The sequence below is a fragment of the Lutra lutra genome, chromosome 14 (genome assembly GCF_902655055.1).
Source record: "Lutra lutra chromosome 14, mLutLut1.2, whole genome shotgun sequence".
NCBI classification, from domain to species: Eukaryota; Metazoa; Chordata; class Mammalia; order Carnivora; family Mustelidae; genus Lutra; species Lutra lutra.
The window spans coordinates 32,131,370-32,415,045 of NC_062291.1; the positions used below are offsets into that span (position 1 = coordinate 32,131,370).

At 51.7% G+C, this 283,676-nt stretch overlaps 5 protein-coding genes across 17 annotated transcripts in view; 2 read left to right on the forward strand and 3 right to left on the reverse strand.

Annotated features, from left to right (window-relative positions):
• Positions 1-11,008: 11,008 nt before the first annotated feature.
• COL13A1 (collagen type XIII alpha 1 chain) lies at positions 11,009-152,223 on the forward strand. Of its 10 annotated transcripts, none has more exons than XM_047703176.1 (41): positions 11,009-11,854; positions 26,620-26,692; positions 68,778-68,785; positions 73,230-73,256; positions 75,989-76,024; positions 78,530-78,556; positions 80,772-80,822; positions 87,222-87,257; positions 88,083-88,109; positions 89,156-89,182; positions 93,090-93,116; positions 93,217-93,243; positions 94,078-94,104; positions 96,018-96,074; positions 100,655-100,762; positions 102,905-102,931; positions 103,739-103,774; positions 113,021-113,065; positions 113,958-113,990; positions 114,685-114,711; positions 117,247-117,300; positions 118,077-118,163; positions 119,674-119,727; positions 120,556-120,600; positions 120,999-121,067; positions 122,070-122,093; positions 124,092-124,154; positions 125,187-125,231; positions 125,581-125,733; positions 126,341-126,439; positions 127,697-127,741; positions 130,167-130,208; positions 131,133-131,159; positions 132,092-132,172; positions 135,448-135,483; positions 138,179-138,232; positions 139,384-139,437; positions 140,449-140,484; positions 146,131-146,217; positions 150,010-150,048; positions 151,772-152,223. In XM_047703176.1, exons 1-41 carry the CDS (start codon positions 11,561-11,563, stop codon positions 151,772-151,774), a joined length of 2,217 nt encoding a protein of 738 aa, XP_047559132.1. In that variant the 5' UTR covers positions 11,009-11,560; the 3' UTR covers positions 151,775-152,223. The 10 variants fall into 10 exon arrangements, with proteins under 10 accessions (XP_047559132.1, XP_047559131.1, XP_047559133.1 ...); XM_047703175.1 differs by lacking the exon at positions 96,018-96,074 and adding an exon at positions 97,147-97,212; XM_047703177.1 differs by lacking the exons at positions 96,018-96,074; positions 146,131-146,217 and adding exons at positions 97,147-97,212; positions 147,203-147,280.
• Positions 152,224-197,555: 45,332 nt separating this feature from the next.
• LOC125084806 (core histone macro-H2A.2) lies at positions 197,556-240,632 on the forward strand. The gene is made up of 9 exons (XM_047702629.1): positions 197,556-197,913; positions 216,317-216,547; positions 228,145-228,251; positions 229,520-229,717; positions 230,745-230,855; positions 232,333-232,432; positions 237,217-237,306; positions 238,017-238,191; positions 239,921-240,632. The coding sequence occupies exons 2-9, from the start codon at positions 216,376-216,378 to the stop codon at positions 240,084-240,086; spliced, it is 1,119 nt and encodes a 372-aa protein (XP_047558585.1). The 5' UTR covers positions 197,556-197,913; positions 216,317-216,375; the 3' UTR covers positions 240,087-240,632.
• Positions 240,633-240,699: 67 nt separating this feature from the next.
• AIFM2 (apoptosis inducing factor mitochondria associated 2) lies at positions 240,700-257,227 on the reverse strand. 4 transcript variants are annotated; one of them, XM_047702625.1, is made up of 10 exons: positions 257,091-257,227; positions 249,222-249,412; positions 248,719-248,834; positions 247,713-247,832; positions 246,885-246,977; positions 245,138-245,246; positions 243,831-243,983; positions 242,499-242,699; positions 242,177-242,351; positions 240,700-240,934 (listed from the first exon to the last, which is right to left on the reverse strand). In XM_047702625.1, the coding sequence occupies exons 2-9, from the start codon at positions 249,397-249,399 to the stop codon at positions 242,200-242,202; spliced, it is 1,122 nt and encodes a 373-aa protein (XP_047558581.1). In that variant the 5' UTR covers positions 249,400-249,412; positions 257,091-257,227; the 3' UTR covers positions 240,700-240,934; positions 242,177-242,199. The 4 variants fall into 4 exon arrangements, with proteins under 4 accessions (XP_047558581.1, XP_047558584.1, XP_047558583.1 ...); XM_047702628.1 differs by having other exon boundaries at positions 240,700-240,966; XM_047702627.1 differs by having other exon boundaries at positions 240,700-240,988.
• A 7,405-nt stretch (positions 257,228-264,632) lies between these two features.
• Positions 264,633-271,497, reverse strand: TYSND1 (trypsin like peroxisomal matrix peptidase 1). The gene is given in 11 exon segments (XM_053447792.1): positions 264,633-265,438; positions 266,904-267,087; positions 267,277-267,371; positions 268,357-268,387; positions 268,390-268,440; positions 268,442-268,488; positions 270,150-270,198; positions 270,200-270,262; positions 270,264-270,614; positions 270,617-270,682; positions 270,685-271,497. Coding segments are annotated over 11 exon segments (1,818 nt in total). The 5' UTR covers positions 271,348-271,497; the 3' UTR covers positions 264,633-265,220.
• Positions 271,498-273,432: 1,935 nt separating this feature from the next.
• Positions 273,433-283,676, reverse strand: part of SAR1A (secretion associated Ras related GTPase 1A) — a 16,559-nt gene continuing 6,315 nt past the window's right edge. Inside the window, exons 5-7 of the mRNA XM_047702731.1 lie at positions 280,710-280,813; positions 277,587-277,718; positions 273,433-275,741 (exon numbers count right to left, since the gene is read on the reverse strand). Of these exons, the coding sequence (XP_047558687.1) occupies positions 275,625-275,741; positions 277,587-277,718; positions 280,710-280,813 (353 nt within the window). The 3' untranslated portion in view covers positions 273,433-275,624. The remainder of the gene's footprint in view (positions 275,742-277,586; positions 277,719-280,709; positions 280,814-283,676) is intronic.

The window sequence follows — 283,676 nt, forward strand, 5'->3', positions numbered from 1 at the left end:
CCATTTCTTGGATCATTCAGACCTGTGTTTCTCAGACATATACCCAGATGAGGCTGGTAAAGCCTTAGCATCTTCACCATGATTCTCATGATCAATCACATGATCACTGCCATCATCACCAATATCATTCCTGTCAATGTCACCATCTGATGTAAACCATGTTCACTACGACCTCTGATATGGGCAGCAACAATTCATCATGACAGCGACAGCGCCTCCAACACTGATGTTGTCTTTGCTATTCTCATCGTCATCTCTACTGTCATCCCTGTTAGGCTTCCTCTCATGTGATCATCTTAACACCTCCACGATCACATTTTGTTCATGGTCAGTCAGAGCCCTTTGGTAGCAACTGACAGAAACCCAAGTCAACAAGCTTAATGAGAGAGAAAGAAAAAGACAGAGAGATGGGGGTTTACACACCAAAAACCAAAAGGGCAAGACCATCCTAGGGATGATGATGTCCAGGGGACTCAAACATCCAAACACCAAAAGGATGCTTTACTTCTGTCCATCGCTTATCCCTACATCTCTCTGCTGTTCATTTAATTCTCTCCTTCTGCAAACAGACCTCTGTTCAAGTGACCCAGGGATTTACATTCTTGCTACATTGTGACCCAAAAGTAAAAGAATTTCTGTCTTCCAATTTCAGATTGGATAGTTCAAGCGAAGACCCTGATGGGACTTGGTCATCCTTTGCCAATCACAATGGCAGGATACATGTGTTCTTGTACACAGACTTGGCAACTGGGAGAAACTTGGTGAGCACATGGGTATCCTAGTTTGTATCCACACTCACCTACCCATTTACTACCACCATCTCCACCATGACCACCATAACTATCACCACCATCAGCACCACCTCATCTACCACCATCACTATCACTACCACCATAACCACAGTCACCTCCACAACCATCTCCACCATCACCTCCACCACCACCATCATCTCCACCATCACCATCACTTCCACCACCACCATCACCACCATCACCAGCAATTCCACTATCATCACCACCATCTCCACCACCACCATCACCACTTCTAACACCACCATAACTACCACCACCACCAGCACCACCTCAACTACCACCATCACTATCACTACTACCATAACCACTGTCACCTCCAACACAATCTCCACCATCACTTCCACCATCACTCCACACATCACCACCACTACCACCACCACCACAACCATCACCTCCGCCATCACCACCAGCACCTCCACTATCGTCACCACCATCTCCACCACCACCATCACCACCATTTCCACCACCATCACCACCATTTCCAACACCACCATAACTACCACCACCACCAGCACCACCAGCACCACCTCAACTACTACCATCCCTATCACTACCACCATAACCACTCTCGCCTCCAACACCATCTCCACCAACACTTCCACCACCACCATCACCTCCACCATCATCACCACCATCTCCACCACCACCATCACCACCATTTCCACCACCATCACTGCCATTTCCAACACCACCTAACTACCACCACCAGCACCACCTCAACTACCACCATCACTATCACTACCACCATAACCACTGTCACCTCCACCACCATCTTCACTATTTCTACCACCATCATCACTACCATCTCCACGACCACCATCACCACCATCACCTCTACCACCACCATCTCCAGCATTTCCACCACCACCATCACCACCATCACCATCACGACCATCACCACTATCACCACCATTATTACTCTTTTTCTCAAAATTATAAGGTGCTGAACTCTGAACTTCACATTTGGAACCACAACAAATTTGAATTTGATGAAGATCCCAGTCTTCCAGGAATCTTCCATCTCTGAGAAACAAGAAAGGTTACATGTTGAAGGAGCTTGGCCACAGGACGGGAACCAAAAGGGAAGTTTGTGAACAGGGTTCAGCACCTCTGCAGCACTGTTCCTAATCCCTGGGCAGGCCCAGCGTGACAGGTGCCTGTGTCCAGCTCAGAGCGGGAGCTGCTCCTTCTGATGTGCTGGGCTCCCACCCTCACCCAGTACTCACAGCTGCCACAGCCTTCAGCACATCTGCCCCCACTTCCCTGGGGGCGGGGCCTTGCTTTTGGCCCAGTGCCTCCTGGTCCTGCTCCATCTCCAGGCAAACATCTGTTTCCAGATGTTGTCCCAGAGCCTTATAAAGCTGAGGGAAGACTAAAGTTAACACAACCACAGCAGACCTGACTGTCAGCAGCAAGTTCATGTCAGAAATGGATTGCCCAAAGAAAGCAAGACCCCTCATTTCCTGATGGAGGGTGGGGTGTGTATGAAAGACAAACAGGGCATTTCTCTCTCTAACTTCAGAAATAACCTCAACAAAGCCACAAACTTTAGGAAAAAGAGAAAGGAAAAAAAGGCCTTCCTAATGAGGTTAACAGGAATAAATGTTCCAGGCAGTCCTGTGTTCACAGCTACTGCTGGAGAAAGAGCTAGAGAGCAAAGCATCCTCTGGATCTACTGGCCATTGGCTGCAGTCCAGACACTGGGTTAGGCTTGCACTTGGGGGATGTGCTATGCCTGGTACAAAAGAGGCTTGGCCCAGCTCTGGCTCTGCATTAGTGTGCTGTGTGACCTTGGACCACACTCTGACCTCTCTGTGCAATTTCTGCAGGTGCCATATGCTCATGGAGGCTTGGGTGATTTAATCAAGTTTCTTCTGGGCAAGGGGTAGGGACAATCCCCACTTCAAACCAAGAGAGGTGTTCCTAAGGGGAGAGTTGATGACAGAGCTCCAGGGTCAAGACAAAGACTGTCGCGGTGGTGGTGGGGGTGGCTGGTGGGGGTGGGCGGAGGGCGGGGAACAGGAGAGCCCCAAGAGACATGACACCATAACTTGCAGTTCCCAGATGCTGGTAAACAGGGATTGGCTTCAGTAAACTAATTGTGCTCATCCTTACCCATCTGTCATCAACCAGAAACATCTGTCCCTTAACCCACAGTTGCTTGCCTTTCTGACAGCCCTTCCCCCCAGCCCACCTCCCCATCAGGGAGAACCCAAATCTTGGGCTATTCCTCTGAGCATATGCTTGGGACGCCCTTCCACCCTCCCCGTGCTGAGGCCCAGATTCTGAGCCCTGTGTCCACAGCTCACAGCTCAGAGGACCTGCCTCTCACTCCCACCCCTCAACTGATTGTTCTTACTCCAAAAAACTGCAAATGGGACCCGAATGGATGCCTTTGCTCATGGTTTCTGACGTCTGCCAGCAGCACAACCGTCATCATCTTCTCTTCTGGATTTTGAACTGTATTAGAGCCTTGCGCACATGATCTAATTTAAGGCTCCCTGGTTCCTCTGAGTAGGAATTACCATTCCCCTGCACCCTGTGGGAGGCTGAGATCCAGAGGGGTAAAGGCACTAAAAGGCACACAGTTTGCACATGGAGAGGCCAGGACTCAGAGTTTTGAGGTTTCAAAGACAGTGCTCTATTTCAACTTGACCTGAGTCAGCAGAATGCTTTCACCCCCAAGCACTAACCTCAACTAGTTGATAATAGCTTTCTGCTTTGAGAAGCCTAAGGGGTGTGTGTGTTGTGGTGTTCTGTAGTTGATTAGTGATGTCTGCCTATGGTGTGGGAATGGGTGTGTTGGTATGTATGCCAGACATGCTCTGTCCCTGCCACCTGGGAAGAAAGGGATGGAAGACACAGATGGTTGGAGCTGGTGGGGGTCAGAGGATCACATGATACAGGCCTGGCAAAAATCAACTACCAAAGCTTAGAAGTTCTGTTCTATTCTCTCAGCCCTTTTTAAAATCTGGATCTTGCCAGGCTCCAGAACTCTGCTCAGGACTCACCTCCTCCAGAAAGGCTTCCTGGAGGAGGTGAGTCCTGAGCGGGGTTCTGGATCTGCATCTTCACCTCAGGGATCTGCATCTTCACCTCAAATCCAAGTCTCCATCCATTTCTTCTTCTCCAAATCCCAAGTCACTCATCTGCTTGTACTTTTGGCCTTCAGCTCACACTGCCTGGCATGGCACATAGGTCCCTACAGAGGCCCCATGGGATTGAAGACTCTCTGAGCACTGACTTTGGCTTTTGCTTCTACCCAGGAGCTCAGTAACAGGTGTAGAATGAATGATGGATCAGTGACATCCACCATCCCTCCTCTTAGCAGCGGGAACACAGGCTTTGAGGGGAGGTGTGAACTCCTATTTGGTCTTTGTCAAGTGTCCCCAGATCTCTGCAGTTATTATAGTTGCCGTGATGGTCTCGTGTTGAGTGCTGACATGGCACTGAGCATGACCACTGCATCCAATCCTCATGGTGGCCCTATGAAACAGGACTTGCTCTCCCCAGATTTCGGATTTTAAAACCAGTTGCAGAGAGACGCCATTATTCATCCAAGATCACACTGCCAGTAAACAGTGGGGCCAGCTCCCAAAACAACTCAGAACAGCCTCCAAGTGAGCAGAACTTGGGCCCCAGAGGTGCACCTTCCCAGTGATGGAACGAGGCCAGGTGGGAGATGTCTGCTGAGTTATTCTTGGACCACTGGACAGAGGGATATGAGGTATTTGGAGCTGGTCTAGGAAGGGTGTGGGCATTAGGGTGGAGAGTTGGGCATGACCTTTGGGGACACAATAGGCCCCAAATACGACTTTTTCGAGTCACATGAACTTATAGACGGGTCCTACCAAACATTCTTCTCAGACTGCAGGAGACAGTTCCATCTGTGACTTCCAAGGGAGCACACATCTTGCATCAGGCTCTTGGGTCGTCCCCTCCCCCACGAATCTGGCCTTGGCCATGTGACTCATTTGGGCCACACGTCAGACATGAGCAAGTGTCATCCAAGCAGAGGCATCATAAGCATTTGCCCACTGGTGCTGGTCCTGTTGGAATGCTCCCTTTGAAAGTTGGCTACCATGCTGTAAAGACTCTGGAATGATAAGAAGCCACCTAGAGCAGCCCTGGAGAAGGAGAGGCCACCTAGAATGTCACAGCCCCAGAAGAGCCTCTGCCAAGATTCCCCAACGCAGCCACGACTCCATGGAACAGAAGAACCACTCTGCTGAACCCTATAAACTCACAGAATTGTGTGAAACAGTAAATCATTCCGTTGAATGTAGTGTAGTGTGTAGTGTGTTATGCAACTGCAGACAGCTGCAGTCCTGCCCATGGTTACAGCCACAGTCACTCTCAGACACGGTCGGGATCCCACCCACTCAGAAGCAGGTATGTGTTCCTGCGTGCATGTCTGGACCCAAGCCCTTTATAAGCACAGAGCTCAGCACATGCCCCTTTCTGGGCACATGCATGGGTACACACACACACACACACTGGGAGTGACTTGGGGACAGCCCACTGGCACCATGGGGCAGCTCTGGTCAGCCATGGCATCTGCACTGCCCTGCATGTGCCCTCCTGTGCGGCGGATGCAGAAATGACCATGACGTCATGTGCCCCGGAACACAAGAGCCCATAAAGGCGAGTACCCGCGGTGAGAGCAGAGCAAGACGGCAGCTGGGATCACGCTCACCCCCAGACGTACACACAGTCAATCGTGGCCTGAGACCATGTGCGCCCAAATGCCTCCAAGCCCCGCGGATGGCTTGAAGGGGCCCCTGGCCATGTCATCAGTGCAGCCTCCGCACCTGGCCCCACTCTCTACTTAATGAGCGAGTTTGTTTTGGCCCCAGTTAACAAGGCTCCCAGGGCCCCCCCAGGCAGGCTGGCCCTCCCCCGCACATCTGCAGCCCCTGCCCCTTGACCCCCATCCTCTGCTCTGCAGCCACAGCCAGAGAACTGATTGGCGTGGCTGTATGGGAAGGAAGTGGGGACTCAGGAAAAGGCATTTCCAAATGTCTGATCTGCAGCTCCAAGCAGGGGCCCTGGGCTGACCCCAAACCCCAGAGCACTCTCCCCAGAGATGCTGCATGCTACTGTACTCTAACCAGGGCAGATGTTTCATTCAAAGCTCGTACAAAGGCGGGATTGACAGCTGGAGCCCAAGAGAACTGCTTTGCTCACCTTCTCTCTACCCGGAGCCTGAGCTCAGCTCGTGTTCTTTGGGAGCTGGGCCTCCCAATATCTGGGGCAGGGGCACAGCCCCTGCCTGACTGGCTCCCCTTCACCCTTGCAGAGTCCAAACCGCTTGTCTTGCCCAGCCCTTGCTTGCCTCTGCACCCTAAGCCCTCACTCTCCACACTGCGTACTTCAAACACAGTGGGCCACTCATAGTTTCCCCAAAGCACCATGTTCCTTCTTACCTCTGGGCTTTTACACAGAAAGATCCTTCTGCTGGACAAGCCCTCCCCACACCGCAGTATCTGACTAACTCAGCTCGTCCTCCAGGCCCCACCCCTCCCCCAAGCCTACGAGGGGCTCCTCTTCTACACTCCCCATGACCTGTACTGTAACACTGTCCCTGTGTACCTCCACCACGAGCTTGCCACGTGGCACAGGCATGTCCCCAACACCAGCCAGGGGGGCCTGGCAACAGAAAGCACTCCGTGAATATTCACTGAGTGGATGAATTTTTGAGCTGGGAAGGCCTTTAGCCATCCCAATTCTCCTTTCCCTCCCTTGCCCACCAACCTCTAAATCTTGTGTAAGAGGAAGCAGATGCGCAGGGTAAGATAATATGACGGGGAGAGAGGAGGAACCCGAACTCATCCATCATCCGCTCATTTGTGGATTCACTCAAACACCATCTCTCGGGCATCCACGCTGTGCAGAGTGCTGAGCATACAGGGCTAAATGCAGTCCACCCCTGCTCTCTAGAAACTCACAGCCTAGGGGAGAGGGCAGCCACAGGTCACAGGACATGGTTTGTGCAACACAAGACAGACTAAATAACAGTGGCTCTAATGAGACAAGTTACTTCTCCTTCACATGGAAGTCTAAGCTTGTCTGGCAACTTGATCCCACAAAGCCCCCCCGGGGGCCCAGGTCCCTTCTATCTCATTGCTTGATGCATGCAAGATTCAGAAACAGAGCTGGGAGGAGTGCCATCTATGCCAGCGATCCTAAAGTCTTGGAGAGAAGTAAGCAATAGGGAGAGTGCAGTGCATGGGAGATGTTCTGGCAGGTCCCGGGCCAGGCCACCTTGGGCTCGGTTTCCCAGTTTATGGCTACTATGCAGAAAAGTTGGGTCGGTTTAGACGCTAGGTGTGGGACAGGCAGTGGGAGCAGGGGAATCCAAGAGAAGGAACAGATCTGAAAGAAACTAAGGAGGTAGAATCAAGAGGACTTGGTCCCAAACGGATAAAGGATGTATGGGGAGGGAGAAGGCACCCATCCAGCCTGAGCAGCAGGTGATGCCAATGCCAGATGCCAGAGGAATGACATGTAGGAGGAATAGGGGACGCTTCATATGAGGTGAGCTGGTGAGGAGGGGAGTTCTTAACGAGCTGCCAGGAAGCAGCTGGAGGTGGGTGAGGGGTGCTGGGCGTGGGCTGTGGGTTCGCACTGGAGAGTCATCATGAGCTAGACAGAACCTGGAGCTTAGGAGGGACACGCTCACCCCAGGGAAAGCTCTCAGGGCAGTGATTTTCTACCCTGCGTGTACACCCCAAAGTGTCGGGGAACTTCTATAAACAGGATGGGAGACTGGGATTCCCTGTTCCCCTACTCTGACCACAAAGGGTTTCTGACTCACTCTCTAACACGGGGAGCCCCTGTCTGTGACTCTGGGTTCTTTTCCTTGTGAGAGAAGAAACCCAACTCAAACTAGCTTGAGCAAAAATGACTCCTGTCATGAGAAAAGTGCTGGCATAGATGAGTTTCAGGCACAGTTTGATCCAAGAGTTTAATGTCTTCAGGACTTCCTCTCTCTGCACCTCTGCTTGCCTCCGTGCTCGCTTCATTTCAGGCAAGATCTTTAGGAATTGTGGCAAGATGCCTCCTGCAGCTCTAGTTGGTACCCTCTTAGAAAGCCCTTCCCAATCTTAGAAGATAGAGCTGGGCATGGGGTCAGTCGCACCGGAGTCACATGGACTGGGGGTAAGGGATCCCTCAGGGGAAACTGAGCCAAAGATATAGGGACAAGTGAGAATAGGGTCTGGAGATAAAACAGGCACTCCCGTGGTCTCTACGAGTGATTCTGACGTGCAGTCAGATTAAGAGCTGTGGGGAACACAGCCCAGCAGAGGCTGACTGTCCTGAGGAGATATAACACCCATTTTTGATTCGGGGAACGAAAGAGCCAGATGGATGGATTAAAAATCAGGCCAGAGAGACCACAGTAGACAGGCAGTGGGATCAGAAGCTGAGATGGTAAGAGCTTCAGAAGTGGGAGGTTGAAGTTGTCAAAGCCCCAAGCGAGAAGAAAAGTGGGGTTTGTGCACTAAAATTGGACTTGGGGAGAATGACAGGACGTTCAGGTGCAGAGAACTGGTGAATGAAGGGTGGACGTTCTGTCAGAGAGTCCAGCAGGAGCAAATACATGAAAGCAGAAAAGCATAGAAAGTACTCGATGAACTGCATGGCCCATGTGCACGGGGCATTTTTTCTTAACTTTCTATCCTGGTACCCAGAATATCTGCTTTTCCCTAGGAGTAGAAGCATGGTCACAGAGCAAGGTCATACTCTTTGGGTTAATGTCAAAAGCCTTCTTGCTACAAAAAAGAAAGTCTTCCTGAACCACAGGATCCATGCCCTTCTTCCTGGGAATCCCCGAAGCACTTTCTTGTGGCCTGTGCACTGTTTTGTGGATTTTCACTGTTCTGCTTCATGTGGTGGTTGTTTTTGAACATATCCAATCTTCCCTGCTGGGTTCTGAGCTCCTGAAAAGTCAGGTTTATTCAGCCCCGCATCCATGGGTCCCAGCCCCCACTTCTGCAGAAAGAGCATTCAAGATAAGCCCAGCTACTCTGTGCCGTGCTAGGCAATGCTTCCCTGGAAGCCGGAATTCCCCCAGAACATGCAGGGAGAAGGGACGGGACATCTGGGGATAGGGCCCCCCACTCAGCAGCTACCCCCGGCTCTCAGGCATGGGAAAACGGAGACTGTGACTCATTTGCTTTCTCGTGGGATTGACATTTCTTTCTGTTTCACAACTGGGAGCCCAGAAGTGGCTGCATCTTAGCTGGGACAAGCAACCCTGAGTCCTATAGAAGCAACAGACGCCATTTCTGAGAGCCTGCTCTGTTTCAGCCCCATGTCGAGTGCTTTAACTGCAACATGTCATTAAGTTCCCCCAAGCTTGCACCCCCAAGCTGTGATTTAGACCCAGACTTCTCAGACTCTAGAGCCCCCTGGAAGCCCTCAAGGCTCAGACACGTCCACTGTGATGCTGGGGTCAGGCCTGCCCCCTGTGTCCTCCTTGTTTCCAGCCACCAAGCGTGTTCCAGCCCCCCATGAACCATTTCATTGCCATAAGAGTCCTGAGCGCTCCTTAAGTCCAGGAAGGGAAAGATCAGCCTGTGGAAGGCAGAAGGAATGAAACTAGCCCCCGCCACCCGAAGTTCAGTCCCTCCACGCCCACTTGCCTGGGGGTGGGGTGGGGTGGGGGCGGAGGTAGGGGATGCCAGTCCCTGAATCTCTGGCACATTCTCTCAGTGCGGAAATTCTCTGGCGCCCCCTGGTGGTCGCCAACACCAGGGTGCTCTCTCAGGGATCCTGTGTGCACAGTCCAGTGGAGACATCCATCCTGGGTAGAGAAACGTGGGTTTCCCACGCCAAGGAAATGCTCCAACCGGCACTGACCTGGAACTCCTGGTCACCAGCGCTTTCCACAGCATCACTTTCTATCCCTGTGGTCCTCTGTGCGGCTGATTGACCCATCAGATTACAACTGAGTGCCACCTTACCATGGTACTCTGTCAAATATGCCATTCTGTTAGGTCATCCCTGATACTCTGTTACACATCAGGCCCCACCAAGTCAATAAGTACAATGTGAAGTTGGCACAGCTGTTATTCTAAAATGGAATCACAACACTCTTGTCACCCCACCCGCATTTCACATCCCAAAGGCCAGCTTTTCAGCCCCTGCCCCCACGTTCCTGGGAGGTGGGCTTTCTCCAGGAACTCTATCCCGCCACCCCATTTGCAGGAATGTCAAGAGGTGCAAGGAGATAAGGTCTCTTGGGATACAGTGTTACTCAAAGTGGGGGAGGTGACAAGAGAGGAAACTACAAAATGCCCTTCAGCCCCTAGGTTTTCTCTACCTAGGAAATGACAGCAGGAGGGAGCAGGGTTAGCTCTAAAGAAGGACTCATGTCCGGGAGGGAGTCTGAGTGTGTGGGAGAATTGCTCACCTAAGATGGCTGGGCTCTTTGGGCAGGCTGTTCAGAGGGCAGAGGGATGGAGTGGGTGCCAGGCAGGAAGGAGGGGAGTCAGGACCCGGACTCTCGAATACCTTGGAATGGACCTTTCTGCTCAGTTTTATTCTCCTGTACCTTGTTATGTCTTGCTTCTGAAAGAGAGAAAAGGTCAGTTCCTCCACCCCCTGGAGGGTTGACTTTTCACCCCAGAGTAAAGATGTTAAAGATGTGGTAGGTGGAAAGAGCCCCCACCGAAAGCTCAGGGCTGCAGGGCGCAGGATGTACAGAAACAATGTGAAACTGACTTGGGATGAGAGAGAGGAGATGAGACCCCAGACACGTGGGGGTGGGAGCAATGGTGGCAGAAGGGATTTAGATCGTCCTGCTCAAGATCTTGAAATCCATCCAGGTGCCCAACAAGAACACCGCCAGGCTCCTTGGACTATCTTTAAGGCTGCCTTTGCCAACTTTTCCGAAAGCAGTTATCCTGGCCCCACGACTTCGGTGGAAGGCAGACAGGGCCCTCGGTGTGAATCCGGAGAAAGGGAGAGAAGTAAAGTCCTGCTCCACTCCACACCCCCTTCCTGCCTATAAATAACCCCAAGTGTCACTTCAAAGGGGACAGGGAGCGCGGGAGAGGGGCTCCCGGGCGGGCGGGTTGGGGCGGAGGGCCCAGCACACCACGCCCCCCACCCCGGGCGAGTTTGCATAAATAAATAAATCCAAGCCGTCGGCCCCGCAGGAGGTGGAGGAGCAGAGGGGAGGAGGAGGAGGAGGAGGGAGGGGGTGGGAGAGATTAGTTTGGGAAGTAGCACGGATTGCTCATCCGATCCGTTCAGCGGCGGCTAGTGTGTCAAGTTACAGAGGCGCCGGAATCGGCCCCAACGCTCCTCGGCAGCGGCCACGACCCACCTCTGCCCATGGGGCCCTCCACGTGCGCCCCTTCGCCCCGGGACTGAAACCGGCTCGCCCGGGAAGCGCGAGACACCAAGAAGGACGGACAGCGCAGAAGGAACTCCAGGACTCTGCAGATACTCGAAGGGAAAAACGGGGCGGAGAGGAGAGCCGTCCAGATTCCCCTAACTTTTCTGGACTTGGAACGTTCTTCTAAGTAACTTTCTTCTCACCTGGGTGTACCCCGATTACCGCTGGTGGTGTTTTTTCGGCTTTCCCCCTCCTGCCGCTCCTTTTTCCATCCTCTGCCGGGAGCAAAGGAAAGGGACATTTTTCCCCCCTGCCCACAGCTCGGATAGCGCCTCAGGGCAGCGGCGCTCGCCTTTATTTATTCTATTTATTTATTTATTGGTTCTCAAGACTCGAGGGGATGGTAGCGGAGCGTGCCCACAAAGCGGCAGCAGCCGGTGCCCGCGGCCACGGGGAGCCCAGCGCGCCCGCGGCGGTGGCGCTGGCGGTGGCGCCGGCGGAGCGCTGCGCACGGCTGCCGAGCCCGGGATCCTGCGGGCTGCTGGCGCTGGCCCTGTGCTCGCTGGCGCTCAGCCTGCTCGCCCACTTTCGGACCGCCGAGCTGCAGGCCCGGGTGCTGCGCCTGGAAGCCGAGCGTGGGGAGCAGCAAATGGAGACGGCTATTTTGGGACGAGTCAACCAACTGCTGGATGAGGTCTGTGCTCTTTGTTGCTGGCTTTTATTCCTCCCGGCGGCGCCCCCTCGCGCAGCCTCCGAACTTTCGACCGGCGGGCGCCCGCGGGCGCTTGCTCTGCTCCGAGTCGCGCGGTGCGCCCGGGTCCCGCAGCGGCTGTCTGCCGGTGGGTGGGGGCGGGGACGGACGCGGGCCTGCGGGGACTCGGAGGGCCCGGAGGACCCCGGCGGCTTGCGCGGGACCCTTCAGCTCCCGCGCCGGCGGGCGCCCCCACGTCCCGCGCTGAGAGCGCCAGGGCGCGCGGGGCAGGTGGAGGAAGGCAAGGGGCGGGGAGGCGCGCGGAGGCTGCCAGGCTCCAATTCTCTCTCCCGGCAGTTCGCCAGGGCGGTGTGAGCCGTCCAGCGCCCACGCGGCGGGATGCGTGCCCGATGGCCCTGGCTGAGGCTGGCTGGGCCCCCGCGGCCCTCGCATCCATCCCTTGAGGATCATTGCTGCCAGACTTTTATTGCCATGTTCAGCTGGGAAGAGAGTCATCCAGGGGGCTGAGAGGGACAGATGGGGCTGTCCTTGCAGGGAGTGGTGTCCTGGTCCCTGACCACTGCCCCCAGGCCGTGGTTTCCCTGGTTGTGCTGTCCTTGGGCTCAAATAAGCCTATACCCTCTTGTTTCTAAGCCACATTTCCTATCCCTGGTCCCCTGGTCCCCATCATTTTATGTTTGTGTGTTTTTCTGGGAAAGGGATGCTGAGCTTTGCCCCCTTCTGAAATGTCCTTGAACCTAAGTGGGTTAAAAGCCATTAGTGTTTCTTAGCCATAGCAGTCTTGGGAGTACATGGAGAGAGCTCGCCCTCCCCAGGAAGGAGAGACATGTGGTCTCACTGGTGCCACCAGAGGAAGAGCTGGCCAGTGGGAGTGGGAATCCTGGTGACTTAGGAGACTCTGGACGGCACAAGGGATAGGGGGCTCAAATGAAGGAAAAAACCCACAGGTGAGGGCTGTGGTGGTCTAGGAAGAGGTTCTGGAACGGGCTGGCCATGGAAGGTTTCCCTGAGCAAGAACTGGGAGGGGACACCTTACTTAGTGGAAGGTGGTGTGGAACAGGAAGGAGCAGGCAGGAGGCTTTTATCCCCACTCTGCTACTTAGAGCCCTGTGAGCAGCAAATACCCTCACCCCTCTGAGCTCACAAACTGGTTGTAACGGTTGGCGTCGGAACCCAGTTCTGAGGTGGGTGCTGTGGCCGTTCTGGCACAAGGCTCCAGTGCCCTGCAGCTGGGCTCCTCTCGGGTCCCACTACCAGGCAAAGGCTGGTAGTTGCCCAGGCAGCTCTCTGGTGTGCTCAAGGAGAGGGAGGTCCCAGGACTAGAGCAGAACGGGTGGTCCCAGTCCTGCCAGCAGCCCATTCCCATGCCCCGCCAGGGCCCAGGGGATCCAGGACTCTGCCAGGCCCCCTGCAAGTCCTCTGGGAAGTGTCTGGACCCAACAGCTCGAGCCAGTAGCCTCTGCCAGCTGTCTGAGAGTGTTCCCGGGGTGGCTGGGTGGTGGAGGTGGTGTCAGGGCAGCAAGGGCTCCTGCCCCCCCCACTCCCCCACTCCCCCACTCCCCGCTGCCGAGGAGGGGCCCTGGCTGCAGAGGGGCAAACATTTGACCCTGGGAGCTCTGCTCAGTGCCTCTCTCCGTAGTCTCCCCTCCCCGGCCCCTGCTGCTGGCCAGGGCCTGCCCCCGATCCTTGCTTCCTCCCCTTGAGACTTAGCCCTGTCAAGTCTCATGCTTGCAGGGCCTGGGGGCGGACAGTGTTACGGGCCATGCTGATTCCTAGTCTGCAAACTGGAGCTTCTGGGGCAGCCCCTGACTTCTAGACCTCTCATCTGCCTGAGCATCTGAACTGACCCCATCTTACAGATGGGGAAATAGAGACCCACAGAGGGGCTGGGGGCGACTCCAGTCGCGTGGCGAGATCCAGAAGTAGAACTCAAGTTCCTGACCCCACTTCCAGGGCTCTTCACTATGTCCTGCCGCCTTCCCCTGTCCGTCTGCAGTCAGACAGGCAGCAAATGTTTCCTGAGAGCCAGCTGTGGGTCAGGCATTGTGGGGGTCACACTTCTGCCCTCCTAAACTCACAGGCAAACAGGGCACAAAGAAGGCCCCGGGTGGTGACCCCATCATGTGATGGGAGCCGAGGAGGTCTGGGGAGTGTATTAACATGTAACATACATGAGGGTGGTGGCTTCCGGGGAAAGTGATTTTCGAGTGATGTCTTAAAGGGTGAATCAGAGTCTTCCAGGCCAAAGGGGATAGTGGAGGGGCCTTGTTCCGGAGGGCAAAGGGAACAGCTTCTGAAGGTCGGAAGCCAGAGGGAGGGGTTGGCTTTGGGGAATGGAGTGGTGAAAGATTCTGCTGCAGAGAGCCAGGGCGCCTGGGTCAAGAGTTGCCTCAGAGACTGTTAAATCTATGTGAAAGCACTGGTGAGCCATGGAAGGGCTTGAGGAGGGCAGTTGTGTTCCTAGAATGGGAGGGAGAGCAAGGCAGAGCAGGAAGGCAAAACGAGAGGCTGACACAGGCCACAGGGGCCTGGGGCCTGGACTGGGCTGCAGGCATAGAGTGGGTTGAATGGGAATGGGGGCTGCAGTGGGGGTCACAGGTCGGTAGCCAAGGGCCGTGGAGCCAGAGGGAGGGCCGGTCCTGGGGGTGGAGGTGGTGGGCAGCCCCCTCTGTGGGGAGGTGGCCCTGGGAGCCATCCCCTAGATGGGGCTTACAGTCCAGGGCTTCATGAAGGGGCACTCGAAGGACCACACTGCCCCATACAATTACATGTGACTCATTATCCGTACATGAATTCAAATCAAATACTATTTAAAATTAAGTTTATCTGTCACAGTGGCCTCGTTTCAGGTTAGTGCTCGAGAGACACGCAAGGCCAATGGCTACCCATTGGACAGTGCGGATATGGAACATATATATCATTGTAGAAAGTTCTGTGGGACAGCATTGCTCTAGTAGCAAACCACTTCTGTGCCAGCAAAGGTGTCTTGGAGCAACTCAAGGCCTGCCTCTGCCCTCGGCCTTCCCTTTCCTACATGTACTCTTCCAGTGGGAGCAAGGGCAAGAGTGAGAAAGGGGAGAGGCCGAGAAGCAAGAGGCTGACCGGAGGAACCCCCAGTGAGAAGAAAAGGCAGAGGAGAGCTGGGGACGTGGTTTTGTTCACAGAGTGATTCTGTGATGTGGACATGCAGAGGCTTCCTGCTCTAAAGGTGCACAGGCACACCATGCCATTCCCAGAACAGTATGGGTGCTCCCAGGGGGCTCCCGAGGATGTGGGGCAAACAGTCATCCTAGAGCAGGTAGGCCTGGGCCATTCTCTGAAGGAAGAAAGAAGGCCATCAGACAGGGCAGTCCTGGGGAGGCCCACAGCCTACTTGGTGGCCTAGAGGCAGGAACCCAGGGGCAAAGGCAAACCACCCATCCCAGTGGGGAAAGCAGGATGCTGGGCAGAGACCAAATCTGGGAGGCTGGCGGAAGGCCAGGCCGAGGGGACCCCATGGGAGAGGAGCCTGGAAGGAGGCAGGCCAGAGGCAGTTGCGAGCAGAAGGCCTGGATCTGATGGGCCTGGCTACTGGGAGGGGAGGGTCAGGGCGGGGAGAAGAGGATGGGGGTGGGGAGCCCGATTGCTGGGAGCTGGCAGTGTGGTTTCCAGACCTCAGGCCCTCACTCTTCCCCCATCAGTGCCTCTCTCCTGGGCTGGAACCCTTAACGAGCGCTCCAGCTGCCTGTTGCTTGATTTGCTTGCTGTAAAGAAAAGAACTGGAATGTCCCAAATGGAGGAAATCAGATGTCACCCAGGGCTGGGCAGCGGGTGTGCTGTGAAAGAGAAGGGACTGGAGTTGAGAATAGCCAAATCCACGTTGTTGGCCAAAGGGGGGGGGGAGGGGGCAACGGGTGTCAGCAGCCACTTTCCAGGTGGGCATTGGGGGATGCCAGGCAGACTCCCCTTCTCTTGACAGTAAGACTAACGGCACCCCTGATGGGATTGTCTCATGTTGATATGGTACATAGGACAGCCCATGCTGTGCGTGATATCTCTTCCAATCCTCACAGCCTCCCTAAGGGACGGACGCTCTCATTGCCCCATTTTACAGATGAGAAGACTGATGTCACTGTACCCTCCATCCTGCTATCTGTGATAGACTCCTTTGGGTGTCAAGGGCATTTTCCATCTCTAGGTGTTCAAGATCAAGAGCAATTTCCTGACTCTCAGTTAAAAGAAAAATACAAAGCAATATCTGTTACAGATAATGCCTGGGAGAGTTGTTAACGTTTTACAGCTTCTCCAAAGCCCTTAAAACTAGCAGGTAGCTCTGAACCAAACTGAGAACCTCATTAAGTAGCCACCCCTCATGGGAAGCTGGTGGGAAAGTCGAAGCCTCTGAGACAGGGTGCCATCTGCCTTAAGCATAGTTTGACACTCTCGGAAAGATGTCTTTTTCATCTTACTCCTAATCATTTTCGGCTTGCGCTAGCACCCTCTGGAAAGCCTTCCCCGGACCACTCCAGTCCCCAGTGGACTCTCTCCCTGCTCTGACTTCCTGAAGAACTTGCTGCCATGCCACACATCTAGCTCAGAGAAGGAAAATGTAGACATGGCGTGAGCATAGACGGACCTCAGAATCCTTCTCAACACAGCCCTCCAGACTGCCACTCCTTGCCTGTTAGAGTCAATGCCCATCTATTTACCACTCGTGGCTCGGCCTCAAGCACGTTGTACAGGGTATTCTCCTCTCTATTGCCTTTAAATAGCTCATCTCTGCATTTACGCACACCCAAGCCAGCGGCCGGAAGCAGGGCTCACAGTCACCAGGTCCCTTACTGAGCCTAACCCAGGACTTGGCTCACCACTTCGTTGCTGGTTTAGGTCCCTCTGCTAGGGGATATGGAAGCCATCTCCATCGCTGCCCCTCCCACATGCAGACCCCAGATCGGGCTGTAGGTTCAGCGTTTGCTCCAGGGCGCACGAAGGAGGTGGGTGTTTCCCAGCAACCAGCAGAGAGGAAAGGACGGACTCCGCCAAGTCAGGGCTGCACCGTGGGGCTGGCTGGGAGAGTGGGGGTGGCTCAGTGGGCTGGGTTCCCACCTAGACAGGGCAGCTGGGGGCGTCCATCCCGTCCCATCCCCTACTCCCAATGGTCAGGAGCTCCTCTTCACCTGCCCAGGCTCCCTGGCACATTTTTCATTTGGGCAAAAGAGTCAAGTGGGCAAGCCCACAGCATGTGAGGTCGCTTGGACATCTGCCACTAACTGGTCATGTGACCTGAGCTCCAGGGTTCTGATCTGGAAAATGGGGATGCCAACATCCTCCTTACAGGGTGGTTGTGGGATTAAATGAAATCATTCAGTTCATAGCAGCTGCAATCATGACCACCTCCCTCAGCATCAAAGGAGGAGGTAAGATGGGGCTGTACCCCGTCGGTAAATTTTATTACTACCTAATATCTATTGAGCGTTGTTCAAAGATTTCTACCATCTATTGATTCATTTAATTCTCAAAACAATTCTCTGAAGTGATTATATACCGATATTTTTTTCTATTTTCTATTTTATTTTATATTCTTACAGAAGAGAAAAATGGAGGCCCAGAGAAGTTAAGTGACTTTCCCAAGGTCACACAGCTAGTGAGTAGCAGAACAGGGCCTTGAACCCAAGAAGTCTAGCCCCAGAGCTTCCACTCTAAAGCCGCTAGTATACACCATCTGTATAAAGTGCCATACCCTACTAGGCCAGCTGAAGCAGGTCATACAGATCAGGGGCTAGGGACCGGTTCAGTCTGATTCAGCTTCCACAGAGCTGGCGTTGACCAAACTGACTTGGCATCAGACCGGCGTTACTGTCTTTGCTTTAAGTGACATTTACAGCAAAATTTGTGACATCAGGCCTTGGTGAGGAGGATCCTTAGGAAAACCCTTGTCCAGCCTTGGTTTCTGGAATGCTTGGCTTCTCAGGAGGGATGGATGGGGTCTTATCTTTTGGACACAGAAATCTTAGCACCAAATCTGGGTTTCACCCCGTGGCCTGGGCTCATCCTTCCAGCAGAAGTTTCTGCCTAAGCCCCAACCCCAGTTCCCACTGATCACCCTGCCCTTGCTTTCTCTCCGTTCCCCTTACCTCCCAGCTCCCTTACGGTATAATCTGTGTCTGGCTGTCTGTCCATGCAGCCGCCTGAGCATATCCTTTTGGAGCAAGGCAGGAACAGAACCTCTACAGCAACTAAACTCTTTAAAGTCACTCTCCCCTCCTCACATCCGCACACCCTCACAGAGCTGGCCCAGCTCCATGGGGAGCACAGCATACCAAGGCTGATCCCTGTTCCCAAAGCCAGAAGTGAATCTGTGGCGAGGGTCTTGCAGTGGGATGTTTAACAAGCCCCGCGGGAGACAGATTCTAGCTGTGGCCCTGTGCCCATGCCCATGCCCGTGCCCTGGGGGCATCTTGTATGTCCGAACCCAGGCCCCTCCCCCGGGTAACGAGCAGTGCCAAGAGGCTCACGCCGGTGTTCACGAGGGTCACAGGACGTGTCAATAGAAGGGCTACCCCTCACTGACCAGTTCAAAAGTCGAGGGGGCTTAAAGAAGGGGGTCGATTCGGGTTTGGGGGCTTGAGGTTTGCCCTGTTTTGTTTTTGAAAAAATCAAATCAATGGAGGGTTTGCCATCCAGAAGGAAGTTTTCAGAAGCCTGGGGAATCCTCCCACCTCTTTTAGTGGGATCATACCCCTTGCAGAAGCTTCTTGTTGAGTCCTCAGGGAGTAAAGGAGGTCTGCAGGCTTCTCCGAGGGAAACTGAGGCTGGGATCTGGGGAGGGCCTGGGGAGGCTGTGGCAGCAGGGGTCCCCATCTCTCCTGGGTGTGCTCTGTGCTGCCAGCAGACCCTGTCAGGAGCTCCGTGGGGACTGCCCCCCACTCCCATCTGCATGCCAAATGCCCCTGCCCTGGGTGGGGGCCTCCCTGCAGAAAATTCTTTGTGTCCAAAAGGGTGGGGATGGGGTTGCTGGCAGCAGGGGCTCCCCTTCAAAGGGCAAGAGCATGCCACACACAAAGGGGAGGAACTGGCTGCCTGAGAGGCTGGGCGCAGCCTTCCAGGGCACACGGGGCCCCTGTCTCTTCTCCTAAGGCCTATTGTGGGCTTTCCTGAAGCCCTGCATTGCTAGAGGCCACATAGCCTGGGCCTCTGCTGCTTCTTCAACGCCTTTTCCTCCCCTCATTACCCCTGCCCACTCCAGCCACGTGGGGTGTCCCAGGCCCTTTGCTCAGCTGTTCTGTGTCCAGCCCACCCTCCCACCACGAGGCTCCTGCCTCTCTGTTGGTTCAGTTCCAGCAGGGAGGGCTTGCTGCCCTCAGAGGACACATGTTCCCCCGGAAGACCATTGCAGAGCCCGGGGTTCTGTCATCCAGGGGACTCCACGCCTTGTCTCTTGTCCTACAGATGCTCTGGGAAAGTCCCTCTTAAGCCGTCACTGGGAGGTGTTCTGCATAAGGTCTTCCTCTGACTCAGTGGCCTGGAGGGCAGGATGGGATGGGGGACCTCTGGGGACAAGGATGCAGGAAGGGGGCTGGCTGAAGGGGCATTAGCTGGGGCTCTTCCAGGAAGAGCCTTGGTCTCTGTGAGCTGGCCTTTGCAGTTTCCAAGGGGTAGGTGGAGACCCAGAGATATGGGAGGTCAGAGGACGGCCCTGCTACCTCCAGCTTCTCCCCCACTCCATAGAATCAGAGTGTTGGAAGGAAGGAAGCCATTAACTATACCAGGAATTCCCCACAATATCGCTGGTTCTCAGGCTTACATGCCCACAATGACAGCGAGCTCACTACCTGATGCAGCTGACCAGTCCAGCTGTCATGTGTGTGTTTTCATCTGGTCAGAGCGCCGGATTCTTCTTGACACCACCCCAGCACGTCTTGAAAGCACCTCAAACTCGACATGCTAAACTGAGCAGGAATCCCACCCCTCCCCAGCACCCCTTCATCTCGGGAAGCGCTGGCCTCTAGGTGCAGCTACTCCAGGCCCTTCCGCCTGCACCATTCCGCCTCCTGCAGACCTGTCCCCATCTCTCCATCACTGCGTGCCCTTCCCCAGCCGGCTGCTTCTACCATGGCCTTCTGGGCTGTAGCAGGGGCCTCCTAACGCACCTGCCCCCATTCACTCTGCCCTGTCCCTTTCAACATCCACACAGCAACCAGGCTGCTCTTTCAAAAGCTCTAAATACAGTCACCACATTCCCCTAATTATAGCTCTTCAGTAACTTCCTATTGTTCTCAGGCCAGAGACTAAATTTCTTAATGTGGTCCAGGAGGCCTGAAGAGTTTGGGCCCTTGCCCCGCCGACCCGCATCTCTGGCCTTAGGGCTCCCCTCCCCCCCACTTTCAGAGTCCAGCCACATGGCCGTAATGTGGCATAGCTGGGAACACAGACCCCAGAGCCAGATTGCTGGGTTCAAGTCCAGCTCTGCAAGTTCCTGGCTGTGTGGTGTTGGGTGAGTTGCTTAACCTCTCTGTGCTTTGGCTTGTCCCTCTAAAAAAATGGGGAGGTGGTAATAAAGAGTATCTCCCTCTTACTGGGTGCTGCTTTGAGAATTTAAAAAGGTAAAATGAGCACTTTGTGTAGTGCCTGGCCCTCCAGTGGTCGGTATGGAGTCCTGGAAAGTGTCTTCCTGGCTTCCTGGTTTGGATCCCGCCTCTGCCCCTCCTGGTTGCCTGTCATTGTGCAAGTCGGTTCACTGCTCCCTGTCTCAGGTTCCTCATTCATGGGGGGTTGCTGGGTGCGCTAAATGCATTCATCAAGGTAGGAGCCCTGCCTGTTTCATAAGAACCCCATGATGGTGTCAGGTGTCAGCCGTTTTCCATGTACCCAGGCCCTCCCCTGGGTTAATGGCTGGTCACCTTCAGGTCTCAGCCCTGCCAGTCACTTCCCATGACAAACCAGCCTGGAGCACCTCACCCTTGCTTGACAACAGTGGCTGCTGCTTCTTGGCGTGTGTGGTTTGTAGACAGTGTGCCCCTGCCTGGAGAGTAAGGGCCATGGGGCAGCCCTGTCTGTTCTCCCACATGTCCTGGCACTTTGCATGGCTCTGCTCTACGTAGATGCTCAACTCCCATCTGCTGCAAGGAGGGAAGGAGGGAAGGAGGGAAGAGGCTCCTGGTTTCCACTCCAGCACTCTCACCCAGCCCCTCCCTGCTCTGTGTCGGGGACCCTGCTTCATTCTGCACCAGGCCCTGAGACAACCTCAGGCCCCTTGAATCTGTGGTCCCAGCCCCCTGGCCACCTGGCTCTCACCCACAACCACACAGTTCCAGGGCCCCGCTCCCTGACTCCCTGTAACAGCAGCAGGGCCAGAGGTGAGCTAAAAGGAAGGACTTCCTCATGGGAAGGCTGGAAATCTCCCACAGGGGCATTCACCTCCTTCCCCAGACCTTTCTGATCTGCAGAGTCTGGAGCAACACCGCTGTGGGTCTGCTGAACCCGGGGTGGGGGGTGGGAGCGGAGCAGATACAGCCTGTGGCCTCTGGTGGACCCTTGGGCCCCCATGTCATGGCTCTGGGAGTCTGTGATCAGATGCCAGGTCTGTGGCACAAAGAGAATTGTGGAGGGAGGAAGCGGACTGTTCCCCAGGCACATCCCATAGCACCCGCTTCTGGCACCCCCCAGGCTGACCAGGCGAGTCCCGTTTGGGTGGATGTGGGTTGAGCGTCTCAGTTTCCTCCGTTTTGATTTCCCTACGCTGATCTGCCCATGCTCCAGGGCAGGCGGCCGCCCATGGGCCTGTCCCCTTAACAAAGCCCATCTGTGGGACCGTCCCTGCGACTGGGCCCAGGGGCTGGCTCCGCACAGCTTCCGTCCTGCCTCGGAGCCTTTGCTCTGCACCGGAATGCCCTCCCTCTCCCATCTCCATGCATCCAAATGCTGCCCAGAAGTCCGTGTCCTTCTAGCACCCGGTGCTTAGGGGGCAGAACTCAAAGTGATTAATTCAGTGCAAGTGTAGATCAAAATGCCAGACCGGGCCCTGCCTTCAAAAAACCGGCTCAGTCTCCACCAGGTACCGGCCCCACGGTACAGCACAGGGTAATGAGAAGGGCTCTAGCAGAGGCCATAGGGCACCACTCTGTGCCAGGCATTGGAATCAGATGCTGCTGCAGGGATGGGAGCTTTGCTCAGTGCACTTATTTAAATGGGCAGCTCCCTCTTTCAGCCTCTAGTTGTCAAGGTCCAGGGCAGGGCGGCAGGCAGGAAGGACCCTTGTTCACCCTCCCTCTTCCAGGAAGAGGGGTTCGGAGTTTCCCAGGAACGGCGGCATGCCAGAAGACTTGACTACAGGTCCCCAGCAGCTCCTGGGGCTGGGCCAGCTTCACCATGGTAAATGGGAGGAGACAGGCCTGGGACCGGCTCGAGAGAGACGGGGCCTTCCCCCGGCCACCAAGAAAAACAAGCAATCTCCGCATCTGGATGCTGTTTTTGTTTTTTGATCCTATCTCGTTTTTTTTTTCGCTCTATCTGTCCTGTGTCATCCAGTGGGTAGCTGAGATTAGCCCCATTTTATAGATGAGGAAATCGAAGTCTGGAGGGATCGTGTCTCTTGCTTAATATGCAGTGGGAGAGCCGGGAGTGGACCCCAGGGTCCTCGGACCCCCAAGTGTAGTGCAGGCCCACAATCCGCCCTGCCCAACCCTGCATGCAGTGGACCCTTCAGCAGAGTCTGAGGCCATCTGTGCTCATCCAAAGTAGAGTCCCACTGCCACCTCCAAGGGCAGAGGGATTCTGATAGGAGTCATACACTCATGATATCAAAAATGAACTATTAAATGACATTTTCCACCAAAATACTTAGCACAGCACCTGAGCTATACTGCTTCATATGTATAGCTATTAGTATTAATGGTAACTTATTTAATATATAAATAAATATATATATATATATATATATATATATATATATATATAAATGGTAACTTATTTAACAATCCCTCCTGGTAAGTACTCTATGGTTTCCAAGGCACTTTCCACAGCAACACTGAGGAGGCTGGCTGGGGAGCAAGAGCCCCATTTTACAGATGTCCCCAGAGGAGAGATACCAAGGTCAAGGTCCCAGCTGGATCTGGGCTCCATTCCTCCACACTGACTTGGACCCACACCTATTACAGAGGCCCAGATAGAGCCTGAGCCCTTTAAGAGCCCTGGGACCAAGTGCGGGGAGGGAGTGGCCCCAAAAACCCAAGGCCAGGCCTCTCAGCATTCTCTGGGGGGAGTGAGTAGCCGCCTGGCGTTTTCCCTTTGATACTGATACAGGAGTTTTAATAGCTGCAGAGATCAGGCGGGTGCTGTTTCGGCTCTGGTCGTGCAGGGCATTCCAGGAGGCCGTCAGCTAGGGGGTAGTGGGACGGCTGTTCTGTCCAGGGAGACTGGGGCCTTAGAAGGTTTTCCACTATCCCCTGAGCCTCAGCCTGGGCATGTCCCACCAGGAGTCTCAAACTCAGATGCCTAAGGGGGTCAGGCTGGTGGGCCAAAGCAGGCGAAGCTGGCCAGGGGAGGGTACTGTGGTGACCTGGGCAGCACATGCCCACCCAGCAGGGGCAGCCATCACTCAGCATCACCCAGTCATCACCATGGCCCAGTATCCACCAGATCCTTCTGTTGTTCAAGAGAGACTGGAAATCCAAATCTTTTTGTGAAATCTCCTGGTTTGTAAGCAACTGTTCTTTACTGAGCACCTAGCATATGACAGACTTTGTTCCAGGCACTGGGGATATGGCAATGAATAAAACAGATCAAAATACCCATATTCTTGTGGAGCTTACCTTCTCGTGATCCAGGTAGACCATAAAAGAGATAAATGAACCAACAATACAACAAAATCCAGAGGAAAAAGATAAAACAGGGAAGAAGGAGTGTAAGTATATTGCAGGGTGTGGGGGGCAGAGGAGGTCTCACTGAGAGCGAGAGGGTGATTAGCCGGGAAATGGATATCCCAGGCAAGCAGGCCTGCAAGTTCAAAGGCCCTGAGGTAGGAGAAAGCCTGGCATGTGCAGGAGCATCTAGGGGGCCTGTGTGGCCCCCTGGCGGCCGTGTTGAGAATGCTCTATGGGGCAATGGCAGGGGGACCCATCAAGTTATCACCCTGACTGGGCCAGAGAGGACCAGGCTTGAGCTAGATGTAATGAAGAGGTGGTAGAAAAGCATCAGATCTTGATTTGTCTAGAAAGCAGAGAGCAGGAGTTGTTGACCAAATGGGCGTGGAGTGAGAGAGAAGAGGGCATCACTGATGATCTCAAGGGTCTGGCAAGATGGAGTTGCCATTCCCTGGGACAAGGAAGACAACAGAGGGGCAGGCCTGGGGAAGCGGGGACAGACTGTGAGGAGCCCGGTTTTGCCGAGCTGATTTTGAGATCCTATCAATGGAGATGTCAAGGAAGCTGCTGGATATATGCATCTGGTTCTGGAGGAAGAGCCGTGTTAGGGGTGCAGGGAGGGGGGCATTATCACGTACAGATGGCGTTGAAGACATGAGGTGGGGTGAGGGCCCCCAGGAGCCAGAACAGAGAGAAGGCAGTGAGGCTGGGCCCTGTGGCCTCCACGTAGATGAGAAGCAACCATCAGACGAGACAGAAGGAGCACAGAGTGGCAGGAGGGACACTGGGAGAGGGGCATCCTGGCAGCCCAGTGAAGAGAGTGTGTCAGGGAGAAGGCAGGGCCAGGAAACCCTGTGACAGGCTGAGATGAGAAGGACAGTCCCCTGGGCTTAGTAGCACCAAAGTCACTGGTGACCTGGGGGAAAGCCGTGGGCAGAGGGCAGGTAGGAGCCTGGCGGGAGTGCTCCAGGAGAGAGAGGAGGAGTTTGCCTAGGAGAGAGCTTGGTCAGAGTTTTCTTTTCCTTTCTTATTGGCCCAGCGATGATGTTAACAGTGGGTCGGTGACTGCCACATCCCACCTGAAGCCTGTTTGTGTAAATATGTCTCTATGGGAACACAGCCATGCTTCTTGGGTTTTCATGTTTTCTGTGGCTGCCTCTCGCCTCCGACAGTAGAGCTGAGGGGTTGTGTCACCATGTGGCTCCTGCAACCCAAAATATTCACTCTCCGGCTCTTTCCAGTGAAGATTGAGCTTGATGAGAGCCAGGGATGGGGTCTAGAGGAGGCCGCTGCTGATGCGGGCGGGCGGGGAGGGCCCTGTGCACAGCAGGACAGTTGGCCTTGTGGGGGAGGAGCAAAGAGAAAGGGCGGTGCGGTCACAGGCACAAGTGGCTGGGCTGCCCGGTGGCGGGAGCTTCTGTAGGCCTTTTCTGCTTGCTTTTATCTCAGGACCCTGCCCTTGATAGGGGTGTGGCGGGAGGGGTGCTGGGTTGGGAGGTGGAAGGCGGGAGGAGCAGGGGGCAGTGAGCTGTGCTGATGGGGTCAGGGAGACAGGGTATGGTTGCGGGGCTCTCATCGGGATTATGGTGGGGAACGAAATAGAGGCCAGTTGGCAAGGCCTGGATGGTACACCACACCAACTCACTAGCACCAAGTCTCATGGCTGTCACGGAGCCGTGGAAGTGTCAGGAGTCTGTGTCACTAGAAATTCAGACTCCGCCAGCAAGGAGGCCAGTGATGGAGAAATGTTTATGGCGGGGTGGCCCACTGGCCTCCTAACCACTTCACATGGCAGGGACTTCAGGATTCTGGTCATTGTCAATAACTGTGAGCCGCGGGACAGGCCCCCCGTGGCCGGGTCTTCATGTGAAATCAGTCACTTCAGACTGCTGGAAACTGATCCAATGGCGGGGTGGGGGGGGTGATTACTGTAGGAACCAAATAAAACCAGCTACCAGGCTCTCACTGCTACACTAACATCAGAGAGCAAGGTGCCATTGTCCACCTTTGACCTTGGCCATGTTAGTCTCCCCACCTCACCCCACCCCACCTTCCGTCTCGGGTTCCTTACCTGTAACACAGAGTATCACAAGAGCGAGCATTTACTGTGTGCCTCCCAGGTGTCAGTCCCCTTCCCTTCTAAGCCCTGACCACTCCAGTCCTCCCATGAACCCGGTGCAGAAGGGACTCGAATCCACCCATGAGAACCGTGCACGAACCTCAGCAGCCTCTCCCCGACATGTCCCTTGCAGCCCTGTGCGAGTGAGGCCCACCCTGTGTGGGTCAGTGCCCTGCGCTTTGAAAATCAGGCAGTCCGGGCACTGGGGCTCGTGGCCATATGTCCGTTTGTCACCGTGGGGAGTGAAAGTTGTCCCAGTCTACTCGTTGCCACTCCCTTGGAGCCTTCCTGATTGGCTCCATGATTTGCAAAGAAGAGGTTCGGTAGAGGGGCACGTGGCCTGCTCAGCCCTCTGTCCCCTACCCCTGCCCAGCTTGCCTGGGACTGGCTGTGAGGGACCCCAGAAGAATAGTCATTGTCCCTGACACTGGGATCAATCAGGAGCCCAGACCTAGACAGGAAACAATTAGCAGAGAGCCGAGAAGAGCGAGTCATTGTGCCCATGATGGTGGGGTGCAGGAAGGCCACAACTGGTTTACAGGGCCTTGGGGTTGGCGTTAATTTCTTTAAGAGCACTCCAAAGACATCAGACACTGAGATTCCCTAGATGGGACCTTCTCCATCTGCTTCTTATTACGCAGATGCCCGTGGCCAGTCTTTGATCCTGGAACAGTCCTCCTGTGGCCCCCAGGCGGCCTTTTCTCCCCCTCCGTCCCCACCAGTCGCAGACCCTTCCTGGGGCTCGGCCTTCTGCTTCTATGACTCCTCTCCTCTGTCTCCTTTTGCAGAAATGGAAGCTCCACTCTCGGAGGCGCCGGGAGGCCCTCCCGAAGACGTCTCCAGGGTGCCACTGCCCGCCAGGTAAGGAGCTCTGCGAATAGCGGACAAGGATGGGGACAGGCGCCAGGGCCATCTTCACGGGTGTGCTGTAGCCGCAGCAGTTCAGAGCGTCGCTTTTCACCTGAAAGATGGGGATGGCTACATCTGTGATGTTCACCTTCCCTCTGCGGGTTTCAGTTATTCAAGCATTCATTCATTCGTCTGCTCCTCTGTGGGGGTGCACGTGGGGTCGTGAAATCCCATACGATGATGCGCGTGGCCACGTTCAAGTTACCATGGAGGCGGGGGCAGGGACCTGGCTCATCAAGTTCACTGTCGTGCCCCCAACTCCTGACACATAGTAGGTGTACAAACGTGTTACATGGATGAATGGATTAGCCCATCCTTGTAAAACTTGCCTGCCTTAGCTGGACGGCTCAGGGTGCCATATGTTCGCTCCCCTGTGTCTAGGCTGTACCCATAAACACACACATGCACACAGAGTAAAGGCTGCAGTGTGACGTGGGGCTTCATCTGGACTCAGACCCTGCTTTTGCCATTGACCTTCCCTTTCCGCTCTGGTCACTGGGGAGGATGCCTGTTCAAGTACTCTTCCTCTGCGTCTCACCCAGAGCACCCTGCTGGGCATTGGGTTTGATGGCACTGTCCGCCATTAATAACGGTGACAAGTTATAGCTCATGAGGACTTTTCTACGTTGCTGGCCATTATGATGAAGCTATGAGAGTGACAGATGGGCAAGCCTCACTGTTCCCATGAGTAACTGGAATGACTTTTCCCATGAGTAACTTCCTCTTTGGAGATGAGGAAGGAAGCTGCCAAAAAGGATTTAGATGGGGGGACACTTTGGAGTAATCGTAGAGGTCCTCTGCCAGCTCCAGGCAGGCCCCCTGCCACCCTCTGTGGACATGTGACACCGGCAGGATCGCCACAGGGCACAGGCTACCAGGGGCCCCGATAGTCCCCACCCAGGTCCCCCAGGCCAGGGAATGGAGGCCAACAGGTGGTGAACATATGGGAAACAGAGGGCCCACATTCTCAGAAGAATGAGGGAGCTGGGGTGGGAGTCACAGTTCAGGGCGCTGCCCCGGGATACAGTGGGGCCATGACGGGATTCAGCTGGCCCGTCGGGAGAGGGTCGCCCAGGTTAATTAAAAGGGTGTCCGAGTCCTGGGAAGTTCCCTCCCTCCCTCAGGGCCCAAGACATTGAGCCTTGGCATCTGGGAAAGCTTCTGGGAGAAGAATGCCAAGATTAATGAGATGGGATGAAGGAGAGGGAAGGGTAGCCAGGCATGGGCAGAGCACCCGTTAGCATCGGGCTTTCTAAGGCAGCACGTGCCTCAGATAAACCTGTCCATTCAAATAGTATTTAGTGCCAATCTTGACTTCTAGGAAGCACTATTTCCATTATTTCCTCAATTCCTCTCAGACTCAAAAGATGTACAGAAATCCTATCAGACTGCCTTGTTATGGGGGGGGGGCATGGGCTGCATATTTATGATAAGGCAGAGACTTGACTTTCTCCCTCTCCATCCTGCTTGGGCTTCACGTGTCCTGTCCACCCGCTAAGTGGGTATCTAAACAATAGGCATCAATTTTGTGCTTGGGAGAGTCTGACTCAGGAGGTCCTGGGAGGCTGGGAGGCGGGGAGGCTAGGGAGGGATGTGGCGGGAAGGAGAAAAATTCCAAAACTGCTTCATCTCGCCTCACTTCTGGGAGTCTGTAGGCACCCTGGGGTCTTGGGCAGGGAGAGGGAGGGATGCAGTGGAGAGCAGAAAAGCCTTGACACCGGTCCTCTGTGGAGAGCAGCCACCAGCAGGCACCCAGTTGGCAGGAGATGGGAGGAGAGCAACAGGGCTCCTGGGAGGGGTGTCCCGAGTGTTTGAGAATCACCCAAAGGGCAGTTTGGTCCAAATTAGAGGTCAGAGCCAGATGGGTAGCACCAGGAGAATTTAATCAGAGGACCTAAAATTGAGACAAGATCGGAAGAAGACTAAGATGTTCTCCCAGGTTCTTGGAGAGGCAGCAGGAAGGGACTGGAAGGGCTGCACAGAGAGGCATCTCAGACCGTGGAAGCATGGAGTCAAGTGCATCTGCTGGGATGGGCTAGGTCCCATTGGGTGGGTCCCTGCACCTGCCCCTTCTGCCTAAGCTGAGGGTTCTCACCACACCGTGAACTTACCTCCTTCACACGGAAGGCTGCCCACCACGGGGCTGCCGAGCGGTCATGAATAATCGTGCTCACCACCATAGCCCCTAACCCAGCTCCTGCTGCATGCCAGAAACAGTACCACGTAATTCTCGATGGATGACCTTCCAGAACACTCCAAACGGGCAGTGTGGGTTTTTGACGTTCTAAAATAATAGCAAATCTCCAAACCCAGGAGTAGAATGCCTCTCTCCCTCTTGGGTCTAAATGATGCCTCTCAGATTATTTCCTTAAGGTCAACGTTTATAAACCACTTTAGGAACCACTTTGAGGTTCCCGATATTTGCAGAAAAACTTATACAACTGGAAAGTGCTACCCACAAAGCATTATAATTTTTGTCTTGCCAGCATCTGATTAGACGCCTGTACATAGTAGATGCTCAATGCATCTCGGGTAAAGGATCATCAATTATCCTTCCTGAGTGATTATATTCTTTCCTGTGTTCCCCCTTCGCCCTCTGGCTGGTTTCTGATACCCCGCCTTCCCACATCACACACCCCACCCCACCCTACCTCAAGCCTGCCCTGCTGATGCAGATCTTTCACGGCTGCTGGGACACAACACATAAACATTTTTTTTTTCTGCCTTCTGTGGCCACTGGGATCCGAGCCTAGGATCTTGAGCCCGTGCCTGCCCCAGTCCACCGCTGCGGCTTACTGGGCTAAGGCGGGGTCCTGGGTGTGTTCTTCCTAGTGGCAGCCTTGGGCCCCTGGATGGCCTCCAGAAGGTTCAGGGCACATAATCATGGGCAGAAAACCCACCTCCTTCCCTTCCAACTCTGACCTCGTCAGCATCCTCCCAGGATCCTCCCTGTCCCAAAATAGCCATGCCCTTGCTGAGGTCTGGCTGCTCCTGGGACACATTCACTGAGTTCCACGGTTGTGCTGGGCCTGCAGGGTGCTGAGGGGTGGGGCTCGGCAGGACAGTCACAGCCTTCAGAAGTTCAGAGGAGTAAGCGTTGGCAATTCCTAAAGCATACAAACTGGTGGGACGGGAGAAGGGCCTTGGGAACCAATACGGCACCGTGAGACTTCCCAGGCCACTTGAGAAGAAGAATACAAAGATTAGGGAAACTCCCGTTTCAGTCCCCGTTCTCAGTAACAAATGAGGAGCAGGACAATGGAGCCTCCAGCCAGCAAGGAAGCAGCTCCTTCAGGCCCGCCACACTGGGGCTGGCAGCGTGAGGGGTTTCACACGGAAGGAGTCACAGGAGTAGGTGGCTCCGCTCCGCTGTGTGGCCTCATTTCTGAGGGGAGAGGAGTCCGGAGTCCCAGAGGTTCGGACTGCAACAGCGGGGGCGAGGGCGTGGCCTGCTGGGGTCTGTGCATTAGCACCTTAGCCGGCTGTGGTGCGGAGGATGGATGAGCGGGAGAGAAGTTGCCCTAGCCTGGCTTGTGGGAGGGACCATGGCCATCCCCTGGCTCACGTGTGCAAATGAGAGGTGTGCGGCGTGACAGGGATCCCAGAGGAGCCTGGGACTCGGGGAGAACTTCACTGAGGAGGTGGCCCTGGAGGTTGGCAGAAGGGCGTCTGCTCAGGGTACAGACTCAGCTACCACCGCAACAACAGCTCGGACTACAGGGACTCCAACGAGGAGGAGGGGCGGTCTCTTCCTTAGGGGGTCAGAGGACAGTAGTGCCGCGCTGGGAAGGTGGCCTTGCTATCTCCTTCATGTGGCACGCTGCTGGCATTGCTCTGTTCTCGCCGTCTCCCGCTAGCGTGGAAGAGGAAGGAGGCTGGGGCAATATACGCCCAAACCCTTAAGAGGGTGCGGGTGGGGGGGAAATCCCAACATGCATCACTTCTGCTTGTATCCCATTGGCCAGCACTTAGTCACGTGGTTACCAGCCCCCGGGGAGGCGGGGCAGCCATATACCCAGATACAGGTCTGTCGCTGTTGGAAGCGGAAGAACAGATAATGGAAGAGCAGCTAACAGTCTGCATAGACGTCTCCGGCTGAGGCACCTGCATGGACAGAGGCTCGAGAAGAAGAAAAAGGCAGCGTATTTAGGAATGACCAGCAGTTAGAGGAAGCTGGAGCATAGAAGCAGTGATCTGAAATAAGGGTGGGAAAAGATGGCAAAGGGTCGGGCCGAGGAGTCCCAGCTCTCCCCCTTCTAACAGGGAAACGGTTTCCATCCTGAGGGTGATTGATTAGTAATGGCTGCCCAGGGTGTCCAGAGTCTGATTCGGAGGCTACATCCAGGCTCGGTGGAAGACGTGGTAATCGTTTGATGATGTCTGTTGTGGGTGCAGACCCGGAGAGGTGTTACACCGTGCACTGGCGTTGTTACCCTTCCGGAGGTGATGTGGCATCAGAGAAGGGGAGCAGGGATCTGACCTCATCCAGTTCGTATTCTAGACCAATAACTAACAATGACGTGGAGGCTGGCTTGAGGGCAGAGAAGCCCCTTCCAGCAGTGAAAGTTGGCGATTGGTTTTCAGGTTGGAACTGCCTCTCTGGGCTTGGTTATTTCCCATAGGTGGTAATAGCTGGTGTCCACCTGTCCTGAAGCCCTTTCTTTGTCTAGCCTTGCCTTGTTTGCCCTGGTGGCAGATTCCCCCCTCCCCAACAGCCTCAGGGCATTTTCACAGGCAGGGACTATGGCCAGAGTTTCCATCCTAGACTGGGTCCCCCCACTTCTGTTGGACTGCAGCAGAGCAGATCCACAGCCATCCTCCCCCGTGGTTCTCCTCATTTTAGACTCAGCTAACCCAGAAAAGGGAGAATTTAGACCAAAGTGTCCCTGGGTGCCATTAATAAAGCAAAAAACTGCTGAGCTGATGGTCGTTAGGCAGAACATTTACACTAAAGAAATACCGTTTTCAGGTAAACTCTGCTTTATAGGCAAATAATTGATGGGTTAATTCTGAGTCATTCCTAGCTAATCCTTAAAGCACATCCCTGAGGGCCAGCCTGATGAGCCCCTCCTATTGGATTCCAACTCACTCTCTTTTCTGCCTTGGCCAGGCTTCTGTGCTGCTCCTCCCTCTGCCACCCCACCTCCTCCTTCTGCTTTTGCAGTCCCATCTCATGTCCCATCTGACCTCCCAGACTCCCAGGCTCCAACCCAGTGGCAGTATCAATGCCTCCTTCTTCACCCACATACTCCGTCATCGCTGAGTCCTATCAATTCCACTCGACCGCTCAGAAACCATCCATGGCTCCCTAGCGCCCATACACCCCCCGCTCCTCCCCCCTCAAGTAATAAGGTCATTTGTTTCTCAAGCCTGGGCTCTGACCGATCTCTTATTATGCTGTACCCATTGTCTTTCAGTAAAACCGACCTGCTCGTCTGCCTGTCCCGTTCACATCTGCTCATGCTGTTCTGACAGCTTTGTTCTGTTTCTACCTGACAGACTCTTAACCCCTCCAGGCCTGCTACTGCATCCCCACAGCTCCTTCCATCCTTCGCTCCTGCTCCTTCTCTCTGCTGTTTGGTTACCATGCTAACAGAATGCCTAATGTGTGCTCAGTGTGTAATCCGGACACAACCACCTACTGGGACAAGTAATGTGTCTTCGGATGGGAAGTGAAAACAGACCAGGAGGTATACACCTGTGAAGGTTTCTCTTGGGCTGTGATCACTGACCATTTAGATTTAGATTCTATAGGTATTTGACAGCAAAACTCAGCATGAGCCTCTTATACACTGAGAGGAGACTCTGTGGGTTTTCAGGCAGGAAGAACCTTCAAACTCACCTACACACCACACCAGACAGCCTCCGTGACATCTGCCCCAGGACATGGCACAGGTCGCCCGTCCTCAAAACGCACACCACTGAAGCCACAATCTTTTCCCCAAACCTGGCCCATAGCCAACATCCCCAGTCCCATCCCCAGTCCCAGGGAATGGGGCTGCCGCCACCACACAGGCTTACACTTAGGCTGGAACCCAGGCTTTTCCTTCTATATCCCACCCACCACCAAGTCCCACTGATCCCACCCCACCCATTGCCTCCAGCCCCTCCAGCAGCACACCTGTTCCAGCTGCCAGGACCTTTCACCTTGCTCCCTGCAGGAGCCCCTCACAGCTCCCTGAATGGTCTTTGATAAACGAAATGCACAACTCTACTTAAAGCCTCCTTTCATTCGCCCTTAGGTTAAAGTTCCCAATCCCTAATGTGGCCTGCGGAGACCCTCAGGCCTCCCTGCCTGCCAGTGTCCCTGCAGCAGGCTCCCTGATGACACCCAGGTGCCAAAGCAGAGGCTGGAGGGAAAGGGAGCCAGGGCCGAACCAGAGCCAGGATGTTGTGCCTTAGAAATCAGACAGCCAGTCAATAAAGCTGAGACCCTGGGCTCCAGACACAGGCACTTCCTGTGGCCTTTTGGCTCTGTTTCAGGCAAACAGCTTGCCTGGTGGGAGGCCGGCTGTTACCTCCGGGAGGTAAGGAAGTCCCCAGCCAGGGGAGCCAGCATGGGAAGGGCCCCTCCTCCCAAGGCTGCCCTCTCAGCACTTGGGAGCCGCCTGGAGCATTATCCAAAGTTCGTTTCTTCCCCGTTTCCTCCCGAAAGCCCTGCCAGATCCCCAGCCCTCCTGGACAGCACTGATAATGTGTTTCTCCTAGATCGGCTCTGATAAGGCCCGCTGGGTGGTCGCTGGGATTTGCAGCAAAATAAAAATCAGGAAATGGAGGGTTCTGGAAAGGCAGTGTGCTGTGGCTAGAAGAGCCCTGGACTGGGCATCGGTCCCAGACCCTGAGGGACTCTGAGCAGGTCACATCCTCTCTCTGGTCCTCAGTTTCCTCATGTGTAAGGAGAGGCAAATAACGGGACAGTATCTGACAAACTGTGGGTTGGGCCCCACAGAGCTGCCCCACCTGAGAAACACTCCCGCAGAAGGGAGGAAAGGGCATTCCCTGCGGCCTGTGTGCACTGCAGGGAAAAGGGAAAGGAAAGCCTAAATATTTGTCAGAAGCAGAGTGGAGACACACATTGTGGGATGTGGGACGGTGGTACTTTCACAAACGAAATATCATTTACAGGGAGCATGGATGAACTTGACCTCCAGGCCAAGCAATGCCAAGGATGAACCTCATCCTATCGAGGGAAAAAAAGCAAATTACAAGACAATAGGTACAATACAACTCATTTATATAAAGTTGAAAAACATATAAAACAACAGGACACATCGTTCAGGGAATATATGCCTAAGTCCTAAGGGTATAGGGAAATGCACCCGAACGATAAGCATCACGTTCTGGGGGGAGGAGGGACAGGTGGGGCTGCGGTCCTGCAGGGTTTGGCTATATTGGTAACTCTTTTTTCTAAATATTTTATTTATTTATTTAGAGAGAGAGCATAAATGGGGGAAGGGCAAAGGGAGAGGGAGAGAGAGTCTCAAGCAGACTCCACACTGATCACGGAGCCCAACGTGGGCCTCCATCTCACGATCCTGAGATCACCACACAAGCTAAAATCGAGTTGGACACTTAACCCACGGAGCCACCCAGGAACCTCAATGTTGGGAACATTTAAGCTGGATGGAGGACATTCCAGGCTCATGTTACCTCTTGGTAACAACTTCATTGAGATACAATTTTTCTGTAAAATTTATCCATTCGAAGTGTGTAATTTGGTGGTTTCCAGTCTGTTCACAGAGCTGTGCGTCCCTCACCACAATCATGTTTAGAATATTTCATGACCCCAGAAGAAACCCTGGACCCTTTGTCTGTCACCCTCACATCCCCACTCATCTGCTTCCTAGTTCTATGGATTTAGTGTAATGTTTGCAAGGTTCATCCATGCTGTGACATGTAACACTTCTTCATTCCTTTTTATTGCCCAGTAATAGATTATATTATGTTTATAGTTCTTTGTCTGAAATATTTCAAGATAAAACATTATTTAATCATAAGGCTGAATAGAGGCTGTGGATAGAAGTGGGAGGAGCCCTTCGGGCTTGACTCTAATTGGCGTTCTCCGCTAATAAGGATGCGATGCTGCTTGGGGCTTAGATCCCGTGTGTCGCCAGCCCTACCAGGACCCAAGTCCATGGGGCCAAACCCGGCTCAGCTGGACTCTAACACCCAACACCCTCCCCTCCCTGATGCTGTGCTGCCCTCTTTCCCCTCCTCTGCCCCGCTTTCTGTCCCCACCTCTGTGATGTCTCCTGTGACTCTCCCAGGCACAGCTGGTGGCCTCTCCTTCTGATCACCCCCCAGAGCTGTGCTCCCACAGCAATTTGGCCCCACTGCAAAGGGACAGCCGCCAGCGCTGCAGGGTCCTCAGCTTTTCTGGGCATCTGCTTCTGCCATTGCAGCCTGAAGGTGCCCGTGCCTGCCTGCTGGGCTGGAGATGCAATTTCCCTGGAATAAGTCACGTGTCCATTATGCCTTGTCCTGTCTAGTTCAGTACAGGCTTTCCCCACTCTGACTCCCGCATCACAGGGACTGGTCCTGGCAACGCTGTGCCACCTGTCAGGAGGAGCGCTCACTGGGTTCAGTGGCAGTGGTACCCCCGGGAGCCGCCCAAGGAGAGGCGGGCTAACCCAGCAGCTACGAGTGTGGGCTCTGACTTCTGGGCAACCTGGGTTCAAATCCCAGTCATCCTCTTCTATTCCATATGAGTCACAGGGACCATGGATGAGTTAGCCCTTCACGTCACGTAAAGTGGGGGTGAGGCTAGCACCCTCCTCGCCAGGATGCACACAGGGCCTGACGCATACGTGGCTTGAAACGATTGTTAGTTGCCATGATGGGGATGGTTGTGTTGAGTGGGAAAGGGTTCTGGTGAAATGAGGTCATGAGGAGAAGTTACAGCCTCCACACAGCTGCACCCAGCCACATGAGGTCCTGGAGGAGAATGCCACGTCATGCCAATGAATGTGGTGGGGAAACGTGGCTCGGGTTGCCAAAGGCGTCAGCTCGCTCCTACTTCCCTCTCTGCCCTGCTGGAGACAAAATCATTCCAACACAGTGGAAAATTCTGGATGTTTCTATCCACAGCACAGGACAGCATGCAGGGCTCTGCAGGGGTTGCAAGATGGGGAGATGCAGGCCTGCCCTCAGAGAGGGCGATGGCGGCCTTTTCCATGGGGCAGGAGACCCCCGTGTGAACCCCAGCTCCCTGTGCCTCGCTCTTCAGCATTAGACAAGCCACTAATGCTTCTGAGTTTCCATTAGCTCATCTCTTACATATAAATAATGATCTCACAGGGTTATTCCAAGAATGCTCGGTCAACTCTGGAGTCCTACACCATGGAAGATACTGGAGGAAAAGCAGCAAAGCTTGCCCACAATGTAGTTACTGAGTGGGATGTAGGCTGTGTGAGGGCTGGGGGACACAGAGAGCCATGGACTGTGGCAGAGGGAGGGGTAGTCGCAAGCCGGGTGACGGTTGGTTCCTCGGACAGTGTGTTTGAGATCACTGCCACTACCATGGGTCAGAGGACCTTGCAGATGAAGTTTATGATGAGACTCAAGCTCCCAGCACGTCACTGTGTCCAGCCACAGCCTGGAGCAGGAACCAGTGGGCAGTGGGACTTTTCTGAAAGGTCATGTTCCTTCTCCTTACCCATACAGAGGCAGGCTAACAGCTTCGCTGTGTCCTGAGAGGGAAACGAGCCACATTTGTAGCAGCTGTTGCTTGGGGGTGTGGGTGAATCTGGAATTTTGCAGAAACTCCAAAGAATCAGGGATGGCTGTCTGGCGGGGGAGGGGCGGACTCACAGGTGGGCAGCAGTATCTGCTGTGTGTCCACTTCTCCCTGTCTGTCTACCTCCCTGTGTCGGAGAGGCCAGCAGAGGAGAGCAGGAGAAAGAAGAAACTATACTTCCCGGGGTCTCAGAGAGCCATCCACGCCTATGATGATTCCACATGTTTGCAGCAGACACTCAGCTATCAGTCTTTCCCTTAGGACCTGCCCTTTGAGAGCAGACACCATGGCCAGAGGTATTAAGTGAACCCCCACCTTCTACTTCCTAACCCCAGCCCAGCAGAGGCAGGCCACACCCCAGCGGCCAGACTTCTGGGCTGACTATATACCCGTGACGGATCTGGGCTGCCTGTGGGCTACATCAGCAAGTGACCTTCACCCACAGAGGGTTATCAGCTGCTCAGTTCCCTGGGGACACCCAGTGAATCAGAGTCCCTCATGTCCAGGGTTAGGTAAATGCTAAAGAGGGCTGGAGAGTGCAAGAGAAGGAGTGATCACTTTTAAAGGGAGGAATCAAGAAAGTCTTTGCAGAAGAAGCAGCGTTTGAAGCAAGCCCTGAAAGACAAGTAAATCGTCAGTAAATAAAAACGCATATAAAGACATTGTGAGCTGAAGGAACAGTGTAGAACAAGTGCAGGGACCTAAGGAAGAGGCTTTTCCGCTCCTTGCCCACTCTGGGAAGGGAGGAGTGATCCAGAATGACGGTAGCAAGCTCCCACGGAGGGATGGAGTAAGAGATAAGGCTGGAAAGAAAAGTTGGGGCGAGGGAGGTAGCCCCAGAGGGGGTTGGACATCACCCTGAAAAGGCCGTGAGGGTCTCCAGGAAAGGAAGGGACATGATCCACCTGTGCAAAGCTGTAGCTGAGAATGAGCTAGAATCAAGGAAGGAGCCAGGAAGAGGCCGCATGGCCCTACTAAGAGAAGACATGGAGTAGCATACGGGAGGGGCCAAGGGGGTAGGGGGGGTGGTAAAATCGCAGAAGGAAGATGGGCACGTGTTGACTATTTGGTATACTTGGGCAAGGGACAGTATAAGGCAGGGGTGAGCCTGTGAGCCCAGGTAACTGTGAATGACCCCGCAGGTATTTACATTAAGAGAGAGCGTCATACAACAGAGAGTAGAGTGTCTGCAACACAATAGAGCTTGCAAGCAGTCTGGGGGTTGGGGCTGCGGTTCTCCCTGGTTCAAAGCTGAGACCACTGAGCCTCCGATGTCTAGGGACCACACAGGGGCGATGGCTGGGAGACGGAGCCAGGACTCAAGCCCAAGGCTTCGTGGGCTAGTGCCCTTACCCACAGGGAGAGAGCCGAGGGCCGGCAGGGGGAGAGGAAGGATGCAGAGCTCTATTCTGGAGCATCTGGGGGTGGGGCGGTGGGGGAGACAGGACATCCCTTGTGGAAGTGCTGAGGGCCCTGGGAGGGCTCATCCCGGGGACAGTGGGATAGGAAAGCTCTGATCCTTTGGCCTCGAAGAAACTCTGTCTGGCTGGCTGCTGAGGTCGATGCTCAGGGCACAGAGGGGGCAGGGGCATGTTTTGCTGGAGAGTCACTCCTCCCCTGCCAGCTCCGGCCCCGTGTGTGCTGAGCCAGGGCCTTGTGCCAGGCTGCTGAGGGCGGAGGGGCTCCCAGCCTCAGACTCCGTGGAGGGTCCCCAAGTCTAGCCTCTGCCTATTCTGCCCTGCAGGGTCCCAAGGGACAGCTCTCCCCTAGTGTCGCCAGAAGAATATCAGGGCCACTTTACAGAAAAGGGGCAGTCAACAGGAAAAGCCTGTGGCCCTTAGAAGGGACTAGAAGGTGGGATATGCTGGGCACATGGCTGCAGCCCCCTATTCCTCGTCCCGACGCTCTCCGGTGCCCACACCATCCCAGGCTGCCCCCATGCCTGGACACAGCCCAGCCAGCCTCCCACCTCGGAGACTACCTGGCAGGTTCCTGCTCCCCCATTGGGGCGGCCTGGGTGGTCTCTGATCCAGCCAGTGTGATGGCCCACATCGTGCCATGTACACCATACGTCCTCCTCCCCTCGCCTCTCTGAGGTGCAGGCTCCCGTGGCCATGATTTCCAGAGGAGGACCCTGAAGAGGGCAGAGTGTTCCCATCAAGGATCCAGGGTCAGGCAGCCGCAGGTCTGGGACTGAAAACCAAGTCCCAAGTATCCGAAGACGTGTACTTCTGATGCATGTCCTCCAGGGTCCGTCCCTCCACTGGCAGAGTGCTGCCCTGGGCCATGGCAAGCAGACAAGGACTTAGCAATGGCCGGCACTCTCTTCCAGGGAGGCCATGCCCGATGAGGCTGGAGGACATAATAGAGGCGACGATGCGCGTCTGTGCCTGGCGCCGTTCTAAGTACCATAACCCATTATCTCGTGGAAGTCTCTCACACGTATGCTACACGGCAGATACAATGGCTATCTTCATTTTACATGGAAGAAGGACCGAGGCCCAGAGAGGTATGTCAGGCAGCCAAGGCGCAGAGCTGGTATGTGCTGGAGCCACGGCGATTCCCCGCAGAGAGAACCAGAGGTCAGAGGCAGGCTTCCTTTCCCTGCCTCTCTGTCTCCGTGTCTTTCCATCACTCTCTTGACAAACAGCTCTTGAGCACAAGCTCTGTGCCCTGCCCTGTCCTTGGGAGACAAAGGGGAGCTCACAGTCCGGCTAGAGAGATGCACAGGTCAAGCGGCGGCTGCAGAAACCTAGGGCACAGATGGGGCAGGTCCTCTGGTGGGGGCAAGTGCGTGCCTTGCGAGCCGCCAAGCTGCCGTCCTGGGCCCAGCGCTGGGATCCCAGCCCCTGGGAGGTGGGCCACAGGCTGGGCAGACACCCACATGGCTGATGGTGGCCTGCACAGCTGGCCTTTCTACTTAAGGCCCCAGGGCCCTGGGCACTCAGCCCCCAGATGAAAAACAGGGGAGGCCCCCAGCACAGAGGGGAGTTGGCTGGGCATGCAGGGATGTGGCAGAGGTTGGGGGGGTGGGGTACAGGGCAGACAAGAAAGGAGGCGAGGATTACAAAAGGCTCAGACCCTCCAGAGGCTGAGTGGCAGCAGGGCTGGCTGTGGGCCTGCCTGTCATTCTTTCTAGCTCACTTCACAATCTTGTTTTCGGACTTACTGCCATACCCTCTAGCCTCTGCCATCTGTCTGTGTAGGACAGGTAGGACAGAGCTGGGGACTGTGGGTGTGTCTCAGGGTGGGGGACAGGGGCGCAGCTGAAAGAGCCACAGGTGGCTTAGCTGGGGACACTTCCACCCAGCAGAGGCCCTGGGGAGGCTCCGGGAGGCGGGGGTGGGGGTCGAGCCAGCCTGCCACCTCAACCACCCCAGTGGGTTGGAAACGTGATGAGCTGAGCCTGGCGGGGAGCCCTAGGAAAATGCCCAGCAAGAGACGGGTATATAAGTGGCTGCTGTCTCTCCACATAGTTATGCGAGCCGTCATGGCATGGTGTGGCCGGCTCCCCACGACAAGCCAGCAGGGAGGGCGGGGCAGGCTCTAGACGTCCTAGGAACAGCGTGGCTATGTGCCTGCGCGTGGGCACGGCGGGCTGACCCGTCTCTGTCCCCAAGGCTCCAGGCTGCCCGGGGCTCAAGGGCTTTGGCAGCCAAAACTGCCCCCCTTATTGCCCTTTAGGCCTGGAACCTGGTGCCAGTCCTTCTCAAATGAAGAATTTCCGTTCCCGCACGGTGCTCGTGAGTCTGGGCATGACAGCCTTACGCATTAATCACAGCTGGCGTTGGTTCGGGCTGATGGGTCCTGCGTTCTTAGAGTTCCAGACGCTTGACAGCATCACCCCTGGCTCTCTTGTTCTTTGCTCCTTGGCACTCAGAGGCAACGACCAGCACGTGATGCTCTGTTTTTACCTTAAGGAACAGGGGGGTGAGAAAGGGGTTGATGATCCCCGGGGCTGAATGTGCACTGAGTCTGAGACACGGCGCTAGAAGTCCACAGAGACCTTTCTGGCATTGCTATTATGTTGTTATCTTGAAGTTAGGTGCCCCTTTCTCCTACAAGGGCCATGTTTGGGATAATCGAGTTTCCTTTCTGCTTAATCAAGGTTGTGTGCCTCCATGATGCCCACGGCGCCTCATTTTTGATGGGTATAGGTTATTCATTTCCTGTTTCCACTTCAGCCCTCCATTTCTCCTTCACCAACCGTGCGAGAGGACTTGACTTTGGAGAGTCTGTTCAGTTCTAGAAGAATACAGCTCCCAACACATACAGTTACAATATTGGTGTCTGCCCATGTCCTCCCCAGCTTAGCTGAGGGAGATACAGGGAGACCAAGCCATGGGTTAGGAAACTTTACTCTGGGGTTGGGATTGGCCTCAGTGTGCATCCCAGCAAGCCCTCCGACCCAGTGTGGAGCGGGTGTGCCCCCCCAGTCCTGCCAATGCCCCGTGCCGCCCGAGGTGCCCCCTGCCATCCCTCTGGTGAGCGTGGGGCAGCTGTACAAGGGACACGCATGCCCCTTCGGGATGTGAAGTCCACTGGTAACTATTTGTCCATCTTGCAGTGGGAGAGAAGGAGGGCCCGAGAGGGCAAAAGGAGCTCCCCCTAACCTACACTGCCACCTGGGGACTGGAGACGGTCCCCATTCCTGCTGAACTCATTCCACCACATCCTGTCCCCCAGATGGTCCCCAGAGCCATCGCTGGGGTCACAAGGAGGTGGTAGTTTTGCAGAAATGAAGACAAGGCTGAGGGATAGAGAACAGCCCGTGGCCAGTATCAGCCATCGCCACGGGGCCTTGCTGCCTCCCGAGGCCAAGAGCTCCGGCCAAGTTGGGTGTCTGGTTCCGGATGCCAGCAGACAGCCTGTTCTTCCTGACAGAACAAAACACACTGCCACAGCCCTGAAACCCACGGGCCCCTGACGCCCCCACCCACCGCACAACTATTTCTAGGAATGAAGTCAGGTCCAGCCTCCTCTGCTCTCCCTGGGGCACTCGCTCACTCATCCTTCTATGGGCTTCTGCGGAGGGTAACAGATCCCACAAGAGTTAGGAATTGGCCTTGGCTCTCAGCTCTCCATCCGCCATGCCCATCTCCCTTGGGGGGTGGACAACCAAGGCTGTGCAATCATGTTTCTGTAGAAAAACAGACAAAATCTCTGAGAAAGGAGGGAGGGAGGGAAGGAAGGAAAGGGAGAAAGGAAGGAAAGGAAAGGGAGGAATCGAGGGAGAGGGAGGGAAGGAAAGGAGGGAGGAAGATACAGAGAAAGTACCAGATTTTACTATCCAAAGGCAGCCCTGGCTGGGAGCCCATTTCTGATGTTCATTTCAGCAGTTCTGTAACGGGGTGCAATCCTTGTAGCATTTGCCCACTTTAACTACCCCTCGGCCTGCCCCCGTGGATATGATGAGTCACTTTCTTGGTAGCTCCAAGGTCTTCCAGCCCTTGTCCACTCCCGCGTGCCCCTGGTCTCTGTCTTCCAGCCAGCACCGGAGGCTGGGGCCCCGAGGATGGATTGTTCCTGGAAGCTCCAGAGCATGGTCTGCCCCTGCCCCAAGGCAACCATGTAGGCCCTTCCTGAGGTTACGGGGGCCACAGGACACAGCAGTGGTCACACACCCATGTGTGTCGACAGGCCTAGACAAGATCTTGTGTGAGCTGGGGCTTTACAGGTAGGCTCTTAAACCCAAAGAGGACAAAAGGCTCTTTCAGGGTCACCCAGCCACTTCTGGAAGTGCCCCCAACTAGCCAGTGGCTCGACTGTCTGCTGGCTGAGTTCCGGGATCCAACTCTGTGACCACAGGAAAGTGACGTAAGCTCTCAGAGCCTCAGCCTTCTCGTCCATACAATGGGGGCAAGGACAACGTTTACACTGCACTGTTGTGGGCATTCAGGAAATGTATGCAAAGCACTTGGTACAGTGCCTGGCACAGGGAGGTGCCTAGTAAATGGTCTGGAGCTGCTGTCACCCTGCTGTCCTGAACCCCAGCCCAGCATCCTTCTAAGTGCCCACATTGCCTCTTTTCCCAAGTGCCCTGAAGACTGGCCCTTGCAGCGGACTGTGAGCAGGAGCCCCTCCACGGAGCCCCAGGCTGTGTACAGAGCACCCGTGCTCAGGTGGACCCAGCCCTTTGTAAAAGCTTGAGATCAGCGCTGGGAGATGGGGGTGAGTGCTGGCTTCTCACGTGCATACCACGTGGCCGTGACTCCCTGGGCCTCAGCTCCCACATCTGTAAAATGGGGCTCTGAGAGCCTCACTGAGTAGCTGGGAGAGGCCCAGGAATTCACATCGGGGAAGGTCCTTTGAAAGCTCTACAGTGGATTGCCATCCGCTCTGAACTTGCCAGTTGTTGTTTTCGTAGTTATTATGAAGGTGGACTAGACCTGACTTGCTCCTTCAAGAAGCCCAGCCCCTCCCTGGGTCTCCAAGCAGTATCCACAGGAAACATTTCCCACTGAGATCCTGCAATTTGTACATGCCAGCTGTGGGGTTTAGAAAGCACAGTGGTCTTAGAAGCCTCTTGGGGAGAGGGGACCCCTCCATTCATTCCTTCTCACAGGCAGACACAGTGCTAGGCTCTAGGGATCTGTCCTCCTGGAGTTTCATTCTATTGGAAGACATAGCCAGTATGCACTTAAGGCAATAAATAAGAAAATACCATTGATGTTATGATGAAAGTGAATTGAGACGTATTTTCTATAGGGTCTGGTTGGCTTGGAACAGCTTATCTGTATTTGATGGTGATCATGAGAAGGGGGCATTTGACCTGACAAGCGGGAACCAGCTGTGCAAAGAATTAAGAAAGGAATCCAAACTCAAAATGTGCTGAGAGCAAGCCTGCCTTAGAATAAAGCACAATGAAAGTGCCAATTGAATGAACAAACTAAATAGTTAAATCAGAGACTGGGGAGTGAGCATTCTGAGCAGAAACAGCATGTGCAAAGGCCCTGAGGTGGAAATGAGCTTGAAGTGTCTAAAGAAGAGAAAGGTCATAGTGGCCTGCTGGGATGAGGGAAAAGGAGAGAGAAGTCGGGGAGTTCCGAGGGGTCGTGGGGCCAACCCTGTGGCACTTTGCATACCTCTGGCGGTGGGTTTGTAAATTTTGCCCTCAACGAGCCAGGAAGCTACTGGAGGGTTTTAAGAAGGGGAGTCACACACTCAGGTTTACATTTTATCTTCCTCTTGGCCCCCATGGAGAATGGATTACAGAGGTAGAAAAGCAAGGAGAGGAGAGCTCGTTGTGGGTGCCCAGGTGAGAGGCGACAGTGATGTTTTGGATGATGCTGGCCCACCTTGTTGATGGTTTGCCTGTGGGGATGGGAGAGGGAAGCGTGCAGCTGGGCTGTGAAGGGCAATGAAGAGGGGTTGCAGCCCTGAGGTGCTACAGCTGGAGGTCGGTGTCCTGGAGGGATGGGACAGGACTGGAAGAACAGGAGAGTCTGTGGGATTGAAGGAGTCTGGTTGCCTGGGGGTCCAGTAACAGACATGCCCCTCTGCAGTGGCGTCCGCGTGCTAGAGCAAGAAGTCAGCCGAATGGCCTGATTTCACCTCTGGTTTATCAGGCTGGCCCGGCTTCGAACCCTGCAGAGAGGGCCTGGGCTTGGGGGGCAGGGAGAGACGGGGGGCCCGTCCTTATCGTTGTGGAAGTGCAGCGTGTTGGTTGATGAGATGCAGAGGGCCCCAGAGTCAAAGATGTCCTGAGTTCCCCTTCCTGCCTTTCCTCCCCCACTGACTCTCGAAATGCTAGGACATTGGGCCCCCTTTGAAACTTGAGTGAGGTAAGTTTAGGACAAATTAAAGGAAGTCCTGCTTCTCACAGTGACTCAGGAGCTCAGGGGACTGGTTACCCCATGAGGTGGTCCAGGCTGGGAATGTCACAGGATCCCAAAGGGATCTGGGTAACAAGACAAATTGAAGCCCTAAGTGGCCCCTGAGAAGAGACCTGGGATCTGTGTGACCTTTACGTTGACGTCAGAGAGGAAACTGGTCCCCTGAGGTTTCTGCTGGCAGTGACTCCAGAGCCTTCCCAACCTAGCCCCATGGGCTTCATACCCTGGGCACCAGAGCTGGAGGTCCCCCAAATTGCCCGCTCAGTCCTCTCCTTTGACGCAGGACCCTCCCCGGTCACCTCTCTGCTTGAAACCCCACGATGGCGCCAGGGCCGTTCCAACAAAGGCTCATTCAGCTGTCTGGCCCCTTCTGTCCCCACGGCCCCCCATCCACATGTGGCCTCACTGGCGCTCAGTTTCCTTGGGTTCTCTCCCCTCCAGGCCTTTGCCCCTGCTCTGCCCTTGGCCAGAGGGTCCTCCCACAGAAACTTATCTAGGGAAGCCCTCCCCAATTCCCAGTCTCCCCGCCACCAGACGCCTCTCTTAAATGCTTGCATGTCTTCTAAGCAAAACCTTGCTGTGCTGTGTCATTATGGCCTGTCTGCATGTCTGTCTCCTCTCTAGACAGTCAGACTGCACCCTTCCCAGCATTTGGCATGGAGCAGATTCTCAACAAGTCGTCACCAAAGTATCAGGTCCAGAGATCAAATTGCCTTGCATGAAATCCCAGTAGCATCCTTCCTTCCACACTTGCATTCATGCATTCGACTCCTGCTCTTGAGCACCCACCCTGTGCCAGGCCTTGGGTGGGTGCTGGGGACCCAAGGGTGAGCAAGCCATGACACCTGCCAGACCTTACGGAACTAATGGTTTAGTGGGGGAGGAAACTTCCATCAATTGCACCAGCAAATGTAAAATTGCCATGGTAACCAGCCCTACTGAAGGGACATATAGGGTTTCATGAAAAACTAGAAAAAGTCCTTAAGGTCAGAGAGGTGTAGGGAGGCTCCCTTGAGGCAGTGATCCTTAAGGAGTAGAAATTGAGGGCGCCTGGGTGGCTCAGTCGGTTAAGTGGCTGCCTTCAGCTCAGGTCATGATCCTAAGGTCCTGGGATGGAGTCCTGTCGGGCTCCCTGCTTAGCCAGGAGACTGTTTCCCTCTCTGCCTCTCCCTTCTGCTCTGTTCTCACTTGTTCTCTCTCTCTCTCTTTCTCTCTCATAAATAAATAAAATCTTAAAAAAAAAAAAAAGGAGTAGAAATTGACCAGACAAAGAGGAACAGCTTATGCAAGGGCCCTGGGGTGAGAAGGAATATAGCAAGAATGAGGAAAGGAAAGAAGAGCAGGGTGGCCAGAGCAGGGAGTTTGGGAGACAGAGGGGTATGAGACAGGTTCAGAAGGTCAGCGGTAGCTGGAGTGTATGGGGCTTTGTAGGCCATGTTAAAGTTTTGGTCTTTATCTTAAGGGCAGCAGGAAGCCAATGAAGTGTAGTGAGCAGAACCATGACCTGATCAGGTTGGTGTCATGAAAAGCTCCCGACTTCTGTGCAGAGCAGGGACGAGAACAGGTATCCTTGTACCCAGCCCCCATGTGATGTTCATGTTCTGTAGCACTCCCTTCCCCCCAGGTCATGGCATCTCTAAAGGATTGCATCTGCCCCCTGTAGCATTCATCTGTCCAGGCTCTCGAGGCACTAACCTGATCCTTAGCCCAAACACTGGCTTTCGAGAATGCCATAGTCTTCTCTACGCCCTTGTTTCCAGCAGCTAGCACAGGCTATGGGCGCCAAGATGCTGACTCCCACGCAGTGAGATTAAAGTGTTTACGACCCCTGGCTTCAGAGTGCGTGATCAAAGGCCTCTTGCAAAACAAAACAAAAACAAAAACAAAAAAACAACCTGTGGTTTGTGGGATGTCACCGTGGGAGGATGTGGGATCATCTCCTCCAGTGCCCACTGTCAGAGCAGGAAGGGGGCCCAGGGAGGTCCAGAGTCTCACGGAGGTTGGCCACAATACACAATACACAGGAGTCCCCTGGGGACCGCAGAGGTTGCCCCCCTGCACTGGAACTCGTGTGGTGATGCTAACTCTTCCCCACTGCACCCACAGTCTAGGGCAGAGGTGAGAAGATGGAGTTACAGCGCAGGGGTGGGGGGTTCAAGCCTGGGGGCCAGAGTCTGACACCCCTGACCGTGAGTCCCACCTTTATCATCCATCAGATGCGGGCTCTTAGACGAATTAGCTAACCTCTTGGTTCTTCCTTCATCCACACTGTCAGGTCCATCATGACTGCCACTAGCTACATGGGAGCCTATATTTAAATTAATTAAAATTAAATTAGATTGACAATTTAGTTTCTGGGCCACACCTGCCCTATTTCAGGTATTCGTGTGGCTCTTGGAAATTGTATGGGATAAGCACAGGTGTGGAGCATTACAATTACTGCCTAAGGTTCTGTTGGACAGCTTGGATCTGGAAAGGCAATGAGAAGCCTCACTCTGGGGATCATGGCAAGATTAAATGAGCCAGCGAGTGCACAGCCAGCTGCACGGCCCCAAGCATGTAGTAAATGCTCAGCTAATGTTGACTGGGATGGCAAGGATGGTAATGAGGTCGGGAGCGGTGCGGTCACGTCCACGTTCGCTCTCAGTGTCCTGCTGCAGCCACCGGGAGAGGTGTCCCTGACCGATAAGAACATGCACCCCATGAAGGGAGGTGAGAACGTCCTGCCATCGAGTTCGGTCCCGCCACAAATACAAGGTCCTTCGGTCCTCGTCTGTAAAACAAAGAAATAACAGTAGCCCCTCCATTGTGCTGTTGTGCAGATCAAGCGGGTTAATGTGTGTGGCGTGCTTAGCATGGTAGAGGGCACAGTGTGAATGCTATGGAAGGGTCAGTGTCATCGTGGGCATGGGGATGACAGAGATTGTCATGCCTGTCTCGGAGAAGGGAAGTGTTGGCCGACCTCTTCGATCATTTGAGCAGGACTTGAAGAGTCCTAAAATCGTGGCCGCCATGCCTCACCTAGTTTAAAGGCGTTTGAAACCATAAAGTACTCCTGTCAGGTGAAGGCTCACAGGAGAGAGGAGGGAGCCACCCTGTCAGTTATGGCCGTGCTGGGAAAGCAGGTGGGACTGATCCCAGTTCCTGAGCTGACATGCTGGTTTTGTTCTGAAGGGCCTGGTTCCTTCTGGAGAATCCCAGGGGAGGTGACTTCCTGTGGGTGTTGAGGGATGAGTAGGAGTTTGCTGGAGACGACTGCAAGAGAACCGTGTCACTAATTACTCCCCTAATTAGTCATTCAATTCTCTGTCCCTCAGTTTCTTTATTTGCAAAATAAGATGTTTGGTTAGACAGTGCCTAAGATCCTTTCTGAGTCGCATCTTCTGATTCGTTCCGTGGAAGGCTTGGTGCTTCTCTGGAGGTCGTGTCCCAGAGGTGGCACCCTGGGGCAAGCCACAGGCACTCTCCCACTGCCCATAACTTCTATATCCAGTGGTGTGTGGGCATCGGGGAGGATGGGGAAGTCACGGGACAGGCAGTCTGAGCCTGAGTTGCAAAAGACATGGCTGATGCAGAAGGGGCCATTGGCCAGGTCTTTGGGGTTCAGCAGTCTCTGAGCCACCAACCACCTCCAGTCTCCAGCTCCCCACACTGTACCCCAGAACTGCTGTCCTAGAAGGTCTATGGGAAGTGGATGGTGGGCCTCCCCGGGCTCCTGATAGAGTCTTTTCTGTGTCATGGCCAAGCTCACTCCTCCTCACTCCTCAGGCCTTAGAAGACATGTCCCGTGCAAGGAGAGCTATCTCAAACCCTCACCCCAATTAGTTTAGGTGCCCCTAGGTTCTGGGCCTGGCACAGGGTCTGGCACATAGTAGGCCCTCAACACATGATAAGAGCCTCAGCTGCAGGGACAAATCTTCTTCCCCCTGAATCAGCTCAGCCCTCTTGTAGCTCCAGCCTCGGGGAGAAGCAGCCCTCTCCACCCAGCTCCAAGACTAGAAACTGGGGAGTCTCTGCACCTCTTCCCTGGCGCCCCCTCCATCTTCCAGGCACCATGTTCTGTGGTCTCAGCATCCTTGACATTCGCTATGACTGTCCGCTCCTCCCCACCTCCCGCCACCACCTTACTGAACCCTAACATCAGGCCTCATTGAGACTCTTGCCATGGCCTCCTAATGCCTGGCCCCTGCTCCATTCTGGTCCCCTCCACCCATTCAACTTGGCAGCTAGAAAGGTCTCTCTAAGCTGCAAACCCAAGCAAGACCTCCTTTGCCAAAGACATGACCCTCCCCTGGGGGTCCTTCTGTGATTTCACCTCTGGCTCAGCCTGGTCTTTTTTTTCTGTGTTCCAGCCACACCACCCTCGGCCTCAGCCAGGCTGGTTCACCTTTCCTTTCCCTCAGCCTGCCCCCCAGCCCCCCCGACAATCAGCTCAGGCCACCAGGCCTGGAAAGTTCTTCCCACCTCCTACACCTGCCCCTACACGCCTTCCTGGCACCACCCCTGACCCCTACATGTCAGCCTTCTTCCCAGTCAATGCCGACATCCCCTTGCAGCAGAATCACCCACTCTGTTTAAAAATGCAGATGCCCAGGTCCCACACCAGACCTACAGCTTCAGAATCTCCAAGGGTGTGGAATAGAAATCTGCATTTGGATAAGCCTTCCCCAGCGATCCTTTTCCTGTTGAGCTCTGGAAGCCACTGTTCTATACACATTTCATTTGAGCGAATTCTTTATGCTCTTCTCTGCCCACCGCTTCCCTCACCGCCCCCACCCCGCCCGCCGTGGGATGGCAAGGTCCTGAGGCAGGGATAGACACAGGGCCTCGCTATCCATTTCCCAGTGCCAGGCACAAGCCCTGGCACAGAGCCGTGCCCAAGCAGTTCTGAATGAACCATTCCTGGACGTGGCCTGAATCCAGCGCCCCCCCAGCCTGGGCAGGAAGTAACCTTTTATGAAGGCTTTCCTGAGTGGTTTGCAATCTCTCTGGGAGGCCGGGCACGTTTCCCTTGGTTACAGGGGAACCTAGATGAAGAGTGGCCCAGCTCTGGGTGACAAGGGCCCAGGGGTGTCCCCAGGACAGGGAGCCTGGATGAGGAGGGGGTCTGGCCAGGCTGGAGGGGTTTGGGAGAAGGCGTCCTGGTTCCTAATCAACAGGAAGGGCCTTCTTCCTCCAGGATCACTTTTCAGCCCAGCTGCTTGGACATAACCTGAGCTGGGGTTGGGGCAGTGGGGGAGGGGCGACGACAGACAGGCTCATGGGAAGGCCAGCATCTGGACACACAGCCCAGGGCCCCGCATGCCTGCCCGGCTCCCACACACCCCCAGTGCCCAGAAAGGCCTGTCCAGGGAGAAGGCTCAGCTGGTAAACACTTACTGCTCTCCTGTTCCCCTCCCCCAGCGCTCTCCTCCCGTCCTCAGCTCTCTCCAAGCCCAGGGACATTCAATCCTTCCTTTGATGGACAGCCAAGAAAAGACTTCTTCCACATCCTAAATTTGTTAGCACCAGCTAATCATCTTAACCTTCCTCCCTCCTGTGCTCCCAACAGGCGCCTCCTTAAAGACACAGGGAGCTTTTCTGATTCTCAGCAAGGAGCCCCCGGGGGAGGGGGGCACCAAATTCCCACCCCTGAGCTCCCTCTGCAATGAGCAAGCTGTGCAGGAATTTGGGGTGGGGGTCATGGTGGCTCAGAACCCTCGAGTTCCCCCTCCATCGTTCTTAGCTGGGCCTTCCCAGCAGGCGCTGCCATCTGCCCTCCTCCCTCCACCATCCTCCAGCCTTTTGGGGTTCTGGAAAACAGAAGCTGGCCACTCCCAGGTGGAGACAGGCGGATGAGCTCTCATGCTCAGACATTCCACCTTACCCTCCCCTATTTTTTCAACTTTTCTACTCCTCCCCCTGCCATATTTCCTGGACCCTCTCCCTCCTCCCCATGACAGCCACCATCTCCTGCAGGTGGCTTGACCCCAGCTTCTCTAGAATTCTGGCAACTAGAAATTCTCATACCCATTCTCCAGATGACAAAACAAAGGCTCAGAGAGGTGAAGGAAAGTGTCTGTATATAAGCGCATCCTTTAAGAGTCAAGGCTGGTTCTTGGACCACGGCCTGACTGCAGGGCCACGCTGTTGACCACGACCCCATCCTATCTCCCAGCACACGGCCACCCTGCACATGCAGGCACGCTGATTAGAGACCGACCGCCATCTCTTCAGGGTAAACACCTGCAAACATCTCCTTCAAGACCAGGTGCAGAGAAGGCCCTCTGCAGAGGAATGACCCCTCCCCCATCTGTCCTCTCATCCCTCTGTCTCTCTCTCTGCCCTTTCTCCTTCCCTCCCTGCTTAAAACCCAGGTGAGAAGAGCCAGGACAGAAGAGAATGTAGCCACAATCTCATTCTGGCCCTCAGCCTCCCAATAAATAATGGGTCTGTGTATAAACCACTGGGTCTGCAGCATCTCAGCCTGGGAGGACAGGCATTTGCAGGGGAGGGATTAGGAGCCCTTCGAGGGAGGGACAGGGGCTTTTGGCCAAGGTGGGGGAGGGGCTTTTATTCCCCTTTACCTTCCCCATCTGTGACCCACCAAAGCCATATGGCAGGCACCACGAAATCAGCCAAGAATCTGAAAGAACATTTGATAGATTCTCCCCATCAAGGTCCTCAGCGGGAGTAGCGCTGGCCCAGGGGGAGAGAAGGAGGGCAGGGAGGGGGCCCTGTCCTTGCACAAGGCTAGAGCCTCACCCAGAGGGATGAGTGTCAGCGGGCCCCGGAGTCAGCGCGCAGGAAACACAGCCCTTCCTGCCCCTGTCTTCACCCTCCTTCCTCTGCCCGCTTGTCTGGATCCTGTAGTGGCTTTGGGTCCCTTGCTCAAGCCCTCTAGGACCCCCTGGGACCCTGGGCTTTGGGTCCCTTGCTCAAGCCCTCTAGGACCCCCTGGGACCCTGGGCTTTGGGTCCCTTGCTCAAGCCCTCTAGGACCCCCTGGGACCCTGGGCTTTGGGTCCCTTGCTCAAGCCCTCTAGGACCCCCTGGGACCCTGGGCTTTGGGTCCCTTGCTCAAGCCCTCTAGGACCCCCTGGGACCCTGGGCTTTGGGTCCCTTGCTCAAGCCCTCTAGGTCAAGGTTGGGGAGGGACTGGAACAGCTGAGATGAGGGGCTCTGGAGAAGACGTTGCCAAGCAGATGGGATCAGACGGCTGCCTGAGTGTCCATCGCTACTGACAAAGCGGGAGCAGACAGTGCCTGAGATACATCAAAAGCATCCACGCAGATATCTTCAACCCCCGGGATGGCTTCCTAGCAAGAGGCAAAGCTGGAGTTGACTGAGTGTTTATGAAGTGCAAGGCCTTTCTGACCCTCTCTCCAGCCCTCTCCGGCCCTCTCTCTGGCCCACTCAGTAACCTTGCAAGCTGGTACTATTCGCTCCATTTTATAGATAATGAGACGGAGGCTCAAAGACAAGAAAAGAAACTTGCTGGGGGTTCCACAGGTACTGAGAGGCCCTGGGATTTGAACCCGGGTCTGTTGGGCTCCATAGCTCAGGGAGCCCCAAGGAAACGTCCAATTTGGTGTTGTCAGGACGTCAGGAGTATAAACAGATCAGGCTCAGTGAAGGAGAGTTCAGACTGCAGGCGTACACTGACCTTCCGTGTCCCCAGATGCCGTCTGCCTCACCTGTCTTCCCCGCCCCAGAATTCTGTTGTGTCTTTCTGGAGACACGCGGACCAGGATGTTGCATTGGACCAGAAAGGGACCCCCCCATCCCCTTATGAAAACAGAACACAGCACCCCCCACAGAAGAAACAGCATGGGATTTCCTGCTGTCACTGGATTACCCAGCTGCCCAAGATACCCTGACCCCCTTCTCCATCTGAGCCATGAGGGGGTTTGTCTCCATGTCCCCCTCCAGCTGCGATGGACTACAATTGCCAGAACAGTTTTACCAGAAACAAAGAGAAATATCCAAAATGGGTTTTGTTTGTTTGTTTGACCATATCTTAGAATTTTAGATGTATTTTGAATCACCGTGCTTATAAGCAATATGTTCTAGCATCCAGGTACTAACCAGGCCACACTCTGCTTAGCTCGCAAGATCAGGTGTGTTCCAGGTGATATGACTGTAGACTCGAGCAATAGGTTTCTAGCCCTGAACCCAAGGAAGGTCATTTCCAGGCGTCAGCCACATTCTCCAGTCTCACCGGAGACAAGATAAGAGTTTCTCTCCCCATGGAATCCCTTTCCCACTTCCTCCAGGAGGGCAGCTGGTAGCTGGCAGAGATGTCCTGGTGCCCTAGCCGGGCCCCTTGCCCTGTCCCATGGAGGCCCACAGTGGGGATCAGACTCAGTGGCCAGGTCAGCTCTCCTCTCTGCTCTTGGGAAGAACTGTGGTATTATTCCCTCCTGTTAACAACTTTCTATTCTTATTTCTTTATAATGAGAGGAGAAGCTGTTGTTTCTTTCTTTCTTTTTTTTTTTCACATCTCCATTTGATCCAGGTCCCAACCCTCTCCAACCCTGGCCCCCCATCCTGAGGAACTTTCTGGCCCTAATAACATAGGGGAACTGGCTTTTCAGAAGCCTTATGTAGCCTTGCATTGTCTTGTGCCGTGTTCAGGGGCTGGCAACAAGAAGGGTATCTCCTGACATCTTCCCAGGCTGCCTCAGCTTGTCCCCAGGGAGGGTCACCGCTGTCATCCCCAAGTGACTCTTTTATGGGTGTTTTTTCCCATCTGCTGAAGTCAAAATGTTCCTGGCCTCCTTCCAGGCCTTGCCCACTGTGGGCTGCCTAGCGGACTGCAGATTCCCTGAATTGTCCTGCCTCCATGCCTGGGATACACACGGGTCCCACAGCCAGCTCCTGACGAGGTCAGAGGTCAGGAGAGTAGCCTGGGTTGACCATCCTGGGCTCCACTGAATGATTTATAGCCACTGTCTCCATTAGGGGCAGTTAGCATATCAAAGCCATGTTTGTAGAGCCTGGAAAAGTAGAGAGACCATGACAGATGACAAACAGTAGCTGTGGCCACACAAACCAAGCGCACTCAGTGAGCAGGGGGTGGAGGGAGAGGGGGTCACTTTGGTTCTTGACTCCAGCACAGGTGAGATGAGAGCCAAATGTCCATGTTCCTTAACATGGATTCGTCCAGCGATGCACGAATGCTTGGGTGTGGAACTCTGGGGGTCCAGGCTACACGGTGCAGTGCAGGCAAAAAGAGTGGATTCTGGAACCTAAGACCAGAGCTCAAATCCCAGCTCTGGCCTCTGGGAACTGTGGGAAATGGGGCTCATCATGGACTCTCTCAGAGCCTAGGCCTTGCTTCCAGCAGTATGCTGATTACAACACGGCTCTTGGAGGCCTGGGGAGAGGCCTGGGGAGGGGACACGGGCCCACATGTGTAAACTGTGCAGCTGGGGGAGCTTGGCAGATCAGCTCTCTCAACACAGGGCCCTGTGGGGACCTCCCAGTGGCCACCCCCACTCAGGGGAGGACACTGCCTCTGGTCAGGGCTGTGCTGTCCGGCTTCTCAGCTATCTCCCCCCACCCCCCGCCCCCCGTGCACTAACAGACAGGCCGATCTCCTGTGAGCCGAGGGGCTGAGGCAGATTTCGGGCTCTGGGAAGCTGATGTCCAACATGGGAGGGGAAGAAAGGAAGCAGGAGTGGGCGAAAGGAAGGCCTGAGCCGTGGCATGGTCTCAAGGAGGGCCTCAGCCCCCTCAGGTAGCTCTGGAGCTGGGACAGCCCTTCAGTGCTATCCCACGTTAGGCGTGGGGGCTGGGCCCCTGAGGGGCCCCAAGACAAGGTGGTGCTTGTCAGCCAAGGCAGCTCCAGAAGAGAACTCATGACGGCAGCGTTTTCAGCGTCTGGGGGACAGTTTTCAGCCTCTGAAGGGGAACCCGGGGGCACAGTGCAGGACCCACGCTTGGACCCTTTGTCCAGGCCCAGAAGCTCCTCCCCGGCCTTCAGGACAAGGAACCACGCATCCCTTGGCAAAGTGCCAGGTCCCTGGAGGTTTCTGTGGCATTCCTGTTTACTCTTCAGAGCTGGGAGGTTTATCAGACTCGGTGAGCACATCTGTTCCCCTTCAGCTCTGACTTTTGAGGATTCCTCTGCCTCAGATGAGTGGAAGAATCGGAAGGAGCTCCTTCTCTACCCTTAAGCCAAAGTCTGGACACCCCAAAGTTCTCCTCACTGGGGACAATACCAAACTCCTCAGCGTGGCCTCCGAGATCCTTTGAGGTCTGGCCCCTGCCTGGTCTTCCTGCCAAATCTCGTGTCAATCTCTTCTTTTCTCCCAAAGCTCTAAGATAGAGCCTCTCAACGGAACTTTCTACAATGTGAAAATATTTTATACCTGTGCTGTCCGTTAGTCACATGTGGCTAATTAATACTTGAAGTGGGGTTAATGCGACTGAGGAACTGAAATTTAATTTTATTTCATTTTAACATAAATGGTCACAGGTAGCTACTGGCTATTTCCCAGAGACATAAGCTAGTTCCTACCTCAGGGCCTTTATACTTGTTACGGTTTGTGTGGCGTGATCAGCCCTTGGATCCTCTCACACCAGCTTCTTCTCATTTTTTAAGTTTCAATTCAAGTCACTTCCTCAGGAAAGCTTTTCTCTACCCATGAGGATGAAGCACTTTCCCCAGTCCCAGCCTCCTCCGGTGTGTTACCATGTACCTCTTCGCCGCCATTATCAATGTCTGAATTTTCTCGCTTAATTATTTCTGTTCAATGTTTGTTGCTTGCAACAAGAAAGAATAGTAACAATGCAAAATGTAATAATTTATGTGGACGTCCCGTGTGTTGGATCCTAGTTTGAGCACCTCACACACGTTGTCTCGTGGAATTCTCACAGGTACCCCTGTGAGGTAGGTGCTGCTTCATCCCTATTTTACAGATGAGAACACCAAGTTCAGAGGTTGACTCCCCAAGGTCACACGCCAGGACTCACTCTTTTTTTCGGTTCTGTAACCCCAGCAGCAACTTTGGACAGTGCTGGACACAGAGGGTAAGGCCTCCAGAAGTGACTGTTGACTCTGGTCTGGCTAGCACTCAGCTGGATGAGGAGGCTGGGCCCACGTGGCCCCAGGAAGGTCCTGGCCCTGGGTGTGGGCACCGGCTCTGCAGCTCTGAGGAGCCCCAGGCTGCAACAGCGAGCTAGGGGCGAGGTCCCGGGGTGGCACTGAGTATGACCTAGAGTCACACCCATTCTATCCTACAAGACTCCAGTGGGCTGAGTGGGGAGAAGGGTAGGCCTGGCTGGGCTAAATGGACGGATCCTTCTCCTGGGCAGTGAGGTGTGTTCTCAGCCAAGGTGGGCTCTCAGTGGCTAAGGTTTGGCTGGGGCTGGGGCAGAGGCAGGGGCAGAGGGAGGCCTGGGGCAGGGCTAGGGCTGGGGCTGGGGCAGAGGCTGGGGCTGGGCTGAGGCTGGGCTGGGGAAGAGGTTGTTCAGTCTGTGTTTATTGTGCTTTCCTGGTGCCTCCGGCAGAAAAGGACCAGAACTTTGGAGACCACCCAGCTTTTTCCTCTTCAGAGAGCTCTCCCACTCTCCTGCCCTCCCCACCAGAGCCCAAGCCTGGGGCTGTCCAGCTGCAGGAAGGTGGAGTGGAGGGCTCTGTGCAGAGGCTCAGTGGGGAGATGCTTCCCTGCTGTGAGCTCCTTCATGGGAATCAGTGCCAGGTAACACAACCTGGTGTCCTGGGGGACCTGCCTGCCCCACCCGCCCCCACCCAAATAGCATCTTCTCATTTTTAAAGAGTTGGACAGGGCCTCCTGTGGGGAAGGGACATTCCACAAGGAGGGGAGGCTGGTGGGCACAATTGAGAGAGACTTCACCCTCCTCTTGATGCTGTGGTTCTGTCCCCATTTCCTGTGTCCCCTCCCCCTGAACAGCCCCCTACCCCCTACCCCCACCCCCACCCCACCCGCCACTGCACATGTCCCTCAGGTGTGCAGGAACTTTGGACAAAGAGCCTGAGGGACATGAGCTGGTTCCAGTGGAGCCTTTTTTCTGCTGGGTGACCTGGAGTAAGCTTCCTAACCTCCAAGCTTGAAATACAGGGCTACGAACACTCTCGGGAGTTTATACGTGTGACGTCAGAAACAAGCACAAAAGTCATAACGATGTCCATGCAAAATTTCTGTGTTGACCTAACAATCCCACTTCCTTAGCCTACGAAAAAATCAAGGGTGCTAATTGCACAAAGGTATTCACTATAGCATAAAATAGGAAAAGAAAAAAAAAAACATAGAAACTTCCAGATCTAGCAGCCAACAAATCTAGGTAAATCATGATCTATCACACAGCTCTTTGAAAAATGGCATTTGGAAGGCTGCGCGATGTGGGAATGTGTTTACCTTGTCACATTCAGGGAAAGAGGCAGCGAGCCACGGTCCGTGCGCTCCCCTTCCCGCTCTGCAAACGTAGGGCTGCGTGTGGGCGAGGATCAGAGGCAAGAAGAGAAACTGGAAACAGTTGTGGGAGAGCAGGGGTCTGGGGGGTGAGGGATGATGCTTTTCTTTCACGAAATGTCCTTTAATGTTCTTAAAGAGCTGTTTTAACAATAAATAAATGTCAGAAAAACAAACCAAACTTTTTTTGGAAAGCAAAGCCAAATGTAAGATCCAAAGTGTTTTCACTCTTTTCAGCTCAGATGTCTCCAGTTCCTTGGCTCCTCCTTCACTCCCAGCACCCCACGGCCCCGCCACGTACTTGCAAGGTCCCCTGCCAGACCTGCCCCCAGCCTGTCCAGCCTGGCCCACAGCCCACGGGACCTCACCTCATCTTCTCCTGTTCCTCCTGTCCCTTCTCCTGTCACATGGCTAAGATAGTGGTTTCCACTATCTCTGCTGGCCGCCAGACTGGCTAGAGCTTCTACAACCTGTGTTATAAAAATTCTTTCACTTGCAGCTGCACTGAGACCCTGGCCGAGGAAGGCAGCTCTGTTTTCTCACAGGTGCCAGCTGCAATGGATTGATCATGCCTGCCAAAAGTATACAAAGCAGCTCTGAAATCAACTAGTCATGTCTGCCATGGGCCCTGGCTAGAGCGTAACAGTATATGTCTCAGGTATTTGCTTTCCCAGAGTCACCTGGTACTAAAAATAGGGCTCTGACTTCTGGGTTTTATCTCAACCCCGCCAGTGGTTCCTTGGAGAATGTTGGCAGCTGTACCCCTTTGTCGTGTGTAAGGAAGAGTGGGCGCACACAGTGCTCCAGGCAATGCACTAGTATGGAAAGAGGACGGGCTTTGCAGTCTGAGAGTGCAGACTGCACTGGTGAGAATTCCAGCCCTGTCGTTTATTAGCTATTTGATCTTAGACAATCAAGTTAACTTCATAGAACTGTCCTCTTTCTACCTGGAAGTGAACATATTTGCAGAAAAGTTGTGTTATGAAAATTAGAAGTCACGACTGGAAAGTGCTCAGTCTGCTGTCTGGCACAGAGTTTTCATGGCCATCCTGGGGTTCAGGAGGGTAGTGTGACAGCAGGCTCCCATGCAGGGGCTCCAGACATTTGCCTGTGCATCCACATATTTCTTTCTGGTTCCCTGGCCCACAGCTATACCCACAAGCCTTCACCACGGCCTTGTGGGCAAAGAACACAGCTGCTTGAGACATAACTAATTGAAAGGCAGAGACAAGCAAATTTTTCACTTGTTCATGCCATTATTAATGAAAACACTCTGTACTCTGACCATGACTTAACATTTATTAATTACTGAGCACGGTATATGGTTTTAATTGTATAAAAATTAAAGTAAGATTTAAGAAAAATAGATAGCTGGGGGCAATTAAGTACCTCACAGACTATTAATTTATCCTGGTCACTGCTCCACGTAACCCTGCTTCCCGTCCAGGCCTGAGTAAAGCTCTCCTTTCTTACCCACCTGACATCCTGAGGTTTGGGCCTTGATCACTGCTAGGACCCGACTCTGGGCTTCCATGCCTCGTGGAAGGAGGGAGGCAAAGGGGAAGAGATGTAAGGACTCTGGAAGGCAGCAAAACCAAATAATTCCATGCTGGGAGAGAGCTCCCTCTCCAACACAAGTCAGTTTCCAAATGCTGTGATGACATTGTTCCTTCATAGATCCTTAGTTCGGGTGCTAGACGGTGACCTGCCACATACTCATCGCCAATTCAGCAGGGATTTATGGAGCACTTGTTCTGGGCCGGCAGCTCCGGGCTGTAGAATTGGAACACATCACGCCTGGAAGGCGCCCCAGAGACTGCGAAATGCGAATTGGTGACTTGCGCTCCAAATGCAGCTTCTCTTTTGGCTTGCAGAGTAGTTTTTTATATTTTCTTCAATTAATTTCAACTTTAGAAACCGGAAGGTTTTGTGTAGAATATCCCATTTTTCTTGGGTATTTTCAAGATCCAACAACCGTGAGTCTGGCAGTATTTGGTTGGGACTGATGAGTGGTCATTCCATTGTAGACGCACAAGCTAGCCCTTAGCACTTTGCCCCAGTCTCTCTCCCACCCTATCGCACCATGCCTGGCCTGCTTCATTCATCTGTTACTTATCTGACTCCCTGCAGGCATTGGGGTTTGCAACATCTGAGCTCCCTAACCTCCTCTTGGACTAGTGACTAAAAAGTAAATGCGCGCACCCATCAGAAAGCTTACATTCTAACAGAAAAGCCAAGGAAGGAAAACAGGGAATTAGCATCCCTATGAGAAGGACAACAAACTGAATATTTGGAGGACTTGGAAGAGAATCGAGGATGGTACCCTGTGGTTGTGGTAAATCAAGGCCAGCTGCTTGGAAGAGGTGGTGTGCAGCAGCTGAATTTATGCTGCGACCTTTGCTGGAGAACCTTTTATGCATTTTAGACGTGGCAAAGAAGAGCAGTTTGCTAGACTGCTTGACTGCCTCCCCAGCTCACTTCCTGGAAAGGACCTGAGGGGAGGGGTGGGGGTTGGGAACTCTCCTTGCGAGCTATCTCCAGTTCACGTGGGAGGACCTCACTGTTCTCGGAGATTCGGTCCAAGGTGAGAAGATCAAGTGAGACTTCAGATCCATATGGAAATAGAGCTGGGGGTCAGACCCAGCAGAGCTTGATGGGTCCCCCATCCTTGGTGGATCTCCACCCCGACTACACAGGGGGATGACTTGATAGAGAACTTCTCCCCAGCCCCCCAGCCCACTGCCCTCCTCTGTGCTAGGGCAGCCCGGCCCCTCTGACCTGAGCCTGAGGCTGTTCCGGGAAGCCCGAGAACAATGCCAACTGTCCTTGGCCTGGATCTACGAGTTGGGCCTGTAATCTCCACCAGCAAGACCCACCCCCCACCCCAGACTTCCTCACTCGGGACTTCTGATTCTGACCCCAAGGGGGAAGTGTCAGGGGCCCAAGGAAGCAAGAAAATGCGTAATTTGTCCCACTGGTTCAAAGCTGAAAACTTTAATCTGTACTATTTTAGTCAAATGTTCACCCAGCCCCATCCTGTTCTGCTGATCTCCGCTCACTCTGACCCCTGTCTGTTTGTTCTCCTTGGTCTCCGGGGCTTCAGGGGCTCATCTGAGAGTCAGTACAGTGGAGAGATTAATACCAGGGGCCTTGGAGTCAGCCTGTCCCACCCTGGGACCCCAAGCAGGGACGTACCACCTCACTGTACCTCTGTTTCCTTGTCTGTAGAATGTGAGTGGTAAATGTTGCCATCCTATAAGGCTTAGGAAGGGTTGACTACAGTAATATCCCTAAAATGTGAAGAACGACACTTGATGCATGGAGAGAGCTGAGTGTTAGCCGTCCTTCTGGTTAGAACACAAAGGAAGGTAGCAAACCCTTCCGGGAGAGAACATCATCATTCAGAACCAGAAGAACTGTCAGAGCTCTCATCTACTGAGGGCTTCCTCTAAGCCACGACCTGAGCTAAAACACTTTGCCTGTATTCTCACATTTAATCTTTGAAATCCAATGAGGTTGATACTATCATTACCCCATTTCACAGAAGAGGACCCTGGACCTCAGAGAAGAGAAGTGACGGGCTCAATGTCACACAGCTAGTAAGTCGCAAAACTCTGATTTGACCCAGTGGCTCATTGTCTCCCAAACCGATGCTCTTACCCACAGTTCTGGGCAGGAGCCCAGTGTGATAAGCAAAAGACCCAAGTGGTTGAGTCACGTGTCGTATTCCAGTCCTTTTCCGTAAAGGAGGGAACAATGAAACCCTGCATCCACGGGGCAGGTGGCTGGCTGGTGTTCCTACTCAGACGTGCAATGTCTGCATGGGGTTAGCAGCAGGCCTCAGTGGGAGGCCGTTCGGGGTGCTGGCTTTAAGAGAGGGATGACAGAGGTCTAAAGTAAGCCCGTGGATGAGGTCGCGCCGCCCTCAGAGGGACTGGAAAGGGCTTGCTGTGGATATTCTTTTCTCCACCATCTGACCCTCTCACCCCACATCTACGTTTTATGGACTCTTCTTTGCTTCCATGGTTGAAGTGATATGCGCAGGTGTTAAAAAGAAAAGCTTTAGGGTGTAGCTAGTTCCAGATGTCAGCTCGGCCACTTACCAGCTGTGTGACCTTGGATCCATTCTGAAACTTCTCCATGACTTGAGAGCCCCATCTGTAAAATGGAACAATAATTCCATGCCTGTCGGGGTGGTTGTGGCTCTTTGGTGAGGTACCACATAATTCTGGGGCTACAGACACACTTGGGTGCCCCTGTCTGACTGTGGGCTGTAACTTGGCCTGTGTGCTTCAGTTCCCTTATCTGTTATGTGTGGATAATCGGAGTGTTACCCGTAGGACTAGCGTCAGTGAGATGATGTATGACACACTTGGCTTATGTTGGGGGTTGGTGAGTACTCAGGACCTATTAGTGTTGATGGCAATGCTGAGGTAGAAGATTCGGGATGCCAGCCCCTACTGTGTCATCAATAAATGTGACTTGAAAATAAAAAAGCCCTTCCCCAGGAGGTAGAGGCCTGTGTCTAAAGATAGGACTCCAAAGCCTCTGGTCTGGCCCGGGCCTCTGAGGGAGAATGTCCTGTGTGGGTCTGACCTGGGCCGCAACCCCTGGCTGGCCGCCCCCACCTCTCTCCTTCCAGCAGTTGCCCCATGGGGCCCTGCCCACGGGGCAGTGACGTGTGAGCTGCCCCAAGCAGGGCCTTCCACAGGAACATTGGATACGGGCGGCCAGATCCGGCGTCAGGAAGAAGGACCAGGGTCAGAGGTGTGGTCCTCCTGCAGGGACCGACGTGACAGCCCAGGGAAGAAAGGAAAGCCTGGCTTGGGGGCTGGGAGTGGCAGTGGAGGGTCTCGTGAGGACCACTTGTCCCTAGGGGCGCAGTCCCTGTCAGTCAGCTCCAGTCTGCAGGTGGGAGCTGCCCAGAGGGCTGGAGCCAGAGGAGAGGCTCGCTGGCTGGGCAGTCCCCAAGAGGCGGTGGGCAGTGTCATGGTTCTCCCCCCATAAGTGCTCCCAGCACTAACTCCCTTTCAGGGTTTTTTTTTTGGTGGCTCAAATGAGGAAAGATGAAACAAAATCCTCAAGAAGGCAAAATCCAGCAGCGCAGGAGCGCCCTGGGGAGTGGGCACCCAGGTGGCTGAGGGCCCCGGGTAGAGGAGAGAGCAAGACCTACATCAAATCTGGCCCAGATGACACTCAGGGTCTGGGGCTGAGCCAGGGGGGCGTGTGGGGGTCCTGGGCTCATTAGGGGGTCTGGGAGGTCCCAGCTGGATGGAGAAGCTGGCCGGAAGCTCAGGCTCAGGGACAGAGTGTCGGGGTAGGGGTCACTTGGGGTGGGGAGGCACCTCCTGAGCTGGAGAAGAAGCATCTGAGACAGCGATCGTGGGTGATTTTCACCGTCCGGCATAGCTGGCCACTGCGCTGGCATTGAACGGATGTTCACAGTAAGAAACGTGTGCAGTGAGCATGGTGGGAACTCAGCTCAAGTGTGCCAAGACACACTTCTTCACCGTCCTAATCCTGCACCCGGCGCTGCCCTCAAGCCCCGGCCTCCGCTGAGGGTGGGCAGGCTAGACCGGGCTAACTCAGACACTTCCTGCCCACCACTTAGCCTTCCAGGCCTCCTGCTCCCAGGGCTGCTACGGCTAAGGGCACATGGGCGGCTGGTGGCCATCCCTGGTCTGAACTGTTATCCATCCTGCCTGGGGTTGGGCAGGTCCCCACACTCCTTCTCCTCCCTGCCTATAGGAGCCCTCCTAGCACCCTCCAGCTACTTCCCGGGGCCTGAAGACTGCTGCCCCTGGGGATAGAGCCTATGGGGGTCTGGGGTGGAGGCAACTACAGTTCTTCCTTGGGAAACAGATCCCCCATCCCTTGGTGTCTTCATCTGTGGGCTTTCCCCTTTGGCTTGCTCAACCCTCACCCCTTCTTAACTGGGCCTGGGGTGGGTTCCTATGTAGAACTGGGGCTGTCTGGAGAATGGTGGAGACCCAAGGAAACTGGGGGTCACATTAGGAAGGAGACAGGGAGAAGAAGCACTGGAGAGGCAGCCGACAGAGAGTCTGTGACCCAGACACCTGTCTGGGTCCCCAAGTGCCAGGCAAGGCATGGATCCTGTTCCCCTCCCTCTACCCTCTGCCTGTCCCCAGGCACTCACCGAAGAAGATGGGTCCCTGAAAAAGGACAGGCTCCAGATTGGAGGGAAGGGTTTGCCAAGGGCAGAATGCTCCAGAAACCCCTGGAGCTGGCCTGAGGCCCCTCCAGGGATGAAGGCCACCTCTGTGGTGTCTGCAGGAACTTAAGACTCCATCTCTGCTGTGCCCTAAGGTTAGACTAGCTCACCCGATAAGTCAGAAAAGGACCCTCATGCTTCTCCTACTTGCTTCCCCGTGTCTCGGCCCCCAAGTAGCTCTAGTTCCAAGATGACTAATAGGTTCCATCTCACTTGCCATTTCCTGCTGATTTATAGTGGCTGTGTTGGAAAGAATGATGAACCCTTGTCAAGTCTCATTGGGGAAAGACTAGCTGTGATTGATTAGCAATGTCTGCAATGAGTGCAGAAGGAGAGCATGTGGTGTGTGTGATTTTAACTGCTGCCCACTCCTCTCAGGACGTGTTACTCCCCACCAGCCACACTGGAAAGGTTTGTGGATGTCTTGCGGCCAAGAGACATCATCATGGGACAGATCTAAGCTGCACTGTGCTGGGAAATGATTAACAGATGGCTCTTGGTGGGGGGGGGGGCAGGGCTACTTTGTAGCTTTTGCCAATTTCTGTGGTGTGAATACTCTCATAATGGCCAATTTCCAGCTGCCAATGCAGAGTCACTGAATATGGAGCTGGAAAGAGATGCGTACAGTCAGCTCTCTCAAGACTATAGGATGAGCTGGCTTCTGGCACACCACTGTCTGAGTAGTTGTGTATTTTTTCTCAGAAATGTAAAACCCCCTCCCCCCTTCAGCCCTCTGCCAATGGTAGGCTACTCTGGGAAGAGCACTAGACTAGGATTCAAGATCACTTACCCGCCATGAACCATAGGCAAGTACGTCCCTTCCGAGCTCATTGTCCTCATCTGTAAAATGAGAGTTGGGTTGTGGTGAAGCTCAATGAATATTCTGTCGGTCATAAAGTTGGATTTGTCAGGCACGCTTCCAGAGCATCACGTCTAGGGGACCTGCCCAGAAATTGGCCTTGGCCCTCCCTTGAAAGCCAGTGTTCCTGCCGTGGGGCTGGAAGGGAGAAGGGCTTCTTCTTCTCTTGGATGTCAACCTCAAAAGACTGAGGCTGCCTGGGAGCTCCTTCAGTTTCCCTTAACAGGCCATCACGCTTGTCACTGATGAGTTTCTTAAGATTTTTTGTTTGTTTTTTTGTTTTTAAAAATTTATTTATTTATTTGACAGACAGAGATCACAAGCAGGCAGAGAGGCAGGCAGAGAGAGAGGAAGGGAAGCGGGGCTCAATCCCAGGACCCTGGGATCATGACCTGAGCCGAAGGCAGAGGCTTTAACCCACTGAGCCACCCAGGCATCCCTCTTAAGATTGTTTTTGAAGCTACTTGTGTTTCTGTCCTTTATCATTCCTTAAGTCAGAAGTGGTTCCATGTACTTCCCATGCATGCACATTCTTCAAGCTTCAGGGAGCCCACAGTCCTGGAAGGCTGGGCCACGCTGCGTTCACACCACCGTGGCATCAGGCAGATCTGGGTTCAAGTGCCAGCTCGGGCATGCGTGAGCTGTGGACTGTGAACATATGTCTTAAACTCTTCCTGGGCCATAGCATAATAATAATGAATAATAATAATAATAAGGCTACTTCACTGGGTTGTTGGGTGGATGGAGTGACATAAAATACCTAAGGTTCTTTGCATCGTGCCAGGCACAGAATAAATGCTCAATACAAGAATTATTATTTGTCCTAACAAGGTCTTGAGTGGAGGTAGAACAGGCCAACCTATAGAAGAATGGGATCCCCAAAGTTGGCGAACTACAAGGTTAAGTGAAGACTGGGGCTTCAGTGTAGGGACCCAGGACTGGAGGTGCACAGGGAACTCCCAGGAAGGACTGGTCCTATTAGTCTGGGGCAGGGTTTCTCACCCTCATCAGGGTGAACATTTGGGGTCACCTCATTTTTTTTGTAAGAAGCTGCCTGTGATTCTTGGGACATTCAGCAACGTCCCTGATCTTTACCTACCGGAAACTGGAAGAAGCCTCCCTGTTGTAATAAAGGAGAAGTTTTCTAGTGATTGCCAACGAACTATCCCATGGAGTGCAAAATTGCCTCTGCTTGAGAAACCCGGCTCCAGCAGACACAGTGACCAGTGCTGTTGGTCTCCCCAGCTCCAAGGAGAGCCTGGAAGCAAAGTATTTGTCCTGGCAGAATGGGTGGGTCAGCACGTGGCAGAGGCAAGCGGCAGGTGGTCAGCTGTGGGCGGCTGGCAGCAGGCAGCAGGAGGCGTGGGTCAAGGCTAGGACCCCAGCTGCCAGGAGCCCTGCTGTCAAGAAGGGTCAGATCGTGGCTCATATGACGTGGAACCTGGGCACACCCTGTGGCTCTCTGCTTCCCCCTCCAGGACCAGGAGAGGATCCAGGGTCTGGGCGGAGCCAAACCCTCAGAGGAGGGGGAAGATCCTTAACCTGTCCCCATTAGAAACATATGAGGTTGAAGGCCAGGCCTCCCCTCCCATCCCTCATGACTTTCATGACCTCTAGCTCTAGAGCACAGGCTTCTGGGTAAGAGAGACCCGGTTCAAGTCCAGGCTGTGCTGTGTGGAAATTCAGCGTAAACACACACACACACACACACACACACACACACACACACACACACACACAAAAGCCAGACACCACCACTTAAGACAAGGAGATCACCTTAGGCTGCTCGCTTAGCCTCTAAGCCTCAGGTTCCTCGTGTATGTCGTGAGGATGCCAGTGGCCACCTCACATAGCTGTTGTAAGCATTAAGTGTGTATTCTAAGGACTGTGCTCAGCAGGATGCATGGCACATAGTAGGCACTCAGTAAATGTTGTTGATTGAATGGATACATCCTCCTGCGGCAAACCTGTCTCCCTAAATCCTTTTGTTCATTTCAGTTCTCTTCTCTGGAATGTCTACAGCTTTCTAAGTAGGAGACTACTGCCTTATCAAGGGGAGGAAATGAATTATTTATCTCTGTATCACTAGAGCTTAGCCTGGGGCCTGGTAGGTATTAGGTGCTTAAATAATAAAGTTTTGCTTCCTCGAAGGGCAACGACTCTGCCTTATCCCTCTCCACATAGCCACAGTCTGGCACAGTGAATGACACATGGCAGGCAATCATCAAATGTTTGCTGAATGAGTGAATGAATGAATGAACATACAAAAAATGGTTGAAGAAGGGCACAACCCAGAACACTACCTCAGGATTCTTCTTAGAAGCCCATTCCTACATATCCATTTAAGAGGAATGTTACTGTTTACCTGAAGGAGGTCAGCCAGACCCTGGAGAGGATAGTGGCGTCCTCACTGAGGTAGGAGGTGACAGATATCAGGCAGAACCTCTGCTGTGGACCCTGCCCTGGGGGCCTTACTACAGATGCTCTGCTCATCCCCAGGGCACTGCCACAGTTGGTCAGGCCCAGGGTTGGAGTCAGGTGTCTTCCTCCTCCCTCTGGCTATGGCAGTGTGGGCGTGGGCTTGTTAGGAAGACCCAGAGCTTGGGGAATCAGGAGCCCCGGGTTCTGCTCCTATCCCTATGCCCACCCACACAGTGACTCTATGTCACTCTCCAGGCTCTGTCACTCTCCGTACAATCGGGACTTGGTTTTGCCTTGTTGTGAGCCCATCCTTCGGTGTCTGGTCATGGGATAGGTCAGTCAACAGCCACGTTACTGAGGATGGCCAAGTGGCCACACGGGAGACCCAGCTGTACCATCAAGGCCCTGGTGGATTTCACAAGCCATCTTCTAGCCGCTGGGCATGGGAATACAGCATTAGGTGACGTCCAGTGCTGGAGGGGGACAGGGCAGCAGTTAGGTTTTCCAAGGACCTGATGATTTTCCAGGGGAACACTTAAAGTCTGGGTAGGGGGTGTGGTGGCCTGGAAGAGACTGACACAGCCAAATTATAACCAAGAGATGGGAGGATCTAGAGAGAGAAGACAGGTTGAAAAACTGGGCATGCAGGCGAGGAAGAAGTGTGGAGAGGGGGCAGATCTGTGGGGTAGGTGTGGAGAGAGGCACTGTAGTGAAGGGCCTAGGGACCATAGCTCAGATTTTCTGTGCCTTGGTGTCTTCATCTGCAAAGTGGGTATATAACAGAACCTTTCCCCAAATGTGAGACACATCGAATCATGCTGAGCATCTAATAAGGACCATGGATGGTAGAAAAACCCTTGAAATCTTCAGTAGAAGTTCTCTTCTGCCCACTCTGGGCTGGACCCAACAAAGAGCTCTCTTGGGAGCCGGCTAAGTGCCAGAGTCCCGGGTCAGCGGCCTGGCTGCTTCCAGCATACACACACACAGCAGTGGGGGCTAACAGCAGGCTGGGCCATCGCTGAAGCAAGGCTCTGTCACCAGAGATTCCTCCAGAGCCTGCGGTCCTGGCAGCTGGGGTCCCGGCAGGCGCGGACGGTGCAGGACGCCTGCTCTCCATGTGGCTCAACCATCCCAAACGCGCCATGCATTGAACTTTGTCACCAGCCTGCTTCCCACGAGGACGCTTCCCGTAGCCAGGAGGTCCGGACTTTCTGGTCGGGCTGGCCCCTCCAGCAAGCTGCACTCAGGGGATATTTTCGGATTCTGGGTGACACCGCCTTGCCCCTCCACCTAATAGGTCCCAGATGCTCCCCTACTCCCACCATCTCCCTCCCTCTGGCTGTTCTGCAACCATGCCGGGCTGCCCCAGGCCTCCCCACCCAGTCACTACTCCTCTTGACTTATTATTTTCGTAATTTAAGACATTTTGTTCCCTCACGGTTTAACGTGACAGCTTGACAGGGGCCAGCATGAAAGAGGCTGTTTCCTCCTGGCCGGACAGGAAAAGCAGGCAGATGGAGGCAGAGAGAAGGAGGCCGGCTTGGGGAATGTGAGGGGGGAACAGAAGGAGCCTTTCTTGGCCGAGCATGAAAGAAACATCAGGAGTAGCAGCTGTGTTAACGTAGCCAGGTCCCTAGGGCATCCCCCCTCCCCCGGCAGACACATCAGGCAGGCCCAGCTGGGAATCCCACTGGCCCTGGGGGTTTCATGACTCACGTTGGGGCCGAAATGCTGAAATGCCTTCAGTTCACCATCCGGCAGCGGCAGCGGATCCCTCTTCTCCACCTTCCCTCCGCACCCATCCTCCTGCCCCCTTCCTAGAACATGGGAATTTGTGATTCTTGGCTGTCAGGGGCAATGAGATGGGGCTAATGCTGAAGGCTTCCAGGGGACAGGGGACGGGGGCAGGGTGGACAGAAGCAGGAGAGAAGAAAGAGAGGCACAGAGGGAGGGGACCGCTGGGCACAGGAGGCTGGGGAGGAGGAGGGAGTGGGCAACAGACCCAGGAGGGTAGAAACGCCCGACTCACGGTTTAACAGAAACCAGGACAGGCCAAATAGACATGAGGCCGGGAAGCCAGTGAGGAATGTTCACCCGAGTTGCTTGCTTCCTGCTCGTTCTCCGGGCACTTGACAGAAGCATGGAGAGGACAGCAAGCAAGCTAGTCACCCTCGTCTCCTGAGGTTCTGTCACACCCTCGATGTTTTGCAATGTTGCCTCGGTGTCCAGAGCCCTGCATTCTGCAAAGCAACCGTGTCCCCGGGTTGGGGTGGGGCCCCAAGGAGCCCATCTTCTGGGTTGGGAAGTTAGGGCCCGGCTGGGGCCCAGACCTCTGGATTTCTCATCCAATAATGAAAATATGGAGATGAAATAAAGGGGGAGAGATTATATTGGGGAAGGCGGGCCAGGAAAATACAAACGTTGCAGACCAGATGGAAACCCCCAGCCAAAGGCTTTTTGGACGCTGCTTCTGAGGCTGTTCTGCCTGTCCTCCCAGCAGTGACACTGACCCTGGCATTTTCTCTGTCTCTTTCAGGACCTCCTGTAAGTAACTCCAGCCACATTCCAGGCTTGTTCATCTGAAAGGCCTCGCTCCCTGCTGGTAACAGGGCCCTGGGAGGGGGGACTGACAGCTGGGCCCACCGTCTTCCAGGGGAGCCCCTGTACTGTCCGCATGCACAGGAGTCTGTGGGGTCCCTCCGGAATGCTGACGCGGGGATGGAGGCCTCCATTTCGCTTTTCAACCACCACCACTGCACCTCTCCAGGGCCAGACAATGGCCGCCCCCAGGCCCAGCGGGTCCCAATTTCAATCTGAAAGGCAGGCTTGCCCCATTGTTAGGCTGCTCCTTGGTCCCCAGAGGAAGCAACTGGACTCAAAGAAGCTCCAGGTATGAGAAAGAAAAAAGATAATCTGTACTCAGCCCTGGTCCTGAGAGGTCTCCTGGCCTTTCAGGAATCAGGTCAGCGCGTGGCTCTGCGTGGACTGCTTCCTAGGACTCTGGCTTGTATATGGGCCAATCCCTTCTGGCCAGCTTAGGTGGTTAGCAGGTGGTCGTTGCCGGTGGTGGTGGTATTTTGATGGGACAGATCAGTTTCAGTGGGCAGACAGTGCGAGACAGCACAGATCACTGTGGGTCTGGCTCCTTCCCCTGGCATCACCCTAAGGCCCAGGGCGGGGCCAGGAGCCCAGTTGCTTCCAGAGAACCTGAGAAGAGCCCAAGGAGACAGTCTCCCTGAAGTAATGGATCCAGAGAATAGGAGCACGTCTTCTTTGAGGACTGCATTTGATACCCCAACAAAAGGCCCAGAGGTTTCCGGTGGAGCTGGGGATTGGAGCTGAAAGGGAGGAGACCCCACCCCAGATCTTTGTCAAGTTTCCTGGCCTTGCTCAGAGCCGCCCGTGCGTGGTTGGTCCTCTCTCCCTCTGTCCTTTGAGAACAGCCAGCCCTGTTTGTCGTCAGACCATTATTTACTATCCCGTCTGGTCCTGAAAAGGCACGCTGAGCCCACGCCGCCCATCCTGCCCAGCTCTCTGACTGCCGGCTTACGGAGAGAGGAAAATTGTGTCAGTCCCCGCAAGCCAGGGCGTGATTCATCACGGCGTGTTGTAGATGTCAGATCTCAATTCCTGTCATCAATCTTCCAAAATAAACTCTGCCATAGGAAATTGCAACAGACCACCTGCTGGAAATGGGCTGCTTTTCCCCTTCTTTCTTGACAAAGCCCAAAAGAGTCCTCAGTTCCCCACTCCTGGAAGCTCCCCCAGAATACCCCACCCCCACCACACCCCACCCCCACCCCCCTGCAACCAGGCTGGGGCCAACCTGCCAGCATCAGGTCAGCTCGAGGTCCCTGCCTTGCCAGGAATGTAGCTTTCTGAGAGCATCAGCAAGCCTCACCCCCAGACAGCTCCCAGCCAGAGAAGGTGCTGCTGGCCCCAGGGGCTATGCAGTGGGGAAGGATATGGGTGTCCCTCAGTGTCCCTGTCTGCCTGGCCACCACCTGAACTGGGAGCAAGGGGCAGGAGCCCAGGTAGCTTCCCGACATGGCCTCTGGGTGTGATCTGCGCCTTCACCCTATCCTGGTTGAAGCCACAAGGAGGAAATGGGAAGCTGGCCAGGGTGGGGGTCACCTCCTAGCCCTGTTCTATCTGCTTCATATCATGCTGTTGGAGGGAAGGAAGAATGCTGTTGAGGAGGCAGCTGTTGAGGAATAGAGAGATGGCAGCTGGTGGCAGTGCCTGTCGCCACCCTCTGAGTGTCTCTTGGGAGAGCCCCTCCTGGCATAACTCTGTACTCCAGTTGGAAGACCCAGGTCCCCAAGGGCACAGGATGGCCACTGCCTAGAGAACACAACCAAGGAGGATGGATTTAAGTAGCCACAGGAATCATTTAGACGGTAGAAAAATCGTGGGCCCCAACTCCCGGTGCACCACCTCGTGCCCATGGCAGACATTGCTAATCAATCAGGAGGCTTCTTAACATAATGCTTTGCTCAGTCGCTCCCAATCCACTGGAGTTGGCACATTGGAGCTGACACCTGCAGGCCAGGCCTGCTGTAGATTTCAGAGAACTTCTTAGTGGGAGCTGTGAGGCTGAAACAGACGGTAGTGGGAAGTAGGAAGGTCTCTTTCCCTGGAGGAATACAGGGAAATGTGTGATGTCCAGCTGCCACCCTGGCTGAAGGTGGTCCTTGCTGAAATCCTAGCTAGCATTTACGATGTGTCAGGCACTGTTGTGTTTGCATAGTGATTGCAAGTGTGGGCTGTGCAGCCAGACTGCCTGCATCTGAATCCTGGCTCTACCACTTCGAGCTAGACCCTATGTCACCTAGGGCAAGTTGCTTTACTTTTCTGTGCCTCAGTTTCCTCATCTGTAAAATGGGGTTAGTTATAGCGTCTGCCTCTTCCAGGAGTTGTGAGGAATATATATGTATTGATATGTGTGTGTATGCATGTATATATGCCTATATACACACAAGTGTGTGTTAGAACGTATTTCTAGTTACAATGTACTAACTCATTTAAATCCTAGATGATCCACAAAGATTCTGGTAAGCCTTTTAATTTTAAGGAGGGAATGATTATTCTGCGGGATTTTATTAATTCATTTATTATTTCATCTATTTCTACCCACCTTATTCTAAAAAAAAATTCTCATTACAAATGAGATATGGAAACAATGGAGGAGGGTGGAGAGCAGAGGCAGGAAAGCAAAGGGATCCAGAGCTGATGACATGACAACATCCTATGCAAAACAAGCCACTGACTGGGCTCTGAGCTTCCTGGTGGCCAGAACAAAGAGGAAGGCAGAGTTGTTCAAGTCAGGCTGTAGGAAGTTAGGAGCATCCTTGGCACTTGAGTGAAACACAGATGTTCCTGATACTGACACCAGAGAGAAGTCCCTCCCATGTGCAGATGAGGTAGGACGAGTAGGTGGTGGGTACACAGGAGCAGTAGTAACCTGTCCCTTCGGTCCCTATTCAGGGTAGACCCACTGTGTGGGGTTGGAAACCCTCAGTAGGCCCGTTCCCTTCCCTGGGATGTGAAGGAGGTGGCTGGCCCACGTCTGGACCACTCCCTGGTGGCATCAGGACTGGCAGTGTAAAAGTGGCAGGAAGTGGGTACTGGCTCCGTGCTAAAGCTCTGGGTTAAAGAGGCTATTTGGTGCCTGAGCTGTCTTCCTGGGGGCCTAGGAGAAAAGGAGGCTGAATTCCCAGGGCCAGTTCATCCGCCCTCAAGTTCATTCATTCACAAATCGGAACGAAGAACCGACCAAGAGCTCAGCACTCTGCAGGCACCGGAGACACCTTCATGAACAACACAGAAAAAATCCCTGCCTCGGGAGCTTATGTTTTAGTGCCGAGGGGGCAATATCAAGCAGAGTGAAGAGATGGGACATGTCCTATGCCCGTGAGAGCCATTCCCCAGCAACCCCCAAGGACTCCCTGGCAGGGCCTGACCTCAGTTCTCTGTGGGCGAAGCACTGCACCACCTCCTCCGGGATGCCCTCAGGAACAAGGGTCAGAGGGGGTGACTGATTCCTGGTGCTTCCCGGGTCTGCCTGAGCAGCCCAACATCACATGCACTTACCTTCCTGGGAGCACCCCAGGGCCCATGCTTGGTCCTGCCTTGGCTTCGCAGGAAGAGCAGGATGTCTGGAAGGAGAGAAACCACATCTGGTAGCAAAGACTCCGCAGAGAGAAACCAAGGCTAGCTGCACACGCCTCCTGCCAGGGCTCTTCTCCAGTAACCGTAATAGCTAGCATTTATTTAGCACTTGCTGTATGCCAGCCGTTTCGTGGCCACCCTCTTGTAGCAGATCCATCTGAAAGTTGAGGGCTGGAACTAATAAGCCCCGAGTCTCTTGGGATTTGCTTGGTTCCTGAGTCACTGCTCTGCATGTTGGTCTGGTGATAATTATTGGCTCTGAGACACATTTTGTGGAAGGTCTTCCTCTTTCCAATGAGATTTCAGATCCATTACATGGAGCCTTTAGTCTGTGCCCAGGATTGGGCTGGGCAGGAGTACTAGGGTAATGGGGGAAGAGCTGAAAGGCACTGCATGGTCAGGGAAGAGAGATTTCTGGAGCCACACAGGGTCAGTAAAGAGTAGTAGGATACCACCCTGGCCGAGACAGAAAGGCTTAAAGAGAAGAGGTGTCAGTAAGACCCACAGCCCTAACGATCCTTGAATCATGAGGGGCAGAGACACGAGAGGGGACATTCTTGTCTTTCTTTTGCTTGCACCTTCCCTGGGTCTGACATGGAGGAGACCCCCATTAACTGCTTTTCTGAATGAATGAATGAATGCTAAAACTGAAAGGAAGCTTAGTGATCAAGGTCCTGCCTTCATTTTGTTCATAAAATAACAGAGGCTTCTAGAGCACAAGGGACTTCAGGCCACACAGCTGATTGGACAATGTGGAATGCTCAAGTCTTACTACCTTGACCTTCATAAACCCCGTTCTTTCCTCCCTTTATTTCAGGGTCCTGCTGGAAGACCTGGCATCCCGGTAAGCAGCTTTCATTTCTTCCTTCCTTTGTATCTCTCTCTTCTGCTCTCCTCACACCAAAGGGCTGGCTAGGCTTGATGGCTGCTTTCCTTCAAGTGTGTCTGGGTGAGAGGGCTCTCTCCAGCACCTCTAACCTACAGCCAAGGGTGAAGCTCCTGGGTAGCCCTCCCGGGGCCCCAGGCAGGCATATGACCACATGCGGGCCCTTCTGAGGCTGGATGGACTTGACCTCTAGACTGAAGGCCCTCTAATGGGGGCTGGAAGGGGAGGCAGCCCACTGGCCTTAATGGCTATCCTCCTGCATACAGGCATAGCTTAAGACCACTGCCCCTCTTTTGTCCTATGACCTCCAGTAAAAGGAGACTCAAAAACTTTGTTATTCCCCCGGTTACCATTTCTGAATGCTAGATAGGCTGAGCCAAGTAACCGTGGGGATTTTGGATTCAAAGTAGAAGTAATACTGACAGCCAACCCTTACTGAGACCCTCGTCCAGGCCAGGTACTCTGCCCTCACTCTTCATGTCTTTGATTTGTTCGACAACTCAGTGAAATGGCCATTAAAATTCATACCCATTTTATAGATGAGGATACTGAGACTCGGAGAGGTAGAATACCTTGTTCAACTGTCCAAGCTTCAGTTGAGACCTGTGGGGGCCATGTTGTCACACACATTTCATACCTCTGTTTCCTGCAGTCCATGCTTGATGTTTGAGAAGTCTTTTAAGTCTTCAGAGACATGGCTCCGTGGGATGTAGCCTGGGGCATAGATGCCTTGAATGCTGGATACCACGGTCCCTGGGATGGCTTGGGGAGTCAGGCGAGATGCAGTAGGCAGCCAGAGGGCAGAGGCGAGCTGCCCTCCCTGCGCTGAGGGCCGCATCCATTGGCTTCCAGATCCTTCTGTGCATCCCAGTTCCTCTTCTTTTCGACATGAATCACAGTGTAACCCCTTGACTAATCTAGCAGCTTCTAGAATTCATGTCCAACAGTGACTTTCTTAATGAAATGCATGTGGGAGGGTGCTTAGCTTTGAAATTGGAAACTCTCCCAGTAAGCACCAAGCCCCGGAGCAAAGGAGGATGGGTGATTCGGTCCCATGAAATCCAAGGAGGGGAAAAATCAGATGACTGGAGAGAACGTGGGCAGACTTTGTTTTTTCTGACAACGTCCACCTTTAAAAAGCATTTGGGGGCAATTCACTGAGCCAGGGGTGCAGCGCAGAGTTCCCAGTCTCTGGCCCTTCCATGCCTGTCCCTAACCAGAGCATTTTATGGCTAGGACTGCAAAGAACATTAGTTTTTAAAAAAGAGATGGACAAAAAGCAAAACACATATCCTGCAATATCATTCAAAAGCTCCAGAGTGAGTGGGCCGTGGGGGAGTCACAGCCAGCACGAGGCAGGTCTGGTGTCCTCAGCAGGAAGGGCGGACGGCCGATCCCCGGGTCCTTGTCCCCCTTGTGCTTCCACGTGGGGGAACCTGGGAGGGACCTGCGAAAAGACCTGCTGCTGCCCGCCCCTTGTGAAATGCAAAAAGGATGAAGTACAAACACCTTGCACATTTCACTTGCCCACAGCTGTGCTGGGCTCACGGTGTGTAGACCTCGCTTATGCAACATGGCCCAGCCCTGGCCAAGCCCTGGGAGAAGACTTTCCAGGAGCATCATCTCCTGCCATCCTCCCAGCCTTGAGAGAGACACAAGCGCTCAGGGAGGTACAGAAGCAGAACCAGTCTTCTCACCAACGCTGCTCCCCCACCACTCTTGGGCGAAGGGTAAACGATTTACTAGAGATGCCATGGACCACCCTAATTTCAGAGTGCTTACTATTCTCGGGTATACCCACATACATGCTGAGATGCTAAATTGTCCCTCAAGGTGTGTTGTCTCAGTGGGGGAGTCAGCAGATGCAGAATTGCCCAGAAGCACCCACACCCTTCAGGGAAACTGACAAGCCCAGCTCTCTCCTGCCCAGGAAGCCGTGACAAACACCATCTGATTTTTGGCCCCCATTACTTTATGTCCTTCTAGACTCCTAGCAAACCCCAGGCCCCACCCCAGATTTTTATGATGTCTGCACACTTATGATTGCAAAAAAATGTTTTCTACCAAAAGGGAGAGGAACAAAACTTACTAAGCAGATTTCCAGAGTGAGAAGAGGTAACCCCTGGCTATGAAACGAAGTAGGTCCCTCCAAGCAGCTGAAACTTGGGGTGTGGCTCTATCCACGTGGCTCACTGCCCTTGTGGTTGGTACCAGCGGTGGCCAAGAGGAGGGCGAGAAGGACTCTGTCGCAGCCTTCTCGGACAGAGGGCCTGGGGACACGGCCCTGCTCCTCAGCTCTGGCCAAATAGACCACTCCCCTGTCACATGGGGCAACCACTCACCCCGCTCTGTGCCTTGGAGTTGAGTGGGACAAAGATATAGCACAACCTGCCCATAGCCAGACTAGACTGTGACAGCAGAAGTGTAAAAGAGGAAGGGCCTTGGACTAATCAGGAAACACATAGGGAAACGGAGGCTCAGGCTGGGGACCAGACTCCTATGTTAGTGCACTTTCTGCAGCACTGTTCTGAGTGTGGACGGTGATAGGGGTGGCTGCTTGCCTAACCGTCCTTAGGGGCTGAGTGGGCATCGTCCCAAGTGCTCATGCAAAGCAGGTCTTGGGTGCACAGCCAGCTTCACATGCTGGCCCATCAACAGCCACATCTAACTGTTTCTGCCTCCTTCATCAGGGGGACAAAGGTGCCATTGGAATGCCTGGACGTGTGGTGAGTTGGCGCATTTCTCTCTGCTTGGGTGGCCGTTGCTTGCTTCTTCGTGCCGGCCTGTCTTCCAATCCATAGCAACCTCCCCGGCCCCAAGGAGGGGTTCAGACCTCTCTCTTCCCCCACCCAAGTCGGCTTCAGAGAGGGGCGGGAGGAAAGAAGGGAAGAAATTTTATTCCCATCCTTCGGCTCCTGCCGTATGACTTCGCTCTCCAGATAGCTGCCACCGCAGAGGAAAAACGCAGGCAGCAGCACTGATAAAGTTCTTTGTCAATCACCCAAGCCCAAGCCCCTCCTGACATCAGCAGGACTCCTCCCCGCCCCCGACTCCGCCCCCCACCCCGACTCCGCCCCCCACCCCATCCCCAGGCTGTCAGCTCACCCTTAGATTTCCAGCTGCTCTGCCACTAACCGCCCCCACAGCAAGAGCGGCACCAGACGGTAAGAAATGCAGCCTCAAGTTGCCCTACGGAAACCGCAGCGGGGCTGCCTTCCAGAGACGCCTTCCCTTAGACAGAGACGAGAAGCTGGTGGGGACAGGGCTGGCTCCCAGACGGTGCCCCCAAGTCCTCCCCAGGTGGCTGGGAGTGAGCCACTGAATGTTTCCTGCTGAAAACTCAAGATGAAGAAAGGGAAGCAGGAATGTTCCACAGGGAGGGTAGAGCTCAGAAATGGGAAGGCTGACCATAGGCCTCAGGGTCCCAGCCCAGGCTTGTCCCCGGTGGCTAACCTCCAAGGGGCTAGAAAGGGCAGCTCAGGCACTGGAGGCAGCCCAGGTAGGTGGTGGCCACATGCCGGCCTCACCAGTCCCGAGCGAGACTAGGATGTGCCCAAGTTATGCTCCCTATCTACCCCCACCAGCCATCAGCCTCAACAACCACCCTGGCTCCCTTGGGCACCCCCGCACCCGACTCCCTTCCCACGCCCCCATGCCATCCTTCTGTGCCACTCACACGCCTTGCCTCGTGACCTCGCCTCCTCACGGGTTGGCCTTACGCCTGGGTCTGGCATCCTTGCGGGAGTTTGCTCTCCTGGTGTGAGCTGGTGCTTGGAGGAAAAGCCTCCGAATCACAGCTAACACCCAAGAGTGCTCACTCTGCCCTGGGCCTTGTGTCGAGAGCCCCACTAGCGTCAGCTCATTTGGTCCCAAGAGCTGCCTGAGGCAGGCACAATCTCCGCCCATTGTTCAGATGGGAAAACCAAGGCTCAGGTGTAAAGTGTCTTTCCCAGGGTCCTGCCTGACCCTGTCCCTCTGCTTCAGTTCTCTCATGCCATGCGTGGGCCTGAGGCAGGCCAATTCTCTACCGGAGCCATCCAGGGACCCGTCCTATCCATGAGCACATTGAGACTCAGTTTACCCACATTGCGGGGGTGGAGCTGGGACTTGAACCCAAGCCAACTGTCCGATGCCGAGATCCTGGCTCCCAACAGGTGGGCTTCAGGACCCTACACTCTGAGTTCTGCGGCCAGCCTTCCCCCCTCCTGCCCTCCTTCTTGGGCCCTTGTGGACCTGTGTCCCCAGGAAGCGTCCACCTGAGTTCTGAGCCTCAGGGGTGGGGGCAGGAGGGAAGGCCACAGGAGGCCCCCATTTCTTTCGACAGGAGGCTGTTTTCCAACCACTTGGGGGTTTCCACGCTGCTTGTACTGTTTTCAATGTGACAATGGACCCATTTGGCTACCCAGTAGGAGTCCTGGCCTGAGCCACCTCATAAGGAGAGGGTGGCTGGGGGTGTGAAGTGCTTGATTTGCGCCTGTGGTTCCCACCAGCACAGCCAGGCACCCCTTCGGTGGGTTAGGGTAGATCGGAGCTGTCTCTCCGCTCCTCACTATGGTTACAGGGGTTCTTAGTGACTGCCCAGTTTCCTCTGCATCCCAGACCCATCCTCCCTCCTCCCAGATGTCTGTGTCCTGCCATCTGTCTTCCCATATTCCTTTATTCCCTCTCCCACCATCTTGCCTGGCCAGCCCTGATGGCTTCTAGCACGTGTAGCTTGGCAAAATTTTATGCTTGGTGCCCATTAGGACCTTCAAACCAACTAAACTCCATGTCACAACACAGTCCTTGAGCAAGGTACCCCTCGTGTCCACTCCCCCCGAACCACCACCTCCTCAAGCGGCCCCATCAGCGGGGGACATGGCTTCTCATGGCTTCTCAGGGTGACTTTCTGACCTGGATAGGTCTCTCTCTCTCTCTCTCTCTCTCACACACACACACACACACACACACACAGACAAGTCTCCTGCCACTGTTTCTCTCTGTCATCTGGAACAGCTGGCTGGGGCCGGGCCCGGGGGTGAGGCAGAAGCGATCCATACACTGTGCCTGTCGGATGCCGGACCTGTCATGTGTCAGCATCGATGTTTTGTTTTGTTTCTTACTTTGCAGCGATTCCTTTTGTTTGGTCGTCGTGCCTTTAACACGGATTCTTGCGTGTGCCTCTCTCTCATCCCTTCTCTTTTCTCTCCCCTTCTCTCTCCTCCACCCTGTGTTGCATGTCGCTGCCCCAGGGAGTAAAGGGCCAACCAGGCGAGAAGGTGAGTCCTCACTTTGTCCTCCATCCTTCCGCCCCAGTCTCTTCCCCTTGGACCCTTGGGGGGGCTTCCAGAGGCCCCCGTCTCAGTCCCCCTCCCCCCAGCATGCAGGCCCCAGCCCTCTGCCCTCACGGGCTCTCCCAGCCCGGCATCTGGGCCCCTGACTCCCAGCTAAGGACCCAGCTTCCCTCCGGCGTGGGTCTCCCCACACACCGAGGCTGACTGTGGCCTCGCCGTCCCCCTTCCCCAAGGCGAGGGGATCTCGATGGCTGTTTGGGGCAGCTGGTTCTAGTCTTTCCCCAGCCCACGGCTCAGACATAGAGATTCTCTTCATGCTACCCCAGAGAGACTCCCAGGCATAGAGCAGAGCCCCTTCCGAAGCCAGAAGCCCAAGGGACCATTCTGGAACATTAGCCCTGGTGGATCCTGAGGGATCAGAGAGCAACACATCTAACCAGTTCACTTTACAGAGAAGGAAACTGAGGCCCAGAGTAGGGGTGGGGCTTGCTGAAGGTCCCACAACAATAATGACAAGCAGAGGCAGGAAGCCAGAACTCCTGATGCCCAGCTCAGTACTTCTTTGTCTGTCCCTGGCAGTGTGTGTTTTCGAGAGTCTGTCCGTCTCCAAAATAATGACAATGGCAGCAAAACACTAGCAGCTACGATGTACTAAGCACAAACGCCCAAGTGCAGAGGTATTTTGGCTCTGTTCTCCCAGCTAACCCGGACACAGCCCTTCCAAGGGGGCTTTAATATTCTCATTCACATGAGAGCACAGAGAGGCAGCTTCACAGACCCAAGGTCACACAGCAGCAAGTGACAGAGCTGGAGAGGAGCCCCAGCCTCACAGGGTCCCCTCCTGGGGCTCCACGCTGCTGGGAGAAAGACGAGGGCCACGAGGGCCGCGATCAATGGTGTAGGGACGATTGCAAACACTTCCAACCCCATCGTGCCCCAGGCGTTCTTTTAAGCACTTTACAACATTATCTCATGAAACTTTCACACCCGTCCCATGAGACAGGTACTCTTCTCCCTCTCCCTGCATTACAGTTAAGAAACCAAGGCAGAAGGAAGTTGAAAAGCTGGGAGGGAACAGAGCCAGGCTTCAAACCTGGGGTTCTGGCTCCTAGCATGACACTACCCTGCCTCGTGTAACAATTACTGTATCCTTGCGGCGGTATGAACAGTTACAGATCTGAGCTCACTGCTCACCTGGGCGTGAGGCATGACAGTCACGAACGCATCTAGGTCCTTTGCTTGGAAAGGTAGCAGAGCAGAGGACAGATGTGGACGGAGAGGTTCTGGGACTTGTCTGCCAGAGCAGGGCCTGGGAGGGAGGCCCTGGGCATTTCCTCTGCCAGGAATGGGGGTTCCTGGTGCGGAGAAGCAGCCGGCCGTCCCCGCAGCAGGGCACAGCCTGGATCCTTCTGCCAGGGCATCATCTCTGACCCCCTCTGCATCCCCTATACCTTCATCTTTCTGTCACCCTCCCTGCCCCCAGCTCCCATGCATGTGCGTGTGTGCACATGCGTGCACACCCGCGCACACACACACACGGGTGTTCCATCCTCTTGCAGCCGAAAATTCTGGCCTGACTTCAGCCCTCTGTGTCACTCTCACAGCAGGAGTAGGAGGTCCGAGGCCACTTCCACCTGCGGGCTCAGGGCCAAGGGACCCACACAGCAAGCGTGGTCTTATCCCCACCCTGGCTGGGATGTGGACAAAGGCTTCAGGGGCTCTGAGGCTAGGGTGGGGCTGGGCAATTGGGAAGGAGGGGGGCAGGGCCTGGGGGAGGCCTCTGGGGTCTGAGCTGCGTGGCTGAGCTGTGTGCCCTCCCCCTCCCCGTGCTGCCTTTGCTCATCCCTGTGCTGAATCCCTTCTTCCCTCTTCTGCCGGGGGTCCTACCGGCCCTCTGTCTTCTGTCCCACATCTCATGCTACCACTCACCTCTCCTCCCTCTTCCTCTGGCCTCCCGCTGCCCTTCTCACTCCCTCCTGGATGCTCCGTTTGCTCCTGTGTCTCCTCTGGTCCTCCACCTCCCTCCACACCTCCCCCCCTTCCTGGCCCCCTCTGTCTTCCTGGCCCCTGGCTGGGCACCCCATCCCACCCCGCTCCCCTTCCCCACCTGCCAGCTCCTTTCTTTCCCTCCTCCTTTGCCCACCCCCCCCCCCCCACTCCGGGCCCCTGTCCCTCTCCCTCTCCTCTCTCTCTCCCACAGGGGGCCCCAGGAGATGCCGGCATGTCTATCATCGGCCCCCGAGGCCCCCCAGTAAGTGGCTTTTGCTCTTCTTCAGGGTGGGGAGGCTGGGCCAGGGAATGACAGGGGTTTGGGTGGAGGGGGAATGAGTCCCAGCTCTGCCTCTGGGCCTGCTGGCCACCGCCTGTGATGTGGTCAGTCAGGCCAGGCCTGCCTAAATATACCTAAATTACAGCCTCTAGGGAGGGCTCGCAAGGGCCACCCTTTGGCCATGAAGCCAGTAGCTTTGAGGTGACCCTGTTGCTTACAGGCAGGGAAGAAAGTGCTCGCTGCTCCCCAGATGGGCTGTTCCAGCTTTCCAGGGGGTGAGCCTTGTTTTCAGAAGCCCGTGGAGCAGATGCCCAGCAGATGCCCAGCGTTCAGATCCACTGCCCCAAATGCCTACTCCTAGTCTCAGCAGAGTCCTCACCCACCACTCATCCTAAAAGGCCCCTTTCTGTTCATCCTGCTGAGTCCTGGTTCTTACTCGCCTCTACCCACTGGCCGGGGGCTCAGGGACATCAGAGGCTTCCCCTCTGACATGTTTCCTTAGGGACCAAAGGGGGGCAGGGTGATGATGTGGGAAGACACTGTCACTGTGGGAAGGAAAGCCCAAACCACAGGGGATCAGGGCAGTCACCAAACGTCAGGGTAAAAAGAACCTCAGCAATGGTCTAGCACAACCCCCTCAGAAGGGGAAACAGGCCCAGCGAGGGGCCAGGGACCCACACATAGAGGCTGGAACAGGAATCGAACCCAGGACGCTTGGCACTCAGGGCTTCCCCCATAGATCAGGCCACCATCTCTATGCTCCACTGTACACTTTTCCTGTCCTGCCTGCACAGTGAGAGGGTGAGGGAAGCAGAGGGCTAGTCTCTGGGAGTCTGAGGCTAACCCAGCGGAGGTGTGGAGCCTAGCCTGCCCCTTCCCCTGCCTTCACCAGAGGGAGCTGGTGGCAAGCCAGAGCATCTCCTACCCATGGTCTAGGGAGCGGGGTCCGAGAGCAGATTGCTAAGTCCTGTCCACAGGAGGCTCGGCCATCCAGGGCTGCTGGGAGGTGGGGGGCAGGTCAGAGAGGGGAGCCAAAGGGCAGAGCTGGGGAGCAGGGCTGGCAGACTGGGCAGGGGCCGAGGCTGGAGGCAGAGTTGGAAAAGTCCTAGGCTGCAGAGACCTGGCTTCCTGGGCAAGATTCCCTCTGGCTTGGACCCCAGAGATGATGTTCAAGGACTGACCCTTAGCACAGAATTTGTGGCAGGCAGCGTCCTAAGACGGCTGCACACTGTAACTTACCCAATTCTCACAAGAAGCCCACCTGTAGGTACTGTTAGCACCTGAGAAAATCTAGGCACAGAGAGGCCGAGCAGCTAGCCCAGGGTCACTCCCTTGAGGGTGGCCGCGTGGGGATTTAAGGTGCTCAGCCTGGGCCTCGGGGCTCCCTGCTGTGGCACATGGGCAGGCCTCGGGGTAACCAGCATCATCCGGGCCTCTGGGCTCATGTGGCCATTGCTCGGATGGGCAGTAAGCTTCTGTGTGCATCAGAGGAGCTGCCGCACTCATGCCCTGAGCCCAGCAGCTCCTGCCAAAGATGGCACTCAGCCAGGGGGTCCCTAGGAGGTGAGAAGGTCACCGAGAAAGCCAGTCCCCAGGTTCTAATGGCCAGGACCAAGCCAGGGCAGGCCTGTGAAGTGGACCGAAGAGTAACAGAATACGGGCCCTACCCCTTGGCCACCACCCTGGCCTGACTCCCAGTCTCATCACAGATCCCCCTGGGTCAGTCACTCCAGTCCTCTGACACCCTTTTGGCAGTGTCATGCCAACGAGTTACCAAAAAGTTGTTGAAAAGGCCCCCCTTCTGAGAACACACTCGGGGGCAGGGGTCTGCTTCAGATCCCCTGGCTTCTGGATCAGTGCATGTGATGAGGAACCGTACCCTGCCCAGGATTTGCCTCTAGTGGCGAAAAGTAGCTTCTCTTCAGGTAACACGGATAAATTCCATCCCCTGGGCACCTATCCTGTCCTAAGGCCTGTGCCAAGAGAGCCCACCTATGCTGAGATCCCGCCTATGCCCAGGCCTCTGTCAGTCCTCCCGACAAAGTGGTGGGGCAGGCCTGCCAGCCCATCTCCCAGAGAAGGAGACAGAGTTTCATAACTCACCTGAGACCACTCAGCAGCTCAGGGCTAGACCCTGGGCTGGGCCAGCTTTGCCTCATTCCAAATGCCTCATGCCACTCTCGTGGCAACCCTTCCTTCCATGTTTCAAGCTCTACTCTTTTAAAGGTATATTTACCTTCAGGAGAAGAAACAGTTCTCCGTGTGGGTGCAGCCTTGGTGGTAGGGGAGGGTATAGTACCGGGAGGCTTAACCATGCCCAGCCTCCTTCCCCTTTCGCCTGTGTGGGCGCCCATCACCCAGATGACTGGACCCTTCTGAGTCCTCACTGGAGATCAGGGCAAACACGTCAACTCCTCCTGGGAAGCCATCCAGAGCTGGTGAGAGCAGGGGGCAGGGAAAGACAAAGGGAATGTTCATCATAAGGGGGAAACGCCAAGTAGGCAAACCCTCTGTATGGCCGAGGATTATGGGGAACGTGTGGCTTTCCACTCATCCAGAAAGGGCTCAGAATAAATGCTCCTAATAAGAACCAGCCTTATCACCCTCAAGGGCCACCTGCCTCCTCTTTTGGAGCTTCTTCCTAAATAGTCTGACCCAAGGGGGAGCCAGCCAGGAACTTTGGGAAAGGACGGTTTACATCCCAATGAGCAAGATGCTGGAATGGGGTGCCCCATTACAGCGAGGGGGAGGCCAGGACTCTGGCTGACCCAGCGGACACCGAGCAGGTCATCTGCCAGGCTAGGAGACACCCTCCCCATCTCAAGGGGAGCTCATTCCCTCCCTGAGCCCCTCAGCTTGTCTTCAGGGGCCAGGAGGGAGCTCTCAGGGCTCTGAGGAACTCTCAGCCCTCACTCACAAGGAGATGCCCCAGGCTGGATCCATACACCTGCTGAGAGTTTCTTTGCTTATTCAGATCATTAATATTTATTAAGCACCAGCGGGAGGCTAGGTGCTGAGTAGACAGTGAAAATCTGACCCACCCTGCTTGTCCCTGCGCAGAGAGACCAGGAAGCCCATCTTGATTAGGATACAGACCGTGCTCAGCCATGATGGCTAGGGAGTGGTGCCCACATGGCAGGGGCACCCGCCTTAGGGTGGGGGCAGACAGAGAAGGCTTCCAGGAAAGGGAGGATTAAGTAAATGGTGATTAGAGAAGAGCAGAGGTTCCCAGGTTGTGAGGCCGGGGAGGAGCCCCCCCCCCCGCCCCCTCAGGGAAGACAGGTTCTTATAAACTGCCAGGAAACAGGGAAAGTGCTTTGTGTAGCAGAGCAAGGGCAGGCTAGCGAGGTGAGCAGGGCCTGGTGGAGAAGGACCAGGACAGGGTCTTCAGGAGTCGGGACTCTATCCTGAGGGCCGTGGAGAGCCTTGGTTTGTGTTCAGCTGAGGATGGACGTGATCAGATGTGCAGTTTGAAAAGATGTCCTGTCCCTCCCTGCTCCGGCATGGTGTTTAGAAGCAGCAGCAGGTGGGGGACTGGCTGGGAGACGTTTGCAGTAATCAAGGGCTGGGCTGGTGGCACCTTTTGGAGGTGGAATTGGCTGATTCACTAACGACAAAAGTGGGGATTGAGAAAGAAGGAGGAGTTCAAGGTGACTCCACGTTTCTGACTTGAGTAACCAAGTGGACGGTGGTAGCATTCTCCAAATAAGGGAGAGGATTTTGCTGGAGAAGATGAATTTAACCAGAAAGTGATGAACTTGAGATATCCTTGTCACATCCAAAGTGAGATGTTGCCTCTCCACCGCGTTTGTTGCTGGAGGTCAGAGCTGGAGCTGGCTCACCGGGTTCCTAAGAGCAGATCATGCACACCTCCTCCCAGCTCTGTGCTCAGTGGCATCACGTTGATAGCTTAAAATCAGCCATGGTGGGAGGTATATTTACACCACAGAGATTAGCAAATGCTGTACAAAGCAGGGCTCTTCTCTCCCATTCTCTGTCACCTCAGCCAGCAATTAAATACTGACCAGCACAGGGTTTTGTTTGAAAGATAGTCAGCCTTGACGTGGAGTGGAAGGCCTGCTCTGGGCAGATACAGGACTGACCCTCTTTCAGGGGTCAGAAAGAAGGAAAGGGAGAGTTAAGCTTCTGTCTGTCTATGTGGATTTACCCCACACAAATTGCAAGTAGGAGTAGACATTAGGGTCCACTTCCAAAAAGCAGGGATCCACTTGGCTCCCTCTCCACCCTGGCCTTGAATTAAGGAAAGAGATTTTGGAAAGAAATGTAAAGTTTGTGTCCTTTGTTCGTACATGGAAGGACATAGTATTAATACATTATTAATTTACAAATAAATTTATAATCCATAATTTTAATACGATCCTAATTCCAGTGAATTTTTTATGGGGTTGGGAGTCCAACAGAATAGTGTTCATTTCATTTGGGGGGGGGGGGGGAAGTAAACTTTCATAAGGATGTTAGGAAAATTCTGAAAAAAAGAGTAAGGGGAATAGGGCAGGAGAGGACTGGTCGTTCTACTAGATATCCAGTGTATTATAAAAACAGAGCAGTTAAATAGAACAAAATGGGGAGGCCAGAAATACAGCCAAATGCATCTGGGAAGTTAGTCCCTGGTAAAAGTTTCATTTCACAGTAGGAAGAGGAAAATAGATTGTTTAGGAGATGATGCTAGGATAGGGGACAAGTCATTTACTAAAAGGGAAAGCCAAAAAAAAGCTGAATCTGTACCTCACTTGTTATACCAGAATAAATACCAAATGGATAAAATACTTAGAAGTAAAACCCGAAACTATAAAATACAAGGACAAAGCGTGAGCAGACATTAATGAAGTCCACACTGGGGAGGTCCCCTAGAAACATGGCATAAAACCCAGGAGCGATAGGGAAAGATTGATAAGTTTGTCCACCCAAATACAAAACTTCCATCGGGCGGGAAATACAGCATGAGAAAGACAAATGCCGGGTTGGAAGGAATATTGGCGTCGCACGTGGCTGTCACAGAGTTAGCGTCCTTGGCGAAGAGCTACCCTCGGGTCAATAGGAAACAAACAAGTGAGGGGAATTGACAGTAAGGAACGCTAGCAGGCAGTTCACGGATAAATGACCTGCCTGCAAACACTGCGAGAGAGCGAGAGAGGTCCAGCTTCAGCGTGTAATTGAAGAGATGTAGATTAAAATCCAGTTCCAGGCCTCCCTGGATGCCTTACCCAGCCCAGCATCTCCAGAAAGTAGAGCCCCGGTTTCCATTTGGTCAATGACAACATTCTTCCCAAGGTCCCGAAAAAGCCTTGGTTAGCCCCGGATTTGGCTCTGAGCTGGGGAGATGGAGCCTGCTCCCAGGCAAGCTCTGTAATTAGCAAACCATGTGATTATCCTTACCGTGTAAACATTATCCCGAGTGGGACTTGAAGATGTTTCTTGGAATCCTCTCCTCCTGACCTTTTTCCTCGGGCCTCTCGGCATTCAGAGTAGTTGAAAGTTTACACTGTGAGGTTCCAGAGGCCACAGCGCAGCGTTTCCGGGTTTTCTCCTTAGTGCTATTCTTAGCATCACTCACCCTCGAGAGGAGCGAAGCCTGGGGCCCTCTGACATGTGAGCGGCATCTCCTCCCTCCTGCCCTTGGGCCGCCTGCCACAAGCCCATCCCGACCCTGTAGGACGCAGTTCACTCCCCACTTGACTGACGCTCCCACCCTGATTGCAGGGTCCCTTTCCCACTGAGCTGTGTCCCCTGAGCAGAGGTCTCTGGGCACTCCTGTCCTGGGCTATGACCGGTGGCTTCTAGTCTCCAGCCCAAACGCCTACCTGTGTGGCACTCTGCACAGGAGAATGGGCCTGAATGGACACAAAAATCGGGGGACCCCTAGATTGCCCAACAGCAGGTGGTGGGGTCTGCTGGCCAGGGTGAGAGAAAAACGAGCAGTCTGACCCATGTGGCCTAAAAACACCCCTTCTGAAGGTCGGCTTCTGCTATCCAAACCACCCTCATGCACATGGCCCAGGGCAATGACTGTGTAAATAAAATGGACTCAGAAGATCACAGCTGGGGAGTTCAGGGTATGGTGGACCGGTCCGTGCCCTCCAGCTCCCTGTTCACATGTCGGGGTTCAGGGCATGGAGGCCCTGAGGAGCTCTCAGCTCTGCTTCCCAGGGAGACCTGAAGGAGGCTGGACCCCTCCTTTTCCCCAGACCCTGGGGAAGGCTTCCTCTGGTATTCCTTTCCATCTTTCTCCAGCCTCCCTGGTAGGCAGCTCACTGTGGGGAGGATCTCACCTGGAGGACCCCAAAAGAGTGGGAGCAAAGGGGACTCAGTCTAACTTCATGCCCTCCTGGCCCATCCTCACTCCTCTCCTGCTCTTTCCAGGGTCAGCCGGGCACTCGAGGTTTCCCTGGATTTCCGGTAAGTAGGGAGGGCTGAAATGGGCTGTGTCCCCGGTGACCCCTGGGCCTGGCTGGCTTAAGCTTCATGTGGGGCCAGCCCTCAAGCTGCTCTTGACCTTCCAAACTCTGGTCAGTAAGGACCCTTTCCTGCAGCCTCTCCCGGAGAGCCACTGAGGAGAGTAGCTGGCATTTGGCCCAGGTCGCAAGAGAGGACAGGGACAGTCATCGGGGAAAGAAGTGACAGCAGGACAGGGACAGGAGAGGCAAGTCACAGGCTGGGTAAACCCCAGCAGGACACAGGAACATGGAACAGATGACAAACCTCAGGAAGCAACTGCTGACCTGGCTTGGAGAGGAGACCTGCCTGCGCAAGGTGGGCATGGGGCCATTCAGATGCCTGTGACCCCTGCCCCAGGGGTCCAAGACAGGTTCTACGATGGAGGGCAGGGGAGCAGCTAGCTCTTCCTTTTCCCTGGGCGTTGGTGTTAGCCAGCCCCAGGCTCTCTAGCAATGTATAGTTCACTTTTCAGTCGGCAGGGGGTCGGGAGTAGGAGCTAGGTCTGTGATCGCCGTGGTGACTGTCATCCATCAGGCTGTCCCCCGTGCCTGGTAGAGGACAGTGGCACTTCGCTCACTCCTCACAGAGACCCCTCTATTAACCCCACTGTAGAACAAGAAACTGAGGCTTAAGCTCACCCATGGTCATATAACCAGTAAGTGGTCAGGCAGACCCTTGAACTCCAACTTGGAGTCCAGAACCCGTGCCCTTAACCACAGCCCGGGCAGCCTCTTTGGCAGGAAACCTGTGCTGCTGTCTTGACACGTGGCCTCTTTCCTCTTTCAGGGTCCCATTGGGCTCGATGGCAAACCGGTGAGTGGACCCTCTCGGTCTGGGAGCTCCTCTCCCTCGCTCAATCAGGGTCAATAGCCCAGGTCCTCAGTCCTTCGGAAAGACCCGAACTCCATGGGAGAAGCTCCAGAGCGAATGAACGTTCCCAGGGCGGGAAATCGTTGCCCGTGGGAGGCACGGAGGGGCTGTTAGAATGAGTCGCCCCTGACCCCGTGGGCCTCCCCGGGCACAAGTCCACGGCCACCAAGCTGGGCTCTCGGCATCTGGGGCAAGAGCCACCCCGAGAAGCTGGTGTTTCTGAGGCACCCAAGGAAGGGGCTGAGGTAGGGAGTGAGGCGGGGCGGCAGCAGGGAGGGAAGAGGAGCAGAGAGCTCAAGGCCCTGACTCTAAATGGAGCGTGGAACCCCTCCCCACCTCTCCCCAGCAACGCCGGAGGGCTGCCTTCGCCTCCCTGTCTCCCTGGGTCCCCCACCCCAGTGGAGGCCCCCTGAAACCCTCGTCCACATGGACCGTGTCCCCATCCATAACTCCTCCTCTGTCCATTTTAATCCTTTGGGCTTGGACCCCAGACCCAAATATTCATGGGGGAAAGAGACCCCTCCCCACTCCCTGGAAAGAATGAGCTAGGGGAGAGCTCTGGCCCTCTGGCCCTCAGAGATGACCAGGGAAGGCAGTGAGAGCCATGCCCTCGCCTCAACCCTGAGCCACTGGCAGCCCCCTGATGAGGGTCTGGCCGCCCGCCTGGCCGGTCCCCCACTGCAGGCCAGAGCTGAGCACAGCGAGGGGTCTGGTGGCCTTTCCCACTCAGCTCCCAGGACCTGGCGTGCCTCCAAGCGGCCCGGGGTGTGTGCACAGAGCAGGGCTCTTGGGGGGCTGGCAGCTGCTAGGTAAGACCCAGTGAAGGGTGGCGGGCAGGTGCCCAAGCCTGAGCCAGTGGGTGGGTCCAGGGGAACGAGAGGACAGGTGAGGAAGAGAGACGTGGGCAAATGAGCAGTGGGCGATGGAGAGAGGGCAGGGCAGGGGCTTTGGGGTGCAGTTTACCCACGCTCACACTCCTCTCCTTCCAGGGCCACCCCGGACCCAAAGGGGAGATGGTAAGATCCCGGCTTTCCTGCTTTCCCTTTGGGGGTCAGGGGGTGGTCAGCCTGGCCCTCATGGTCCGCAGCCAAGCGCCACCCAGCAAAGGAGGCCCCCAGGGACCATCCAGCGGCTGCCCCCACAGTCACTCCCAGCTGTGTACAACATATCCCGCAGGTCCTCATGTAAACACAGTGGGGAGAGGCAGGCAGGGGGCTTCTCTGCCTGAAAAAGGAGGAAGAGGAGGTCCAGAGAGGTCCAAGGTCGCCAGTGTCCCACAGTGGAGGCAGGTGCTCCCAAACTGCCACGCCTTTGCCTCAGAGCTGAATGTGAACTCAGCATGGGGGGAGCATCTAGCACTTTCTCTGCAACCGGATTTCCTCCTAGCCCGACCCTGCTCGGGCCTGCCCCAGGACTCTCCATGCTCCTGCCCCAGCTGGGCACAAAGCCGACTTGCCCCCACCTTCCTTCCCACCCTTCCACTTTCAGCAAAGCCTTGTAAAGGGATTTCCTGTCTCTCTGGTCTCCCCCAGTCCCCTCCTTCCAGAAGGGAGAGCTGACCCTTGTCAGGAGCCGCCCACTCCAGGGGAGGGGGCCAGTTCTCCGTGGAAGGGATGGGCCATTAAGAGTAGATGAGCCAGTCCCAGGCTGGGATGCTATCCAGCCTCCCCGGGTGGTTACCTCTACATTGGGAGGACCCTCCCTCCTGCGGAAGGGCCTGGAATGTGCAGCATGGCAAGGCTCCCCGTCTCCCTGCCCAGCGTGGCTCTGGTGTGTGTCTTGCTCCAAGTGCAGGCATGAGGACACTCTCCACTCACAACCGGGGTGCAGCCATGGCACGGAAGGCAGGAACCCTGCCCATCGAAAGAGGTGGCTAACTTTGTGGATGGGAAAGGAGACCTGGCCTTTCCCCCAGCTCCCCCTACATTGCATGGGACCCTTGGCAACTCAGCTCCCTCTGGGCTTTAGCTTGTCTGGTTAACTCAGGCCCAGTTCACACTCGCTGAGGGTTTTCTATGAGGTGGGCACAGAGCTAAGTACTATGCGTGCCTCATCTCCTTCATCCTCAGCATAAGCCGTGCTCCAGGTCCTACTAGTAGCCCCCTGAGAGCAGTGGGAACTGAAGCTCAGAGACGCTAAGGAATTTGCCTTAAGTTGCACAGCTAGGGAGCCTCAGAAACAGGATCCAAACCCAATTCTCTAATTCCTTCCCTCCGTGTTTTATGGCCCTCCATGTTTTATGGCCTCTCTTCCTCTTTCTTTCCTTTTCTCCTTCCCTATCTCCTTGCCTCCTGCCTTCCCTGGACACGTTCTTATTGAGTATCTGCACTACGCTGGGCACTGTGCCAGGTCCCAGGTATAAGGGAAACACTGTCCTTGCCATCCTGGAGCTCACTGTCTAGAGGGGGAGCATGCATTTGAACAATCCGATGCATAATTAACAAATTACCTTGGCACAGTGCTATTAAAAGGCAATGCCAGGTAGCCTGAGAAACCTCCATGTTACAGCGTGTCACCCGGGGTTAAGAGTCAGAGAGACTTTCTGAGAAAGACATGAACTGTGGCCCAAGGGATGAGGGTTTAACTAAAAGAAAAGGAAGGGAAAGAGCATCTGGACATGGGAGAACAGCATGTGCAAAGGCCCTGAGGCAGGCAAGCCCTTAAAATATCCACAGAGCTGGAAAAAGGGCAGTGAGGTTCTGGGGGCCATGGGTGGAAGAGCTGGCTTTGGAACCCAGGTGTCCCTCCAGCTTTCCTGTCCATCACGGCCACCCCCGCTGCAGGTGCATGACGTGTTGCCCCTCCCCTGTGTCAAGCATTGCTCTGTGCATGCGTGAAGCAGTGGAGACCAAGGCAGGAACCCTTCTATGCTGCCATTGTTCCAGAGGCGCTAGGGTTCAGATGTCAGGAGTTTGGGGCACTTTTCCCTCTACCCCTCCCCGCCACCTTCTTCCCCTTCCTCGTGGCCCGACGCTAACCATAGCACAGTCTGTGGCAACCCAGAAGTCATAATGATAGTCAACCAGGCCCTGCTCTGTAATCCTTGTAATAGCTTATTATCCCCACTCTACAAAAGGGGAGACTGAGGCACAGAGAGGTTGAGTATATTGCCCAAACCTCCACGGCTTCTAAATAACCGAGCTGGGGCTGAGACCCATGGGGTGGGACCTTACCACACTCCTTTCTGTGGCCAGAGCCCTTTGTCTCGAGGGACAGGAGCCATTCTATGGGGGCACTTCCTTTGCCATCCCACCGCCCCACCCCAGTGAACCACCCATGAGTCTCCCGTCTTTGGGGGTCTGAACTAACTTAGGGGGGAAAGGGTGAGGACACCCCATCTCCCAGGAGCCCACACCAGTGTGATAGATCCCCTGTCTGCCTCTTAGTCATCCATCAACATCTGACAGACCCCAGAGCCATTAGGCTTCTGTTTGGCTTGGCACAGGGACTCCTCGCTATTAATTCAACACACGGTCTAGTGTAATTATCTTGGCCTGCTTATCCTCCGCCTGTCTCCCACTCACCTCCATCCCCAGATGGTTTCCCCTCTGCTAGACATGCAGCACAGGGGCCTGGGGCTCATTCACATGCTGAACCTTGTCCTCACCTCAAAAGGGGATCGCCCCTGCCCCATCCACCCCATAGGAGCCCCCAGAACCAAATGGAAGGTGTAGACAGGCCTTGTGCTAAACACCTGGCCAGCCACATGGGTCACGGTGCCGCATGGGTGGTCCAAAGTCCACTTGTCCCCTCCCACGAACCTGCTGAGAATTTCCCGATTTGGTGGTTGGTCCAGTTGACAAGTTGGGGTCCCTCCAGGGAGATCCTGAAGAGATGGGTCCAGCAGATGGAGCCTCACAGGCCCTCGGGATGGTGGCTTAAGGGGACCTCAGGGCCCCAGGGGCTGAGGCACTGCCTGTGGCCCCAGCCAAGTCTAGAAGCCCTGCCTTCTGAGCCCCAGCCCAGTTTGGAGAGCGTGGCAGAGTGGAAACAGCTGGACATTTGCCGTCAGAAGACCCAGGCTCTCATCCCAGCACCCCCACTCACTGAGCCTCAGGGCCCCTCTCCATCATCTCATCTGGGAGGTGGAGCAGACATGAGCGTCTTCTCCAGGGGCTGGTGCGGGTATGAGTTCAGCACATCCTGAAAGCCTGCCTCAGAGCAGGTCTTCAAAGCATGAGGCACGTGTCCTCCCCTCATCCCTCCACACCAGCCTCAGGTCAGCTCCTGAGACAACCAGCTGAACCCTGCATCCTCCTCAAAGAACAGGGGTCCACCCTGAACCCAGGCTTCTTTCTCAACCCTGCAAACCTGACAAGACACCCCAGAAGGAGCCCCAAGACCACTTAGGTTCCTCTGAGGGGTCCAACCTCCTGGGTCCTCTCTTCACCAAAGGCTTCTCCAAAGCACCCCCCCGCGCGCCAACCATGTACCCCGAAGCCCTTCTGACTCAGTGGGTTTCATGCTGAGGCAGTGCTGGGTGGAAGATAGAATGTGCCGGCAGGGTCTCCTAGAGGCTTTGGACCTCAGCTTCTTGGCCCCATGAGGAGATGGGCATGCGTGAGGCAGGGCAGCCCACAGCAAAGAGAACCACCTGAGGTCTCCACGCACCCCCCTTCATGGCTGGCCCATGAGGGGACCATGGAGGGACAGAGGAGGGATGGCGTCTGCTCTTCATCATGGCCACGTGCGGGCGCAAGTCACCGAGTCATACCCACTGATGGAGGAGGAAGCTGAGCCGTCCTAAACAGGCCACACCCCCTAGAAGGTCTTGGGCACAGGAGGACCAGGCCGTGGGTGGAGGCCGGCCTTCAGGACTCCGTGCGTTTGCACCGGTCCCAGCATGAGCCCCAGTGGGGCCCCCACCTCTGAGCCTGCCAGGCCTCAGTGTGCCCACTGACCCGTGTGTGCTTCCTCCCGCAGGGCCTGACGGGTCCCCGAGGACAGCCAGTGAGTAGCTCGCCCTCGCGTTCCCCCCACCCCAGGGAGGCTTTGGGGCCCTGTGGCCTTAGCTTCACGTTCTGACTCTGCCATTTCTGTCTCTTCACAGGGACCTCAAGGACAAAAAGGAGAAAAGGTAAGCTTGATGGAGGTTTTCTAGAATCTTCATAGCAGGAAACAGCTCCCCTAAAGAAGAAAGCGGTCCGAAGTGGTTATGTTCAAATGTTCGTGTTTATCCACAGAACACAGAACCGTCCTCGGGGGCGGTGCAGTGGATGAGAAAGAAGAGGGAGGGCGCTCTGGGGCAAGTTCTGTGCTCGGGGAGGAGCGGTGGCCAGGAGCCCGGCCCTCCCCGGACTCCTTGTCTACCCCAGGTGCTTCCTGACGCACCACCATAAGCCTCTAAGGTTTTGAGGCATCCGTTTGTAAACCACTGGCCTGGCTCCCTCTCTGGCCTCATACATTCTCCATTTCCTTAAATTTCTGATGGAGACACTGCTGGGCTGGCCTTGAGAGAACAGTACAGAGACCTGGCACCCCCATCTCAGAGAAGGTGTCTCCCAGGGCCCCCAGGGCCCATAGCTCACCTCTGTGTCTGCACTTCCCATCCAGAGGTTCCTGCTCAGGGCTGCTGGTGGGGGGGTGGTGCGCACCCAGAGGGCCGATCTTTCTGCTATCTCCAGCCAGGCATGGAGCATGGCTCCTGACTGCGGTCATGGCAAGTGGGATAGGACAGCAGATTCCTGCCCTACGTTGTGTGGGGCCATGTCCAAGCAGGCCTTCAGGGTTTCTTCTCTGCTGCCAGCCATGAGTGAGGGAGAGGTTTAGTTCTCCTGCCGCCGGGAGTTATGTCCCCTATCAGCACAGGGCTGGTGAGCAGAGAGGACGTGTGCTCCTAGGGATGTCCCTGAGGCACAATTTCCCCCGAGTGCCTAATGCCCTCTTCTCCTTCCCTCCCTTTCTTCCCCAGGGTCAATGTGGAGAGTACCCACATCGGGTAAGTGAACCCCTAAAACAGATCCATTTCTGGGGCATCACCCCCAGTTCAGCCTCATCTACCTGGGGCCCCCAGAACCCCCAGAGGTTGGAGACTAGAGGCATCCAGGCCCCCCCCCTGCACTCAGCAGCCAGAGCAGTGGCCATGGGGGCAGGTAGCCCCCAGGAGTGTGCCTGGTGGTCCGTAGTGTGCTTGACCGGAGCTGGTCTCCAGTGGCCGTGTTCGCCCCCCAAGCGTGTCTCCGTGTGTTTGCCCCTGCAAGGCAGCCTTCGGGACTCTGTTTGCTTGCAAGCCTTCCAGCGTGTGCATGCACCTGAACTCCAGGTTTCTGGCCCTATGTCCCCTCTGCATGTTGCCTTCTCTGTAAGGCCATGCAGCTTGTGTGAGTCCATGAGTCTGACTCCCTGCCAGGGTGTGTATGTGTGTGTGTGTGTGTGTGTGTGTGTGTGTGTGTGTGTGTGTGTGTGTGAGAGAGAGAGAGAGAGAGAGAGAGAGAGAGACTGGGTGTGCGTGTTTGGCCACCTGCCCCGGCTGAATCAGAGGGACTTTTGGGTTAGTCACTGTTGCAGATGATCCAGACCTCAATGGTGGGAGATAACTGAGGGCCGACTGTGTTGATTCAAGGCTAGAGCCTCTGCTTTGGACTAGGACTGGAGGAGGTCTTCTCCAAACAGGGTGGGGGTTTCTGAGCTGGGATGGTCTCCCAGTCCCCCCACCCCACCCCAGGCCCCAGCTCCTTCCTTTGCCTTGTTTTGCCCTGGATGTAGAGTCCAAAGCCTGCAGCAGTCCCGTTAGGAAGCTGCAGACGTGAGCACTAGGAGCCAGGGGTTATCCTTGGGACAGGGAGGGTGAAGACGTGGGCCCTCCGGTGAAAGCCCCAGTGAGCTGGGACCAGAAACATGTCACTCTCAGACCCTAGTGTCTTTGGGTGCCCATCCCTATGCCACGGGCCTCACTGTGCCCAAAAGCTACACACGGTATAGCCTCCCTGGCTGCCACCCCCGTCAGGCAAGGAGACCAGGGAAAGAGGAGAGACAAGCACCAGTCGGGCCCAGAGTCACGTGAATCCAGAAGGTCATGGGGAAGTGTCCCACCACCCAGACTCTGACCCCTGGGTTTCCCAGGCCAGCGAGAGGCTGCAGGGGTCTTCCCCATAAACAGCTGGGGCAGGGGTTGAAGCCAAAAGGGGGCTGGGTCCCAGGCAGGGGGTACCAGACGGTAGCTGTGCAGACATAGCCTGTTGGCGGCCTGTGCTCCAGGGCCCTGGGGTTCCGGCCGGCCTGATCCTGGTACAATAACAGAAGGTCAGCTGTGCTGATTTGAAACGATGGGCTCACGGAATTGTTATGCTATCCGAAAGAAAGACAGTGTCCCCAGCACAAAAGACAACACAACAGCAGACATGTTGGCAGTATGTCATCGCTGGTCCTTAGTGAATGTAGGGGGAGGTGGGGGCAGTGGGAGGAGGGGGAGGAAGAGAGAGAGAGAGCAGCGATAGAAGGCTCTAGGAGCACCTCGGCCATGGAGTGCAGCAAAGCTATGGCCCTGGCAGGGGAGGGAACGAATCTGGCAGGGGTGACCGCAGATTTGGGTGCTCAGCTGTTGGACAGGGCAAGGCAGTGGGCACCCCATGTTGATCGGGAAGAGGGTAGGAAGAGGGCATCTAGGGAGAGGGCCCTATTGGTTCCCAAGGGGTCTGCAGGAATGGTGGAGGGGTGGGCGTCCTCCAGGCCCACAGGATAACGAGAGATCCAGGGCTGGTCCCTGCCTCTGCTCCAGCCTGCAGCGCCCCAGAGAGGGGAGGGAGGGCAGATGGAGTACCCTGGGGCAGGCATCAGGCAGGTGATGTCTGTGGGCTCCGGCACTCACGCCCCGGTCGCCCTGTCTCCCAACTCGGTCCCCTCCCGCACCAGGAGCACCTGAGCAGCACTCTTTCGGCTCTGCGCTCCAACCAGATCATTACCCTGAAGGTTGGTGGATTCTGGAAGGTCTCTGGGCCCCTCTCTGCTGAGAGACTCCCCAGACCAGAGCCCAACATTGCACGTCCCCGAGCCCCACAGTGGGAGGTAGCTGGGCTCTCCGGGCAGCCGTGGCCCCTAAAGGCGGCAGGGACCTGGAAAGACCACGGGTGGGCTCCCAGTTCTCAGCCCAGGCGGCCCCTGGTCCTTAACACTCATCCCAGGGGCGTCATGGGAGTTAAAATGCTTTCAGAAACCAGAGGTCAATTATACACCATCTTTGTTGTCACGTGGGCTCTAACCATTTCCTAAAGCCTTGGGGCTCTCAGCTTCCATTGGTAGAAAAACTGGAAGCAAGGAGAATTTCCAGAAATGAAAATCACATTAGATAATGCAATTGAACGTGGCCTCTCCCCCAGAAGTGGTTGAACATGCCGGAGACATCCTTGCGTGGCCTTTATTTTCCAAACCCACCGGCCCCAGGGGCAGATCTTGGTAGCATTTAGCTTGTGCCCACACAGGCCACACCCTCAGCCTGCTCAGCCCCCAGAGAGCCCGACTTGGCACTGCCCTTGACCATCCTCCCCAGATCTGCTGACACTAGCCTTTCTTGTTCAACCAAAAAAAGAGCCCAGAGGTTGCCACACACCCCCGCCTGGCTTCGAGTACCAATTTAGCTGGTCCTGTGGCTCTTGCCCAGAGCCTCTGTATCTGCCCCCCGCAGCCCAGCAGCCCCCGTCCTCTGCCAGGCACAGGCAGGGCCGGCGGTGCAATGGTGGGCTGTGTGTCAGGGGACCACTCTCCCCATTGGGGTTGCTGCTGGCCGACTCCCCAAGGGCCACACTCCTCCTTCCGGGATGGCGTGCAGTCCAAGGACAAGCTCGGCGCTGCGCCCCTCAAACCGCGAGAGGGCGCCCTCCACGCCTTCCCTCCCCAAGCCTCGTGCCTGCTAATCACTCTTCTCTCTTCCTCTCCTCGCCTCCCACTTGGCCACCCTGCCTTCCTGGCGACATTCGACATCCTTCTGAACACCTGCGATCTCTGGCCTTTGCCCTCTGGCCTTCCAACTCATCTTTCTCCTCAGCTGCTGCCTCTCCTCAATTCAGTGCGACTGGCTCCGCCCCCAGTCATAAAAAGACGGACCTTCCAGGTAGACACCTTCCCTTTGTCGAGACCATGCGTGGCGTCCCCAGGGGCTGGGCAGGTCTCCGGGCCCCCAAGGGCCAGCTGGGACTGTAGACAAGGGCAGAGTCTCGCTCTGCTTCAGTTCAAGTCAATTAGACAAAACCGGACCCGTGAGTGTCATAGATGTGGAAGTACACAAGCCCGGAGCCCAGGACACCCCCCAGCACCACACACCACACACCACGGCTCCTCGAAACACCCCACTACAAGAGCCAGCCCTGGGCTCCAGCCCCTGCGCTGCGCATCTGACAAGTCTGATTTCCTTTCATTCTCTGGCTCGCTTTGCGATGTGGGCATGATCGTGCTTATTTCACAGATGAGGAATCAAGGCTTTGGGGACATGAAGGCCGTTGCCCGAGGTCACACACCCAGGACATGGCAGAGCACCCAGCTTCTCTGACTCTTCTGAGCTGTGGGGTTGGGGACAAAAGCCTTAACCTCTCTGGGCCTCTGCTTTTTCACTTGTAAAACGAGGACATGAACGGTTGCTACTGCATAGGGCTGTTCTGCGTGCAGAGCACTTGGGGTCATTCCTGGCATTGTTTCAGTGCTGTTCTCAGATTGAGGCCCAGAGGGGTGAATTTGTGCCCAAAGTCACACAAACAGTGAGAGGCAGAATTGGAAGCCGGGGAACCAAGACTTTAGACTCCACACTCAGGGCTCTGTCAGTTGGACCTATACCCTTTATATTTAGAAAAGGATGGCTTAGCACCCGATCCCTTGTAACCTGAGTTTGAGGAGTGAGGGCATTTGCAGAGGGAATGTAGCCCACGACCAACAGGTGTCATCGTTGTGAGCAACTGCTTCCTTCTTCCTGCCTTATGAACCCCAGGAGGCTGCGATAAGACCAGGTTACAAAGAACAGAACACAAGAGAGCTAGGGAGCCAGCATAGGCTTTGCACCTGGATTCTAGGCCAGGCGGCCCACAGCTGCCCTTATGCCCCCAGCCCTCCTTACACTGTGCAGGAGTTACCCCCAAGGCCGAGGGGATGCTGGAAGGGGCAGGGCTCAGACATGCTCTCTGAAAGCTGGACAGCAGTGCCCAGAGCCACCATCTGGCCATACTCAAGAGTCAGGAGCCCAGAGTCCAGCAGTTCAGGCATCTGACTGAACAAGGCTGAAAAATCCCTCCAATTAACAGCTAAAAATACAGAGGGACACATGACGCGTGTGCTACCCGAGTCCACATATCCCATTACAGCAGCCAAATCCTCGAGAGCCTTTATGGGCTCCCAGCTCTTACTCCAAGCACGGCCCTTTGGGGGGCCCCCTGGCAGCTCAGAGAAGCACCAGCCCCCCTGTGTCACCCACCCCTCCCTGTGTCAGACCCCATTCCAGAAGAGCTGTCCTTGCTCTCAGACTTGTCACTCGCCTCAGCCCCCAACAGCCATCTCCTGGCCTTAGTTGCATTAGGCACCCATCATGCCCACCTTATGGACGGAAAAACTGAGGAGGTGCCCAGAACTCCATCCAGGCCCCTGCACATTATGGCCTCCCTTTTCAAGAGCAAGGCGTGGGCTAGCCAGAACTTTCTGTGCCACCCTGAGCTGGTTTCCAAAGTAGAGAGGGAAGCGTGGGGGCCCGTGCTTTTCTGCCCCCGGCCATCATGGGACGTAAAAAGGTTTGTCCGTTTCCTATCAATAAACCAATATTGATTTTACAGGCTCTGTAAGACGCTTAAACATTGAGTAACATTTGCCGAAAGAGGAAATTATATGAAATATGATGTACTTAGCAGATGGTGTTGGAGGTCATTTCCTAAGTGCAGAAAGTTGGACAGTGAGCAGGTTTTTTTCTGGGGGCTTACTTGGAATGACTAAGAACAGTCTGGAGTTCTAGGTTTGGGTCCCAGGTCGCCACGGGATTCTCGGCCAGGGAGCTCAACCTCTCTGAGCCTATTTTCTCTTCCGTGCAATGGGCCTCGTGACCCATTTGTACTCCAGCCCCCTCCCCCACGGACACTCTATGCCCTTGAGTGGCTTCTCAGAGGGTAGAGGAGCCCGGGCCCCATCCTGACCGTGCTGTGTGCCCTCTGCACTAGGATACCCCAGCCCAGCGAGGGACCGCAGGTGCTGCTAGAATCTCCCAGTTCTTACCCTGAGGTTGCTCGCCCCATTTCTACTCATCTTTTCCTCCCGTGAGGTTGCAGCAGGAAACCGCAGCCCATGTTCCTGCCCCAGAGGGCTGCAGAGAGCGCACCAAGAAGGCTGGACGGCCTGCAGTTCTGGCCGCCCTCGTCCCCCAGCAGCCCAGCCTGGAGCTTGCAAACCTGTCAGGCTCTTCTGCTTTGGTCTATCTGCAGGGATGGGCCCCTTCTCACAGGAGCTGAGCCCAGATGGTCCCTGGAGCGCTCACTTAGAAAACAACACGACAGCTTTGGGCTAGATCTAGGATGACCCCGGGCTGGTCCCCGGCCCTAGGAGGTGCATCACATGGACCAGGCTCTCTCCTCCTCCTCCTGAGGGAACACGATGCCACCCCCAGCTCCCTGAGCCCCCAGCCCCTCCTGGACACAGGCACAGTGGGTGACGGGGGCTGGGCTCAGACCAGCTGACTGACGAGTGCGGGCAGGACGAAAGAATTCTCCTCAAGACCCAGGCAGGCATTCGGCGCTTTATTTTACAGTGTCAAAGTCAACCAAGCTCAGGGTTGCAAACCCAACTGTCCTGTGAGGCTGGGCACGGATGACGGAAGAGACAAAAGCGGGCCGCAGGCAGAAAGAATGGGGGAGGGTGACTGGGCACCCGGGGAACCCAGGCCACACCTGAAGGGTATGACTGCCCACGGGAATGTGGGCCTCCTGTGCCAGGGCTCCCGGTGTGACATCAGAAGCCCCCAGTCCAAATGTTTACACCACATCTTTTGTCCAGCTGTTTAGTGAGCCAAACCAACTTCCATGGCCTCTGACCTAAGGACGCCTTGGACACTGGGGGCAGAGAATCAGACAGCAGAAACAAGGAACTGCTGCTGTCATTCGATGCCTGGGAGGCCCAGCGTAGCCAGAAGATGTCACCGCCACGTGGAGGGAGGGGCTGAGGCAGGCCGGGCTGAGGACCCCTGGCTAGACCCAGGCATCTGAGTGGGCCCGGAGAGTGCCCACTATCGGGCAGGGTCACCTCGCTCATGCCTCTGTCTCTGCCCCCAGCAGGGCTCTTGCTCTGGGGCTGTTTGTGCAGCCGGTCCTCTCTGGACTCCCCCCCAACTCTTGGGGACCTAATGTCTTGACCATCTCCTTGCTACCACGGGTCCCTGCATGCAGTTGCCGCCACAGCCTCACCACCATCACGCCACACCGCCTGCCCACCAGAGCCCACCACGGGCCCTTCACTGGGTGCATGGCACTGGGGCGGGATCTGGTCCCTGGACCCAGGGCTCTCCCTCTAACTCTTGTTTCCACCAACATCAGGGGGAACAGGGCCAGGCCGGCATTCAAGGCCCACCAGGGCCACCAGGCCCCCCTGGACCGAGCGGACCCCTGGGGCCCCCAGGACTGCCAGGGCCCATGGGGCCATCAGTAAGTATCTCCTTCCTCTCTCCTTTACCCCCCTCCCAAGATTTGTCCCAAGCATTCTCTGGAAGCATCCAAACCTTACATCATTGACAAGAACCTGGGTCCCCACCCAATGGGCAGAACACCTTGGCAAGGTCAATGGCTGTGGGGGGCTAGTACGAGTAGCTGCCCAACCTGCCACACTCAGCCATCACACTCTGGTTCTGACCCAGCTGCTGGGGCCAGACCCCAACTGCAGTCATTGCCTTCCAGGGAAGGAATCCCCCAGAGGCTGCCCCTTTCACTGTTTTAGATTCCCAGAGGTAGAATTGCTGGGTCATGCTGTGCCAACAGGTGCCTCCCTTCCTCCAGGCAAGACCACGCTCAGGCAGGAGTAGGTCAAGCCCAGGGTCCACCAAGTCCCCCTTTTCCAAGTGCTGGCCAAGACCCCGCTCTCTTGACCTAGTTGGTACAACAGAGCAGCTGGGCCGGCACCTGGCCTCCTTGGCAGAGAACGGGTTCTCTTAGTCTTAGAGCCAAGACAGATGTCCTATGTCACTGAAGGGACAGGATTAAGGACAAAGTCTGTCTCATAACATTTCTTTCACGTGATTGAAAAAGAACCTGGTTTTGTTTCTTATGACAAAAGCATCATGCATGCAGTGTGTAAAATTGGGAACACGGACAGAGAAAACGTTTTGAATTGTCTATTTTGCCATATCCCGAGTTCACTGTCATTAACAACTTGGAGGGGTCTGGCATGTTTCTCCTTAGACTTGTCTGCCCCTAAACACTTTCCAGGTTGGTCACGTTCTGAGTAATGTAACAGTTTGTGCCCCGTTATGTTTTTCATTTAACACCGCAAACCACACCCTTTCTTTGGGCTGGAGTCTCCCGTGATACGGATTTTGGGGCTGCTGGGCTGATTTCCAAGTAGTTAATGATGATATAGATTTCCAAGTAGTTCTGTGATATAGATCCCTGAATGTAAATGTTTGTGTCCATCTCTGGTGCTCCCCATACAATAGATGCCCAGCATTGGAATGGCTAGGTGGGCCGTGTCCTTGCCACTGGTCCCCGTCACTCATCGAGCATGGCCGCTTCCCCTGTCACTGGGCCCCGTGGCGGCTCTAGCTGTGCTAGCCCGTGCTGAGGCTCCATGGAGGGCCCCTCTGGGCCGGGCAGCAGCTCTGACCACCCACGGCACCCAGCTTGGCAGCTCCACTCAGCGTGAAAGCCTTATTTCCCCACTCTTCTGCGCAGCTTGACCCCCACAATGGATTTTAAATATTTCTGTGTTTTGGGACCCCGGGAAGGAAGATTAGTCCCAATTCCCTGGGTTTGTAGATGGGAAAACGGGAAACCTGAAAGGAAGTAAAATTTAGGGAACTAAACCCAACCACGCTGAGAGAACCCCCAAGAAATACTCAAAATCCGCTCCTTGGCTGACCGCTACACTCCACCCCCAGACATGTGGAGTTCCCACTCGTTGAACGAACCCAAGCCCGGTGGTTTTCTTCGTTAGGTTGTTTGTAAAGAAAAAAACCCAGGAAGCGTGTTTTGAAACCCACGGACACAGACCAGACTTGGCCATCTTGCTTTTCTCCAGCCCATGTGTGCTGCCCAAACCTCGGCCCCAGACCGCGGTGGAGCCAGCCGGCCCTCGCCGCTCCCCTCAGGCTCCCGCAGGCCCGGGGCCCACACCACCTCCCCACAGCCAAGCCTGTGGTCACAGTGCCCCAGGCCGAAGGAGACAGAAGCCTCCCCCCAAAAGCTGGCAGGGCCAAAGGCAAAACCAAGGCTCTATTGGGCAAGGTCGGCGTCCCAGGGAGGGGACCCAATTAGGAGGCGGGAGGGCAGGGGCACAGACCAGACCACACTGTCATTTTAACTGGCTGCTGCTGACCTATTTTCCAGTGGGTGAGCACAGCCGAGATGCCCACGGGGCCCACGTTGGCTCCAAAGGGAGCTGTGAGCCTGTCGTCCCCATGCGCCCTCCGCAGGTTTCTGACACTGTTCCAGGATCCTTGAGCTCTGTTCTCTAGCACATCCAGAGCTCAGAACCCCTGGAGCACTCCTTTGCCCCGAGCCCCCGTGGTGGACATGCCGACATGCTCTGTTCACTGCTAGATTCCATCTCCACTCACCTTGCTCTTGCTTCCACAGGGCTTACCCGGGCCTCCTGGACCAAAGGTGAGGGCCCTTCCGGGTGATGCGGCGCGGGTGGGTGGGAGCGCTCTCTGCTGGTGGGGGAGGGGAGACGTCCTGCCAGCTCCTGAGTGCGGAGCTGAGCGTGACCTCCGTGAGCGCTGGGTCCCACCTGGCTCCCTTCACAGTGCCGCCCTCCTCTTGGGAACTGCTTGGGTCCCACAGAGCTTGCATTCGTGTGTGCCCGGCCACATCAGGCACTGTGACTGATACGGAGGCTGCAGTCCCCACCTCCGAGGAGCTCAGAGTCTGGTTGGAAACTCTAGCCTGATGCCCGGGGCACTGTCACAACATCCCAATAAGAGAGGCTTTCCTACGGATTCAGAACTAGAAGGGACATACAGGATCATCGGGCCTTTTAGGCGTCCTTTCTGGAAACCCACCACATCAAACCAGCTCTCCCTCTGAAGCGGGGGACCCTGGGGTTCTGGGGACCAGAAGCTGCAAAGCACTGAACCTGTCCAACCATTTGCATGTGTGGAGGCTGAGAGCCCTTGCTAGGGAAGGGACTTGTCCAGGTTTGGCAGAGAGTCAACGATGAAATCAAAACCAGAATCTAGGTCTCCTGGCCCCTGCCAGGTGGACCCTTTCCACCGCGCATCTGCAGGTGGGGATGTGTTTTGAAGAGAAGAGTCCCTGTTGGTTTCCAAGGATGCAGAGCTCTTATACCAGGGAGGGCTGGAGGACTGGTAGTCATTGAGAAGAAGAGAAACAGCAATGTGAGGGTAAGAGTGAAGCCAGAATGGAGCATCTGGGGAAATCCCACTGATGGTTTTCTCTTTGTTCCCCCAGGGAGACCCAGGAATCCAGGGCTATCACGGCCGGAAGGTAAGGAGGAAGGGGAGGGAAGGACCCTTGCCTCCCATGGTAACCCAAGTTGGGCTCCACCACAGCAACCACAAGGGCAGGACTTGGTCTTGTTCACGCATGTTTGCACACGCGCTTGCCCGGTGTGAACCTCACCTTTGTGAGGTGAGCTGGACAGGAGTTAGTGTCTCCAGTTGTGGGGGAGGGGGGGAGGCTCAGAGGGGCAGGGCCTCAGGCCATCAGTGGCCTGGCCCAACCTCAGACTCAGGTGGGTCTCCTACCACCAACCTGCATCCCTGTGTCTCTACCAAGGCAGGCCAGGTGCTCACTGGCCCCCAGATGGGAGCAGATGACCAGGGCCCACTCTGCACAGAGCTCCACACTGAGCCTGGTGGGGCTATGGGGCTGAGGGTCCCAGTCCTGCTTTCTGGCAACTCCCGGTCTAGAGAGACAGAAGGACTCCTGTACAAATAACGCAGCGAAGGCAGATTGTGCTAATCGATCATCGCAAGGCATTGTGTGAATATGGGTGGGCGGGCAAGTAGAGAGATCAGTTCCAGGTTGGGAGGAGTCTAGGAAGTCTTCTGGGAGAAGACAGCCTGTGAGCTCCATCCTGGTGCCTGGGTGGGTGTATGTTACCTACAGAAACCATCCCAAATGTCCCAGCTTCACAGGATGTTTTCTCTCTCATTCTGGGTCTGTGGGTGCGCCATCTGGGAGTTCTGCCTCTGTCCTCTGGGCTCACTCATTCAGTTGCACTGGATGATGGATGGAGGGGCCGGACGGGCCGAGCAGTCTAATCCACATGTTGGGTGGCTGGTGCAGGCCATTGTCTGGGGGGGGCTGTTCTCCCCGCCATACCCTCTCGGCCCCCAGTAGGCTACACAGATTTTCTTCCAGCGTAGTAGGCCCAGGGCAGTGTTCAAACCTGCCAAGTCTGAGTACACGAGAGCTTCCCCAAAGCATCTACAGCCATCACACTTTCTGGGGTCCTGCAAGTCACGTAGCCAAGTCATGGGGCGATGGTGCGTGCGGTGAGGGAGAGGTATAGCAAAGCATTCGTGGCCATTTTTAACCCACCTCTGGGGTCCTTCAACCACCAAATCTGAAGGCACATGGCATGTTAGACAGGGAAACAATTTGAGCAAAAGCCCAGAGGTGGTCATTACGTTAACAATAATAAAAATGATCTTAGCCAGAGTCACCACTTACTAAATGCCTACCGTGGGCCCAGGCTGTCCTTCCCTGGGACCGCCCTGTGAGGCTGGTACTCTTCTCCCATCTAACAAATGAAGCACCAGAGGCTTGCCCAAGCAAGCGTTCATGCCTCGCCAGGGGCAGAGCAGGAACTCAAGCCCAGGCGTGGGTCCTTCCCGGGGGCACCAACCGCAGGGAGCCCCATACAGCACTCCGGACCCTGGACCCAGGCTCCAGGAGAAGACAGGAGGACAAAGAAGGGCGGGGGGTGGATTTGGGAAAGGGATGGATTGCACGGGAGAGCACATTTCTCGCACTCTGTAATCGGGCAGCTGCCCTCACCTCATTGGTTTATGGGTGCTTGGGGGTTGGGGGAGGGATGAAATGGCAAAACCTGGGGACCGCTCATTAGCTCTGCATACACCGAGAAGTTTGTATTGTGTCAGGAAGTGGAAACGATAGCCTCCGTGGTTGCTTCCATCCACACACACAGATTCTCAAGGTTTGCTGCCTCCTGGTGCAGGCAGAGGTCCCCCCGGGGTCAGGGTGATGCCAGTGGCTGGCGGGCATCTGCATTTGTGGGCCAACTGGAAATCTGGTTCATCCGGAAAGGAGCTGGGTTGGGGGGTGTCTATTGTCCTGAGGATAGAGAGGCCTGAACTTAAAGTTGTGGTGTCAGATGACTCCCAGGAGGCTACAGGTGCCCGTCCCACTGTCCCAGCCCCACTGGGGCCTCAGGTGTCTTGAGTCAGTGACCACTATCTCCAGGCAGAAGTTTGCTTCCTATCAGAGCTCTGAGATAAAGAGGCGAATGCCCAGGGTCAAGTGCGGCGATACTTGTCCTCTCTGGTTCAGCCCAACTTCACTCAGTCCCCATCCCACCTGGTCCTTTCCATTGCCCGTTAGAGCTCATCATCTGCCCTGCCCCTGCACCCAGTGTCGATGAGAAGTTGCTGCTCTACCCATGGTGGTACAGCTGCTGAGGGGTCATTCTGGAACCGGAAGCCAGGTCTCACGCGGCCAAGCCCAGAGGCTAGTCTTGTCCAGGCACAGAAGTGAGTGCCTCCCCAGAGGGTTTCAGCTAGGCTGAGCTAACCATGCAGCAACCCTCCTCCCTGTGCCTTCTCCGAAGCATGGAGGCTTATCTCCCGAACTCCTTCTTTGTCTGTCGGTTTTCTCTTTTTCTCTCTCCTCCTCTCTCGGCTTAGAATGGGGCATGGGGGTGGGGGGAGACAGCTGGCTCCTGGGAAGATGAATTTGCCCTCACCCCACCATCCAGGGAGGAAGGAATGAGTGCTGGGGGTGGGGGGCAGGTAATGCCCAGCTGGACAGAACCATGGAACAGCCCCTGTGTTTAGGGTATAAGGGGAACCCATGGGGGAAGGGAAGGACACTCCGCACCTGCTTCATTGCCTGTCCTGGAGACTCAGTCCGCGTGCAGGTAGCTCTTTCTTTCAGCAAAGGTAGAATTTAACTCTTGGCAAAGATGTTTCCTGGCCTGTGGAGTTTGCTAATGAGAGTTCCATCCATCATCGTGGCTGCTGCTACTGTTGCTGCCCCCAGGGCAGCTGGACCACACGGCACCCTCCCAAAGGCCAGCCAGGCCAGCGGGGCAGGCTTCCTCTCTAGCTCCTTCGGATCAAAGCCCAGTGGGGCCAGCAGGCCCTGCGCTGCCCCTAGCCCTGCTTGGGACCAGCCCTTCCACCCAAATATCCGAGGGGGGCTGCTCACCCACGTGGTACCAATGTGATCCGAATTAATGACCGCCCATCTACTTTAAGTAAGTTGTAAGACACAAAGTGTGTTTCAAACATTACTCCTTAGCTCTCTTTTAAGGGGATTGGTGGGTATGTATGTGGGTCACAAAACCTGCTGGGAGCTTATATATAAGGGTGTTGGTGCTGGTCCGGCTGACTCTGACTGCCCTACAGGGCTTTCTCACCCCTCCTCAATCCATCTGCAAAAGGGCCTGATCATTCCACTCTGCTGGGCAGAGCAAGGGGCTACATGGGCGGACACGTGTTTGCAGAACAACAGCTAGCATTGTTACAACTGCCTCACTGGCCTTTTCGACAGGCCAGCCGTGGGCGTGCCACTGGCCCCACATCATATTACTGAATCCTTAGAACAACCTGGAGAGGAAGGCTTTATTTTTGGTCCTGTTTCACAGATTAGCAAACTGAGGCCCACAGAGGTGAGTCCCGGAAGGTCCACAGCCAGGAAGTAGTAAAACCAGTTGTGTCTTATCCCAAATCCTTGCCCCGAATGACTTTACTATGTGGGCCTTTGGAGCCAGGAAAGGGGGCAGGCGCCGGAATTTCCGTTTTCCTGTAGGGCCTCCTCTCCTAGAAGGAAAGAAAGTGGGAGCTGGGCTGATCTCTTTCCTGAGGGAAAAGGCTAGGGCTGGATTCAGGCTTTTCTCTGAGCTTCCTAGGCTCTCTGTGAGCCAACCTTGGGGTCCTTGATGCATTTCAGTCAAAGAACCCAGGAAGTGGAGTGTCAGGCATGGGCACTGATCCCCCAAATGATTTCCACAAGGACTTAGCAAGGTCCTGAGACTCCCATTAAAGGCAGGAAAAGGTAGCTTGTCTCAGCTTGTCCCCCAGCACTGGACCCCTCTTGCTCTCAGAGGGCCTGAGGAACCCCAGGCCTCACGCGGCATTAGTGTGCAGCCGAGTGCTCTAGGCGAAGGATGCCGTAGATGGCGGGGTCTCCTAGGATGGGACAGCACTTTCTTTCACAACCATGAAATCCCCCTGGGGACATCCAGACCATTTAAAATAAAGCCGACCAGGGATCTGAGACATGGGCCTCAGAAATGAGGCCTCTCGGGGGCTGAGAGTCTCAGCCCGCCGGCCTCCAGCCCCCAGCTTGTGCTCTCTGGGCCGTGTTTCTCCCACACTCCAAAGCCCACAGATTAATTAGAACTGACTTTTCTTTTTGGAGCTAACTACAAAATCAACCGATCTCAAATCGAGATTACAAGCCAGCCGCCCTTCCAAAGCCCTGGCCTTCGATGGGGCGCCTGACCCCAGTAATTCCCCAGATTACTTCCTGCCGGTCCTAATTACCAGAGGAGCTGGCATCTCCCCCGTCCCAGTCCTCTCCTGTCTGGAGCTGGCCAGGGCTGCGAAGAAGGAAATGAGCTGCCTTTTCCTGGAAGGGAGGCCTAGGAGCCCTTTAGGGCAGAAAGAGACATGAGCCCTCCTCACGGGCTTTCCCAGCTCAGGAAAGGGCCCTGGTCCAGGCCCAGGCCTGAGCCCCCTGCTGGCCTCCCCCACCCCCACCCCCAACAGCCCTCAGACAGGCCTTCCTCCTCCCTACAGAGAACAAAGAGTCTGTGTGTGGAGTGGCTTCACCCTGGCCCTCCCCAGGGCGCTGGGCTGCCAGGGAGATTCACCCGAGGGAGGTCCATTCATCTCCCCACACTCCTCCAGCCTGGCCTCTGCTTGGCTGGGGAGCTGACCTTGAAGCCCCCCACCTCCCTCTTGCCAAGTCCCTGCCCTGCTTTTTCAACAAATAGTAAATCACCAATTAAGAGGCCACTCCCACAGATCAGGAGCGTGGCCATTTGGGGCTTCAAGGAGCTAGCTTTCATCCTGTCTCAGTAACCAGGGGGTCCCTCCACCTGGAAGCCGGGACCAGAATAGAAAACCTACTGATGGTGCAAGGCGCTCTCTGCCCAGCTGGAGAGTCAGTGGCATCGTGAAAGGAAGGGCTGGGACGGCCTTCAAGGTCATTCCAGGCAGCCCCCTCTCTACCCACCCGTGTTCACCCAGGACTTTCTTAGTCACAGTGACTGGAATCTACCCCTTCCTGGCCAGCAATCAGGCATGGGTTCTTGGAGCCAGGCTCCTCGGTGGTGGGGTGTCCTGGCCTGGGGGTCTCCGACATGGTTTGCCAGCAGCCTCTGCCATCCATGCTCCAGGCCCCTGGCCAATAGGCAGAGTACTCAGCTCCCCAGCTGCAGAGTGGACGGATGGGGTCTCTAGGAGCCCACCAGGGGAGCTCCCAGGGTCCTATTGGGAGGATAGAGAAGGCAAAGATAGAGGGGATAAACTGGGGACCTTGGACTTGGACAGACTATGAGAATTCTCTCTGTGCTTAAGAAGAAGACACTTGCAAGTTAGTGAATCTAAATTCAGCCCAATTCCAAACTTAAACCTTTTAAACAGGAACATTCTTAAGAAGGGAAATGAGGAAAAGGACCCTCACAAACACATACCAAGGGGGAAAACTGTGCAAACAGAAGTCATGGTCCCCCTTTTATCCATAGCTGCCAGAAACCCCCTTCTCACCCCCTGCAGACAGGTGCCCTTGTCCACAGGCACCCTGAAGTCCTTGACAATGACACAGTCCTGTCTCACCTCACAGATCCAAGAACCAGTTGCTTCCTGGTGTCAGACTGGGCCAGTCCCTAGGGCAGAGGTCAGGCTGGGGTAAGCCCCTCCTGATGAGAGTGGAATGAGCCTGCTGGGCGGGGTCAGCCGGGGGCACCCCTGCTTCCTGCCCAACACAAGGGTGGGAGTGAGGGAGGCCTGAGATGGAATCAAGAGATCCTGGGTCATCCGTAGAATTAAGAGACTTGACCCAGAGGGGAGGTAAGGGGCGAAGGTCAGCCCTGCTAACGAGGAGGGCTGCCTCCTTACAAGGCTCCAGGGGGCCTGGATTTCCCTGGAGAGGGTGGTTTTGTCTTTGCCTACAAGCCCACAAAGGCTGAAGACAACCCCAATTAGCAGGAAACCCTCACTTCCCTGGGCTTACTCTACACTGCTCCTGCTGAGATTGGAGACAGAAGCCCAGAGATGGGGCTCGAGCAGAACCCCCCACCCCCCGCCTTTGCTGAAGCATTTACAGCTGTCCCTCTGAGTAGGAGGCAGGGAAAGCAGAGACCCACTGAGACTGGTCCTAGACCAGCATTTACCCCCCCACATACACAGCTAAACTTCCATCTCCACAGCCTTGCTCTGCAGCCGCCTACAGACCCAACGTCCCCTTCCCCAGCTCCAACCTCTCTCCTAGCGAAAGGCCTCAGGTAGGCAGGGCTGGAGGTGGCTGGAGAAAGGGGTGGAGCCGTCGTGGGCAGATGGTCTGGAGTCTAACTCACTTCGCAGAGAAGAATCCTGGCCCTGAGAGGGAGAGAGGCTTACCTAAGGTCACACATCCTCCCTGACTCCCAGCCAGTTGCCCCAGATGGAAGCGAGAGGAGGCGGACAGCGGCATTGAGGGAAGGCTGAGGGAAAGAGGAAGGGCCAAGCTCCCACTTGTACCTCCCCAACCATGGGAACTCTATCTCCCGGGTGTCTTCAGGGCTAAGTCAACCTGGTTGGGCCAGCTGGAATGTTAGCAGGAGAGCCTGTTCGTCTGAAGGAGAGAGTAACAGGGCCCCTCAGCTGGGACTCCCAAGGAGGGGGCTCTGACTCCTTCGTGTTCTGACAAGGTCCTGTGGCGCCCTCTGCTGGCCACAGAGCAGATCTCTGCAGGTTGGCAGGGCCCTGCCCAGCTCCTTCCTCCCGCGGTGTATGGTTAAAGACCCAGCCCCCAGAGGAGCTGCCCTCCTGTGTTGACCCCTTCACCCTGATGCGGCACGGACCTGAGAGCCCTCCAGCTGAGAGGGTCTTGAGAATCTGCCCATCGGATGCTTGGGGTTGACTTAGTGGGATGAGTACCTGGGCTTTAGCAAAGACCTATGTTCCAATCCCTGCTCGGCATGACCTTAGCGATCATACATGGCCTCCCTGAGCCAGTTTGTTCACCTGTGAAACAGGAATAAAATCCATTGTCACATTGGAGAGGAGTCTTGGAGATTGAATAGAGGAAAGATGGAAAGTTTTAGCCTCATACCAGGCCCATGGCAGACACATTTAATGGCCTGCAGGAGGGATTTCCCAGAATGCGGAGCCTGTGGCAGTGACTTGTCTGCTGTGTTTACTTCCTGAGGACGGCTCCACTCACCTTGCCTGTGGCTCCGGGGTCCTAGTGGGCCAGGGTGAGGAAGGGCTCCTGTGTTGGGAGCTAAAGATTCTAGGCGTTTTGCAGAATTCAGAGACTTAGCCCAAGGAGGATCAAGATGAACCATCCCAGGCAGACATGAATTTGTACACATAGATTACAAATGCCAAGTGGTCCCCCACTGCACCCAGGAACCAGCCCTGGGCGATGGGCATAACGAAAAGCTTCATAGAGGAGATATTTTACCACGGCCCCTAACAATGAACAGGGTGTTGAGTTGAGGGAACAGCAGAGAGACATAGAATCCTGGGTGGCTCAAGTGGTTAAGCATCTGACTCTTGACTTCAGCTCAGGTCATGATATCAGGATCGTGAGATCGAGTCCCATGGGCATCAGCTCCATGCCTGACATCAGGGTATGGAGCCTGACCTGCTGGGCAAGCAAGGAGCTTGCTTGAGATTCTCCCTCTCTCTCTCTCAAAAAAAAAAAAAAAAGGCATAGAGTCCTGAAAATGGGTGATTTTTTCCAGGGAAACAGGTGCTAGGTGTCAGGACGTCAGGTGATGAGGCTGGGAAGGAAGCAGAGGATGGAAAACCTGGCACCTCTTCTAAGGTCAAGGCCAGGCAGCGGCTGTTTGGCAATAAAGAGGTGTTAACTGTCCTGGGGAGCTTCCCTGCATGCCAGCACCAAGGCCCAGTCATGGAGGAGAGAGGTCGGAAGAAGTGCTAGCTTCGGCAAGCAGGAGGGTGGATAGGACTTCCCAGAAGATGGCAGAGAAGGGATGAGGGCAGAGGAAAAGATGGAGGCCAGGTAGGACCAGTCTCCCGCTCTGCCGGTAAGCCTGTGGGAACTGCGGCCTGGCCTGAAGGCCACAGCTCTTGAGACCTGAGCGGGGAGGCTGGGCTAGGATACAGTCTGTCAGGACCCCGTGGTGCCGTGCCCAGCCTTCAGATGCCTTCAGATGCAGGGAGCTGCCACAGAGGGCTCACCCTGTCCTGTCACTGCTGGCATTCGGAGCCCCGGCTGGCACTTCATTTGGGGCTCAACTCACGGAGACAGGGGCTGCCTTCCTTCCTTTCCTGAGTGCCACTCCCTTCTCTGACACAGTGGGTTAGTCTTGACTCCTCTACTATTTTTTTTTCCTTAAAGATTTTATTTATTTATTTGAAAGAAAGAGAGAGAGAGCACAAGCAGAAAGAGTGGCAGGCAGAAGGAGAGAGAGAAGCAGGCTCTTTGCCGAGCAGAGAGCCCGATGTGGGGCTCGATCCCAGGACACTGAGATCATGACCTGAGCCGAAGGCAGACGCCTAACCCACTGAGCCACCCAGGCACCCACTGACTCATCTGCCCTTGACCTCCATTTGTCACTGACTGTCATCTCCAACCCCATCTCCTTCCTGTCCTTCCTGAATTCGCATCCCTGCCCCATAGGTTTGGCATCTTCATGGGGAGGGAAAAGAGGTTGAGGAGAAAGACAGGACACCGCTGAGATCATAGAGCAAACCCCACGATGTCCCGAAGCCACAGCTCTCTCCTGGTGCCCCCAGATGGGTTCCAGACGGGACCCTGCCTCCACGCCCCAAACCACAGACTGGCCCTCTGCCATGCCCGGCCAGGACCCATGAGCTCCCGGGAGGCCTTAGACTTAGCTGGGAGGAAGGGGAGCCCCAGATGAAGTGGAGAGGCAGGAGCCTGTGTGGCTCAGCCAACAGGTACCACGAGAGGAAAGCTTCTGGTGTGAGAATGGTACAGGAAGTGCTAGGCGGCAGTGAGAGGGAGGGCTGCTCGGGTGAGCGGTCAAGTGCACGGAGCGCCGACCCAGCTGGGCCCCCAGGCTGGTAGTAGGACCTTCACAACTCTTCCTGCATCCGCTCCGGGACTCGGACTCTGCTGGCAAGACTGTCTGTCTCGGGGGCCCTTCTGTGAGTTCACGGAGCTCAGAGGAGCGGCCTGCGGGGCTGTGGGGTCCTTGGAGCTCATCGTGAGCTGGACAGCAGTCCCTACCTTCCAGACCAGCCAGCAGGGAGATCTGGACACCCCCGCAGGCCGTGCTTCAAGGGCCGAGGCCTCGGGCAAGTCCGGTCCTCTTCTCAGCGTTTCTTTTATTTCTTCCTTCAGGGAGAACGGGGCATGCCAGGGATGCCGGGCAAACATGGAGCAAAGGTACCTGCCCGTCCCTGCCCACCCCTCCCCCGCCAGCCCCTTCCTGAGCTCCAGCCCTCTCTCCTAAGTTCTGGGATACCTGGGAGGCCCAGCTTCTTCTCCTTCCCAGGTCCGCTGTGGAGACATGAAGACAGGGTACATGTTTCCTCCCAGCCCTCTCTCCCTGCGGTGCCAGCCTACTCTGGGCAGGGGCTTCCGTTTGGCCCACAAGCCAGCACTCCCCAGTGCCCTCCTGATGTGGCCGGGCCTCCTCCCAGGAGTCTTGGTTAAGCCCAGCTCCAGCTGCCGCCCGCATGGGGAGTAGGGACTCCCTAAAAATCACCTGCCCTTGGGATTGACTAAGTGGCACATTGGGCAGCCTATTTACCTCAAAGTGGCTGGTCGTGGGCTGATGTGGAAATGGGGTTCACTCCCAGATGCTCCCCAGTCCATGCGGGCACAGGTACAGAGAATTCTCTGAGAGAATCCCACCCACACACCCTCTCCCGTTCTCCCCTTCCACACGGCGTTCCCTTCTACCCCTTTCCCTTCCCATCTCCTCCTCCTCCTTTCCTTTCCCACTGAAGCCCACCCCACATGGCACCCCAGAGATACCCCAACCTGGACATTCCTGAGCTCCCTGCTGCGAGGGCCTGGGAGCCGAGCAGGTGGGTGGGAAGCTTGGGGGACTCCACTGTGCAGCTCAGAACCTCTGCCTTCCTGGGGACCCACGCTCCCTGTGCCAAACTCTGCCACCCACTTTTGCCGTGGGTCTAGGCAGCAGGCAGAAGCAAGCCATCTGCCTTCGCATCCCCCCTCCACTCCTCCCCAGGGGAGGCTGGGAGGCTGGCCACTCCTTCCCTGCTTGCCTCAACTGTGGAAAGTCGCCATGCCGTTTTCTTCTCTCCACCAGGGAGCTCCTGGAATTGCTGTGGCTGGGATGAAGGTCAGTGGAAGGTTATCACTCCACATTTGAGGGGCACGATGGGAGGGAAGGAGAGAGGAAGACATAGTTAGGGCTTCAAGGACTCCGTGGGGTGGCCGCTGGGCCGAGGGCGCAGACAGGATCCAGAAACATTTCTCTTAAGGCAACGTCTACGCCATTATGCACAACTTGACCAAGAGATGTTTTAACTGAGCCCTGCAAAGTACATAGCAAAGGTTTGCTGGCCTCAGGGAAAACAGCGCCCTGCCCGTGAGCAAGGGAGCCCAGTGCTTTCCTTTATACCTTGGAATCCAGCAGCTGCATGCCCGCAGAGCTCCCCAGAGGAGAGCAGGAGTCCTTCCCCTGAACCCCACCCGAACTGCATCTGGTAGGCAGGCAGACAGATGGGGACCCCCAGAAGCACAAATGTGGATCTCCCAGCAGGTCCACGGACAGGGGGCACCGTGTCCAAAGCCAATGCCCTTCCCTTCTCTCCGCCCGCTCTCACCCTTGCCACGTTCCTCACCTGGGGGATGAATCGGGAAGAGTCCAGGAGACCTCCTTTGTCCTGAGACCTGAAGCCTAGGCAGAGGAAAGTCCTGGGCAGGCCAGATGCTTCACACACCCCATGAAGACCTTTGCTCATTTATTCCTGCATCAGCTTTCGCTCTTTCTCCTTCATCTCTTTACCGGAGTCTTCTTTGTTTTCACACAGGGTGAGCCTGGGACCCCAGGAGCCAAGGTACTGATACAGAGGGAATGTTCTGGGCTGCATGAAGCATCAGGCATGGGGGGAGGCGGCAGTGGCTGCTGTTGTTATGCTCCTGGCTCCCCTGAAGCTGGCCTGGAGCTGGGGACCTGACTGAGCAGAGGAGGGCCCATCCAGGAGGGGCCTGCCAGCCAGGAATGCCTTCCCCTCCCTGGATCCTGGCCTGGAGCTCGGTCAGTTTGCCTGCACACAAGCTCCAGCAGGCAGTAACTCCTGTGCCCTGTGCCTGCAGGGCTCTGTGTCTCTTGTCTCGTTCTATAAGGGATGTAACATGAAAAAAGTTTCCATGCCAAATAAGTTTGGGAAATATTGACTTAAAAGTATTTCAATTTTTGTTTTGTTTTGTTTTGTTTTACTGCAGACCTTCTCAGAGCCTTTAGGAGGCTATATGTATACTGGGGACCTCTAAAACTATAATCTCTGGTGCAGCATTTTCAAACATTTTGACTAGAGCTTCCTTTTATAAAGAGGAACGTCATATGGGACTAGTATTCTGGAAACGCTAGTTTACCATCACTGTCCACCGTACCCCTCAACACCCCCCCAGTCCTCTTATCAGAGACTTTCTCTTCTTACCACAAAGGGAGACCCAGGAGAAGTAGGAAAGCCAGGGCCCCCAGGTTTGCCAGGAAAGAGGGGGCAGAGGGTAGGATATTGTGTCTCTGAGCATGTGTCCGCTTCAGACTGGCCTCTGCTGGTCCTCCCACTCCGTGCCCCAACCCCGTGGCTCACGTGCTACCTGCAATATGTTCAGGGTGCATGTGTCCCCTGGAAGAGGGGAGTGCCGGGATGGTCTGGAAAAACTTCAGAAATCCTACACTCAGGAGCACACCGTCCCTCCTCCAAAGCATTGGTTCCCAGGAGGAAAGACCAGCAGAAGGAGGCCTTCCCTCCATCCGTCCCCTCTCCCCCAGGGCCTCTGAAGGGCAACACCTGCATCCTTCCTCTTTAGACTCAACCTGTTTTGGGCTAGGCCCCAGCTCCGGCATACCCCAGGCACAGCCCAGGCGGAGCTGCGGGGAAGGGGGGGTCAGGACTTCCCGCCCATCAAAGGGGCCCACACTTGGCTCCCTCCCTTTCCTTGATGGGCTTCAGGCTCTTTTGTCTTTCAGCTTCTACCCAAGGGCAGGTGGCAAGGGGATGACAATCAAAGACTTGGTATGGCATCCTCTGTGTCTTCAGCTGGAAAATTCACTGAGACACCTGTCCAATTATGACCCCAGGGCCCTCCGTTTCTATTATTAGCTACAAGAATGGGCAGCCATCCAGCTATGGAGAGGGGTGCCCTCGGGTGCTGACCTGGTGGGGTACTCTTGGGGTGCTCTCCCAATACAGGCCGCTCTGGGAGTGCCAAGTGCTGTCCTCATGGTGTAGAAGAGAGAGCTTTGGGAGAACTGAGGAGACAGACTGCTTCTGTCCCTTGAGGCTGGGAAGGGGTCACTCACAGCCCTGGAGCCTCTTTATTTGTGCAGTGAGAGCAGGGCTCTGAGATGCGTATCCTGGGGGAGAAAGTTCTTCTTGGCGGAAGAAGATGCTTAGGGCGGGGTGTCAGCTTTCGAGGGATGCCTGAACCAAGGACCACAGGCTGTGTGGCTCAAACAACAGAAACTTATTGTCCCATGGTTCTGGAGGCCAGAAGCCCAAGGTCAAGTTGTCAGCAGTGCTGGTTCCTTCTGCAGGCTGGGAAGGAGAATCTGTTTCCTGCCTCTCTCCTTGATTCTGGCCATTTGCATCCCTGGTGTTCCTTGCATCTGGCATCCCTGGTGTTCCTTGGCTTGTAGAATTATCACTCCAATCTCTGCCTTCATTTTAACCTGGTGTTCTCCTGGTGTGCCTGTCCCCCCATCCAAGTGTCCCTTTTATAAGGACACCAGTCATACTGGATTAGGGGCCCACCCTACTCTCGTGTGACCTCATAACTTCGTCAGTTGTGTCTGTAATGACCCTATTTCCCACGAAGGTCACATTCTGAGCTACAAGAAGTAACTGCAACACACAAACTTGGGGAGGACAGAAGCCAACCCATCACAGGAAGGAAACTTCTCAAAATGGTCCTCCAAAGGAGAAGTCTAGTGAGATGAAGTTTGTGTTCCCTGGAGGCAGGGAGGGGTCAGCAGAGACCGTGGGCCTCTAAGTGCTAGACATTTAAAAAATGAAAAGAACAGAGTGGTTAAAAGGAATTGTTTTCCCAACTGCTGGCTGTCTATACCACTCAGCTCTCCCAGGAGATGCCCCCAAAAGGAGCTAAATGCTCTTGGTGCCTCTTGATTGTAAATGATGAGGGCCCAGCCCATATGGGAGCAGGAGAACAATGACCCAGGCCCTCACCAGTGTGAAGTGGTTCAGGGAAGGAATCCGGTGCAGATGGGGGTCTTGGGGGGAAATGGCCCACTGAGGGGCAGGGAGGCAGCGGAGAAAGCCAAGGCTCTCTGCGGGAGGGGCTTGGGCCTTCCCAATTGGCCTGGAGAAACCGCTCCTAACCCTGCACCGTCTGCATTCCCTCCACAGGGTGAAAAGGGGGCGGCAGGCTCCCCTGGGCTACTTGGCCTCCTGGGGCAGAAGGTGGGTATCGGCAAGCTCGGAATGGTGGGTTTTATGTAAAGGCATTGGGGTTCATCCGCACCCACATTCCCGGCCCTAGCCATTCAGGGGCCCCAGTATCAGAGGTATCCTTGGAAGACAGCAAGATTTGTGCGTGCCGTACCACGTGGGAGGCCCCAATTGACAAAAATGTCCGTATTCAAAGACCAGGAGCTGTGACCTTGTCCCATGTACTTGCACCAGCTCTGAAAATCACTCCCTGGTACACGAGCTCCATGACATTCCACTAAAAAGAAAAGAAGACTTGAGGTCAAATAAGTGTGGGGAGAGCTGCATGAGACAGGCCCTCTTGGATGTTACAGGACACTCTCCTGTCATGCTCAGAGCACCTGGTGGGCAAAGAGCCTGAGCTGCTTCCTTTCCCTCTGCCTTCCCTGACATTCTTTGGCCACCAGACCCTTTTTTCCACATTTCAAATATTTCCCATCCCCAGAAGAAGGGTTCCATGGACACACTCTGAGGAAACAGTCTAGACCCAAGTCGTGATGGGTCTCTTGCTCAGCTCCATACCTGTTCCCCTGCAATGGCTAAGTCCTGTCTCTCCTTAAATCCCACGGCCAGTGAGACCAGGCCAGGCTTCTGAGGGCCTCTGTGCCCAGCCTGGACCAAGGCGTCGTCTGCTGCCCCCACTCCTTGGAACTGGAAGGGGAGAAAAGACAGGGATCGGCCACCTCCCTCTGGAGCTGGCAGGCCTACTCATGGTTACGTTCCCACTCTCCCCCTCCTTCTGCCCCCAGGGAGAAAAAGGCGATGCCGGCAACTCCATTGGAGGGGGCAGAGGGGAGCCCGGCCCCCCAGGGCTGCCCGGGCCCCCAGGGCCAAAGGTGAGTTTCCCTGGGATCCACGCTCAAGGGAGACACTGCCTGTGTGGCCTTTATCTTCAGCCTGTTCTTGGGGACTCCATCCTGGGTGCCTTGCTTTCTCTCCTGCTCCAGATGTCTGGTTTTTCCAGTGGATTCTAGAAAGACAATTTGGACTGAGCTCCTGATTTTCCGTGGTAACTGACTATCCAAGAGAAGCAGTTCAAGGGCAGATGGCTGGTCCCAATGATTCAAACAGCTACAGTGTAACTGAGTCAGGGATGGACGGCTGCAGGGCTTAGGAGAGCCGGAAGGGCCCCCTACCCAACCTCTAAATATGAGATTAGTGATCTGTTGGGCCCCACTGGGTGCTGGCACACATGGGGCGGGGGGTGGGGTGGGGGTCCGCAGTGGGGTCAGCTGCAAATGGGACTGCTGTCACTTTCCTTACACCGGGTGGAAGCTACAGGGGTGAGATTTGGGTTTCCCGAAGCAGAGGCCTCCTGCGCTGCTTGGTTTGCTCCAGCAGCCCAGGGAGTGAGGAGGGCCTCTTTAAGGCGAGGACCCGTTGCATGATTTTGGAAGATACACACATTCGTTCCACCAACATGTATTGAGGGGCTGCTGTGGTGGGGCTCTGCCTGGCCTGTCAGGCTGCAGAGAGCTGCCGTCCGCTTGCTCACGGCCCAGCAGGAGAAGCAGACCCAGGAATTTCCCAAGGAAATCGTGGCAGGGGCCAGAAGGAAGCCCACAGATGGGCAAGATGAAGTGGCAGGAAGGGTCTTGGGCAACCGCCCACGGGCCCATCGGACCAACTCGAGTGCCAGCTTTGCCAATGGTGGCCCTGGAAGCTGGGCTCCGGGACATCCCCCAGGGTCGGATTCCGTCTCCATGGGACGTGGATCCCTGGCAGGTCTTGGGTTTTGATTTGGGGTTGGGGAAGCCTGGTCGGTACTGTCCCTGCATCCTGGGACACAAGAGGGAAAGCTTAGAAGGCCGTGTCCTCCTTCAGGGAACGGGCAAAGTGCTGAGTGAGGGAAGTATGCGCGGGGGACCTTCTCCCGTCTCTCTCTGCGCCTCCCATCCTAGGCCTCCTGTTTCCCCTCCCTATGTACTCAGAGCCTTCATGGTCCCTTCCGTCTCCTGGGCAGGACCTGCTGAGGTGGCCTTCCCAAGTGTTCCAGGTTCTGAAATGACCTGCCTCCCTGTAGTTAGGACCGGATGGCAGTCTACACCGGGGGGGGGGGTGGTGCGGATGGCAGTCCATACCCCAGGACTGAAACAGAGCTGGACTGTGTGTTAACCAAGAACTGAGGAGCTTCTGGCACTGCGGGCTGGACCCCAGAAAGTGGTGTAGAAAGTGGTGGAGGAAAGAGGCAGGCAGGGAAGGCTGCCTGGAGGACGTGAGACTGAGGCTGGGCCCACACAGTGGGTGGGAGTCAGATGAGTAGAATGAAGTGAGTTAGTAGAAGCCAGCGCAGACAAAGACAGAGATCCGGAAACACCCAGCACCCATGTCTCTCCTCTTTCCCAGGGAGAAGCTGGCGTTGATGGCCCGGCCGGCCCCCCAGGACGGCAAGGAGACAAGGTACAGAGGCTCACAGTTCTGAGATAAGGGTTGGCTTGGGAGTTCAAGACCTAGCTCAGGAAGAGAAAGCGCGGCGGCTGTCCCTGCAGCCGGACCACCGGGCACAAAGCTGTCATCAGGGTCTTGAGGAGTCAAATTCTATTGTCCCTTTATATTTACTTTCTATCTTGATTTTTTAAAAATTTGTATTTAATGTTAACATTGTCTCAGAACCATTGGGACTGTGGTTTGTTATCATGTATTCCCCACAGTCCCATCCTGTTTCCAACCGGGATGACCCCCCACCCCACCCGGCGGGCGGAGGGAGGGGTGGAGTGCTCTGAGTGCCTTCTGCCAAACCCCCTTTTCTCCATCCTGCTATGTGGGGCTGTGACACGCAGAGAGGCCCCTGAAAGAACTCACGGCCCCTCCGTGACAATTATGGACCCCTCAGGTGATGGGCAAAAAGTTGCTAAGCTCTCACGCCTTGAGCCAACTGGAAATAAAGGGAAGCAAAGGGGGTGGTCCTCCAAAGCTTGGCGTGGGGAAGGCGTGGGGAAGGCGTGGGGGAGTCGCAGGGGCGGTCCCTAACAACTAGCCCAGGCCAGGAAAAAGGTTATCCAGTGAGAAACCGGGTGAGAAGCCGGAGAAGCTGGGAGGCCCAGAGGAGGGCAGGCTGGGGAAGATGCTCTGTGAACGGGCGGAGACTGCACTTTCCTGCACGGGAAGGTCAGCGGCTTCCTGGCCTGAGCAAAGATGAGCCTCCCAACCCTTCCATGGCCCTCTGGGGACAGTAGACGCTCTTGTACCCAGCCTTGTCCCCATTTCACTCAAATTGTCATGCAACAGGGGGAGCCTGGAGCACCTGGAAACCAGGGACCAGCCGGCCCCAAGGTATGTGCATCTCTCCCCGCCAGAGTCAGAGCCTGCACCTCGCTTCCCTGGGGTCATGGCCTGAGCGGCTGGGCTCTGGGTCTTGAGGGGGAGGGAGGGAGAGAGACTTCTTTCTGCAGTCGTGGCCGCCGTGATGGGACTCAAGTCTTCTTTAGGTCTGTCTAGTCCAGAGTTGTCGGACAGAGACTTCTGTGTTGGTTCTAGACCCTCTGGGCATCCTTGGTCAGTGTGGGGAACCCCCTGACAGGCTCCCCGGCCTGCTGTTCTGGGTCCTCCTGTGGGCAGCCAGACACAGCCCGCCTCAGCTACGACCCTGTCTGGTGAAGAGCAGGCAGCCGTGCCCCGCAGCCTGTCCCTCCTGGCCCCGGCCAGTGGTTGAGACTGCATTTGTCTCGCAGGGCACCAAGGGGGAACCAGGGAAAGGAGAGATGGTGGACTACAATGGAAATATCAACGAGGCTCTCCAGGTACGTGGGAGCTAGAGGAGAGACTAGAGATCGGGAGGCGCTCAGGAGCGCCAGGCGCTGTGCCATGGCCCAGTGAGGGGGCGCTTTGATGCCCCAACTAGTGTCCTTGACATCAGACTATTGACAGAGCTTCCAGAAGAGTGGCCCCCTTGCTCTCTCTCCCTTGGCCTCTGCCTCCAGCCTCCAGGCAAACGCACCCCCTCATTTGGCCAAGAGGTGGCCTGGCTCTGGGTCTGGCCCCGCTGGCTGGATATCCGGGCTCCGGGAACTGAGCATCATAGTGGGTGGACCAGGGTTCTGGGGCCCCACGTCTTCAATACCTGCGGGTCATTTTGTGGGGAGTTGTGGGGGAGGGTGCCCTCTGTGTTGTAGGTTGCTTCACAACATCCCTGGTCTCGAGCCACTAGACACCTGGTCTTTCTCCACCCCTGGCTGACAACAAAAATATGCCTCCAAACATCACCAAATGTCCCCTGGGGGCCAAACCCCACCCCCTGGTTGGAGAACCAGTCCTTTAAAGGAAACACTGCCCCTCTGGGGATCGGTTTACTTGGGGTACGATCCTGTCTGCGTGCCAACTCTCATCCCCCTGGTTTCTTGAGTGGCTCTGTACCTTCCTATTCTGCATTTGATGTTTACAAGGAAGTATGTTGGAGTCTTGAAGTCTGGTTCTGGGGGGAGATGTGGAGAACAGGGGAGGGTCCCAGTCAGCGATCAGGGAGAAGCAGAGATGTTGCACCCTCCCTCTTTGGCAAAGCGAAGGTGAGTGTGCAGTCCGTTTCAAGGCCTGAGTCTGGAATAAGACAGCCTCAGAGGTTCTACAAACCTTGGGGAGATGTGGGGGCGGCATGGGGTCGGGAGGCATGGAGCCCACCAAGAGGGCCTATCCCTACCGTGCTTCTAAGGGAGGCCCAGCTCCCATGTTTCCGTGCCTGGGCCAAGGGGACCCTCCAGACGGCCCTTGACTTGTTCTTGAACTGATCGCATGGCATTGGTTTTTAGGAGATCCGAACGCTGGCCTTGATGGTAAGTCTTCCTCCTTCCCTTGGGCACTGGGCTGAGGGCTGGGGCACTGGGGCAGGAGGGCCGGGGGCCGGAGGAGGGCGAGGACTTGAGGTCTGGCCTCCAGAAAGTAGGTTCGGGGCTTCTAGGTCAGGGCTGACCCTGAAGTGGCAGGGCAGAGGGTGATCCGAACCTGAGCGGGGGCTCTCCGGAGCCTCCCCCACCCAGGTCCCAGCTGTCCTCAGGAGCAGCTCTTCACCCATTCCACAGCGCGCTCTTATCTCGGTGTAGACACTGGGGCACTGTGCAGCCGTGTCAAGGAGATAGAAGTACAGAAGAGGATGTGTGTATGTTTCTCCTCGAACCCAACATTCAGTTCATAAAATCCATAACCCAAAAAAATCAGGAGAAACTCAACCTCCACTTTTTCACCTTTCCTAGAAATCAGTTTTATTTTCTGCACTTGGAAAACCAGTGAATTCCAAGCCCTGATTTTGCGTGTGTGCCTACTACCACCGACAGACCTGTGGATTTTTGTAGTGAATATTTCTAGTTAAAACAATTGCCATGAGGTTTAATGTTCAGGTGCAGAGAAGAAAGGAGATCCCAAAGTTCTCAAACTATCAGAATTTCATTTAACTTAGTATTTTTATTTTTTTAAGGAAGTTATTTATTTATTTGCAAGAGAAAGAGAGAGAGAGAGTGCACACATGAATGGAGGGAGGAACAGAGGGAGAAGCAGACTCCCCACTGAGCAGGGAGCCTGATGTGGGGCTCGATCCCAAGACCCTGGTATCATGATCTGAACTGAAGGCAGATGCTTAACTCTATTTTAAACTCCATTTTCTATTCTTTAACTATTTTTAATCCAGACTCAAACACCAATCATATCATGCCCCAACCCCAGAGGTTGGTATAAACATCACATGATTCTAGAATCAGTGAGCTTCATTTGAAGACATTAAAATATATTATTTGAAATAGCTATCCAAAGCAAAACTTTCATGGAATCTTTTTTTCTTTTAAAGTCAACCTCAATGGGCACCTGGGTGGTTCAGTTGGTTGAGCGACTGCCTTCAGCTCAGGTCATGAACCTGGAGTCCCTGGATGGAGTCCCACATCGGGAACCCTGCTCAGCAGGCGATCTGCTTCTCCTGCTGACCGTCCTCCTCCTGTGCTTGCTCTCTCTCACTCTTTCTCTTTCTCAAATAAATAAATGAAATCTTTAAAAGTAAATAAATAGAGTCAACCTCAAGGCGTAATTTACGTACAATAAAATAGACCCACTTTCGCGGTGAAGTTTGATGAGCTTCGACAAATGTATATATCCCTGTAGCCCCTCCTGATGGGTTGGGGTTACCCATGGGAGTTATCCGTGTAACCCCAGGCACTCCAGAAAGTTCTTTCATGTGCCTCGGGAGTCAATCCCGCACCTACCCGCAGGCCCCGGACACCACTGAGCTTCTTTCTGTTCTGGTGGATTAGATCTGGCTCTTCTGGAGTGTCATCTGAGTGGAGTCGCGCAGTGTAGCCGTCTGCGCCTGGTGCTCCAGCTCAGCATGGGAGGTCTGGGTCGCATCCGTGGCATGGCCGGCACCCATGCTTACTTCGTTGTTCGCTGCGGAGCAGTGTTCCAGGGCATGGGTGTCACACACCTGCACCTGTTGATGGATATCTGCACTGTTTCCTGGAGGCATTTTGAAGTCCCTGTCAGGGGAGGTGAATCGTATCTTCTCGGAGCCCCGGGGTGCTCAGAGGGAGGAGGAGGGAGAGGCTGGTAGGCGTGGCTCCGGGATCCCCACCCCTCAACCGCGCCATGCTAAGCCAGATACACTCAGTGCTTATTCACTTAAACTGTCGAGTCCCCATGCTCTTCCCTTTGCTGAAAGATGTTCAGGCCACTGGGGAGACGTTTGAAAATGATCGATCCCCATAAACCAGCCTCCACATACCCCCCTCTGGCAACAGGCCACTCCTTCCTGGTTGGAAAGTTCTTCCACAGGTCTTTGTTTTATTTCCTAGGGACCCCCCGGTCTTCCCGGACAAATCGGCCCACCCGGAGCACCAGGGGTCCAAGGCCAGAAGGTAACACTCGTCTTGACAACGCAGAGACCCCACAGAGGCACTGCGTGTGTCCTTGAGTGTGGGAGACAGTGGGTGATCCTCCCAGCTTCCCTCAGAGCTACCACTGCTCCCAGGCAGCCCAGGCCCTGCCTTGTCCCCATCGCAGCCACCCCCTCTCCTGCCACCTCACTCTGTCATTTTTCCCCTGCTGTCTGACTTGGGCTCCCATCATTCTCAGGCTCCTCTGAGAGCTGGGTGGAGCTTGGGTCTAGACAAGCCACTGCTCCAGGCAGAACCATGGGGGGGACCCCAACCCACTCATCAGGGAACGCGGTACTTGAGCGCCTCCCCGATCTCCCCCCTCCTTCGCTCCCCACCTTTCCTCCCCTCTGCCCCACCCCTGTGATTTTCTCAGAAGGCCCTGCATGTTTGTACCTCTGTCCCCTGCTCACGAGGGCCCCTGCCCTGAAGTACCCTCCCCTCTTCCCTACCTTTCCAAGTCCTCATATTTCAAGTCCAGCTCAAAGCCACCTCCTCCTTGAAGCCTCCCCTGCTCTACCAGGCAGAATTCACTGGTCTGCTCCTTTCTTGTCTGCTCCTCTCTTAGCATCATTTTGCCTTGGTGATGTGGGTCATTCTTTACTGGCCTCAAAAACAGAGGCCAGGCCTCCTTTATCTCCCTCCCTGACCTAAAGAAGAGGATTGGGTTGATGCAAAGATTCAGGGAGTTTTACCTGTGGGGCAGGCAGGATAGGAGGGCTGGGCTGTGGGTGAGGGGAGTGGGGCACTGGGAGGCAACACCCCTCCCAGGGAGTACCCAGGGTCCTCAGAGACAGCGTGTAAGGCCATGGCTAGAATGTGGACTGGGGAGCCAGGATCTAGCTGCCCGCCGCCCAAACTTGCAGGCCTCTTGCGCACGGCTCTGCCCTGGGGGCCTCACCTTGAAGCGGAGGCAGTGTAAGTTCATAGCTCCGGGCTGACCCTGGCACAGAGGCAGTGCCGTAAATGACAGCTCCTCTGCTCTGACACTGACCTTCATTGTTCTGGCCCCAGGGGGAGATCGGACTGCCAGGCCCTCCAGGACACGATGGAGAAAAGGTAAGAGCAGATACTCCCGGATGAGCCTTCGAAGATGGACCTTGACCCGGGCTAATGGGGGATGGTGGAGCTTGGGGGCCAAAGGCTCTGGAACAGGCCCATATGTGAGCCTGTGGGGAAGGGAGTAGGGGAGCGTGGGGCCAACCCTGCAGGAGCCTGAACCCCACACTGCTGGCCCCAGAGGAGCCGGGCAGACCCAACTGGGACAGGCTGGAGCTGGTGCTGAGTCTCCTCCAATTCCAAGGGTGGTGGACAGAGCCATGTCCTTTGGACTTCCCATTCTTTTATGCTCCCTCTCTCTCTCTGCTCCATCAGCGTATATAATAAGCATTGCTCATACTTTCTAAAGGGACCTCGAGGCAAGCCAGGAGACATGGGCCCTCCTGGTCCCCAAGGCCCCCCAGGAAAGTCTGGGCCTACAGGAATGAAGGGAGAAGACGGACACGCAGGAAGCCCGGGAGAGAAGGGGGAGAAAGGGGAGATGGGACAGGCGGGCCCACCGGTGAGTGCCAGGGCGGGCCGGCCAGAATTCCACCCTGGGACGCCTGCCTGCCCGCGTGGTATGCCACCCCAGCGCGGCTTCTGCACGGTGCCTGCTGCAGCCTGGGCTGGAAACCTGGGGTCGGGAGTTGGGGGCCGGGGACTCCCCTGGGTTTCCCTCAAACCCCTGGCTTTATGAAGGCCAGCGGCCGCCCTCAAGAAAACGGGGCCCGTTCAGCCCTGTGTCCTTGGGAAAGTCCCTGAGCCTTGCAGGACCTCTATTTTCTCATCTCTAAAATGGGGCTAATCTCCCTCCCTGGATACTTCACTGGGTTGTTGGGAAGGAGATGAGGTCACAGGGGTAATCCCGCCTCTTTGGCAAGTATGCAGAAGCCCGACACCTGGGGGAGGCTGCCTGTACAAAGAAAGCACCTTACCCGGTCCTACGAGGCTCCTGACTTGACCTGGGCATCTTCCGGGGGCTTCAGTGGCTTTTCATCTGTGAAATGGGCACCTTCTCGAACCCCTGCCCTTGGAGGAAGGGAGCCACACCTGCATGCCGCACTTGGTCACAGACGCTCAGCCGACACCCTCGCTCTCGACTAACAGAGATCTTTGTCGATCTGTAGGGTCTAGACGGCCCAACTGGGGAGAAAGGAGAACCAGGTGGCCAAGGGAGGCCCGGAGCAACAGGAGTCCCCGGCCCTATCGGGCTCCCGGGATTTACAGTAAGGCGAGAGGGTGGGGTATTGAGGTTGTCCGCGGGCCGCTGTGGATGCGGGCACGCAAGCGAGGGGGCCCCTCATGGGGTCACCGGCCTGGCGGATGCCTGGCCCTGTATCGAGGCTGCACTAACCCCCCGCCTGCCTGGCCTTTTGCGGGGGAGGGGGATGGTCAGAGGGGTGGATCGGGTCCTCTTGAAGAACAGCTACCTCGGGCAGAGCACCAGAGTGTGAATACTGGTTCCCGCTTCTCAGCTCACAGCACGGTGGCCTCAGCCTTCAGGCATCAGCCTGGCTCAAAGGTGCTAAAGTCTTGGGCTCAGAATTCTCCTATTTGAAGTATAGAGAACCTCAGAGGTCAATGAGTCCCACCTGGGACCCAGGGCAGATGTCCCTCTGGCAGATGTCCTGCTCCCCGGGGCTGCCCCGCTCAGCTGGGACAGGGAGGCAGTTCCCAGCCTCCCGACATGGCCCTCCACCACGGAGCAGCTCCGGGCTAGAAGGAGCATGTGCAGAAGCTTCCTCCTCAACCTCGCAGCCCTAGCCCTCGCCCTGTTCCTAGAGCCACAGAGTCGTTTCTGTGACCACGTAACGAATCTCGTATTTGGCAGCTGAAAGCATTGCGCTCTTCTGATCTCAGGGTCTGTGGGCCCGGAGTCAAGCTCGCCTCCGCCGGGCCCTCTGCCTCGGGAGGCTCACGAGGCTTCAGTCAAGCTGCTGGTCTACATTCTCACCCGGCTGCTCTTCCCGGCTCGCCGCAGTTGGCGTAAGCAGGCAGTTCACATCGGAGCAGCTTTCTTGTTCAAGGCCAAGTCCAGCGGGGGTCTCTGAGTGCCTCCTGCCAAGACAGGGCCATGTGCTCATGCATGTGTAACATAATCTGAATGTATGCGTGTTATAATCTGTAACATAAGCGTGTAATGTAATCACAGGAGTGACATCCTGTCACTTTGGCCAGGTGCCATATTCTATTGGTTAGAAACAGGTGACGGGGTCCCCCCAGGATCTGTGCACCCTGGGGTCCACACACGGTATCAGCCTCTCCTCCCACGTGCTGGGACCTCAGATCCCCGAAGATGGTGATCTTAGGCCTCTTGTCCCGTCTTCTTTATTGCAAGCTGACTGTCTCCTCAGCCTCCCAGGTGGCCCTTGACGACACTTTGGTCTCATCTAGTCCCGGTCTGGTTTGTCACAGATGTGAGGGTGTCCCTGTGCACCCCCCCCCAGTGCCAGCACCCACAGTTTGGTGTTTTGTGCCCACAGGGAGAGAAAGGAGAGCCCGGGGAGAAGGGGGAGCCAGGAGTGGAGGTAGGTTGGGCTGCTCGGCCTTCTGTGTCATGGGGTGTTTGACAGGGATCTCATCAGCCCCCAGTCCCTCTAGGACACACGGCATTTCCATGCTCTAGAAGGAAACACACAGCTGCCTGACACAGGGTGTGAGCAAGAAGCCGGACATTCACTGAGCACCATAACCCAGCCTCAGTGTCCCAGGTCATGGTTTCCCCACCAGTGTTCACAGAGCACCCGCCATGTTTCCTTCCTATGCTAGAGTCTGGAATTAGGAAAAGGAGCAGAACCACCTCTGCGAATGATCCCCAGTAGCATGTTCTAGAATGGTTAGCCGCTCAAGGAGTTGATGAACATCCTAGAAGACGGGTCTTTTGAGCAGGATCTTGAAGACTGTAGGATTTTGCCTAGAAGCTCAAGAAGTAAGCTTTCCTGAGAAGCACATTCTACTCTGAGAGGTGAGGTGGTGAAGGCAAGAGGAGAAATAGTGGGGACAGAGGTGCTGGGGACGGAGGCCAGGGTCTCATAAGGTGAGAGAGAATCGGGCATATTTGTAGGCTCAGGGAAAGAGCCAAGAAACAACAGAGCTCAGCCACATGTGAGGGAGACCATGTTTGATGGGAGGGCCTGTACCACCCAGACAGAGCCAACGGAGGGACCACTGAGCCTTCTCAGCCCCCGGAGAGGTCCCCCGGCCCCTGTCACCGTCAGTGTCACCAGGGCCCGTTCCCCATTCAGGGAAGTAAACTTGATGAGGAGGTATGTTCCTGGGTTAGAGACGGGTGGCCTCCTGATGAAATGCTCCGAGATTCAGGAAAAGCACCACACACAGAAATGTTCCTTCCAGAAGTATTTAAAGTAACAATTGGAAACAGCCTACATTTCTAACAAGAAGGAAATGATTCAATAACTTATGGTAATAATACTAATGGTATAATAGTCCCCATGTTTGGGAGTGCTCCTTGTGCCAAGCCCGGCTCCAGGCCCTAGCCGGGGAGTAACTCATTTCACGCTGCTCAGTAGAGACACGGAAAGGAGGCTTGTGGGGAACATACAAAAAAAAAAAAGAAAGAAAGAAAGAAAGAAAGAAAACCAGGTTTCAGGTTAAATGAAAAACAGCAGAGAATCAAATTATATATATAAAATCATTGTTAAACATGAACATATATTCAGATACATTTTATGCATCAAAAAAGAGTGGAAGGAAATAAAGCAAAATATTAGGAGTAGCCAGATACTTACTCTTTCCGTACGTTCAATTCCCTCTAATTTACAAAATATTTTAGTGGGTCTGTTATTACTTTGGTTTTTTGTTTGTTTGTTTTCAGATCATCGTACAGTAAAATTGGCTTTTAGGTTGAGTGTGTATAGGTCTGTGAATTTTTTTAATATATTCATAGGTCTGTGTAGCTACTGTCACAATCAGGATACATGAATCACTGGTTTATAATAAGGAAAAAAAGCAGTAAACTTTTTAAGAAAAGATTCTAGAGTTTCCAGAGATTGAGCTGAGAAATCCACGGATCCGAGAGACATGAGAGGTACCCGGTCTGCCCAAGTTCGGGGACTTCTCTTTGGTGGCCTGACAGAGTGTTCACTCTGGCCACACTCCATGGGATTCGAACCCTGGGAAGGCAAGAAGAGCCTCAAAGCTGAGATGGTGTGACCAGCTCAGAAAGGAGCAGGCAGGCCTCCCTCCTGCGTCTTGGATGGCCAAGCGTTGGCAAATGGATGACCGTCCTCATCAGAAAGAATCTGTAATGAGCACCATCCTCCGTAGAAAGAAAGACTCCCTGAGTTCCTTCACCTTCCCCATCCAGCATGAATCTGTCCTACTTCACTCTGCCTTTAATTAAAGGGAAGAGAAGAGACTAGCAGTCTCTGTTACAAACCCGAGGGGACTTGGGGGGTATTCTTCCAAAGCTGCTCCGCCCCCTCCCACATAACCAATCTCCGCTCCTGTAAGCCAGAGGTCTCAGATTCAAATACCTACAGGCACCAGGCACACAACAAATGAATGCCAAGTTCCAGATCAAAGACAATAGGGAGTGGTGGGGCCTGGGGTTATCTGAAGATTTCATGCCCCACCTGGAGGGCAAAGCTTTTATTCAGCTCCAGGCAATGTTGCCATGCTTGAACGGGAGCCTGGGCTGCCAGGCTTTTCTTTTCTCTTTCTTTTTTTTCCAAGAAAATCTGGACGTCTAGACGTTTTGACAGCATTTCCTGGCAATCTGTGGGTTTTTTTTTTTTTTTTCCTCCAACAATGTGCAGGTTAACGTATTGCTATGCGTTGCTGCCCTGTTCTCAGCCTTCTTTTGGGAAACCAACAAGCTGGGAACTTTTGACCTCGTCTAGCAGTCCCCAGCTAGACCTTGAACCATGGTAAAAGGGGAGGCCACTCGGAGGGTAATAGAGGGTGGGCTAACCATCTCCCTTTGGATTCTAGGTTCCTGGGCCTCCAGGGCCAGAGGGGCCCCCCGGACCTCCGGTAAGTGTGGTAGGCTTGTCAGCATTTCAGTCTACTGTGACTGGGTCCCTAATATCCCTTCGCCTTGGCAGTCACTGGGATCCATATCAGCCTCAGGTCACTGTCACCTCCTCCTCCTCCCTGGGTGGGATTTTCTCATCCACAAACCTCTCCCTACTCCTTTGCACCGCCCGCCCCTCCACACCATGTTAAACCGGCCCCGTCTCAGTTACCCTGAGGAGTGTGGGTATCACCAGCCATCTTAGAGACAGCTGACTGGAGTGCCGGCCGTGGGGTCTGGTCCCACTGCCCCGCAGAAGTTCCTCTGCCACTAAACTTCGCCCTTTGCTATTAGACGCCCACTCTCCCCCTTCCTCCTTCCGACTAACCAGCAGCAAAAAACATCTGGATTAAGATGGAAAGTGGTATGAAACCAGCCCCACTGGATTAGCCTTTCCAGGTGACAGGGGATAAGATGAGGCCTTTCTAGGGCCCCCCAGCATCCTAAACCAATAGATGCTGGTCCTTCCTCTGCAGGGTTCCCAGTCCCCACAGCACCGTGTCACCCATTGTCATTGGCACAAGTAGGAGTAATAACAATGGCAGTGTTTACCGCGACTTCTTACGTGCCAGACGCTATTCCCAGCACTTCACGTGTATTAATCTAACCAACATTTGCTGTCTGTACTCCTTCTGCATCTTCCCTTCAGGAGGCTCGAGGCCCACTGTGGGGGTCACAGAGAGACGCTCTGTCAGTCCCTGGTTGGAGAGGCCTGCCTCAGACTCCACCCCAGGGAGCCCCAAGCACGAACCCCCTTAGCACTCTCTCCACCATCCCTGGGCGGGGACCCCAGGCCCTTGCTCTTTTGTGGTCCGATGGACAAGGTGTTTTTGACTTACTTCGAAATGCAGTTCTCAGGTGCCTTGTTTTGATTCCAAATACAGGGGCTCCAAGGTGTTCCCGGACCAAAGGTAAGAAGAGGTCACGTGAGAGGTGCTGAGTGGGGAGGGGAGGGGAGGTGTCAGAGAGGGCCGAAAAGCAGGAAAGTCCTTCAGAGACTGGTGGCCCATCTGGTCCCTTCGTAAAGTAGAATCATGTGACAATGGCCAGTGGCTACAACCAGGAGAGAATGACGTCCTTTTAACACCCGGCATTGACACTGGACAGACTTCTGATTTAGAATTTTCCCATCCATTAATCACCCTACGAGTGACGGGTTGGATTCTTAGCATAGAATGAAATGCCCAGACCTTTCTGCCCCAGACCTTTCACTCACCCTGAAGTAGAGGTGGAGACAGAGAGGGGTGTAGTGCGGGCCCCCCCTCCCTAGGTCCAAGCCCACTGGTCTCTGGCCTGGATGGGGGGTCTCCCAATCTCCCCCCTCAAAAGCATATCAACTGGATAAGAGGGGCTGGGAGCTGATGGCAAATTGTCCTGTGCCTCCCACCCCCACCCCAATATTCTTCAGGAGACTGTTGGGCAATTTCTTGTCCCAAAGTTCCAGAGCCTTGGAGCTCCCATGGTGACATTCCGGACACCTGCCAGTCAATTTCTGCAGGGCCCCAGTTTTCCTGCTCTGCAAATGGTCACTTATGCCCAAGCCTGACCTGGAAATGCCCTTTGGGTCTGTCTCCACTCCACCCATCTCCTTTTCCTTTGGGGACCTCTCAGTTACTACAGGGATACCGAGGAGTCTAATGGAAGTAGAGCCAGGCTAGGAATTCAAGAATTCTTGGAGTCTCCTGCCTGCCATCCATGGGCCAGCCTCCTCTGCCCCCTCCCTCCTCCGTCCTCTACCTGCCCCCCGTGTCCCCAACCCACCCCTACCTCCAGGACCCCAGGATGCAAGAACGAGTTGTCTGAGACATGCCTTTCTGTGATCTGCCCCTTCCCTTTCCTTCAGGGGGAAGCAGGACTAGATGGAGCAAAAGGAGAGAAGGGTGTCCAGGGCGAGAAAGGAGATCGAGGGCCGCTGGGATTACCCGTAAGTATCTCAGAGCCAGCAAACCTGGGCGGATCCCAGCCGGGTGGTCCTGAGGAGGCTGGGGCGGCATGCAGAACCGCGGGAGAAGGCTGCTGCAGAACTGGGGGTTCTAAAATTCCATTCCAGAACACTCCATTTGGTTTTGCTTTCCCACGTGGGCAAGACCGTAGACTCTAATTCTCTTCCCGAGGGCTTCCTCTGGGCCAGCTCCAGGCCTAGGCATGAGGGGATGATGCAGAGCTAAAGAAGACAGGGCCCCCCACCCAAGAAGCCCCCAGCTGGAGAGCCCCAAGAGGCCTGAGAACGTCTCAGGCCCTACCTGTGACTGATTCAGAGGCAATAAAAAATCTGCCCTTAATGGGAGTCAAGCTTGGAGGACCTGGGAGCAGCGAGTTGGCGAAACGTTCAACATCTCCCTCCTATTTCCCTATCTTCAGCACCGGCCACAGCAGAAGAGCTTGTACAGAAGCAGATTCTCTGCTCCCAGCATGCTAAGGCCACTCAGTCTCTTGTCTCAGGCTGCCCTGAGATCAGATCCCAGGTCGGGGCGAGGGGCTCCCTAGGAGGCAACTACATTTCCAGATGTGGGCGCCTGGCCTGGGTGAATCTTTTGCTCCAAGCTCCCGTGGATTCATGGCCCCGTCACTGCCTCCCCGGTGTCCAGGGCCATGCCCTCTAACCCTCACCTCCCGGAGCCCTGGGTTTCCTTCTCCCTCATCCCTCAGTGGGGCTGGCACCACTTGCTTTCCGAGAGCTGGAACAGACGTCAGGGATCCATCTGCTCCTTTTACTGAGGGTCCCAGAGAAAAGAGAGTCACTTGAGGTCACATATGAAGTCAGTGGTCAGGCCACGCCAGAGGCTGCTCCTTCACTGAGGCCACTGCCTCACGAAGGGGCTCATTCCAGCCACTGGGGCTTCCTCTGTCCTGGGCGCAAGGCCAGTTCCCACCCTGGGAAGCCATAAAGACCTGGAGAACAAAGAGCAGCCCAATTACCCCAGCTTGGCAGAGACTGAAGTTCTGGTTAAAATAGTCACAGCAACCAAACAGCAAGAGCAAAAGGTATGATCACATCCTCATTAGTGCATCAAATGTAGGACATTTAAGGAGCTGATGTGCCTGGCAGACTGTAAGGAACTGATGACTTTAACAGACATTTTCCCATGTCTTAAGCTGTGTCCAGAATATTTAAGTACTCATTACTAGAGAAGAGCCTTCCTGCCTTGACTCCACCACAGATCTCTCATCCGCCTTCATGGCCCCAAGGCCCTAGTGAACGCGGGAGAATTTAGTCAAGGCTCAAAATGCAAATGGCACAGAGATCAAACAGGTTATATAAACAGAGAAAGTGCCCGGTGTGTCTTTAAGTTGTCAGCTTTCAGTAAAGGCATGGGTGCAGAGAAATATTTTTGCTAGCTTCAGAAAACAACCGAGCGAGCATCTCCACAAGCGGCAACGAATGGGGACGTCAGGGATGCAAGAGGGAGTAGTGGGGACTGGGGCGCACTGGAAGCCAGGCGTCCGTTCTTAAGGAGAGAAACTGACTATTCAGCTGCCTGTCGTCTCAGGGGAATGAGGGGCCAGTATTTCCAGATGGTCTCATTTTTCCAAGGAAGTTGGACATCTGGCATTTTATGTGAAATCTCCCCATTTTCTAACATTAAATCAAAATTACTTGCAACTCCACAGACCACGCAAAATATGTCAGTGACCCACATATGGCCTGAAAACTGCCAGTCCGTGACCTCTGCCCCAGATCTCTTGAGAAAACTCAGAATTGGTACCCTCTGCCCCAGATCTCTTGAGAAAACTCAGAATTAGTACTGCATAGGCCAAGTTTGTGACTACTTAGTTAAAGTTCTGATTTTCAGCTTCACCTCCATAGTTTATGCCATATAGTAGCAGCCTGCTTTTCCAGAACATTCTATGGAGTCCCTTCTGTTGGCCCTATGGAAGTGGTTTTCAGTGCTGGCTACATACTGGAGTTGCCTGGAGCTTGTCAAACATGCCATTACTCTGGCCTCCCTGTTGGAGACTTTGGTTGAATTGGGGTGGGAGAGGGCCCAAACTCTCTATTATTTCATGTGCCCCCCAGCCAGGAAATGCTGATCTTGCCCTAGAGTGGAGAACCTGGGCTCCCTAGTACAGGAGTCAGGATCATCCCAGAACTTCGTGATCCTAAAACTGAGAAGGAAGTCCCTGGAGGATACTACTACCTTTTCCCTGTCCTTCCTTGCCTGGGGCATTCCCCCACCTTTAAAACCCTGAGGCCTAGGCTCATTTCAGAGGCTCAGTTAGATGCCCTTTTATAAGAACTCAGTTCTCACTGGTCTAGACTGTCCCCACTGCCTTCTCTCTGGTTTGTCACATTGGAATCATTAGACAAATTTCCCTCAGGGTCTCCTAGGTGGGTCTTGGGGACAGCATCCCAGCCCAGCATTGGAGCAAGAGTTCCTATTGGCACCTCACAGATCATTGGGTGCTTCATGGCGAGTGGGTCCCCTGTCAGCCAGTTTACTCCAGAGCATACATGGCCTTAGACCTCTGTCCCAGTCAGCTGCCCCCAAAGTCTTTTTCTCTAAGCGGGCCCTTGTCTGGGAGAACAGGAATGCACTGCATTTGTCCTGAGCTTTGCAAACCACACAGTGCCAGCAAAAGGTCAGGCGTTGTGAGGACTTACATCCCAGCCCCCTGCCCACCCCCGAGCAGAAGCAGGCCAGTGTCTACCCACATTCCCAAGCCAGGTGCTGTAACTCAGTACTGATTTCCTCAGGGTTCTGCAGCCTTGGCCCGGTCTCCACAGCGATGCAAAAAAAGGCTAGGAAGACAGCCCACCCTCCACATAGGCTTGTCCCCCTGCAGGGAGACTGGTCCTGGGAAGGAGGCGATCCCTCTGTCTCCAGACATCTTTCCATGAATTCTCTTTCTGCGTCCCTTTTCCCGGAGCGCTGCAACCCCCTGGCAGAGGGATTTCTGAGAGGGGCTACCGGGAGAGAGGGGGTCAGAGGGCACAGAGGATGAGATGGGCTGTCTGCACTGCTCCCCACCAGCCTGCACGGTGGCCGGCCACACTGCCGCTCGGTGTCCGTTTTTGTCGGTTTCCGTGTGAATATCATCACCTGTCCTCCCAAGCTTATTTCTCCCGTTTTGTTTGATGACCAGCATTTGTGTCTGTCCGGAGTCACTGCTTCACTCACCTCTTCCCTCCCCGGTCCCTTTTTCTCCCTCCCATCCCTTCCCTCCCCTTCTTTCGGTCAAACTGTCCCCTTCGTCCAGGGAGCTGCAGGTTTGGACGGCAGGCCTGGGCCACCGGTGAGTGTCACTTCTCCGCTACCCCTCAGCCCACCCCGCCCCCCCGCCTGTGGCCCCTCTCGTCTGTCCCTGTCCTGCTGTGGCCTCGTTTTCCCAGTGAGTCCTGCCTTATCCCACCACCAACACCAGAAAGGTACTGTCTTTGCCCAGGTCAGAAATGCTTCTTCAGGCCTCTTGACCAGAGATGGGTGGCCTTCCTCCGAATTCCCCAGGCCATCGTCTGGACCCAGGGTCCTCAAGTCTGGGTCTCTGGACCACTGGATGTGGGATGGAGGTCTGCTCCCACTGCATGGTCTCTGTTTCCAACAGAAGGCTGAGTACGGCCTGGGAGCCCAGCCCCAGGGGCTGGGACCATGACTCATGCCCACCAAACGTATCTGTATGTGCCCGTTGTGCTGTGTTGTCTCCATGCTGTGAGCTCTGTCCATCTCCTGTCTGCCCACGAGGGCTTCCTAGTCCTGTGCAGCCCCCTCCGGTGTGTACTGGGGTGATATTTCTAGGATCCTATGGGACAGTCCTAGCTTGGTGCTCTGCGGGCATGGGACCCTGCTTCCTGTGCTGCCCCAGCTGCCCCACAATTCAACAAAGGCTTTATGCAGAGCAAAAGAGGAACACATTGGCCCCATCTTTCTCCATTCTTTCTGATTCCAGAAAACAGGCATCACCTACTCAGGACTAGAAAGCACCTGGCCCTTCTTCTTGGGACAAACAACTGAAGCATCAGGAAAAATCTCTCCTCTCCTCTCCACCTTCCAGAGCGCCCCATGATGGCTTTAGGGATGTGGTGTTCCCACTAAAGCCTGGCACTTTCCCAGGGTCTAGGGAACCAATGACCATCAAGGACCCGGAGGCTGGACTTCCCTGCCCGGGGGGCCATAACCAGACCTATGTGTGTGCCCAGCCCCTTCCAGCCAGAGAGTCCCAGCTTGGCCATTGTGGGACAATCTTGAGGCCCGGAAGACAAGGTTCTAATGAGCTGGCTGGGATGATACTCGAGTGACGTTGAATTTGCAGGGTTTCATTTATGGAGGGGAGGACAGGCCTGGAGGTGGACCTCACGACTGATGCTGGGGAGGACCAGGAGTAGCCCCACTCAGAGCCTCATCGTGTGGCCCATGCCCTCACAAAGCTGAGGAGTAGACAGGCCTCGCCCAGGACCACATCCTTTCCAGAGCCCCTCCCCACTACGCCTTTGCGGAGGCCACACTGGAGACTCTCCCATTCAGAGACTAGACCTCTTTTCCGGGCATCATTAGGGCTGTGCTCCCCTGCCCCCGAGCCCCTCCCTTTGCACCCTCCTCACACCTAGCGTGCCTTCCCCAGGGGACCAGTCAGGGCTACGGGGCCGACCTGTGGCTGGAATCAAAGAAGCCAAAACAGTCCTCCATTCGTGCTGGACAGAGGGGAGCAGTGCAAATTTGTAGATTCTGTCCCTTTTGGACCCCAGGTTTTATTTTTCTCCTTAAATCAACATCACAACCTTAAAGGAAAAGTTTTATGGGAAGAATAACCCTGCTGTGCCAATCCTAACATTTATTGGGGCCAAATGCATGACGTGCGTTCATCCGTTTCAACCGGGCAGCGGCCTTGAAAGGAAACACTCGTGTCATCATCCCCCTTTTACAGAAGGGGAAACGGACCCTCGGAGAGCCAAGAAGCTTCTCTAATATCTCCACGTTCATAGGCTTTCGAGGCTGGACTTGAAGCTGCCCAGTGACTCTACGGTGCTGTTCTCAGCCATGACCCTGATCAGGCTGCTTTCATTTCTGACATGTCCATCGTCTTCCCTCGTAGCTGGAGAGGGGCCATGGAACACTTCTTATGGCTTTTTTTCCCCCCTTGTAACATAAATCAGCATTTCCCCACTTGCTCACTGCCCATCAAGCAGCCCCATATCCTCAGGGCCTCGTCTGAGCAAGAAGCCTAAACACAGAGGCAGAGCCATATAGACCTGAAGTCTAGACCTCCATCTAGTCGGGTGGAAATCAGAAACCTAGGGAAGGTGTTTAATTGCCGAGCCAGCCCGGCCCTGCCTCCAAGCCCAAGGTTCCAGCTGCCCCAACTCCCCTGGAACCCTGAGTCCGGAGCAGGTGGGACCCACCTCCCCGCCAGGCCCACACTCATCCCTCTCAGGTCCGGCCTGCCCCGTAGGGCTGGGGAGCAGGGACAGAGGCTGAAGGCCAGGGTGGCCGGCGGTGGGGCAGGTAGGGTGAGCAGTGGCAGAATGACCCCCCACCCCACACCTGCCTCTGTGTGTGCGCACGTCTGCATTGGTCTCCATGGCATGAGCCCTCCCCACCCCCGCATGTGAAGCTGCAACAGCAACAGGTGCCAGCCCCACCCCCACCCCCCCAAGGCCTCCCACCCCTGCCAATCCCCCCTCAAGCGCTTCAGGGAGCAAACCGAAGCAGCACTTCTCCTACCATTTTCAGCCTTGGCAAGCTTGGTGGTGAAGCAAAAGGGTTTCCCTCCTCAAATCTGGCTCTGAGCAGGGGAAGGCCTCTCTGCCCGAGGCCCCCACCCCAAACAGGGAGACGCCCCAGTCCAATGACTGCCCTGAACGAGCCTGGCCTCGCCAACCCTGAAAATGGGCCTTTGGACCTTGCTCATCATCTCCAGCGCCGGGCGGGGGCCCCGGGGCTCCCCACTCTCCCGGCATCGAGCCTCTCACTTCTGCTTTCTTTCTTTTCCCCAGGGTACTCCAGGACCAATCGGAGTCCCAGGCCCAGCGGGACCAAAGGGCGAGAGGGTGAGCGCTCAGTGGCCAGAGATCCTGTGCCCTGGGAGGGGTCCGGCGCCCTGGCCCCGCTGCTGGTCCTCGGCCCCCATCTTTCCCCCCAGACCAGCACACCCCTCATCTGTGGCCTCGCCTGGTGATCCTCACAGAAGCCCGTGGGGGAGCCAGCCGGCCTGGGTTGCTCACTTTATCTCTATGAGTGTATAGACGGACAGCTGCCTGTGCCTGGTCCCTGGCCACCCAGCGTCGGTCACGGGCTCTGTCTGACCAGGCCCCAGGTGCTGCTGGGAGCAGACACACCTAAGCCTTGTGATGATTTAGGAGACAGCTTGGAATGGAGCGCCGGGTAGTATGAGAAAGTCCTGGGTAACATCAAGAAATCAGGAGGCCGGGGCATTAGACCTGCTCCCACAGTCACGGTCTCCCATGGCGTGGGTGCCTGTGCAGTGCTGCTGGGGCGCTGGGCTCGGGGGAAGAGGAGGCCTGCCCATCCAGTCTAAGTCTGCTTTTCCCGCCCAGCCCCAGGTTTCCGCACATCTGGGGTAGGAGATCACCAGAGGGCTGTGGGGGGCGCTAAATGCGTGCGGGGCATCAGTAGCCCTTCTGTCCCCAGGGAAGCTCCATCCCCCTCGCTCACCCACTCACGGACCACACCGCTGAGGGTGCAGAGGGTGGAGAGCTCCTGAAGAGGGGCACAGGCTTCCCTCCCCGAGATCACAACCGCTTTGGGGACGGAGATGGCTGCTCTCAGGATGACAGTTTGGCCTCTCAGGAGGACGGAGATGGCTGCTCTCAGGATGACAGCAGAAAGCAAAGCTCTCTTTCACTCTTCCCCCACCTTCCCTGTCCGTGCTCATTTCCTGCTCCTTGTTTTCCCCCTTGGCTTCTGCTTGAGGCCAGGCTAGGACATTCAGGGCACTGTCCAGCCTTTCCAGAGGGCCTTGGGGGATGGGCTCTGCTGGAGGGAGGGTGAGGGGGGCCTCAAAACCCCCCACTGTGGGGGAGTCCACACCAGTCACACCCTCCGCTGAGCCCTTGCTCCATAGAGGGCTCTTTGAAGGGACCAGAGAGGTTTCCCAGGTTTCCTACAAAAACAGAGGCCAGTGGGTGGAAGGTTGTTCCCACATCAGGGAGGGCTCATGGGTTTCTTTCTCCGGTTTCAGGGCAGCAAAGGCGACTTGGGGATGACAGGACCAACAGGAGCGGCTGGGCTTCCTGTAAGTGTCATGCGACTGGGGCTTTCTGTCCCCTATCCCTACCCCACCCCCCCAACAGAAGCCCTGTCAGCAAACATCCAGAGCCAAGGACGAATGTGATTTCTGTGACAGAGGAAGCTGTCCCAAAGCCATGTGGTTGCGGAACTTCCCTGCTGGGCACGGCTCGGGGCAAACCTGGGGACACAGGGTGGGGGTACCAGGTCCTCAGCCATGTGGCCCATCTGACGGGATGTAGTGAACACATGTGAGCCCCTCCCACCACAAGTATCTGTGTTTGATGCAATAGGGGGTCCCATAGATGAACGTGCCATGGCACCCCAATGCTGTCGAGGAGAGGCAGAAGCAAAGCTGAATCATTATAATGCAAGAAGGAGATGTCTCGTGACAGGGGGAGCCTTCCCGAGAGACTGGCTTCCCAGTTTGCAGCAGATTTCCTGCTGTGTCATTATGAAAGCGGACAGCCTGAGAGAACCAGGACCTCTGTTTCCCATCCGCCTAAAGGTTGTACATCTGTTCACCAGCTCCACGCCTGGCTGCCCTAGCAGCTTTCTCTGGCCAGCCCCGGGCGATCTTTGCCTTGTGCTTCTCCCCTAGCTGAAGTCATGGAGAATAGCCTGTACCTTGAAAGGGGGTATGAGCAGCTTTGGGATCACTTTTCTAGCAAGAGCCTTTCAGAAGAGTTACAGAAACACTTCTGCCAGGAGAGTGCTCTGTGCTCACACAGAGTTCTCGGCACCTGCCACCCTTTGGAAGGAGCGGGCTAGAAGAGAAGGGCCACCAGCCAGGGCCTCCACTGCAGAGCAAAAAACCTGGAACTGCATTCTTGGCTTCACCCAGAACTCAATATATGTCTCAAGGTCCAGTCCCTTTGTCCCCCTTTTGTAAAATGGGGATAATTAAGCCTGTCTCTGATGAATTAGGTATCAGACCTTTCTGAGCCTGGAATGAAGGCCAGGATGGCCATCCTGTCTTTTCTCATGAACGTGTCTTCATTTCTGTGATTTATTGCAGGGTTTACATGGACCACCCGGGGACAAAGGAAACCGGGTGAGTCTGAGCCCTTGCACTTCGGCTCTGGTTACTAATGTCTTCATGATGTGGTGGAATGATCAATTGGGGATTCCTGACCCAACATTGGCAAATATGGTTCTTCCTGGTAAATGATCCTAGATTAAAAGGCTCTGTAGTGAGGGGCTTACTCTGTAGTGCGGGGGCAGCCTGAGGCCTCATCGTGAAACAGAAGCCTGTTTCTTTTCCACGTGGCAAGAGGAGACTGAATCCCATGGTGGCCGTAAGATTAGCATTGCCCTCCAGCAATGGGAGCCGTGTGCCCACTCTCTACGGCACCCTGCTAATAAACCCCTCAATGGTATTTTTAGACCCATCATTGCCTAGTAGTAGCCTTCTGAGACTTCATTTTGCCAGGCATCCCAGGCCACTGGTGAGAGACAAATACATTTTGGTTCCAAGCAAAAGCACACAGCTGTTGTAAGCAGCCAACCCTTAAAAAAGGATCACAGCCATTATTTATCTTGGAAAGAGTCCACAGGACCATGAAATCAACTCTGCCTCCCGAGGTCCTTTGCTGTCCCTTTGGTTTCTGCCATCGTCCCCAGCACAGAGCTGTTGAATGTCCACAGCACCCACAGCCACATGATAAAATGGGACACATGCCACATATCGGACACGGGCCACATATGGGCCCAGCAGGGACCATTTAACTGCCTCTGACCCAGAGATGAGCTGTGGGTCCATTCACAGAATTTCTTATCCGCTGCTTCATCACAGCACTCCCCAGAGTGTGACCCACAGCACCTAGAGGACCCAACGCATCTTTCAGTGGGTCATGTTGTCCAAGGGTCTCTGAGGGAGGAGAGGACGAGCAGAGGAATAGAGGGAGAGACAGGTAAGAACCACAACAAAGTACACTGAGTAGGGGCAGAGCAGGTGGCTCCTAGATCCCAGGTCCTCCAGCTGATCTTTGCACACTGATAACCATGTTCATGGATAGGAAGTGCCAGAATCTGTATGCTTATATCTTGCACCAGACCCAGTCTTCTCCATTTAAGGTATTTATTGAACCCTTCTCTGTTTATTTATTGAACTGTCTTCTCCGTGATCAAAGGAGCGAGACTGATACAAAGTGAAGGCCAAGCAAAGCTTTATTTCACACCAAGCATTGAGAATCAAACTGACTGGGCAGGGCCGCCTCTTACAGAGAGGACGACGACTCCCAGCCTCACAGACTAACTTTTATAGAGCAAAAGGCCATGTGGTTGAGCCTGGCCACACACAGGTGGCCAATGAGATTGCAACACACAGAGAAAGTTGCACAGTCATGCTAGGTCACACAGGGGTGGCCTATTGAATTACAATTCACCCCATAGTGGCTGTTTGAACTAGCCTATCACCTTGGTCAGAATTGGTACCCAAAAGGCGGGGCCCACACTCCTTGGTAGCTAGGGAGACAGTATGCGCGCTCCACTGATTGGATGTCTCCACCTGGCCTGACTCATCCCTGCATTCCAGCTCTGTTATCTCCGCCTGACCTGACCCACCCTTGTATTTGGGCTCTGTTATCAGGGACTGGTCGACCACATTTTACTGGTTTCCCAGACTTGCTTCTAAGTAAGTTTCTTGGGCCGGGGTGGGGGGCGGGGAGCAGGGTCAGTTTAAGTTTTATTGCATAAACAACAAAATCACTGTTTAACCAAGATGAAATCACTCTGGCTAAGTAGGCCCTTACATTCTCTAGAGTTCAGTTCCTCTCAAGAAGAATTGAAATTCTTCCTGGGAGCTGGTCAAAAGTAACTCAATTTTTTCCATATATTCTATAAAAGCAAGCAGAGTGACACCTGCCAAACTGTCCATGGAAGACCAAGTCTAGAAACCACTGGAATTATCAGACCTACTTCCAGGAATGTGCTGGCTGGGAAGGCAGGGTGGGAAGCCCACCTTCCTTCCTGTGCCATCAAAGAATTTAGGAAAAAAAAAAATTGATCATTCCACATCTTAGCTGAGATACTAATCCCCTTTCTAACTTATTTCTAAAGTGTTCTGGTTCTCTTTATCATATTCAGTTAATACTTTTAAGCTATTTCTTAAGACTTTCTCAGTTGGCTTGTGGCAGTGAGCCATTTGAAGGCCTCAACACCAGCAATGACCATGGTACTCCTGAATGTGGGGCAGGCAGGTGCCCTTGTCACAGGTGGAGAGGTAGCTGGCAGTGGGAGATGCTGATGCCAGGCTCTGGGGTTGTTGAATGAGCCAGTGAGGCTGCAGGAATCAGCAGGAGAATATTTCTTCTAGACTTCTCCTTCCTAAGGCTTTACGAACCTTCCCCTGCCCCACCTGTCAATTAGAAATATGTCACTTAGTAAAAGTCAAGTCCAGAAAACACTCAACTTGTGGAACCTGCTCTCCAGTAAACTGTAAGGATAACTGACTTATTCCAAAGAGCAGGTTTGAGAATCAGGGAACAGCTTGTGTCCTCCATTCGAGAGATCTGACTCTCAGGACACCAGAATGTCCTAGAAGAGTGCCCCCTGCATCTCAGCTCCCCGAACAGACCTCTTTATGCCACTGTCCCTTGCAGACCTCTTGAGGGGAGATGTGAGGATTTCGTAATAAAGCCTTCAAAATGAAGGAGGTCCTAAGCAGAACCAACGCTTGCCACGGACAGGTCTTTTTCCTGAGGCCTGGGAGATCAGAATAGTGACACTTTGGTCAAGGGAAAAGGCCAGAGGGGCTACGATGACATTCTAGGTAGAAGCCTGCTCGTGAAGGCCAAGCTGCAGGTGTTCCAAGCTCCAGGCCCCCACAGGGTGTGAGAAGGAGGCTGCCTGAGGCCCCTCTCAAACTCCACTCCAAGTGCCACCAGGGCCTGTTGGAGAGGCCCAGGTGGCTGCACCATAAGCCCGTTGCTCCATCTTCCAGTGGAAGGGGACACGGTCTTAAAACAATGCCTCTCTGTGACCCACCACACAACGGTCTTAGAGCCTCTTCCCTATTCCTGAGAGGAAGAATGTACTGGTCCTTGTAGTAGCACACAAGTTCCAGAGCCCAGAATAGGCCATTTTCTAAGGGAACACACATGACCATGGAAAGACTGTCCTGGTCTTGTCACAAGGGACGCCATTCCCGGCCTCTAACAGCCCCAGGAATTTGGCCCAGGAGCCACGTTTAGGATGAAAGAGTTCATCACAAGATAAAGAGTGCCTCAGGGGCACCTGGGTGGCTCAGTCGGTTAGGCGTTGACTCTTGATCTCCGATCTCCGCTCGGGTCTCTTGTCTCCCGGTTGTGAGTTCAAGTCCGACGTGGAACCCACTTAATCAAAAGGGGAAGGGGGAGAAAAAAAGATAAAGGTGGCATGAATTTGGCATTGGCATTGGAAAATTGGGTGGAGCAGCGGTAGTGCTCGTGCAAGCCAGCCAACTGGAAGGTCTGCGTGCATGCGTGCTGGCAGGGAGGGGGCGGGGGGGGGTGTGCGTGCATGTGAGTGTGAGTAGCCTGTGCTGCCTGGTCCCCCTTGCCTCCTTACCTCTCCGTCCTCCCTTATCTCTTTTGGCCTAGGCCGGACTCTTCCTTCCTTCTCTCCTTCAATACTTCTCTCCGCAGACGCACTCGCCCCATCACCAGACCCCACCCCCTCGTCTTTCCCTGCCACTCTCCCAGCCTCCACTCAGTTCCTCCGAAATCAAGTTATGTATCTGTATTTTATAAAGAAACCTCTGCTGTTTACTTTTATTTGCCCTTTCCCCTCCTAGAATCCCCTCTTTGCCCTGGCCTCTTCTGCCTCACTCTCTGGGATGGGATATACCTAAGGCTAGGACTCTAGCACCTTCGAAGGATGCCCATTTTAAAGCCATTTCCTGGGCCCTTCGGACCTGGCTCCCTGTAGTGCAAGCTACACAGCCTGAAAGTCAGGACCACCACTGCCGACCCCGTGTTGCCTGCAGACAAATCATCGGGGACCTGGAACCCCACTCCCAGCAGCTCCTGGGGAGCTTTGCCCACCCTCCAGACGTAGGCAACTGCATTCACTTTGACACTGACCTGACCCAAGGAGAAAGAGGGACCCCATTGGTGAGAAAGTTTACACTGGGGCTTCCCATCCAAAGAGCTAGCAGATTTACTGGCCCCTGCTCAAGGATCGTTGACGCTGTCTGTTGTGTTCTTCCCGGTGGGGGTGGTTCAGAGCCAAAACTACCACAGGTAACAGGCTTACACATGTGTCCTCCCGATCACATCAGTTTCCAAGGAAGCATCTGCACTTTAGAAATCTCACTCAGAACAATCCACTGGCAATTACAGGGAACCTCTGGAATCACGAAATTTGAGGCGTTTCCAAGGACTCAGATACGTAAGAAACGTTCCTGTCCTTGCCCCGCCCCCCAGGAACCTGCAGCCTTCCGCTACATGAATGCGGTAGCTGGTGGCAGGCTCGGCTCCAGGACGGGCTCGCAAGAACTCACCACCGTCGCCACTGTAACCGTTGTGAAGCAGCTATCATTGCTGAGCACGGACTCTAGGCCACTCTTAAATGGCACCGTTAAATGTGCACAAAGACATCACTACAAAGTTTTGAGGCAGGTGTTACGATCCACATGGTGCAGGTGAAGAAAAATGAGGCTCGGAGAGGTTGAGTGATTCCCAAAGGCACACAGCTGGTCACAGGCAGGACCCGCTCTGGCTCCAAGCTTTTCTTCTGATGCTGTGCTGCCTGCCTTCGAGGCCTTGTCCTCCTCGAGGAGCACTGTGGAAGGCCCCCGCCGTGAGACAGTCAGCCTTCTGTAGCGGCGGAGAACCATCCCCAGAAAGACTCCCCATGGACACACTTGGCCTCTTTATAAGGAGACCCAACATGGGAAAATCCAAACTCAAGTCCATGAGGAAGCATTCCCCATAGCCTTTCTTGAAATGGAGAGTGACCCTAACACACACAAAAGGGGGTTCGATTTAGAAAGATGATACTTACTGAAGTTTTTTGGAAACATATGATTTCCTTGAACCAAATCGTCTGTATACAACCTAGCTGCCTCTGATTCAGACCAGAGACCCACATATAGTGGGAGGACCTAGCTGAGAGCCAGGGGCCGCCCAGGAGCCCTGGACACCCATGTACACATGTGTGCTGTACACTCACACACAAGCACACACTTGCACATGTACACACTGTAAACACACACCCAAGCACATATATACACACATATGTGCAGACATTCACACATGCACACACACACACACACACACACACACACACACACCCCAAGGCTCTAAATAAAATCATCTCGCCTCCTAATACAAATGTCAAAGGGATGAAAACCAACAGGGACCAAAGTTGGCAGGTCAAAGTCTTTAAAAAATGGACCCTCCAAGAGAAAATTGGCCCTGAGTAGCCTCCTCTTGCCTTTCCTTCCACCTCCAGCTCTGAGCCCTACTGCTCCCAGCCCCGAGGTCTTGACTTCCTCCCCTGCCCCCCTGCCCACCAGCGTTAGCCACCGGTCCCAGTTTCTAGAAGGGTTGGGGGTGGCTGCTGACCTCAATCCTATTGGAAAGAATATCTTCATTAAGTGATGCTATTTTCCCCCTCTTTAATTTTTTTTTCCTTTTCTGTTTCTAACCTTAACACATGAAGGATCCTAAAGTTTTGATGTTATTTTTTTTCTCTCGGACTAAACCATTATTTACAGGGGGAGAGGGGGAAGAAAGGCTCTAGAGGGCCTAAAGGGGATAAGGGAGACCAAGGAGCGCCTGGATTAGATGCCCCCTGCCCGTTGGTATGTCTTCATTTATCACTTGCATTGTTCTGGGTTTTTCCTTGAGGTTTGCAAGCCAGAAACCAAGAAGGCAAATAAGCTAGGATGAGGAGGGGATGTCTGCACTGATGTTACCACATCTGTCCGTGCACTTGGTACCACATCTGTCCGTGCACTTGGCCAGAGGAATTCTGCCTGCGGGTGCTGGAGCCCTCAAACCCCTGCTGCAAGGCATTCTGGCAAAATCCCTTTCCTTTGAGGATGCAGGACAATTGATGTGTGGAAAGAACCCCCCACCATGCCTTTCCCCCGCTTAGGCAGGGGATTTGGAGCAGGCCTCTGCCGTTCGCTCCAGAAGAGCTCTGGAACCCACTGTAGCATTTGTAAGCTACACATTTGCCTTCTTTGTTTCACGGCCACCTCTGTGGCCAGCAGTCCACACTGTTGGAATCCTCTGTCAGGATGCAGGACACCGGGATCCGTGTCTCCCCGGGGCTGTCTAGACACCGGATGGAGTAGAACCAGGCCAGAAAGGGGGCTTTTAAAATCGAGCCTCCCTGTGCCCACTAGCCATGCAATGAAACCTGTGAAGCTGCAGACTGCCATCGGTAGACAGAACCCCCCCACCCCGGGAAGCCCCCAAACAAGCTTATAAGGAATGGTTTGTGGCACATTAGCCCGGCTTCCCAAGTGCCCTCACAAATCCGCATGAAGGTTCTGAAAATTATGATACACTAAATTTGAAGTTCATCTGAGTTCGTTCCAAGTGAGTCTTGAAACGGAGAGGGGGCCGGCTGAACGCGTGCCAAAGCTTGGCTCTCGCGGGAGCCAGAGAGAGCACCACAGCTGAACCTGGCAAGTGGGAGTCCGCTGGGACTGGGGCTCTGCTTGCAGCCACCTCAGGGGTCCTGCATCCTGGCTGGGGGGGGACTTGGGCCTCTCCGCTCCACAGTCGGAGCTGGCCAGCCTTGACCTAAATAATCATCGTGGTTGGTTTTGTGAACAGGGACACCGAGGTTTTAAAGGAGAAAAAGGGGAGCCGGGGTTACCAGGGCTGGACGGACTGGATGCCCCATGCCCATTGGTATGGCGTCACCCTCCCCTGCCTGCACGGCCGGTTCCGGCTTCCCCACGTGTGTGGTTCTCGCCCGCATGCCTCTCTGGCCGCGCCCCCCTTCCCCCCACATCACCTGCCCCTTCTCATTGTAGACCCTAAGGGTCACCCTGCCACGGCCGGTCCTCAGGGGCTCCCGCATGCCCCTCGCGCATCCCAAGTTTGCCAAGATGTTTTCTTGGCCTCCTCCTGCAGCTGCTTCAAAAGCACCCTCCCTTTCATGCGAGCCGTCCCGCCCAACCCCCTAAGCCAGCTTTGGCTGCATCTGATCCTCCTTTCACAGCTGCTTCTAGCCATCCTGCCCCCAGAAAGAAAGCTAGGGAAGTGGAGTCTCTGGATGGATTCTTAGCAACCGTGACTTCTCTTCCTTCACATGCTGCAGTTGCTTCGGCAACAGCTCCCGCTGAGCACCCAGCAAAACTGAGACACTGAGCCAGTCCTACACGCCTTCCTGCTCCATCTCTCGAGGCGGAGGGGACCGATGGGCATGCTCCTAAACACGGGAGACTGAGAGGTTCTAGAATGGACGTAGAGGAGGGCGTGGGGTCGCTGCCCCAGTGATACCACCAGAACCAGGGAATGGTCCAAGAGCAGGATTATAGATGCTAAAGGGCTCATCCCTTTTGCTGAAACCCTGGAAAACACGAGGAGATCCTCCCTTAGATTCCCCTCCTTCCATCTTTAGATGGTTCCCCTCCAGCAAGGCTGGAAGAGAATGGAAAGGTTGGGAATGTCGTTGAGGAACAGAAGAGAGGAAGTGGGGAGGCACTTAGGAACCTTTTCCAAGAGTGTCCCGGCGGAGTGGTCACCATGCAGCTTGCGCTGCACTGCTCTGGGCCCCGGCCCTTTGGGGAGGAACATTCTCGCTCCCACGGCCATCCTTTCACCTCCCTGCAAGGGGAGCACATGATGGTGCCTCATTCCAAGGCCATGGGTTTAAATGGTTCCTGCCCTCCTAAATGTCCCCAGGAGGCCTGGAGTTCATGGAGCTATTTCATACAGGTAATAGTCAGACGAGGACTCCCGGTCCCACATCCCGCCCCAGTGTCCCACGATAGAGACTTTTTAGGACCGGTATATGCAACAAAAGAAGAGCGCAGAGTAGATTGCTTGCTGTTTCCCCGCCGCTGAAACCCCCGCTCGCGGCCCCCACTTCCCCACTGCCCTGCCTGATGAACCCGAGCAACCATGGGACTCCCGGGTCCCTCCCGAGCACCTGCATCAACCCCCAGTCAGATCTCCCCCCGCCTCGTGCCTCCCACGGTCTGACACCTCGAGTTCTACCAGCTGCAGCCCCAGCCACCGGCTCCTCTCTCCCATGCTCCCACTTCCCGCCTCGCTCTCCTGCGCTCCCCCCCGCCCCTGCCACCGTCATGTGCCAATGGGAATGCCGCTGTGGCCCGCGGAGGCTCCTCTCCCTTCCAGAGTCCTTGTGAAAGGATGCACCGTGGTGGGCTGGGGAAAGGGGCAGAAGGTCTCCATGAGGCCTCAGAATGCACCACCTCCTCCTGCAGGCCCTCCACGACCCTGGGGGACAACGAAGGTCATCTTTATTTGATCCTTAATGCAAACCGTGTTTCTCACCATTGCTCCCGTGCTGTGTTTTTGTGGACGTAGGGTCAGGGGGAGCTAGCTTAGTACAAGATAAGTAGACTGCTTCGGCCCTCTATGTCGGGCCGGCTGCCTGCTGAACGCCAGGTGAGGGGTTTAGGCACCTGTCATGGTGCTGAAATTGGTCTGGGGCGCAGAGAGCTCCTCTTCAGCTGCCTCTGGACTGACCACTGGCTCTGGTCCCTGAAACCTTGTGTCCATCCCTGCTGTGACCTGGAGTGTGAATTCTAGAATCTGGGCTGCAATTCTAGTAGACACAGACTGAGAACCAGATCTTCGCCCCACTTCGGCCCCAGCCTCCCCACTTTGTCTCACAAAAGTTCCAGGCTCCCCAAAGGGCGCGCCAGTGAGCCTGGGACATCAGGGCCCCAAGAAGACTCAGGTGTTCCAATAGGGGCTGCCAGCAAAGAAGACAAACGGCACACAGTTTGATTCCCATCCTCCACTCCACCCCCCCCACCCCAAATTCCCAGCAATGGCTAGGGCAGTGCCATGGGGCCAGCGTCACCTCGCTGAAGGCACCTCAGAGCCACATGACAATACCTGTGAGTGAGGTGGCTTGCCCCTTTGTGTCTCGTCCTCTGCCTTATTGATGATCACATGGGCCGCCTAGACTTCCTCTTTCTACAGGTAAGGAAAAGAGGAACTAATATAGTAGGAGAGCTGGGGGCCCCCTAGTGGCCATTTCACACAGACAGGCCTTACCAGGTTTTACAGAGGAAGACACAGGCCACCAAGCGCTGAGCGACTTATCCAAAACAGCCTAGTACTCAGTCCAGCCAGAGCAGAAACCCGAGGGGCTTAGGGCTGTCCTTAACAGGTTAGGGCTGACCCCACAGCCTAGGGCAGCCCCTCTTGGCGGTGCACTAAAATTCATGGGGCACTAGTCAATGGGAAGTCTGCCTCCCTTGCTTCCCAGCCCCTTCTGAGGCTCTGCCCTGCGGCAGAGAAGAGAAATAGACCAGAGGTGGGCTGTATCCTGATACGCTGCCGCAGGGTGTGTGGCCCTTGTCCCCCCCCACCCCCATCCCACCTGCTTGGGGGGCTGTCTCAGAGTCTGAGCCATCTGCCTTCCTTCCTCACTGCAGGGCGAAGATGGCTTGCCAGTCCAGGGCTGTTGGAACAAGGTAAGGCTGCCGGGGCGGTTTGCAGTGCCCCGGGGGCACGGGCGTACTTGTGGCCTCCTCAGGGGCGTTTAAACACGTGCAGTTTCCATCCAGGGCCTCTCTGCAAATGGCGTGGGTCGAGAAAGGAACGCTCCTCAAGGCAGGGTGCCCACGAAGCGTCCCACACACTGCATGCACTTAGAGAACTTTTTCAAAATGCTTTTTAAGGCGTCGGCAGACCCCAGCGTCTGGAATTTCCATGTAGCCACACGGCTGACATCTTTATGCTTTGTGTGCTTAATTTCCACAGCACCTTTCCTCCGAGGACTGCTAGACCACGTTTTTAAAATTAGTTATCAGTAGCTGTTCTCCCAGTGTTCACACGAGGTCATTTAAGGCGTCAAGCCACATGATGACGTTTATCCAGATGTAGGAAATCTGCCAGAAGGAAGGAAAATGTAGGAAAAATGCCAGAAGTATGATGCATCTTATAGATTATTTAAAAAGAAAAAAGAAAAACCTGCATATTTTGTCCAGAAAACACCAACCTCCTTCCCTTTACTTAGACTATACACTCACGTGGCTTCCCTACTTCCTCACGGAGACTGGCTGGTTCACCACTCTGCCCTTTCCCTTGAACTTAAGCGGCCAGAGCTTCACGCTAGCACACAGCAGTCCTGCAGCCCAGCCCCTCCCGGGGTCCCAGAATTCCTACCAGCTGTGAGTTTTCCTTCAATCACCCCACTTGGTCAGGGCCCCCGGGGCACGGGGCTCCTCCACTTGACAAAGGCCATCGGCTTGCTAATCCAGTTTGCTGGTGGGTCCGGCAAAGGTACAGCTGCCGTGCCGCTCACCTTCCGTCCGCAGCCCTCCTCCAGCTTGCTCCCGCTGACATGTCTCACGGCCCTCACCCCGTGGTCTCCAGGTGTTGGGTTGTCCTCAGAAAAGGGCCAGAGACCGGAGCATATCCAAGAGCTAGTGCTTAGCTCATTGAGCCCTGTCTCAGTGACAGCAGACGCACACTTAGAGTCAGACGGGGCTCCTCCGTGCTAAATGGCCAGCATCTCATTAGTTCACAGGATTGAGTTAAAAGTAGTGAACCCACCAAGACCCCAGGCCCAGGGCGGAGTCCCTGCACACCCAGGCACCCAAGGCATCCCTGACCATAAAGACGGAGAGCTCAGTATCAGGAAAGAGGCCACCCTGAGAATCTGCCCCTCATCCCCTCGCTGTGTTCCCCTAGACCTGGTTAAAACTCCACAGACGCAGGAAAGAGGCAAGTGGAAGGATGTTTGCAAGATTTCCTTCTTCGAGGTTGCGGCTGATGGTTAGGAGATGGGAGTGGTTGAGCTCATCAGGGGAGGAACAGCTATACTATGGAGAGCTAGAGCTACGGTGTCTTGGGGTCTTGGGGAAGCAGCCCCAGAGCCTCCTGTCTGTTGGTTCACGCCATAAATTCAGTCTGGGAGCATGCCGTAATTCATTCTGCAGCCGGGCCTCGCCAGGCTACATGGAGAGCAAGTGCCCTCTAGTGTCCGCAAAGGGGGTGACAGGAAAACGAAAGTGATTTTCTGCCTTTAGGGTGCAGACAGCAACAGGGCTTTCCACCCAGGGGGCCGTGGCACCCTTATCCAGAGCTGCCCGCCACCCCGGCCCTCCAAAGAGCCACCGCTTTCCCACAAGGGAAGGAGACACCCACAAACCCACCGACACTAACGCTACATTGTGTGTTTTTGTTTTGCAGTGATGCCTCTAACCTGGGAATGGCCTGTGTGTGTGTTTGTACATAGAATATTTATTTTTATACAGTTTTCACTTTTTGAAAATGCCAGAAGTATGATGCATCTTACAGATTATTAAAAAAAAAGAAAAAAGAAAAACCTGCATATTTTGTACAGAAAATGCCAACCTCCTTCCCTTTGTTTACAAGATGTTTTGTATAAGTCTACGACTCTAATACACTTTTTGTTTATGAGTATGGGCATATGTTTGCATGATATTTGTGCACACTTATTAAGTACCGAAGCTTAATAAATTATTGTGTTCTGGTGCCAAAGGGGGCCAAGCTAGCACCGAGGTGCTCGCTAGTTTACGTGTGAATTCACAGGGACGTGGAAGTCAGTGGTGTTTGCCAACTAGGTGTGTCTAAGAATTTTTTTAACTCTTATGGATTTTCACCATTAAAAAAAAATTAAACATGGCAACTTATGATCCCGATCAATCATTAAATTAAATACATTCTTTCTTACGAAAGCAGGAAGTCCCGGAGGTCCTCAGAAATATAGGGTAATGTATAGAAATGTGAGGTCCAACAGTGAGAGGGGAGGAGGGGTCGCTTAAGCAAGGTCCTTTGTATGTAACATATCCCGAGTTCCTTGGGGTGCCCTTTGAGCGTTTCAAGTTCAAGTTCAGGTCCGCTGCAAGGTCCTGGGTCCCCAAGGTTCCAAAGGCAATATTTGTTACGGCTTTCAGTATTGGGGGGGATTTTGTTTTTCTTCCTTTTGAACGGCAGTGAGTAGTGACAGCCACTGCTGCTGCTGGTGGTTCATGGGGAGCAGATCGACAAGGTCCCCTCACCCCTAGCCGCTAAGAGCTGTGCCTCATTGCCGTTCCACTCTAACCAAGAACATTCAAACAACACTCACAAATCGGGGCCACACTAGCCATCTGAAGTTGGGTTTATTTTTTTAAAAAATCGAGTTTTATAGAGTCCTGCTCACACTGCAGAGCTTAGTGAAGGGCTCAGGAACCTTGCCTGAAAGACTACATAGGACCCCGCTGTGGTGTGGCCCACAGCTTTACCATTCGAGGTTTGAAAACATAAACCAGTGTCGTTTCGGGCCTTGAAATAACAACCTGCTTGGGTAGAGTGACTGTACTCCATCATTTTATTTCATTTTCATTTTCATTTTTCTTAATAGATCCTTTCTTCATAGTCAGGACAGGGGCAAACGTAGACTCAGATTCTGTCCACCCACAGTCATGGCCGTGAACTCTGCATGAGGGGGCTTCGCAGTCAGGAGACCCTTACCACATGGTAGTAATGGGAACTACGGGCTTCCCAGACCCACAGGGACCAACATTCCATGTTTTGGGAATCAGACAGCTTCCTCCTCGGAGTCTCGCCTTCCTCGTCTGGAAAGCAAAATGGGGGCGCTGGAGCTGGCCTCTGTGGTCATTGAACGGAGCTCATCTCTCCCCTCCCTGCAGGGCAGAAGCACCAGGGCCCCGGGCCCAAGCCGCCCGCTGACACAGTTGCTATTCCTATGGGGGGAGCGTTCCAAGACGTGCCCTTTCCAAATCCCCCCGGATTCCGGGGACACAGCTCACCCCCAAGCCGAGGCCGATGTCTCAGGCAAAGTGCCATGAGCCTGGCCCCACAGTATTTTCAGGGCTAAGAAAATATTTTCATTTTTATTTCTTTTAAATCGGGAGGGGGGAATGAATCTATAATAAATGAATCCAGCCGGGGTTACATTCATCTTTCTACCAGAGAATGGCACAGAAATACATGTGAGGGAAAGTTTAAAAGTCAGTGTCCGGAGGAATAAGTACAGAGGAGGTGACAGGAGGCCCAGATGGGCCGGCGAAGGTCCCTCACACATTTCCCTGCAAGCTCCCCGTGGTCGGAGGCAAAAAGGAACAATCCACTTGGTTCCGGGGACTGCACTGCCCTTCCTAGTGGCAGAAAGTTCACGGAGGCGGACTCCATGTACAGGCTCGTTGTCTCTCCCTGGCCTTTGGAGCCTCGTGTCCCCTCAGCCAGATACCTCCTCCCTGCAGGGCCTGACTTCGGGGCTCCCCTGGGCCCCTCCACTGGGGCCTGAACTCAACTTGTCTCTGGGTCAGGGGTGGTGCAGGGAGATGGGAAGCAGGGAGCGGCATGGTCGAGACGTCTGCAGGGCAGCTGGGCATCAGCACTCATGCTAGCACGAGGAGTACCGGGCTCCAGAAGGACAGGGATGCGAGCACTGCAGGAGCGCAGATCAGAGGAGGACAGCACCCAGGCCGGTACCAGAGAGCGCTCACGGAGCTTGGAGACACTCACTCCGTTCCTGGGACACACAGCCCCTTCTGAGAACTGCTTGCCTGGAAACTAAGGCAGTACCCAGGCCCCTCCGTATGGGGCAACTTACAGCCCTGTTGGCGATCATCCTCTATGAGTTATGGAGGGCCAAGTCTTGAGTCCTGTAGCCTTCAGTGGCTCACTCCCGTGCCTGGCCCTGGGTGCTGGCTGCAGCACCCTCGTATGGCCCAGCTCTGCCTACCTACAGGCCTGGGGACACCTGGCTTCACGAGAGACTAAGCCAGGACCCCTGCAGGTGACCGTGGACCTGGTAGTCCCTGCCCAAACCACCGTTCTCACCAAGGTCAGTGACCTGTGCCTCTGTGGACACGTGGGCCAAAGGAAGCCCCTCCTCACCAAGGAAGGAATGGTTCCTTCCACCCGGGCCCACCCGGCCCCACCTCTGCCTCACTCAGTGCTTCTGCCCTGCTGGCCTGAGAGCTGGCCTCCCTGAGGGGAGGGTGGCGGTGGGGAAGGGGGGAATCTTGATGTCATCTGGCAGAATGAAATGCCACAGACCTGGGGGACGTTCGGGGTAGCCCGGGACGGGGGAGGGTGCTGGCCCACAGGGCCGGAGGCTCAGCTTCCAGTCCCTCCTCCATGGTCAGCCCTGTGGCACGGGACAACTTACTCTAGCTCTCAGTTTCCCCAAATGTCAAATGAGGAAGTGACTTGGGTGACCTCTGACAACCTTAAACCCACTGATCCCACGGACCAGTGGTCATCTGGGAGGACTGGGATGCTGGGGTGTCCCCCACCCCTCTAGCTCGTGCTGTCCGTCTGGGCTAGTGTGATGCATGGAGCTAGCATGGCCACACTGCGTGCTGCATGCGTGTTGCCCGTGACCCTGACAACCGGGAGTCTGGCACGGTCGGTGATTGGGGGGGTCGGCTCCCCTTGGGCAGGGATGGCAGCAGAACTTCTTTCTCTCAGCTGGCGTCTACGCTGCTAAATTCATCAGAGGTGGAGTGGTACAGGTGTACTCACCTGGAGCACAGGGGAACAGTCCCTAACGCCCTACAAATGTTCAAGGACACTGTGCTGCCTTCACAAGTTTCTCCCTAGCCTCCCCCCATATCCGGCTCTCTGCATCCCTGTCTGTGCACACACACACACACACACCCCCCGCACTGGTGCAGCCTGGCTGCCTCCCACCCCCAGACCCCGCGCCTGGACTCACTTTCAGACACCCCAAGAGTAAAACACCCATGACTACAGGCCTCTGGAAAGAAGGGTGGGCCACTGGTGGGTGCCCCGGGAGAGAGAGGGGAAGGAAGGACCAGGGAGGAACCAGCTGCTCCTTTCTTCAAGGAGCGAATTTTCCAGGTGGCATTCCCTTGAGGCAGCAGGCTCCTCCATGTGGGGGACGAGGGGAGATGGCGCAGAGAAAGGAGCTGGGTTCTGTGTGCTAACGCACAATTCCAGACACAAAGTGACTGCTGCCCCCCACCTCCAGTCCCTAGGAACGGCCTGCCTCCAAGGAATAGCCAAGCATCTGCCTAGAGCGGTGTAGACAGAGCTGAGGCCTTCCCCAGCCCATGGCCGGCTCACAGGTCCCCCGCACACACCCTCCGCTTTCCCCTCCCACCTTGGCCCACGCCAGGCCCTTTGCCTGCCAGGCTGTTTTTTCTCACCTGCCAAAATTCTACCCTCCTTTCTTTTTTTTTTTTTTAAAGCTTTTATTTATTCATTTGACAGACAGAGATCACAAGTAGGCAGAGAAGCAGGCAGAGAGAGAGAGAGGAGGAAGTAGGCTCCCCGATGAGCAGAGAGCCTGATGCAGGGCTCCATCCCAAGACCCTGAGATCATGACTTGAGCTGAAGGCAGAGGCTTTAAATCACTGAGCCACCCAGGTGCCCCTCTACCCTCCTTTCAAGGCCCCGCTCAGACCACCAGGGCCCCGGGAAGACTTTTCTGGGTTCCTAAGTTGGGTGAGTCTCCCTCGTTGGAAAAACCCAGAACTCGGTGTTCTTTTCCTCCTCTGCCTTCTATTAGAGGAGGAAGAGTCAGTCTTCCACACTAGACAGTGAACTCTTGGAGAAAAGGGACTTTCTCATTCATTAGGCACCTGGAGACCTAGCTCAACGTCTCCCTCCCATGGTCAAGGTTCATAAACATCCATGATCAGCTGAGTCATCAGTCTACTTGATTAAAGCACCTATTGTGTGAGAGCAGTGGGCGGGGAGGCCAGAGCTACTATGGACTGTGAGGCCCAGTCTGTCCTCCAGGAGTTAACAGGGACGCCCACAATGCTAAGACGTGCGGGCTACGTGCTCGGTGAGGGCCACAGGACTCTGTGGTGGCCAGTGCGGCCAGAACACGGAGAGGGAGTTTGCCACTGAGGAAGGAGGGAGAAGCTGGCTACCATGGACGATCAGTCTCTCCCTTGCCTCGCCCTCCAGCCCCAGCCATGGAGCATCAGGCTGGGCTACACCTGCTTCTCACATCAGGGGAGGGCAAATGAGATTTCCGCAGAAGAAAGGGGATAGAGAGGGTGGGTCCATGCTGGGAGTCCACCGGGGTTGGCCAGTTCTGTGGGATGCCCCTGGCCCAGGGAGGCAACCCCACAAGCCAATCCCCAGTGAGTTTCCATCTCAAACATCCCCTTCTCAATGTTTCCTCAAGGGCCAGAGTCCATGGTTGGTGGCCAAGAAGTGAAGCCAACCAGCCCAGAGTCTTGGGGAAAGCACCTTGCCCTGGAGGAGTGAGAAGACGGAGCTGTCCCCGGACAGAGGGTCATGGGCCAAACCCTTCTCAGGGAACTGGCTTGAGGGCTGATTGGAGGGTGACCACAAGAGCCAGAGCTCAACTAAGAAAAGTGAACGCTGGGCCTGCCTGTCTCCTCCAGCCCTCAGCTGGGATTTCTGCCGCAACCTACAGCAAGGACCCTCTGTTGCTCCTGCATTTTTAAGGGCTCTTGGCTGCCCCTTTCTCGTGGACACTTAGAGTTCTTCCAGCAGCCTCTCTGCTGGGGGGCTGCCCGCTCTGACCTTGGAAAGCCTCCCCAGGAGGCTGGGGCCAGACACCTGTCACCTTCCTAGCTCCTTCTCAACACATTTCCTTTCACTTCCATTGGTGTGTCCCTGTGAAGCCTTCCGCTTCCTGGGTTCTTTCAAATGCCATAAGCTGATGAGTGTGCCAAGCTGGAAAAGCAGAGAGCATCCATCTTCGAGAGGAAAGAGTAATGATGTCAGAGAGGAGAGAAGCCCAGAGCAAGACCAGGCCATGAGGTGGGACACCTGGGCTGGCCCTCGGAGCCCAGGGCCTCACGCATGTAATCTGGTGTTCTGAGATGCTCCTGCAGGGTACAGAGCTGAAAATGATGGAGAGAGGCAGTAAGGTACATATTTTCGAGAAGATCTAGAATAAGCCATATTCCTTTCACCAAATTGCTGAAGGGACAGTACTTGGAAACTACCTACCCCCTGCCTTTCTCCTCCCTTGGTCACCATACGCAGACCCCTTCGCCACCTGCCTCTCCCATGAATAGCATGGCTGTATCCTTTCGTTCCATCGACGACCTTCTGCAAATAGAGGAGATCAGAACAGGAGTGACATCCATATCAGGAGGGAAGGCAGGCCACAGAAAGGCAGAAACAAAGGGCGGTGGGTATTCAAAGGAAAGCGACGTCTTCTTGAATAAACTGACAGCTCAGAGGAATTCCTCCCCAAGACTTTTCCAAGAGGGAAAGACTGGGTCACCAGCACACATTCTGACCTCAATTCGGTTACATCTTTGCTCGGCCCCGCAGGTTAAAGAAAATGCATGAGAACAAGTTTAAGGTCATTTCCATCTGCAGTGTCTGGCCCCCAGAGCTGTCCTGACCCTCACTGATATGTCCACGTCCTCCCCATTTGGATGCTGGTTGTTAGTAGGAACCACAGCCTCTTTCCCTGAGTGGGAGGAGCGTATCAGGGGCTGCAGACAAAAGGCAGGGGACCATCTCAGACCCCTCTGGGGTCAGGGGTTCTTATGCCTAAATGAATATGGCAAAAATCGTGGCTAATGGACCCAGGTGGTGCTCCAGACATGACGTGGGGCTAGGTGGTTATGGCCTGGTTAACCAGCCACACAACACTCCTGCCATCCTGAGGGCAGAGGAGAAGGAGAGAGCGTCCCTATAGGACGACACACAAGTGAATGCATTGGAGGACTTCCAATGACTCACAGGATCCTGGGCTTTGTTATATGGTCAAACGGTCTTCATCACCGCCAGCAAACCACTCTGAGTCGATAACAGTCCAGGAAGACAGATCCAGCACAGCCACCATTTAAGAGAGGAAACTGCCAGGCCCTGGGATCTCTTCACTGTAAGAACACAGTGAAACCGCCTGCTAACAGACATTTTTCTTGCACTCTGCTCATTCCAAAGACCAAGTGTTTTCTTACAAGCGTCCACCGAAATAAACACGCCTGGGAGTCCTGCAGCCAGAGGGAAAGCGCCGTGGCCCGGGGGACGCAGGTGCACGTGACTGCCATTTGCCACCGACCGCACTCCCGGCCTCCCCAGCCTCCGTTCCCTAGGCTGTTCTGCCTGCCTCTCCGCTGGGTGGAAGGACCAGGAATACAGCAAAGCACTCTGTAAAGGTTAGACAAGCCACTGGTTAGAGTTTGCTGTTCAGAAAAAAAAATCTTACTTTGCATAATCAAACCTCAGTTAACTGGAGTCACTTAAGCAAGGATGCATTAAACTTCCGGCAAAGTCGGATTCAGAGCAGACCTTCCTGTGTCCACCCCAGAGGGCCTGAAGGACAAACCAAGGATGCTGAATCCCAGAGTTGTAGACATGGTGGCGGGGGAGGGGGTGGCGGGGGGCGGAGGGGGGTGACTCGGACAGGACAATGGTTGCGGACTGCCCCCCACCCCGCCCTGGGAAGCTGCTCTTTAAAACTAAATCCTGTAAATACTCCTAGGGTTTCATTTTTCTTTTCCCTGAAAGGGGAAAAATTGGCAATTTTAAAAAAATTCTTCTTTAAAATTCCCATTACCCCTATTTGTGGCTGAATGAGGATTCTCCTTTCAGCGGACGCCAACAGATGATATTTTATTGGTGCGGGGCCACTCGCCTACCCAGCAGCCCCCGCCCTCCTTCTGCTCCCTGCCGAGCCCTCTTCCACACTGTGGGCAAGACTCCCGACCAGCCATCAACCTGTTGTCTTAAGTTGAACAATCATTACCTCGCTACTTCAGGAGAAGAAGTTCTATGGCAGGAAGCTTCGGTGTGGTTATAACGGAGTTTAATGCATTTTTTCAAAGCGAGTCAGAATGTAATTTTCAGAATAGGATAACGAAGGTCAACAGCATATCTGACCGCTGGATAGATTAGGCAGTGCAGGGGGGAAAGTTTTCAAGAGTCATCCCTAGATGATGAAAGCACTAACTCATTACTGTTTTTTCTAGTACTTACTTTTCGTAAGGACCTGTCCATACTGCAGGCAGTGGGTCTTTTCTACAGAAGAAAACATTTACCTGTAAATAGTTTGCTAATGGTTTAAGTTTTTCTATCATTTCTGTTCTGGTGTTAAAGCAAGATGTCTTCTTTTTACTAATGGTATTTTTCCTATGACTTTTAAAAAGTTATTCCCCCCACCCCGAGCTCTCCTTTGGGTCAAAAGCGCCTCCCATGAAGGCATCATGGTGCTAAGCCCCCCTGGAGTGAGCCACCCCCCACCACCTCTTCACCCCAAGGTGTCTCTATAACGTGCACAGCTGTCGCATCCTACCTACAGGAATCTCTTTCACACACAAGTGCCTTTTACCAAAAAGAAGTCATTTTTCAGCATGAAGGACTTTCCCAGACTACAGATCGGTCACTGTTTTCCCTCTCGCCCTCAGACCACTTGGCTCCCTCCTGTGTCCCTGCCCTCATCTCTCTCTGTCTCAATCCCCATCCTCTGTCCCCCAGAGCTCCCCACCATTCTAGCTCACCTTCCCAAGACAGTCTCCTGGGAGAAAGACCTGCCATCTTGTCAAGTTGTGTGACAGTCCTGTTTGGCTCCCAAACACTCCCGGTGTCTTTCATTTCAATGGTCTTTGGCGGATGTTATCATTTCTCTTCTTATGTTCCCCGTAAGTAGGGAAATGCACTCTTTTACTTTGTGTCTGGTGTTTATTCTGATAAAACATTGTTATTAGGATCTACTGGTTTAAAAAATGCTTTCTTTGTTTCTGTTGTTGTTGTTTTTGTTGTTTTGTTTCAGGGTCATAAGCAGATCCCTGGGGTTTTCTAGTGGTTCGAAGTTCAATATGTTACAGTAAACTTGTCAGTGCAGACCCGTGGCGCCCCACGTCTCTGGGGGAAGGTGGCAGGTTGCAGAGCCAAACTTCTCCATCCTCTCAAGGGTGACACTAGATGTACTGTTTTGCATATTTTGCAATTCTAGAATTCAGTAGCTTTTTTTGCTGATTTCAACAGGTCAGATGCCTTTGTCTTTATGCCTATCGATGGTTTGTATTGTTTGGTTTTCTTTTTAACCACATAAATGTCTTTTTTTTTTTTTCCTAATTTGAAGAGGTTTTCTGGCTCCAGCCTGAGCTGATAAAGTCTTCCTCCTCCCCAAACCTGCATGCCAAGCTGCAGTGAACAAGGAGGGGCTAAAATTCCCTATGCAGGTGACTTCCTTTTCCCTTGGGAACTCACTTGGTTTCCTTCCACGCATGGACTTTTGGAATCTGGGATGAGGTCTCCAATATGTGATGAGACATTCAGAGAAACCCAGGGCCAGGTATTTGCAGCAGAAAATAGAAGAGTTAATTTTTTTTCTCAAAAACCAATTTTTTAATTCTATTGCTTACCCCCCAAAGCAAGCCAGTTCCATGGCCATCCAAGCCCTCCTTGAAAGACCCACAGTATACCCAAAGAAGGAACAGGGTTCTGCAGGGTTCCCCTCACCCTGGCCATTAGAGTTCAATGTGTATAGTCTAGAATGAACAATATCTCTGTGGGGTCCTGCTGCTGTCACAGGTGTGTCATCACTGTGCGTAAGAGGAGACTGGCCATCTGTGCCGTACGTGCTGCTGGAAGGCATCACCACGGGTTCCTGCTGGAGGAAGAGGGGGCTCTGGAAATAGGACTGGGCGGAGACCGGGGACTACCATGGATCATGCAAGTCTCACCCTATAGGGGTAGCAGCAGAAGAGAGGAACATTCCACTGCACCAACCGGCCAGGATCTGTGGTCCCTGATACACAGACTAAGAGGAATGGACTAGTTCTGTGTTGGGCACAACCTCCAGTGCCCCCTGTCCAAATATGAACCTAATCGTAAATGGAGAATGTCCTCCACTTGGAAGAGGGCCCTGAAGGAAGTATGGTTTCTCTAGCTGAGGTCTTCTTTTCTGGAAAAGCCACTCCTGCGAGTGTCCCTCACCAAGTCCTGAGGAGGTCACGCTGTGTTCTTCACAATGAGTGTGGTTCTGAAGAGCAGCGCTCACAGCTCTCCACGTGTGTCCCCAACCCCAGTCTGCTGGCCATGGGAAGATGCAGCCTTTCTGGGGTGCCTGGAGACCTGGGGTTTCTGGGGTCCCTACTAGTAGCCTCAGAAAGACATTGCACTAGATGGTGGTAACCCAAGAACATGACAGCCTTTGTAGGGCCTCATAAGGCCCGAGCCTCCAACTTGACCTCTAGCTACTGATCAAAGGGACCCCTACTGGACAGAATCCCAGCCTCACAGACCACAGCTTTTCTCCAGCAACTGGTCTGTTATCCCAGACTCCACAAGCTCTGTGGCCTCTTCCATTAATGATTTTAAGAAGGGCTCCAAAAAATTGTAATGACTTTACCATAAGTCTAAGGGCTTCCTTTATAAGAAGAAGGACACAGTCTCCCAACATAGCCCAGTGATTCTGTAAAATGCCATCTACCAGGAAAGCGCTACTAAGGGCAAAGTTGCCTGATTCCTTTATGGCCAGCATCCCCCTCTGCCCAGCTGCACATTGTAACCCTCCACCGCAGCCCACGCTGATCTTTTCATTGAAACAATTGGACTTCATGCATTTGTTACTTTTTTTTTTTTTTTCAAGTTTTAGTTACTTAAGTAATCTCCACAACGGCTGTGGCTGCGTGAGGCTTGAACTCAGGACCCTGAGATCAAGGGTCATTTGCTCTTCCAACTGAGCCAGCCAGGAGACCCACTTTTACTTTTATTTAAGCTTTCCCCCCCCTTCCTTGTTATTTGGTGCATTTGATGTACAATTTTTAAATGCACAGTGTTTTATTTCTATAAAGAGCTTGATAATGGAACAGAGTTTCTCTTGCTTCCCACAGCTTTCAGGTGATTTCAGAAATGTTTCAATTTTACAGACCTATTTTATCTATGTTGTGCTGTTGCTAACTTCTTATATGTAATATCTTAGTATTTTAAGAACTGTCTCTTATTATCGTGATCAGTATCACACGTATTCTATGATCATTCATAATTTTGGGTATTTTTTCTGGTGCACTCAATTTCTTTTTCTAACCACCCTTGATTACTTGGAAGTATGTCAGTTATTTGTATAAGCAGGCAGAGGAGAACACTTTGCTTAAGCAGTGAGCAAGCTTTTCAGAGATACAGATGCTAAAAGCTTGGTCCTTTTAGATGCCACATTATATGGTCTTCTTCCCATTATCAGGTGCTATTTCACCAAAACTTGTTTCTCTGCTCAATTATTCTGTCCTTCCGGGTTCTGCCTTTGATTTTTAATTAGCCATGAGTCAATCCGCCAATGCCTGAACATATAGGTCAAAAAGAGCTTCCCCCTGCTCCTGCTGAGGGAGTTTTTACTCCATTTCAGTAACATCCAAGCTGAAAGTGAACCAGAGCGAGAACATCCCAGGTGGTTGGGGTTTGCCTAAGGACCTATGAGTAGGTAGGTTTTCACAAATGCCTACTCAAGTGTTTTTGAAGTAGAGGGCAGAGCCCCACCATCACCACTGCTGACCCATACCCACATCTCTTTGAAACTTCTGTCCTCCCACTTGGACACATCTAGGTAGACTAAAATCTGGAATACTGAACAACTCCATCCCAGCCAGTGGGACCAGGAGAAGATCCCTGTGCAGGGGCCAGAAGATCCAGATTCTAGTCTCTGTTTGGTCACTGGCTCACTAAATGTGGGTCCCTTCCAGTCCTCGGCCCTGTAAAATACAAAAATGGACATTCTTGGCCACATGCGTATTCTGTAGAAGACATAGCTGAAAAAAAATCTAACTATTCCTTGAAAAGTAGCTTTGCTCCTCCCGGATGGGGGGATTCCTAGCAAACGAGTACAATAGCTGCCCCACAAAGGCGAGAGGCCTGAACCACGACAGAATAGGTGTCCTAAGGATGAAACCCCAAAGAGTGGTGTGGAAACTCTGTCACTAATTGCATTGAAAAAAAAAAAAAAAAAAAAGCTGTTTGGGAGAGGCCACTGAGGTTAAAAAGAGAGAGAGAGAGAGAAGAAAAAAAGAAAGAGAAATAACTGACTAAATTAGCAAAATGATTAGGCAACAGCTTAATGCTTCCGCTCATTAAGGATAAAAGTAGGAGCCAAAAAACTCTGCTCAAACTATAGTCTTTCCTGTCTGTATCATCGTGGGTTTTCTATACTGTTTTGTACTGAATGTCTACGGTGTAAATATTTTCCTCTGTAAAAAAAAATGTAAATATAAATTATATATTTTATTTCTGTCTTTTCTAAAATGGAACTTCATCTAAATAATAAATTACAAATCACGGATGTCGTGGTATTTTATCTTTGTGTGTGCGTTTGTTTAGAAATTATATACCTTTACTTTAATACCTTTCAGAAGGAAAAGAGAGTTTCAGGATGAAAGGGAGTCTTCATTCCTAACTAATGAAAGGAAGATGGGGTTGTACAAACAGGAAAAGATTAAAGGTCATTGGGGTGGGTTTTAGTTCTGACTCTTTGTGAACAGATGTGACACTAAGTCCCTTGAAAGTGGGGCTTTATCTCCTCATAAAAACAGCTGCCAGGGTTGTTTCAAAATTCTAAAGTTGCGTGTGGAATTACTGTTTTAATTTTCATTCTGTTGATTGGTGGGAGGATGGACATTTTCTATAAAGGAAATTTCTGTTTAATATTTTATTTTGCTTGAACTCTATTTTGGGACAAAACCAAAAAGAAATTGAGTGTGAAGTTAACTTTTCCCATTGAGACTTCTAAAGACCCATGATTAATAACTGTAATTATTTTATTAGCTTTAAGAGCATTTAGGGAAGAAATCATTTTCAATTTTTTTTTTTTTTTTTTTTTTTTTTTTAGAACGAGAGAACAGGAGCAGGGGTTGGGAGTAGGGGCAGAGGTAGAGAGAGAATCTTAAGCAGGCTCCATGCCCAGGGCAGAGCCGGAGGCAGGGCTCCATCTCACCACCCTGAGATTCTGATCTGAGCCCACATCAAGAGTTGGATGCTTAACTCTTGGAGTTAAGTTGGAGTTGGAGACCCAATCTTCAATAATATTTAATGAAATACTCAAGCTTTGAATATATTCTTGGTTTGACCAAAATTTCTTCATCAGTATCATCCCATGAAGAAAATTTGTACCAGGGCAAAAATGTAATCCGATGACCCAGAATGGACAATCCATCCAAAGTAGGCAAGACCCCAAGGAATATCTCGCCGGCCCCTGCAGGGAAGCCAAGGAAACCCTGCAGTAATCCCGCTGAACTGAGAAGTGCTGTTTTATGCTTTCTGGATGACCAAAACAAAGCTGTAGAATTCAAAAGAAAGCCTTGACGAATAGCAGCTTGCTTCCCTCTTCATCCAAAGGCTTGATCTTGGCTTCCTACCGCGTCAGAGTAGAAACAAGCCTTCGAGATCATCAGCACCCAGCTCGTCTTCTGTAAGAAAGACTGAGGATGTTTGCGACTCATCCAAAATCACTCGACACCATGAGCTCATGGGAGAAACAGGAAGAGATAAGAGGACTCTCCAGGCCCTTCTCCAGAGCTGTGGTCTCTTCCTCTCTGCGTGCTGCTCAAGGAGACCCACAGGGAGGGCAAGTAGAGGGGAATTTGCTGTGTTTACTTTTCAGTTATCTGTGGGCCCTCTGTTGTCAGATTAAGGCAGATTAAGGCAGTCATTGCATTGTACACTTTGCGGGTCTGAGTGGGGGGCTTCTAAAAATATAAGCTTCTACCTCTCCTCTCCTTCTTTTCCCAAAGAACAGCACAGACCTACAAGGAGATAACAAGTTCCAGATCTGGGTCTGTCGTTAGATGTGACCCGGAGCCCTTCCTGCTCTAAAATGATAGTACGGGGATGAAGCCCTATGAAAAGCATCTTTTCTCTTTCCTGTTTCTTGACATTTTCTTTCCCGGTGTCCTCCCCCACCCCCCATCAACTTCTCTCAGCTCCTTGAAGCAAAATTAGTAAAACAGGTGAGTATTTTAGATACATAGCCTTGTTGTTTCAAATTAATAAACCCAACAGTGCAGAAAAGAGCACCCCCCCCCAAAAAAAAAGGTTTCATCTGTGTGTTGTTTTAAATACCGATGTTTAAAAGTTCTAGTAAAGAAGTCTCCAGAGAACTGGTCTGCATCACCAAATCTTAGAGAAACAGGGAAGAGGAGAGAGGCTGGACTTCTTCACACGCCATCGGCCTACAGAAGGATTTTGTGATAAAGATAATATTCAGGAAAATAACGATAATACATTATTCCCACACAGATATCAAAATGAACATGTGTTCAGGATTTTGATTCAGGCGATGAGGAAACAAGACTGTGTTTTAACCAGCCCAGCTGAAAAGTCAGAAGGGCACAAATGTATATGAAGGAGAGAAATGTTGAGATCAATTGCAGAGATAATTGAACGGTGAGTTATCGCAATCAGACCTGACAGGATTTATCACTTAATAATATCACTCGAAGACAATGGACAGATCTAGAATCCGCTAGCCCACCAACGTATATATACCCCAGATGAAGCACACTTTTCCGTTGAAAGACAAAAATATTTTCTGCAATTGTAAAGCAATGCTTTGCTTTATTTAATACTCACCCCTATTTCACAGACACTGAAACCTATCGTCATTTTCAACTCACACTTTATGCTGCTAAATAGGTAATCAGGAAAACCCCTGTGGACATAAGGATGGAGCCCTGTATTTAAGTATTAACCTTCTGATCCCTGCAAGCTCTGTGCCCTTCCTCTCCTCCCTCCGCTTTCTCTCCGGCCCGCCCCACCCCGCTTCTCTTGGGGCTAAGAACTCTTGCCCTAAATAAGTAACTCCCCAGAGCTTATCAAAAGCAGATGTCCTGAAGGATCTTGACCCTGCATCTCCTAACACTCATCACTGGGTGAGCAATAAATCCCCACATTTGTATGGCTGAAGTCTTTCCTCTGAATTAAAGACCCCTGACCCCTCACATGTGTGGCTGTTAACGGGGACAGACCTCTTTGCTACTGGACCCTTAATTCAATGTTAATTCAATGGTTAAGATGTTCTCAGAATAATGAATCATGGTCTCTCCTTTTTGACTTCATAGAGCCCCGTCCAATGATGCTCCAAGCATATTATCCACCTGACTGTTGTAATTGGGCCGGCGAATGTACAGCATGTTAGTCCTGAAGATACGAACCACCCCCCTTTCTTTCCGCTATTCATGCAGTTAATGTGGCCCCTGACGAACAGTGGTTTCCTCAGGGTTGCTGGGTCATTTCAAGTTTAAGTAATAAATCAGAATATTAACTCAAGATGTGGCTATGGCACTAACAAGCTCTGTGGCCATCCCCAGCACTTCATCTCCAAGGCCCTACTTCTTCATTAAATGATGTCATTGGACTCGAAATCCCTTCTGATTCTATCACAGCTGATTGTGACCGCTGGAGACACAGTTGTCATTGTTATTTTCAATATAATATGACTATAGTTGCTGTCAGAGCTGTATGGGTGCCTGAACAAAGTCATTATGCAACCTCCTGGAGAATGGATTTGTAACATGGGAACTGGGGAGACATTGGTTTGGAGATCACCAACACACAGAGATCTCTTCCTCAACTCACGCTCTATTTGAGAGAGCCATAAACTCCCCAAAATGAGCTAGTGAATGGTGTCTCCAGGGATTCTGAGCCTGAATAGACCTTGAGGAGTTTGGGTACTGGGTGTTCCCAAAGAAGACTGTGTATCTCCCTGGCTTTTCAAGAGTGAGGGTGGGTTATGCTGAGTTAAATACACTCTCATTCCGTTTCTCTACCTCCAAATTCTAGCAACACTGAGTGTAAGAATACGACATAATGAGGATTCAACACCAACACCGGCCTGTACTCTTCAAAAATATCAGTGTCATGAAAGACAACGAAAGACGAAGGAACTGATCCAGATTAACGAAGAATAGACATTAAGGAGACATGAGAACTCAATGAATTCTGGGCCAGAAGAAAAGTACTATCAAGTCAATGATAGGGCTCAAGTGGAAACACTTGTGGTATCAATGTTAGATTTCCCATGTTTATCATGGTATTAAAGCTGTATAATGAATATTCTTGCCTTTAGAAAATACACACTGAAGTATTTAGAAGTTAAAGGGGTTGGATATCTACAGCTTGCTCTCAAATAGTTCAGAAAAAAGCAGAAAGACATAAAGACAAAAATAAAATAATAAAACAAACGTGGGAAAATGTGAACAGTTGGTAAATATTGGGGAAGAGTGGGCAGGAGTTCTTTATACTATCATAATTTTTCTTTGTTTGAAATTATTTTTTCAAATATATTTTAAAAGGGACACGTGGGTGGCTTAGTTGGTTAAACATCTGCTTTCGGCTCAGGTCATGATCCCGGGACCCTGGGATTGAGTCCCGCATCAGGTTCCCAGCTGAGTGGGAAGCCTGATTCTCCTTCTGCCTGCCACTCTCCTTGCTTGTGTGTGCTCTCCTTCTGGCAAATAAATAAGTAAAATCTTTAAAAAAATAAAAAATTAAGAAGAAGATAATGTACAAATAACTTTGAAGTTGAGACAAAATAATTATGAAACGAAATTCTATATTTAGTCAAACTAGTGTTCAATTACTAGCACAAAATAAAGACATATTCAGATACACAGGACTCGGAATATTTCTTAGACTGTGAATTCACACCGTAATTATTTCTAGTCGTAGGATCAAGTCCCACATCGGACTCCCTGCTCAATGGAGAATCTGTTTCTCCGCCTGCCCTTCCCCACCAATGCTTGCTTGTTTTCTCTCTCTATCTCAAAATAAAATCTAAAAAAAAAAAATTCCCTTTCAATAGTGCATAAAACAAGGTTCGTGGTCAACAAGAAAATAGAAGACTTGAACAATACTACAAACAAATTAGATCCAAGAGACACCTATGGAAAACTCCATCCAAAAAACAACAGTATGCACATTCTTCTCCAGTGCACATGAAACATTCTTGAGAAGAGAACATAAGTTAGGCCACCAAACAAGAATCGGTAAAATTTTTTTTTTTAAAGATTTTATTTATTTATTTGACAGAGAGAAATCACAAGTAGGCAGAGAAGCAGGCAGAGAGAGGAGGAAGCAGGCTCCCTGCTGAGCAGAAAGCCCGATGCGGGGCTCGAACCCAGGACCTGGGATCATGACCTGAGCCGAAGGCAGCGGCTTAACCCACTGAGCCACCCAGGCGCTCCGAGAATCGGTAAAATTTAAAAGACTAAAGTTATACAAATTATATTCTCTGACAGCAATGGAATTAAATTAGAAGTCAATAACAGAAGGAAATTTGAAAAAAATCACAAATATGAGGTAAAGAACACACTCTTAAATAACCAATGTATCAAAGAAGAAATCACAAGAAAATTGGAAAATACTTTGAGAGAACAAAAATGAAAACACAACATAATAAAACATAAATACAGCTAAAGCAGTGCTTGAAGAAAAATTTATAACTGCAAATGTCTATACTTTAAAGAAGGGAAGGAAGGAAAGGAGGGAGGGAGAGAGAAGGGAAGAAAGAGAGAGAGAGAGAGGAAGGAAGGCAGGGAAGGAAGAAGGAAGGAAGGAAAAAAATCTCAAATTAATAACCTAAATTTTGCCTTAAGAAAACAGAAAAAGAAGACAAACTAAATGCAAAGAAAGCAGAAGAAAGGAAATAATAAAGACTCAATCCAAAATTAATGCACTAGAGAATAGAAAAATAGATAAAGTCATTGAAGAAAAAATTTTTGTTCCTTTAAAAAAAATTAAATTGATTTGGCTAGACTGAAAAAGAAAGAGAACTGAAATTAGTAAAATCAGAATGAAAGGAACATTATTACCAACCTTATAGAAATAAAGGAGGTTCCTCAAAAAGTTGAAAATAGAGTTACCCTATGACCCAAAATCACACTACTGGGTATTTACCCTAAAGATACATATGTAGTGATCTGAAGGGGCACGTGCACCTGAATGTTTATAGCAGCAATGTCCACAATAGCCCAACTATGGAAAGAACCTAAATGTCCATCAATAGATGAATGGATAAAGAAGATGTGATATAGATAGATAGATAGATAGATAGATAGATATACAATGGAATACTATGCAGCCACCAAAAGATGAAATCTTGCCATTTGCAGCGACATGCATGGAACTAGAAGGTATTATGCTGAGAGAAATAAGTTCATGAGAGAAAGACAAATTTTTTAAAAGATTTTATTTATTTATTTGGCAGAGGTCACAAGTAGGCAGAGAGGCAGACAGAGAGAGAGGAGGAAGCAGGCTCCCCGCCAAGTGGAGAGCCTGATGTGGGGCTTGATCCCAGGACCCTGAGATCATGACCGGAGCAGAAGACAGAGGCTTTAACCCACTGAGCCACTGAGGCGCCCCAAAGAGAAAGACAATTATTGTATGATCTCCCTGATATGGGGAATTTGAGAGGCAGGGCAGAGGGACATGGGGGTAGGGAAGGAAAAAATGAAACAAGATGGGATGAGGAGGGAGACAAGCCATAAAAGACTCTTAATCTCACAAAACAAACTGAGGGTTGCTGGGAAGTCGGGGGGTAAGGATAGGGTGGCTGCGTTATGGACATTGGGGAGGGTATAGGCTATGGTGAGTGTTGTGAATTGGGTAAGCCTGATGATTCACAGACCTGTACCCCTGGGGCAAATAATACATTATATGTTAATAAAAATAATTTTTAAAAAATTTTTAAAAATGAATCATAGAATAGAAATCTCTAAAAAGAAAATACAGCCGGGGCTCCTGGGGTGGCTCAATGGGTTAGAGCCTGTGCCTTCGGCTCAGGTCATGATCCCAGAACCCTGGGATGGAGCCCTGGTCAGGCTCTCTGCTCAGCAGGGAGCCTGCTTCTGCCTGCCTCTCTGCATACTTGTGATCTCTGTCTGTCAAATAAATAAATAAAATATTTTTTTAAAAAATTTTAAAAAGAAAAGAAAAGAAAAAGAAAATACAGGATTAAATATTCATGGCTTTGGGGTAGGCAAAACCTTTTTAGATAAGATACCAAAATCACAAGCAACAAAATTTTAAAAAATACATATTTTGGACTCTATCAAAATTGAAAACTTTTGTGCTTCAAACATCACTGTCAAGAAAGTTAAAGGATTGGGGCATCTGGGTGGCTCAGTGGGTTAAAGTCTCTGCCTTCAACTCGGGTCATGATCCCAGGTTCCTGGGATCGAGCCCCACATCAGGGTCTCTGGAGCCTGCCTCCCCCCAACTCTCTGCCTGCCTCTCTGCCTACTTGTGATCTCTGTCAGCCAAAAAAATAAATAAAATCTTAAAAAAAAAAAAAAGAAAAAGAAAAAAGTTAGAGGGCAACCCACACAATGGAAGGAAATGTTTGCAAATTATATATCTGATAAAGTACTTGAATCTACAATATAAAAAGAACTCTTCAACTTCACAATAAAAAGACAAATAACTCATTTTGAAAACAGTGAAAGAATTTTAATAGACATGACTCCAAATACAATATACAAATGGCCAATAAGCACAAAAAGATGATCAACAAGTTAAATCAAATCCACAGTGAGGTATCACTTCACACCCACCAGGATAACTATAAAAAAAAAAAAGATAATTATAAGTGTTGATAAGGATGTGGAAACACTGGAACCCTAATAAACTCCTAATGGGAACATAAAATGGTGCAGTCACTTAGGAAAACAGTTTTGCAGTTGCTCAAAAATTTAAGCCTAGAGTTTCCATATGAGCCAGCAATTCCACCCCCAGGACCATACACAAGAAAACTGAAAACATGTCACACAAACACTTGCATGTTAATAATCATAGCAACATTATTCATAACAGTGAAAAAGAATAAACAACCCAAATGTCTATCAACTGGTGAGTAAAAGATAAACAAAATGTAGTATATGACCTATACAATGGAATATTATCCAGCCAACAAAACAAAACAAACAAACAAAAAAGAAATGAAGAACTGGTCCATGTTACACTATCAATGAATATGGAAAACACTATGCTAAAGGAAAGAAGCCCAACCTATTGTAATGCAAATACAAATTAAAGCAATCAAAAGCATGCAAGTTACCAAAAAATTGTTTTGTTATGTGAAATTTGACAAGAATTAAAGGAAACAGACACTCCAGTATACTATTAGAAAGGATGTAAATTCAAGTCCATTTGGCAAAATCTCTCAAATTTTTAACATGTCTACTATGTGAAGTTGACATTCAACTTAAAGGGGCCCACCACAAAGAAAGTCTCACACAGGTTCCAAAAAGTAATGTACAAGAATATCCACTGCAACATTGTTTGTTATTAAAAAAAAAAAATGGAAAAAACTTGTATGTCCATCAATAAAAGAAATATTTTAAAATTCTGGTATAATCTCGTCTACAGAATAAAAAAAACTAATTCAAAGATACCTTGTAAATTGAAAAGGCAAGATACAAAACTATATAGAAAACTTACTTGCAAAAAGAAAAAAAATAGCTAAAAAAAAGAAAGAAAAGAAATAGCTGTATATATATATTTGTATGTATGTAGCTACAAAGGAATAAAATTGGAATCATGCTCATCAAATATTGAATAGAAATTTACTTCCAAAGGGAGGGGGGGTGAGAATGCTAAAATGAAGGGGAACTTTATTGTTTCCTCTCCACTTCATCATTATTTTGATCTTTTACAGCAAGAATGTACTCATGTATTCTGTATTTTTTTAAGGCAAAAGACAAAGAATGGAAAGAAAACAAATCTAGGGGCAGAGAATGTACTAATAAAAAAACAAAAATGGAAGGAAATACTACAGTGGTAGTATCAAAGCTGGAATTAAGGCTGATTTTTCTTTTTTTTTTTTTGTTTCCCTCCCTAAAATTTTGTAACAATCTTGATTGGCTTTTGTAATGTAAAGTTTTTCAAGATTTATTTATTTAGAGAGAGAGAGTGTGTGGTGGGGGTGGGGGGTAGGGCAGAGGGAAAGGGAGAGAAAATCGAGCGGACTCCCCACTAAGTCCAACACCGGGCTCAATCTCACAACCCTGAGATCACCACCCCATAATGTAAAACTTTTTTAAGAAATTTGTCTCTGAGCTGGACCGTAGATCCCCTAAACACCTGGTGTTTCTCTGACTGGCATCCCCCAAAATAACTTAGCACTTGTGAATACAGACAAAAAGACCCTTGCATCTTTGGGAGAAAGGGGTGGAGGGATCTCTCCCTATTGCGTTTTCTTTTTTTTTCTTTTTTTAAAGATTTTATTTATTTATTTGACAGACAGAGATGACAAGTAAGCAGAGGGGCAGGCAGAGAAAGAGAGGGAAGCAGGCTCCCTGCTGAGCAAAGAGCCTGATGCAGAGCTTGATCCCAAGACCCTGAGATCATGACCTGAGTCGAAGGCAGAGGCTTAACCCACTGAGCCACCCAGGCACCCCTCTATTGCATTCTGGAATGGTTTCCATCAAAACGGTTCAGTAAATGTGCTTCATCTCCTCAGATTATCATGCAATCGTAAAATCACACGATGATGATAAAGTTCATGATGTAACTAGGGAAATGTGTTTGACAGTTGCAAGTGAAATAAAAATAAACAGAAAATGGGGTGCCTGGGAACATTTTTTCAACATTCCTTTTAAAAGTGTTCCATCAAGGGGCACCTGGGTGGCTTAGTTGGTTGAGCTCAAGAGTCTGTCTGTTGGTTTCAGCTCAGGTCATGATCTCTGGAGTCTCAGGATCAAGCCCAGCCTCAGGCTCCACAGTCAGCAGGAGTCTGCTTCTCCTTTCCCTCTCCCCCTGCCCCTCCCCCAACTCACACACACTCTCTCTCAAATAAATAAATAAATAAATAAATCCTTAAAAACAAAATAAAAAATGAAATTGTTCTATCAATAGATAAAAAACAAAGGGAAGAAAGGGAAATAGGAAGAAGACCAATGGAAAACCATTTCTCTGAAAGACAAATATTGTCCGCTGCAAGTAAACACAGAAAAATTCTGATCAGTTGTTCCAAAAACTGCCCTTTGCACAACTTCAAAATATTTTTCAAGATACTCTATATAACTTATATACATGTGTGTATATATGAGATATGTATTTTTTTCTATTAGAAATGTGGAGTTGGAAGGCATTTTTTTGGAATGAAATTTAGAGGCATGAGATCTGTTATGAACTGAATATTGGTGTCCTCTCAAAATTCAGATTCAAAAATCTATTCAAAAATAGGTTGAAGCCTTATCCCAGAATGTGATGGTATTGGAGGTGGGAGGTAATTAGGTTTTGAGTAAGTCATGAGGTTAGGGCTGCTGTGACAGGAGTGGGGATTCTTACAAAAAGAAGATGAGAGCTCTCTCTCCTCTCTCTCCTCTGCCATGTGAGGACCCACCAGGAAGGCAGCTGACTGCAAACCAGGAAGAGGTTCTCATCTAGAACCAAATCTGCCATCACCTTGATTTTGAATTTCCAGCCTTCAGATTATGAGAGATAAAACCCTGTTGTTTAAGGGAGCCAGTCCACAGCATTTTGTTATAGCAGCCCAAGACAAAGATCTAAAAAAGCTTTGTAATCTTCTATAACACACTAAAATTAACCAGATAATTGCATTCCCAAAGGGAGGTTGCAAAACATTTCCATTTCCGAGAGAAATTAAAAACAGTAGACAGTCCATCCCTGAATAGCAAAATCTCATTTTTTTTAAAGAAAAATTTTATTTATTTATTTGACGGAGATCACAAATAGGCAGAGAGGCAGGCAGAGAGAGAGGAGGAAGCAGGCTCTCTGCTGAGCAGAGAGCCCGATGCGGGGCTCGATCCCAGGACCCCGGGATCATGACCCGAGATGAAGGCAGAGGCTTTAACCCACTGAGCCACCCAGGTGTCCCCAAAATCTCATTTTAAAAAAATATATTTTATTTATTTATTCGATAGAGAAAAAGCATGAGTGGTGGAGAGGTACAGAAGGAGAAGGAGAAACAGACTCCCTGCTGAGCAGGGATTCCCAATGCGGGAGTCAATCCCAGGACCCTGGGATCATGACCTGAGCCGAAGGCAGACGCTTAACCAACTGAGCCACCCACATGTTCAAAATGTCACTTTTTTTAATCATTGAAAATAACATCAGTACAACAGGCAAATGATCCCAAAGGTTATTCAAGAAAATGGATGAAATAATTTTTATAAAATAAATCATAAGGATTTGGAACCTATAGAAAAATCTTTCTGAATCCCTACAACACTTACAGCAGAAAAGCATACACTGCTACAGAAAGAACAAATTCCCAGGGAACAATGGTTGGGCCATGCTGGTTACCACAGCCAGTCAAACATAAATGCTCATTTCCATGAAGCCACCATCTTGGTGAAAAGTCAACTCTCCCAGCAAGAAGGGAGAATTGAAATGATCTCTTCTGCATATACTGCTCGGAAACTCCTGAACCTCTTTGACATTTTTCTTAAGAATTATCATTTCTGGGGACGCCTGGGTGGCTCAGTTGGTTAAGCAGCTGCCTTCGGCTCAGGTCATGATCCCAGCGTCCTGGGATCGAGTCCCACATCGGGCTCCTTGCTCGGCGGGGAGCCTGCTTCTCCCTCTGCCTCTGCCTACCACTGTCTGTGCTCATGCTCTCTCTCTCTCTCTCACAAATAAATAAATAAAATCTTTAAAAAAAAAAAAGAATTATCATTTCTGGGAATAATTTTCAGACTCTATAACCTCTGTTCAACTTCACAGCCAACTACTAAACAATACCATTTGAAATTTACAGTCTTTCAAGCAGATTGCAAGCCACGTGACTAGGTTTCGCATTCCAAGGCATCTTAAATTTTACTAGCAAAATTTTCAAACACTAAAATGTGTTGCTAACATGTCTGCATATAACATCTACTGCATCTCCTCCAGCTTAAAAAATATTAAAATAAGCCGCAAAATGTTGCCTGATAAAACCTTTTTTGTTTTTCCTTAATAAACCCTCTGTGCTTAAAACTCACAACGTTACCCTCAGACCGGTCATTAGCCAGTTCTCTCCATTTCCTTACCATTCAAATAAAAATATCAAAGTCAGGGGCGCCTGGGTGGCTCAGTCGGGTAAGTGTCCATCCCTTGATTTCGGCTCAGGCAATGATGTCAAGGTTGGGAGATCGAACCCTGCATCGGGCTCCAAGCTCAGTGAGGAGTCTGCTTGAGATTCTCTCTCTCCTCTCCCTCTGCACCTCCTTACCTTTGCTTTGTCTCTCTCTAAATAAATAAACAAACCTTTAGAAAAATAAATAAAAATAGCAATGTCAGCTGTATATATGATTATTAAGATACACTCATCTTCTCCATTAACTCCTAATGCTATCTTCCGTGATAGCAAAAGAAACATAAGTTTCAGTGACTAGATGGCTACTTTTTTCCAACTTCAGCCCATCACAGGTGGGCCAGGGTGGATCTTAGGAGGGCTGAGGGAAGCCATCCAGATATGCAGTCAAGACAGTCAAAATCTGGGAGAGAAGAAGAAAGCCAGCGTCCTAGAAGGGAGAGTCTTAAGCCTAAGTCAGGAAGAACCACCGTCAAAGTCAATCCCTGTGGGGGTAAAAATTGAGAGGTGAATCCAAAAAGTAAGAGCAAACAAAACTGAAGTTTCAGGGACTCCAGAACAAGAGAGCAAATGCTAGAACCACCTTCATGGGAGCCTGGGAATTATCTTTATGGCCAGTTCTTCTTGGTACATGATTTAAGAGCATATGATTTAGAAGATGGACAACCTGATCTTGAGTATGAATTACACCTTCTACACTGGATAAGACCCACTTCACAAACTTCACAAATTTTCTCTCTCTCCCTTTGCAAAGTTAATTATTCAAACAAGCACCTGGCCTGTTAGAAGCCATTCAACATATCCCTCCAGAGATAGAAGTGTCCTCCCCATCTCCTCTCCCTCCACTTCCCCTATGCTCAATGGAAGCCTACTCAGGCTAAGTTTCCTCAGAGCTCCTTCTCATGCCAAGCTGGGGAGCCTCCTGTAGCTTTTGCACCCCTGGCCTGGGGTCACCTCACACATCGCTTGTGGTGGGTGGGAATTCAACAGCACCCCTTAAAAGTTATCAGCAGTAGCTATGGACATTCAAAATGCGTATACATTTGACATGTAAGGACCAAGGGCCGGCCACTCCCAAGATGGCCGCCACTTTGACATGGGGATTATTTTGACATGGGGATTATTTCAAATTAAAAAGCATCAAAACGGGGTACCTGGGTGGCTCAGTGGGTTAAAGCCTCTGCCTGCAGCTCAGGTCATGATCCCGGGTTCCAGGGATCGAGCCCCACATGGGGCTCTCTGCTCAGTGGGGAGCCTGCTTCTCCCTCTCTCTCTGCCTGTTGCTCTACCTACTTGTGATCTCTGTCTGTCAAATAAATAAATAAAATCTTTAAAAATAATAACAATAATAAAAAATAAAAAGCATCAAAACCCAGCAGATTCAGGAAAAGCTCTTTACCTCCCCCTTAACTGCCTAAAAAGAATTTAGATGGAGAATCCCCTCCAGGAAGACAGCAATCACTGCAGATAACTACATTATGGTATCAAGCAGGTCTGGTAGAAAGGGAGGAACAGAGTGAGGCCTGTTAGAGCCACGTCCTCTGTGTCCCATTGTTCCTGGGGGGTGAGGGGCAGCAAACATTTGTTTACCAAACACGAATCCTTTTTCATCTTCCTGTGAATTGCATTTCTTCCCTTTGAAGTCCCAGACTCCTACCCCCTTCTCCTTAGCTCAGAATGACACATATCCCTCATTTTGCCTGTCTGTCTTTGGAATTTCCACATCTTTGTGGATTACCCTTATGTACGAAATAAAATTTTTATTTTCTCCTGCCTCATGTCAATTTAATTCCTAGTCTGACTAGGAGAACCTTGAAGAGCAAAGGAAATCTTTCTCCCCGTTAGACACAACAGTTCCACGTCTCAGACTTGACCTACAAAAAAACCAAAAGAATCATCCCAGAAGAATAGACATACGAGAACGTTTCTTACAGTGTTGTATGTAGCGGGAGAAAGGGAAAGTGTTGAACGCATGTGCTATAGTGACATTATGATATCGTAAACAACTTCTCAAAATAATTAGCTAACCTAAAGCAAGAGAAAAAAATCCCCAGGGCCAAAAATGAAAAAAGAAAAAAATTAAAATTAAAGTGGTAAGAAGGAAGAAAATCCTGGTGACTTACAGAGGTATTAGACTGAAGGCATAAAAGTCTGAGGTTGGGATTTTAATAACCACCAAAGGCAGGAACAAGGCCTAAGGATTATATGAGGCAAGAGCTGAGTAAAAACCTCTTGAACTGTTGCTCTGTCTTTAAATAAGGACTAAAAAAGACTCTTGATAGACCCAGGGATGCAGCAAAACGTCTTGTCCCCTGGGCCTCGGTGGAGATGTGTAATCTGAATTGACATTACTTACACATACAGAAACTTAGATTTTTTGTGTGTTTTTATCACACAGTGCACACACCATAAAATTCACACGTTAAAGTGTGGGACTCAGTGGTTTTCCTCTATTCACAAAGTTGTGTAGGGATCATCTCTATCTCTTCCAGAACATTTCCACCACCCAAGAAGATACCCCACTACTATTAATAATAATTCCCATTCCCTCTCTGCCTATAAACCTAAAATTAATATTAAAATTGCCCTGCCCAGAGATCATGAAACCCTTAGAGTATTACCAGAGGCAAATACAAACTTCTCCATGAGAACATGACTATCAGAACTCCCACAGAAAGGACTCTTAGAGATTACTTCATAGTCAAAAAGTGCAGGACACGTGAGGCCCAGAGCTCCATACAGGAGAAAAAACATCCTAAGAGCTGAAGACACTAGAACACTGAGAGGTAGAACAGAAGCGATTCGAAGTCCTTGAGAAGTAGTTTAAAGATTCACCAAAATTCAAAGTCAGCGAAGTGGGTTCTTTTCTGAAAATGATGGGCTAGCTTGTTTTGTTCTACTAAAAAAGCCATAAAAGTTAGCCTAGGGCCACCTGTGTGGCTCAATCGGTTAAGGGTCCATCTCTTGATTTCAGCTCAGGTCCTGATCTCAGGGTCATGAGATCAAGCCGCACACTGGGCACCGCAGTCAGTGCAGTCAGCGGGGAGTCTGCTTGAGATTCTCTCTCTCCTCCCTCTGCCCCTAACCCCGACTTGCGCTCTCTCTCACTCTCAAATAAATAAATATATCTTTTTTAAAAAGTGAGTCTATGGGTGCCTGGGTGGCTCAGTGGGTTAAGCCGCTGCCTTCGGCTCAGGTCATGATCTCAGGGTCCTGGGATCGAGTCCCGCATCGGGCTCTCTGCTCAGCAGGGAGCCTGCTTCCCTCTCTCTCTCTCTCTGCCTGCCTCTCCGTCTACTTGTGATCTCTCTCTGTCAAATAAATAAATAAAATCTTTAAAAAAAAATAAAATAAAATAAAAAGTGAGCCTAATTTTTCTTAAAGATTTTACTTATTTATTTATTTGACAGAGAGAAAGAGAGTGTGCGGATGCACAAGCAGGGGGAGCGGCAGGCAGAGGGAGAAGCAGGCTCCCCACTGAACAAGGAGCCCAATGTGGGACTCGATCCCAGGACCCTTAGATCCTGACCTAAGCCGAAGGCAGATGCTTAACTGACTGAGAAGCCTGCTTCTCTCTCTCCCTCAGTCCCTCCCCCCGTTGTGCACTCTCACTTGCTCTCTTTCTCTCAAATAAATAAAAAATAAAAAATAAATTTAAAAAGTCTTTAAAAAAATTTTTCAAGGCATACTAAAAGGCAAAACACTTGATTTTAAGAGATCGAACAGGCATCAGAACCAGAATCAGATAGGACAGGAACTGCTGGCAAGATCAGACCAGGAGGGGCGCCTGGGTGGCTCAGTGGGTTAAAGCCTCTGCCTTCGGCTTGGGTCATGATCTCAAGGTCCTGGGATCGAGCCCCGCATCGGGCTCTCTGCTCAGCTGGGAGCCTGCTTCCTCCTCTCTCTCTGCCTACTTCTCTGCCTACTTGTGATCTCTGTCTGTCAAATAAATAAATAAAATCTTAAAAAAAAAAAAAAAAGATCAGACCAGGAATTTTGTAAAGCTATAGCATGTTATCGGAAGGTTAGTAGTAGCCTGATGCTACGTAACAATGCCAACGTCACAAAGCCTACATCATTCACCTCGCTTCATCGCTTCACGTGGGCATGTTATCATCCCCCATCATCATCATCAGAAGAAGGACGAATCCAGTACAATAAGAACTTTTGAGAGAGAGAGAGACCACATTCACGTAAATTTTTTTACAGTATATTGTTATAATTTGTTCGATTTCACTGTTAGTTATTGTTGTTAATCTTTTCTGTGCCTAATTTATAAATTAAACATTATCATAAGTACTTATGTGCAGGAAAAAACATAGTATATAGAGTTCACTACTATCGACGGTTTTAGGCACTCATGGGGGGGTCTTGGAACATAACCCCTGTGGATACGAGGCCACTGCCATGTAGGTAAAGAAGATTCAGTATATGAGGAAGAAGAAAACGAAGGGGAACAGAGTAAACTTTCTTGAAATTAAAAAAAAAAGTTTTGAACGATATTTGAAAAGAACACATCCCATGTATCTAAGATTATTGACTCAGAATGACCCAGATCACAAAATATCCTAATGAAATTACTAAACTTTAAAGGAAAGGAAGAAAAAAAAATACTTTGGGCATCCAGCCAAAAACGCAGATGAATTATAAGAGAAAGAAAATTTGATTATCATGAAATAGTTCTACACTAATATTTCTCCAGAAGCAAACACAGAAGAATTTTAAGATACTCAGACAAAGAAAATATGAATCAAGGATCTGAGAGGCAGCAAAAGCGACATTCAAGGGTAAAGGGACCAAAAAAGTTATCAACATGCAAAAACATACAGATACAGGTCCCATGAGCCGTCCTGAAAAACATACTAAAGAATGAACTTCAGAAAAGACCAAAGGGCAGAAATAAAAAAAGTTTAAAGAAAGGAATGAACTTCAATCCAGCAAAATAACTAAAGAAACATCTAACGTAAGGAATGACGATCAGTAGTAAACATGTAGTTATTCGTAAAAACAACACTAAATGAGGCCAAAAGAGGAAGGTTTATAGTATGTCATGGCTGAAGCTCCAACAAGGTAGATAGAGTTAATTATTTTTAAATGGGGGTAATTATTTTATGGGGGTAATTAATTATTTTTAAATGGCGAGACTACGTTAAAAAAAAAAGTACTTTTGCTACTCTTAATAATAACACTTGTGGTAGAAGCGTCGAGATTACTTTTCCGAAGGTGTTTGGTTTTAGTGAGAGATAAAGTAAATAAATAACTGTGCAATGTCCTAATTCTAGCACCTCTTGTGTCGTTGAGAACCAGGGTTCATGGTGTGAAAGAGAGGAGATACAGACGTCACAGAGAAGAGGTTAAACTTCACAGTTCTGTGGCTCTGAAACAGAAGATCCATGGGAAGTCACGAGGCATTTGGAAACAATCTAAATTTCGTAAAAGCACACACACCTACAAAATTTAGTTCTGTTCACTAAAGAAGCTTGAGAACAACAACCGACCTACTAGAGGGATCGACCCCCACACTCAGATTGTGGGAAATACCATTTTCCACAAAAAAGAAACAAGAGCTTCTCGGGGAAGTTTCTACTCTCGGTTTGGGGCAAGAGATCCAAGAGATCGGCACAAAATGAGCTCGGAACATCTCCTCACACTAAGCTAGAGAGGCGGTTTGCAAGCTACTACGGTGTTAAAAGGACCGAGAGCCAACCTGAAGGGCCCCCCCGCCCAGCAGAAGACAGGATAATTTAGGCTTCAGAAAGGGTAATAATTGCAATTGATTAAAACCCATCAGTCAATGAGTTAATAATGTTATTAAAGATTTTTTTAAAAACAAATGGGTCATCTTGAGAGAATGATATGAAACCAATTCATTATCTTAAATGAATCATTTATTCAGCCTTCCCAGATAAACTGTACCCTGGGTAATCAAATAGTAATGAGGCTATGTGTCTCTTTATAAAGGTACTCCATCTAAAAAATGAAAAATTAAAGAATTAGAATATCACCGTTTTTGCAATCCTCAATGAATGACTAAATGTAGGCATTAAGCATTAATGTAACATCACAAAGAGAGAGGAAACGAGACATTACGTGACTCCTGGTGAAAGGCAGCAGCACTGTAATCTTGCCAAAGACACCGAACTCAGAGTTGACCAAACCTTGGGATCTGCAGCCCATTTGCAGGAAATGCAAGAGACCAAAGCCAGGTGCTGAGCTGTGCCACAAAAATGCAGCAGCAAAAATCCACAGTGTGAGAAGCTAGAGGCCAGAGCGTCTAGTTCTTCCACAGATTTAACGAAATGGAGGGGAAAAGGCATGGTGAAGGTTTCTGTGTATTAAAAGAGACTTAAAAGATGTCTGATCATTTTTTAATGAGCAAGACTGAAGTATAGTTTCTAGAGATAAAACTACAAAGTAGCATAAGGAAGCAATCACTCTGGAAGTCAGGATAGGGACCTCTGCTTCCCATCAAATGGAGTCACAGGGACCAGACTCTCCCTCCTGCCTGAAATAACTTAAACGTGAGACAACACGGAGGAGAAGCCCTGGTTTTAGACATCGGCTGTCTGGCGGCCCAACGGTCATCCCTGAGAGAGGGAAACAAAGGAGATGGGCTTTACCATTGCCCCAGCCTCCTGCCTGCAGAAAACATCAAGTCCAGAAGGCAGGGAGGAGGAGCCCTGCTCAGTCTTCCTGAGTTGAACAGACCAAGCTAGGAGTTCAAGGAGGCGGGGCGGGGGGGGGGGGGGGGGAGGCCCCTGCAGAAGGAGCTCCGAAAGCCTGCAGGGGAAACACCTTGAGTACTGATCAGCACACAGACCTAGGAAACTGCCCAAATCTGGTGAAAGAATCACTCAAAAGGAGCTAGGTGAACAATTTCTAGAGCTCACATAGAAGCAGGACATGTCCATGGTCTCGCCAACCAGGGTGGAAAAACCCTGTAATTCATGATGTGTTCAGTAGCGCCCGCAAATCAGCCCTAAAACCAAAAACGTCTCTGATCCCACCTGACAAAGCTGGAAAGCAAGCTTCGGAGTGATCAAACGCTTGCCCCGTCACTTCACCGAACCCCCTGGATGAACTCAGGAATATTTGCAGGAATGCAAAATATCCAGCACTCTACATGTTAAATTACCTGGAGCCAATATCTGCAACCAATTAAAAAAAAAAATTACCAGGCATGAAAAGGGACAGGAAAATGTGACCCATTATAAAGAGATGCAGCAATGATACAAGTAGAATTCAGAGATGAGCACCTAAAACAATTACAATGACAGTCCTTGTATTCCATAAAGAAGCATAAAGACCCAAATGAACTTCCAGAGATGAAAACTGCAACATCGGAAATGTTTAAAACACATGGGACAAGAGGAACAGCAGGTTAGACATTGCAGGGGGGAAAAAAAGCTTCAAGACATAGCAATAGAAATTATCCAAAATGAAACACATAGAGAAAAGATTGGAAAAAAAAAAAAAAAACCCAGAGCATCAGTAAGAAGTGGGATAACTTCTCATGGCATAAAATATGCCATTTGAAACCCCTAAGGGTGGGGGGGGGGGACAAAAACTAATCGAAGAAATATGGCTGAAGTTTTTCCAAATTTTATCAGAATTATTAAACCCATAGATCCAAGAAGTTCCATGAACCTAAACACAAACAACCAGAAGAAAATTACAGAAGCATATCATAGCCAAATTGCTTCAAACCAATGATAACGGTAAAAATCTTATAAACAGCCAGAAGAGTGAAGATAAGAACACAACTGATTTCTGAATGGAAACGATGCAAGCCAGAGAAAAATGGAGTAACGATTTTAAAATACGAAACACCAAACACCCGTCATCCTATAATATTACACCCAGAAAAAAAGGTCTTTCAAAAACAAAAGTGAAGTCAAGGTTTTTTCCAATATAAAAAAAGCTAAAAGAATACATTGGCTACAGACTGGCACTTGAGGAAATGTTAAAGGAAATCCTGGAGGCGAGAAGACAATCACGACAGATGGAAATCTGGATCCAGATGAAGGAATGGAGAGCACCAGAAATGGTAAATATCTAGGTAAATAGAGAAGTGGTTTTTTTCTTCCTTTTTAAAAATCTCTTTAAGACATCATTGACCATTTAATGAGAAAAGAGTAACAACACACCTTGGGGCTTATAACATATATAGAAGCTGTAAATGATAAAATGTCATGCATGATAAAAACTAGAATAGTAGGGGGTTTGCCTGGGTGGCTCAGTCATTTGAGCCTCTGCCTTCAGCTCAGGTCATGCTCCCGGGGTCCTGGGATTGAGCCCCACATCAGGTTCCCTTCTCGACAGGGAGCCTGCTTCTCCTTCCTCCTCCGCCGGCTTCTTCCCCTGTTTGTGCTCTCTCTTTCTCTCTCTCTCTGTCCAATTAATAAATAAAATCTTTTAAAAAAATAAATTTAAAGAATTTTAAAAAACTAGAATAGTAGTTACTTTTGTAGCAAGTGAGGGGGTTGAGATGGTGATGGGGTAGATCTAGCGACTCCTGGTGATGTGAGCAAAGTCCTGTTTCTTTATATGATACTGGTTCCAAGAATGTTCCCCCTTGTTATACCTGACACTAAACCTATACATTTAAACATCTTCTATATATCAGTTCTATTTTATTTATTTTTAAAGATTTTATTTATTTATTTATTTATTTATTTATTTATTTGACAGAGAGAGACAGTGAGAGAGGGAACACAAGCAGGGGGAGTGGGAGAGGGAGAAGCAGGCTTCCCTACGAGTGGGGAGCCCGATGTGGAGCTTGATCCCAGGACCATGGGATCATGACCTGAGGTGTTTTTAAAAACAATATAGAGTAATTTTTTTTATTTTTTTAAAGATTTATTTATCTGAGAGAGAGAGAGCTCAGGGGTGGAGGATAGGGGAGAGAATCTCAAGCAGATTCCCCGCTGAGTGTGGAGCCCCATGTGGGGTTCAGTTCCATGACCCATGAGATCATGACCCGAGCCAAAACCAAGAGTCGGACACCCAACCAACTGAGCCATCCAGGCACCCCTGAAGTAAATTTTTTATGAACGATATAGACAACAGGCTTAGAAAAAAGACAGGAAGGATGGGAAATAAAGTATCAAAAAAAAGAAAGAAAGAAAGAAAGAAGGTGTCAGCGATGGTTGTTTTATGAATGTTGAGATTAAAGATGAGGACTACTATTCTACTTTTCCCAAAATTCTGACAATAAATATGATTTACTTTTGTAATCAGGAAAAAAAATAAAACCAGTAAACACTTACAATGGAAATACTTTATCTGCCAATTGTATATATTGTCCTCAGGACCAAGATTCATACCTTGGGACTCACTGCACTATCTTGGCTTCTTTGTTTTTACTACTTCAGCCCTACCCACTCCTCTCCAGACTGCACTGTGGTGCGTTAGCAATAGGAATCTGGTAAGGGACAAAGACGTTCAGGGACAGAACTGAATTAAAGATAGTTAAAATCACATGTTTACGGATCCGTTATTCTAACTAATAATATTTGGCCGAGAGACAAGGGATGAGGAACCGTTATGAACAAACCAGAGCTGACCTGGGGCTTTCTCTACCCCGGGGATTTCTCTGGGAGGTGCTGGCATCTTCTAGAAGATCTTGTGGCGGTTTGCGAACAGGAGACTGTATCTTGCCTTTACAAATTCTGTGGGAAGATTCTGCGTTTTCAGCATTTCAGACAGAAATACAGAGTGCCTCGCAATTTTGTATGACAGAAACATTATGCCTGAATGAGTTGTACCCCCAGACAAGAACAAACCTAAAGGAAGACTACCACAGACCACTAACCTCCGCAAAACATTCTACCCTGAGGGAGGAAAAAATCAGCAAGAGGGAAATGCCAGCTTTGTCTAGAAATCTGAGGACCTGACAAAGGCCCGGCCTCCTATAAGCTTAATTGCTCACAGAGCAAGCAGGAAAGTGAAAAATATACCAGGAACATCTGCTGTTTGTGAATGAGTAGGGTTGAGTCAAGTAAGATTAGCCACATAAAATACCAGCCTCCTAGCATTTCCCAGGGAAGCACCTCACGCGTTGTAAAGATCAGCAAAGGGACTAGAGGGCCCTTTGTTTTTAAAGGATGCCCAGCTTGATTATCGATTAAAAAAAAAAAAAAAGGCATTCAGAAACGCGAAAAGGAAGAATTGTGGGATGTCACATGCTCTCACCACGGGTAACACAGGATTTGTTTCAAAAATTGGGATTTTTTTTTTAGTTCAAGCAGCCAACATACAGTGAGTGCATCCTTAGCTTTTGATACAGAAAAATTGGGATTTTTTTTTTAATCTAACCTTGGACAATACAAGAAAATTTTAAATAGTTCCAAAAGAGGCCCTGGGGACTCTTCATTCAATTGAATCATTAATACACGTAACCCTTTGAAGGATACGTAGGTGCATTGTAAGGTAATCTGAACACTCATTCTGCTTGGGAAGTAGAAACTTTGGCATGTGAGGAGTCGTCTACAGAATTTATTCTAAGAAAAAAAAAAAACCTGAGTGTGTCTGGTACCTGAAGGTTTGCTTCATTATGTTTGCTGAATTATGTTGTCCTCTACATAATTCTCCTTACAAATGACTCTATGGGTTACCAGAGCAAGGATACACATCACTCCATAGAAATCCATGCAGTCCTCTAAGCCAGCTCAAAAACGCATAATGGAGAACTCGAGTCATTTCCTAGACAGAGGACTGCTAGCAATAACCCTTAATCACCCAGGGTCCCTGGTGGCACATTGAGAGCAGGATTCCTAGATCCTGCATTTCAGCAGCCACCAAGGAAAGAAATAAACATTTTGCAATAGAGCAGGACACCCCGCTGTTCGGAACTGGCTGGTTCTGCGCCAATGGTTTCTCATCTCAACCAGCAGCAGCTGTCAAAGCCACTCTGCAGGGACGTCTTTTTGAAAGTTCTTAAAGATCTTAATTGGGACCGTCCCCTCTGGCTCCAAATAAGCTTCTCCTTGCTCACTTGTCGGATTATTTGGGAACGCTCAATTTCATGATCATCAGACAGAACGGAGTGGAGAATAGCCCCATCTAATGAGCCGGATGAAAGGGAACACCAGAGAGAGGGCTGGGGTGGTGTGCTGGAAAGAGACCCCATCCTCCCATCAAAATGGGGCTCAAAGGACAGGCTGCTATGACCTTGTGCAGAGGAGATGATCTCTTCAGGAAAAAGGGTGAGGACGTGTCTACACAGTCATACCCTCTGTGACTGTATGGTCAGATTCTCGGTAGATCTACTCAGTCCCCCTCTTTGAAAAATATCTTTTTATGAAAATAAGCATGAGTCAATAAAGAGATTGGGCTGTTTTCATTCCTCCACGTAAAATCCAACTGCAAAAAATTCTTTTTTTTTTTAACAGATTTTATTTATTTATTTGACAGAGAGACCACAAGTAGGCAGAGAGACAGGCAGAGAGAGAGGAAGGGAAGCAGACTCCTGGCCAAGCAGAGAGCCCGATGCGGGGCTCGATCCCAGTACCCTGGGATCATGACCTGAGCCGAAGGCAGAGGTTTAACCCACTGAGCCATCCAGGCTCCCACCAACTGCAAAAAATTCTTATGTATAATTATTTTGAGTTGACTCCAGCTTTTGATATAGTAATAGGATATCCTGCATGTATTCTACACACACGCATTTGTACACACGCTCATACAGAGAGGGCTGGTGAGATTCAGTGGGGCATGAGGGGACGTGGAAAGAACCTGGGACTCTCTATCAGAAAGCCCCAGTTCTGACGCCTGCCAGGCCACTGTGTGACTTTGGACACACAAGACAAGGTTAGAAGACAAATTCTTGCTCAGGCAATGACCTAAGTGTGCCTCTTGCCAGAGATACTCCCAGAAAAGCCAAGCTGGAAGACGAGAGGAAAAACGTGCCCCAGATAAATTGCAATGAGTCGTTGCAAAGGCTGTTCTTCCTTGATTCAAAATGCTTGTTTTGATGTACATCCTTAGTTTTTAAAAAATGTAATCAGTTGTCCGGTGATATGGTGGGAAGAAAGAAAATTCTACTGTGCAAAGAGAAAGAGGATGCTGTGGGTGAGCGGAGCCGGGGCCACCTGCTACGGCATGCTGGGAAGGGCCAGTCTCTGCTCCAGAGTCTCCCAGCCCGGCCATCCAGTGGTCAGGCCCCAGCTGTCAGGGGATAGCCCCAAAGCATGGCTCTCAGGCTGTCCATTCCCCTATTCCTAAGAAGCCCCAAGATCTCCCTGCTTAACACAAAAAGACCAAAACCTCCCCCTTAAGGCCAAGGCTCCCTCCACCCGCCCTCTCCAGGGAACACCCAAGGATCCATCTGCTGGGACACTGGCCACTGCCCCGCCTGGCCCACCTCCAACCACCTCTGATCCTCTGCCCCCCAGCTCCGCCCCCTCACATCCCACAAAACCATCCTTGCTCAACTCAGATGACATTTTCATGAAATTCTTTTTTTTTTTTAGATTTTCTTTATTTATTTAGCAAAGCGAGAGAGAGAGCACAAGCAGGCAGAGTGGCAGGCAGAGGCAGAGAGAGAAGCAGGCTCCCCGCTGAGGAGGGAGCCCCATGTGGGACTCCATACTGAGACCCTGGGATCATGACCTGAGAGGAAGGCAGCGGCTTAACCTACTGAGCCATCCAGGCATCACTCCATGAAATTCTTTACCAAAGGGGTTGGAGGAAAGGGGAAAGGAGGGCAATGAGAGCCAGAGAGAGATCCGCAACCCCCCCTACCCCCACCAATGGTTTTGGCATGGCAAAGGCAAACATATGCAGGGTTTGAGTCTGAAAACCCAAATTGTTAAAATTCTTGAGCAGTGGCTCTGGCAGCTGTATAAAGCCATAAAAGTTCCACCACTGAGGTGATAGAGGCTGAGTGACCATCTACCCGAGCTGTCACATAGAGAATTCCCATGGCCGGGGGTGTTAGAGTAGAGGACCCCATGTCCCCTTCCATGATCCTAAGCCGTGTTGTGGCCATGGATTCCAAACAGTAAGTTTCAAGTTAGAGACTAGTTTTGCTTAAGGTCCAGCTGTGGTTCTCTCATCTCACCTGCTGGGTTTTAATTTTTCATTTAAAAACCCAGACACAGGAGGTGGGCCTGGCTGGCTCAGTTGGCAGAGCGTGTGACTCTTGGTCTCCACCTTGTGGGTTCAAGCCCCAGGTTGGGCATAGAGCTTACTTAAAAAAAAAAAAAAATCAGATAATGGGGTGCCCCAGAGGCTCCGATTAAGCATCTGCCTTCGGCTCAGGTCATGATCCCAGGGTCCTGGGATGGAATCCCCCTCAGGCTCCCTGCTCAGTGGAGAGCCTGCTTCTTCCTCTCCCTCTGCCTGCTGCTCCCCCTGCTTATTCTCTTTCTCCCTCTGTCACATAAAGAAAGAAAATCTTTTTTAAAAACCCGAAACAACATTTTAGGAAAAGGTGGAATGGAAGGAAGAAAACAGCAAAAAGCAAAGACATCAGAGTCGGGGTAGGGATAGATGTAAACCCTTGCCTTAGGCAAGTTGTGGGACCACCCACCCATCACTGTCCTCATCTGTAGAGTGGGCTGGTAATGGAACTGTCCTAAGTGCTTCTTGGTACATGGCATGTGGCAAGCATGCCATCGGGTTTATTAGTATTAGCCTTGTTCCCATTATTGAAGGGCTTTGCAGTCCCAAGCACATGGAAAGTGTTCAGTAAATAAAAGTTAGGGATATTATAATACACTAAGCTTATATGTGAAGTAACGTTCATTTTAAGGATTCACTTTAGGTTCACTTTAGAGCAACTCTTTGAAGATGTAATTCCAAAAGCAGAATTTGGTAACCTCCCCCTCCCCCGCACCCCCATTCTATGATCATCTTATAGATGAGGAAACTAAGACTCAAGGAGATTCCATCCCTTGCCCAACGTCACACAGTGGAGGAGCTGGGACTGGGCCACGTCTTCCATCTCTAAGCTCATTTTCCTTCCATGAACGGTGCGAACACAAATGAGACAGGTTGGAAGGGTGGTGGTGTGCCAACAGTTCGCCTCCTCCCCCAGGAGACAGGGGTATTTCTTCCTCCACCTGCTGGCCCGCCCTGATCCATTCATTCCCCTGATGTGGAAAAGAAATCTCTTCTCCACGTCATGAAGGGTCTCCTCCTGTTAAATATGGTGGTTTGAACACAGGCGGTAGATGAGTCGGGATGCACTAACAGTCGAGCATTTGCAAAATCAGTTGTGATGACTGTAAACGCTACCTGTGAACCCCTGTTATGAGAAATGTTATCACCCCTAAGATAGAATTCCACTCTTCTCATTTGGAGACCTGTATTACAAAAAAAAAAAAAAAAAAAAAGTACTTTACTCTTTTTTTTTTTTTTTAAGATTTGTTTATTTATTTATTTATTTGACAGAGATCACAAGTAGACAGAGAGGCAGGCAGAGAGAGGGGGGAAGCAGGCTCCTTGCTGAGCAGAGAGCCCGACGCAGGGCTCTATCCTAGGACCCTGGGATCATGACCTGAGCAGAAAGCAGAGGCTTTAACCCACTGAGCCACCCAGGCACCCCTGTACTCTACTCTTATTATAGTCAACATTTTATCAATAAAATTGTTATGAAGGGGCACCTGGGTGGCTCAGTGGGTTAAAGCCTCTGCCTTCGGCTCAGGTCATGGTCCCAGGTTTCTGGGATCGAGCCCCGAGTTGGGCTCTCTGCTCAGCGGGGAGCCTACTTCCCCCGCCCCTCCGCCTGCCTCTCTGCCTACTTGTGATCTCTGTCTGTCAAATAAATAAATAAAATCTTTAAAAAATAAATAAATAAAATTGTTACGGAAATTTCCTTTCTCTCTTGTTATATGAGTACCTATGTATTAACCTCTATTTTGCCTCATGACGAAGAAGTCTAAAATATTTACGATCAGGCCCATTACAGAATAAGTTTGTCCCCCTCTGCTATAAAGGGAGGAATGACACTTTCTCCTAGCAATGTAGCCAGAGTTCAGCTGGTGAGGACAGGAGCCTGGGACGAGGTGGGAAAACTGAGACAGCACTAGCTGACGTTTGTGGCGGGAATCCCTTTGAGAAGCTGCCAAAACGTAAGATGGGTCTTCTCAACAGAAATGCACATGGACACAAAACATTCCAGAACCCCAGTTTCTTCCAAGAGCCCTAAGTGCTCCTGGTGGATCTCCAAGTGTCCAAGAACCCAAGCTAAGAGTTTCGAAGGGGAGGGAAGGGAGAAGGGGAGGGAAGGAGGAAGGAAGAAAGAAATGGAGGTGGAAACCTTTATGACTAGCAAAGGTATGAGTGACTGAGTCTCCTTGAGCGTTAACTCCCTCCGCTCTCACCTTGGGTTACTCTTTCCCAACCCAATGAAATGGAAGGAATAATTATGTGAGGCAGGGAGTGGCGTTGAGGCCCAAGGGTGGACACAGGATTTCCTCTATAAAGGGTAGGAGAGGAGCAGGCAATCTCTGAAGACCGGAGCAGAGGGGGCCATAGTTAAATGGCTGTAGGAAGCCCTGAGCTTCCCCCGCAGCCCCGCTAACCCACAAATCCTAGTGGGCCTTGGCTGTCTCAACTTCCTCCCCGTGCAGCACCCAGGGCAGCGTTATGCCCGGGGCCATTACCCTCAGATTTCCCCAAGGGCTGGGCTGCGACCAGGCTCCTGATGGGAAAGATGGCGGCCCAACCAGAGAGCACCAGCCCTAAGTGAAGGTGACCCTGCCCATAGACCCCAGCTGCAGAGGTCCCAAGTAGAAATGCCCTTGGGCGTGATCCCAACCAAAAACCACCCCATCGTTTCTGATGCTCTTTGCAGTGTGGAACTTGGAGGCAACCAGACTCAGTCTAACTCTCCTGAGAGACCTGTTCTCTCTAACCCCTCTAATGGGGGTCCAAGGCGGTGTCCACTTAATCTCTAGCTCCATGACTAGGAGGTGTTTGTGGGCAATAAGGCTGAGTGGCATCTGGGCATCTCCAAGGATCGAGCCATCAAAAGTAAAGGGTGGGTCCTCTTATCTTCTTATCTTCACAGAGGTGGGATTCTAGACTGTCAGCCTGAGAGACAGTTCGGTGCCAGATATGTCCCAGAGCTCTGACTGATGCCGTGTGAGGACTTTCCTAGGTCTGGAGATGAAGGTCTTTGCTTTGCAGCACTGGCAAGAGATCCCGAATCTGTACCTTCCTCAGTGTCTTGTCTCTGAGCCTCTGCATCCACTCTTCTGCCTGAGACCTCAGCAGAGGACAGTGCATGGGCTAAGTTGTCCCCTGAAGGACTAAACACTAAGACTCTTCCAGAGTCCAGAGAAGACAGGGAAGACCTCTTCCCACAACAGGGAGAAAAGTCCCTGCTTGGAAGGACACCCAAGAAAAGTAACTTTGGGTACATTGGACAGGGCAGCTGGCTGCCTAGAGGTACAGGGGAGCGGACCCTATGGATTGTCAACCTAGGTCACTTTTTATTTTATTCAAGTATTATCTATTCTTAAAATGTTTGAAAACCAAACAGTAAATAAAATAAAACATTTGGGGGAGAAACCTGGTTTAGCTCATCTTAAGAATGCTTTGGGTGCAAAAATAATGAATACTGTTATGCTGAAAAAATAAAAAAAATAAAAAAATAAAAAAAGAATGCTTTGGAACACCAACATGTAGGGACTGGTGTCAATTTAAGAAAGGTGTTCAGAGACAAGGTAGCTCCTAACCCTTGTCACCAGTTCTTCATTGATAATTTCAAGGTGATTTCTGCACCTGCTGCCATGCCCTCGGTTACCAGACGGTAAGCTTCCTGAGAAGAGAAGATGCCTCTCTGTACCTCTCGTGTGACCTGGCCCGGTTTCTTGCAGACTGTGCCTATTTAAAAATATTAGATTCTATTTGGAAATAAATATTTATAAATATTCACTTGAGTGTCACCTTTGTGTACAGGGGATGGGAACAGGGGGCCTTCCCTCCTCTTCCACTTCTCTCTCTCCCAGCCTAGAGTCCTTTTAGTATTACTAGTAAGATCTAATTTCCAATAAGAGCCATTGATGGTGCCTGGGGATCAAGTGGCCAGGGTCATTCAATAATGATTTGTCCCCTTGTCCTCCAAAAACGAACCCAGTGCTTGAGTACAAGCCCATGTCCCTGCTGCCACCCATCAGAGCAATGAGCTTCCACGTGGCCAAAGCTCTCCAAGTGTTTTTATTTGGATTTTTCTCCCCAGAAGAAACATGTTTTTCATGCAGTAATCTTAATAAATGCAACTGGGCTCCATTTCTTGGCTTCGAGGTAATGAAAATTAATTACCATACTTTACAAGTAATAGTTTCCACTCACAGCCCTCCTGTAGAAGTAAATATATCATAAATAGTTGCTATTATACCAATGGCTGGTGGATTGGGCAGCCTGTCGTCCATAAATCCTTTTTCAACAGACATGTTATTTCTTTTGGGGGAACAAACAGATTTGTTTTAGATCAGAGAGTTAACTGACAGATGGCCTTTGTAAAAACACACCATTTGTATAAATAAATTATAGTTCTACTATGGTATTCTGCTTTTGTGGATTTCGAAAATCTGTCCCCCCCCCATTCTCTAGAATGGGTCTAAATCGTAAAGAGCAATTTTGTTCGGGTGAGAGGCCACATTGCACAGATCTCCCAACACAGATGCTAAGGTCCAGTCTCTGTAGACGCATGCTGCCACTTCCCACCGCAATCGTGGCAAAGAGCTCTGTCTGGAGGTAATGGGTTGATCTCCCGGAGAGCTCTGGCACCGGGCACAGCAAGATCCCAACTGGCACACTCCCCTTAGCTCCGGGTTCTGTTTCCATTAATAATGACATCTCATGCCTTCTCTTCCTAACCACAACTTTGCACCACTGGGGCTGATAATGTATTTCTCTTGAAAACCTGCAACATTTAATTTTCTTTTACAGCGTAGTTCATCATCAGTTAAATGCTAAACATTTGGTTGATTCCTTTAAAATCCCGATCAGCCTTAACTCTGAGCCTGCTGCTATAGAAGTCATGACCCATCTCATAATACACACACACACACCCACACACACACACACACACCCCAAATGTTTATAAATTTATAGAGAGATATATCTACATAGTTACTTATCTACACACACAAAGAGACTCACTTATGTAAATCTCCCTGTCCCAGAACCAAATGGTCAGGGCTTAGCCTTGAAAAGGACATATTTTGTTGCTGTTTTTAAAAACCTGGGCTATTAAGATGTTCCTTTTGTTAGGAGACAGCGATGTTCATTTTAACTAGAGCTACTAACAATAGGCGTTGTTGGCATAATAAGGGCCTATGTGTTTCTTTAAAGACATCATTCCCTTTCCTAAGTGATTAAGATCCTAAAGCTGCCAGTTTTGGTGAAGGAAATCAAGTGATTAATTAAACATTAATCAAATGTTCACCACTCAAAATATAACACCGGGGAAGACTTTGCATATTTCTAGCCAATAAAAAATTTTGAGTCAGATTGCCTAGTATTTCTCAGGTTATAGTGTACATTTAAAAGCTGTTTTCGTTTCCTAGAATGGTGGGGTACTTTTTAGCCTGGAGCTTTGCCTGCACTCATAACCTCAGGCCTCCGTGTTGCTATTTCAAGTTATGCCAGTTGGTGCCTTGATGGAATTAATACAGCATCTAGAATTGCCTAACTTACATTCAAAGAAGAGCTTAAACCAATGATTTCCATCTGTTTTTATGACACTCCCAGGGAATCTCAAGTTACTTCAAAGGGGAGCAGAAATTCTCAAATGAAATTAATCTGGATATATACATCTTAGACACATAATACGCATACACTCACGTAGGCCAGATATAAATATATGCCCACACGAAACAGTCCTTTTGGAAGAGGCGAGGGTCAGGAAATTAATAGGGTCATTGCATACCAACATCTCAGAAGGGTAAAATGACCACAAATTATAATAGGTGTCACGAACTATATTGGAACAAATCATGGAAAATAAACACCCACTCAATTCACAGAACATCATACATTGGGATCATAAGAAAATAAAACGGGGGGGGGCCAAAATCAATGAAGCTGTCTTTAAAATAGATGATTTTGTGAACGAATGACTAGTAGACTCCACAGACTATGAATCTAGCTGCATGGCTGGTTCTTTTTTTTTCCCCCCATCTCTAAATCATGCTGCATGACTCCCTATGTGGAGAAGAAATCCATCCTGCACCTCAATAAAATGTTCGCTAGACTCCTTGTCGCTGATGGAGTCAACTCACAGCCAACCCATTTATTCATAATGTTATCTACACACACAGTCGAAGTTTAAGAAAATGTTTTCAGCGCAGTGGTAATCAACCAAACCTGCCGCACCTGGGCTTTTCACCACCTCCTTGATTATATGTATCGGGAATCGTCCGGTGACCGATCACAAAATTACTTCACCTGAAGTGAACGCACACGTTCCCTCCCACCAGATTAGCACAGGGATTAAGAACACGAAACCGGGGGCGCCTGGGTGGCTCAGTGGGTTAAGCCTCTGCCTTCGGCTCAGGTCATGGTCTCAGGGTCCTGGGATCGAGCCCCGCATCGGGCTCTCTGCTCAGCAGTGAGCCTGCTTCCCCCTCTCTCTGCCTGCCTCTCTGCCTACTTGTGATCTCTCTCTCTCTCTCTGTCAAATAAATAAATAAAATCTTTAAAAAAAAAAAAAAAAGAACACAAAACCGCCACTTCCTAACTCCATAACTGGGGGCAAGTTTCACATTCACTCTTTGCCTCAGTTTCTCTGTCCATACGGAGAAGGTAATACTCCCCAACCCACAGAGTCGTTGTGAGGATTAAATGAGTTAGTAAGGGTAAAAGTACAGTGCACTCTGGAAAAATGCAGGAAGTGCGAACTCTTGTTATTCCTATATATTATTCTCTTTGTCTGAGATTCCTTGAGGTAGGTCAGTGCAGAGCTTACAATTAGTGATGAATTTCTAATTACGTTGACCATTTTAAATAGCCAATATTATCGGGTCAAATTTTTGTTCATGTGTCAAATGTCCAATAGTAAATACATATAATTTAACTAGATCCGCATATTAGGTTGCTTATTTATCCCCCGTACATCCTCTGAAGTTTGGAGTTGGGGGAAATGGCTTTAGGCTGGGTAACGGTAAGTGAACCAGAGTTTCACCCATGTGGCCTTGACCAAGTCACCTGACCCACCTGAAGATCAGATTTCATCCTATAACATATAGGCAGGTGGCCTCTATGAACCCTTCTATTCAAGGAACAAGAGCCTTATGAAGCTGACACCCCCGTTGACTCTCCAAGTTGTGACTACATCATCTATTGGAAGAAAACAGCCAGGAGGAAACGGGAGAACGCTGACCAGTAAATTCTTAGACTAGCCTTTCTCAGATAGCACATAACAAAATGCTAGGATGAAATGAGTTACATAAAATGCACATAAAAATGACCAAGTGTACCATTTTTATGGTGAAGTTACAGGGAGAATGTGAATCTAATATGTATTGATGAATTATTCAACTATATCTCAGTCAGCCAGGCTGAGTGGGTCACAGGGTAGGAGCATTTTTCAAGCACTCCCAGAAGGCTCCTGAACTCTTTTGAATGTTGGCCTGGAGGTTATTTGTGATCAAGAATGGACACACCAAAAATCTATATAAGAAGGGAGATAGGCACTTCCTCTAGAACAGGAAAATCGAAACCATTTGAGATGCCCCCAAGGGATCATTTGAAACCCTTTAAATATATGTCTTGGGAAAAGAGGACTTTATCCTGAGTAGATTTCTGACCTGGAGAGTACCTTCAAAGACAAAGAAGAGTGAGGTCATATACAGAGAGGGTAAAAGAGATAGGAAGAAGAGTGAAGGAAGTCTCCATAAACTGAGACCATTGTGTCCAGGAGAGCTGGAAAAGCCATATGAGATTTCAACAAAGGGAGTTTTATTTATACCTTTCTGATATATGCACAATCTTTTGGGAAGCAGACAGATTTCTCAGCAAAATACTTGTTTAAAAGGCATTCGGTCTAAAGCCCTATCTACTCATTCCATCAACAGCCCCCATGGACTAATGAAAATCCCGAGGGCAGCTGGGCATTTGGGTTCTTTCCCACTCCAGGGATTGGAGGCTCTCAGTCACTCCCAATGTTTCCCACTACCTAAACATTTACAGGTTTATGGGGGCAGATGTACACAATATTACCAAATGTGAAAGGCTCTGAAAAGCACACATTTGACCAATGCTGGAGACCTGTGTCTTCCTGTGGGTTTCTCTTTTATGAAGAGGTCAAAATTTCGCCTCTCCCAATCCTTTGAGTCATGGGGAGAAACCCAAGGAAGCATGGGTGGCCCATAGCAAGTGACTTCTCCCTGCAATAAACACATTCCTTTGACTCGCCCCCAGCCACGGAGCCCCCACCACCATCTCCAGTGACAAAGGAGATGGCTTCCAGTAGAAGAAAGCTACTACTAATCCCATGATCACACCTGATATCGTCCACCGCATCCCTAGAAAAATACATTTCCTGGAAACTAACATTTGGTCCTTAAGACAATAGCCTCGCGCCCATCTTAACACCTGCTTCGATGTTACAAATTAACACACGGTAAAGCAACCGAATTAAAAATTATGTCCACACACACCGTCTCCCCCACCAAAACATCCATCTGCTAATATTATGCAACGCTGGAATCTAAACTGGTCTGAATTTATAAAAAGCCAACAGGCATGGATACACATTCTCGGTTCTCGTGGCCGTGGCCACTCTAGGCAACAGCCCCAGGAGTAGACACGAACGTTCCTGTTTGGTATTCGTTATTATTTGAGGACACGAGACCATAGAAGGGGGCCGTTTGGGCTTTCCCCTTCTAAGGCTCTCCACAGAAGGACCGGATGAACGCCCACGCCGTCTTCTCCCACCAAAGGTGGCTCCTGCTCTCCGGAGCCTCCGGATCCTGACCGTAGCGCTTCTGTTCCCGGCCCTGGGGAAAGCCTCGTCTCCGCGAGTGGCCCTCGGCGCAGCCGGCAGATCCGCCCGCGACGCGGAGGCCGCGCGGTTTCATCATTAATGCTCCTGAAGGACAATAGCTCATCAAGCCCCACCGAAAGCCCCGGACCCGTCGCGGAGCCTGGGCTGGCGGGGGATGAGGCTGAGCGACTCCTCCTAGAGGTGGTTATGTGGAGAAGGAGCAATCCCTTCTCCCTCCTCCTCCTCCCCCCGCTACTATCCGCGGCCCGGAGAACTGCCGCTTGCCGCCATTGACAAGCACCGATAGAACCCAAAGAAAGGCAAAGAGTCCTGCCCGGCACCGGCGCCGCGCGGGCCGAACCTGCGCCCCGGGAGCGGCGCGCCGAGGGCACCGGGCGCCCGGAGCAGGCGGCGCAGCACCAGGTGAGCCAGCCATGGCGATGGCATTATTGTTCAGGGGGCTCCGGGGTCTGGAGACAAAACGCGCCGCGGGGGCAGCGCACGGGCGGGAGAGAACCCCTGCCTCTCCTGCCGCCCGACCTCTGCGGGCGCACCCCGATAGCCGACCCTCCCCGCCAAAGAAAAGAGAGAAGAATTAATAAATCAAGCTGCCCAACTTGCTTCCTCGCGAAATAAAGGCGGGGGGGGGGGGGGGCGGGGGTGCGAAAGAAGCGGTAAAATTGCCGCGGCCGGCAAGGAGCGGGGGCATCCTGGGCGAGGTGGGAGGAGGCGGCGGGATGCGGGGTCCGGCGGCGGGCCGCGGCGAGGCCGGCCCGGCAGGGAGCGGAGGGCTCCCGGGATGCGGACTTCGGGGCGCCAGAGCCGAGGAGGGAGGCGCCCGGCAGCCGAGGGGACTGCTCCGGGGCGGTGGGCCGCTCGGGGGGCCTCCGAGGGTGCGGGGCTGGGCGCCGGCCCGCTCGGGGCTGACAATGGAAGGGGCGCGGGGGCCCGGGCCAGAGGGAAGGGGGCCGGGGGCCGCGGGTCGGGGGCGGGCCGCGCCGCGGAAGGTCAGGCCGGGGACGCGGGCGGCGGGGGCGACGCCGGGGGCCGCTGCGCGGTAGCGGGGCGCTGCGAGCTCGGTGAGCCCCATGAGCCTCGGCCGGCGCGGAGGAGGGCTCGGGGCCGGGCACTCCCCTCCGGTTCCCTTTCCGGGGCGCCCGGTGCCGCCGCGCGCTGCGCTTTCCCCGGGAAATGGCGGCCCCTCCGCGGAGCTCGCTCGAGCAGTCCCCGCTTCCCGCTTTGCGCGGGAAAAATACAATAATAATAATATAATAATTAATAGTAATAATAATAATAATAAAAGGGAAAGGGGGATAAAAGTAAAGTGGCCGCGACGAAGGAAAGGGTTGCGGCGGGCGCCAGACGGCGCGCGAGCCGCGTGCGGGGCGCGGCGGGCGGGACCGGCCCTGCCTCCCCGGCTCGCAGCCCGCTCTCCCCAGCACCCGGTGCCAGCCTCGGCCGCCTTCGAAATCGCGCCCGTCGGTGTCCTTCCCCGCCTTGCCTCGTGGGGGCGCCCTCCGCTCCTGCCCTCTTTGTTCCTCCCAACAATGGCCAACGGGCCTTGAGCCCCCAAAGGGCCAAATGCGCCTCTTCTCCAGGAGTTCCCGGGAGCTGATTGCTGCGGCCGCGACCTGGGCCACCGCGAGCTTGATTTCGGCCGGGTCACTGCTGGGGTTTAGTGGCAACGGTCCCACGGTGAGCATAAGGGGCCAGAAGAAGCTGGCTGAGAAGCCAAAGCGCGGGTCCCTGTGTGTCTGGGGCAGGGCAGCCCCGACGGAAAAGGGGGTCCCCGCACCCCAGCGGCGCTGGTGACCCCAGGGAATTCCGAACAGGGCCCGCGCCTGCGCCCCCCAGACCTCAGGGGCCCACTCCGCTGGAGGCGGTCAGTCCACCCTAGCAAACGGTTTCCTCGTTTTTCTCATTTGTGTTTGTGTCCAAATACCCCTGTGCCCCCTCCCTGGGCTGCACAGTTGCTACTGAAACGGTTCAATAGGCGAGAGGAATAGAACCGTTATCCAGAGCGAAACGCGCCTCCGTTTGTACTGTTTCTTATTTAGCGACACACAATTCTCAGCTCGTTCATATTTAACTGAAAGTTATCTCTTACCCTTTTGGAAAACTCCTTTTTTTTTTTTTCCAAGTGAGTGTTCAGAACGGCAAGATTTGGAACCACGCTCACGGATTTTTAGAATCGCTTTAGCCCAAGATTATCATACAAATAAATATAGGCTCTGCCTGAAGGAAAAGTTTATCTTGCATCCAGTAATTCACACCTCTAAAACCTCCCTTTCCTGTAACCAAATTGAAAATATATTTATTTCTGGTTCTCTGCTCCAGTTCTGCTAACCTGTCACAGGTCTTCCTCACCTGGATCCATTTATTGCCATGCTTCGGACATTATGAATGATTTCCTCTCTTTCAGAACTCTGTAAAAGAATTTCATTCCTTGGATCTAGAATGTTCCAAAGAGGGACCTTACTCCCTCTCTATCTCATCTTCTGTCTGCTTCCCAGGGATTCTGAGGCTTTTCCCAGTGGGTGGGACACCCTGCTAGCTGTTGTCTGAGACAGGCAGGTCTGCTTTCATTGCCTCCTGCCTGCAGAGCACGAGGGAATCCTGCTTTAGGCAGACAACTTTAAATGAATGATATCTGTAACTTGGCCAGGGGGAAGGATGTACAAAAATCCAACCAAGTTTTTGAAAAAAAATTTTTCGTTCTTAAGAAATAACCTCAAAGATAAATGCTTTTTTGGCACAGGGATGAGCAAAGATTGTGATTGGAGATCACTCCCCAAGCATCTACTGGGACCCAATTATTAAACACCTCTGGTTGGGGGAACCAATGCACATATGTAGAAGTCATGGGCCTTGCTCTGAGAGAGCTCAGGTTCCAAGCCTAGGAGATAAAATATATATGCAAGTAAGACAAGGTAAAAAATGATTACTCTTGGCAAGCTAAGTGGGAAAACAGTTACTTTCTTACACTGCTAACAGGTGTGTCAACTGGTATAGCCAATTTGGAGGGCACTGTTAAAGTCAAATAACGAGCACACTCTGTGACCCAGCCATTCCATTTCTTGGTCTATATCTTAGGGAAGCAGGCACAGATTATGTAATTCCCTCGCATTGCAGAGTTTTGGCAGTTTTGAAACTGAAAGCAACCTAATGGCCATCATATGGAATGGCTAAATAAAATCTGGTACATCTATCTTCTGGACAGATTAGGCAGCATTTAAAAAGAATGAAGTAAGCCCATATATACTGAGACAGAAAGGTCACCAAGACATACTAATGAAAAAGGCAGTTGCAGAACAATACATACTGTATGGTACTATTTATGTAAAAAACAAAAACAAAGACAAAATACTATGTATTCTATAAGTAAAAATGCACATATAAAAAGATAGGAAGGGCATAAAGACACCCACTGAAAGAGACGAGAACTGGAGAAATTGTCAAGGAAGAGTTTAGTCATACAATTATTCATACCCATCTGTAACCATTGTTACAACATTTGGAATTTTACTATTTGAATTAATTTCTGTATTACTTGCATAACTAAATACAATTAAGAAGTTACAAGTGATTGATAATGTGTAATAACAGTCCCAATAAAATGCTACAACAGTTTTTAAAGGGAGAATAGAATTTTAGTCTGGAAGAAGGCTGGGAGTAGGCTTCACAGAGAATGCAGAAGAAGGGGATAGGATCCGAGGCAGGCAGAAGGAAGACTGACCAGACAGAGCTTCTCCTCTTTCTTCAATGTCATCACGTTATCACGTAAATTCCCTTGCGAGGCTGCGGCCGGCCTGCCCTGCCAAGGTTCAGGTGGGTGAGGGAACTAAACCAATAGTTTATACTTGTCTAATCGCTATGTTTCTGTGAATATCTTACATTAGATTTAGATGAGAGAAAAAAAAAAAATGAACCAGTAGAGGAACTTCTGACAATGATACTGGAAGGTAGTATTTTAAAAAGGAAGATAGTGAAAATTTCAGGATGGGGGAGTTTTTTTCCTCCTAGATGCACACAGGGCTATATATGGGGAATTAAGTTGGAGGGAAAGATGAGCATTTGAGAGGATAATTCACTTCCCCTCCCCCCAAAAATTCACAAAAGGAACCCCCCAAATGCTTTTGAAACAGATATTTAAGGGGTACCTGGCTCAGCCCTTAGAGCATGCAAATTTTGATCTCAGGGTCATGAGTCCAAGTCCCACATTGCAGGTGGAGACTACAGTAAGAAGGAAGGATGGAAGGAAGGAAAGAAAGAAGGGGACATTTAAGGCTGGTTTCCCTTATTCACTCGTTCAAGGAATATTTATTGAAGATCATATGTGTACATAACACTGCCAGGTATAACTGAGTACAGGACAAACAGCCCCAGACCAGGGTTCCAGAAGTGGGGGTGAGGGGCTGGTCATAGCTCTGGTCTCACATGGACTGTGTGGTCATAGACAAGCTGTTTACTGACCCCCGCCCCTCCCCTGTCACACCTTCTGTGGTGGCTAAAAGCAGGAGGGGTGCACTAAAAATGGTCGATCACTCTAGTCCCTTTCAGTCTTAGATCATGACCTTGCGAAATCCTAGGATTCCAACCATGTGGTGACTGATTGTGAATTCCCAGACAGATGGAATTTGGGGGATTGGACTAGGAGGGGACCCAAGTGCCCCATCTTGGGAAAAATAAAGGTACTCACTGTCTTGAAGTTCTCAGTAGCTTGGGTAGCTCTCGGTGTTTCCCCAGGGTGGAAATTTCATCACCAGCCCTTTACACAAGCTCCTAGGAAGATGTTACTGAGCTCCAGCTTCGTGATGTACACAGACCACCCAGCGCTGCGGGATTGTCATTGTTGCTTTTGAACTAGAGGGGAAATGCCTGCCTGCGCTCCATGAAAATCATCCCCTAAAATTGTTTCTTCTCTGGAAATAAGTCCACAATGGCTAAGGTTTATGAAATGCCTTATTGCCTGCCAGGTGCTGTTCCAGACACTTTCTCCATATTCACTCCTTTCATTCTTCCAACAGCGCAATAGGCGGGTACTATTATTAGAGCCATCTTATGGGAAAGAAAAGAGAGGTGGAAGATGTGCCCACAGCTGGAGGTAGACTTGGGAGTTGGGTCCAGACACCCTCCCTCTACAACCCACATCCTCCCCTCCATGGGGTGAGAACAAGGGCCTGCGGGCCTCCCTAGGGAGTCTCAGATTAGGTTCGATACGCAGATTTTTACTTTAAAAACTTCTCTGCATCACCATTTTACCTGCCTCTGTCAGATGAAAGATAAAGATTATCCAATTGAGCTACACAACACTGTGCTTTAAACTGTCTTGTCACAAAGTATTAAATAAGATGAATTTGGTGGTTTCGCTGAAGCCCTTGCTGTTCATTTATCCATCCCGCCCTCCATCATACTTTGCCCGATTTATTTGACTGGCGTTGCCAATTTGGACTAGGAATGGAGTAAGTAATTCAAGTCAGAATTCTCGTGCTTTGACAGAGAAGTGTGTGTGGAAATCCATGTCCAACCAGCAGCCCCAGCCCAGGGACGTTCACTCCAGCTCATTCCGGGGATGCCAGGATTAGCTACGGGCAACCATAATATTGAACCCAAAACTGTGACACATGATCTGATCAGAGATTTGGGGTTATTTCTGGATAAAAGAGGCAATCCTGATGATATAGTTTGCAGGGCTAAATTTGGGGTGTTTCCACCACAAGTGGACAAAAACCTAACAAAGTAAAAATCAAACCGATCCTGGGAAACCCACGCCCTGCATTTACTGCATTTACATTAGCCGGGTGCTAATAACGCCATATATTATGCGATGTATATTTTGGACTGCCTTAACCGTTCAATAAAGCCATTAAAATTAGATAGTGGTGGCAGAATATGAAAAGGTAAATTCCAACAGCTTTTGTGATAGACAACATAAACTTTTAGATCAGGTGATTATTCACGGGGTCCCCCAGCAGGATGCCAAGCTTGCGGATCGATCACGCTTCCAGAATTTTCATGCAGTGCTAACCCAGTGTTGCCCCCGTGCTATGAAATTGGATTTCACCCCCGCTGCTCTTCAGTGAACACTATAGATTATTGTCTTGGGGTGGAGAAGGGCAGTTTCAGAACCAAGCAAGGTAGAATATTCAAGTCTGGTTTTTCTTCCCTATGACTGCTGTGGATGACAAGATAGTCCCTTCAAAGGAAAGGTCACCTGGCTATGACTTCATTCTACTGGGTTGTTCCATGTCTGTGGATGTAACAGAGGGGAGGGGTGTCAGAAGGAGGGATCTTTTGAGCATCTTCATAGACTAGGACCATCTTTCAAGTGGGAAAGGACCTCACAGGTTGGCAGGTGTAATGGCTGTCATTTCTCAGAGGCCTAAAGCAGGCAAGGCGGGGACCAGCCATCAAGGTTCTCAGGGACTTCCCACCTGCACCCAGGACTGCTCCCCTTCCTTCCATCTGTTTCATATGTTGGAATTCCTGAAAGATTGTTCTTTTTGTTGTTTGTTTGAGCAAATTTAGCGGGGTTGTGGGGGAGAGGTATTGAAAAATCAGTGGGTTTGGCTAAGGACCACAGGTGGTGAGTACAAGACTGGAGCCCCCACCCGCTCACACCACACACCGCCCCCCCCGCCCCCCACTCCAGTCCCCTGTACCTCCCATCTGCCATTGTGCCGCACCCTCGAGGTCTAGCGGCTTCTGCTCATAGATGGAAAGGCACCCCACGGTTGCCCTTACCTAGTGCAGCAGATAAAACTGCCAAGCCCAGTCCGTACGCGCACACCAGGAAAGGGCACTATGTGTTGCCAGTATAGAACGCGGCAGCCGGAGTCACAGCCCCCACCCCCACCAGCACCCACAGTGCAGCCACTGCCTTAGGACCGACAGTAAGGAAAACAGGGTGGGAGAGACAGGCAAGGAAGGGATGGAGGAAGAGGAGTTCCAGGGCAGCTGCCTCTGTCTTGAGCACCCACAACCGCCCCCACCTATGCACTCAGGGGCCCACCAGTCATGGATGTCTCTGGAAGCCCCTGGTGGATCAGGCAGTCCCGGGGGGCTACAGTCTCCTTGCTGTCTGATATTGGCATGCTCACACCCAGCCCCAAAGCGGGCTCCCGCATCTCCTCACCCCTCACCTGAGAAGCTCATCTTGGCTCAAAGTTGGTCCCTTGCTCAGAGGATAAGAGGCCACCACTGATAACAATAAACCTCACTACGAATCTGAAACTGCTCGATTTTGAAGAAAGAAGACAGCTTGCCCACGGTTCTGGTTAATTCCCAAGAGCAAAAAGATAAGAGACCAGGCTGGACCCAGTGAAGGGTTTGGTTTTTATTTTGTTTTCCATGAATAAATAGATTCAGGAAGACAGTTTTCTTCCGGGGTGCATGACTGAGATCCAATAAGAATAAAACTTTTTTTTTATTCATTCATTTATATCATTTCTCAATCAACTGATACCATAGATAACCAAATATATTTATATTGTGTTAGACAATGGCAGGCTAATAACAAAGAGACTGAATATATATTAACAACTTGTCCTTTTGTCTTTTAAAAAAAAAAACTTGAGCTCGTGTTTAGCAAAGGTAATAACACCTGTTAAAAGTCACTGAGTACCATCCTAGCAGGATATACTCTATATCCAGACCCTATCTGTCCCCCCGGCCCCATGCTCTGCTCTCTCTCTCCCAGAGAAGAGAGATGTCCCCTCTAGAAGGAGATGGGCACACACACTCTGACTCTGGGTTATAAAGAATTCACTGGAAGCTGACGTCCTCCTAGATTATTCCAGGACATGACTTGAAAGACTTTTTAAAAGGGGAATGATTTGTAACCCAGTAGTATAATTTAAATAAATTGGGTTAATGCTTGGTTCTAACGTTCACGGTTGGTTAATTTAGTTAATTTGATCCGTGCGTCATTTTGATGAAATTGCATTTGATATAGCTCTTTACATTATAAATTGTTAATGTGCTCTAACATATATGACGATAAAATTATTGACTGTTCTCATTCACTTAAAGGTGGCCTTGGAAGAAAACGGTTTGGAAAGTATTACTTGTGCAATAATGATTTGCCCTTGGACTTCATAAATGGAAATGTAATAGAGCAGGTGATTTAGCTAGTATTACTGAGAATGGTTTTTACAGCTACAAAATAATACTAACTATTATTATTTTAATACAGTACATAGGGGAACACACCAAAATATATTAGAATTCTATTAGGTGTGAGGCTAAGAGTTTTTTTTTTTTTAACACCCTTTAAAAATATATTTCTACATATAGTTAATACATTTGTATTGAATTCCCTTATGTTCTACCGAGTTTTATTTCATCTCATTTTAGTCTCCCAGAGGCGAGTTTTGAACTGACAGAGTAAAGATGCTTCATTGCAGCGTCTATCTCGTTTTTTTCATAAATATTTACAATATGAGATATTCTGAAGCACGATCCTACAGATTAGAAAAATATCACGGGGATGAGAAATGAGTACATCTCAGCAATTTTAAAACAGTACTTAAAGTTTTAAAAAATTCATCCCCATCATTAAAAAGCTACAAGTGCTCTAATTTCCGGTTTTAAAGTAATATATAGATGAAAGCATTTTGATTCACATACTTTTTTATGGGGATTCACTCGCTCACTGACTTACTCAACAGAAACTTGGGGAGAATCATCTAGGAGGCAAGGTTTGTCTAGATAGTGCATGGATAAAACAAGGCCCCAGGCTTGTTGATGTTCAGGGGTCGGGCCCCTCTCGTTGGCCAACCCCAGGGTCCCTCCTCACTAAAGCAGAGGCAGCAGGACCAGATTTCTCTATCCAGCGGGAGCAGCCTGCAGGCAGATGGGGGACCAAAGCCCGCCCCGGAGCATTTGCTGCCCCCAGCCACTCCCTCCCCACAGACCCCAATCGCATACTTCTGAAGAGAACAAGCTCAAAAGAGTAATTTAAAATAAGCTGTCTTGTCATTCCGGATCCTTTGCCAGGGTGGTTCATCAGCCCAACCAACCCTCACCTGTGACACGCGGCCCGCAATGACTGTTCCCATCTCAAATGACTGCTCTCTTTAAAAGCCACTTTGCAGCACCTTAACAGCCGAAAAAGGGTCATTGAAATCAGGATCGCTGGCGGCTTCTGATGGACCATCTCGCTGATTGGCTAGAGTGTGTCATAGTCCTCATGAGTTTACATATAATAAACATTGCAAGAAGTTGTTGGAGGCAGAAAAAATGGATTACTCTTGATCAGCTCTTTATGCTTGAGAAAGAACGTATTTAAATTAAACAAAATATTGGTCCAAAGACACCAGACTATTTTGTCTTCTCGAGAAGGCAAGCAGTCAGAGTGTTAAGCAAAGTTTGCTGTTTCCCATCAAAAGCAATTCATTCAATAAGGGCAAATGCTTGGGATTTTTCTTTCCTTTCTTCTCCTCCCTTCTGGGATTACAGTATAATTATAAATATTGTTTATAGGAATCCCATATGATACAGTTGGGCAAATACAGACACACTGAATTTGATTCGGTTATATTAATGGGTCTTACATAATCTCTTGATAGGAAATTTTATATTCCTCAATTATCTCAAGACCAGTGACTCACCTGGTGATAAAAACAATCTAAATTTTTCAATATGACATTGTTACTCAATTATAAAACAGTTGAGCTTTTTCTCTTTACCAGCATACTCATTTCTAGGCTGATTCCCAATTGATGTTCTTTAGGATGTTAAGTTATAATGACACCTTCCATTTCCAGTTCTACATGATGGCCAGAGCGCAAGGGCTTTCCCTCTCCTGGAGCCCACAAAAATAATGGTTAAGAATTTCAAGGAGGGGCGCCTGGGTGGCTCAGTTGGTTAAGCGACTGCCTTCGGCTCAGGTCATGATTCCAGGGTCCTGGGATCGAGTCCCGCATCAGGCTCTCTGCTTGGCAGGGAGCCCGCTTCCTCCTCTCTCTGTCTGCCTCTCTGCCTAACTTGTGATCTCTGTCTGTCAAATAAATAAAATCTTAAAAAAAAAAAAAAAGAGAATTTCAAGGAAATTCAAACAACAACATTTGCGGAAGGCTGGTGTGGGTCTTCAGCAGGTAGGAGATCTTAACAAATTGCTGGAAGACCCTAGTGCCTCGGACCATGCAGACAGTGTCATACGGGAGAGCCTCCTATTTAAGGGTAAGATAAGAGGGAGCTGCAAGGAAGGTGGGCAGGGTGAGAGAGGGGGCGTTGTTGAGAGTCTGTTTCCAGAACAGCCAGCTGAATTGGTCCCTCTCCCTCCCCTCCTCCCTATAGTTTCTGGCCATCCGGCATGTATCCTAACAATCTGGGTTTCCTCTCTAAAGAAATAGACTAACTATGTGGGGCACCTGGGTGGCTCAGTTGGGGAAGCATCTGACTCCTGATTTCAGCTCAGGTCATGATCTCAGGGTCCTGAGACCGAGCCCTGCTTCGGGCTCTGCGCTGAGCATGGAGCCCACTTGAGATTCTCTCTCTCCCTCTCCTTCTGCCCCTACCCTCTCAAAATAAATAAATTTATTTATTTTTAAAAAGAAATCTATTAAGGTTTATTTTTTTAAAAAAGAGAGAAACTGAACAACTACAGGGCAGGTCTAGAATTTCTAGGACACCTGCAGCTCCACAAAGTGATGCTTTCCCATTCTGGCATTTGGGGGCTCTCAGTCCCTGACTGGGTGCCCAGGTGATACGTGCTTGGCAGGCCCTATGCACGCAACCAGAGGTCCCAAGCAGGAACCATGCCTCGCTAATAACAACAGCTGAGAAAAGCTTTTCTATCTGCTGGTAATGATCAGACTTGGCTTTCATTCTTAAACATGAAGGCATGACCAAACTCACCAGACATTGAAGGAAATCTGACATGAAAGAGAAAGAAAAGAAATACATGGGATGACTGACTGGACCAAATAATTTTGAGAGCAGACGATCACATTAACATACCCTAACTAGTCTCAGAGAGACTTGAAGACGTGGTGCATTCATAAAAGGCAGCGCTGATATGAGAAAAGGAATGATCAGAGAATGAGAGAGAGCTCTTGGAAATTAATAATATTGTTGCCAAAATTAGATGTTAAGAGGGCTGAAAAATGGAAGGAAAAAGACAAGAGACTTCGAGGAGCAATGCAGGAGCTCCAACCCCTGGCTTACAGGCATCCCAGTAGGAGAAGGGACAGGCGGGAGGAATAAAGAGACGGGGCAAAATGATCAAGTCTGGAACAGAAAATGTCCGGAGTTATTAAAGACTCCAGTCTTCTGACTGATTGAGCAGGGTGAATGGGGTCAGGGAGGACCCATACTTAGACATCATCCTTAGACACATCCTTGTGAAATTTTAGAATAGAAAGAGACAATCTAAAAGCTTGGGGTTGGGGCTCCTGGGTGGCTCAGTGGGTTAAGCCTCTGCCTTCGGCTCAGGTCATGATCTCAGGGTCCTGAGATCGAATCCCGAATCAGGCTCTCTGCTCAGCAGGGAGCCTGCTTCCTCCTCTCTCTCTGCCTGCCTCTCTGCCTACTTGTGATCTCTCTGTGTCAAATAAATTAATAAAATATTTTAAAAAGTAAAAAAATAAAAGCTTGGGGTTTGGGGCACCACACTTCTCTGTAACACTGGATGAAAAAAACAATGGATCGATGGTTTCAAAATGTTGAAGCAAAATTATTTCAATGCTGAAAATTATATACCCTACCAAATGATCACCCAAAGATCATTAAGTAAAGACAGTTCCATTTATAAGAGACCAAAGTATACTTCCCTGTACTGTCTCCGAAGAGTTACAGGAGGCTGACCCCAAGCAAACTAGGCAGCGAGCAGAGAAGGAGGAGGTGAGCGGTGAGGGAGGAGCTGGGAAGATGGTGCCGGGATGACCACTGGGCGAAAGAAAGCACCATCCCAGACTGGAGCGTGAGGTCAGAGGTCCGAGAACTTTTGGGTAAAAGTCTCTGGGAATTAAGTGGCCCGGGCAAAGAACGATGAGTGAGAAGTGACGGGGTCGGTGTTAGGCTATGGCAAAGCCACACTTAAGGAAAGCATGATCAATCCTCGTTATTCACAGATTCCGTATTAGCGAGTTTGCCTGCTTACTAAACTTTATTTGTCGCCGCCAAATCAATGCTTTTTCAGTCTTTCAAAGACACACACAGAGCAGCAAAACATTTGAGCCGAATCATTCACCTTCCCAGCCAAGTTCTACCGAGACTGGCCTTCCTCTTTTGTCTCTCACTCAGTAAATTCGTGCCCTTTCCACGGCCTGTGTAGCACCGTGGTTTGCACATCTGTGTGCTTTGCATGGATGATTCCACTTTTCGAAATGGCCCCCAAGCACTGTCCTGAAGTGCCGTCCAGTGTTCCTGAGCACAAGAAGGTTGCGAACAAATGTGCCTTTGGGAGGAAATACGTGTGTTAGTTGAAGTTCGTTCAAGTTTAAGTGATAATCACTAGTTTCCATGAGTTCAATGTTGATGAATCAACACTACATATTACATAAGGTATCTGTGAACAGAAACACACATAAAATGAGGTTATATATTGATTTCATTGATGAAAAAGTGATGACCAGGGGCTCGTGGCCACCTAACCCTGTTTCCCCTAGGAGCCGTGCTCCCTATTCACTAGTCCGGTGTTCCCAGTTGCTTTGTAGAACACAGCTACTGCCCCTCTCCCCCCCTTCGCCCCCGCAGCCAACAGTGACTCCTAACTTGGGGGTGGGGGTGGGGAGCCCTGTAACAAAGGCAGGATCTAAAGGTGAAGCCAAGTGAAATGTGGAACGACTGTTGAACAACACGTTTTCAGAATGCAGAGAATCTGCTTGTTAATCCTGAGACACAAGGCATCCGGAGCTGGACCACAGAAGGCCAATGTGAGCCCCGCACCTACCTGATTCTGAAGGGCCAGTCTTTATAAAGTCTTAGTCATATAAATGCTGCCTAGGAGCATTTCACTTTCAAAATCAGCCTAGAGCCAAAATGAAGATTTCACTGTGATTCTGGAACCAAAGGAAGGTTGTGAGTGGGGATGATGGTGGCAGAGAGGGCAGAGGTAGGAACGGGGAGGAGAGGTAGGGAGTGGAGGACCAGGGAAAGCTCAGGGCACACAGCCCCAGCCTACGTAACAGCAGCTCAATAGGGATCCCCGAAGTTGGGGGAGTCAGAGCTTGAAGTGTGTTATTTAAAGTTCCCAAGGTAGGGGTGCCTGGGCGGCTCAGTCGATTAAGGGTCCCACTCTTGATTTTGGCTCAAGTCCTGATCTCAGGGGCATGGGATGAAGCCCTGAGTCAGGCTGCGTGCTCAGCGTGGAGCCTGTTTGTCCCTCTACCTCTGCTCCTTCCCCTGCTCCCCTCTCATGCTCTCTCTCATTCTCAAATAAATAAATAAAATCTTTAAAAATAAATAAAGTTTCCAAGGTAATCAGCAGAAGAAATAAAAACGGTAGTATGCTGTCAACAGCTAGAAAAGGGAGGGGAAAGTCCTTGTCCTTCTTAGGCATTGATAGACTATCTAAAAATGGAAATAAATCACCAAGTAAAAGTATAAATACTAGAGCTGAGGAAGTGACCACCAGGACTAAAATTATAGAACTGTTCCAGAATGGCCTCTGGAGGCAAGATTGGGGGTAGAAAAAGTGGGGTGGGAAACTACTGCTTTTCATTTTGTGCATTTCTGTCTCTTTGCTTTATATTACTATGTGCAAGTATTACTTAGATTTAAAGATAAAATAAACTCAAATTCTTATTTTAAGATTTTAAGTCCTCTCCACACCCAGTGTGGGGCTCGAACTCACAACACCAGGATCAAGGGTCACCTGCTCTACCGACTGAGCCAGCCAGTCGTCCGTAAACACAAAATTTTAAATAGCTCATTTAAAATTTTGTTTTTCTTGCTTCAGGGTGACCTTGAGCAAGTCATAATTATATGTTTCAGCCTGCTGGTGATGTGCCCTAACAGAGAAGATCCCAGATTTTCTCAGTTCACAGAGAAATTAGTGTCTCTGCCATTTTTCTTCCAAGTGCCTAGGCCAGAAGAAATACCTATTGGTTCTATTTATTAAGTGGCGAGGTCCAAACACCTTCGTATTTATGTCCTAACAATCAGGAGCTATTTGAAAGAAAAAAAAGAGTACATAAATAAGAAGAAAAAAGAATATTTGTATTCTGTTCTTAAATAGCCACAATGAATTACAAATAGCATGTATGTGTGTGTTGGGCACTGCACAACTTCCCAGACCTTAGAATCAGGTTGGACATAGCCATTCTCATTTTCTGTTCCACATCAATTTCTCCCTGGCTTTTGCTTTAATCACAGCAGCAACCAAAAACTCAGCTTTGTAAGATACGGAACCATGAGAAAGAAGTACAATCTGTCATGAACCCCTGGTAGGAACACTTTGATCTGGAGGCTATAGGGTCCCACAGTGTTTGGGTATCACTTTATTTCCCTTGAAAGCTTAAACATTTGCTGATTTGTCCCAGGGCATCCTGGTGCACAGTTTGGGAACCATGTCTCTAGCATCTATTTGAAACTCTATCATGGTCTGTCTTGCAACTTCATTGGAAAATATTTGAGGACAAGGGCCATGTATACTCCACAACTAATGTAGTTTCTTGTTCAATAATAAATGCTTCATAAATACTGTCTTTCATTGAATTGATGATGTCAGATTGGAAGATGCATACTGATTTCCAGAGATAGTAAAATATAAAAAAAAGAAAGCACTATAAAATCAGGGAAATACAGTAGTTATTTGAATAAGCCGGCATGAGTTTATTGCCCGTGTCTGAGTCAACGCTGCAATTTAATATTTACCCTTGTGATATCTGTGAAATCTAGCTCATCGGTGTTCTTATGGGCTTAAAAGCCATTGTAGGAATAAATCCTAAAACAACGGAATCTGAATGTGCCCTCTGCCCAGCACACAAAACCAGTTTTGTTCTCCCAACTGTGCTTTTGGAGGGAAAGGGAAATGAGCAGGCGGCAAGGCATTCTCCGGTCTTCTTCCCTGAGCCCCCACTGTTAGCATGCTGAAAACTCTCCCATCCGCTTTGTAAGTCATCAGGAGACCTTATATCTTGGTTTTTCTTGGTCTCTCTGATATGAAAGGACAGATATATTGCAGATCTAGGTTCTCTCTGGTCTGGTCCCCAATTCCTCTTAAGGACCCCAGGATACCCCAGGATTGGCCTGGAGGGTTGGGCCGGTTGAGCTTGGCCAGGCGCAGCCTCCAGGGGGCGCCCACGTGGTGCCTGTAACCACCGGGAGAGCTCCATCCACCCATACTCTCGTCTTCAAACTTGTAAACAAACATAATGAAGGGTAGTCCTTAGCTGTGCCTAATTAGAGGAAAAAAATGTTTTAGAGCAGAAGGTAAATAAGTGTAAACATTTAAGTATTAGTCTGATGGAAACAAATTTCACATTGCCATACTGCTTTTCTCTTTCGACGAGAGGCCCTCTACAATAGATTTCGGAGATTCACAGGAAGTAGATAAAAACCTGTTCAAGTGTTTCACTCCTAACTTCCCAAGACTGGATAGAGTCCCTGGGAGGGAAGGCAGTTCGGGGTTACAATGTCTCACCGCTCCAGGCAGAGTCCAGCCCAGGCTGGGGGCGGGGATGGTGTAAAGGGAGGTCTTCTCTGGAGCGGAGGGTGGGTGCCAAGCACTTCCTTCCACCTGTGGGGTCCAGTAGGTGTGACACGTCAGCCCCATCAGCATCCTCTGAATCCTTAGGGATTCCCGGATGTGGTCTGGTTCTTACAATATCCGGGTCCTCCTAGCATCCGGGGCCCCGGAGTTGGGTGCCCAACTGCTTAAGTGTCTGCAAAGATGGGTTACGCGGGCACAGTTTCCCTCAGAGACCTCAGACGGAGCCACCTCCCCAGCTCTAAGGCCCTAACCTGGAGGAAAGTCTGGAAGCGAGAAAAAGAAAGCCTGGTTACAAAATGCTATGCTTAGGGTGATCCCTACGTTTTACACTGCATAGCTGACATGCGCCTCTGTCTGATCTGACCCTGCTTTTCCCTACCTGGCTGTTTTATCTTCATGAGTGTTTTAAGTGTCAGTCCCCTAATGTCACCTGTTTTTAGGGAAACTTGTCACTCCGCTTGGCTGACACTGGAGGAGTCACTAGGTGGCTTTACCCTGCATACTTAGTCATTCTCTGGCTATTTTCGTTTGAGAAAAACATGGCGGGGTGGGGAGGGATGAGTAGTGGGTCCTGCCCCCGTCGTATTCGTGCTCTGTGTGTCCTTCTCTCTGTTGGTATGAGAGATCATGTCCGTATAGCGTGCACAGTATCTGCAGGCCAAGTCCACCCTGTGACAGACTTTCCAGGTGGTTTTCTTGGCATCCAGACGGACTGATCTTCTCCCTCCCCCAACTTACCTGTTACTACAAAAAGCATATAATTCGCTTAGCGGAGTCCTCAATGCTAATATATCTTTATGAACCTGTACAGGCTCTCAACTCCTTAGAATTCATTTCCTAAAGGAACTAAAGCTTCTTTACCAGAACCATTTGAAAATGCATTTCACGAACCCTGGGGTGTTTCAGACAGCAGTGACCTTCAGGATCAATGAGTCACCTCCCTGTCTTAGAGATGAGGCCCACACCAATGACAATCAGAGCTCTCCTGGCTACTTATGTAGAAGCGGGACCTCGCCCTGGGCTTCTTGCTCCGGATCCTAGGGGCTTTCCATTGGACCAGGAGCCACCTCCGTTTTGGACCCCACCAGCCACTAACACAGCTGTCGTGTAGCTCTCTCTGGCCACAGGACCAGTTCACTGTGCTCTATGAGCACCCTGTGCCCCGGGTCAGCAATGACCAACAGCGGGTACAGCAGACTTTGACAGATGCCTGACCTCAGTTTCCTTAACGTAAATTGATGGTTAGGACCTTAATATTGTAGTTGCTTGTTTCCTCCAAAGGAGGACGTCTGAGCAGCTCCATGAGAGGTAGCAGCCTGGGACAGTGGAAGCACAGAAAATGTGGGAGTTTTAAAAAGGGTGCTATTGTTTGATCCCTGTACCTTATTATGAGAGAGACAATATTCTAAGGCTATTTGCTCCTCTTTGCTCATACTTAACTTTGATGAATACCTACATCTTTCGGGGGCAAAACGACTCGTAAAATAGGAGTACAGTAAGTACATATGAGCACGTAAAAAATAATGTATGTGAAGTATGTAATAAAATGCCTCAAATGCACATTATTCACCTCGAGGATGAGAGGGTGTCGAAGACAGGGTTGGTTGCCAATTCCATAGTGTTTATATAAAATTTCTCAGTTGTAACAGGGTAATCAGCTACTTTAGGAACCTGAACTCTGTTCATTCTTCCATCCAGATTGAATACATCCCAGCTTCGTGTCTTTCCCACCAGCAGTGCCTCAGTGTCGCACTTTCTTCCGTCATATTTTTGTCCACTTTCTTGGGCCTTTTCAAGGTCATGTTGGCTGTTGGTAAACTAGGCTAGCTAGCATGTGATACAGGCAGCCTCCACAAAAAGAACCAATCTCAATTTCTTTTTGACCTTCTTATTTTGCTTTCCCAAATGAAATAGCCAGAAAGAATGGCATTGCCCTTGAAGCAGAGAACTTTGACTCATTAACGGATTTCCTAGAAATTTTGTTTCCTTTTCTTTTCCCCCACTTTGGTCATGCCTGTTTGTCCTGTCTCATTTGCTTTTACTCCCTCAACCAATGGATGAAGCTCTATTATGATTCTCTGAGTGAGCTTTTCAGAAGGGTATAATTATCTTATCTTCATACAGAAGACCGGTTCCTGAAATAACAGTAAGCTATTGGCGTGTCTGTCCATGCGTTGTATTGAAGTCACCTCTTCAGGCTCTTTCTGAAGTTTCTCCCCCAAATCAGTATGGACCCCTCATTCAAAGAAGGGGAAGGTTGGGCTGCTTTGCAGCTTTTAATTTGCTGGGTTTTATTCCTCTGCATTTAGCATGTTGAATAAACTACATCTTCTGGCGTCTTTCTGATTTTGAGAATTGGAGATTGGAGAATTTAGAAAAGCACTTTCATCCAAGAAATGCCCAGGAGCTCTGAGTCGTCGGTCAGAGCCAACCGTGACAGGCATTGCCCTATTAACAAAGTACCCTGGAGTCAGACAGGCAGAAGCAAATCAGGGCAAAGAAGAATCCTATTCATTTTCTTGCTGCTGCTATAATAACTTAGCCCCAGTTTAGGGGTTAAAGCAGTATGAATTTATTCCCTGACAGTTCTGGAGCTGAGGTGAAATTCAGGTTCTCCGGGCCAAAGTGAAGGTGTCGGTAGGACTGCTTCAAGCTTCTGGAGGCTCTGAGGGGAGAATCCATTGCTTCTCCCATTACACCTGTTCCTACTCACTCATCTCCTGCTCCCTCCTAAAAGAACCTTTGCAGTTACGCTGGGCCTGTTCCAATACTCCAGGATGATCTCCCCATCTCAGGATCCCTGACCTCATCAAATCTTCAAAGAATCTTTTGCCATATAAGGTGACATAAACAGGGATTCTGGGCATCTTTGGGGCCACTGTCCTGCAGACAACCGCACCATGACCCCTTTCTCTAGTGACTTTCTTTGGCCTCTCCCCGTGAGGTTGGGCTGACGCAGTGGGGTGGGGAGATGTTTACAGGGTGGCTGGCAATACCCTGTAAAGCCCCCATGCCCAGCTCCCAGCCCTCAGTGACTGGCGGTAGCTGCCAGGTCTCAGCTGTCACCCTGGGGCCACCAAATGTGTCACTTGGTGTCCTGGTGCCCCATCACCATTCCCCAAATGCTTGCCAGCCCCACTTCCTCACCCTGCCTTCTTTCCTTCTCAGCATCGTGTTAGAGCCAGGAGGCCTCCGTGTCAGCAAGCTGAGAGGTAAACTGAGGCAAGATGTCAGGCCGGAGCGGGAAGAAGAAAATGTCCAAGCTGTCCCGTTCAGCCAGGGCCGGTGTCATCTTCCCCGTGGGGAGGCTGATGCGGTACCTGAAGAAAGGGACGTTCAAGTACCGGATCAGCGTGGGTGCTCCCGTCTACATGGCGGCAGTCATCGAGTACCTGGCAGGTAACATGTCCCCCCCCTCCTGGTTCCCTACCCTGGCCCCTCCACCCCTGCCACCCCGGGACAGGGAGGATCACTCCCCTCGGTCGAGGGCTCGAGGCTCCTGCGGGTGCTAACGGGGTTTCCGCGTGCCTGCTTGGCTAAGATTCATTTTGCAGGCTTTAGGGGAGGGAAGAGGGCACAACGACAGGGAAACAACGTGGAAAGAAGAGACCGCACCATCAAATGGCTTCTCTAGACCAGCCATGAAAAAGGTGTGTTTTGCTTTCGGCAAACACAGCGAGTAGAAGTCTAGGTTCCTGCAGAAGAGAAACTCCAGGGAAGACTGGGGGGGGGGGGGGGGGGGCGTGCTATTCATTTTGTAACAGGGGGTCTTCGCTTTGCTTTGACATCTTCCCTGAGCGTTGGGTCTCCTGGTGTGTAGGCACTAGTCCTCGGTGTCGGTGAATAGTGTTGACCCCCATCAGAACCAGCGCCACCCGGTTCCGTGAAGCCCATAACGTTCCAGGTGCATCCTCCATTGTATACAGTGGGTCCATAGGAAATAATTCCCATATTGATTGTTAGCAGTACTTTTTTTACTAAAAGATGAGATTTTTGCTGTGTGTGGTCTTTATATGTTAGAGTAACTTCCTGTTTAGCTTTTTTTTTTTTTTTCATAGAGAGAAAGAGAGAGAGCACAAACAGGGGAAGTGGGGGCAGAGGGAGAAGCAGGCTCCCCACTGAGCCCAATGAATTCTGGAATCATGATTCTGGGATCATCACCTGAGCTGAAGATAGATGTTTAACTGACTGAGCCACCCAGATGCCCCTAGTTTTCTTTTTTTTTTTTTTTAAGACTTTATTTATTTCTCTAAATAAAGAGAGAGTGCACAAGCAGGGGGAGTGGCAGAAGGAGAGGGAGAGGGAGAGAGAGAATCCTCAAGCAGGTGCCCTGCTGGGCGTGGAACCTGACATGGGGCTCGATCTCATGACCTGAGCATCGAAACATCTGCCCTCTTGGCCCCCATCTGTCACCAAGCAACGTTAGCAATGAAAGGTTTGCCTTAATCCACCTGTGGAAGCCTTCCCCTGGAGCTTCCTAGGCAGACCTTGGCATCTTAAGCCTGTCCCTTATTGTGAAATGAAAGGTTTGTCCTAGGCTTTTCACTGGCATCCTTTAGGAGGTTGGAGAGAAGGGCTGAGGGCTCTGTAAGTTGGTCCAATCAAGTGTGAGAGAACTGTGTTTTCAAAGCACCAACCATCCTGGGGATCTTGTTGACAAGGTCTGGGGTGGGGCCTGAGACTCAGCCTTCCTCGTGCGCTCCCAGCTGGTGCTGATGCTGGTCCAGGGATGGCTCAGAGGATCGAGACTCTAGCCAGTCTTGTAGCAGCAGCAGCCTAAACGCTTAGGGAATGCTTGTTTAAAATGTAGGATCCTGGCTGCTTGCCCCCCCCACCTCCACCCCACATACACACCCTGTGGTCTGATTCACTGGGTCTGGAATGCGACCTGGGAATCTGATGGAAAAATCTGCCGGCTCAGAGAGGGAAAGGCGAATGAAGCTTTAAAACTATCACTTAGGAACACATCACCCAGCGTGACTGGGAGATACCGAGTAACCAGAGATCCCACAGCCTCCAAGCAGGGAGCCAGGGTTCCCCCGATGTCCTACAACCCTAAGCCATGTACTTCTGCTGCACTACATTGTCCCATTAATGCTGGTATAATCAAATAATAGTTAAGTACATCCCATGCCTCCACTCAGTGAAAGTCTAAACTTGGGGCATAACAGAACAGACTTTGGCCTTTTGAATCACTGGCATCTCTGTTAGTCTGTGGTTCCAATAAAAGCTGATGTTTCCTTGTTCACTCATTTAACCAATACTTGTTAAGCATCACCATGTCGGTGTACGGCAAGTCCTTAGCCTCTCCCCGGTATTAGAACTGGACCACTGACAGGATTTTTAATTTATGTCGGATTAGAGCCACCAGACCCCATAAGAATGCCTACTGAAGCCCCAAAACAGGCAGGAATCCCCGCCCTCGAGCAGGTGCATTCCGGGGAGGAGAAGCAGCAAACAAATAAGGGAAATGTGTGTGATCTGGTGACAAGAGCTAGGAGACAAAGCTAGGAAGGAGAGAGGCGAAGGGCGGGCGAATAGCGCTGGTTGAGAACCCACTGGGGACGGGGCAGGGAGTGAGCATGTGTGTGTGTGTGTGTGTGTGTGTGCGCGCGCGCGCGCGTGCATGCGTGTGTGTGTTCACGCGCACATGCGTGAGCATGCGTGCGTGCGAGTGGGTGCTCCAGGCAGGGGGAAGGCAGGTGCAGGGTGTTGGAGGAGCAGCGGTGGGCCTGAGAGCGCTGGGGCTGAGGGAGCGGCTTGGCCTATAAATGAGGCGGGAGGAAGACTGAGCCGGTAGGAGATAAGAGCTTGCACTGAGAGTTCTGGGGGAGTTTTGAGCGGAAGTGGAAGTGATGGGACCCTGTGGGGAGAGGGTACCAGGGCTGAAGCAGGGTAAGTAGCAAGACGCTCTTGCAGCGATCCGGTGAGTGGGCGGCGAAGGTACTGAGAAGCAGTTAGAATACGGATATATCTTGAAGGCAAAGCCAACAGCATTTGCCAATGTGTTGGACATGAACAAGGAGAGAGGATGAGCACCTGGAAGGATGCTATTTCCAATAACACTGCGTCCCCCGGGGCCAGTCCCAGCACCCAGTAGGGTCCTCGGCCAACGGGAGGAGGTGAAGTTGGTCCTCAGAAGCCCAGGCCTGTTCTCTGTGTGCCTTCCTTCCCTTCCTGTCAGTTTAAATCTGGTGTGTCAATTAACAGGCTCTGTTACCTTGGCTAATTCCTGAGCCTCTTTGAGCTCACTCATTTAACTCCATGAATGAGCTAGCGTATTTTTAATGCCAGGTGCCTAGAATACCCTCAACAAATGGTCATTCTTCTGTTGTCCCTTCATTGAGAGCTGATGAAATCATTCGGGGCAAAGATAATGACTAACTCGGTTCACGTGTTACATTTTCCAGCGGTACTTGCATTCTACTGAAACAACAAGTTTTAAGCCAAAGAAATGAATCCTTATTAGTTTTGTCACTTTTGGGGTGGGGTGGCAGCCATCAGTTGGTTTTGTTTAGGAAAAGAGGTTCAAAGCATGAGAGCATCCTGTCACCCTTGAGACGACTTTCAGCATCCATGACACAAATCTCGACTGAACTTCTCCTTCGGATCGGGCCTTGAAGATCCAGAGGAAAGCAGAGGCCAGCTCCTGCCTCGGAAGGCAGGGCTGGCAGAACAGCAGGGCTGAGAGCATGAAGCACAGCAAAATAAGCCGCATACGTGCTGGGCAAGGAAGTGACCGGAGCTCTGGAAAGCATGTGTGGAGTTGGGGTGCCGGGGGCTGCCTCTTGTCAAATAAGAGTTATTAGGACCGAAACTGGGTTTGCAGCTCTGGTTTTTCTTAAGTTGACTGATCTAAAATCCTGATGCTAGGCTCTCATGGGGGTATGTTCTAGGCATCAGGATTTTTCTAAAGCTCCCCCAAATGATTTTGGTGGCAGGCAGAGTGGAGAATTAGTAGGAATTAAGCAGATTCTGATGAGAGATTGAGCTAGGGTGGGGGAGATTTTTAGGTGGGGTAGGAACAAGAGTAAAGACCGGAAGTTTAGAGGAAGTGTGTGGCCCCTTCCAGAACCTGGAGGAGGTTCGTGCCTGGAGCAGAGTTGGGCAATGGGAGGGGGTAAGGGATGAGATGGGGAATGGGCAGGCGGGTCCTTGAGGTCATGATGAAAATGTATATGTTATGCACGCCCAGGGACATATGCATATAGAAGAGAGGCAGTGGCATCTGGGAGACATCACTTGGACTTTAAGTGAACGGTTGGCAGGAAGCAGATCAGAGTGCAGGAAACCACTGGGGCCGTTTTCATGTCACCTTTGAGAATTGATAGTGGCAAGGACAGGGGTGTGCAGAGAGGATGATGAGAAAAGATGGACTTCTAGGGGAGATATCGGAGGGGGGCAGGTAGAGTCAGCTCTGCTCCATGATGGATTGGATGAGGGGAAGGGCATCAACAATGGCATGAACCTTTGAGCCTTGGGCTGGCTACTTTCTATCAAGCCAAGCTGCCATTGGTCGAGGAGTGGAGACGGGGACCCCCATCTAAGAGGACTGGCCAAGGGGATGAGAAGAGCTAAGCAGCTGGTGTGTGAGACTGGTGCCTGTCGCTGAAGCCCGAAACAATGGCAGAGAAACTGGGTGCAGGGGGCGGGGTTGAGTGCGGGCCCTGCAAGGTGCCCAGGAAGACAAATTCTGGCTCTGCCACTTATCAGCTGAGGACTGTGAGGTATGTAGGTTTACCCTCACAACACCATGGTAAGCATTACCTAAGACAGTGCATGAAAGGGGCTTCACTTGGGGGTCCACGGCCGCATCTGTGAGTGAAACCCTTCTAGGCATGCTTGGAGCCAGCAGGGAGCTGTGAGCTGGAGGTACAGATGGGGGTATCGTGGGCAGAGTGCAGTAAGGGCTGCACTCTCTCCAGGTGACTACTATATTGCAGATTTTTTAATACTTTGAAAATTACATTTCAGCATCATTGGTTTTCTTTGCCATCCTATGTATTTTATTTTGTACATTTCAAACTTTATCCTGACACTCATTAGGATGGTTATTAAAAGAATTACAATTTTTGATAAGGATATGGAGAATTGGAACCCTTGTGCATTGCTGGTAGGATGGTCAGTTGGTGTAGTTGCTGTGGAAAACAGTTGGTGATTCCTTGAAAAGGTAAACATAGAGGTCAACCAAGGAATCGAAGAAGAAATAAGCAAGTAGCTGGAAACAAATGAAAATGAAAATACAACAGTCCAAAACCTTTGGGGTGCAGCAAAAGCCGTCCTAAGAAGAAAGTTCATAGCAATAAAGACCTACCACAAGGAACAAGAAAAATCTCAAATAAACAGCCTAACCCTACACCTACAGGAACTAGAAAAAGAAGAACAAGCAAAACCCAAAACTAGCAGAAGAAAGGAAAGAATAAAGATTAGAGCATAAATAAATGATAGAGAAACTAAAAAAAAATGTTAGAACAGATCAGTGAAACCAGGAGCTGATTCTTTGAAAAGATCAACAAAATCGGTAAACCTCTAGCCAGACTCATTTAAAAAGAGAGAGAGATGGCTCAAACAGTCACAAATGAGAGGAAAAAAACCACCTACTCCACAGAAATACAAAGGGTTATAAGAGAACATTACGAAAAACTCTGTGCCAACAAATTGGACAACCTAAAAGAAATGGATAAATTTCGAGGAACTTATAACATTCCAAAACTGAAGCAGGAAGAAGTAGGAAGTTTGAACAGAGTAAGCGAAGCAGTAATGAAAAAACTCCCAGCAAACAAAAGACCAGGACCAGACGGCTTCACAGGAAAATTCTACCCAACACGTAAGGAAGGGTTAGTACCTATTCTCGAAATATTCCAGAAAATATAAGAGGAAAGAAGAAAACTTCCAAATGCATTCTATGAGGCCAGCATTTCCCTGACACCAAAACCAAACGAAGACACCGCAAAAAAGAGAGAGAGAGAACTACAGGCCAATATCTCTGGTGAACATAGATGCAAAAATTCTCAACAAAATACTAGCAAATTGTATTCAACAATACATAAGAAAAACATTCGCCATGATCAGTGGGATTTATTCCCAGGATGCGAGGGTGGTTCCGTATTTACAAATCAAGCAACGTGATACATTGCATCAGTAAGAGAAAGGATAAGAACCATAGGACGCTCAATAGATGCATAAGAAGCATTTGATAAAGTATAACATCCATTCATGATAAAAAAAAAAAAACCCTCGAAGAAGTCCATTTATTTTTTTTTTAAAGACTTTATTTATTTATTTGACAGAGAGAGATCACAAGTAGACGCAGAGGCAGGTAGAGAGAGAGAGAGGGAAGCAGGCACCCTGCTGAGCAGAGAGCCCGATGCGGGACTCGATCCCAGGACCCTGAGATCACGACCCGAGCCGAAGGCAGCGGCTTAATCCACTGAGCCACCCAGGTGCCCGAAGAAGTCCATTTAGAAGTAACATACCTCACTATAATAAAAGCCTTATATGAAAAATCCACAGCAAATGTCATATTCAATGGGGTAAAACTGAAAGGTTTTCCTCTATGATCAGGAACAAGACAAGGATGTCCACTCACCATTTTTATTCAACATGGTAGTGGAAGTCCTACGTACAGCAATCAGACAATAAAAAGAAATAAAGGGCATCCAAGTTGGTCAGAAGTAAAACTTTCTGCACTATTTGCAGATAACATGATATTTACATAGCAAACCCTAAAGATGCCACAAAAAAACTACTAGAACTGATAAATGAATTCAGTAAGGTTGCAGCATATAAAATCAATGTACGGAAATCTGTTGCATTTCTATACACGAATAATGAAGCAGCAGAAAGAGAAATTAAGGAAACAACCCCATTTATAATTGCAACAAAAATAATAAATTACCTAGGAATAAACTTAGTCAAGGAGGAGAAGGACCTGTATTCTGAGAACTATAAAACATTGACGAAAGAAATTGAAAGTGACAAAAAGAAATAGATTGGAAGAACGAGTATTGTTGAAATGTCCACACTACCCAAAGCAATCTATAGATTTAACGCAAGCCCTATCAAAATTCCAACCGCATTTTTCACGAAACAGAACCAACAACCCTAAAATGTGTATGGAACCACAGAAAGACCCTGAATGGCCAAAGCAGTCTTAAAAAAGAAAAAACTGGAGGCATCATAATTCCAGACTTCAAGTTATAAAACTGCAGAACTGTAGTCATCCAAACAGTATGGTATTGGCAGGAAAACAGACATGTAGATCAATGGACCGGAATAGAAAACCCAGAAATGAACCCAGAATTATATGGTCAGTTTTCAACAAAGCAGGAAAGAATATCCTGGCACCAACAATGATCTAGCCTCCCAGGCAGAGGGAGAGAAGCTGCAGATGCTGGAGACAAGGGGCCCATCAGAGAAGTAGGACCCATGGGGCCTCCGGAGCTGGCTGGAGGCTCTGATCGAAGGGGATAGGTCTCTCCTCTGGTTCCCAGAGCAGAGGGACAGCTGGGTACAGATGAGCACATACAGTGTCCCCATACGAACACATCAGCCTCTGGGCAACACCGTCCTACCCACAGAGCATCACCTTTGCTGTCTCTCCTTACTGAACCTCGTAAAAGAGCTTATAAGTCTCACCATTCAGCTCTTCTCTCCTGCCCTGATCTCAACAGCAGACTGTGCTCTTCATGCCCACAGTGGATGGGCAAGAGAAAGCAGTCTGCCTTGCCTGATTTCTCCGGACTGGCTGCCAGGTTGGGCCCTGGTTCATACATCACCAGGATGTTAGAGCCATGCAGTGTTTCTAAGACCCAAGAAAGGGGGAGGAGGTTGCACAGTCTGGTAGCAGAGGCATGCTGAACTGCACATCTAGAGTGTTCCTTCCACCTGAGACATTCTCAAGCTTCCCAGAATGGACATCACATTCATATTTCAGTGTGTCGTCTGTAAATGTTGGTCCAGCTCACATCTCCAATACAAGTGAGGGAAGATGGACTGAAAAGCAAGCCCCCAATCCTGGAAAATAGTTTTGTATTTACCAACAATAGATATAGCATAAATGTAAGATATTAAAAGTGAATAATTTAAATAATTTTTGTAGTGAGGAAATGTTCTATAATATACTTTTAATTGATAGGACAAATAGGCCTTTAAAAGAGCTTGAATTTCCAGGTACCTTAAGTCACTGTGTCACATAGAAACCCATCATTTACAGCATTTCCAGACAGTTGGGTCTTTCCATTTAACAACATGCATTTGTTTATCTAATGATTTTCATTTATTACATTTATGTTTTGAAAAGATGACTTTGGCATCCAGGGCCGCATGTATGGTTGTACAGGTTGTACACTGTGCAAGGACCCACATTCCACTCATGTGTGGGAATATCATTCCGCTCATAACCTCGAAGATTTGTATATTTATTATGAGGATTGCCAGCAGATGGCAGTAAAGGGTGTTGTTCTGACAAAATCAGGGAAGCAAAGTGTCTGGCAGAAAGGACCTGGAATTTGTACAAAGGTGCCTATGGGCCAGCAGTGGTGTTGTTGGCATGGATCTGGAGGAAGACAAAAATGGGGGCAAGGAAACCATTTGGCCAGCCATGACCACTCTCTGGGCTCAAAGAGAAGAGGGCCTGAACTCAGACCCTCAGGCAGCAGGTATGGAGAAGAGGTATGACTCGTGAGGCCAGGAGGAGGTGAGAAGGGGAGATGGAGGGAAGGACTTGCAGGTCTCTGGGAGGAACTGCATGGAGTTAGAGCTGCCACCCCAAGGAAATGATTTGGATTTGGGGATGTGGTAAGTTCAACTTACCTGTGGAACAGCCAGGGGAGGCTGTCCAGGGGACATCCCATCAGGACTGGAGGTGCGGATCTGGTGGCACAGAGAAGCTAGAGCCGTGAATGGATGGGGTTTCCCTGGAAGACTGCATGGCCTGGGCAGACCAGAGGGCCCAGACAGACCCCTGGGGGCATCATCACCTCATGGGCAAATGGGCAGGAAGGAAGGGGCTGAGGAAGGAAACAGTCTTGAAGGCGTGGCCACGCCATGCCCTCTGCCCCAGCCCTGCAGTCACTCTGCTATTTCCGGGCTCCCGTGGGCTCAGGTAGCCAATGCTGGTCAGACTGTGGACAAAACGAGAGGACCCAGCTCTTCCGAGATTATGTGCATGATGAGATTTCCAAAATCCCTTTTGGCTACAGAAATCATTTTTTTTTTTATGACCAGATTCTAAGCCGTATTCCAGATGGTTCCTATTGCTGGAAGTGTGAATTCCAAGAATATAGAAGTCTATAGACTCCCAAGGAAGTCTCCACCACTTCACAGAATAATAATCTTCCCACAAAATTTTCAGTGAAACAAATTTGTGCTATAGAAATCCATTTTTCCTACTGACTGCCAATAAAAGGATACTTATGTTCTCAAAATCAATAAAATCACGCAAGAATGTAACAAACATTTATAGTTCATGTGAATATATGGGTCATAATAACATTTGGAAAATATTAATAATAATGTTATTTCAGACTTTTAAACCATGAAGTCCTTGTCCCAAGGAAAAATCAGACCACCTATCCGACAGGGAAGTCCTTGGTCTAGATTTTCAGCTGTGTATTGTTAAGAAGTTTTTCTCTTTCTACAGCAAAAGTCTACCTCTGTTTTTCTGCTGGAGTACAGAATTGAGGTTTTTCTCTCCTCTCTGATTTCAGAAAGGGCTAGTCCGGGAGTCCAGTGGCATGCTGGCCGGGCTGTGCTGCCTTGGATTCCGGCAGGCTGTCCGTCTGTGAATCCAATGTGTGTGCATCCTGTCTGTCAAGCTGAAAATAGCCCGACCTCAGGGGGCTTCCTGAAGGCTCCAAGTCTGTCAGGCTTCCCATTTATCCTGCCTCTCATGCTGACAGCTAATTTGCCGAACATGGCAGGGTGCTTAACATCTTCCTCTAAGTGCGGGAGACACAGGCAGAAAAGTGGTAGTCCCAGATCCTGAATTAAATTCAGTGGCTCAGAAGTTTAAAAGTGGGGGGCTCCTTGACCTCCCCCACCCAATCTAGAAAAAGGGCTGAGAGGAGTCCTCCTTCCCCCCAGGGGGAACCCCCTAAATGAGCAGGTGCAGGCAACTCCTTTTTATTGTACAAATGGGGAGCTGTACATTTTAACCTAGAGTTGAAAAAGCCAGCCTATTTGCGAAAACTTCATAACTACAGTTCTTTGTGATGGATACCCTTCTTTCAAGGGAAAAAAGGGTTGGTCAGCAGCTTGAACTAGCCAACCAGATGACCTAATAGGGCATGAATTTCAAATACTCTATCCCATCGTCCCAACAAGCGTGGTCATACTTCTCAAACTACCATCCCCCAGTCTTTGATTCTGAAAACACGGCCACTGTATAAATGGATTGTGGGTAAACACGATATTCATTGCTTAATAACCTGGAAAAGATCTTGTGAGAATGAATTTGCAGTGATTTACAACTTTTCATTATGGAAATTCTATATAAATATTTAACTCTAATGCGTATTTTATTCTAACTTTTTGTTAATCACATTTGCTTAGTTAATATGGCATACTTAGGCAGTTTTTTTATTGCCATAGATTTTTATGAGTGATGGCAATTTCATGTGCTATTTATTTGAAATTAGGTTGATTGTAAAGACTCACACAGAATTGCCTGTTAATTTTAGAGCTTGGTATTTATGCCATTGTACCAGCAAATTCTCCCAACACACACACATACACACACACTTTGCCACCACAGTATCAGTGAGACAACACATTGGCACATGCCTCTAGCGTTCTAAGTGAAGGAATTTTTCCTTAAAGCTTCACATACTTTTGAAAGTGGACAAATTTGATTAGCAGAACATCCGTCTGAAGTTGACGAAGAAAGAAAGAGAGGAAAGGAGGAAAGCATATAGATGGTATGATCCAATTCTATAGATTTTTTTTTAATTTTGACTAAAAATTTTGATGACACATAAGAGAATTGTAGGAAAATTCCTCTTTATCAGCCCTTTCATGTTTATCAAATGACATGTTTGGTAAAGTCAGATCCTGAGGGATATGTGGAAACCCCCCAAACCCCAAATACCTTCCTTCCAAGCCTTGTAGGTATCCCGCATTCAGAATTCACTTTCCGGGTTAAACATTTCCTCATCCCACAGTACGAGTTAGTTCTTCCCGTCCACTTTCCTTTAGGACAGGAGGGACCTGGGGCATCAAGTGAAGAGGAAAAGGAGATTCTGGAAGATGTCCCAGTGGGCACCAAAGATAGACTCTGCCTACATCACTATCCTCTTCAGAGATGGCCCTGCTCTCCTGAGACTAAGAAGAGACTCCAGTCCTGTGTTAGGGCTCCATACTGGTCAGCATTAACTCCTGCTGACTGTGGCTTAAACGGGAGAGGTTACTTCTCTCTCATACAAAAGAAGCTGAGAAAGACAGTCCAGAAGTAAGGTAGGACAGTCAGGAGCCTCCACCATCACAAGAGACTCCAGTTTCTTCTGTTTTGTTCTTCCTCTGGGCCAAATTCCAGCCATCACGTTCCCAGTCTGCCAGCAGAAAGGAAAGGAGGGCACAGTCCCACCATTGATGGACACTTCCCAGAAGTACCTCACAGGAGGACGCCTCCCTCTCATTGGCCAGAATCTAGTCACATGACCACAGTTATCAACAAGACAGGTTGGGAAATACCTTTTTCTCTTGTGACGGTGGGCTCAACAAAAAGTTAGCGGTCCAGATGCTAAGGAAAATGAGGGAGAATTAATGTGAGGGCCGCTGGAAGACTGCCATGGGATCATAGAGCAGGACTTGCTAAAATATCGTCATCGTCTGTAACCTGAGTTCTTTCCAGCTTTCCGGATTTCTTTCCAGGCCCTGGCATTAAAACTCACAAATGCATCAATGTGATCACATTCAAAGACCATTTCCAAAGAAAAGCTCTAGAAATCTCAGACCCCGTTCTGTGATTGCCTATTAACTCTCCATTGTGATTTCAGCGGAAATTCTAGAACTGGCTGGGAATGCCGCGAGGGACAACAAGAAGGCCCGGATAGCACCAAGACACATCCTGCTAGCGGTGGCCAATGACGAGGAGCTCAACCAGGTACGTCTTGTCTGAAACATCATGACAAGCCATGTTTGCCGGACACACAACGGCTTGTGGACCCGGTTGGCTACGTTATCATTCCTGCTATAGTTCCCAAGCATATTTTTTTAAAAAAAAAAATTTTTTTTTTTCAGATTGTGTAGGAGAAGAACCATTTCTGCTAGCTCAGTCATTCAGAGAGAAAATTGCTTCTGGAATAAACCCATTACCTACTCTGGGTCTTGCCAGACCTTCTTTTCCTCTCTAGAAGTGAGCTCTGTGTGTGGCTGGGGAAGATACAGTGCAGAGATGCTATTCATGGTTTCTTCACCTGAATTTTGTTGATGATTTATTCTGATGAGGACAGGAGAATCTTCTTCTTAGCATAGAATTAATTACCAAGTGTTGTGAATGCCTCCCCCGGGAAATGTGAGATGGATGGTGGATGGTGTAAGAATTTTTATTCTAATCATTTTCTTCTCAAACTGTGTGTGGTGAAGAATCAGCTCCTATTTCCAGTCCATCATGGACTGATAATTTCCAAATATACAATAAAAACTAATTGCCAGAAACATTTTTAAAAAAACAAAAACATACAAACCACAAGCCACAATTCTTTGCTATTTGATCCAGTAGATATACCATACCTTTGTCAGCTTGCTTTAAAAGTTTCTGGGCTCTTCCTTGCCATATCTGTACTTCTCTTGCCCTGGACAGTAACTGCCTGTCTATGGGCCAGTCCTGGCTGCAGACCACCCTTGGAGTCCCCGAGCTGTTTCGGGATGTGCAGACTGTGCTAATGCAGCAGCACATGTCAGTTATGTACAAAGTAAACATTAATGAAGAGGCGCACAGTCCAGCGTACTTTACAGATGGAATGCATGATCCCCAGAGCGTGGAGACCACTGATCTGTTGTTAGCTGGGTCTAGCCCTAGCATGGACCTTTGAACCCAGTTTTGTCAAGCAAAGCTCTCCACCTGCAAAACTCTTTATCCTCCTTTATGTCTAGAATTCCACACCTGGGCAACATTGCTGGCTGCAACCCTTCCACCCTTTCCTCGTGCCTTCCTTGTTTTGCTTTCTGTACGGGACCATGGGATGCCTGGATACCTACAGAGACATGCTCTACCAGTGAAACAGGAAGGCCAGTGAAACCACTAATCACACAGTGTCTCTGGGAAAGCAAAGGCCAGATGTAACACTTGTTTTGCCATCAGTTAGAACAGTATTAAATCCAGAACCAGCAAGCTCTTTGCTGCCTGAGTTCACATGTTTCTCTTTCTAGCTGCTAAAAGGAGTGACCATCGCCAGTGGAGGTGTCCTGCCCAGAATTCACCCCGAACTTCTGGCCAAAAAGCGAGGGACCAAAGGCAAGTCGGAAAGTATCCTCTCCCCTCCACCGGAGAAAAGGGGAAGGAAGGCGGCATCGGGCAAGAAGGGAGGCAAGAAATCCAAGGCAGCCAAACCACGGACGTCCAAAAAGGTGAGCCCAGGTTGCTGTGTGAGCCAGGGACTCTCAGAGAACAGGAGAAGCTGAAACCTCAGAAGATGAGAGTGTAGCCAGCGTCGCTGATGGGCTGGGGACTCTCCCCACTGGGAGAAAATGGCAAGGGGCCTCTGGGACAAGAGCTTAAACCACCAAGCAGGGTCTACTAGAGGTTTCCAAAGCCAAAGCACGGGTGGTCTTCACATTGCCAGATGCTTCCACTGGCCCCGTCAAAATCTTAAGTGAGAGATGATAGCCTGGAGTTTATCATTTCTCTTTAGAGCTCCTCATCGTGCACAAAAACACCTCTGTCTCCTACAGACTGTGTGTCTGCCACAGACAGTCCCCTGGGTCTAGCCAGTGAGATGTGCTAGGTAGCCACAGCTGCGAAATGCCATTTACAGAGTAAGACTTTCATATGCCGCCTAGTACCAGAACCACTAGCCACATGTGCTCTCTGAATTGGAATTCATTAAAACTAAATCAGATTAAAAATCCGGTTCCTTGGTTACATCACCCGCATTTCAAGTGCTCAATAGGTGTAAAACGGTTCTGTGATCAACTGAAAGTTCTACTGGACAACGCTGCTGCAGGGGTTGTCACATTTCCATTCCACCGACCTCTGTGATAACACAAAAGGTTTATAAGGGTTCACTCTGCTGCCTCCGTGCCCCAGGGAAATCCTGGGGAGAAGGGAGGTGGAACAGTGGGCTAGGAATGACCACGCTTCGTTCTGAGGCTTGCCATCATAAGCTGTAGGCATTGCAGAGGACAAGAATAACACACCTATGTCCAGATTTGAGTGAGGAATACAGGTACCTTTGAACTTCTTTAACACTCTTTCTTTGGGGCGGTACCCTTTTCTTTCCCTTGTATCGCTGTCCTTGCTTCCCTCCACCGAAAGGAACACCTAACCACTTACTTTCATATCCAAGGTGGTCATAGCCACAGGAAGAACTTAATAACGCCACTTGGGACTTTTTCTGGATTAGTTCCCATCTGTCCTTCTGATTTCTACCAACAGTCCAAACCAAAGGACAGCGATAAAGAAGGAACTTCAAATTCCACCTCCGAAGATGGGCCAGGGGATGGATTCACCATTCTGTCTTCTAAGAGCCTTGTTCTAGGGCAGAAGGTAATAAAGACCATTGTGATGTGCTGTAGTAAAAACGCTATTGCATTTTTATGACCTCCTATTTGCCACAAGCAATGATGCTTCCTTCATCCCTGCTCCCCCAAAAGGACTCTCACTCTGGTCTTGAATTATTGACATTTAGACTAAAGGGCTTTGACAGGGTTTGTATTGTGAGAATCAACATGCTCTTTAGCGCCGAGAAGTGTTCATGGTGCCATCGGTCAGACAAAGAGAGAGAAGCTTCCAGGTCAGGGAAAAGAATGGTACCATTGCCGGGAACCCCCCGCCCCCCTCATTCCTGGGCCTGCCCAAAACATCCTCAGCTAACTCTCTCAAATAGCTCTGGGAGTCCAGCCGGACATGGTTCGATGTGATTTATCAGAAAAAGAAAATAGAAATAGATGTTTCCTGAACATCTCCGGTGTTAGAAATGAATTATTTGCCAATAATTCAGTCTGCTTGCCTTTCTAGACTGCAGAAAGAAAACAAACAGGGCTGTGCGTTTGAACAGTCTGTGGCAGCCAAGACAGACATGCAAATAATTCATTCCCACTAGCATAAAGTTTACGGAATAGACCATTTATCTACCATGTCAAACGGGGCTGAAGTAAGACACACACAGGGAAATAGTCAGTGAATCACGTCTCTGGGAGCTGAATGTTTGCAGCCTGGTGAAAGGATCCACCGCGACTGCAGCAGATGGGAAGAGCGTGTTCGAGAAGAGTGTACCTGGGGTGGGTTCCTCATTTTTCACTGATGAGCACAGGGAAGCAAAGAGGCGGCATTGAGGTCCCCTGCAGGGGCTGGCTATGGCTGCGTGACAATTAGCTTTCTGTCCCTTACCTAGGGGAATATGACTGTCATGCTCACAGGGGAAACAGTGGAAAATGCCCTGCTTTCCACTGAGCTGTGTGCACCTAGGGCAGCATTTCACAAGTGTAGCCCCAAGAATGTGGTCCCCCAAAGGCAAGGTGGTCTAATGAAGGCAGGTCAGGGTCCCGGAGCCCATCACTTTTCTTGAGTGAGGTCCCTCGGCCGCACGTTCCTGCCCCCAGAGGTCCAGGCTGCTCTGGGGAGAATTGGGATGCTGAGTGGGGAGGGGGAGAGCCAGCCCGGGCTTCCCTCCTAGGAGCCGCTCAGATTGTGTGTCACCGCACACCAAGGCCCCCAGGACTGGGAGATGGAGGCATAGCTCTAGGGAAGAGAAGACGAGGCAAGGGCCCAATCCTGCTCCTAGAACAGGAGGCAGATTTGCCGCATGCTGCCGTCGTCTTAGTGAAAACTAAATCCACTGAGCTGCAAAGAGCCCACCAAAGGCCAGACACCTGGCAATCTTGACAGTCACTCTATGTCCTGGTCCTTTCTGTGGACATTCGCTATATATAATCATGAGAATTAACAGACGGGACGTGAAATGTGAAGATTTTAACTGGATTTGATCTTTCCCACACTCTCCCATCTTCCCTTCCTGACGCAGCTGTCCCTGACCCAGAGTGACATCAGCCATATTGGCTCCATGAGAGTGGAGGGCATTGTCCACCCAACCACAGCCGAAATTGACCTCAAGGAAGACATAGGTAAGGTCCCGAGGCTCAGGTAGAGGGGCCAGAGCATCACCCACTGCTTGGGCACATCCTTCTGAAGTGGGTCATTGTCCACTTGATACCTTCTCCTGGTGGAACCGTGTCACACCCTGCTTGTCCCCAAACAGCATTACTAGAAAATAATGAATTTTCTTTTGAATCTGCGTGCATTTCTGAAATGTTTATTGAGGTGTTCTATAAAAACATCATTAGGGACACCTGGGTGGCTTAATTGGCTAAGCGACTTCCTTTGGCTCAGGTCATGATCCCAGGGCCCTGGGATTGAGCCCTGCATCGGGCTCCCTGCTCAGCGGGAAGCCTGCTTCTCCCTCTGATGCTCCCCCTGCTTGTGCGCACATGCTCTCTCTTCTGAGCAATAAATAAATAAAATCTAAAAAAAAGTCTCTTCAAAAAACCCAGCTCATTAGGGCACACCTGGATGACTTTTCCTCTAAGTGAACACAAGTGTGCAGCGGGCACCTTGATCACAGAGCAGAACCTCACCGGCACCCCTTCCTGCCCTGCCCAGTCCCCTCCCTCCAAGTGCTGCCACTGTCCTGTCTTCTCACAGCACAGATGGCTGTCCTCTGTTTTGGATTTTATACAAAGTCATGCCCTGAGTCGTCTTCTGTATCTTTTGTCCGACTCTGTATTGTGAGATCCACCTGTATTGTCACGAGGGGCTGGAGCTGGGTCCTCTTCCTGGCTCCCCCATGGACTCTGGCGGTGTGCTGACCATTCCGCCGCGGGTACCATTTGCATGGCTTCCAGTTCGGGCTATGATGAGTCATGCTGCTGTAAACGTTGTTGTATGTGTGTTGGATAAACCTCCACACTTATTCTGAGCTTAAAAATTAACACCTTTGGTAAAAAGGAATCGGACGTCTGGACAAAGTTGTCTGTGAGGCTGTACGTTGAGTCACCTTTCTGGGGGACTGCCACCTGCCCCACGGGTGGTGGAGGGAGCTGCTCCGGGCTGGCTGGATGAAACTGGGAGGGGAGGGTAAGCTCTTGAGGGCACTGGACATAGTAGCCCTCTGGGTGACCACTATCTTAGCCATTTTTATAAGACGAAGTGCCTTAAGCTCACCAGTGAAAAAGTGAAGTGAGCAAAGAAAGAAAGGGCTTTGTCCCTGGGGTTCTGGGCTTGCTTCTGAGGTTGGGATTTAGGCAGAGGCTGGCAGCTCAGCCTTGGGTGGCAACACCGGGGGCCCCAGAATGCTGGGCACCCTCAGGTTTCCCCTGTGGCATCAGAGGCCACTTGCTTTGCTTAAAGGAGACAGGACAGCCTCAGGGGTGGGGGCGGTGAACCACAATGGGGAGAAGCAGGACTTTTACACAAAACCTGAAAATTTCTCCTTCCTTCTTCAGACCCAGCCCTGGTCGTACCAACTGCCCTGAACTCCCCTCGCTCCCCATCCCCGTGGAAAGACAAACCCCCTCCCCCTGACAGAGCTTTAGCCCGAAGCTCTGTTTTGACATATATCCTAGCTTCTTGAAAACAAAATGAGTAGTAGCGTGTTACTTTATCATTTCTGTAGTTTGCATTTTTATATCAGGAAAGTCATCGTGATTTTTTTTTTTTTTTTCATTTTTTTAAGTGGCGGGGCGGGTGATAGGGTAGACAGGATACAGGTATTGGGGCAAAAACTCAGGCCTGGATTCTACAAACCACCTCCTAGCTGTGTGACTTTAGGCAGGTTTCTTAAGCTCTCTGAACCTCCGTTTCCTCCACTGTAAGTGAGGATAGCAATAGCGCCTGTGTCACAGGGGCGCTGTGAAGAGTAAGTAGGGTCACACATGGATGAAGCTTAGCACAGGGCCGGGCTCACCATTCCGATGAGTGCTGGTCTTTTTTGTTGTTGTTGCTCTGTGTTTAGAAGGGGGCCCTGTCATGATTCCATTTTCCACGACCATCATCCAAACCAGTCATCCCCTGTAGATGAGACCCTGGTTTAGTCTATTTTATTTAAAGATTTTATTTATTAGAGAGCATGCGCGCACAAGTTGAGGAGGCTGGGGACAGGGAGAGAGAGAATCCTAAGCAGACTCCGCACTGAGCACAGAGCCCAACTTAGGGCTTGATCTCTCGACCCTGAGATCCCGACCTGAGCCAAAATCAAGAAGCAGACGCTTAACCGACTGAGCCACCCAGACACCCCTTTGAGTTATTCTTTTTAAAGCATTGTGTGTTACTACAGGAAAGTTCAAGCACATACAGAAACAGCAGAGCGTGATAAACCCTACACACCCTGTTACAAGCGTATCTACCCGGGGCCAAGGCTACTTCAGTGCCTCCCACCCGCAGCCCCCAGACTTCACACCATCGAATCCATGGATATGTCAGAATAAGGGCAAGCTTTTGGACAGCATCACCATGATACCATTATCACAACTAGAAAAAGTCATGTCATCAAATATCAGTCACTGTTCAAATTTTAATCATGTCATTAATATCAATTTATTTTTTAATGTGTTTGATTCAGGATCCAAATAAGCCCACATGCTCCAATTGGTTAAGTCTCTTATAATCTACAGCCTCCTCTTTCACATCTTTTCCTCCTTTCTCGCTCGCTCTTTTTTTTTTTTCAATTGATTTTGTTGAGGAAGCTGGGCGGTTTGTCCTGTAGGGTTTCCCAAGCCTGGATTGTACTGACTTCATCCTCCTGGTGTCATTAAACATGTTTCTTCTCTGTTTTTCTTATAAATTGGTAGTTGGATCTAGAGTCTCAATGAGATTCAGGTTCCAAATTTTTTGGCAAGACTGTTTGGTCACTGTTGGAATGTTCTTCCATCAGGAAGCAGGTGACGGCCGGTTGTCTCTCACTGACGCTCCTTGTCTATGTTTGTCAGTTTGTTAAGGGTGGCATGGGGTGGGGAACCATATCCAAATTCCAGCCCTCCTTCCTTCCTTCCCTGGAATGCTTCCATGGGGGGAAAGTCCCCTCATCCACATTTCAGGTTGCGTTCTTCTTGGAAGTCTTCAGGGAAGAGGGTGGGCTCACCTTGCCTTTCATAGGTTCCTACCTGGTCCCTTATACCTGCTGCCTCTGTGGCTCGGTGTGAACGGGGCTGCCGGCTGTGGTTCCTGGATGTCTCAGGACTCCTATGACCCCACAGCTCAGCACCGGCCAGGAGTCTGAGGGCCCAAAAGGAGACTTGAAGGCCCGAGGTGACCATTCCTAATGATGTCACTGAAACTCAAGCACATTCATGAAGAGATCCCCTCAGCTCCCCAACCCCAGGGGAGAATGGCTGCTGGAAATACATGGTCCCCAATATCTTGTGTGACATCCTGTGGCTCTCCAAATACACTTGGGTGTCTTGGTGGGGCATGGGGAAGACCCCTCACCCAGCTCCCAGGGAAACCCCTCAACTGAGTATTAACCACCATCATAATAACACTGAAGAGAGAGCCGAGACTTGTCCCAGACAGCCAGATGACCCAATCCACCAGAAGCTGAAAGCACGTGGGGGGAAAGGCCTCATCCCACACCCGGGGGCAGTCCCCATCTCATGTAGACACGATGCCCAGATGTCAGCTCAGAGGCTTGGGGATCCCCAGTGTGCTGACAGAGGGTTACTGCCAGCCAGAAGGGGCATCCTGCCATCTCCTGGGGGTTCCTCTTGGCCTCTGTGGAAGCATGATTCTGAGATACCAAGAATTGTCCTAACATCAAAGAGCCAAAGGATCTCCCATCAGGAAGGTCCTTAGAGTTTAGCCTCTCCAAACTGCCTTTTTCCATTGAAAACCACTACCTGGTTTGGAGAAAGACCCTTGTTGGCCACCCTGGTCCTGTGCCTGTCCTCTGACCAAGACTTACCACACAAAGGTAGTGAGCTGGGAGTAGGGCCCTAGAACTTTCCACCCACCCCAGCCCCGCCCCAAGGTTCCTGCTGAGTCATCTGTCACCACTGGCCTGGGACCAGCCTTGGGACCTGGTGACAAGAGGCAGGCTGCAGGTTCTGTGAGAAAGCACTGCATTCAAATCACCAAGACACTGAATTTGACCAACCCAGCATGGGGACTGAACCCAGACTTCAGAACACTGGAGCCCCAATTTTTTTTTTTAAAGCTCACCTTTACTACAGCATAGGGAGTAACATAGGCAATGGTATTACAAGGGCGCCAAACAGTGCCAGGCAGCGGCCCCCGCGGTGGGGAACACAACATAACATGTAGATTGTGCCATCACTGTGTGGTGTGCCTGAAACTCATGTAGCCTCATGTGTCTACTATACTTCCATTTTTAAAAATCACCTTTAGGTTTCGTGTCCTGAGGCTGCTTATGACGCCATCACTCCCTCAAAGTCCCCTTAAAAGAGTTTGCTAGAGGGGCACCCGGTTGGCTCCATCGGCTGAGTGTCTGACTCTTGATTTCAGCTCAGGCCATGATCTCAGGGTGGGGAGAGGGAGCCTGGCATTGGGCTCCCCACTCAGCGAGGCATCTGCTTTAGATTCTCTCTCTCCCTCTCCCTCTGCCCTTTTGCCCACTTGCAGGAGAGCGAGCTCTCTCTAAAATATGAAGTAAAATCTTAAAAAAAAAAAAAAAAGAGAGAGAGAGAGAGTTTGCTAGAATCCAAGTCCTGTGGGATAAGAGCCAAGACCCCGGCCAGCAATGACCACTGGCAACCAGGACTCCCACTGCAAGCGTGATTCCTGCTTTCTCAGGGTGGTGGGTGGGTTTGTCTTCTGGCCTACTGAAACTATGTGACACGGTGTGGCAAATGACTTTGGAAAAGACAACAGCAATGGCTTCCCTTGTTCTCTTCCTCAGGGAAGGCCTTGGAAAAGGCTGGCGGCAAAGAGTTCTTGGAAACGGTGAAGGAGCTTCGCAAATCCCAAGGCCCTTTGGAAGTTGCTGAAGGTGAGTGTGGCCTCGAGCCCGGGTTCCCAGCACAGCCTCAGCCCCCTCCCCGCCAGCATCACTTGCTTCTCGCACAAGCAGTGTGCCAAGCAAAACACACCACAGCCAAGATGAGACCCACCTCCGCCCCACTCCCTGGCTCCTGGCCGCGTCGCTCCAGTCACCTTCTCCTCCCATTACTGCTCCTACGTTTGACCTCCCTGCCCACCCCTCTCCGCCCCGCTTAGGAGGACCCAGGTGATTACATTTAGAGCACCCCCGCCAATAACCCCAGATAATCCATCCTGCAGGTCTTCACTAACTCACCTCTGCAAAGCCCCTTTCGCCATGTAAGGTAATGCCCCCAGGTTCCAAGGATCTGGATGTAGGACATTGGGGTCAGACCACTCAGCCATCAGAGAAAATGCTGGTGGGTACCTCCTGCTGGGAGCCATGGTCAGGAGGTCGCCCACCCTAGCAGCCAGGGGGAGCACAGGAGGGCTGCTGACGCACTCGTCTGGAGCCGGTGTCCACTGGCCACGGCAGGCCGGACAGGGCTCCCGATCTCTGACAGCCATCCGGTCCCATCAGAGGCACAGAACGGTGCCCAGCCAGCTTCTCTCGCTGCCCCACGCACGCACAGCCGAGAGGCTTCCGTGAGGTCCAGCCTCGGCCCCCGGCTAAAGGGGAAGGTATAGGAAATAACGCTCCGTGTTTCTCTCCTGTCCCAGCTGCTGTCAGCCAATCCAGCGGACTTGCAGCCAAATTTGTCATCCACTGTCACATCCCTCAGTGGGGCTCGGACAAATGTGAAGAACAGCTTGAAGAGACCATCAAAAACTGCTTGTCGGCAGCCGAGGACAAGAAGCTCAAGTCCGTGGCGTTCCCACCGTTCCCCAGCGGCAGGTAAGATGCGTTCCTCCGATGGCCACGGGAGGCCTTCCAGACTGTGGCCTGCGGCTCTCCCACAGTCACACCCAGTCTGGCCAATCCAGAAGAGACGACCGAGGGCTGCCGGCACAGCCAAGCGCACTGACCTGCTCATTGGGCCAGAAACCCAGTTTCCAGCCTCAGAAACAGTGTGAAGGGCAGCGCTGGAGAGGAGCTGGGAGCGGAGCTTCTCTGACGGGCTTCCATGGTCAAGGCCCGCATCCCCAGCGGCTGCCCTGTCAGAACACGTGATCGGAAAACCCCAGGCTCCAGGCTCAGGGTCGCCGGTTAGGCATCCGACCCTTGATCTCCGCTCAGGCCGTGATCTCAGGGTCAGTCACGAGTTCAAGCTTTGCCTTGGGCTCTGCTGGTCAAGGAGCCTCCTTAAAAGAACACCAGGCTCAAATGTCTTGCTATTCCAAGTGTTGCCCGTGGCCAGGCCATGCTGACTCTGCTGTGTTAGAGTGTTAGAGTGCAGAGTCTCGGACCCCCGCCCCACAAAAAACTACCACCTCAGAGTGCCGGGGGGCTCGTGAGCTGCCGGGGTGGAGGGGAGGACAGCCTGAGGCTGCGGCCCTCACAGACCCTCCCAGAGAAGGGACAGGCTCCCACCAAAGGTCTGCTTTGGGAATTATAAGTGCTGGTTCTAATTGTCACGGATGCAGCTGAGTGCGAGAGCCGCAGCAGGTAGGGAATGAGGCTGTCTGTCCTCACAGGTGGCCTGTCCTCTCCCATCACCCTCGCAGTCAAAGCGAGCTATTGCTTCTGTTTTGAACATGCTCTCTCTCACAAGATGCCCCTCTGTAACATGGATAGGATTTACATACCCAAGATGTTCTCTGAGGGGAAGGCTCTGAGGGGAATGGTGAGGCCTTGCCTCCTGCTATCATCCCAGCCCAGGCTGAGCCAGCATCATGAGGTCTCCATAGCCTGGCCCAGAGGCACAGCGGGCTGAAGTCTTTGTGCAGCCAGGCCCACATGTTGTGATGTTCTGGGCTGGGACACCACAGGCAAATGAGAATTCCTGTCCAGCAGGCTCATCCCATCCCTGCCCGAGGGGGCTTGGTGGCCAACCCCAGATGACTACGATGGCTGTGTCCCCGGAGGCTGCTGCCATGGCCCAGCCCGGCGGACAGCCACAACTCCGCTGGATGCTTGGAGGCCCCCACACTCAGATTACAGCGGCACGTCCGTAGGGAGCCCATGAGAGGACCAGTGAGCATACATTTTCCCCTTTCACCAACGGCCTGACACCATGCAGCAGTTTCGAGGGCGCTCAGAAAAACTAGCTGTGCGTTCTAGAACACCAGCTATGTCAGTGCTGAGCTGGTCGTGGTTTTAAAGCCTGGCTCGACTGGAGGCAGGGGACATGGATTCCTATGTCGCCTGGCTTGACTGGAGGCAGGGGACATGGATTCCTATGTCCCTGTGACTTGGGCTGAGCCCACCACACCTGTCCCAGCCAGCGTGGCTCCCATAGAGGAGGACCCGCCTGCCCCGTCCCAGGCTGCCCCTCTGCCTCGGCTCAAAGGAGGTGGTCCGTGGCCCCGCCGGCACACAGGGAGACCCCATGAAACAGAAACCAAAAGGCTTGGTGCCAAGAGAAGAAGGCACCGAGCTGCCCCCTGCCCCGGGCTGAGGGCCAAGTTGCCCTATGGGTCCTGGGGACCAAAGTGACATAAGCTCTTCTTTCCCTCCAACACAGAAACTGCTTCCCCAAACAGATGGCCGCCCAGGTGACCCTCAAAGCCATCTCAGCCCACTTTGACGACTCGAGCTCGTCCTCGCTGAAGAACGTCTACTTCCTGCTCTTTGACAGCGAGAGCATCGGCATCTACGTGCAGGAGATGGCCAAGCTCGACGCCAAGTAGACACGCCCTGCCCAGCCACGGTGGCCCACAGGAATCGGAGGAGGATCCAAGTCACAGGAGAGGGGTTTCTTTTTTAAGAGGAGAGAGGAAGGGTGACGGCAGGGGAGCGGAGGGCAGCGGGTCACGGGGGCTGCCAGAGTGGGGCCTGCCCACGGAACGAGCCCTCTGCCTTTTCTATTCTCGTTTCAAAGAGCCTCCATCTGTAATCAACCAGGTCTCCACGAGGGGTTTCTTTCATGTGTTTCCTTCCTGTTGTTTTAGAACTTTTTTAAAAGACAGACTTCGTTTTAGATTTATAGCATTGACTTTTACACACACACACAAAAAAAATCCTTTCAAAATTCTTAAAACCTTGTTTCTCCTTTTTGCAAGGGAAGAGGGCATAAAAGTGACTTGGGCTTTGTCAGCTGTCTGTGTTCGGGGCAGAGAGAAGAACATGAGAAAGGCGTCTCACTGGTGCTTTCCTTTTCTGTTTTTAGTGCCCCCTCCCCTCCCCCCATGACATCTGTATCTACTCCTAAAAAGATTTTGCTTTAGGCTTTTGTTTTATTTTGTTTTTAAAGAAAAAGAAAATGAAAGGAAGAAAAAAAAAAAAAAAAGAAGATCCAGTGTCTTTCTTACAACATAATCTTTTATTGCAACATTTTCCTCAGTTTAGAAAACTGTGTCCCCATGGGTGGACACTTGTAAAATGTTATAAATAGAACAGGCCTGTCACTCACAGGCTGAGACGCCCACCCTGCCAGACCCCAGGGCAGACAGCACGGACTGGTCTGGGCAAGAGGAGCCTGGTTGGCCTTGGTCCACAGGAAGGTAGTCCTAGGTGAAGCCTCCGGTGGGCAGCCATCCTACGGGAGAGAGGCACAGGTCTCACGTAGGCCTAGAGAACAAATGGAACTGACCTGGGCCACAGCCCAGGCAGGGAGGACTGAGAACCCCCATAGGCTGTGTCTTCAGGACTCTGGCCAAGGACCCAGAAGCCACCATCAAAAATGAGCAGGGCCTACATTTATGCAGATGAAATCAGCGACCACTTCCACTCTGGGGATTTAACCTCTGTCTTCCAGAAGAGACTCCCTCTAATTGAAGTCCTCTCCCCGATACAGGAGTCATTTATGTACCTTAACACAGCCAGTGGCAGGCAGGACCCCCACAAGTGTCACTGGGGTTAGCCAGGAAACCAGAAGTACAGAACCCCAGAGGTTCCCACAGGGTCCCCTGCCCCAGCATCAGCAGGAATTTTGTCCCCTACAGAATCCACTGAGTAGCCTAGAAGCACACAGGGGTTCACCTGCAAGTCCCACTCTGCTCTCTGAATGTGAGCCCAACGGCAGCCCACCCAAGGGTCCCGTTAGCTCAGCTGCTTCTCCTCAGCTGGCCGGCCAGGCTTCCATCTCAACCCACTAGCTTTGTTAAGAACTCACTCTCCGTTAGGATGGGCTAAACGGGAGGGCAGTTTATCTAATTTTTTCTTCTTAAATGTAACCTAAGGTGTATAATCAGAACTTAGAAAAGGAAATATAGAAAGTTTTGTGAATATGAAAGACCATAGGGACTAATACTTTGAAATTAGGCTCCTCTTAACAACCTGGGTATCGCAGAATGCACCGGCTTCCCTACCCAGGATGCGACGGGAGAGGCTTGGGGTGCAGGCTATGTCTACCCCAGCTCCCCTTCCATAGCTGGTGTCACCATGCAGACTCCTCTTCCTGCCCTAACAGGATGCCAGCCACCAGGAGACCCTGCTCTCTCCTGCTCTGAGAGCCCTGAGTCCCAGCACATGTGCCCATGCAAGGAGCCTGGGGAAGAAAAAGCCAGCTATACCTCTCGCCAGGACCAAGTGAACCCCTCAGCCAGCACAAAGGCAAGCAGACCTCTCCAAACCCGGAAAGAATCCTCTAGAGAGTGTCTTTTTTCCAATGGCTCACTTGCTCCCTCTCCCAGTTTTGGCTTTCTGTAAGTTGTGTCTGATCAGTACATCCCCGGCATCTTACTCCAGGAAAAGGGCATCTACCCTTCGGCATTCGTCAAGTGGATAGCACTTAGCGAGCAATCTGTCCCCCATCCCCCACCCCCAACCCCAGCAGTACCTCGTCTCCCACCCTGCTCCAGCTCAAGGTGGAGACTGCCGCATGGTCTTCCAGCTGGAGGAGACGAACAGATCCCGGCTCTTGGCCAGCCGAACCATGAGTCGCCCAACGTAGAAGCCACTGATCTGGCCCACACCATCGTTTCTCCCCATGGCCAGAAGGAACGTCAGTGCCCCTGTGGAGCAGACACGGGTGGGTAAACCAGACCCCCGCTCACCATCCATGGGCCTGCAGTTCCTGGGGCCTCCCATCTGAGGACTAGGAACTGTATAAGACTTTTAGGAAGATGGGCGAGTCTCTGAGGTACGTGCAGCTTCCTTACCTGGCTTGTAGGCCTTAAGGGGCCTCTGTTTCATGGAGTTGACAATGTTGGCCACAGCCACGCTGGCATGGAGGCCGGCGTGATAGGCCATCTTGGGCTCCTTCACATCGGCACAGTCGCCAATGGCGTAGACGCGGCTGCAGCCTTCCACCTGGAGATGCTCGTTCACTCGCAGAGCGCCGTTGCTGGCCAGGTGACTCTCTGCCGGGCAAAGGTAACCCGGAAACCTTGTTATGCGGCCACTAGAACACCAAGAAGAGGGCCCTCTGGTGCCGGCTAAGCCCCCCTCCAAAGGCACATCTTTGATTTAGTTCTGCCTCAAGACCCATCTCAGAACTCTTCTTGCAAAGTCAAGGTTACTATTCCAGGAGGGAAGCTGGTCAGAGAGACAGCAGAGAGGTTGTTTTACACAACCTGTGTGATTATAAATTACCACAACTGACAATGACTCACAATGACAACGTGGCAGCTCAGCCAAGTCTTAAATTTCCCCTTGAACATGGACCAGACTTTTTAAGTAAATTCAGGACTCTAGTAAATGATAAACTTTTCTTTTTAAGGGACCTAAAAGAATTACTTTTGGAAAATATTATGACAAATGGGTGTAAAATGCTGGGATCTCTGTCCATTACAGGCCCTCAATCCCGTACCCCACACGTGGCCTGGACCAGTTTCCTTCTGCTGGGACTGGCCAGTTCTTTCCCGCAGGACCCAAACAGGACTTCCCTGTCCAGGAAGGGTGCTACGAAGTAAATGGGAGCAGCCTGGGGACACGGCAATCCTGGGGCCCGAGGAAGAGTCACAGAGTCTCCAGCTCACACACGAAGGCCAGGACACCACCTCCCCCAGCCTCCAGTTAGCTGGGGAGTTCACTACTGAGCCTGAGGCTGCATTATTTCCTCTACTCCCCAGAATGTCATTCCACGTTTGGATCAGGGTCTGGGGAGAACAGCACACCTGTGAATAAATAGGCAAAGGCCTGACCCAGGAATTGCCTCCCCTCCATGTTCACAGAAAATGAAACGGTGGATCTTTCCTTCCCCCTGAAACCTGTTCCCAGCTCTCACCACGAGGGGGCGGGCTCCGACTTTGAAAGATCGGTCACTTTCGCCACTTTGGCCTAAGTCAGGGCCATAGTGGAGGAAGGCACCGGGAGAGTGGACCCAAGCCTGAATTTAAAGTTTGATGTCACCATTCAGAAGAGACCTGAGCTGCTGGGGGAGAGGGGAAGGGAGGCGGGGCGACACTGATGCCGGGGGAGAGACCTGCAGGGGCTGCCATAGCCGGACAGTGGGGCGGTGGCCCAGGCAGTGGGCCCCGGCTCCTGCTTACCGAACGAACTGTGGTAGGCCGAGCTGTTGATCTTAATACCGTTGCAGACGATCACCAAGTTGGTGGCCACCTCTGTGCCTTTGTCCGTGCGCACCTGGATGCACTCCCGATACTCGTTCAGAGGCAAATCCTCCAGGTTGCTCACGCGCTCACCTGTCAAGTGGGATCCGTGAGCGGGAGGCCGGCAGGGGGTGGGCACGGCATCAAGGCCGGGGCCCACTAAGAGATCCTTTGGCTCCCACCTTCCTGCAAGCCCTTCTGCCAGTCCACCCTGCTGCCCCCAAGAGGCACAAGGTGGACATCCGGCCACCCCAGAGGATCCAAAGGCAGGAAAGTTCCCAAAAGCAGTGTGGGAAAGTGAGGCTGAATTTCCCAAGAAGTTCTGGGGAAAGCTGTTGGAGGAAGACCTCAAGCACGCCTCCTGGAACGTCAGCCAGCCACGCCATCCTCACCAGGCAGGGAGGCGCTCCAGGTGCACCACCCACTAAGGTGTGAGCAAGAAAGTCCAGAAGAGGGACCAAGAGGTGGCTCAGCCGGTTAAGCCGCTGCCTTAGACTCAGGTCACGATCCCAGAATCCTGGGATCAAGTCCCGCATCGGGCTCCTTCCTCAGCAGGGAGCCTGCTTCTCTGCCTCTGCCTGCCACTGCCTGCTCGTGCTCTCCCTCTCTCTCTCTCTCTGATAAATAAATAAATAAATAAATAAATAAATAAATAAATAAATAAATAAAATCTTTAAAAAAAAAAAAAAAGGAAGAAGAGAAAAGTCCAGAAGCTCGCCTACACTCTACGCTGCCTCAGAGGAAAGGTGGTGACACTAGTGGGCAGCCCAGTGCAAGGAGACCAGGAGCTGGAAGGGGTCTGCCCAGAGCAGAAACGTCACCCCTCCCTGCAGAACGCACAGAGGCTGAACCCCATGAAGTGCGCCAGTCACCGTGCCAGGGTCAGGGCCCCAGTCTCTAAACAAGCTGTTTGGTGCTCTCCCCCTCCTTCCGGCCTCGACAAAGCTCACACTCCTCACCACCTTCTGAATATAAACCAAAGAAAAACACACGCCAAAAAAAAAAAAAAAAAAACACATTGTACCACAGAGACACCATAATTCAGGTCAAATCCTGGAGAAGCCAGGCCGGGGCTACCCCTGTGACCCAGGAGTCCTGTGAGCACCGGGGCCTCTGCCCAGTCCTTGGGCAGACACAGCCCACAGCAGGCCAGCAAGGCTCAAATGCCCAACCCCGGGACCCAGGGGGCCATGGAGCTGGGGCGGTGGGCGGGGGAGAGGGCGAGCAGGAGGGGGCCTCGCACATACTCAGCAGCAGCTGAACGCCTTTCTGCAGCAGGATCTCCTTCGCTTCCTGCCGAACACAGGGCAGGAGCTCCTTGTCGGCAAGGGCCACCTGGGCGTGGATGAGAGTGACCTGGACAGGAGACCACGGGGTGGAGAAGGAGCAGCTGAGTCTCAGGCTCGCAGGAAGAGGCTTACCAACGTCCACGCCAGCCTGTCTCCCTCCCCACCTCGGCACCCGCAGAGAAGTCAACTGCCCAAGGCCGGAACCAGGGAAGGCGGCTGGGCGCGAGCCCACATCTAGTCTAAAACTCTTCCAGAAGGCGCCAGGGCTCCATTCCCCACCCCCACCCACCTCAGGGCCACGGGGAAATTATTTACAGCCTACGTGTAAGCCATGGACACCCTGGCTGTCGGGCAGGTCGGCATTTACACAACAGCCAGGCCCGATGCCCGCCCTTCCAGGCACGGCTACTCGCTGCGGGCCAGCCTGGGGAGGCAGGGGCAGCCTGGGACGGTGCTTGAAGCTCGGGCTTTAAAACTAGGTGGGCGGGGCGCCTGGGTGGCTCAGTGGGTTAAGGCCTCTGCCTTCAGCTTAAGTCATGGTCCCAGGGTCCTGGGATCGAGCCACACATCGGGCTCTCTGCTCAGCGGGGAGCCTGCTCCCCGCCCCTGCCCCGCCTGCCACTCTGCCTACTTGTGATCTCTGTCAAATAAATAAATAAATAAATTTTAAGAAAAAAAGAAATAAATAAAAATAAAACCAGATGGCCTGAGTGGAAGCCTCATCTCAGACGCTCACTCGGACGCCTCCCGAAGAGTCCGTCAAACAGGGATCCAGGCCCACCCTCAGGAAATTGTGACAATGGACTGAGAAACCGTGCGGTAAGCACATAACTCAGTACGCACTGAGTCCTGAATAAAGGGGTGGGTACTGTTACTTGTATCCGCCCCCTGACGAGTGACGACTACTTCAGCCTTGTCTTTACCCCATAAATCAAAATTAAAACCCTTTCACATCAATCACTCATAATAAGGTCCAATAATTTGTCAGAGAACAGCTACATAATTCAATTAGCCCATATGGATCTTTTCAAAGCCAACCTGCCTTTCCCTCGGGAGGAAGCAGCAGCCACGTGGCTCTGAGAAGCCGGGCTGGCGTCAGCTGAGCAAGCTCTTGCTTCAAGGACCTGTAATGACCGCTCGTCACTGGGCCCTGGGCCGAGCCTCTACATCCTGCAGGTCTTTCTTTCCAGGGTTCCAGGCAGGTCCTCCTGCCGCCCCCCATCATTTTAAAGGGCACTCCTGCCAGGGGCGCTGGCCACTCCTTCCCCAGCACGGGCAGTGAGGGGACAGCATGGCAGCCGTGCAGCTACTCAAGGGCAAAGGCTTTCGTCACTTGAAGACCAGCTGCTGCTTGCCCCAGACAAAACGCCGCCCTCGGGTGTCTCTGAGCAGGCCAGCTGCCACCAAAGAGAGGGAATCAAAGTCTACATTTATGTCTCAAGAGGCTGAACACAGCAGGGGACATGAGAGCTCACAGTCTGCTAGGCTCACTGGCCCTAGCTGGACTGGCTCACAGGCCCCCTCCCTGAAGGAGGACATGCCCTGGCTCCCCAGGACACACTGCCAGCAGAACAGGACATCAGGGGACACCCCACTGCAGAGAGCGGGGCCTGGGGTCATGGAGTGCCACGGCCCAGGCCCCGAGTCAGTCCCCCAGCTCCTTGCACGCCATGCAGAGAGCCCAAAGGCAAGGCCGCGTGCCTACCTTTTTCTCGGGGAATTCGGTTTTAACCTCGGCTGCCATTTCCACGCCAGCAGAACCGCCTCCCACCACCACCACCGACTGGGAGCGCTGGACCTGGAGGGGAAGGAAGGAGGAAACACGCCCTCAGACCCAGCCTGCCAGGGGTTCGGCCAGGCTGGCGGCTCCCCGACCAAAGAAGAGTCCAAATTTGGGGTCCAAACGTGCTTCCTCAGAGCCAGGTCGTGCCGGGTGTCTCCCCGCATGTCCTCGCATGGTTCTTGCTTGGCCCCACGAGGCAGGCAGCACCCCCACCCACCATCCAGAGGACCACGACCCAGGTCTGTCTGAGCTCACAGCCAGGACCCTAACCTCCACATCTACATCTGTTTATGATGGGCCAAGAGAGGCTCCCCAGGCATCTAAGAAGCGTGGCAGGGAGGGCAGGACCCAGCCACAGTCACATAGTCGCACTCGCCTTGGGATCCTTCTGTGGGGCTCTGTCCCTTGTCTTTCAGTCAGGCCAGACCCTGCCCACCCCTCAGGGAAAACCACCTGAGGTCACGGACCCACACCTGCTCTGTAAAATACAAAGCCTTGTGCAAACGGGACCCCAAGGGAGACATGGCAGGGATACACCAGCCACTGCGTGAGGTCAAGGGTACTCCTATCCGGACTTCGGTGAGGGACAAAGGTCTCTGCCAGGGAGTCTGGGATCTTCCCACTAACTCTCCATCTTCACGGCTGCACCCGGGGGCTCTTTGCTGCTGCCCCATGCATCCCCACAGTGGTTCCCCTCCCCCAGGGCCCCGCCTGACCCTCACGGCCCCACCTGGCCCACAGGTAGCTCACCTGCTTCACCATGTCCTCGTAGGCCTGGATAGCAGCCTCCCGGCTGGAAACCTTGTTAAACTTGCCTGGAAAGAGCCCGGTGCTGCCAGTGGCCAGGATAAGATGTGAGAAGGGCAGAGCCTGGAGCAGGGGGTGGGGAGGGGGTGGAGAAAGGAGGTGAGGGCAGGCCCGGGCTTCTGCCCATGATCGGGCCCACCAGGCAAGGAGCACCGGGCGGGAGAGACCTGGGCACACTGCGGCCATCCTCCTCTGAAAGGAGTGAAACCATCACACTGAGCAGGCCAAGGAGAAGCACTAGAACCCGGCCAATACCGAAGGGAACAGCTGCGCGTCCTGCTGGGAATAAATTCAAGGAAGACTGATTCGCACAAAGTCACCGAGGACAGAAATTGGTGCCCCTAGGACCAGGCTGGAGGTGGCCCTTCCCACAACATATGGCAGCTCCCCTATTGTCTCTGTCACTGCAGGGCCACACCAGGCTCCGGGCTCTTCCCAGGGCTGGGGAATGCAGGGATGAGTGAGGGCCTCCCAATCCGGGGGATGTGGTATCATGTGTCCACCTGCCCTTTGATCCCACACAGCCAGGATGGCCCCACAGGCCAGCCGAACCAGGACCTGGTCTGGGACACCAGCTTTCAGTGTAGACTCTGGGGTGAAACTGCCTGGGTTCATATCCTGGCCAAGTGTCTTACCAGCTGTGGGATCTTGGGCCACTTACCCTCCTCATAAAGAGAAGCTACACCACTCCCCACGGAGTCATGGTGGGCACAAAATGAGACCACATAAGGCTTAAGACAGTACCGGGCATACAGGAATGGCTCGGGGAAAGTCTGTTGGGGCCAGGCCTTTGCTTATGAGGAATCTGCTACCTGGCCGGCACCACGTAGGGGCCATCGAGGGCTCTCCAGCCTTGAGACCACCTGGGTCCCCTCCAAGAGGCAGCTGCGGAGCCCTGGGGACCCCCTGAAGCCAGCAGAGGGGTCGGGTTGGCCCCCACCGTGCTCACCTCGCCGTCCTCGAGCAGCACTGTCTGATTCTGCAGGTCTATCTCCACCACCAGCCCCTGCCGGAAGTTCTCCTTAAATGTCACAGAGTAGGAGATGAATGTCTTTTTGGCAAACCCTGGGGAATGGGCACAGAGGAGGTCAGAGGGTGAAACTGGGCTGCCCACGGGAAGCTAGAAGCACTCAAAACCTTTCTTGAGGGGTGTCCTTGGCCAAAGAGCTGAGCCAGTGGTATTCGGGGGAACCCCCGCCCGCGCCCCTCACCGGAAACAGCCACTTGGGCCTCGAGGCCCCTGGGCCACGAGGGCCGGGTCCTCAGGGAAGCTGAAGCTCCTACTTCTACAGCCTTGATATGGTAGCTGCTTAAGGCCAGGGACCTCAAGAATCTCCAGAATTTCTGTAAAGGTGGAATTTAGGCCTTGCCCTAAGTGGCAAAGCCACCCCTAAACCCACAGTGGTGATAAGACCACTCTGACAAAGAAAGCCCCAGAAAAGAGTCCATTACCACTTTCCACGGAGGCCCGCAGGGCTGCCACGTTGTGGTGGAAGGAGTCCTTCATGTCCACCAGCACGAAGGGGATGTTCAGAGTCTGCAGCTGGCTGGCAGCAGCAATCCCACCAAAGCCCCCACCCACGATCACCACACGCACGGCTCCCACGTCCATGGACACCTGGGAACCCATCTCGAACCAGGCACTGCTGGGATAGAAGGAGAGACCACATCAGAGTCAGGGGGCTCAAAGGCTGTGGGGGGGGGCACAGCAAGAAGGCCTCAAATGCCAAGACTTGATCTTTTAATTTATTCCTTATTTTTATTTTTTGTAAACTCTACACCCAACTTGGGGCTTGAACCCACAACCCTAAGGTCAAGAGTCACCTGCTCTACTGACCGAGCCAGGCAGGTGCCCCATGACTTGAACTTTTTAAATTATATAACTGTCTATTAACAAAATTCCAATTTTGTAACATGTGGGTTAAATTCCACAGGAACAGGTGTACCCTAATTCCGTCCCATTCCCCAACCACCAGTTCCCTTCTCGGCGGCATCCGCAATTACCGAGTGTCCACGAATCCCTCCAGAGATGCTCTGCGCACCTACAATATTCCTTTTTGCACACATTAAACAAATCGTTGTGCATTTGTTTTGCCCTTATAAAGGCAGGACTTGCAGACTTCGTGGGGCCAGGTGGGTGAGGCCGATGAGGGCAGACGCAGAATAACAAGAGGGAACTGGCAGGCACGGTAAGGAAACTGACCACACTTCTCTAAGTGCCGCACGGGCAGACGCCAGACTCTGCCCGGCTCACAGGCCACCACCTTGAGCCCCAAGTCGAAGTAGATCAATTAGCAGGTTATGCCCATCAACCCACAAAACAGGATGTGGTACGATGGAGGTCAGGACAGGAGGGTGGGGAAAAGGGGCCTGCAGTGGGCAGGTCATTCTCCTGAGCGTTCCTGGGACAGCGGGTGTGCACCAAGACGGCTGGCTGAGCCACATCCCCCCAAGAGGAGACAGGAGGAGACGTCTGCGGTAAGAAAGAGGGTAGGGGACATGCGCTGACCGTGGAGGCTCCGGTCAGAGGGCGTGGGGTACAGAGTCCTGCCTGATGCCCATGACAGGGGAGCGGTCACCCGTGAGAGCATCTGCAGAGGGCAGAAGCCAGATCTGCAGGCCAAGGGTGCCCCAGGCTCACACTCACACAGGGACCGGGGCAGCCTGACCAGTTCATGGCAAACTGAGAACCAACTTTGGTTAAACCCCTAAGAAGCAAAAATTCAAGGACCATTGCCTGGCACCGAATTGGACACTGGAGGATATCTGAGGCAGAGGACAGCATTGGGCTAGGTCACTAGACACTGAACCGCCAAGCCCAAAGGAAAGAGATAGCAGTTTGCCGGGGCTCTCCTAGCCAGCCTAGGGCGCTGCCCAGGGGGCTCAGCCTCCTGAGGGCCTGGGTCATCCAGGCAGAGTGTTCCAGACTCTGCCTCCAGGGAGGGCAGAGGGGCCAGCTTGGGGCTGCAGCTAGGGGCCCTGTCCCCAGGCCAGCTTAGCCCCAGAGAAGGGCAGTCGTGGTACAGGCCTCAGGGCTCGCTAGGGTGGGAGCCCAGCTGTCTGAGGGGCTGAGATGCTGAGAGCATCCTGTGGGGAGAGGACAGCTCAAGGGCAACCGGCCATCAAACCTCCTCCCAGCCTGTGCCAGGCTCCACGGAGAGGCAGGGATTGCTCTCTGCTGGAGAGCAATGCTAAGGAAAGAAACAAAGTCTCCCCTGCACAGAAAGCAGCAAGGGGAGGCACCTGAGTGGCTCAGTCGGTGAAGTGTCTGCCTTTGGCTCAGGTCATGATCCTGGGGTCCTGGATGGAGCCCTACACTGGGCTCCCTGCTCAGCCTGGGAGCCTGTTTCTCCCTCTTCCTCTGCCTGTTGCTCCCCCTGCTTAGGAGCGCGTGCTCTCTCTCTCTCTGTCAAATAAATAAATAAAGTCTTAAAAAGAAGCAGCAGCAGAAAGCAGCAAGAGAAGCCAACAGCTGCTGTGGGCTTCAGGGAGGGGAAGTTCAAGGCTGTGGGGGGTGGGATGTGGAGGGGGGAAGGCAAGGAAATAAGAAATTGAGCTTAAACATTTTTTTAAATTTTTTTACAGATTTTATTTATTCATCTGACAGAGACAGACGGATCACAAGTAGGCAGAGAAGCCAGCAGAGAGCGGGGGAAGCAAGCTCCCCACAGGCATAGAGCCCAGCGTGGGGCTTGATCCCAGGACCCCCAGATCATGACCTGAGCCGAAGGCAGAAGCTTAACCCACTAAGCCACCCAGGCACCCCAACATTTCTTTTTTTTTTTAAAGATTTTATTTATTTATTTGACAGAGAACAAGAGAGAGAAAGAAAACAATGGAGAGAAAGGAGAGGGAGAGAGCAGAGAGGGAGAGGGATAAGCACACCTCTTGCTGAGCAGGGAGACCACCTTGGGGCTCGATCCCAGGAGTCTGGGATTATGACCCGAGCCAAAGGCAGACACTTAACCAACTGAGCCACCCAGGCACCCCAGAAATTGAACTCAACCTTGAAGGTCAACCTTGAAGGACAGACAGCAAGCTGCTCGAAGGCTCAATGCGGAAGCGTGTTCCAGGTCATCTGGGATCCTCTCAGGCAGCACTACAGGAAAGGGGAAGGCCACAACTCTGTTTTGCATCATCTGTGTGGCCTGGGACAAATCCCTCCCCTCTCTGGGCCCCCATTTACCCCCTGTAATGGGAGGTGATGCCCTGAGATAGCCTTGCACACCTAAGTTTCCAGGACATGGTGACCCCCGCAAGATGGCCCCTAGATCTTCCCACACTTAGAGAGGCAGCTTATGGACCTCTAGGCTCTGCTCTCATTGGTATTCAAATGCCTGCTGCTTCCTTTCTCCCCTGGGGGAGAGAGAACCTGGGCATGGGGGAGGGGGATTTGGCACAGGAAATTAGAAGAGATTTAACTCTGTTTCTCCTTGGCTAAATGGTCCCCAATGCACTGAGACATTGTACATTCCACCCATTTTACAGATGAGAAAACTGAGTCCTCAGCAGCGCCATTACCAAGAGAAGTCTCCAGCAGGCACTGCCATTTTCACTGCTCCAGGCCTTCAAAAAGGTCATCCAGAGCTGGTCCCCTGAGTGTTCATCAGGCTGAACCTGCCAACTGGGCCAGAATGAGAATACTTTCTGGGGCGGGGACCCAAGAGAGCCCAGGGACCCAGCCAGAGGTCAGTAGAGGATCCCAGGAGCTGAGCAGAGCCTGTGAATGCGGAGGGCTAAGGAAGAGCTGCATCACCAGCCCCCTCCAACACAGCCCGCTCCGTGCCAGCCTGCTCTTGGGGCCAGCAGCCTGAAAGGAGGTTGGGGAGAACCCAGAGAACTCGGTTTCCCAGCTGGCTGGACACGGGCACTAGAGACGATACACAGCACGCTGGGGAGATGGGGTCCAGCCTGGGTCAGGTCACACCAGACCACCCAGGACAGCTCAAGGAGGAGCCCTGAAAAACAGTGGAGCCAGTGGCCTTCACCACCGAAGGCAAAGCTTAGCCCACAAAGTCCAGGGGCAAGAAGGGAGGGGGTAGAAGTTCGGGGAACAAGGTGGGGAGGTCCCACCAGACACATGTTACACTGCCAGGGCCATTCTCAAGCCTACATCCAGGCTGTGAGCACCCAGGGAGGAAAGCCCAAGGACCCCAGCCTAGGCCTGATGGACAGTGGGTTGGCCAAAGGTCTTGAACCCCTGCTCCCTCAGCCCCCAAGGGTCATCAGCTGGCTTCCCCAAAGGGCTACCTTGGCCTAGATAACCCCTCCATGAAAGCAGACTGCTTCTCCGGACTCCCAGTGGAGGGCCTGGGGCCTGAGGGCAGAGCCAGGCCCCTAAGGGGCTGCCATAGCTAGGCCAGGGCTAGGGGAAGGGCTTTTACACTCCAGGCTGCCTGAGGCCTCTCCTGGAATCTGTCCCTCTCCCCTACTGGCCTCTGGCACCCCACTTGGAAGATGGGGGCTGGCAGCTCTCCAGCCCATTCCACCCTTCCTCCTCAGCAGCCTCCCCTGCCCAAGGCTCTAGGACACACCAATGCTCCATTGGCTCTTCCAGTGTCAAGTCATGCCTGGCCCTGAGGATAGTTAGACTCTGCGAGGTCACAACTACTCTGGGGACACCGAATCCGTGGGCTTAAGCCACAGACCTGCGTTCCAGCTACACACCCTAAAGGCGGTCAAAAAGCACGTGGGCTATGGATGACGTTGAGTCCTACGCTCCAAGCTAACAGTAGTGCCATTCGAATAGCCTCGATCAGCAGGGGATGCCACAGCCAATCGAACCTCCATGCGTGACAGACACCTCTATTATACACCCCCACGATGGAATATCCTGGAGCCGTCCGTTTTCAGAATGGGTGATTTTTTTACATGAAAATTTTGTCCATGACAACCCCACACCCATAGAACGTACGAGGCCAACCGTGAACCCCGATGTAAACTACGGTCTTCGGATGACTCCGTCCTCGGAGGTTCATCAATGGTAACAACTGTGCCACCCTGATGAGTGAGGCTGCCGGCGGGAGAAGCTGGGGCTGTGCGGGGGCGGGGGCACCCGGGAAATCGCGGTGCCCTCCCCTCTGCTTTGCTGTGAAACTAAAACCACTCTAAAAGCATCAAGTCTCAGCGCGGGGAAAAGGTGTCTACGAAAAAGTCTAGTAACAGCATGTAAGCCTCATCCCACTAGGCGCACCTGGGTGGCTCAGTAGGTTAAGCGTCTGCCTTCTCCTCAGGTCATGATCTCGGAGTCCCAGGATCGAACCCCACATCGAACTCCCTGCTTGGTGGGGAATCGGCTTCTCCCTCTCCCTCTGCTTCTCCCACTGTTCATGTTCTCTCCCGCAAATAAATAAAGAAAATCTTAAAAAAAAAAAAAAAAAAAAAAGCCTAACCCGCTGTGCACAGAAACGTGATGACTCCGTCGGCTAGCATTCATTGTGTTTTTATCTGTACCTCTGTACCCAGCAGCTGTGGATTTCTGTCCCCATCTTAGAAACCAGTTTAATAATTTGTCCAAGTTCAACCCTCAACACTCTGACTGGAACTGAGTTCCAAACCAAAATGCTAATAGAGGTCACTAGGTGATATTTTTACTTTCCTCTTTGAGACTTTTTCTTTTTCTTTTTTTATATTGCCTGAAAATTAACTAAATATGTCATTTTGGTAGAAATAATAAAGGTTTAAAAACAGGGCAGGCCTCCTAACATCTATTTTTATAAATTGAGACACTCCTATATTCCACTAGTTTAAAGTACACAGTCCAGCAGTTTCTAGTACATTCATAAAGTTGTGCAAACATCACCACAATCTAATCCCAGAATATGTTCCTCACTCACCCAAATAACCTCTTCTCCAGTAGCAATAACTCCCCATGCCCTTCTCCCTCCAGCCGCTGGCAAGAACTCATCTTTCTGTTTCTATAGATTCACCTGCTCCCTACCTTTTGTGTCTGGCCTCCTTCCCTTAGCATAATGTTTCCAAGAGTCATCCGAACTACAGCATATTATGAGGATTCCTTCCTTCTTGTGGCTAACATTCCATCATATGGAGATACCATGTTTTGTTTCATTTTGCTTTTTAAGATTTATTTATTTATTTGGCAGAGAGAGACACAGCGAGAGAGGAAACACAAGCAGAGGGAGTGGGAGAGGGAGAAGCAGGCTTCCCGCTGAGCAGGGACCCTGATGCAGGGCTTGATCCCAGGACCCTGGGACAGTGACCTGAGCTGAAAGCAGACACTTAAGGACTGAGCCACCCAGGAGCCCCCACATTTTGTTTCTCCATTGGTCAGTTGAGGGACATGGGGTTGTCCCCACCTTTTGTCTGCTATGAATAGTGCTGCTGTCAACATTTGTGTCCAAGTTTTTGTGCAGACATTTGTTTCCAGTTCTCTTGAGTATATACACCTAGGCGTGGGATTGCTTGGTTGTTTGGTAGAGTTTGGTAACTCTAGATTTAACTCTTTCAGGAACTGCCAGACCCACCATCCAGTTTTGAACCAAACATCAAGCCGAGGGGGAGAGAGACCCCGGAGAATCAACTACATCAGTCTAGACTCGGGAATGTTAGCATAAAGGCAGGTCCAAGAAGAGAACAAACCCTAATTGTCCACAACTCCTAGAGGAATTTTACCTTTGCCAACCCCTCCAATACACACACACACACACACACACACACACACACACACAAAATCTGGTTTACGCTAGTATTTTCTCGGTAAATCCTCTTTTCTCTGCCAAGAACACCAGCCTGACTCCAGGAGGATTCTTCTCCAGTCATGCAAACAAGAGCCTGCTAGGAACCTACTGAGAAGCTAGGAAGTTACATTTATGCCAAAGCTGCTCAGAGGTCCTGCCTCAGAAGACACAAGAGCCACGCGGGCTCTGACCAAAGCGAGGACATGACCCCAGCATTGCTTCGCAGAGATTACAAATAAAACACACAGTTTTCTGAGTCATCCCCGTCACCCCAAGGGTAGATTTCAGCCATGCTTCCAAGTGGCCGTCTGAATGAGGGGGCCGCTGGAGTGTGGCTCACCCTGAGTATCCCCTCTCAGGCAGCCACCCTCACGGTCAGGGAAGAGGGGGGCAGGCTGAGAGTTGGCATTTTATGGCCAGCCCCCCAGGAGATGCACACTGAATATAACCCAAAAGAGAGGGACTTCTGAAAGAAGGTAAAGTCTGAAGGGGGAGCTGTCCTGTCAGGCCCCAGGAGAGGGCAGCTCTGGGCAGACAGGCTCATTCAGGTGGCACATACATATTCATAGGGAAAACCAAGGCCAGGAAACTTGGACACCCTGCTGGGGGCAAGTCACTTTGTGGTTCCCTCAACACCCAGACTGACAGTCTGTTCCCCGCCTGTGTCTGGATCCTGGCTTCCTCATTTCAGGGCCGAAGACCCAGCTGGAGCCCAGCTCCACCCAGTAACCCCTCGGTAGCCCTGAAGGAGACCAGGCCCAGGTCTCCTCCCCTGGCATGGAAGCCCTCCAGAAGCTGGCTTCGGCCCAGCGCTCCTTGGAGGCTCCTCTCTAGGCACAGGGTGAGAACAAGGGAGTCTGAGAGTTTGGGGTGCTAGTGTGGACACACACACTTACACACACTGACCTGAGCAGGCCTCCCTGATATTTTACATATTTCCCTGTTTCACCTGCTGGCCTTTAAACACAAGGTACAGCTAGCCGCCATACCTGAAAGGCCCATCCCAACCTGACCCTCTGCCCTGCGCCGGTCCATCTGAGGGATCCTCAGCTCCCCAGGGCCTCTCCCGTCCCCACCCTGACAGAAGGGCTCTCCCTGGAGGGGAAAGGCGGGTGTGTTTACTGGGTGGGATGGGGAGGAAAGCGCCCCACATCACCCACTAGTAGCAGCTCCGGGTGAATTTCAGGCTTCCTGGCCTTCCCAGCCCCACCAGAGTTAGTTCAGGACCAATGGCCTTTGTCGCCGCGGAACCTGGGCTGCACCGGGAGAGAAGCGGACCTCCTAGCGCACGCTGGAGTCGGTCGGCACTCGGGTAAGCCCAGGTATTGCCCCCCAGAGACGGAGGCTTTCCTCCTGCCTGATAACACTGCTTTTCACCCAGGGGTGATTCTCGAGCCTTCCCGGGGGCCGGGGAAGCGTGAGGGAGGGGCCGCCCGTCTTCCCCGGGAAAACTTCGCGGAAGTTTCGAGGGGCGGATGTTTCGAGGGGTCGAGTTTGCCCTACCCTCCCCGGGACTAAACCTCCCAATTTTCGCGTGCTGGGGGAACTGGGCTGAGGCAGGCCTGGGCCCGGTTACCCCGCACGATCGCCCTCCCCACCAGGGCCCCAATGCCGCGGCACCGACCTCCAACGCCGTCCGCCGCGTATTCCAGGCCCCGCGAGCCTCCTCCAGGAATGTGTAGGGCTGAGCGGCTCGGGGACGCGGGGCCCCGAGAGCCCGCCCCGTGCGCCACCCCGCCGGGCCACCCCCGTCCCCGCCCCCGCCCCGGCCCCGGCCGCTCCCGTGTAGCCTAGTGCTCCGGGCTCCTCCCGCCGGGCATGGGCGTGGCTTGGCACGCGCCTGCCCTCACCCCCGGAGACCGCCCCCAGAGTGCGCGGGGGACACTTCGGCCTCCCGGGCACTGGCGGAGCCACCTCGGCAGCGGATCACCAGCCTCTGCTGCACCATCGTAAATCCCAATCCGGAGACCGCGCACGGGGCACCCTGTAAACTCGCACCCGCTGTAAACCCGGGGCGGGTTGGGGGGGCGGGCAGGATGGAGAATCAAACAGGCATGGTGTCCACCTTCCGCTGAGCTGACAGTCCGGGGTAAACACACAAAACCTGTATCGCTAACCGCAGTACCAAAGACGGGCAAAGGAAGCGTCCCAAGGCCTCTCTCCAAGGATGAGCGTGCAAAGACCCAGAGGCAGGACAGAGAGCTGAGAGGGGGCTGCTGCAGAGGCCGCCACGGGACAGAGTGGCCCCGCGTGGACAGGGTGCGCAGCACCGCGCCCCCCCCCCACCCCCCGCCAAGGCCCGGATGGAGATTGGCTGTGTCATCCCCAGGGCGGTGGGATGCCACTGTAAAGAGTGCAGAAGAGTGACAGATCTGACTTATGTCTGTAAGGAAAGAATAGGGGAGTGGCCGGGATGCCTGAAATTGGGGAACTAGTTAGGAGGGCAGTCCTGGAGACCAAGGAGCTTGACTGGGATCCGGAGAGAAACAGACCAGCGCAAGCTCTAACCTGGAGATAGGATATAGACAGTTTGGTGATGGATGAGCCACCTTCCTCTATTTAATACAAATATTAGCACCTACCCTAAGAGTTGTGGAACAGATCCAACGAGTTCATCTGTGTGAAGTGTTTAGCTGGGTGCCTGGCTCACAGCAGCAATACACACACAGCAGCCATTTCTTATAGGTGTTTTATGTGGGCAGACAGTCTGCCCAAGGCTACACAGTATGTTGGCAACATCTGGGCTCCCAGGCCAGTGCTCTTTCTGATACTGCCCTCCATCTTCCTGGTATTCAGGAATATTCACATTAGCAGTCTGAACTGTTCTGTGCCTTTTCCAAAAGCTCTGGGCAAGGACCTTGTATCCCCTGGTATACCCCGGTATGGGGAGGGTTGTGATCGATGCGACCTAGAAGACGTTGGTGCCTAGAACCATCCCGAGCTGGAGGGAAGCTGGTGTCCTCCCGTGAGTGCCCTACACACATTATTAGTCCATACAGCCCAGGTTGTGTGCTGCCCCTTCCGCTTCCTTGGACTCCTTGCCTCTCTTCTATCCCGGCTGGCACCCTGCCCCCTGAATTTGGGCTGAAGAAGGAGATTCAATCAGAGGTATGGGAGTCTCTACCTCTTTCTCTCAGCCCCTGGGGCCACAGAAAAGCAAACACACAGAGGGCTCATTGCCCTGCCCATCCTAATGCTGGCCTTCGAGGAACCACCCGAGAGCTACAGTGTGGATGCCCCAAGCCTTGCACTTGTCCTAGGCTTTGCAAACTTCCAAATAGCTTTTAATCTCCTCTTTTGCCTCCTGACACCCCTAGAGAAAAGTAGGGCTGAGGTTTAAACTCTGATGCTAAGGAGGGCAATAAGCACATTTGACCTGCTTTTGGGGGACAGAGACCTTGCTTTGCTGGACTGTGGATCCCCGGCATCTGGCATCGCCCCCACACGTTGAAAAAATGAATGATTTTTTTAGATTAAGGGATAAGTCACATACCATAAAACTCCCCCTTTTAAGTATACAATTCAGTGGTGTTACACTGTGCAACCATTCACCACTAACTCCAGGGCATTTCATCATTCCAAAAAAAAAAAAAAAAAATCCCCATACGCAATTCCCCAGGCCACTTACCCCACACCACTCCTCTCTTCCCATCCAACGGGGCCCAGAGCTGTGAAACTGAAAATCAGGGCTCCCTGCCTAAAGGAAGACTTTTGTCTTTGAATTTGCAAGGGTCAGAGCTAGTTAGGAAGGTATGGTTTGAATGTCGAAACCCTGGCAGTCTTATGGACCTTTAATGATGTGTAGGAACCGCGTGCAGATTGTTTAACATCATGGAACCTAAGAGAAGGAAGTGTCGCTGGCTCTCAGCCACGATGAGCCCATACTTTCTGACAGATAACAGGTGGTTTTACTGCTAGGTCCCATGGCTGGGAGGAGCTCCAAGGTCCTAGGGTCAATTCGGGGAGCAGGTGAAAGAGAGGCAGGACCGCCACTTGAGGAAGAGGCAACCCTTAACTCTGACGAGCCTGATAAGTACTTTCCTTTTGCTCCTGTATTTTCAGTGAAATGTATAAGCCTCAAAGGACAGGGGGAATCTCCCTGTTTCCTCTTCTCTCCCCCAGAATGTGCTTTGGTTATAGTGCTTTCAGCTAGGGAAAGACTGTATTCGCAAGGGTAGAATTCTACTGCTGGGCCATCTGGACCCCCGAACTGAATGGCTCAAATTCAACAGAAGGGCATTTCTTGCTGGGTGTCAGTACCAGGCCAGTGGACAGGTTCGTGAAGCTGCCCCCTGCTTCACTCACAGTCATCCTGGAACCAGCCAGTCAGAGGCCATCTTTAACAAGTGGCTTCTGACCTCTTTTAGGAGTCATCTCCATTCCCATCAAGGGGAGGGGGTGAGAGCGAAGAGGTTGTTATAGGCAGGTCTGGAAGTGGTATGCCTCCCTCCTGCTCTCATTCTGTGAGCTGGAACTCATGGACACACCCACCGTGAGAGGGGCCAGGAAACGCAGTCTAGCACATACCCAGGAGTACAAGGGATGCTGGTAAGCTAGGTCTTAGCCTCCCTGATTTTCTTCCTGCGCCTCTGCTTGTCTCTTCTTGGCCCCCTGGCAGGCTCGAGCTCTGCCTCTGTCCTGTCAACACTGGCAGCCCCAGGCCCTTCACTGAGCCCGCACTCAGTCTCGTGTGCACGCAGACAGCGTGCAGGGCTTCTCTGCCCCACCACCGCCCTGCTCCCTGGCCCAGGAACCCAGCCATAGCAAGACCCGAGAAGATGATGGGTCCAATCAGACATCTGGTCTCTTGGGCATTTATGGAGGGAATTTTGAAAACGGGGTGTGTGATAAGGAGAGCTGGAGATCAAAGGGCCTGGAGAGAATGGCCAGAAAGGTCTGGATGGCCAAATACAAACTGTGCTTACAACGAAGGACAGACCCTGCGTGCGGAAGAGGCCGGAAGAGGGGGAACAAAGCAGAGAGGATGCCGGGTCCTCACGTATCCCTAGCGGCCCCTAGAGCCTCCCCAGGTTGACGAGGTTTCTGGCACCTGTCCACAAGGTTCTGAAGACTAAACCTATTTTTATTCAGGTAGAAGTGAGTCTTTGTTCCTAAGGCAGCACTAAAATGAGACCCAGTTTGGCAGGGTCCTTCTATGGTGTGGGGGTCCTGCCGGGGAGCTTCTGCCCAGCCAGGGACATTTCCCACCCTGTCTCTTGCTTCTGGGTGGGACCAAGTTCTCACTGAGGACAGTGAACAGTAATGAGACGCATCACTTCTGGTCAGAAGCAGTTAAGAAGCAAAGGTGGCTTCCTTCCCTCTTCCTAATTGATGTGGGAACAAAGGGCCGAAGAAAAATATTAAATTTCCTTCCTACCTATAGCCCATGGAAGGCGGTGCTCCAAAAACAATGGGAAGATGCCAAAAGAAGGAACAGAGAAGCTAGTTTGAAGGAGCTCCCAACAGCCAATAAGCAGAGTGACATTCCTCTAGGGACTCAACTGCCTCGATCTTAATACTTTGCTGAGGGCAAAAGACAATCCTATCCCGAACCCTCACCCCCCACCGATCCTGTAAGTCTACTTTAACATATAAAGTTTCCTTTAAAAATTTCCTTTACCTCTAAACTACCAAGATATGTGTTGGCAATCACTCCCTCCCCTCACCCAGGGAATTGGCCCACTGATACACATCTGAAGGGTTTCATGACTCAGGTTTTATTAAACGGTAATAAGTGACTTTTTCCCAACAATAGCTAGCCCCCTCAAGGTCCTGGAAACCTTGCTTCCAAATTCCTTAGAGACTCATGCTATCTCTAACCCCCTCCCAACTTGAAAGTCTATAATGGGCCACTCCTCATGACCCCAGTGCAGCTTTTTCTGCCCATAGGTCCTGTCCCCGTGCTGTAATAAAACCACCTTTTTGTACCAAAGATGTCTCAAGAATTCTTTCTTAGCTGTTGGCTTTGATCCCTAATGTCTTTCCTACATCACCAGTGAAGTAGGAAAAAAAAAATCAGTGGGTAGATTTGTGGGGAGCAGTAATGGTGGTCCATATGAGAAGAGCATCAGAGCATGGGCAGAGGCAACCCAAGGGGGTCAGAAGATCGACCACATGCAAGGAATGGAGCAAGCAAGTACCTGTATTTCTCACCGACAGGAGGGAGAACACATAGGAATAGGGGAGAGCAAGAAGGAACCTTGTGGCATTTAATACAAATCGGTACTCTTGGTGATAACTCAAGGCTTACCATATACAGAGACTGAAACATACAGATGGAGGGTCTACCCCAGAAGCAGCAACACCTCAGAACCATAAGCACACCTTTTACCTAGATCTTGGCTTCTAAACACCATTTTCCGGTAGTCAGAACCCTGGAGAAATGTCTGGCTCCAGGGAAAGTACAAGGCAAGCCCAGCACATTTTTGTTTGGAAGGCGGTGCTCAAAGAACGATGGGAAGATGCCAAAAGAAGGAACAGAGAAGCTAGTTGAAGGAGCTCCCACCAGCCAACAGACAATTTCAGCCTCAAAACACATAGACAAAAGCAACAGACAACTTCAGCATCGAAATACATAATGACAACAATAGATTATAATCCATAGAAGAAAATATGAATCCATGAGTCCAAACAGGTACAATTAAACAAATGGAAGGGAAAGCCCACTAATAATGTTGGAGGAATAGTGAAAATAAAGAACGACCATTTTGTAATGATTAAGGTTATCAAGCCAACAGACATAAATGGGTGATAAACATCATGGGTGAAAGTGGGGTAAAGAACAGCGGATTTATATCACACTTAAAGTGATTCCACACAAAATAGTTATTAATTACAAAGAGAGGGGAAAAAACCTTTAGGTCAGAGAAAACTCACAGGTGCTGTCTTACTCAAATGACCAACATTATCATCTGTAATAGCACAAATATATGCCACATACATTGTAGGTCACAATAAGACGACATCACTAATGTGATCTCCCCACCAAAGAGGCATATCCTGAATCTGATCAGGAGGAAGCTTGGACAGACTCAGGCTCAGGCACATTCTCTGTTTCCTTTAGGAAGATCAAGGGTATCAGACTCAGGAAAGAGTGAGGAAGTGCTCCAGGCAAAGGGGGGAATCAAAGCCATGGTGAGTGGATGTAACTCATTATCCCAAATCAGACCTTTTTATTACAAAGAACATCACAGGGCATTTGCAAAAGTGGAACGGGGTGTCTAGGTGAAGGGCGTCCAGGAATTCTTGCAACCCTTTCTGCACGTTAAATTTTTTCAAAATAAAATTTTTTTTTTTTTTTAAAGCATCAGGAATTGGGGCGCCTGGGTGGCTCAGTTGGTGAACCATCTGCCTTGGGCTCGGGTCATGATCTCAGGGTCTTGGGATCGCGTCCCGCATCAGGCTCCCTGCTCAGAGGAGTCTGCTTCTCCCTCTCCCTCTGCTCCTCCCCAGGGCGCATACTCTTTCTCGCTCAAATAAATAAATAAAATCTTTTTTTTTTTAAGATTTTATTTATTTGACAGAGATCACAAGTAGGCAGAGAGGCAGGCAGAGAGAGAGAGGGAAGCAGGCTCCCTGCTGAACAGAGAGCCCGATGCGGGGCTCGATCCCAGGACCCTGGGATCATGACCCGAGCCGAAGGCAGAGGCTTTAACCCACTGAGCCAGCAAGGGCACCGCAATAAATAAAATCTTAAAAAAAAAAAAAAGAAAGAAAGAAAAGAAAAGTAGAAGAAAAAGAAGCAGGACTAGATCTGTCTCTTCCCCCATCCACCCGCCAGTTGGAGAGGCCATGGCAGAGGACTCTGCGGGACCAGAGGGAAGGAGTCTCAAGTCCCTTGACCACCCCTGCACCAGAGGGCCCCTTCCCTTCCTGGCTGGTCCAATGTGCTACTTTCGACCCCACATAAACTTCTATTGTCTGAGCTGCTGAGCTGGGGTGGGGGGATCCTGCTTTATCCCGACTCATCTACTTACTCAACAGCCCACTTTTCCACTTGAGGTCCTACACACCCCGAGGAAACATCTTGCCCCCAAACTCATCAGCTGTATTACTGTCCTCGTCAGAAACGCAGGCGCATCTCCCCTTTCTCTCTCGGTGTTGTCCCAGCTCCTGTCCCATCACTTGGTCTTCTCCATGCCCACCTGTTCTGCTTCAGCCATCTTCTCCCTGACCTGGCCCCATGGAGCTGGTTCCCCAGCCCACCATCCTGCTCCTTTCGAATTCCCCTCCACTTAGCACTGCCCAGAACACACACGGCTCACACTTCCTTGTCCCAGTTCCTGCTGCTCTCCAACTGGAACAACCTGCCTGTGTCCAGGCCATCACGTGAAGACCTACTCTCCTCTCAGCGTTCAGCTCCTAAGACACCTTCAGGAGACCTTACCTGATCCCCTCTCCCTAAAGCCCTAGGACACAGCCCATCACACTAATGGGCTGACACACCAGTCTCCCCAGAATGCCGAGCTCCTTGATACCCACTGGAAGGAATGTTCCCCTCCCACCCCCAGCTAAGTCAGCCCCCAGCCCTCACCTCCTGCTGCCACTACTTTACTATGGGGTTTCTCTCAAGCTAACTTTGGCCTCTGGACCATTCTGAAGCTGTGAAGAGAACAACCATCGCAGGAGTTTTCATTGTCCAGTTGACACTCAACAGGCAGATGCTGGAAACAAAGTATTCCCGGCGATTCTCTTGGCTTAGAGTTAGTCCCCCAGTCACCACCCCCACAATGGCATTCAACCTGTCAATGACCTCACAGTCATTTCTTGAGGGGGAACATGTGCAGGACCCTAGATATGCAGTACATGTTCTTGACTTGCAAGGCTGGTCTTAGCTCCTTGGGGCTGCCATGGTCTCTTTCATACCTTGAACTCCCCAACCCACCCTCAGGGCCTAGTACAGGCCTGGATGCATCCTGGCTGCTCTGGAAGCCCTTACTGCCCGGCCAAGACCGCCACCTTCTGGGGGCTGTGAGCCCCAAACAGTGCTGACTGGCACCATGGCCTGAGGCCAGGCCCATCTGGCATCAGAGTATCCCCCGTGCTCACAGCCCCGCCAAGAAAGCAGGACAGAAAAGGTGTATTTCTGTGCCTGGTGGTTTCCTCTTCCCAATTCAACTTTTGCAACAAAGAAGAAGAAAAAAGAACCTGATATATAGAAGCAGAGTTTCTCCTAGACATCCTCTTTATTCCCAACCTCCAGCGAGACACATTCTACCCCGTGAGATCCCTGAGGCCCATTTTATGGGCGGGAAAGTAAAGGCACTATGGCAGAGTGCCGCTGGAGGTCAGCAACACCCGACTTACGAAGACCCATGAATCCTAACCTTCAGGGACTCCACCTAGAGATGCAGCAGATCCAGAAAGACGGTCAGGGCCGGCCTCTCTGCCGAGGGTTTCTCAGTAACACAGCTGCTCTGGTGGCCAGCAGCCATCAGGAGACAGGGAACAGACGCAAAGCCGGGGCTGGCCCTGCCCTCCACTGGCCTCCATCTCTCAGGACCAGGGCTGTTATGCGCCCGCACAGGGCTCCCCAGAAGGAGAAATAACACAGCTAAGTCTAGTGCCGGTGGGCAGACTGAGGTGAGGGCTCAAAAGGGCACCCCAAAAAAGGCTGCCAGGTTGGAGACCCATGGGGTCTGGTCCCAATTCCAGAGCTGAACAAGGTGGGGGGGTGCGCCCTGTCCGCATCCCAAGGCCGCTGCTCACTGTGGTGTAAAACAGGGGCTCTTCTCTCCAGAGGCCTGACGCTGCCTCACAGCTTGCTCCGCGGGGCCTCGGTCAGGGGCCGCTGTAGCCGCCACACCACCTTCACAGGCTCTGTGGCGCCGTCCAGCTGGCGGAAGCCATCCAGGTCCCCTGTCTGCCTGTACCGCCACAGGGCCAGCTGCAGCACCGAGACGGGAATGCTGAAGTTCAGGTGAGGATAGGTGGCCCCCGTGTTATTGTCCCTGGTGTTGCTGGCCACAATGCCTGTGGAAGGGTCAAAAAGGAAAGGGGGTGTGAGCCATGGGACAGACGTACGGACGTACGGATGGGAGCTGAGGCCCATCCCCAGCCTGGAGCCTTGCCAGAATAGTACAGTCCCTGCCTGCCCCTCACGCAGCTTCTCATGTCACTGCAAAACGGTCCTCAGAACTAGGAAAGTCACCTTGGAGCAATGCTCGTGACTGAAATACAGGACATGTTCAGATGTCGCCGGTGATTCCATGAGCGCTTTCTCTGCTCCCGGATGCAATCCAGGGCCCCATCAGCCTCTGGCTCCTGTCTCTAGAGTCTTCTCCGGTCTGCATCAGTTCCAGTCTTTCCCCACCATTCGTGGCCTTGACGCTTGGAGGAGCACGGGTCAACTGTTCCGCAGAAGGTCCCTCACACTGGGGTCACCCAGTGTTTCCTCACGGTAAGCATGAGGTCTGACGTGCTTGGGAATACCATCCCGCGCCCTTCTCCAGGCGACCCGCCGGGAGGTGGAGGAGGTCTGTCGGCACGTCTGTCATGCTAGCTGACCTCCATCACTTGGCTAAGATGCTGTCTGCCGGCTGCTCTACAGTGGGCAACAGACTGTGGGCAAGTGCATAAGAAACTTGGGAAAAAAGTGTTTTGCTGGGACACGTAAAGGCTCAAGACAGAAAGAACCATCCGCACTTCAACACTGTGCTCTAGCTGGTCAATCTGTTTCTTGCGGGGCTGTGAGGTAGGGATTCCGCCAGTACTATGTGTTCCACAGCTGAAGAAGTAAGGGATTCCACTCCCGCTAGCTAGCACAGGGCGAGGTTCCTCATAACCTCAGAACTAAGGGAAGGGGAAGCACCGCGGGGGTCCCGGTGCTGGCGTGCAGGTGGAGGCGTCCATGTGTGCTCACAGTTGGCTTTTTTTTTTTTTAATGGACGGGCTATTTTGTTTTTTATTACCAAAATTTTAAAGTGGAAAGATTTAACAACCACATATTTTTTTTAAAAAAGGGTCACAGTTGCTAGTGAACAGCTGCAGAATTGGGCCATGTTAACCCCACAGTCCTGTGTCAGGAGGCCGCAGGGTGCTGGAGTGGGGTGCCATTCACCTTGCGTCACTCCTGACGCTCCACTCCCTGCTGTCTTCACTCCTGCACTCATTCACTTGACCTGTGACTCTTGGGACTAATCCAACTCCTGAGTGTCACAGATCCAACGAGGTGTGGGGACTTACCTGAGGTGACAGGGTGGCTTAGTAGCAGAGAAGGAACCGGGACTCAGATTTCTTCCCTCCCTGCTCAGCGTCTGTCCCTCTCCGCCCTTGAGAGCACAAGCGCCTGGCAACTTGGGCTCACTACATCTTGGGCATCGGGCCCACCAACGTCCCCGGCCAAGGGTGGCTCCCGGGGCAGGATGCCCAGCACTCACTAGATGGCATTGAGGCTCCAGCAAGGGTAAGGCTGGGAGAGGGCGAAGGGGCTGCTTACCCAGGAGGTCTCCTGTGCAGGTGGAGAAGAGGGGTCCCCCGCTGGAGCCGCCATGCACGGCACAGGTGGTCTGGAGCATCACTGGTCTGCCGTCCACCCGCACCACAGCGGACAGGATGCCTGAGGTCACCGAGGGCCCACAAGCTGGCCAAAGATGCCGAAGCCACCACGCTGACAGCTTCTCCTGCCCGGGAAAAAGAGGGCAAAGGCAGGGAGTCGCCTCTGTTCTGATAGGGACTCTCACGCTCCCCATCCTGCTCCCTGCCCTCTCCAAAGTCCCAAACCTGCCCTGCTGCTCAGATACGCCCGCCTCCATGGAGTTGCCCCAGGTCCCCACAGGAAGAAGCCAGGACATCCACTGAGCTCCCCGCACTTGCTCATACTTGTTCCTGACATCAGGCTGTTCTCTGGCCCTCATGTCCCTGCCGGGACCGGGGAGCGAGCTTTCAGGGTCCTGGTACCACGCCCCTGCTCATAAATGTTTGTGTGGTGAAGCATCTGCCTTCAGCTGAGGTCATGACCCGGCATCCTGGGATCAAGCCCTCATCAGGCTCCTGCTCCATGGGGAGCCTGCTTCTCTCCCTCTCCCTGCCACTCCCCCTGCTGTGATCTCTCTCTCTGACAAACAGATAAATAAAATCCTTAAAAAAAAAAAAAATGAAATAAATGTTTGTGACATTAATACCTATCTCCTCCTTTCTAAGAAGTCTCTTGGTTTAAAAAAAAAAAAAAAGGTGGTCATCGCTTCTCGGCCTTTTGGCTAAGATCAAGTGAAAAAAAAAAAAAAAAGTCATGACGATGACCAAGAACCTGCCAGTAACTTCCTTTACCAAGTGCTCGTGCATGGCGCACGCAGCTAATTGCTTTACAGGCTAATTGCTTTACCCACACCTCACAGTGCCCGGGAGCAGGGAACATTATCCCCATTTTCCAGATGTGGAAACTGAGGCAGAGAATAAGGAGTTGCCTGTCCAAGGACACAGGGCTAGCAAGTGGCAGAGGAGATGCCCACTTGGAGACCTCAGGCAACTCCCCAGGCAGTGTGCCACGCCACTGGGGCCTCAAAGCAGAACAGTGCTCTGGCGGCCCGCGGTGTTTTAAGGAGCCCCAAGCTCAGTCCCTCCACATGACATTGCTGCAGGGCCTCAGGGGGAAAAAAGGTGTGCCCTTACCCTTCACGGGGACCCCACCACCTGCCCCCAACACACACACACCCACCGCACCTAGGACCTGACGCATGCTGGGCACAAGCAGGGAAACCTCCAAGAGCAACCCCAGCCAGAGTGCTGAAGGCAGGTTGACTTCATCCCAGACTCATGCCACCGTCATCATTCTGTCAGGGGCAAGGCAGGGAGCCCGCCTAGGGAACCGGGCCCCCGTCTAGAGGGTTTGAGTGCCCCAGCACTTTGCTTCCTGAGGTCTGCCACAGACCACAGGGCACCCTGTTTTTTACCTTCTTGGAAATGCTCAGCCAGTACCGGCAAGGTGGACAATCGTGTAGGTCCTCCTCCAGGCTCACTAGTGCTACGTCATAGGGGACAGGTCTCCTGGGTGGCAAACACCACACGTCCCCAGATTGTGGCCACTCCTAGGAGCAAGGGAAACAAAGTGAGCGCTAGCTTTCTGACCCTTCAGCGCTGGGAGGAAGCAAGGGGATGAGAGTGACTCTAGAAGTCATGGACTTGGGGGTTAACGGGTCTGGCGTTGGCCCTGACACGTGCCAGGCAGGCATCTCTGGGTACATCCCTCGGCCGTCCTGGGGTATTTCCAAACATAAGCTTCACACTTCTATGTAAGCTCCCTGCGTCTCACCATATTCCTAACCCCTGACACCTGGAGAGCGCTGTGGCCGGCTCAGTGCACCCCATTTCATTTAGTTCCCTTCAAAGCCCTAAGAACCAGGCGCTGGTGTTATCGCCATTTGAAATGGCACTTCTGAGGCCCAGAAAGGTTGAGTAACTTTCCTCAAGGTCACCACGGTTAAGTGACAGAAGCCAGGGCACACATTCCCAGTGTTTTCCTTCACGGTCTCATTGCAGGAAAACAATCCTGCCATTTGTGGGGCAGGCGTAGGATTTCAACGCTGTGTCCTGTTTACATACATACATACACCCTAGCAATCTCCGCTCTCAGTGTGTCCCAGACTGTGTTCCAAGACTTTACAAGTCAACTCAGGGAGAAGCAGCATGAGACTGGCTTGCCCGGGATCACAGAGGGGCCCCTGTCCTACACTGCAGGAAAAGCTTCCAGCAGACCCGTGGGCTCCCCAGAAAACAAGTGTGTGTATTGTCAGGGGAGGGGGAGTGGATACCACTCCTGCTGGAAATCCTCATTACCCTCTTCCTTATAGCACCATGGCTGTCCTGCTGGCTGCCGGGGGTGGGGTGGGGGGGGGGGAGAGGTTAACCCTGGAAATTCAGTAGAGGGATTTGGAAAGGCCTGGGCTGCAAGGCTGGGCTGAGCCGGGTACAGAACCTCAGGCATTAACAAAAAGGCGCAATACTGCTCTGCTCTTGCCTAAGTCTGGCACCTGGGAGGTCCCAGAAACAGACCGCAATCCTAGAACTAAGCCAGGAAGCTAAGGCGGCTGTCCCTGCTACCAGGCAAAAGGAAGGAAAGGCGGCCAAGGGCCCTTTCCCTGCAGAGATGGAAGTGACTGAAGTCCAAACCTGGCTGCCAGGATCATCCAAAGATTGTTCCAGTGCGGCTGTGGGCTCTGCCTCACTTCTAACTAGGTGTAACTCCACACATGTAATTTTTACCGGGATGGGAAGTTCTGCTTAAAGTCTAAGATAGCGATCAAGTAAGATTAAGAGGCTCCTCTCCTGACTCCAGGAAGGCAGCATTCTGGGCCTCTGAGACCTCACCACCCCTCTCAGGGGAGACAGAACAGGGTGGGGAAGTCACCATCCAAGGAGCCTAGTGGTGTGTGGGAGCAGGGCTATGAGACAGCAGAGTTCAGAAGGAATTCAAGCTGGGAGAGGGTGCTCAGAGACGCCGGCCCAGCCAGGGATGCTGAGACCAATCCAGAGCTGCCTGACATTTTGCTCAAGCCCCGCTCACCCCCTGCCAAGGAGGCCCCGAACGCCCTACACTAAGGTTGTGAAAGCCGAGGATGAGCGCAGGGACTCAGGTCTCTGTCCGCGCTACGCTGTCAAAGCATCAGCATGACGCCAGAAGGCCTCCATTATCCTCAGAGTTACGATCTGAGACCCCAGGGCGGGCAGTTGGGGCAACCTAGCGGGCCTTACTTAGGGGGCGTGGCGCGCACCAGGACCCTGGACGCCTCCCGAGGGGGCCACATGTCGGCAGGTCACCACGAGGCGGGGCGCCACGGCCACTCCGGAGCCCCAGACGGTGGCCGCACTCCACCAGCACGGCCGCAGCCGCCCCACGGGGGGCCGGGGTCTCGGAGAGGCAGACCCACGGCGCGCCCATCTCCAGCGGCAGGAAGGCGGCCAGGGCGCGGGGGCCGGGACCCAAGCGGCCGAGTGCGGCTCGGGCGGCGCGCAGGAGAGGGGCGGCAGCGCAGAGCAGCGTGAGGCCCACCCACTTCGCGGGCTTTCCAGCAGAGGGCGCGGGCCACCAGCGGCCACGAGCGCCCCCCGCGGGCCGTGCCGCGCGAAAACGCCTCCGCCCTCGGGTGCCCGGCAGGCAGCGCGCGTCAGTGAGCAGCAGCGGGCCGGTGGCGTTTGCTGAGCACGCCGCGGCTGAGCGTTGTTGAGGAAGATGTCCGGGCAGAAGGCCCCGAACGGGGAGCCGCAGGCCAGCAGCGGCGCGGCCCCTTGGGCACGGCCCCGAGAGGCGCCACGGCCACGGCCGGCCCGCTCTCCTCCGCCGCCGCCGCCGCCTCCTCTTCCTCCGGCTCGGGCCGCACGCGCAGCAGCGCGAACCATCCCAGCGCTCTCAGCTGGTCCTCCTCCTCCTCCTCCGACACCTCGTCGTCCGGCGCCGCGTTCGCGAAGCGCCACTGCTCGGCCGCCTCGCCCCCGAAGAGGCGCGCGAAGTGGGCTCGGAAGGCCGGGCAGCTCAGCAGCAGTAGCAGCTCGGCGGGCCGCGGGGACTGTAGGAGCCGCCCGCGGGGTCGGGCCGGCGGGTCGGGCTCCGGGCCGGCGCACTGGGGCGTGCACAAGCCGGGACGGGCCCTCTCCGCGCGGCCTGCGGGGCTCGCGGCTGCCGGACCCCACTGCACGTGCAGGCGCAGGTCGTCATCGCAACTGTCGCTGGGCAGGAAGGAGGCGCCGGCCGCGGTCAGCGCCGCGCTCCCGGCCCGCAGGAAGGGGGTGAAGATGCCCCCGTGGCACAGAACCAGGTCTGGGCCGCGGCTCAGGATCACTCCGCTGCAGCTCCACGAGTCCGCCTCGGCCTGCCCGGCCCGGGAGGCGCTCACCACGCAACCCGCTTTCTCGGCCGCCCTCATGGAGGGCCCCCACTGCCGCGCCATGGCCTCCAGAACGATGCACACCGGGTTTCCAGAGGAACGACAGAGAAACAGAGATCCCCGGTCGGGCCCCGCGCGGGTCCCACTCAGCGTCACCCAAAGGAGCAAGCGAGAGCTGCAAACACAGACTCCAGCCTTCCTCGTCGGACCCGATTGGCTAAGCCCCAACTTGCCCGCCCCCATTGGCTGGGCTCGGGCCGGGCCCTGATTGGCTGCCCAAGCTGACCCCGTCCCTTTCCCCGCCCCACTTCGCCCCGTTCGTTCTGGGCGCCTGTGCCACCGAGGGGCGGAAGCAGTCCAGGAGGATAAATTCAGGGAGAGTGGACGGCGTGTGGTTTTACCGAGAGACAGGGTTTGGGCAAGACAGAGTACCTTTGCTGTTCGTTGGGCTGCAGGAGAAAGAATAGAAATGAGGGCTGACGTGGCTAGACTTGTCCAGGCAGTGATAGGACCTGAGTATCTGCTCAGGTCTAAACCAGCGGTCTCTGGCCCCGGGCTTGATAAGGGCAAGGGAATCCTTGGCCCTTTGGCCGAATTAGTAATTTGAAATTACTAATTGAAATTGAAACGCAGCTCACAGGACTACACCTCGGAAGCTTTTGATGCCAAAGCCTGAGACAAAACGGATGAAAACTGGGTTTGCGCAAAGTAAAATTGCCCTTTAAAACTATGAACAGTAACTGAAGTAAAAATTTTCAATTCTACCACCCTGTACTTTGCAGTGTGCACTTTTCCCATACATTTATAACCACCACCTAGGATGTATCTAGGTTAGGGGCCCAACACTCTTTCAGTAAAGGGCCAGAGCCTCAGTGGAACAGCAGTTGGGAACCACTCTCCAACGCCCAAGTCTGCAGCTGTAGTAGGCAAAACCTGAGGGAATGGATGGCTGTGCTCCAGTAGAAGTTTCCTTATGGAAACTGAAATTTGAATTTTATGTCACAAGACAGCATTCTTTTATCCGCCCCCGCTCCCCCCCTCAACAGGTCATACAAAAACAGGCAGCAGCCTGGAAGATTGTAGTGCATTATTTATGCAAGCATTAACAAAGATGATTCAATTACTACTAAAATTACATAACCTTTCTGCCTCAATTTCTGGATAAAACTAATGCTGGAGAGAGTTAAATGACCCATCATGGTATGAGGTGAACTGAAATAAACCGTCTTCCATAGCAGGCATGGTTTTCCTTTGGCTCTGAGACACCGAAGATGCCTCGGTCACAGGAAAAGCTAATTATCCCAACTTCCTAGCAATTAAGAGTTCCTTTCTCTCTTGAGTCCCATGATTCTCCCTTAATGACGCTCAAGGCTCCAGCATGAACCATGATGCGTCAGGTTTTTCTGTTTACAGCACATTAAAAAGAGTCCCAAGTCACAGCCAGCAGCCAAGGTGAGACCCCTGGAGTGCTGGGTTCATTGACTCAGTCTGTACTTCTCATGTCCCACTCTAACTCAAACGACAGATATTATATAGAAGCATAGGACCCCTGGCATCATTTTAGTAACAGGGACATTAGTTTCAATCACAAGATGCCTCTAACACTTTTAATACTTGGTCAAAAAGAACCTGTTGCGTTTTGCTTCCATTCTATTTGTCCCATTGCTTTAGTTTTAGAATCTCATTTGGGTTTTCTAAAAACAAGGCTCCCTACAAACCTGGTAAATGCACGAGCACACATTTCATTCCTTTCCCTGTTTTACCAAATGTAGCACTCAACCAAATCTCTCCGATTTTGTATAAAATGGTAAATGGTAAACAGCTAAACTGGCCCCAGTCCTTACATGTTAATATGAGATTTTGCTTAAAAAGTATACACCACCAGTCCTGGGATCACCCCATGTCTGAAGCCTCTCGAATGTACGAAGTTTATGACTTGCAATGAAATGTGTGCATTGGCCTAGCCCTTTTTTTTTTTCTCCCAGTAGCAAAACTTGTCTCTCATAACCTTTGTAAATATTTCTTTCCCTAAGTAGGAAACTTTTGCTTCATCACCCTCACCACACAAACAACAAATGTCAAGACACATTCAAAACCAGAACAAAGCCTCGCAAATAAATGAAAAAATAAATGGCACAAGAAAGCAAGTCTGTTTTAACTTTTTATTAAAATGCTTAGGATACAGATTGACTTTCTTTTGTAAATGTTTTAATTAACTTTTCCTGAAATAGGACACATATGCACTCTGATAAAACAGAATGAAAAGTCTCAATTCACGGGAGTTCCTGTACAAAGCTCTGATCCTCTCTGTTAAGAGCCAAGCTCCTCACAGCAGCTTCTTTTGCAATCTTTTCATAGGAACAGTGTTTTCTGTGGAGCAGGAAATAGATGCCAGACTTTTCAATCCCCTCTTTCTCCAGTGGCCAAAGTAAACCACTTTCACAAAGAGCTGAGCTGTGTAGAATCCATAGTTTTCTAGCTTGCCTACGAAGGGGTCAGGGACAAAGAGGAAAAAACAAAACCGAAAACTAGCGCTGCAATCATACTTCTCAAGTCTCTGGATAAAGAAGTATGGGTTACCTTTAGCCAAAGGAAATTAAAATTATGCAAGTTAACTACCTAGTTCATTCACCATTAGCTACATTTGTTCATTTAAGGCTTTCACCCTTTCCAAACCAACAGTTTTGTTGCCATCCAGCTATGCTTGCTAACAGAAGAAAGGCACGCTATTCCCAGATTTATCCTTTACTGAGCCTCTGCATTTGTACCTGGCAGTGAGAAACTAGCCTTTCCTAATAGGTCAGTACTGAAGACTGACAATGAGAAGTCCATTAAAGAGTAACACTCCTACTCGCCCCTGGAATATTACCCACACTTCCCTACCCTCACATTAGACACCAAAATTCCACTGAATGTATTTCAAACCTTTGCATCATAATTTTGTTTTGAGGAAACTACTTGTAATCTCCCATTAAAGAAAAATGAAGATATCCACCCATTTTAAGAGAGGGTCTAAGATCCTGAAAATCCAATTTTACACGTGGCACTAAGAAAAAGGAATGCTATAAAAATGATCATCACACGACTGGGCATGCTGAGGCTTTTATACTGAGCTCTTAATGACAAGTGACACTGGCACAGAAAGAACAACACTACACGAAGTCCTCAGTTTCCCCAGCTAATTTCTGGCATGGAGAAAGGCAATTTCATACCACAACCCTCCCCCAAAAAGTAACCTAGAAAAAGAGCTCATGAACATTCCCATAAAGAAGCCAAATCTTGCACATGAGAATTTTAAAACCCACTAAATAAATCTTTCCTGGATCCAAACAAATGCTACAAATGCCAGGTTTTTAAGTTCTCAACTCACAGAATTAAAAGCCCTTCAACTGTAACTGCCCTGTGTGACTCACCTATCCTGAAAATGTTCTCCTAGACTCTGTGCAAAAGTAACACACGCCTGTAGTATAGGAGAACATGTGGGATGTTCTCTTTTGATGCAAAAGTCATTCTTTTTTATAACTGAAAATGAAAAAGGTGCTATGGAAAGGTAAGAGCAAAGACTGCCTGAAATTTGTAGCTTTGTAAGTAAAAATAATAAAATCACCACTCTATATTGAACTCCTCCACAGCCAACCAACCATCTGCTCTACCAGGTGAGGAAGGACCCTGGCTGACCACAGTGGAAACCTGTCACCGCCACCAGGCCGGCTGGGCCCTCTCCTGCTCCTCTATGCACAAGGTTGGCGCCACCTACCACAAGGCAGTCAGAGAGCAGGGGAGCTTTGGCTCACTGACCTACTAACTCAAAAGGACTAAGTTTACTCGACTGAGCTCTGGCCTCCAACATGTTTCATGTGCATAATTTTATGAAGAAGCTAAATGCCATTCACTAGACCAAAAAAAAAAAAAAAAGAAAGAAAAGAAAACTCTGGACCAAGTAAATTTTGAACTCAGAAAGTTAGGAGGGACACCAATGACATTAACAACACTTTCTTTAAAAAATAGAATCACTTTCTTTGAAATCAACCACAGTGGTGAGACGTGTTTTTCTTTTCAGGTGCCCCAGGATGGCACACAGCTTTACACAGCAAATCCTGCCAACTTCCAAGTCCCGGGATGCTGAGCTGCACCAGCACGTGGGGCAATGTTACCTCCCGACAGTGTGGAGAAGAGCACATGTCACCACTGGGCAATGAGAGAGCTGACAGAGACTCTTGGCTTCTCAACGCCAGACACGGTTGAAGAGCTTTCCTTGTTCTATTAGAAAAGTTCATGAGGAAGCTGTAAATAGGATCAGTCCAGAGAAGGAAAGCTTTTTTATTTTCACTGTCCAAACATCAGTCAATATACTGGGAAAGCCAGCGGAAGCCCTCGCCGTAGCCTTGCCTCTTGAGCACGCTGCACATGAACACTTCCATGGGGCGGGCGTTCAGCTCCTTCAGGGTCACGTTCCCCTAAGGGAGGCAAAACCAAGAAAGGCCTGTTAGCATCCCCATGGTGGAAAAGCTTGAAAGGGGGATCACAGATCACACTCTTTGTTCCTCAAAAGCAAATGAAGTAGGAATTACTTATAAAAATGGGGTCAAAGCCATACAGATTATCTTCCCCAGAGCATCATGCTTTCAAGACAAAATAAGCAGCACAATGAAGAGCCTTTACTTTGAACACAACAGCATCTGGAACGTTACGGCAGCTAACCAAGAGAAAGGCCACTAGGACCCACAGAACCAGCATGTTCTTTGATGGAGAGAAGTCCAAGACTCTTGGAAATAAGGACATTCTTGAGGCACCTGGGTGGCTCGGCTGGTTCAGCACCACCGACTCTTGGTTTCGGCTCAGGTCATAATCGCAGGGTTGTGAGATCCAGCGCCATACGGAGCTCCTCATTTAGTGGGAGTTGGCTCAAGATTCTCCCTCCCTCCACCCCTCCCCCCATCATGCATGCTCTCTCTCTCAAATAAATAAATCTTAAAAAAAAAAAAAAGGAAGGGTGCTTGGGCGACTCAGTGGATTAAGCATCTGCCTTCAGCTCAGGTCATGATCTCAGGATACTAGGATTGAGCCCCACTTGGGACTCCCTGTTCAGCTTCTCCCTCTCCCTCTGTCCCTCCCCTTGCTCATGCTCTCTCTCTTTCTGTGCACTCTCTCTCAAATAAATAAACTCTTAAGGAAAAAAAAAAAAAAGAACACTCATTAGCACAAGCATTCAGAATTAAATTATATCAAAGAATTTAAGAATTCATGTTGTGGGACGCCTGGGTGGCTTAGTTGGTTGGGCGGCTGCTTTCGACTCAGGTCATGATCCCAGAGTCCTGGGATCGAGTCCCACATCGGGCTCCTTGCTCAGCAGGGTGCCTGCTTCTCCCTCTGCCTCTGCCTGCCACTCTATCTGCCTGTGCTCACTCTTGCTCTCTCTCTCTCTCTGACAAATAAATAAAATCTTTAAAAAAAAAAAAGAATTCATGTTGTTTGTAACACTCATGCAGAAGAGGGGAAATTAAATTAAAGTCAGTGTTTCTAGAAAGAAATAACTAATCAAGAAGAGGTACCACTTAGAAATAAGAAACCATAAAAAGAAAAAAGTCAGAAGGTTATCAGAGATCTCAGAAAAGGAAAATTTTTAAAACTGATTATGCCAAAACTTCAGGCTGAAAAAACCAGAATTCTTGCTTAAGTACTGCTGATCTAGATTTTTTCTCTCACAAGCACTGCAGCAAGTTCTCCTTCCAACTGGATACAGCATATAACCTACTGATCCGGGAGACTCAGGTTCTTCTATTCCTGGTTTTATCACTGACTTGTTGTGTAGATCTGAACAAATCACTCTCTGATTTTCCTCATCTTCAAATTAGGGATCACAGTCCTACCTCGCTCAGCAAGGAACACTGACGATAATCCAGTGCTTGGGTCTCAGTGCTTGGAAAGCGATCATGAATGATCACTCTTCTTCATAACCTGAAATCTCCAGTCAAAAACAAAACTGATTTCTGGTTAAGGCGGCCTTCTTCAAAAAAGATTTCTCTGAATGAGATTTGAAAGAGAGTCAGAAAATTCTTAAATTGGTAAGCCTGCCTTTCCTCCCAATTTCTTCATCCTCATATACCTGAGGAAAATTTCCTCAGACAATGGTGAAAGAACAGGCTCCTGCCTTCACAGTGACTACAAATCACCTATGGCAAAACCAATCCTAGGCCCAGTTAAACTTTTGAAAGACAAGTAAAATCCAGATAGTAAAACATGAATTTCTCAAACGCTGTGAATTTCCTTAATAATATGTCCCCTGACAATTTTTCTCTTACCTTTCCTGTGGTCTGTCCATAAAGCCCAAATATCTCACGGAGTTTTTCTTCACTGATCGCATCTGTTCTGTCAATCTTGTTACCCAAGATCAGGATTGGCACATTGGATATTGTTTCATCAGTCATTAGCGCCTAAAGACAACATAAAGGAAGAACTAGGTGAGAATCTATGAATGCCCACTAGATCATGAAAACCACCCAGACCTTCACTTGTCTACAATGAATCAAATGTAAAGAGAAATATCTAATAGTCTTTATACCTGAGCGAGGATCTAAAAATCTTGACATTATACAACATTTTTAATGTTACGTAAGAAGCCCCTAAAAATTACCTTGACATTAGGTAAAAATACCCTAACAGCTTCAAAACAATTGCAGCTTAAGGCTGTACCTATTTACAAGGCAGGAGAACTGCCTCAACCTTAACTCTGAGATAAATTACTCAACCACAGACCATCCTCGGGCTCTCCACTGAGCACGGTCCTAGAAGACTGAATGCTCTGGCTACAGAGTCTCAAGGAGGGCTATAGGAAGTCCCCGAGTGTACAATGAGTGCTCAGTGTGTGCAAAGCACTATCTCAGGCACTGAAAGGAGTACAAAAAGAAAGGTAAGACATATCCCTGGCTTCAAGAAATCCTCACTCTATGTTCATACATCTGTCAGCAAAGCAAAGCAAGTGTATGATTAAGTGTCACAATGAACAGGGACAGAATACAAATACTAACAGACATTTGGGGAAATCAAATGGCAGGGCAAATGGTGGACTTAAGGAAGTCTTAGCAAAGTAGAGGAACCCAAACTAGGCTCTAAAAGAGGGGCAGGATTTGGATAGATGGAAAGGAGAAGGAAGAATATAAGCAATGGCTTTACGGTAGGAAAAGAATTCAGAAAGCCACATGGAGAATTGCCTGTCTTCGTACACACAGTAATAACAGAATGGGAAGGCATGATCAACATTACGGTGCCAGCCTAAGAAGTTATCTGCAACAGATCCTGAAGACCCCAAATCCAGAAATTACTAGACAGAATCTGTGTGTAAGGGGGTGTCTGGGGGGCTCAGTCAGTTAAGCGTCTGCCTTCAGCTCAGGTCATAATCTCAGGGTTCTAGGACCAAGACTGACATCCAGCTCCCTGCTCAGTGGGGAGTCTATTTCTCCCTCTGCCCCTCCCACCCCCACTCTCCAAAAAAAAAAAAAAAAAAAAAATCTGTGCATAAAAAAAAAACACAATGAATTCACACAAAGTATCTATGTGCACTCAGGTAAGAGAGAATGACCTAGCCTAAGATGACAGCATCTAAGGGACAGTGAGTGCAGCAGGCACTGTGGAGAAAGAAGTAAAGAGACTGATGTCTGGATGATAAGACAAGTAAGACGGGCCTGAGCTGGCAGAGATTTCGAGCCTGGGAACCCAGTGCCCACTGACAGGAAAAGCCTGGAAAGGATAGCAGAGCTGAAGGATAATGCGCAACATATTTTTGACCATCTTAGGTTCTAGGAAGTGTTAGATAAAATCAGAGTAAGGATGTCATTCGTTGATTAAATACTAACCAGATGCTATTCTGTGTCTGATGCTTTGCTAAGTGCAAGCGTTTCACAAAGAACAAAACTAGGTCCCTTCTAAGTTCACAATCTGATGAAGACACCTACAAGAAAACCAGTAAAGACCAGAGACACTGATAAGGCGGCGAGTCTAAGTCCGAGAGGTCAGGGAAAGCTTCCTATAAGAGGTCATAGCTGAACTCTGGGATCTCCTAAAGGACATTTTTAAATTTACCGGTTAAAGTGGGTGGGGGTCAGATGAGAAAGCCAGGCAGGGACATTTGTGCATACTAGAGAAGGACGAGTTGTTCTCTCCGTTTGGAATGTAGTTCAAGGCAGGCAATAAAGAGAAAAGAAGCTGGAGAAATAAACAGAGCAAAGCTCCGGAAAGCCTTTATGTGCTATGCAGAAGACCTGTGGACTTTATCCAGAAGGTGACAGAGTTCTATTAAAGAATATTAAATAGGCCAATGATAGGTCTAAAAAAGTTCCTTCTAGATTTTAGAATGTGGCAGGGTGGTAGTGCAATCTCCGGTCATTCACCGTATCTGCACCGCATGTCCAGGTAGATGGTCGGGAAGAGTTCCATTCTGGGAGACCGGAATTGGCAGGCGGAACTCTATAGTAGGCAGCATTATGTGTGAGGCTGGAACTCAAGAGAGGTTTAAACAAGAGAAACCCATCGGGGAGTCACTGGCATGTGGCAGAAGAAGGAATGAGAAGCGGCCTTGACCAGCCTGGGAGGAAGTACAGACCCTAGGGAACACCAAGGTTTAAGGGCTAAGGAGGGGAATGGGTGCCTGGGAAAGAATCTGAGAAGTATTAGCCAGAGAGAGCACACCAAAACCAAGAATGCAAACGGGAGCTCAAAGAAAGAGAGAATGCCAACGCCAAGAGGTCAAGTAAGAGAAGGAATGCCCTATAAGTGATTCTACAAGAGACCAGAGCTATAGATGCAAGAAACTATACTCACAAATAAATGGGGCACAGGTTCAAACTGCCAGGAACAAGAATGCAGAGAGACAGTTACAAATCAAATAAAAAGAAGAGGTGCAGGGTGACCCAGTAGGGATTAACAAAGACAACATGAAAGGAACTGTGAAGCCAAGCAAATGCAATGTTGAGGAAGGAGAAAACCTGACAGTATCAAAAGCTGCCCATGACCCAAACTGACGACTGAAAACAGACCGTGAGGGTCTGTGAAGTCATTCAATGCGAGGGGGGCAGACACAGAGTAAGAATGCAGATTCAAACACATAAAGAACCCTTAATCTCTCTCTTTAGGTTTCACTCTGAAACAGGGACCATCTATGGTATGTGAAGGGAAAAGGCATTCACTATGCCAGGGCAAGAGGCAAACTGGACATAGTCACCCTATGATAGATATAAACAAAGTTAACTTCCTCAAGTTCAAGCTGAGTTTCCTCAGGACACTGAAAAGCAAGGTCTTCGATTTAAAACACGTCCTTCCTGTAACTAAGACTTTTATCAAATGGTAACTGGAATGCTGAAGTGCTGGCACTACTGACCTGTATTCCTTAAAAGAAACAGAGGCCAAGAAAAGAAAAAATATAATCGTACATTTAACTCAACTTTGGATTCCATGAGGCGAGGATGATCTGCACAGTCGACCAGAAAGACAATCCCATTAATTGCTGGGAGGTAATTTTTCCAAACGCGACGTGCTGGAAGACAAAGTTGTAGTTGCGTTAATTTTTTTTCTTTAAAAAGTATTTTGAAAAATGTATCTATTTTTTTGTCCTAAAATGGGCAAACCTTGGCTTGGTTTCAATAGCATTCAATTCCATATGGATTCTCCAAGTCCCAACCAGAATTAAATCAGAACAAAGGGTATATATATACTCTGATATTCCATGAACCTGATTTTTTTTCAGATTAAAAAATCAAGGTTTTCTGCCTGATTTTCAGAAAAACTGCAACATCTGGCAATCTCACACATACCCGCCCACATGTCACTGATCAGCTGGAACTAAGTGCCCCTTTAGATGAAATCTGGGCTCTTCCATTCGGCAAAGTTTCCACCACTCTCTACTGTCTGAAACCCAGTCACTTTGACTCACTTTAAATGACCAACCTCACCCCTAAAGCCAAATTCATCAAGATGCAAATTACCTGTCCAGACACCATTTAGTCCCAAGTTAGTTCCTAACTAACCAATGTGTACGTGTACTGACACACCCGCTCCGTCCACTCTCAGGAGATGGGGCCTGACAGGTGGTTGAAGTTCCCAGGCAATACCTCAGTCTCCCATATTTAACCCAAGAGGCCTTATAAATTTTATTTATTTAGTTTTTTGTTTATGCCATGAAGTGATAATGGTTTGGGAAGCAATACTTTAATTATATTATCATTTCTAAGCCATTCATTTCTACTACTTTCACTGGGATGAGTAACAAAGCATATCCACATCAAATAGTTAATAATGGTTATCTCTAAAGAGTGTGATAGGGAGAGGCTGGGGAAACTTCCACTTTTTGCTTTCCATATTCATATGTTGAGTGTATATTCAATTTGTTATATGGAGCCAGAACTACTTTTTTTTTTTTTTTTTTTAAGTTCTCTCTATACCCAACCTGAGGCTTGAACTCACGACCCTGAGATCAAGAGTTACATGCTTTTCTGACTGAACCAGCCAGGCACCCTGAGCCTGGCCTACTTTTATAAGTTAAAATTTTTAAGTTTTTTTTTTAAAAGGAAATCTCCAAATATATAGCATTTAAGTAATTTCTGTAAAATGGTGACTAAGTTATTAAGATAAAGTAATTTGTTAAATAAATTTTCCTCAAACAAAACAAAACTACATGTAACACATTCCTCCCCTTCTTAATCTATCAAAACCTGAAAGCTAAATCTATCAGACCAAATACCACCCTAAGTCTCAGTTCAGTGGTCCAAAAACATCTTTCCTACATTCTCAAAGTGGTCTCAGTTCAGTTCTTACAACTGTATTACCCCTGAATTTCAATTTGTAAGCAGTTACAAATCCTTTTGAAAGAAGTGAAAAAGCCATTTACCCATTCCTACCCAAATGAAAACAATACAAGCTCATTATAGACAAAAGGACACAAGATGATCTATAATCCCCCATCAAAATACACCTACTGCTAATGTTTTTGTATATATTTGTTCAATCTTTTTTCTGTACAGGTATTTTATGTGATTATGATCACACTACATACGATTTTGTGGGATATAAATATTAAGTGACTAAAATAAATGTAATTATGTTAATGAAATCGCAGACTACAAAATCATTTGGATCACTCCTTAGATTTTTGGTTAAAATTACTTGGCTAAAAAATGGGGCACCTGGGTGGCTCAGTGGGTTAAAGCCTCTGCCTTCGGCTCAGGTCATGATCCCAAGGTCCTGGGATTGAGCCCCGAATCAGGCTCTCTGCTCCGCAGGGAGCCTGCTTCCCTCCTCCCCCTCTGCCTTCCTCTCTGCCTACTTGTGATCTCTCTCTCTGTCTGTCAAATAAATAAATAAAATTAAAAAAAAAAAATTACTTGGCTAAAAAATCAAAATTACCAATATTCTGTTCTTTTAACTACGCTTTTAAAAAGCTATATTTAATTCAACCTAATACAATGAATGCTCCAAAAGGAAACCTCTCAATTTAATAACAAATGAATAAATCTGACAAAATTTCACTATTTTTCCTACTTTGCAGAATATTTATTCCCACATCTTAAATGTTTGACTCCTAAGCCTAAAGTCTTGCCAAATGTAAAGTAAGTGTCCATCAGAAAAAGATGCTCTGGTCTACGTTATCTCCAAAACCCACACAAGATACCTGATAGGAATCTAGGAACCAAATGGACATGGCCTGCGTAAGGCAAAAGGTACTACAAAAACAATAAGGTAGAAGGAAATGTTCTACCAGCCGCCCCATATGGATAGAGTATACTAAATAGATCAGAGTGGTCACAAGCATATCCCTGTTAGCAGCGCCTGGGTGGCTCAGTCAGTTATACCTCTGCCTTTGGCTCAGGTCATGATCCCAGGGTCCTGGGATCTGGCCCCACATCCGGCTCCCTGCTCAGTGGAAGCCTGCTTCTCCTTCTCCCACTCTCCCTGCTTATGTTCCCTCTCTCACTGTGTCTCTGTCATATAAATAAATAAAATCTTAAAAAAAAAAAACAAAAGTATATATCCCTGTTATTTTTTTTTAACTTTTTTTTAAGATTTTATTTTATTTTTTTTTTAAAAGATTTTATTTATTTATTTGACAGAGAGAAATCACAAGTAGGCAGAGAGGCAGGCAGAGAGAGAGGAGGAAGCAGGCTCCCTGCTGAGCAGAAAGCCCGAGGTGGGGCTTGAACCCAGGACCTGGGATCATGACCTGAGCTGAAGGCAGCGGCTTAACCCACTGAGCCACCCAGGGGCCCCAAGATTTTATTTATTTATTTGACAGAGATCACAAGTAGGTAGAGAGGCAGGCAGAGAGAGAGGAAGGGAAGCAGGCTCCCCACTGAGCAGAGAGCCTGATGCGGGGCTCGATCCCAGAACCCTGGGATCATGACCTG

Coding starts and splice junctions, on each gene's coding strand:
- COL13A1 (XM_047703175.1), top strand. CDS start 11,561: ATGGTAGCGGAGCGTGCCCACAAAGCGGCAGCAGCCGGTGCCCGCGGC. Junction 89,183..93,089: donor CCGGACCCAAAGGGGAGATG/GTAAGATCCCGG, acceptor TTCCTCCCGCAG/GGCCTGACGGGTCCCCGAGG. Junction 103,775..113,020: donor AGGGCTATCACGGCCGGAAG/GTAAGGAGGAAG, acceptor TTCTTCCTTCAG/GGAGAACGGGGCATGCCAGG.
- LOC125084806 (XM_047702629.1), top strand. CDS start 216,376: ATGTCAGGCCGGAGCGGGAAGAAGAAAATGTCCAAGCTGTCCCGTTCA. Junction 237,307..238,016: donor CCCTTTGGAAGTTGCTGAAG/GTGAGTGTGGCC, acceptor CTCCTGTCCCAG/CTGCTGTCAGCCAATCCAGC. Junction 238,192..239,920: donor CCACCGTTCCCCAGCGGCAG/GTAAGATGCGTT, acceptor CCTCCAACACAG/AAACTGCTTCCCCAAACAGA.
- AIFM2 (XM_047702625.1), bottom strand. CDS start 249,399: ATGGGTTCCCAGGTGTCCATGGACGTGGGAGCCGTGCGTGTGGTGATC. Junction 248,835..249,221: donor GCGGGCCTCCGTGGAAAGTG/GTAATGGACTCT, acceptor CCCATTCCCCAG/GGTTTGCCAAAAAGACATTC. Junction 247,833..248,718: donor TGCTGCTCGAGGACGGCGAG/GTGAGCACGGTG, acceptor CCCCTGCTCCAG/GCTCTGCCCTTCTCACATCT.